Here is a 220,794-nt window from a genome sequence, read left to right as displayed (position 1 = left end):
CCACCTGCCTAATATTGTGTAGGTCCCCCTTTTTCCGCCAAAACAGCCCTGACCCGTCGTGGCATGGACTCCACTAGACCTCTGAAGGTGTGCTGTGGTATCTGACACCAAGACGTTAGCAGCAGATCCTTTAAGTCCTGAAAGTTGCGAGGTGGGGCCTCCATGGATCGGACTTGTTTGTCCAGCACATCCCACAGATGCTCGATTGGATTGAGATCTGGGGAATTTGGAGGCCAAGTCAACACCTTGATCTTGTGATTCATCAGACCAGGCCAACTTCTTCCATTGCTCCGTGGTCCAGTTCTGATGCTCATGTGCCCATTGTAGGTTCTTTCGGCAGTGGACAGGGGTCAGCATGGGCACCCTGACTGGTCTGCGGCTACGCAGCCCCATACACAACAAACTGTGATGCACTGTGTGTTCTGACACCTTTCTATCAGAACCAGCATGAACTTTTTCAGCAATTTGAGCTACAGTAGCTCGTCTGTTGAATCGGATCACACGGGCCAGCCTTCGCTCCCCACGTGCATCAATGAGCCTTGGCCGCCCATGACCCTGTCGCCGGACCACTTTTGATAGGTACTAACCACTGCAGACCAGGAACACCCCACAAGAGCTGCAGTTTTGGAGATGCTCTGACCCAGTCATCTAACCATCACAATTTGGCCCTTGTCAAAGTCGCTCACTTCTAACACATCAACTTTGAGGACAAAATGTTCCCTTGCTGCCTAATATATCCCACCCACTGACAAGTGCCATGCTAACAAGATTATCAGTGTTAGTCACTTCACCTGTCAGTGGAAATAATGTTATGGCTGATCGGTGTATATATATATAACAAACACATGCATAACCTAAATGATCAGCATATTGTTGATCTCTATTATTATTATTATTATTATTATTATTATTATTATTATTATTATTATTATTATTATTATTATTATTATGCAGAACATTATGCAACATTAAATAAAATAAGATTTAGCAAGTTTATTCTGAAAATGCAATGACCAAATATCAAGAACTACATTTTTAAAATACCTTCTTAAAATATTCTTCACTGAAACAAACAACAAAAATGTAATTGACCATTAAAGATGTCTAATCCTCAATATAGTTGTGAACAGATAGGAATCAAAAATGTCATCATTGGTACAAATTATTTAAATAAATAACATACCTTTACAAGATGTAAAAGTAGAAAAGGGGTTACATCAAGAGCAGCCAATTCATTAATCAATAGCTAATAGGAAATTAAACCCAGAAGCATCTTTGTGCTCCTGCACTATATGCACTGCTATGAAGAGTGAAAGGATCATTTCAAATTGAAAATGGTCTTGAACCTATAAAAATCTGTGATCACAAATTACCATCTTAATAGCAGATTTCCAACTTGTAGAAGCAAAATTATAACAAAACTGGAAATGTTATTTAGCCTAGATATCTAACTATAGTTGAAAGTATTTCAGAAATTCAATAGTAAATACTACAGTATAATTAAACTAACACTTATTAATCAATTACGTCTTTTCAGAGTTTTTATTGTGATTCGCCAGAGAAAAAACTATTATCACAGGAGGTGTGTAAAATAGTAATCAGCTCTGATTCTATGACTAATCCTGGCAGCGTTCTACATAAGGATGTGATTCTTCAGGGTCTACAGTATAGGCCTCACCAAGAAGTAGAAAAACCTTCTAAAGTAATTTAAAGGTACTTTTCATGCTTTTTTGGTTAATCTAGATGTAATAATAAATGAGGCCAAATAAAATGGCAGATGCTTTCAGCAAGCTCTCCGCATCCTAAAAAATTATGACTGCAGGTTAAGAAAAACTTTATAAAAGAAGAAGACGAAAAAGAAGAAAAATGTATGTGGTAAAAAGGATCTGCGAAAAGTCCAAAGGATAACAAGATGTTGAGTGTTTCGATATATAGAAAGCCTTATAGTAACTTTATGCACATTAGGTATGCCCTAGACCTGTACATTTATATAAAAATATGCTATATTTTCTGAAGGATTTAATGTTTGTGCCATTGTGAACTAATTTTATATCATATCATATATATCATAGGAATGCTAACGTAGGAAATTAAATAATTCAGTATTCGAAAACAGACATTTTGATAACGTAACCTTAGGTATGGAAACAATTGAAATTAAAATCACCATTACTTTGAAGTTGTTGGTGAGAAGATTAATTTGATGAATAGGTAAGGCTAATCCACAGCTTTGCATAGAGTAAAATAAGTATTTTCTAATCACTGTCACTCTCTTCTGAGAAATGGCGGCGTGCAAAAAATTGAGATTTTCACAGCGCCACTAATGATGCTCTGTTTAAACAAGACTGTCAACTCCTGCTTTTCTTCCATCTTTGAGAAGGCGTGCTCTAATACAATCCAGATGCATCGTGTTAAAAAATGCAATTGTTTTTAAAAGAGAAGACCTGGAATATAAAATATTATATAGAGGGAGAAAAGCACCACCAAAACTCCATGTAACTCCCATAATGTACCGTTTCAGGGTTACACGAATGTTGCCTATCTTATTTATATAGAGGATCTTGAGCGCCCCCTGCTGAAAAGGTCACAGTGACTGGGTCACAGTGAACTCACACAGTGTGATGTCTGCTCTGGTGAGTTCACAGCATGACCTACATGTGAGCTCACTGTGACCTTGTCGTTAGCTCACGTCCACACTGGGATGAGACTGTCATAGCGTGCCTAGATGAACAATACTTAGATAGATGCCGACACTGGCCCGGCCCCTCGCAACTCCCCATACACACCTTTCCCCATTAACCTCGTGGGCCGAAATGCAACAGGCAATTTCTGTCACGTTGCCATCCAAATCCAAGGAGTCCAAAATGAAGTGCATCTGGCAATGTACAAGAGATGTACAAAGTAGTTTATAAAAACTGATTCTGCTGTTTTGTATCCAATGTCAGTAAAAGATCTTCTATAGCAGTGGTTCTCAACCCCCCCCAGGGGTATGCCAGACATCTCTGGGGGGGTACTTTGAAGAAGTTGTGTAATGGTGGATTATGTATTTTTTAAGTAGTATTGCATTTTCTTGATAGGCTTCTGAACTCTGTCGGGATTTGCTCAACAAGGTAGTTAATTTAACCCTCCGAGCACTAAGCTCACTGATACCACTCTACACGTCAGGACTACAGCCATCTAACACAAAACACAGCGTTTGGTATAGCGCAGCAAATTACTTAATTTTAAATAAATAAATATACTGATCATATGAAACCTTCTTCTCCATGCTGCAGTGGAATTTCTTTTGACCGAGGATGAGGGAAGAGGCCCAGGTTTGGTTCGCTGAGTGCCCCCGCTGCAAACTGAACAAATCCGGTGCGGAGGTGAGAGTTCCCTTAGTCCTATTGTTTGATCAGCACCCATGGAGGTCGTGGCCATTGATTATTTATCATTAGGGCGGCCTGCGGTTACTCATCAGCAATGCAGATTTATTTTCTAAATTTGCATGGGCTGTACCAACTCGGGATCAGACTGCATGTACAACTGTCCGGGCTTTGTGTCGGCCACAATCGGCAGCTTTGTGATATGTATTGGTTGTAAGAAAAGTAGGACCTCATTACCATCTGCAGGGTAATGTTGCAAACGTTGAACAAGACTCTGCTTTCTTTGTTAGGTACCTTAGAGGAGGAACTGCAGCCTAGATGTGGTAGTCCTGAGGTAGTCCATTAAAATAATAACACAGTCCATAGTTTGGCCACCATGTTAGGCTAGGTTAGGATCTAGTGATGGGGACGCTTCCAGGAAGACCCCGGGGGGATTCGGGTCCTGGTCCACAGGTTCCACCGTCGAGCAAAGGGGGAACTGGTAGCTTGGTGGGACCCAACCCAAGCCCCTATATTGTTAATGGTCCCCTTCAGGAGGGTGGCCCATCCTATAGGGAATTTAGGTAGGTGCCCGGTAAGGTGTTGTTGGGACGACAACTGGTAATCAGGCAGGAATGTCACCGGGTGACAGAGGGAGGGGTGATTGGAGTAATGAGGGAATGGGGCAGGTGCGCTGGGTTAAGCAAGTAGGGTGTACTGCGTGAGAATGTGGATAAGAACTTACTTGTGATTCGGGGAGGCGAGGGATAAAAGAAGAGTAGAGGGAGTGCTGGTGTGAGAGATGAGTAGCGTGATCTAATGGAAAGAACAGGTTATTGTGCAGTACAGGGATTGTGATGATAAATGTAAATATCAGGGATGCGTTTGAGCAATTATCAGTAGGATTTTCTTTTTATTTTGTTTATTTTCCTGCTTTACACCTGGAGGGGAACAAGTCCAGGAGGAGTTTTGTTGTTTTCCCTTCCTGTAGAACAGGCGGTTTTTCCCATTTGGAAAATCCCTAGGCAATTACCCCCTTGCAACGCCCGTGGCAGTAGGACTGCATTAGCGAGAAGAGTGCGCCATTACAGTTTGGCAAGCTGGTTCATGAGGGAATTGCACCAGAGGCACCGCAGACTGTGACACTATCCCTATTTGGAGTATTTTTGTTTCTTGTGGGTTTTTTGACACTGTGGACTTTCTGGACAGTGATTTTCATGAATTACAATTTAGCTAATAAAATCTGGGGATGTTGTGGAGTCCGCTGAAATACGGAACCTGTAAGAGGGGCTTGTGGAAACTGGGAAGTTATTTACCTTTATGTGGCAAACAGGACTTGGTGCCGGTAATCTTTGAGGGGTGCTGGTTGGTAGGGGGAGTAGGAGTCGCTACTGCAAGGGTGGCTGCTGGTGACAGTGCTTTGGGTCACATGAACATCAGGTTGTAGAACTGGCAGTAATTACCAGTTTGCAGCAGGTTTTTGTTTTTCATTGTAAAAGCTTTTCCTTCATTAATGGGTTAAAGTGCCAGTCATTCTGAGAGTTCCCTCTTGTGGTCACATGACTCACTGCACTGAAGTAGGTTTAGAGGAGCAAGCTCCTAGGGAGGGTGTGGGGTGGAGGCGTGCTGGATTGATGTCTCGCATAAGGAATCTCTGAATTATTTTTCGACATCTTGCATATCAGATTTTATGATGTTACTGTTCCAAGGAGCAGAAGTATTATTGGACAACATCTTACCCCTGCCAGGTACACAGTCAATGATGAAAGCTGGCATCTGCATTTTTTTGTTTTGTTAATCAGGTGTTTGCTTAGGATAGCAGTGTAGCAACCACTTCTTATCTGTACACTCCCTCAATATCTGGATTTAAATTAGGCTTAAGTTGGCTTTTTATTTGCCCAGATTCTTGTGAAACAACAGTGAAACATGCCACATATGCCTATTTATCAAAGTAATTAGTAATGAAAGTAATGGGTTAATTCAACTCAGGCTACTTATTTCTCTGCATTTTCCTGACAAGGTAAGATCTCTAGCAGGTATTTAGTGTATTTAGCCTGGACCAATGTTGTTTTCAGTTATATATCTGTACAACATGGTCTTCTTATTTTCTTTGGCCACATGTTCTACTCACAGAAAATCTATATTGGTTGGTTTTGTAATTAGAAATATTTAAAAGTTTCAAATAATGTAACAGAAACAATTAAACCGTAATAAGTTACCTGAGCTCACCAGTAGATGAAATCAATTAGTATGATTAAGTGGGACACTCTGTGAAACAAATACGGTATAATAAAAACTTAATGGATGAGTAGACAAAAACAAGAGCTTTGTTAATTTAACAAATAATACGATTAAACAATATATATGTATATAGTGACCAAATGTTTTATTGAGGAAAATCAGCACAACTAACTGTATAAAAAGCAACAATTTAAGTGTTTCACACCCTCCCCCAGAGAAAAATGAAACCCCCCTCCCCTAGAAGGCCCACAAGGAAGTAGAAAGTATAAACAGCAGTACAAACAGCCATTGTCATTACTGACAAGCCTCCATGACAGCATAACTACTAAAGAGGCATCAGGCTTGCTTGATCGCAGGGCTTTGTTTATGGAAACCCTCTGGAGATGATGTGCCTTAGCTTTGAACACCTGACACCGGACGCAACTTGTATGCATTGTGTGCATAAAGGAGCCTTCACACTGATTCTGGCATCAGTGGATTCCTATGTGTTTTCTTCCAGCTTTTTGTAAGAGATCCAAGTTAGCCTCTTCTACAATTCTTTGTTCATTTCCCATTTCAGAGTCCAGGCAGCCGTTTCTGTCAGGCGTTGAATTCCATGTTCCCCCCAAAAACAATACAAAACCCACAATCTAGAATACTACAGATATTCTATATCAAATGCCACTGGATATTTACAATTGATACTGTACAACAGGGAGAATATATTTTCAGTTACAGATACAGACATTTGGTCACAAAATAGTTTCAGTTTTGTTTTCTTTATTTTATAAATATGTTCACCAAAGTCAACAATTTGTGAATTTTCTAAAGAGAAGATAACCTCATCAGAAGTATTATTTCCTGTAACAGGAATATTGTGTATATAGCTGATTCCCTGTACCTATTGATTCCAAAGGCTATCAGAATACATGATCTTGATAAACTTGATTGAATGTTTAAAAACTTCCAAGAACCATCTGATTGTAAAACAACAACATTGTTTCACCAGCATTTAATCTTTCTAGTTAGCCTCCAGGTGGTATAATACAGAAAAACAGGAAAGAAATGTGAACGTTTTTGGAGTTTTTTATAATGTGGGATATCAGAGTTTTAAAGGACCCCATTTAATTTAAACAAACACCCTAGGATGACCACATACATTTACACCAGTAATATTTCAGAAGGAATATGACCAGTATTGGTCATTTACATGTGACTCACATAATACATATTTGTGCTGTCCTATCCAGCAATGTCCTATTATAGGTCAGCTGGCATGCCCTACATGATCTCTAAATCAGGACAAAACCTAAACTATCCTTGTGACTTTTGCACAAAATTCACATCACACAGTAATAAACATATGTCTAAAGCAAATATCTTTAGATATATCTAATATTTTTTGGGCCACATATTTTTAGAAAACTATAAAACAAAGGCATCTGGAAGGCTTTTTGATACAACCCTATGTCCCTGTCCCTCCCCCATCATAAATATACAGTTTAGTTTTTTTTGTTCTTCTTAGGTAAATGGCAAACTGTCTTACATAGTGGTCTAATTTGCTTTAAACAGAAAGCAAGGTTTTCTAAACAAAAGGTTGTAAGAGGAAATCTGCTGTTAAATGGACCTTTTCCAGTTTCCTGCTCTGCTTCCTTGTTTTCCAAACCATCTGCAAGATGCAACAGGAGTCTCTGGTCTACTCAGGGCCCATTTTGAGGTTAGGAGTTAGTGTTTATCTGAACGTAAGGATAATAATATAATAAAGCTCTTGCAAGAAAACATGATTATGCATGTTCTTGAAACAGAAATGGTGAAACCATTTTTATTTGTTTTATAAAAAAGTAAGCTATTGTTTTATGTGTAGTTTTTATTTTATGGGGAGGATTTAAGTTAGATTTACATGTGAGCCTTACATTTTTACAACCTATTGCTGCCTGATCCATTGCATTTATGTACTTTCATGACTTGCATCTCTCCTTATGATTGCCCCAGAACTCACACTGCTTTCACAAACATCTAAACTATAGCGTCAGTGTGTGGTGAACACTTCACATTTAGAAACATAGTTCTTCATGAACTAATGATGTTCATTTGATCAACGTTGGTTGTAGAAAACAGACGCCTGGTGAGTGAGGAGCTTCTGCAGTAGTGGTCTGGAAAGGATTTCTATCACTTTCCCTCCTGTGGACTGCTTTGATCAGTACTGGTCCATTAGTTACAGAGACTGAGAAGAGCTCTGACATTAACACGCATGCAGAACTCCACTGCTGGTGGTAGAGGGAAGAAGGTGCTATAACCCCATGCCAACTCACAATGTGTGACTTGACATGAGCTCTGACTTCATAAATAAGGAACACTGTATACTGTCAGCCATCTCTTGACACCACCCTGGCTCTGTGCCAAGACTCTGTAACTTGCATCTCCTCCTCCTCCTCTCCTCCTTCTGGGACAGAATGTCCCTTCGCAACTACTGGTATTTCAGTTTCATCTCTGGATCAATGCCTCTCCAGAATTCCTTCAGAATACACTGTGGGTTGGCAAATCCAGGCAATAAATACATTGTGAACAATCCTGATTGTTGCCAACACAAGATGCAAAGCACTTGTACATCAACGAGGGGGGAAAACTAATACTTGGGAAGCCCCAATAATAATACAAATAATAGTGCCAGGCTCACTGGGGGCATGTATACAGTTAGGTCCATAAATATTTGGACAGTGACAAAATTGTCATCATTTTGTCTCTGTACGCCAACATTTGAAAGGTGTGTTTTAAGTGTAGACTTTCTATAATTTGAGGGTAGTGACATCCAAATTGGGTGAACAGTGTAGAAATTACACCCATTATTATATGTGGTCCCCCCATTTTAGGGGCTCAAAAGTATTTGGACAAGCTAACATAATCATGAATTAAATTGTATGTTTCAATACTTGGTTGCAAATCCTTTGCAGTCAATGACTGCCATAAGTCTGGAACCCATAGACATCACCAGATACTGGGTTTCTTCCCTGGTGATGCTCTGCCAGGCCTGTAATGCAGCTGTCTTTAATTCCTGCTTGTTCTTGGGGCGTTTTGCCTGCAGATTTCCCTACCAATCAACCAATCAGAGAGATGGCAAAAACATTAGGTGTGGCCAAATCAACTATTTGGTACATTCTTAAAAAGAAAAAACGGACTGCTGAGCTCAGGAACACCAAAAGGCCCGGAAGACCACGGACAACAACTGTGGTGGATGACAGAAGAATTCTTTCCCTGGTGAAGAAAAACCCCTTCACAACAGTTGGCCAGATCAAGAACACCCTCCAGGAGGTAGGCGTATCTGTATCAAACTCAACAATCAAGAGAAGACTTCACCAGAGTAAATACAGAGGGTTTACCACAAGATGTAAACAGGAAACAGGAAGACCAGTTTAGAGTTCGCCAAAAAAACATCTAAAGACCCCTGTACAGTTCTGGAACAACATCCTATGGACAGATGAGACAAAGATCAACTTGTACCAGAATGATGGTAAGAGTTTTTTGGCAAACTCTAATCTGGTCTTGTATGCTTTGTATTCTATATTAACTGTATGTCTGTAATTTGTAGTATACCATTTTTGTTTTGTTGTCCCGGATAAAGGTGCCAAGAAATCAATCAAATCAATCAATCAATCAATCAATCAATCAATCAATCAATCAATCAATAAATAAAGTATTTATTGGCCATTGGCAGTCAATGTTTCCTGCTTTATTACTTTTGTTCAGGAATGAAGCTGTTATGCTAGTAACAATTTTTCACTCAAGCACTATCGAGTGACAAGAAAACAAATCAAAAGTTTATTCTGCCCTATTTTGTTATCTGTATGTATTCTCTATTCCCTGTATAATGCTGTCCTGGTATTAATTTTCCCAGCCTGTGCATCCCATAATATATTTATTTTCTGTTACGATTCAATTGTCTTTAACAAATGAATGATGCATGTTTTCTAACTGTACTGAAGCAGAATGCTTATGAAAAACAATTAATAATTTCCTGTCCAAGTTATCATAGATTAAAAGTTATTGAAAGATGAGTCTTTAATACATAAATACATACATACATAAATACATACATACATGCATGCATGCAATTGCTGTTAATAATCATGTTTGATAAATTAGAAAAATACATTTAAGGGAATTTAAAACCAAACCGATAAATATCTATTTACTGTGGAAATACAACTTCAAATTACAGATTAAATATGTATATGACTTTAAGAAACATTTCGCATGTGCTCCTTCGGGAATGCGAAGAATGCTCAGTGCCGGACGTGATCTGAATAAGAGCTCCCACCAGTTTCCTAGAAGAAGGAAAAAGACTTCAGAAAATAGGTACAGTATCTGTCGGGCATTTATTCGCCCAGTTCTGAACAGAAGCGTTCACTACAACTCCCAGAATTCCCCTCTTCTTTTTCACCCAAAGCGACCTGGGATTTGAAGTCCAACTATACCTGCCCGCTCACTGCTTTCTCGGTCCATTGCTTTGTAAAGAACAACACTTCCCGAAACACCAAACGTTGTGTGCTGTCTGTGGGCCCGCCCCCTTTAATGGGAGAGTATGAGCAGCAAAAGGGGAACGCTTAGGCATACGTTTTGTTTTAAAAACAAAAATATTCAGTTATGCATGGTTAATTTTATTATGACTATACTTCCATAAGTATAGTTTACTGAAAATATCGGCCCCACGAAGTGTGTTACATGTATTTTATGCGTGCTTTGGGATTATACCAACCCCCTCCCCTGAACTGGGCACAGAGGGGAGCGGGCAGGCCTGGGCTGATCCCCGGACTGTAGTATGCTATAGTGGCGGGCCAAAGCCGCTCCTGCACGGCAACGGTGCCAGGATTTAGCTGGCAGCAAAAACTACGAAGCTGAAGGTGGCAGAAATAAGCAGATCATAATGTGCAAATAGCCATTAAGAAGCGAGAGTTCATGCTTATGTGGGTAAGGTATTCATATCAAAATAGACTGCTTCCACCAGACACTGCACTGGCTTGACTGGTTTCCACCGACTGATAAGGTAAGGCTGAAACTTAAGGAATTTTATTGCCCATCCCAAGATTGGATCTGGAGTGATACAGTCCACGTAGCGATACAAGGGACCAGTGGAAATTAAAGTGCAATCGTACTGGGGGACAGACCTCTGGTTACATTTTGTTACAATACAGTGCAACAATATCATATCATGCATCCCAAAATATGGGCGATTCGAGATCATTCGGTTAACATGTCAGCTGAATGCAATAAGCCAAAAAGACATGCCTGTTACATGAGAACATACATCAGATATAACTGAGTACCATCCCAAACAGCCTGGGTCTGTGCCCAGCACCCACAGTACTACTCTCTGTGCTAGACTACTGTTGTTTTGCGTTTGTGTGCTGGTTTACGACTCTGTGTGAAAAGAAGGCTTTAACAAGGATATTAAGCAGTTTTGCTGTTCAAATATGTCATTTTTACTTTATTCACTGGTTCTGCTTTAACACCACCGTGAAAAACTTTAAAGGGGTGTTCTGTATGAAAAGGCCTTCTACATATTTTCTTTTTGGAAATTGATTTGATGCAGGCAAAACAGACAAGACAAAATAAAACAAAGCAACAACTAAATACACATGAGCTTGCCTTGTGCTTTGAGTTCTGCGTAATACATATGCACATTGTTGTGTTGGAAGAGTAGGGTAACCTATGCATTGTCCATGAAACACCTTGCTAACTGTTTTCTACCAGTTAACCTGCAAGCGGTGTGTCTGACAAGATAGCAGAACCGAAGTAGTGGAAACCAAGTGATGTGTCTGTTCTGTGTAGAAAGTACGGTGCCCAAAAGAAGATATTCTTCACGGTATTTATTTCTAAAGAATATAGTTTAGCCTACATTTACAAGAGGTTTTGATTACTGCTTTATAATGCATAATAACTATGACATTAAAGAGCCTTCCCTTAATAAATACAATATATACTTGATTTTTACCTATTTAAACAGCTGGGTTTTACTGGAGCAGTCCAGGTAAGGCTTGAACCCATGACCCTGCACTCCAGAGTCCAGAGCCTTTACCATTACTCCACATTGCTGCTATCTATATATACTTAATATATAGTTTGTTATTCACTTTTATATATGAGTCACTCTACTCCAAGGTTGTTAAATCAGTATTTCCTAAACATTCAAATAAACAAGGTATATATGGTATTCAATTGTGTTTCTCTTAGGTCAGATGAGCTGTACTGCTCAGTTATAAAATGTTGATATTTGTAATATCAAAGAAACTTATAAAGTGTTTTAATTGACCACATTTAATATTATTATTATTTGAATTTGGGACACTATTGTGACCTATAACTCTAGCACCAATCATATTGTGTTTGCAGATTAATTTACGTTTATTTGTAACATGGTTTAATTTGGGCATAACAAAAAAAACTAAAAACAATCCGGCACTTTTGTACATCTAGTACCAGAGTATGAGAACCTGGTTTGGATTAATAGTGTGCAGTGGGAGACTATTTCAATCTCATTGGACTGTTTCCATCTTGTCTTCAAGGTTTGGTGGTACTGTTCCTTCATTTTCTTTATACTATGTGGAGATTTATCCAAAAAAGGAAAAAAGGAACATTTGCCATTATTAAAATGTAAGACGATGGGGATATCCTTAAGCACACCAGGAGGTTTTCCATAACAACCACCCCCACCTACACTGTTGATGGCACAAAGACTTACAAAGAGGCCTGAACTGGACTTGTTTCTGTCGCAGGCAGCAAGTATGGAGCGAGCGGGCAGCATCCAGCTGGAGATCCCTGACTTCAGCAACTCTGTGCTGTCTCACCTGAACCAGCTGCGCATGCAGGGCCGGCTGTGCGACATCGTTGTCAACGTGCAGGGCCAGAGCTTCAGAGCCCACAAGGTGGTGCTGGCTGCCAGCTCGCCCTACTTCCGTGACCACATGTCCCTGAGTGAGATGAGCACCGTGTCACTGTCAGTCATCCGCAACCCCACTGTCTTCGAGCAGCTGCTCTCCTTCTGCTACACTGGTCGCCTCTGCCTGCAGCTGGCTGACATCATCAGCTACCTGACAGCCGCCAGCTTCCTGCAGATGCAGCACATCATTGACAAGTGCACCCAGATCCTAGAGAGCATCCATTTCAAAATCAGCGTGGCCGATGTGGAGGCCGAGCTGAGCCAGGGTCCCAGGGGGAAGCACCAGGAGCGCTCTCTGGAGTCGGGGAGGGGGGGAGGAGCACCGCGGTCCCTCAGCCCCCGCCACGGGAGCCCCCGGGCCAGCCGGCGGGGAGGCGGGGGGGTGCTGGACGTGCGGGGGGTCAGCCCACCGGGGGAGTCCATGAGCCCACAGATCATCGAGCACGGGGGTTCAGAGGGGCTGGGAAAGGAGCCCATCCTGCGTATCAACCGGGCAGGCCAGTGGTATGTGGAGACGGGGCTGGAGGCGGGGCGGGGGCGGGGGCTGGACGAAGACGTGCGGGTGGTGGATGGCCTGCGGATCAAGACAGAGCGGCTGGAGGAGTGGATGGGTGCAGAGACACAGGCGTCCGGGGAGGAAGGCAGCAGTGCAGAGGAGGTGACCGCTATGATGATCGACACCACCGGCCACAGCTCGCTGGCTCAAGAGGGCTTCAGCATCGGGGCCTCGGGGGCCAAGGGCTCCCAGCCCTCCAGCAGCTTCAGTGAGACAGACAGGTACACACACAACAGGACTGATGCTCCTTATAGTGTCACTTTAAGGAAATGTACAGTGATCACTTATGTTGTGTTTGTGGTGTGGGTGCTCTCCCCAGGATTTTGATTTACTTTCCCAATTTAAAGTCATTAAAGGAATTGATTTTCATCAGTTAGTGGTTTAATGTTAAATTACTGTTGGATATACTTACCTGTTCATTTGGATGCATCTTTCAGACCACTTAATGGGCAAAATTAACCATTAAACCGTTTTTGAATTTGAAGATATCAAATTGTGTTAAGAAATACGGAAGAAAGTCCCTTACTTTTTACATCCAAAACGTATATACAAACTTTAATATAAAGATGGATAATAATAGTACACTTCATTTTTCATGTTAAGCTGAAGCTCTGAAGTCCGTCTCTCTGCCTGGCAGGTTCAGCCCCACAGGCAGTGTGGTAGTGATGGCAGAGCGCCAGAGGGCCAAAAGCGAGTCTCCAGGGCGGGTGGATGACCAGAGGCAGCCCACCTCACAGGTACGCCCTTCACAGCCACGGGTCCAGACGTCCCACTGACATCTTCTGAGGTGGGAGGGGGTTGGCTGGGGGGCTTCATTCAAGGAGACATCTGCACATCAATAAAAGGAATTTCCTCTGATGAATCCTAAATATATATTTTTTCGTAGATTGACTGGAATTGCTGTATTGATAGATGGTATATCAGATGATCAGACTAAAATTGTTAATCCGAATCCCCTAATTTACGCTTCAGGCGAACGGAAACAGCACCATTCTAATCACAGGGCACGTACGGTTAAACGGGACTCTGATTTGCACAAATTACTAGCATTAGTCACAGTGAAGGAAATCCCTGTTGTACGAGCACAGCTTTCACTTCCATTCAACAAAGGCCCACTTCATTTAAAATCTTGCTGTGCTGTGTGTGTTCTCTATGCCCTGGAAGAAGAGAGACCAGAAACCCCACTGAAACATAAGAATTGTGGCTGCCCCTTGCTGTTGAAGTTTCAGGAGGCAAAGATAATATGGTAGGTTGGCCAAAGAATTTCATCAAGTCCCAGCTGGAGTATCTCCTAGGTACTGTTTTTGCTTCAAATCTCCTGAAAACAAATTGGTCTCTCTGAGCCCTTCATTTTGTCTCTCAATCGCTCTCTCATAGCACAATCACAGACCAGTGAAAAAGCTATTTGTTAATGGCAGAGCACTGAAATTGCCACATCACAGTAATAAGTAACAAATTAAACAGTCCACGGACACTGCAGACATGAGCCACTCACTCAGATACTTAGATTACAGTGAAAGCAGCAGGACTGGGCAATTCCAGTCCTCAGGGGCTGGGTCCCTGCAGGATTTCTAGGAACCTGTCAATCAGCATTGAATTAAGACCTTGAATAAACACATACTTTTACTTCTTATGCTAATAATGACTCCAATTAAGTAATAGTCCTAATTTCAGTTTCAACATCCCCTGTAGCCCTGGAGGACTGGAGTTGCCGTCCCCTACATTAGTATCCCTAAACTCTTGTTAAACTGATCCCCCATTCAGTTAATTTCATAGGTCACCCTAAATCAGCCATTTCTAAACAATGGGAACACATTAGTTATTAACAGGGCAAGTCAGTTAGTCGGTTATGCACTTAATTTAATCGGACTGGAGGCAGTGGCGTATCCAGAACATTTTGAATTGGCCGAGGGGGGCACAGACTCAATTTAGGTGGGCCATCCTTAATCGATGCAAGGTAGATTTTTTTTCAAAACAATTTTGATGGTTCAACACATTAAATAATTCAGTGTAGGTCTGGTACATTTGTCTTCAAATAAAATAATAATTCAATTCCAAGTCTTAATACAGTATTTGCATTTAAGGTTAATATTTAATATAAGGGTATTAGCATACATTAGTAAATTTGTGCCATCGTTGATTTGTACCCTACCAACTCAGTCAGTGAAGATGAATCAGCTGTCATTCTACTCTCCACCCACCCATTATAGTTCTATGGAAGGAATAATGGATTAAGTTATTCAAACAGGTCTATTCCCAATTTGTAATAATGTCAAGATGTTTTAATAACCATTTTCTTATTGATCAGTATATCTCTTTGCAAGTCAGGTTAGGGCAGCTAGCTTTAGTGTCACCCTTAGAAATAAGAATATTGGCACTGTCAAATGATTAATTTAACTTTGTTAATTTACAAACGGTAAATAATGGAGAAACTGTCAAATAATTATAAATAACAAGTCAAATAAAAAAAATTAAATGCAGTAACCCAAACCCCAGCAGCACTGTACAAAAAGGTGTGACATTGTTGCGGTGTCTGGCCACAGGGAAAATGCAACAATGTAGCAGTGATGATTTGGGACCATCACAGCCTTCAATAAGCAAAATTTTCCATCAAACCAAAATGGAATTAACAGAACACGAGATCGTTTGACAGTTTATTGATTTCCCCACTACTGCGCCACAGATATCACCAAAACCAGACACATCCATCAATAGGGTAGCCTCATCAAGGGTTTTAAGTTACACCACTTCTATACCTGACTATTTTCCTAAAATGAAAAAAGTTAAAATAATGAATGAAAAATGATCCACTCAAACAAAGCATATTCATAATAAACTATGTGTGGTGACAAATGCATGTTAATTTGTATTTTATATTCAATATAAAAAAAGTGTCTGAAATAGTGAATCGGTGTAGAAAAAACCTTAATGAATACATGTACCCCAGAGTTTGAATCTGTGGACAATATCCTATGTACAATGGAATGATATATAGTGTTCAAATTTAAGATGTTTTATGTATATTTTTTGACTGTGATTATGAATGAGAAATTAAATCTAGCATTTTAATTCTATGTAGCACCTTAATTAACATCCTGAAGGAATAAGTGGGAAACGCTGATCATTTTGTGTCAAATTATAAACAAATAAAAGGCTGAGTTAGCTTAGCATATTCGTATAGATATATTTTCACTTTAGCTTCTGTATATGTGATCTCGCGTTTGTTTTTGTTTGTTTTGTTGTTTTCTCACCTAAACTGTCATGAAAAGTTTTTCCTACGATTGGATCCTACTCCCAGCTAAATGTAGGTGTAAAAGGGTTTATAACTAAATCCTCCTACCTCCTACGCTAAGGAGGAGTAATTTTTCTCCCAAGCTAACTTTTAGCGTGATTCCTAGGAGTAATTCTGAGATGTTTTATAAATACAGGCACAGATCAGCTCTTCCACAAGTGTCACATCCCACCTTTTTGGTTTGATCAACTTGTTTAATGACCAATCAGACCTCCACATTTCTGGGGGTGGGGGGGGGGGTGCTGGGGTGGCCAACCCCTAGACACGCCCCTGGCTGGAGGGGGTATTGAAGCATTTGATCCTGACTGAATTTCCCCCAAAACCCCTGCTTGATCAGTTAGAATGAAAAGTTTCCTGTTTTTTTACAAACATATTTAAAGGGTGACCACTAAAACCCTGCTGGATTGAGGCTCTCCAGCACCAGGGCTTGGACAACCCTCCTTAGGCACAGGCCAAACCACTTCCGTTTAATCAAAACCAAGCATCCACACCGCAGACGTTGAAAGGGATGTTTTGTTTTCTGTAATGATTTAGGGGGAAAGAAAAGCAGCAGAGCTGACTTGTGTTGCATGTGCAGCTGAGCTCCCCTCTCCTGTGTCCCTGTGCAGGGCGAGGAGCAGAAAGTGTTCGACATGGGCGGCTACGAGGAGTACCTCCGTGAGCAGGTGGGCGACCGCTGGTTCCGCTACAACCCACGCCTGACCTGCATCTACTGCTGCAAGTCCTTCAACCAGAAGGGCAGCCTGGACCGCCACATGCGGCTGCACATGGGCATCACACCCTTCGTGTGCCGCATCTGTGGCAAGAAGTACACGCGCAAGGACCAGCTGGAGTACCACATCCGCAAGCACACCGGCAACAAGCCCTTCCACTGCCATGTGTGCGGCAAGAGCTTCCCCTTCCAAGCCATCCTCAACCAGCACTTCCGCAAGAACCACCCTGGCTGCGCCCCCCAGGAGGTCTCTCACAGCGCCTCCCCAGAGACCACCGTCACCTCGCGGGGCCAGAACGAGGATGAGTCCCCCTCACAGGAGGAGGCGGGGGGCGGCGGCAGCACTTTCAGCAACGAAGCTGTGCAGCCCTCCGTCTCAACCACTGGTCCTGACTGACCCCCCTACTCTCCTAAAGCATGTATTTGGGGTTGGGGAGGGCTGGGTGGGAAAATCAAGGAGAAATGGCGGCGGAGGCTTTTTGGGGAGGGGGGGGTTCTTAGTGGTTCTTTAAAAGGTGTCGGTCTCCACGGTGTAGGCCTAAACTTTGGGCTCCATTGACAGAAAAACTAACGTAATAGAAAAGAGGCGGATGTTTCAGGCCTGCTTGGTGGTGCATCAAACAAGCACTCATCTTTATTGGGTGGGTCGGGGGGAAGAGCCGGACTGTGGGGTTCGGCTGGACGTTCGGTGCAAGTTTTTTCATTATTATACATTCTCATGTTACAATAGGGAGCGATTCTCCCACCTCATCCTGGTTACATCAGATAAGTGGTGGAGTGATTTTTTTATTTTTATTTTTTAAATATAGTTTTTACCTCGGGATAATAAATTAGCTTGTGAACAGAGACATACGTTTATAAGGTCATCCCTATATCACAGCCACTGTATGCATCAGTATAGCAGTCTGAGATACTGAACCCCAGATTAGACAGCTCGATCAGGAAGACTTCAGGTGCATTTCCAGGCCTTTAAGAGGGCTGATTAGCACTAAATTAAAAATCAGACAGAATGGAAGCACCTGCTGTCTCTCTTCTATGACCGTGTTGAAAGCTCAGCTTCATTTTTTATTTTTAGTGATAGATAATATAAACATATTTATTAATTTAATTTAGACCTCACCTTTTGCCTTGAGACAATCTTTCTGACAGAAACAGGTTCAGTCAAAAAACAAAATAGAAAAAAAACAGGCATGCTGCTTGAATACTTTGATAAATTGATCTTGTCGTTCTTTCGTTTTGTTTTTCTTAGGATAGATTTGAAAAAACAAATGCAGGGTTACTGTGCTGTGGGGTTATAAGGAACTTTGTCCTTTGTATGTTTTTGTTTATTTGTACGCTGACAGAAAACCATGAAAAATATGTGAAATGTAGGGAAATGTACCTTCAAATGCAGGCTGCAATGACATCGCTCATTCCTGTTACCAGGTTATTTAACATAGTGAATATAACAATATGTATGGAGAAAGGAAGTAGTAGATATTGCACACCTGCCTAGCTTTTGGCATGCTTGACCAGTAAAGTCAGACTACTTTTGCTTCAAATAAATCATTACTTATTAGTTATTACTACCACATCCCACAACCCGAGCCTTAAATGAGCAAAGAAGTACATCTGCTCAACTCACCAAAGGGAAATTCCAGTAATTTGCAAACTGCAGTTCATTGCATTGTGGGAGATTTCCCTAGCCAAATACCCCTTCAACCACAGTCTCCCGAAGAGCTGTTGTAAGAGGCTCCTAATATTGTTGTCCACCCCTTCATCTGAAAAAGCTGCAGAGTGAGACATGAGTGCAACCCACATTGGACCTTCAGCCCCCCCTTTTGAGATAGTGATTTGACCTAAAAGTCAAGATACTTTCTGAGGCTTTTGACTAGAAACCGTAACTCTTTATTGCTGCCTTTGTGCCATTTGGCGCTGAGTTTGTCTTCGCCCCTTTCCTGCTACTATGCTTATTACTGAGGACCTGGAGGGGATGCCCTATGTTTCAACATTAATGTTTTTTTCCCCATTGAGAAAGGTCAGCTTGGATTTAATGGGAGTTTACAATGACTCACTTGAGGGGTTTGAAAGGCAAGGAAAGGACAAACTTGGTCCCAAAGAAAATGAAGGATGTGAAAGACAACACAATTCAGGATTGGATACCCTTCAGATCTTAACAGCTTTCACCCTGTGGCTTTACAATGCTAGAGATTTGGCTGAGAAATGAGAGGTGTTCAAAAGTGATAGCCACTTCTACCCCATGGCTTGTTTTTTTTAACCTTTTTTCTTTTCCAGAAAAACAGTTAATGGTGCATCATTCCCAAATTCGTAGTTTTTCTTGAAATCAGCTGCTCACTTGCTTTAGAGGTTGTCTTTTCTCTACAGGAATCGTGCCACCCCATACCCTTTTGCATTTCACTGAAGTACACAGCCACACCAGGACCAGCTACTGGATCGCACACTCGTCTCCTTGAAAAGAAAAGGTCTTGCTTTGTGACAGCTTGGGGAAGGCAACATGTCATTGCTCTTTGAAACAGAACTATCTCTGGAATGGGCTCGATTGTTAGTGCCAAGAAGAGAAGCTTTAAAGGTGTTCTTTGGTGTTGGATATGTTGGGGACAGAGTTGAAAGATGAAGAAGAAAAAAAAAAAAAAAAAAAGCTGACGTGAACCAAAAAAAACACTCCATGTCTCAAAGCAATGAATTACTGTCACAGACAGACAAGCTGCAAGCTCTTCCTGCCCACTCAGACCTCTGCAGACATTCGATTCTGGTTTTACAAATGTGAGTTTGTAATGAGTGTGGACGTGGTGCAAGTTGGAAGTTTTGCACAACACAAGAATATGTCTGCTGCCTCAGACTTCCTCTGTACTAGACTCACTTGACTGAAGGACACTGGGAAACAGTAGAGTTTACTGTACTGTTCACTTGACTAACACCTGTACACGCTACACATAGTGCAGCTTTCAGCTCTGAGCGGTCACCCCCTGACAAAGAAAAAATATATAAAAGTGAAGGGTCTTCTCTTTTTCCTCTATGGAAGCCAAATTATAACAAGCACTTAAAGAAACGGGAGGTGATATTTAAACACTAGCTCCCTTTAAGTTTTTTTTTCTTTCTATAAATGTATAAGAATATATTTAAGCAAATGTTTTATTTATACAGCAATTAAGCCTATATTATATAAAAAAAATTAAAACAAAGCTAAATTATCAAAATTAGCTTACCTGGACTGTTACAAATATTTCACTTACATTTTACATCTGGCTGTGAATTATACAAAGTTTTGACAGGTTTTACACGTGTGCCTGCGTGCGTGTGTGTGTGTGAGTGTGTGTGTGTGTGTGTGTTTTGAGCTACTGATTTTTATTAGATTCGTTTTTAATTATTGTGATTTTTTTTTTTCTGTGTTTTTTTTTCTTTTTTCTCTTCTCTGGCCATATCTTACCCTGATTACAGCTGTACTAGGAGATCCAGTTTATATAGGTCTTGTTTGAAAAACAGTTCTTGTAACTGTACATGTAACAGTCTTCAACATTTGCCAAGGAAGACAATTAGGCTGCTAGATTGAACATCAGGTCCTGTTGAGAATTAAGCTTTTATATGCAGTGTTGCTGCATCAGAATTAATATCTCTGTACTTGCATTTCTTTATATATATATATATTAGACTAGCCTGAAAACACATTAAGGTTAGCTTTCTTAGCAAGGACAGCAAACATGTCACACAGTACATGCTCAAATAAGAAAAAGACAAACTTTCTAATGCATAACGCACATTCTTGCACTGTATGAACCCAAATAACAAGAATACTGGCTTTTAAATATTTTCGCTAGCTTTATTGGGAGGTTACCTGTTGTTACTTTAGATTAAAATGAAAAGCAAAAGTGTCTTGGATGTTTAAAACCGTAATGACATCATTGTGGCACCCAGTGCAGTGCTTTGTGGACAGGACTGTAGGTTTACATGCATACCACACTGTTAAGTCTTGTCAAAAGCCTCCTTAACGCTCCATTCACTGTATCTGTGAAACATTCTTCTGCAGTATTATAATGAACAATGAACATTCTGACTTGAAAAACTTGAATAATCAATATATAAACCTTCATATCATTATTATAAATCAACAGGCACCATCTTGCTTGGCAAAGTCAATAATTGAATGGGGAAGCTACTTTTTTTTTTTTTTTTTAAAGCTTTAATAGCAAAACATAAGAACCACATATATATTTACTGTGTAAATAATGGAAGATAGTTTTAATGTTCAATTAGTTCCCACAGAATACAGTTTGTAAGAATTGCATGCGCACCTTTTGCTAAGAATAGCACGAGCAATGTTTCACACTTCTCAGAGGAAAAAATGAATTATGTAAGCAGGTAAATGCGCTTCGTTTTTTTTGCTCTAGATGTCCACTGTATTCCATACCTCTTCAATGAGATTGTGTCTGAATGATGACATTTGCCACTATTGTGAAAGTGTTTTAATATCAAGCTTGTGAATTGTTTTGACTGCCTGTACCTTGGCCCCATCTATTGTACTCAACTGCTTATTTGTTTGTTTTCCTGGTATGCATTTCTAGGACATAGGGAACCAGGGAGGATTAAGGCAACTATTCTACAAAAATCTGTGAACGTACTTAGAGTGCATTATAGCACAAGAGAAATAGGTCAGGGATTCCCAAACCAGTCTTGGAGTACCCCTTGCCCTGCTGTTTTTTTTCCAGCCAAGTTCTTAATTACTTAGTTGAACCATACATTGCATTGTTAGTTCAGTTAAGGATTCAATAATTGGAATACCAACTACCTTGGTGGTTTTTTGTTCCAACCAAGCTAACAATTACTTAATTGACCCCTTAAGTGAACTAATAATTTCCTAAATCAGAGCCTTTTAATTATTTTAACAGTAGGGGTTCTAAGTTAAATATAAAATTGTAAAAGGAAATTATTAAGGAACCTAATTTTTATCAGTTACACAATTTAAAGAGTCAAATGTAATCAAATTACTTCAATTAAGGGTTCAATTAAGTAATTGAGAGCTTGGTTGGAACAAACACCAGCAGGGTAGGTGGTACTCCAGGACAGGATTGAGAACCACTGCTCTAGGTGATACAACACACTAGGACAGTCTAGGACAGTCCAGGACAGGGGGGTGCAGGGGGAGATGACAGTTATGAGACAGCCTTCTCAAAAGCTTGAGCTTCCCTTTTATATCAAGACAATATCAAGCATAATCACACTAAATGACAAAGAATGTAGAATGCCTTGGTTCCAGCAATAATCTCCTTTTTGTTCATTCTGTAAATTGAAGAGAGACATGTGGTCTGATCAGATTTGTAATTTATCAGTATATTACCTGTTTGATCAGCTGCATGTCTAGTCAGATGTGCTTCTTAGGGTACAGAAAGACTCCAGTAAGGTTTTATTGATTAGCTAATCTGACATCCCCAGATCTCTTAACAGAGTCAGAGTATATTATTAAAGACTCAAGCTTTGCACACATCTCCAGTTACCTGAACCACAAAATAAAAATAGTTGCAATTCCCTACCTCTGCTTTCTAGGGTGAAAAAAAGTTTATTTTATGGAACTTCTATCCTTTTACCTGTTTAAGTCTGTGGATCCAGCGGGGGGTGGGGGGGGGGGGAAATTATATGGATGACAGCAAATGTCATATGCTAGGATGCACCAGCTGGGTTTCTAAAACAATAATCCCATTATAGAAAAGACATGTTGGGGCCAGCATGCATGACTGTTTGTGATTCAGACACGTGGTTCTATAGTGTGTGTATATATATATATATACACACAAACCACAGTTCAGTGTCCAGCTAATCAGTTTACAATAGCCTACCTTCCTGTGTGTAGCTGGCCAATGACATTGTACCACCAGGCAATAAGTAGGAAGACTGGTGATAGTGAAGACAATACATGGAAAACCTTTTGTTTGGATTTTTTTCTCAGTCTTTTCTATTTTCTCTCCAAGATAATAAAGAAAACGAATTGGTAGGGATTATGTATGAACTAAGATTAGTACTCTTGCGGAGAGCCTTGGAGTCGAGTCCACGCCAGACCCAGGCCACTCTCGGAGGGATTATATATATATATATATATATCTCGGTGACCCTAAACACTTTCGCACACTTCATTGTACTTCCTTTATCTGGTGAAGCAGGTGAAACCTCGACCTGGGGCAGGGTTGGGACGCAATTCCCTTTTTCAGAGCCATTTTTCCAAGTGTTAGATTAATCAGTAACCCCTCACAGTTGGGAAAACCAAGCCATTCCACACGCATGGCACAGACTTTACTTAATTTGTTCCTTGGCTCTCGGTGTCCGTCGGTTGTGTGGACGCTGTATTCGTCTGTCCTTGGATTGCATGGGGCTTGGGAGGAAAACCACAAAGGTTTGATTTCTTGGAAGCTTTTGTAAATATATAATTGAGAACAGTATTACTTTTGCCCGTTTCTTCTTTCAAACTCCAATGCCTCATTCTGTTTCTCTTCAAAATGAAGCACTTTACGTGTTACTGTGAAGGAACGTTTTTATATTATATATATATATTTTTTTTTTTCCCCCCATCACGAAAGTTTGTAAGCTTTCGTAATTATAATGATTATAATAATGCTAAACCCAGGCGCTCCATGTGTAAAACCTCTCACTCTGATTTTGACTGGTGAAATTCACAAATGTTACCATTGCACACAAACCACTCCAGTTTTTATATGAATGACTGTGGAATTTGTTTATTTTTTAAATGCATGGGTTATTAAGCTTTAATTCTACTAAAAGCATCATAATATTAAAGGGGGGAAGGGGGTTGTGTCCGGTGCAATCAGACTATTATTAACCTCAGTAGAGGTGCAGAATACAAGTCAAGCATGTGTTTCTAGTAGTTTCATTTGATCTGACGTGCAGTGGGTCCAGAAAAGGAGCCCACTGCAGGTCACATTGAAGTTGAACCCTGTCACTATGTACTTTGTGTTCAGAGTGAATACATATTTACCTTTCTAATGCATTTAACAAGCCTTCCCCCCCTCCAGATATATTTTTTATCAGTGTAGCCTGAAAGCTGTGTATTTAACTCAGTGGTGCTGAGAAAAATGTAAGAATACTGTATGGTGTTCATGTTCTTTTTTTTGTTTTGTTTGTTTTTTCCTTTGTTACTAAAGATGTGCGTTTTATTATTATTTAAACACTGAATATAAAATAAAATGAAAAGGAAACCCTCACTTTATCCTGGCTAAGCTGGTCCTTTTTTGTTTTTATTTCTTAAGCATGAAACCACCCTTAAACTGCCTTTGAGTTACTCTGCACAGCTTATATATCTGCTTGTGAATGCTAGCTACTCTACATTACTCTGTCCACTGAAAGTACTGCCGAGATCTTTTACACCACTTTAAATCACTCTGGGTCTACTCTATGTCTATGCAGTTATTCAACCGAGCTAACAGAAGTACGCAGTGATAGACAGTGATTCTCTTGTCAGTCAGAAAAATAAACAGAACCCAAACTGAAGCACTGATTTCTGATGCGTCTCATTCTCACAGACTCATGAATACTGTGGCACTCCAGCCTCCTTTGGTTATTTTGTGGTCATTTCATTTACTTTTGTCAAGCGATTTGGCTTTATCTGTTTCAAGTGTATTTGCACAACTATGTGAGGTTCCCCCCACCCCACCCCCGACTTTGAAAATCCCAGCAGACATTAATCTTGGAAGCATTTTTATATTATAACTATTTTAAGAAAACCTCCCGAGGTTTTCTAAATCAGCCGGCTCAGCAGATATACTAAAATAGGTGGCTCAGCAGATACAATCTCGGCAGCACAGGCTATTCAGAGGGACTTGGATAATATTCAGTTGTGGGCCGACACCTGGCAGATGAAATTCAATGTGGACAAGTGCAAGGTAATACATGCGGGTAACAAAAATGTCCACTATAATTACACTATGGGAAGAATAGAACTAGATTAAGTATCGCATGAGAAAGACCTAGGTAGGAGTCTATGTGGACTCCTCACTTTCTTCATCCAAACAATGTGGGGAAGCAATAAAAAAGGCAAACAGGATGCTAGGGTATATTGTCAAAAGTGTAGAATTGAGAACAAGGGCAGTAATGTTCAGACTGTACAATGCACTAGTTAGAGCTCATCTGGATACTGTGTACAGTTCTGGGCTCCACACTTCAAGAAGGATATCGCTGCTCTAGAGGCAGTTCAGAGGAGAGCAACCAGACTTATTCCAGGTCTGAAGGGAATGTCCTACTGAGAGACTGAGGGACCTGAACCTTTTCACCCTGGAACAGAGGAGACTACGTGGGGATTTGATTCAAGTCTTCAAAATCATGAAAGGCATCGACCACATCAAACCAGAGGAGCTTTTCCAGATCAGCAGGGACACACGCACCCAGGGACACAAATGGAAATTGGGCTTCAAGGCATTCAAGACAGAAAACAGGAGACACTTCTTCACACAGAGAGTCGTCACAATCTGAACAAACTCCCCAGCGATGTTCTTGAAGTGACAATTTGGGAACATTTAAAAATAGACTGGATAGGATCCTTGAATCACCAAATGAGTACGATGGGGCGAATGGCCTCCTCTCGTCTGTAAACTTTCTTATGTTCTTATGCTTTTATGAGAGAGGAAACGCACAAAAACAAAGACAAAAAACAAAGACAAAAAATCCTCTATACAAAGGGATACAAGAGAATACCACAGCTGGGAAAGAAACCTTTAAACGCTCCTTTTATTGAAAGAAGATCATAAAATATGGGCTGTCTCAGGTAATATTCCCCCCCTCCACTCCTTGGCAGAAGTGGCTACCTGGGCAGAGATGGGGAAGGTGACGCTGTCTGGGGTTCTCATCATGGGTGTGGGGGGTGGGGGGGTTAGCGTGAGGGTCACTGTTGGTCATCACAGGGATTGGCCACTCGGCCCATGAAGATGATGGTGTTGATGGAGGCCTCCCTGATCATCAGCAGGAAGGGTTTGTTGGCGTTGAACACCTCACGGAAGAGGTTGATGGAGCGCCCCATGGCAATGACGGCAGTGGCAGCAGCTGCCTCACTGCCCTCCTCATTCACCTGGAGGGAAGGAGGGAGAGAGAAAGATTATTATATATATATTTTTAAATGTACACACCTTTATTACAAATAACACAAAAAGAACTATGTAGATGTGCACACAATAAATAAAAATCTAAAATGTCACCATTATCCATCATCCACCCCCTCCTCGCCCTCAACCATTAACCCCCCGGCTCAAAAAAAGCAAACCAACCCCCCCACCCCCCCGAAACCATTCAGACCCACTAAAACCCTACTACAATCAACAAAAACATAAATACAAAAGTGCAATAAACACATTTAAAAAGTAATACTATCATTAAAACCCAATAAAAGGGAACAATACAATAAAAAACAATACTTGTGCTAACAAAGATATTCAAATGAATAAAAGCAGTTGGTTGGTGTTATCAGGGGCACAGAGGGCCTCACTGACTCGCCACATCCACAGGAACGAGTCCAGGTTGCCCATCAGGCTGTAGTAATTATACTCCGGTCGCACCCAGGAGCGCAAGAGAGACCTGAACAGGGAGCGCACACTGCTGTTGCACGTGCTCAGTCTGGCGTCTCCTACTGCTCAAGATGTCTGTGGTGCTGCCTATACTGCACTCCTAATATAAACATGGTACTAGAGAAGTGGCGTCCCAGCTGTGTGAACAGCCTCACATAATGTCCGAACAGGAGAGGACGGGTTTACCATCATACAGAATGTGCAATATCCTTTCACTTTTCACTGCCAACAATCACACTGGTTCCATTTATTTTCCACCCCCCCCGATGATATAAGAGAGAAAACCAAAGGTATGGACAACTTTGTGTGGTGTGCAATTAAGGGGTGTTGAATACACAACCAAAAAATAAAGATTACCTCCAAGAAGGCTTTGTGGAAGGCATCCGAGATGTACACGTTGTTGCCTCCATCTGCAAGAATGCCTGAAAAACGATACAATACAAGAATAAGGAAATGCCAAGTTCATTCTGATTGGCTCCACCAGATGTGGATCTCCCACCAAGTATTTTATTCAGAATATTCTGGAGGTGCTCAAGATATTTTCTCAAACTCTAAGACGACCCTTTTTTAGACACCTTCCTCAAACATCACTAAGTTGAATTGGTGAGATGTTTCTTTGAATCAAACGTAACACTTTTCCCCCTGTAGTTTTTGTTTATGTAATCTTGGTTATAGGCATTTAAATTTGCTTCGCCAATAGTCCCTATCATGCCTGTAGAGCACCCACCACTGCATGCATTAAACTGAATCACATCACATTACAGCACACTGAACCCTATATTCATCAACCCTACCCGACTTGAAGCACACCCAAACCCAATGGCACTTGACCACCCTTGTGAAGTCTCAGTTTGAACCGGTGCAGAACACCCAGACTCAAATGGGCAATCTGCACTTATTGAACCACTTGGGAGTGCTATTTGTGTGTGTGTCTGAAGCTGGCATAGGACCCAGTACCTGGCAGATTGGCCCTTGAGGGGCTGAAGAGGTCGTGAATGCCCATGTCTTCCAGCTTTTCCTTCAGGCTGAAGTTGTCCTCGATACGGAAGCGGGGGACTTGCACGGCCACTGTGGTCTCCGTCAAGGTGTCCAGCCACCCCAGCAGCTTCTTGAGGTCCAGGGTCGCCTCCACCTCTGCCAGGGGAGTGTCCTTCATGGGCAGGATCAGCACCATGGTGATGTCATTGCCTTTGTAGGGCAGCTCCAGCACTTTGACCTTGTCCTCTGGGAACTTTGCATAGCGAAACTTCTTCTCCTGGTACATCATGGACACCTGACAGATCTCTGTACTGGTCAGATGGAAGTCTGCTTTATAAACACTCTCCTTGTCAAACTTCTCCTTCCATTGTCCCTGTAAGGGGAAAAAAAAAAAAAAGAATAAAACAGCTAGATATAAAACACTTGGAGCAAACCAATAGACAAGGAACAGCATCCACCTGACCTAGAGGAGGATCATAAAAGCAACTGATATTATATAGAAATCTGGTGTTGTAGTGACCAGCATACTGTGTTTGTTTAATAAGAATTGATATTCTCCCTCTCCAGATCTCTGACCCTTCAGAGTATGGTCAGTTCTAGTCCACAATTTAGGGGGGGAAATAGACATCTTGATGGGATATCTTACTCAGGAGATGGCCAGCACCTCCACTAGCTTGGCTCCAGCTTGACATTTTCTTACACAATCAAAATCTACAATTCTGTTCTGGAAGGTGCCCCCAACCATATCTCACGATCAAAGAAGAGGTTGTAAATCTCCTGACAGCTACCTTATAAGCAGACAATCAACAGGCAATGTATTCACTGCTCTGCATTCTCCAAAAAAGGCACCCCAAACACACAGAAACCAGGGACATAGTCAAGTACTTTTCACTTCAAGACCACACAAGTGCCAGACTACTCTACTTAAAATAACATTGGGTAGTCTAAGACTAGTGCAAATCTGGGTCTGTGAAACCAGCTCATAATGTACATGAAACTTTTTTGGCCCTGGGCCGCCTGAAATTTAGGCCGGCTTTTTTCAGACACCCTGTTCACACTTGCGGTTTTAGGAGGCCTAAGTGCATTCACATATGCGGGCGAAAAGCCGGCCTAAACTAAATGCATGCCAGGAATAAACAAATCTGCTCAAACAAACCAGTGACGCAGGACATTACGTCTGCTTACAGGTGTATGCGCTTATTACAACTTATTAATATCGATTGGCTATTGTTCGTTTCTATATTTTATTTGAAAGTAATCAACCCTTTGCAGCCGAAGCTTTCTAAAATAATTAAAAATGTGCTGGTTCAATGGGGAATCTAATTCATATCATATTCATATCTTTGGTTCTGCAAGTCTAAAAGTGCTGTTATACAATCCACCCGAAAGCGAAGCACCTTTATTAGGACATCCACATTAAATCACAAAAAATCTTGTGCATTAGTATGCAATCGTCTGCATCGAAAGCAGCCTCTGTGACGCGTCTATAGTGATATCAGACAGCAGTGCTGTGCACTTCTGCGGTTTCTGTTTTAACTTTATCTTCATCCACATTGTAAACAGCGCTTTCATTTCTGCATCGTCCCAGTTTTTAACTCTAACGCTGGCCTTTGAGATTGTACTGCTCTGCTCAATATAACTGCATTTTGGATTGCATAGTAAATAACCAGTCTCGTATTAAAATGCACTGATTTGAATGGAAACCTGCTTCGGTTAAATTTATATCGTTTTAATGCAAAATTCGGATAATTAATAAAGTTATGGTCCCGTTCACAATTTCACAATGCAATTTCCACGTGTAAAATGCATGCTGTTAAATTCCAGACTTCAATCATACTTAGTACAAGAACAAACAATAGCAAGTTTACCAGCTACACACTTATTTCAATCGACCGAGTAGTTTGAACTGTTTACATTATAACTCATTACTTAGCCTAGAGTTTTATAATATATATAAAGATGTGAGCTAGCGAAATGTATCAGTACATTTAAGGCTATAGATCGATATGACATTCAAACAATACAGAGACAATACTGTGTCCTGCTGCGGTGCAGCAGTTTCGTTGCCCGTGTTTACTCTGTGTTTACTCTGTGTTTATTCCGCGTCTCTCAGACACGCAGTCTCTGGGGGCGGGGCTTCAGTTGCGTCACACGCTGACGCTTTTCACCCGGCCCAGGGCCCGGCGCGTTCACAGTTACATTTAGGCCGGGTCGAAAAGCGGGACTAGTTTTGACCCGGCACAGGGCTGGCCTAAATCTATGACCCCGTTCACATACGAGTTAGATCAAGTGTGAACGGGGTCAAAGTCTGGCTGCTCTTTATTTATGAAGGACAGAACTGCTTGTTCTTGTGATCAGTGATCTCTACACCCTTTCTTGCAAAAAGTGCCATTTATCACATGGTGCCCTCCAGACCAATCTCACCTTGAAGTAGATGGTGTTTACAAGGACTAGAACTGTATCTACACCAATAACTCCCTCGGGGAGGACATCTTTAATCCTTTGCTCGGTTTTGTTGGCTACCCAGTCATTGATGACAACCCGGGACAATTCTGGCTTTTCCTAGAAGGCAACAGGAAGAACAAATATTTCACTCTGTTATAGTGTTTCATCAAGACATTGCTAACTAGTATAACACTTTAAAGGGATGAGGTAAACATGGTTACATTGATAAACTTTCCTGTTTCTGAGAGTTACCAAAGGGTATGATATATTTACTCATTCACTATTTGTTGATTATTCAGAAACCAATACAATCTGTTAGAATTGCATATTCATTTATTCTTCCACTTATTCCTAAATATGGACTTTTCTTTGTTCTGATTGGAAGTCTAACCTATAAATGGAAGCACCTATTTTTGCAGGACTCAGAACCTTTGTGGAGTCTGGGGATTCTCAGGATTTATGTAACCTGTTTCTATATTATTTTAATTCCATTTTCTAACAAATATCTTTTTGATTCACTGTGGTCCTGTGGATTTCTTACAAATTGGATTTTACACTGCCGCGTCAGCACTTGCAGTAATTCGATTATTTTCATGGCAGTACATGGCCATATATTATTTGTTGGCATTAGTAAATTTAACAAAGTATTCTCCAAGCCACTGGTACCCTTTAAACAGGTCTAAAGCTGGTCAGCATTCACTGGGATCTCTAAAACAGAGGTTCTCAAATCTGGTTCTGGAGGACTGCTGTCTGCCCTTCATGGAACCCTTAACTCAAACTAATGATCATTAGTTGATGAGTTGATGATCAACATTATCAGTTGATTTCAGGTTTTAAAGTGATCGTTCATGGAAGTAACTTGACACCTGGACTGGAATGAGAGGTGTTCTCCCGGCCTCGGGTTGGAAACCATTGTTTCTAAAATCGAAATAATCATGGCCCTCAAACGACCCCCATGCAACTTCAAGGAATTAAATGAAACTGTGTAAAAGCTAAATCCTCAACTGTGAAGGGAGGGTGCAGTCTGACTGAGAAACAAATTACCTTAAAGTTGAGAGGCAAGAGCTTGGCCCCATAGACCATTTCACTGATGTTCTGGAAGGTCTCACTGTAGGTCAGGGACTTCTCCCCAAAGAGCCGGTTGGCAGAACTGAGCACGGAGGACTTGTCTGCCTTTCGGTACAGCCTGCAATTGAGCTTGGCAAAGAAGAAGTGCACCTGGTCGGACGTCTTCTCCTTGATCGTGTTAAACTGGAACACCTGCAGGGGATGCGAGCTGCATGAGTTTCAGCAAGGGCTGTGAGGAAGGGCTAGCAGGGTCTACACTGGAGGTATCTGATATCTGAAGTAACTTTTCAGTCTGTTCTGAAAAAATCCATCCGGCACCTCGAGGGGAGGTGAAGGCCCCAAGTAACAGAAAAACATGAAATGACCCTGAAGGGGTGTTTGTGTGTATATATATGTGTATATACACTCACCTAAAGGATTATTAGGAACACCATACTAATACTGTGTTTGACCCCCTTTCGCATTCAGAACTGCCTTAATTCTACGTGGCATTGATTCAACAAGGTGCTGAAAGCATTCTTTAGAAATGTTGGCCCATATTGATAGGATAGCATCTTGCAGTTGATGGAGATTTGTGGGATGCACATCCAGGGCACGAAGCTCCCGTTCCACCACATCCCAAAGATGCTCTATTGGGTTCAGATCTGGTGACTGTGGGGGCCAGTTTAGTACAGTGAACTCATTGTCATGTTCAAGAAACCAATTTGAAATGATTCGACCTTTGTGACATGGTGCATTATCCTGCTGGAAGTAGCCATCAGAGGATGGGTACATGGTGGTCATAAAGGGATGGACATGGTCAGAAACAATGCTCAGGTAGGCCGTGGCATTTAAACGATGCCCAATTGGCACTAAGGGGCCTAAAGTGTGCCAAGAAAACATCCCCCACACCATTACACCACCACCAGCAGCCTGCACAGTGGTAACAAGGCATGATGGATCCATGTTCTCATTCTGTTTACGCCAAATTCTGACTCTACCATCTGAATGTCTCAACAGAAATCGAGACTCATCAGACCAGGCAACATTTTTCCAGTCTTCAACTGTCCAATTTTGGTGAGCTTGTGCAAATTGTAGCCTCTTTTTCCTATTTGTAGTGGAGATGAGTGGTACCTGGTGGGGTCTTCTGCTGTTGTAGCCCATCCGCCTCAAGGTTGTACATGTTGTGGCTTCACAAATGCTTTGCTGCATACCTCGGTTGTAACGAGTGGTTATTTCAGTCAAAGATGCTCTTCTATCAGCTTGAATCAGTCGGCACATTCTCCTCTGACCTCTAGCATCAACAAGGCATTTTCGCCCACAGGACTGCCGCATACTGGATGTTTTTCCCTTTTCACACCATTCTTTTTAAACCCTAGAAATGGTTGTGCGTGAAAATCCCAGTAACTGAGCAGATTGTGAAATACTCAGACCGGCCCCGTCTGGCACCAACAACCATGCCACGCTCAAAATTGCTTAAATCACCTTTCTTTCCCATTCAGACATTCAGTTTGGAGTTCAGGAGATTGTCTTGACCAGGACCACACCCCTAAATGCATTGAAGCAACTGCCATGTGATGGGTTGGTTAGATAATTGCATTAATGAGAAATTGAACAGGTGTTCCTAATAATCCTTTAGGTGAGTGTATATATATATGTGTGTGTATATATACATATACATATACATATATATATGTATACGTATATATATACATATATATATGTATACGTATATATATATATATATATATATATATATATATATATATATATATATGTATACGTATACATATATATATGTATATATATACGTATACATATATATATGTATATATATACGTATACATATATATATGTATATGTATATGTATATATATATATATATATATATATATATATATATATATATATATATATATATATATATATATGTATATACACACACACTTTTTTTTTTAAATTATATATATAAAAATGGAAAAGGAAATTGAAATGGCAAAGAAATAAAATAATGGGAAATGTTCTGTGGATGGTTAAAGTAACCGAAGAGAAAATAAATAGTTAATCTGAAAGCATGAAAGATGAATGTAGTGGCAGTACATCTTTAAACATCCAAAAAAACGGGGGCAATGATTAAAAAAATTCGCATTGGTATCCAGTACAGAAATTTAATTTCCAACTTATAAAAGTTAACGATGGGCATATTGTGGTAAAAGAACAGCAAAGTGTATCTAGAAGTCTTGGAGTCATGGTAACAATGACATGCATCAAGACCAATGAGGACATCTGCTGCAAAATGACTGTATGGATTTACTTAAACCATTCCAACACAATACGACAAAACACAATGCGATCTCTGTGACATTCACATTTCAGACCCCTCTCTTAAATCGGGCTCAGTATAGATAGAACAATAGAACTGAATACATGTGTGTTGTATACTGATCATCAGTCTCCTCCCCACAGTCTCTCTGCAACCCTACTCAACTCAGCGCTGCACACTTACCTGCATGATCTCCTGTAGAGTATGGTTGCAGGCGCCCAGTTTGGTCATGGCGAAGGCGGTGGAGATGCTGATGGGTGACATGAAGATGTTGTCCGCTGCGGTCTTGGAACCAGCTAAATGCTTGAACAGCTTCAGGGCGAAGCGACTATTGGCCTTGGACAGCTCCCACACGCGGGGGTTGGTGGACTCGGGGATCTTTTCCGGCTTGGCGTCCACCTCCTCCGCCTCCTCCGTCTCCGTTGTGGTGTTGGGGTTGCGGTAGATACACATGGGCTCCAGCGGCAAGTCTTTGGGCTTTGCCGTGCAGATGTCACTCACTGCAAGAGCGCCACCAAGGCACAGTGCCAAGAAAGCTAAGACCCTCATTCTACAAATGAAACGTGATAGGTGAAATACTCGGATCGTCAAAACAATCAATATATATATATTTTTTTTTACCTGTGAATCGGGATATCTTGGGTCAAAAACCTGCAGGACACAACTTAGGGAAATGGTACTTGACAGGAATTTTCCTTCTTTTTTTATGTCAATGTCTTGTACAAACAGGAGCTCAGAGCCACAATAAAGTTTGCTCTACCGATATGCAACAGTTACCATTTCCGCAACCTCCATTGTTACCAAGGTTGTGAGATGAAAATTGTTTTTTTGCTGGTCAGATTTATTCAGCTCCTGGACCCTGCTGGTGTTTAATGTAAGAATTATGCTTGATCCAATCAACCTCTACCTAACTCAAGAAAGACTGCATATCTAGAAGTTTGCCCGGTTGGGAAACAGTTTATTGTCAAAGTTGAAGTGGGATGCAACCAACACTAGAGGGAGCTATGACGCACAAACCTCTGTAACCCGAGGAAGTATTGCACTAAGACATCAGGACTTTATTTAAAATGTCCCAACATTCCAGAACAAATAGAAAATTTTCAAAAACGTTTAGAAATTCTAATGAAAATTTAGAATATCTTGGAAACAAGTGACAAAACGTATATTTGCAGAATTTACAGAATACACTGCCAAACTCAAATTACAGATAACTACAGAAAAGCTACATTACACTGGTTAAATACCAATATATAGATCATTACTCTTCTAATGCTTTATATTTAAACTGGACATCAATTCAGAGGGCCACTTTAAATCCTACCCCGTATCCGATTACGTGGTTAGTCTATATTCTGTGGAGTTGGTCTGTATTGCTGCCTCCAGTATTGGAATGCGTTTTTGCACAGGAGTAAAACAGTCAGATTGCAAGGTAAATGGAAAAGCTTTCCGATCAGACCAATTGCTTTTTAAAAATTAAAGAGTGATCAATGAACACTTATCATTTACCTAACATCTATAACATGGTAGGAAGATGTTGGAGAAATCCTCTTTCGAGTGACATATGACTTTAAAGCAACAGCTGCCCATGGATATATTTCTCTCAAATACCAATACAAATACATTTAAAAGACATTTAAAAGACATGAATCAAACCCTTTTTGACACAAGAAATGCAGACTGTCTTCTAACTCCTGATCAAAGCTGTGAAGGTTGCTTGGTGAAAAACAAAGGGTTAAATTGCATCTAGTGAATCAAATGTGTAATTTAAAAATGAAAACGAGAGTGCTTTTCCCATCTTGGAAAAGAATGGCTGTAAAGGAACACAGGTGATGTGAATTTCCTTGCACACTTGGTAGATTCCACTCTGAAAACTATTAATTGGTGTGGCATATGCCAATTAAGATCAACATTTCTTAGCAAAGTGCACGGTGCTGAAATATTCACCACACATTTAAAACCAACTAACTTTTTAAAGAGAGGCGTCTCGGACTGGAAGTGAGAAATGACCCTTACCTGCGTTTTCTGTCTTCTCCCCGTAGTGAGGAGTGCGAGTGGGGTAGCAGCAAGACCCCTGGAGGAACAGGGGGCAACAAAACAAATCAGTCCCCCCACTTGACAAACAAGGAGAGGGAGTTCAGTGGCCGCTGGGGCAGGGCAGAGGGTTGTGATGAGGATCGTTTACACAGGATAATAGTTTCATTTAACCTTTGAGCTGCTGATACATTTGTTCGCATTACATCACATTATTGGCAATGGGAATGCTTCAGTTTCCCTGAAAATCCCACTAAGAGAATGATTTAGCTGCTTTCAAGTCTGCACACACACTCCAAAAACTTGGGGGGGGGGGGGGTTTAATCTTCTGGGAATAATCACTTGGTGCAGGTTTGTTTCATCCTGTTGAATCTGCTTACTTTCAAGACAATGTATGTTCTCTCAAAGTAAATATTGACTGTGGTCACAAAGTTACCAGTTGCTGCCGCAGCCCTCGTCCCTTAAAGGGAGTAATTGTCATTACCAATGAGTAGCTCCCTGCTGGGCAGACTCATTGTGCTCACCAAATCAACACAAAGCTCGTTCCATATTCCAGTGACGCATCTTGGAGCCATTTGCGTCCAGCTGAAAGCAGCATCAAAGCCAACTGCTTTCATCCTTAAGGGAAAGAGGGTGGCATGGCCCCAAACCTACGTACGTAAGCCCTTACTGGGGATAATAGCTATTACAACAGGGAACAAAGTAGCCTATCTGGGAGGAAGGCAAGCTATAGGCCTAGCAGCCTCAGGAGATACCAAATCAGACACATTTAGCCTGCACAGCTGAGTGATGTGTGGGTGGACAACCACACAGAAGCTCTGCACAGGTCTTCAATGGTTGGTCTATGAGACAGCATCCAGGGCCCTTGTTGAACCCATCATAACTGCCTGGAACATTCTCCCTTGGTAGGACCATCTCTTTGGCCTTGGAACCATCAACTAAAGCTTGAGCAGTTTGCTTTTACACCAGTCATTCCTTCAATGGCTCCATGTGTAGCTCCGCACAAATAGAAAGTTGTCTTTCCCTGAAAGCCAGGCACATTGGTAACATGACCCACCTCCTTCCCTGATGGAAAACACAAAAGGGGTTTAGTGCTTACCACATGCATAGAACAGCCCACTAGTGAGAGATGAGCAGGATACTCAATGAATGACTTGAAGATGGGCTTCTACAGAATATGTAGGACATGCTACAGCAGTGTGAAGTAATGGTCAGGGCTCTGGACTCTGGTGTGGAGGGTCATGGGTTCAATCCCAGGTGGGGGCACTGCTGTTGTACCCTTGAGCAAGGTACCTTACCTAGACTGCTCCAGTAAAAACCCAGCTGTATAAATGGGTAAAATGTAAAAAAATAATGTGATCTACTGTAGCGATTGTAAGTTACCCTGGATAAGGGTGTCTGGCATCTGACATACAAGCATCTTCACAATGAAATCAGATGGTAAGCTTTAATTATAGCTCAGGGATGGAGAGATCAATTCTAAAGCCTCACTCTCTCGACCTAGGAAAAAAAATGACAAAGCAATCTGATGTCTTGTACTGCTCAGACTAGGATGATTGTATTTTGGAGACTTTGGTGCTAATGCGGGACAATTGTACACTGTGCTCAGAAGTTGGTCCTGATGGTTTGTGCCTTTCAATGCGTTGTAAATGGAAACTTCTGACCTTTTCTGTTCTGAAAATATTACATCTACACAGGTTTTTCTTGTGAGTAACATGGCACAGCTGCTTATATGAAGAAGCAATGAACCCAAAACACAACCGATCAGATTTACAATTTTTAATCACAGTCCCTGCCAGTAAAGAATCACTGTTGCACATAAGTTACATTGTCTTTAAAATTTCACAGGTTATTTTTTTCTTTTTTTTGTCTTCAAACTTCCAGTTTGTTAACCCCTCCCAACTCAAAGGAAAAAAAAAGCAGATTGTATTATACAAAAATGCAAACCAATTTTCACACAGTGAATTCTTTTACAAAAAAAAAAAAAAAAAAAGTATAACAGCTACATCCATATTGGAGAAAGATAATTCTAAACATTCCTTAATGGAGTATAATATAAAAACAAACATTTTTTTTTTATTTTTTATTTTTTTGAGTTAAACTTGTACCTTAATTTAAGCAAATCTATTACAAGACAATTTGGGAGTAATCATCAAAAGCAATTACATTCCCAATGTTAGGAATAAAATTAATATAATGCAGCAAGAACAGCCCAATCTTGTTACAATGAATGCAGTTTGTGTGGAGGCAAAAAAAAAACGTTCCTAAAGGAGCATACAGAGAGGGCTAAGGTGAACACTCCCCCGAGAGCCATGAGTGCTCAAAGGAAAATCGACTCAATAGGAACCGGTTTCTGTGTCAAACTACAAGCAATTAACCAGTGCGCGTCACTGAAGCCTGTCATATGGAATTTTGCCCAATGCGATCCACTTCCCCATGCATGTAACTGGACAAAGAGCACTGTACAACTGATACAGTGACCAACACAGATCTTACAAAGATCAAAACAAAAACCAAACTAATCCACCAAAATTCAAGGAGTGAGAGAGAGGCACACTGACGGCCAACTGGTCAGTGAAAATACTGCCTTAAACTGTAGCTTGCTATCATTACTTCCCCCACCCACCCCCCTACATACACAATTAAAAATCTACCAATCAAGTGAATCTGCTTCCATAATTCTTGGTACACAGGAGAACTGCAGTGTGGCATGTGCTAGTCTTTAGATCATATTTATCAAGGCAGGGGTTTGGGGAATACATTTGGAAATTGGTTGTTTTGTATTCAAATTAGATTTTTTTTTTAATTTATTAACAAAGTGATCAGTTTCTCCCAATGTGAGTAAAAACAGCCACTCTGTATGAAGTTTTCTCAGTCAGGGACGTAAGGTAAAGACAAATGCTTTATATAAATAAACAAAAAACAAAAAATATATATGACAATCCAATTACAAACATTTCCAGACTGCAGAAGGTAAACAGTAGGTATGTTGTTCCACTATATGTATCAGAAGATCTGTATTGTGATCAATGGAAGACCGTAAGCAAAAAATGTTGACGTGGCAGAAGAAACTTTCTTTATATGGTAATGTGGGGGTGTATCATGTGGTGGATTTGAGTATTTAAATGCAAGGATTTTCAGATTGCCCAGGTGCATCCCCCAATTCAAACAGCTGCTTAAAACGGAAAGACTAAAACAAAGAAAATTTTACCACACTCAAAATAGCCCCTTGTTTTTATTAACTAGTTAACTTGTTCTTGTTAACATTAATTGTTCAAATCTTTTTAGAAAATTAAGTTTTATTTTATATTTTAGTTATGTGTTCACACATTTTCAGTAGGGCAGTAATTATGACAACTGATATTAATGGCAAGTTTATAAAAAAACATTTTCCAGTTGGGGGATACAGACCTGTAATTTTGCAGTTTGCGGAGTTCCACCAAACTACCTTTTGCTGCCAAAAAATATTAAAATACAAATGAACTAGCAAGACCACGTGGACTTTGACCGATGTCTCAACGACTAGACAAATGTGCTGTACTGAAATTTTGTTTCAGCATTGTCAAAGAATGACAGTAGAAATTACATGTGCTCCATCTCCAGCAAAATGAATGGGCGCTGAACATGGAAAGTGTGAATGTCAGAAGAAAATGCTACATGTTTGGCGTCTGTTTGGGCAAATCGGTCCATCTTGGCTGCAATTGGCCTGCTTGAATTTCCACAGGGATTTGTAGTTTATTGACCTGAATTATTTGTCTGATGTACTATTCTATTCTATTTTTAATACCATTTACCCAGTGCAGGAGATTGTTGTTGTTGTTTTAAAGTTAAAGGCCAAATTAGAATAAAACAAAGGATAAAGAGTGGGTCTTGCATGTTTTTACCCACAATCCCCTCCACTGACTGAACTACAAGCATGTTGGAAAAAAAAAAAAAAAAAAAAAAAAAAAAAAAAAAAAAAACATGACTTCCTCAACCGTGGCATGGTTTATCAGCTATAAATAAGCCAAGGCGAGGGCCTGTCAATACCTGAATACACAAAACATTCAATACAGTACAACCTTACATTAAGCTAGAGATTTCTTCTTATTTTTTGGAAATTGTTTGTTTTTCTTTGTACAGACACAAAATGGCTAAGTAAACAAATGTTACAAGTCTGGCACTGAACTCCTTTGACTAAGAAAGGATAAGAGTTGTTCAGTTCTGCATTGGCAACCAGTTACAGATCATTGCATTACTGATTTGTAGAGATCATTTAATATAAATGCTGACTCCAAGCGAGTATATTAACAGTTGCACATTATATATATTTTATTTACAGATGTTATGTACCCAAACCTTAAATATATTCAAAAACCTGCCAAAAGGCACATTAATTGGGGGGTGACCATCTAGTACTTGAAGCCTACTGGACAGGGTGGTATTTTGGCTAACAGGTGCCATTAACCCTGTTTGGTCAAGCAGTTCTGATTACTTTAACCACCTCAATTGACATGCACTCCTGAAATTATGAAACGCCTTCAATAAAGCACTGCCAAAGCTCCTTGAGGCTTTGCTGAGCTGACACTTACAAATCTAAGCCAAAATCTACAGGATTCCTTATTACGGTGCAGAAAGACATTTCCCACACAATCCGAAGGATATAGCATAAGATTGATAATTTAAGTTAGTTTCTAAACTTGGTGGTTCTAAGCCCAGAATTAGAATCAGGGGGAAAGGAGCGATTTGTTTTTTTTTAAATTGATGGTAAATGCTGCTTAAAATGTGTTGGTTGGATTTGGGAGCTTGGAGATGAAGAATCCAGAGCTTGCACACGATCACCCCTTAGAATGTGGTGTAACAAGAAGAGCTAGGCCCAAAAAAGCCCCTTCACATGTCAAAAATATAAATACAAATGTGGCTATTATTTTTGTTTTTTTTGTTTGTTTTTGTGTGTCTCTCAGCCAGGCTCTTTCATAACCAATCTTTACGATTGCTTAAGTGTCAATAGCTCTGTCCCAAGCAATAATAATAATCAGAACAAGAATAGTAATAATAATCATAATATTACACAGATTATACGTAAAAGAAGTTCCACCAAAAAATGGTGCTTAAGATCGCACACTGTCTCGAGAGACCAGTATATATCGGTCTACAAAAAAGTACAAACACATCAGAAAGAAGCAGAACTGGAAAATGTACCAATAACGTACATCATCATCATCATCGTCGTCGTCGTGTACAATTTATAGTCAATAGAGCAAAGCTCTGAAAGCCACAAGTCCAGAGAAGAGTGATGTAGGGAGAGTGCCCTAAGGCTAGGCTGTCTTGAACCAAGGGGGGGGGCCTGTGTGTTCATGCTACATCGACTGGAATGAACCATCTCTTCAAAAGCTTTGGTTTCTCTTTGCCTACTAAGAGCGTTGTGGTGTGTTATAGCCAATCAGATGTGTAATGAGACCATGTCTCCCACTGGCAAGACAACCATAAAGGGAAGAAACTTTTTTTTTTTTTTTTGGTCTGGTTGATGTTGACTGGAATCCTTCAGAAAGGCTAAGTTCTATATTGTTTAAATGGATCTCCATGTCAGGCATCCAGTCCTGAGTTTAGGAAATGTACTCCCCTGAATGAATCAGGGTCATTATCCAATATACCCGTTCACCTGGTAAGCTGGTATAACCCTGCTGCTAACTTGGAAGTGACTTCATAGAGATAGAGTTAAGGTTTCATTGCTAGCTTATGAGCAGATGCTGGGAAGTAGGGAAGGGCAGAGCAGAATTTAAGGGTAGGTATTAAATCCTGGACTGGGTATCAAAAACAGATGCCGTGCCTTAAATGTCAGCGGCCTGCAGAAACCCAAGTTCATAGAGGGGTATAACTAAGCTTCTCTCTGGAGCACTTCCCAACATGGCGTAGACTGATCAAGGCTTTCAGATGTCAGGTAGTACAGTCTTACAGTTCTGCAACAGATCTGAAGGGCACTTCCTAAAGGCACACCAGAGTGGAGTTTGTGTCTTCCTTCCTGACAACATCACTTCTATTTCCAGAAAGAAAGATTGGGGTGTGGGTTAGCGGGCTATCTTTTACAGGTGATTTTATTTAATTTATTTTTGTTCCTGAACTGATATGCTGTTAAAGCTGCTTTAGAAAAACAGATTGAAATCTTCAAATCGGCATCTTCCTAGCCCTTGACTTCAATAGAAATTGTTGCTGAGTATAACATGTAGAAAAGCACTTAAGGCTATTGAGCAATTAGCTTCACAGTATATCTGAAACATGACTTATAATGTGCTTCAATGTGGCAGAAAAAGAAAACATCTAAAGCTCCACGGGGACCTACAAACACACTGAGGTCAGTATGAATACAAATAATAGTTATAATAGGCATGACAGATACAAGTGCTTGAATGATAGAATCTGTGGGTAACAGCAATGCAATAAGCACTGGTAAGAGGGACTTTTAAACTGACATGTAGTCTGATTAAAAAGTCATTTAAATCTTGAAATTAAAAAGACAACAGCAATGAAAGAGTTGTATACCACTGAGAAACTTCACTGCCTCTAGTACACAAACCAACATGTTGGAATGCCCACAAACAAATGCAGTTGGCCTCTAGTGAAGTTCACCTCATTCCAAGGGTCTAACTTTGAGACTTTCACTCCGGAGAAAGCAAAGGATGGAATGGATGTCGGCAGTTTATACACCCCCTGTCCTGATCAGCTGGAATCTGATCAGGGGGGCTAACCCAATCCATTTAATCACCAAACTTTGACATATATCTATCAATAACTAACTGTGAAAAACAATATGAACCTAACGCAATTGTTCAATATAATAGTTTCAAATGAAGGCTGTGAATACTTTTGACTACAATTACAGATGGTTAATACTGGGTTTGAATATAGTACTGCATATCAATCCATACAGTCCTGCAGGACAGAGAAACAGCCAATCTAATACATAAATATATTAATTTCTCATTCCCCCAAATTAAATTATCCAATATAAAAACAAAACAAAAACGGCATCTTAAAATTGAAGCATAAGAACCAAAAGGATATATGATACAACTAATTAAAAGTGTATATATAAAAGAAAAGCTTAAATTCATGTTTAGCTCTATGGAGGGACTAAGCATAATTTATGTTGATTTCATGTCACAGGGCTTCATATACAGTAGAAGTGATGTTATTCTCTTTTTTTGTTGTTTATGAAGACACAAAGTCCACACCTTTCAGTGACCTTTAGAAAACCGTAGAGCTACTCAGTATAAAACCATAGTTGTTTTTTTAAATATATAGATATAAATATATTACTGTCCACCCTTATGTTCTTGAATGCCAGCTGGTATTTTGTCCACCTCCCAAGTAACCCCTAGAACAAACTATAACCTAGACTGTAAAAAAATAAAATAATACAACTTCACAGAAGTTATTAAAAAAATAAAAATCCAATTAAGAGCTCAGTGCAAAGGACAACTGTTAGTAGTCTGTAATCAGAAAGTTCAAAATACATTGAGGAATAAAGCCTTTGAAATTATAGAAGTCTGAACACTTCTAGAAGCACGTTCCATTAAATCTCACCTGTTCTCTATGTGCTTCCCATAAACCCAGTGTTGATTACTTGTTTAAAGGACAATAGGAAATTACCATCTACACAGCTACAGCATAGAGCACAAACCACATGGCGCAACTGCTTTAATTAAATTAGCCATTCTTTTGTTGCATATTAAACAGTGCACATTGAACACAAAGTACTGCTTGTTAGTCTACTGAATTTAGAGTTCATGTTTATCTTGTAGCATTTCAAAAGTGCGTATGCATAAATAGGTCTGGATTGGAAACCTTGCTAAATGAGACTCGACGGAATCCATAGCCGTTGGTTCTGGCACTAACAATGTAGAAGTAATGGACTACATTTCCACATCTAATGTTTTGGTAATGCCTGCCAGCGAGTATCTTGTAGGGGCCCTATTTAAGATACCTTGGAAAATGGAAAATGATCCTGGTCTTACTATTATTTATGGTCACTCAAGGGCCAATAAAAGTGACTGGAACAGAGAGCAGCCAAACTCGAACCCACACTGTACTAAGGAGCTAGCCTGTGTGGAATCTGAGTTGGGTGAAGGGGTTTTGCAATATCTGTTCATTGGGATTTTGACCGCTCTTCTGCAGATCTCAGTTAGTTAACAGGATGTGCTTCATCTCTCGGGAGGGAACAGTTGGTGTATTTGTAAGTGTGTTGAAACCTGTGTAAATCTGGAAACAGTAGCAAAGGTTGCTCGGAGGGTTGTAGGTCAATGCGTGGGAGCATCCATCATATTAATAAACTGAAGACAATTGTATTGGCTGCTTAAGCAGAACTTAAACATTACATTAGTTTTTCACACTGGAGATATAACAATCCCGTTTCGGCCATTACATATGTAGATTACTCATCTGTTAAAAAATAATAAGGATAAAAAGTAAAAATCAAGGATTTGCCTTCAAATTTAATTAATCCTTACTGTATCAAAATGTCATTACCTGCATTTAATTTAATGTTTCTTGAGTTAGCAAGCAGGCTGAGATGCAACATGACTCCCAAATACCTACTAGTAATGATTTTGAGGTGTTCATTTCCCTGGGGTGAAAACAAATCAAGTTGTATAGGGACTTTGCATCTTCCGATCCTCTACAACTGGAATGCAGTCCTCATTTAAAAAACAAAAAAACAAATCAGAAATCTGACCCACATGCAAATCAGTTTTACCCACTTTTATCGCAGTTTGATGTATAAATAGTAGAAAGTGGCTTCTGACAAAAAAAAAAAAGCCCAATAAGGTACAGGTCTGTAATTTAAGATTTATGGGTGGGTCAAAGTTTTGATTTGGTCTATCCCTAAGTGGTAATGATTCAAAAGTGATTATTCTGGTTAAGAATCAGGATTTCAATTCATCATTAAGCTAGGCCATGGTTTGTGCCACAGGGAGAGCAACTATCAAATACTTGCAGGGGGGAATCATACATTTGGTCTTTTCCTGTTGTAGATTTTCGAATATGGTGGAAAGAGCTCCCGTTTCCCCAGGAGGCTTTTTGAGTTGTAAATTAAACATCTGATCAGTAAACCACTAACAGTTGCACATTTTTTTCTTTAAAGCATCAACAGCTTTTTTTCCTCTTTTAGATGCTACATGTTTTTAAGAATAAAAAAAAAGAAAGAAAAAGCTCGAATTCCAAGCCAATAGGTATTGCAAATGTGCGTACCAGCCACGCCTGTCCGATCTAATTCAATGTGAAACAGTATTTTGCCGTGGCTACTCGATACGTGTCTTACAAAGGGAGGGTTGTCCATCCAGGGAGGGGGCTGTACCAGCTGGGACACTGCTGACGCACTGAAGGATATCTGCACCGCACACAAATCACAAAGCAGAGGCTTGAGGATCAGCTCTCTCCTGTATGGGAGACATCTCTATGAAGAAAGTAGGCTAGGTTATCATTACAATGTTGAGGGCACATTTTGTGCCTGAGGTTGCTCGTGGACAAGATCAATTCTTTTTTTTCTTTCTTCTTCTTTCTTGTTTACTCTTCCAGAAGATTGATCTCCACTCTCACTACTGAGAGAGAGAGAGAGACAGAGCTTAGCATGTTTCACTCATAGTACAGGAAGTGATCCAGATACCTTCGACGCTGGTTTAACTACTGCTGCAAAAAAGCAGCACGCACATGAGATATAAGATCTGACCAGGCTCAGGCTACCTGTCTGTTCTGTGCTTTGTGTACCATGCAGGAAAACAACTTGGCCAGACTGTATTAAACAAAAAGCCAGGTGTAAGTGGTTACTTATTATATTATATGCCCTCTTACTCTACGGTGGAAGTTTTCCCTTCAGTGTTGAGTTCTACGCAGTAACAGGCCTGGTTGTAACTCACTAGCTGTAAGTCCCTTTTCTTTGTAGATTTGGCTGCTCATCATCTAACTATGTGCTTTAACTGAATGGGATGCATCACACTTGGTTTGATTGAATGTGGTATTTAGTTACATTTATTTTGGAAGTCTGATATCAGAAGCATATCCTGAATCACAAAATGAATCTGATGCAATTGATTAGTCAAACTGACAGTAGATAATCATCATAATGATAATAATAATACTTCAATGTCTTAATTTGATTACATAAAGATCTGTTAAATATTATTGTTCCGACTCAGCTCCCAAGCTTTGCTTTTTAATTTAAATATTAGGAAGTGGAAAATTAACTTTAAGGGAAGTGTAATTTGGTGCAGTTCTGAGGCAAATTCAAGATCACAAACCTTTTATTAACATCTGTGTTTAAAAGCTTAGTAATCCAAATTGTTTTCAGGCAGATGCTGTACATGTTGACTGCCACTAAGAAGCTAATCTGCTGTGAAACTGCTTGTAAATTAGCAGCTTTTTGGAAGCCCCGCAGTGGCACAAGGTACAGCAATCAGCTGTTTAAATCTCCTGTTACTCCCTTAAAAGTGTAGGCATATAATATAGTAAGAATTGCTTATAATATAGCAAGAATTGCTTCTTAATTATATATATATATATATATATATATATATATATATATATATATATATATATATATATATATATAATGTTGTTGCCTAGTTTCAAATCAACAAAAACAGTGTAATATCAACCACCCTGGCACCCAAGGCGTTCAAAGTAATTAAAAAAAAAAAAAAAAAAAAAAAAAAAAAAAAAAAAGTTCATTCACAGAACAAAAAAAGGAGGAAACAAAAATATTAAATTCTCTGCAGATACTGCTTATCTCTAAATAAAAAGAGGATCATGTATGTATGTGTGTGTGCATGTATGCGGGTTCTTATCTTGTACTGTATCGTCAGTACACTCCACCTGATTTAAGAGACTGGTATCCTTTACATCAGAGCTTGAAAACAGCTTGGACCTGGAGCCCAAATACCTTAGCAATTGGAGATAGGAGAAGGAGGAAAAGGATGAGGGGCTTCTTATATTGTGGCAGGAGAGTTTTTATAAAAAGACTTCCAGTTTGCTTATATCAAGGTGGAGTGTACTGGGCTTTGATGCTTCTTTAGAAGCATGGAGGCTGTCTGCGCCACCTGCCCTCTGCTTCCATAGAGGTTGGTGTTGGTGTTCCCGCCTGCAGGAGGTGCAAGGGTTACCCGAGATTGCCAGTGTGTGAGTGGGGGGGGATCTAGGAACAGGAGTGGACCACGCCGTTCTTCTGTAGATCGCTGTTGCTCCCCGAATCGGCTGACAAGTTGAGAGAGGAGGTCTTGCTGGACAGTGTGGACATGCTGTTCTCCTGCCCCAGGCTGGAACCATTTGGCCCTTCACTGCAGAGACAGGGCACACACAGAACACATTAAAATAAGGCTTACAGGGTTTTTCTTCTTACAGGCGCACATCAAACAAATTATGTAAACACACAGGCGCACACACACAAAAAGGAGATCAAAATTAAGGAAGATATGCAGACAATTTTGAGAATAAACTAGAGATGTTTCAAGTCTTCTCACTCTTTTGCAGCTCAGGTCATACAATTTCAGTGGTTGATTTGAAAACCTGTCCCTCTTCTCTCTGACTGTGACCCTTAAGGATTAGTTCTGGCTGTGGGCAGCAGATGTTGAAAAACAAAACCCTACTTTCTCTCCAAGGTCTGCTTCATTCAGGGTATCACTTGATACTGCAGAATGGAATGAGATCATGCTTGCCTTTACTAATCTTTTGATGCCCCAGAAAAACTCCACACAGGCACTACATGACATACTGTCAGTGTGTCACCCATTTGTCTTAAATGGTGTTCCCTTCTGGAGCTGACAAGGTCACCTTTACAAATGTATCTCTTCATATGCATAAACAAAATATTGTGGCTGTAAACCATAAAACTGAAAAATGTATCTTCTTGCTGCAAAAGGCCCAATATTGTGCACCTGTATGGCTTACAAATGACAAACAGAAATCAGAGGTCACATAATAGGTCTGGTTTTTGCTTGCACACACCTGAGGGTAACAGAGAGGTCCTCTAAAGGTACCTTGTGATCTGGCTGTCCGTTTTCTGCCGTTTTCATTTTGTACTGAACGTCGTGTGGAGCTTGACTCTCCTGCAAGGAAATGGGGAGCAGTTCATTCATTGTAACATGAAAAGAAACCTGATTGTAGTCACGGCAAACACTCAAAACCTGACCACAATTTGTACTTAACTATTTTTGCACTTATGTTGTAAGTTGCCCTGGATAAGGGCGTCTGCCAAGAAATAATAATAATAATAATAATAATAATAATAATAAGGGACAACAGGGACTGTAGCTTTACTGCTGTAGCCTGTAAAAGACTACACATTTAAACTAAATACTGTGTGGCTTGGTTGACCAACATGGAAGATTTGAACTGAAGGAGCAAGAGAACTGTAACAAGTGGCCCTAAGAAATTGAAGTAAGACTTTAAAGGGTTTGGATGCCAGTACAGACATAAGCGATGTGAATCAATTGGGGATGATAGGGTGTGAGGTGAAATATGTCAGAGACTAGGATATACAGGATATATAGGATATAGCCAAATACAGCTGCTTGTTGAAAGTCCAGGGAGATGAACGTGTTTTTGATGCCATTTCCCCAACTTGGAATATCTATGTCAAAAAACAATCTACTGTTTGTTCCTTTGCTGTAGTGGCCAGGGGGTTCCTCTTTTATTTTTTATTTTTTTATTTTTTTTAGAGAGAGATTACACAACAGGATGAGTGGGCAAGCAACTGAGTACTAGTAGGCCAAAGATGGTCTCTACAGATTAATCAAACCTAGTCGATCCCCTTCACCTTTCCACATTATGGAGTCAATGTTTTTTTTTATTTAAAAAAAACAAAAATTGAATACAGAAGAAAAACTGGGAAAAGGTGTAGTCCATAACCGACAGCACACCTGACATCAGTTTGGTTTAGTACATGTGGATCAGTATTTACTGTCAGTGGATCCACACCCCAGATTGTCTATAGGCCAATTTCAGTCAGCCATGGAAATTCTGGAGTGTTGCATATCTATTCATTGAGAAAATAAATCCACTGTAATGTCATTTGTAACTACACATGTTTAGATGTGATTTGCTTGGTTGTTCCAAGTGTAATTCCCTATTGAAGGGACTGGTTTTGCTATACAAGGAGAGAAAGGAGCCATCTATGTTGCTGGAATGAGTTCGAATTGGTCTTTCGCTAAAATACAAGTGCCAAGCGACAGAAAATAAGTGAAACTGAGAAACCTGTATGTAGTGGGGAGGGGGGGAAGCTGGAGTTTAGCCAATGATGAGTAATGCAATGAACGACACCCAGCTCTAAGAGGTCGTTGCTAGCAGAAGGGACATTGTTGTTTCAACTCCTAAATACTTGTCACATTAAAGAGGATCAATCAAACAAAGTGTTGTCCACATGGAGAGAAAAAAAAAAACAAAAACAAAAAAAAAACGGGAGTATCCATGGTGACTGTTAAATGACAGCTTGTAAGCATGTCAAAAGGATTGACACACCGACAAAATGTTCTTCCATCTACCAAACTGATGTCAAAACAACCAAGACTGCTGGTTGCTAGGAGCTGGGGAGAACAAATCCCAAACAGCACTTCAAGCTCTGACTGTTCCGACGACTTTTCTAATCTTATTTGCATCTCTCCACTTAATTGAACATGCTGCTTTCTGGGAATGCTGTTAAGGCACACATTTAATAAGCAAGAACATTGTCATTACGATTTCTTAGCACATAATACAACACAGCCTTGGCTGATCCCCAATTTATTATGACTATACGGCGGTACAGTATTCTGGGGTAGAATGGATTGAGGGAAATACATTCTAGCAGCAGTCTCATTTGAATTTGTACCACACCTTCTCGCAAAGCAGAGATGACCAAACATACAGTATATATCTTCAATGCTTGTTTTGGCTTTGATCTGTGAGACACTGGCCGAGTCCCAATCTCATGGTAACTGCAGCTGGACCATCCTCCCCTAACCTGCTCTGCCCACTCACCATGGCTATCTCCCGCGTTCTCTTGCCAATCTCCCGCTCCACCTGGTGCAGCTCCAGGCTCAGCTGCTCGCTGGACAAGGGCCCGGCCGCCCACTTCGTAGAAACGGACTGTGTGGCCAGGGCGCTGGCCTCCCTTTGCAGCAGCAGCGTGTTACTAGCAGCCTAAAGCCAAGCACAACAGACAACTCAGCGCATCTAACTCAGAACAGAGCGCTGGATCAGATGGGATGCCCTGTTGCACAGCAGGCACAAGATGCTCTTAGACACCATGGCAGGAATCAAAACACCAGGCTAGGCAGGAATGGGGCAACATGGCTAACCAGGTTCACAATGTGGCAATTGATAGCAATACTTTGACAGCAAGGTAACATACACCCTTTACTGTGGGACATGCAGGAAAGTTGACTGAGAAAATCACTATGACAGATAGTTCAGTGTTGCCGCACTGTAGTCCTGGGGGGAAACCGAAAGCTCTGGGTTGTCATCCAATCACCAGCAAATCTTTTCCTACTGCTGTAGACTATGCTGATACAAAGACTAACCTACACAGGCCATGGGAACTATATACAGTGAGGGAAAAAATTATTTGATCCCCTGTTGATTTTGTACGTTTGCCCACTGACAAATAAATTATCAGTCTATAATTTTAATGGTAGGTGTATTTTAACAGTGAGAGACAGAATAACAAAAAAATCCAGAAAAATGCATTTCAAAAAAGTTATAAATTGATTTGCATGTTAATGAGGGAAATAAATATTTGACCCCTTCGACTTAGTACTTGGTGGCAAAACCCTTGTTGGCAATCACAGAGGTCAGACGTTTCTTGTAGTTGGCCACCAGGTTTGCACACATCTCAGGAGGGATTTTGTCCCACTCCTCTTTGCAGATCCTCTCCAAGTCATTGAGGTTTCGAGGCTGATGTTTGGCAACTCGAACCTTCAGCTCCCTCCACAGATTTTCTATGGGATTAAGGTGTGGAGACTGGCTAGGCCACTCCAGGACCTTAATGTGCTTCTTCTTGAGCCACTCCTTTGTTGCCTTGGCTGTGTGTTTTGGGTCATTGTCATGCTGGAATACCCATCCACGACCCATTTTCAATGCCCTGGCTGAGGGAAGGAGGTTCTCACCCAAGATTTGATGGTACATGGCCCCGTCCATCGTCCCTTTGATGCGGTGCAGTTGTCCTGTCCCCTTAGCAGAAAAACACCCCCAAAGCATAATGTTTCCACCTCCATGTTTGACGGTGGGGATGGTGTTCTTGGGGTCATTCCTCCTCCTCCTCCAAACACGGCGAGTTGAGTTGATGCCAAAGAGCTTGATTTTGGTCTCATCTGACCACAAAACTTTCACCCAGTTCTCTTCTGAATCATTCAGATGTTCATTGGCAAACTTCAGACGGGCCTGTACATGTGCTTTCTTGAGCAGGGGGACCTTGCGGGCGCTGCAGGATTTCAGTCCTTCACGGCGTAGTGCATTACCAATTGTTTTCTTGGTGACTATGGTCCCAGCTGCCTTGAGATCATTAACAAGATCCTCCCGTGTAGTTCTGGGCTGATTCCTCACCGTTCTCATGATCATTGAAACTCCACGAGGTGAGATCTTGCATGGAGCCCCAGACCGAGGGAGACTGACAGTTATTTTGTGTTTCTTCCATTTGCGAATAATCGCACCAACTGTTGTCACCTTCTCACCAAGCTGCTTGGCGATGGTCTTGTAGCCCATTCCAGCCTTGTGTAGGTCTACAATCTTGTTCCTGACATCCTTGGACAGCTCTTTGGTCTTGGCCATGGTGGAGAGTTTGGAATCTGATTGATTGATTCCTTCTGTGGACAGGTGTCTTTTATACAGGTAACGAGCTGAGATTAGGAGCACTCCCTTTAAGAGAGTGCTCCTAATCTCAGCTCGTTACCTGTATAAAAGACATCTGAGAGCCAGAAATCTTGCTGATTGATAGGGGATCAAATGCTTATTTCCCTCATTAACATGTAAATCAATTTATAACTTTTTTGAAATGCGTTTTTTTTGCTGTTATTCTGTCTCTCACTGTTAAAATACACCTACCATTAAAATGATAGACTGATCATTTCATTGTCAGTGGGCAAACATACAAAATCAGCAGGGGATCAAATACTATTCTCCCTCACTGTATGATACACAATACCAGTGTGACAAAGTAACAGAGGCATTGTGCAAATACATTTTGGGAAGTTAATAAGAAAAGGTGTGTCTGGGGTCCCCAGGATTAGGATTGGAATCAATGCTTAGAACGTAAAGGTGCCAGTGCTGGTCCTCAAGTGACAATGAATCCAGTGGTTAAATCATACACTCCTTCACCCTTGTATTCACCACTCTTTGGACAATGAGGATTGTGAGGCACTCTAGGATCAGGCTGGGTCTTCACTGTTGTATAATCCACATGCTTATTAGCAATTGCACTTATGGTTTATGAATTCCAAAGAGGGTGCTGGTATTGGCCTTGACATACGCAACTCAGTTTGCAGTAGGATTGTTAAGTTAATTATTTGCAGTCCGGCAGGTCTGAAATACCTCCAGTCCACGGATCTGTGTCTGCTGGTTGATCTGCTGGTTGACCTGCTGGAGCTCCATCTTCAGCTGTTCTCGGTCGGAGTGCAGAGGCATCGGAAGCCTACTTAACAGACGGGAAAACCATCTCAAAAACAAGATTCCTATATGATGGGGCAGGACTCTTTGCACAGAATTGGGTACTTTTCTTTAGTTCACATTAACTAGAACTTGCACTACACATTGTTATACAGGCACACTTCTAAGCAATCTTGTTAGCCATTCTGTTTACAACATACTGAAAAAACATGTCCAAACTAAATAACATGGGTTTTAACAGGGGAATTATGCAGGTTACGACTAATTTATAAAGTATTCCTTTTAAAACATTTAATATTCCACTTCTATTTTTTCCTGCATAAAACGTACACGGTTTTATTATAAGATCTTGTGCACCTGCATAATGTATTTTACACTTATTGTGTTTCTGCCTTTTGTAGAACATTCAAGAACCATAATGCTTTGAGAAGCTTTCGAGAATTACAAGTGGTTGTGGGTAAGGGAGTTTGCCAAGAAATTAATAAGAAGGAGAAAGAAAATCTGCCACTACATTTTTAACCGAACAACCACAAAAAGCTAAAGATCGAAGTTGAAAAACACCCATTGCCCTGCCGAACATGCTTAATTTAACAAATATCCTGAGAAAATCCAAAATCCAAAATCCCAAAAAGATTGAAGACTACAAAAAGGTCAGTTACATAAAAGGAAAAAATTGCAGTCATATCAAGTAGTATTTATGACTACTTCTTATGAGGGAATTCTGGATACCCAAAAGGCATTCACTTCCCTACCTTTCGCTGAAGTGTCCCTGAGACGTCATATTTTGGTGCTGTGGGTAAGAGGTGCCTCCCCATCCTCCGTGATTCCCATAGGTGTACTCAGCTGGGGGTGAGGGAAGCAGTAAAATATGAGTGCCCACAATGCACAGTGTTTGCTTGTACATGGAGAGGATTAAAAGCATCTTCCACGATCGGTCTTCTGAAATTCGTCAGCATCATATAGAACATGTCTATGATTACATTCACTTTTTCAGACCCTTTTGTATTGATGAGTCACTGTAAATAACTCCAATTTCCATCATAGATTGAAAGTAGGATGTTCTCTTGCAACCGGTCAAGAAATAATGGATTTTACAATATAAGGAGGTGCTTAGATAAATTCAGATTCCCCACATTGTGATCTGTGTAAAGGAAATGCAAACTGTCTGTTTATGCGAGAGCCAACAGTATAATGCAAAATCCAACTGCGGAACCTGTGTGTGTGTTAGTATTAAATTAATATAAATCCACACCCATTTCTTGTTAAAATGTTCATTAGATATTTGTAAAATACAGCAGCCTAATCTCTTGCAAATATGTACTGTTTTATTAAACTAGGCCTCTACCTACTTATGTATTGTTAGCACCTTTTTAGTTTTACTATGACTTCTCCTGTGCCTACCATTCCCCTTAGCACATACCTAGGACTTCACTGTATTATGTCCACACTTGTTAGCTCATTATACTAGGATGTCTTCGGATTGTATTTTTGTACCGATTGTAACACCGCACTAAAGGTTTCTTGTGTAAACTAAAGTCGCTCCGGATAAGGGTGTTAGATAATAAATAAATAAAATGTGCACCACATAAGTAGACTGATATTTAAGTGAGATTTCCTAGCTACTAGCTTCATTACGATAAACCTGTGTATTTATATAGGCCAATTCACAGGGAATAACAGAGTTCTGGGTGGCAGTGGGGCATTTAAAACTTGCTTTAGCTTGGAACGTGACCAATTAAAGAACTGACGCAATGATGAAAGAATTAAAGTGGAGATGGGCCAATTAAAGATATGGTTTGAACTCCTTGGAGTCTGACACTGTTTCTGGGAATACCTGCGACAGTCATGTGCTTGGTGGCTGATCCCTGGGAGGACGCCATGGCTTGCACTGGGCCCGTGGTCTGGTATCCTGTTTTCGATGTGCGGGAGATGGCCCCGAAGCGAGAGACAGTGGGCAGGGGGCCGAAGGGGATAATGGGGTCATCATCTTTGGCCTCGGTGGATCTCCTCTGCATGTCGATTGGCTGCTCCCTCAAACCCTTGCTGTCGACATTCTGGGGGTGGGGGGGTGGGAGGTGGGAGAAGGCAGACAGGGAGAGGGGGGACACACACTGTGAGACCAGTAAGACAGAGATGTCAAGGAAATTCAACTCATGACCCGGGGGGGTGTCATTCCAGCAGCTTCGTTTTTAATTGGAAATATGAAGAGACAATCGGCATTTTTGTGCAGACCACAAGTCAGAGTGAGTGTAATGGTATGCAATTAGAGTGCTTGCTGCAAATGAGGAACTGCTGTGCAGGTCTGTCTACTGAGACAGAAAATGCATGAGTATACTACATAAAAAACAAAATTGCTCCACAATATATCTTCCCAAAGTGGCTTAAGGTATACAAGAACACTACCCACCACTTACCCCCATCCCCACAGCCCTATTTTCCTTCCACTGAAGATCCCCCTAGTTAGGAATTCATACGTTACCATAGCAAATAAAGCTAAGATGAACAACATCACTTTAAACAGACAAGAGTTTCAAATTATTCACATACAATAGAGGAAGTGAAAGAAAATTCGTGAGAACAGGATTTGCAAACATGTAAAAAAATTAAAAGTTGTACATGTTAATAAAAAGGAACATATGTTGGGGCTATTAGAGTTGAAACTGTATATAACTGAAAGCATTTGCTTTATCAAAATGTATACATTTAAATGCACTTACCATTGAAACATGATCCATTCATATTTTTTTCTGCATATATTGTCCCCTTAGATATACGATGCCCTGCCTTATATTTAAACCCCTCCTGCAGTCTATCAGAGGGTCAGTGATCACTCTCAACCAGTCAAGTAAAATGTGTATGCATTTATAATGCAAACATTAAACTATCAGCCTTCAGTTAATGTAGTTGTATTATCAGTGAAAAGGGGAAATATTTTTAAAAACTTTTACAGATCTATACCATTAGGGGAAAAAAGTGCCTTTCCTTCAGGTTCCTGCTGGTAACGTAGCATGGGCTTCATAGCTTGCTCCAAACCATAAACAGTGATTTTATGATTGTTACATGTAGTGACAGTTGCAATAAAAACAATACAAAACAGTATTTTGTAATGTCATATCAGTTCAGTTCACATGCCTTAAAACCCAGGGTGTCTAAAAGTGTTTGGATAAGTTAAAACCATTTTCCGCCACATGATTTTATAGAAATGTAATTTGGACATCTTAAAATTTGTCATTATAATTATATTAGTGTAACATTCCATTTGAAGATAGAGATGGTGAAGTTTCCTTTTTGGAAATTTTCCTTTGATAAAACTTGTCCTCTTTTGTTAAGTCTTATTCCTTTATTTTGTACCTGTAACACTTTCAATATATACATTTATCAATAATTGAATCTGACTGTTGTGGTGCTGCTGTATTTTAAATGATTACCAATCCTAGTCATTTCAAAACCAAATCAGCATCAGTCTTACAAATAAAAATTAAGTTATCTGAAAGGAGTTTATATTCCCCATGAATGTGCATTATTCTACATGGTGGATGTCAAGTTGAATCTGACATGTATTTATTACCTTGCTACTTTCTAATTAAAACAAACCTAATAAGGAAATTGGGCGCTTCAATAGTTATGCACTAATTTTAGTGGATAGATCAAGATATAATACAGCTAGGAAAAAAATGCTAACCCTGAACACAGTTTGAAAATGTTGGTTCCTTTATTGGAAGAGAACATATTGAGTGTAACAATATATCAGCACACTAGTTAAGTTTCAAGATTTTTCCTGATTGGTGAACATTAGCTTTGAGTCACGTTTGCTGGGAATTTGACAAAACCTTAGCATATTTCCCCATTAAAATGCATCAGTAAAGACCATTACATTATTTTCTACTTCAAAAATGTTAACTAGGGACCATAGGTATGTTAATGAATGCATGGCAAACAAAAAATACAATAAAATCCATCAAATAAAAATCAATAAAACCCAGTGCAACCCCCCCCCCCCCCGACCCCACCCCCCCCGACCCACCCAAGATGGAATGATGAGCTTTAATTTTTTGTGAAACAAATAGAACCACTCAATCAAGGGTCATTCACATCCACTTCAAAGTCAAACTTGCACCCAAATCCTCTGTAAACACAGCGTCAGACAAAATTCATGGAAATTGTGGTTTTCCTTTCTCAGCTTTATGTAACATTTCTGTGTGTAGTTTTGAATGTTTCTGATAACTTTAACATTTACTGTGTCAGTAATAACCCTGCAGCAACAACCCCTATTGCTTGAGATTTAGTCAGAAATCTCAGGATGGTGTACTAAAAACTCCACCTTCAGGGGTGGAAGCAAAAAGACATACAAAAAGCAAACAATACAGAACTGAGTCAATACAAAATGGAATATTTCTGCAAAGATGGGAAAATGGATTGTCTACAGACAGTGAGAGAAAATGAAATACTATACCCAAATAAGCTTTTGAACAGTAATTTCGATTTGCCTTGTAATTTTGAAGAATCTGCAATGCAATGCAATGTCCTGGAGTGAATACTCCAATGGAGAAAAGTGGGAAGTATGACAATTTCAATGCTATGAAATTCAGTTTGGATTTAAGAAAGCCTGGTTTGTGTATAATGGTCAAAAGCAGAGTGGTATTTGAGAATAATTAACCTTGGCCGATCAATAGTGCAAAAGGGACAAACATAGATAACCTTTTGTGGTTTATCAGGGATCTGGTGTTCTGAGAGGGGCCAGAGTTTGCGTAACACTTGCAGAAAAGACAAAGAGCTCTGCCATTTGATCAAATTATTCTCTTCCCCTTTCAACGGTTATACATTTTGCCACCGCCTTAAAATATTAAATATTTTTTTTCCATTATGTTTATTGTTGTTTAGGCATTTTACACATACAGGGAGAAAACTCGCAAACAAAAATTACAATCTTTGGCGTATTTTTTTAAGTTTTTGTTTTACACATTGTACAAAATATTTACAGTCCAACACTCCATGTAAAACACCAGCCAAGAAGCAGAAGGTGATAGGATCTCCACATTCTTTGGTAACGTATTTGCTACAGTATTTACAACACTCTCCCTCTCTCTCTGTATAACACTCTCAGGGGTCGTCACAGTTCTGTTGTTCCTCCAGTCAAAGTGCATTCGTGCTAAATTGCTTGCCCCAGAATGAGTTTTGTTCATTTAGTTTTTAAATATTTTGTCACAAATCCCCGAAGTGCTTTGCGAGGACTTCACTCACCATCATCTCCATGGCGCCCGTTGCCATGCCATCTTTGGGCTTGACATCCTTGCTGCCGATGTAGGAACCAATAGTCTCACATGACCAGGGTGAGTACTGGGTGGTGTAATCGGGTTCCCTGCGTTTCCCAAAGCCGCTGGGGCTCTCGTCCATGTACTGTCAGGGGAGCACAAAGACACATGGGATGTGAGTATTAAGTTGAAGAGTTGGTTCCAAATTTCAATTCAGTTACAATTAATCTCCCAGTTTCTTGGACAAATGCTAGTCATAATATCAGTTGAGCCAGTTTGTGTCATGGGTTACTCTACATCACTGATTTTTAAAGACTAGGAAAACACTTTAATTATACATCAATTAAGCAAGTTACTTTTTCAGTTAAGGGATCTCCGATCCTTGTGAGGATAAAGGATATTCAGAGGGGTTTGTTTCTAATTGCTCAATTACCAAATTAAAAAAAAAAGTCTTTACTGATCAGAAATCTCTCTCTCAACTGACAATTAAATTGTGAGTTTTTTAAACTGCTGTCCAGGGCAAGAGTTGGGAAACTTGAATTTAGAGATTGACAAGACAGTGAGATAGTGGGGGTAATGAGTTACCAGGTGACTACCAGTAGAAAGTCCTCGAGTTTTTTCAGTCCGTTTAAAAAATGTGCCTGGTTTCCATTAAATACAGAACACAAATGAGCACCTGATTAAATGAAATGCATTATAGTGGAAATACTTATGCTATGTTCTACAGCATTATACACAGCAGCAGCGGCAATTTTCATTGTGTTACTTTCCCCAGCAGGATCTTTGAAAAAGTTATTTACCCAAAAATCCCACAACACTAAACAGAGTTTACAGCCTGTAATGCACTGTGGTTATAATCCACACCCAGACTATTCAGAGTTCTACTCAATTCAACAGCTTTTAAGACTGCTTTCCAAACAGGAGTTTCCAAAAAAAACAACTTGATTCTGAAGCTAATTGAAGCTAAGTGTTTACCACCCTTTAAAAGATGAGACTAGCAATTCGTATTAACCCAAATGCTATGTATCTGGAGTCCCTACATATAAGTGACAAATACCAGATTGGAATAGTTAGATCCAGGCAAACCCAATCACTTATTATAGCAGTGTTAGAATTTCCATCTGAATCTAAACATCATTAAGTGGTATTGTCTTAAAAGAGCCATTGTACCAAATCAAGGAAAACAAGAGGATAGACTACAGAGATTAGTGTTCAGTAAGCCAAAGTCAGTGAAGTTTGAGCAAAAACCAGAAGACAGTTGTCCTTTGGGAACCCCTTAGTTGTGAAATGTGTTTCTTTAAATGTGGCAACAGGTGGAGTAGTGGGGTGCGGCATCGTACCTCTTGTGGGAAGTCTGGTGGGAAAGGGTGGGGCAATGTTGGGGAAGGGGCGAAGGGCGGTGGTGAAATCACCTTCCTCTCCTCCAACTGAGCCATTATCTCTTTGCGCCGGCGATGTAGGTAATCTAGGCTGGGCTGGGACACCCTGCTATATGACTCCTAAAGAGGGAGGGGGAGAGAGAGAGAGACAGAAATATGTTAATGAAAACAATACCATTAACCTATTAGTACCTAGTACTTCAGCTATTGTGATTACTCATTCACAGACCTTCCATATCAGTGAAGAGTTCTAGACTGAACTGAAGAACTATGTTTATTATGACTTTACCCAGACTTTCAAGGTTGCACCCAGCCTCAGTCATCAGAGAGCTTCCTGTCACACCTGTACCAATTACCATCAAGTCACCTTCAATCAGGCTAACCTGTTTGTGGGTGGTCTTAGTTTCAGAACAGGAACAGTTTTAAATTGGTTGAAGCAGGCGAGCTTCACTGGGGTTGACTGGGTGCTATCTGCAAGAGCTGTGAATACGTCTCGCCTTCTTAGTGATTAAGGGTGAATAGAATTTAAAAATTGTCCGAGGAGCCTCCGTCAATTGCACTTATATTTGAGACAGGGCATGTGCCACTTTAATTTCACAGGAGATTTGAGATGCACACACCCCTTTCCCTGAGGTGTACTCACCCTGGAATAAGTTCTCATCTGGGTGGGGTGGGGGCCAACGGGACAGTAGGCTTCGGGAGGGTAGCGCTCCCGGGAGTCTGGAAGGTAGGGGGTGCCGCTGGCGGTGGGGGGGACGTCAACTGGAACGGGGCTCATCCTCACCATGTCTTCACGTGTGAAGGACTGCTGAGGGGCATAGGGGCGGCGCCCGTCGTAGTGCGGGGGGTACACATGTTGGGTCATGGCTGGGTACTGTGCAGGGGGGCTGGGATACTGGCGGTCTTGCACATAGGGGCCAGGGTAGGTGTCTGGATAGGGCATCCCTGGCTCATTCTGGCTACTCTGTACATAGCGGGGTTGCACATACTGTTGTGGTTGGTATGGGTAAGGGTTACCTGGAGAAAGGAGGAAGAACTGAAGAATAAGAATATGGACAAATACTTACAGAATTTAAAAGCTTAAAAAAATATATATATATAAACATGACCATTTAGTGCTCATTGTTATTGGGAATTAGCCACTGACCATATGCATGCATGTTTGAATGGATGAAGTTCTGTCAGGCAGGCTTCTTTGCTAGATTACATGGCCAAATGTCATTGCGGTCAATTTGTTTACATCAGAAATGGACAATGCGACCCACAAAGTATTCATTTCTGATGACCATATTAGGCACTGAGCAGTCCGTGGCAAGCTTCAGTCAGACCCCCCCCCCCCGGTCGACGATTCGGATTGGGACTGCTGTGGTACGTTTATTTTTACCAGTACATCACCACTGCTGCTCATAATTCTTTACAGAGAGTAGGGCAGGTGTATTTTTTGAAGGAGGAAAAATGTAAATGCACATTCCCTGCTTGGCAACCAGATTAAAACAATTATGTGAGACCCTTGGGAGTTGTTTTGGTTGCCTTTCTACCTTGCACAAAATGCATAAAGATACCCAAAAGTCAAGAAATTCATTAGCCACAAAAAACCTAAAACAAAGGTCAATCTAAAGGCGATAACTGCATTTTGTAGTTTTGTCCCAGCTTCTACATCACAGCAGCTAATTTTAGCATGGCTGTGTTATTAAACAGGGTCCAAATGAGTTAGGAACTGTGGGAGGATAAATGTCATCGTTTCCTCACCTTGGCGGTACGGAGAGTGTTCATACTGGGATGCTGAATTGGGAGCCCGGGGCTCAGAGTAGAAGATTTCTGGCTGTGGCTGGGGGTATATCGGAGGGGCCCTGGGGACGACCGGCACCTGCTTGTGCATGGAGGGATCAGTGGGCATTCGAGGGTGGGGTATGGGGTGGGAGTTCATGGGCATTGCACCCTTGGGAAGCGAGTCGAGGCTGCAAAGAATAAGAGGAAAGCACGTTCACAGTCAATTTAAAACCTTGCACAGTTTATTTAATCTACGACACCACTGACCAATAATGGTCAGCAGCAAAACAACTGTAGTGATTCACCTGCAGCCACCTTGCCAGCGCTTTTTACCATTAATTCCATATCAAATAGAAGTTTCTCTAAAACGTATGATGCTGTAAAAGTCTCTAACATAGGCCATGGTAGATCCTGAGTCAAGTCTTGCAATATACAGACTCCAAATTAGTGTCACCAAAATGACTACTAATGCCTTAGGAATCCTCTGTACTGTCATAAACAGAGGCCTGGTAAACTGGGATAATATTGATTTGTCAAGCCTGTTCAATATTTGTGACATGCGTATCACTGGGTTATTGGAGTTGCCAAAAGCATTATTACATGTAATACAGCAGGTGTAAGATGACATGTGGCTACTGCAAGTGAAGGAAACTGGAGGTGCCTTACGAGTCGGGAGGGGACCCAGGAGCGCTGATGCTGTCCATTTTGCCTGGCTTGCGGCCGGGGTCATAGGTGGAATCCGTTCCGCGGGCGATGAGCTGGTTGAGGGTGCCACCAGGGCCGGTTTGCACAATACCATTGGTCAGGGAGGAGGGTTTCCGCACTGTGGCCTCCAGGCTTCCGTCCTCTGACAACAAGGTCGAGGGGCAGGGCAGCCCAACCTCATTGAGCCCTGTCAGGGACTGGCTCAGGGGCCGTCTTGGCGCTTGACGCTTGTTCATCTTGCGGTACCTGCAAGGGCCAGGACTCCGGAACATTATTCAAACTGCCCTCGTCACATAAGTGCATTTACATTAATGGTGGAACAGTGGTCAATTGGAAATGCTACAATGATCTCATTCTCTGTACTTGGTCTTACACAAGATGCTTGTAGGGCCCCCCTTCAGACTACCACCAAAGGGAAGATGTGTAGCCAATTTAATTGTACTAGCAGCTGAAGTTTAGTGCCCAATACCCAGTGCAGGCCTCTGAGTTGGAATGCTCTTATGGCTCAGTTCTTAACATGCCATCTTGAGAACATGTTCATCCTGAGCAATAATTAATACACTTTTGTTCGATTAGTACAGCTCTGCTGAGCCAGGACTCACTTTTCCAGCTCCTCCTGAGAATGTGCAAAGGTACAGCTGGCTCCACGAGGGCACCCGCCCTTCTGCTTCATATCCCGGCACATGTAGGTTTTATACTTGCTGTGCTGAGGCGGCTGGACCAAACACAAAACGCACAAAAGAATAATTATATATATATATATTTAATACAGTAGCAGATCAGGTGTGTCAATGAACCAGGCTTACCTGCTGCTGGTCTGTGCCTTTCTTGCTGTGGTTTTGGATGAAGTCCACCAGCCCATGGACCACCGTCTTTACAGCCACTAAGCCCTTCTCCAACTGCTCCCACGTTGGAGGAGGTGCATCTGTGAATGGGGAGAGGAAAATCCTTAATAATAATTTAAAAAAGAAAACCTCCCTCCCTCTACAAACAAAAACAAACGAACAAAAAACTCAGGTTGGGTGCTATAGTCTGACCATCATCAGCACCAGTCATAACCTCAAGTGTGAATGGGATTCCTGCGTCACTGTTGGTGTTGGGTTGGACTTGAGTGGCTGAAAGTCTTTAAAATCCAGAAGAACTCAATCTTTTAAGTGTGGACCATCCCGCTATCCAAAATCGAAACTCCACTCTTTTCAAACTAACTAAAATAAGGAAATCCAGAAGTTGGGAGACATTAAATCAATTTCTTAATCCCCTTTCTCACTTGCATCCTCTACCTGAGTGTTACCCTACTTGGGTTACACCACGGTGCCAGGTTTGTCGGGCATGCACATCACCATTTCAGTCAGGTCAGATCTACAGCCACTGCAGGAAGTACATGCTTGCGCAGTGCACTTCGTCTCGCTCTACCTAGGTCAGTGCTGGCAGGTTGACCCATGTCACCCCACTTTCTACCCACGTATGTGCCTTTACACTAATAACAATCAGAAGGCAATGGGAATCCCATCCTTGCAGCCCCTGCTGCTTCACTTGACTAATCCACAAGGTCTTGTAATACTAGGGGATTCCGGCTGCTAGGGTAAAACTGCCTTAGAGGTCTGTATATGCAAACCCTTCAATGTGGTGGCAGAACACAAGCAGTGCTGGTGTGTGGGGCTGCCCAGTGCCTTACCGGGACTGGGGTCGATGTTGGCCAGCAGCTCCAGGTGAGGTCGGAGGCGATTGAGGTTGGCTGGGTCTCCGGTCCTCTGCAGGGCGATGGTGAGCTCCTGCACACTCTGAGCAAATGAAGCCGGCGTCTGCAACTTAACCACAAGCATTTCTGGTAAAATACAGAGAAAAAGCCACCCCTCCTACTCCTTCACAGAACTAATGCAAACAAGGCTGAGGCTTCAGAAAACACAACCGTCAAACACACACATTTATTAGATAAATAGCTAATCTGAAACTACTACGTTCTTAGTGATGCACATGGGACTTTCACATCTCCAGGCAATGTATAAGCAAAGCATTATTGCACCACCTAGTGAGCAAGGAAACCAAAGACAGCTCTCTGTTGTGAGCCACTGCAACCTAAAACAACCATGAATTACATAACAAAATAACTTGTATACATACATCACCCTTGCTAGTGAGTGACATTGTTTGCAGGACACACTAATTGTGAAATCAGCCATTAACTTCAGCTGACAATCTTCCCAGTGGGGGGAAAAAAAAAAAGTTCAGTCTGAATTGCCAGGCTTCTGTACCCAGCTAGGTGCCCTCTTACCTTGTCTATGATTGATTGCATGTGGGATTTGTGGGACTGATCCCCATACAGCAGTGAAGACCACTGGTCAGGGGCGATGCGCAGCCCTCCCTCCATGGCAATCTGGACAATCTGGGAATCGTGCTCCCGGCGCAGGGCTTCGTAAGTCCTGAACTCTTCCTTCAGCTGCATCAGCGAGGAGTCCTCGTCTCGCTTTGTCACCTGCAGGGCAAACCAGCCAAGTCAGACACAGGCTCCTCAAACCCGGCAGGGTCAGCGGGGTTTCCTTGGCATCTTGACCACATATACGCATTTCATTGTTTTACTAAAACTCGGCAAAACATGTGGTTTGCAAAATGGTATACCATTTATGCCTTAATTCAGATTTTGAAGGGGGGTTGTTTTTGTTTATAATCTTTATGAACTCACCTCTGTGCTTCATGATAATTCACACAGCGACAATGAAATGCTATAATGAGGGCCTAACCAATGCAGCACAATATTAGCTACCCGCATACCTAATACCACATTTCATTTTAAAAGGGTACTCTAAAACGTTTGGAAATCAAAGCATTTCTTTTAGTTCATTTTTCAATTTGCAAGAAATCAAAATTAGACACTTGTTCTAAATAACAGTATGCTACACCTGAGCCCATCTGTGAAGCAGCCAGACCTTAAATCAGAGACCAGATGGCAGCAGCGCTGTTACCTTGAAACAGGAAGCCCGGTAGAGGAGTTGTACAACATGGCCGATGCTGGTTTTGGACGCCTGAGGGAAGCGGGGTTCCAGCCTCTGGACCACAAACAGAACCAGTACCTTCCGGGACAGGGCCGAGCCATCCTCCAGGGCTAACAGAACCAGCTTCAGTGCCTCCTCCTGCATCGCTGGACAGACACAAGCCACGGGCACTATGTTATAACACTGAACTGAAAAATGCCCTCTCCTTAGGTTCTAGTCATAAGAGGCAGTGTAATCACAGAGGGAGTCAGAGGCATGGGAGAAGACCTCACAGGGAACACAGATTTCACCAGGCACTCCATGAGTTTTCAGTTGGGCACGTATGGCTGGGTTTAAAACTAGTACAAAAACGTAGTCCAACTCTGATTAGTTTTGTTTTAATGCACAATGAAGGGGAGCGACTACTCTACAGCAGTGACTGAAGCAGAAGGTGGCCAGGTCTGTCAGCCCTGGGAATGTGCTCAGAACGACCCGTCCGACGTCTGCTAGCATCAGTTAATGTTTGGGAGTTCACAGCAGCAGCAGAAGGAAATAAATGACATCATAAACAACCTGTTGGTCATAAGGCAAAAACTGACATGCTTCGAAATGGAGGCCAGCTGATTTTACAACGTGGGTCCCCCTCATGTGGTCAGGGTTGTATCGATGTTGAGAATTATCTGATTTATGTATTGGATGGCTTTATCAATCTGTGACGTACACGGGGTGCCAAACTCTGTTCCTAGGTGTGGAGTGTCTTCTGGTTTCACTGAATCAATGTGAAAATGTGGCTTTGTAAGATTTTCACACATGTGGTTGTTGCGAGATATACATGCTGCTGTTCTCCAGATACAGCGCACTCACATTTTGGAGTCGTGGTGGGGGGGATTAATAACAGAATTCTGTAATTGGAATCACAAAGTCCTGGTAACTGTTCTGATACAATGCATCTAAGTGTCTCCTGTGCGTTACCTGGCCCCAAGAACTGGCAACCTCTAGCCCGGACAGCAGCCCAGAGGTTGGAGGAGAGTTGCTGTGGGTTCTGGTGTTGCAGGATGAGCTCGGTGACTGTCCTCTCGCCCAGGGAACGGGCAGCTCGCATGGCTCGGATCCGGCCCTCTTCCTCCACCAGCTGGCAGTGCACCAGTGTCACCAGTTTCCTCTGCATGGGCCGGCTCAGCATGCTCTGAGTGGTGCTGTTCAGTCCAACACCTGAGAGAGACAGTTTTCAGTATCCTTTCCCTCACGCTGGGCTGAAGCCAACAACCAAAGCATTTGCAAGTGAATCATAGCTCAAAGGCAATGTTTCCCAACCTTTTCACAGCCTATGACATGCTTGATTGACTTAACACTGTGTATACCACACATACCCAACCTCACCCTCCTGCCCCAAGTTAAAAATAGTAAACCAAACCTTAATGTTCAATTAAAAAACAAACCTGGATTTCTCTTAATGGACTGAATTCCTTAATTCTGCCAGGAACTAATTTACTTTTAATAACAGAAGTATCTTCTAAATAGTGATTTGTGTTTCATATTTCTCACAAACTAATGGTTGGCATACTCCACTATAAGACACTTTTCAGTGTTTTTTTTTTTTTTTTTTTTTTTTTTATTAACAATCATATACTAATGCACTTTCCCTGGTCAAAACACATGATGCATTTCCTGAGGCTTGGTCAGCCCACTTTGCAAAGCATTAGAAGGGACATATATAGAATGTATTCCTGTCCATGTTTGTAGCGATCAGTTTTTGTTTGTCAAAGAGCAGTGCAGATTTGTTATTACTTGATGGAATGGTATTTTTGAAGCATTTAATCTACTCTGCTGTAGTTGAGAAGTCTTAAGCTTTTAAGCTTTCCTTTAAGTCTTTGACATTCAAATTGCACACTGTGTGGATATACTGCTTTCAAAGATAATGTATTGAAATAATGTAAGAAAAGAGTTAACAGGTTTTTTTTGGAATGTGGCAGGCTTTATGGAAACTGCCATGCAAATGCCATAACAGAACATGACATGCACACACACACTCATTCTCATTTTATTGATTACTCTCAAACAGCACTCATGCAATTTCACATTTTGAATTTGTAACACAAAAAGATCATCATCATGTTGGGCATCTTTCCAGCAGAGAGAAGATCAAGGAGAATCCCAAGTCTGACACTGTGTTCTACTTGTGCCAAATGTGGCACAAGTATATAAAACTCCCTTATAGTGCTGATTAATGTCCTCTGACTGAATACAATCTCTGTGGTGTCTTCTAATGCAGGCTTCTAGAATGGAAAGAAACTGATTCAGGCCTGCCTATGACCCCTTTCTCATTTTAATACACTTTTACCTCTGGTGCTGCTGAGAGGTTTGAGGTAGAGCGCAAGCTCCTCCACACATTTCCTGGCTTCGTCATAGTGCTTGGCATCTTCTGGGCCTGTCAACAGGGTGATGGGCTGCTGTTTGGGCACCTGTGGGGAAAGAGGACATGGGGTAGAAGGTAGCTGTTACAATGGACAGGAATTACTGGGATCTCTATGTCAAGAATAATGATGAGCGCCCACACCCCAATACAACGCACTCCAGATTGACTTCTAAAAAAACCAACAGTTCCCATAGTATGGATGAAACCAAGTCAATGACTTTTTGACTCTGCATAGTATTTCGGCAGAACTGGAAAATAAATGCAGTGTGTATCACATCTCCAGTGACAGCATGGTTGCTCACAGGAAACATTTCTGTTTTTGAAACATCTAAAGCAATAGAGGTAAAAAGAGGGTGGTTCGGGTGTGTAGTCATCTCCAATAGATAAACAGCCCACCCACCATTTCCCAAAGGCGACCTGCTTCAAGAATTCTTCTCTTAACACTGCATACAAGCTTGAAATGGAAGTACAAAATTGCTTTGCAAATGGGAGTTAATTTGATACATGCAAACAAACCTACCCAACGATCCTCATCAACATAATAATGATACACAAAAATCTCTATTTTAATTAAAAACACAGTCTCCTTTGCCCTTTAAATGCAGCAAAGTACCACGCCTAGAAAAGGGAAAGCAATTTGAAACCAGGGGCAGGGAGGGGGACAAGCAGACGTATAGCAGCACATGGAAAGAAAGGGAGCAGATTCTCTGCATTACAATATTTTTTTCCTTCAATTTATCTTAAGTGTATTGATGAATTTTTAATTTTGTTGAACACATTTCAAATGACATCTCAAATCATAGAAGGGTTTTATTTTATCTTTCTCTGTCAAGCAGGCGAGAGAGAAAAAAAGCCATGAAACATTAGGACAATGGGAGTATTAAACTGGAGTATGTCCTGAGAGTGGCAATCTGTCTGACATCACTCTCAGATGCTGGATGAATGCCAGCTGCAGGAGTTTCCATTGCATACAGAGCTGGAGAGAGGAGTTTCTCAAGCATCTGCAAGTGACGTCAAAGACAGCAGCAATGAGGAAACGCTCGGATGCAAAAACAGTGACATATTGAACACGAGTGTTACCTATACAGTTAACAAAGCTAATAAAAACAAGATGGAAATATGGTTTTGTAAGTGGACCTGGATAAGGGCGTCTGCCAAGAATTAAAGAACATTAAGAATAATTAAGCAATGCTAAAGGCAAATGCTATCTTTGATTCATGCTATTAAGAGGAGCTGGTATTATTTTTAGCTACAGACTCTGCAGACCCAAGTCTTAGGCGGTGTCGAAGACATCAGTGCAGACAAGGAAAGTCCCTTATGTTCAAACACTAAAAGCTCATTCAATTGTGTCAGTACAGGCAAAGACTGCCTGCCCAAGGTGATAATACACATTTCTAAAGAAGGCATTTGCCTTGCCGACCACAGAGAAAAACCACATCCTACTAAAGAGTGAAAACTCAATTTAAAAAGCCTATCTAAATAATACAAAAATATAAACATTCAGGCTTTTGATATCAGCAGATTAAACAAAACTGACGTTTCCCAGTCCAATGAGAGATTATAAATAAGATGCAATGGAAAAACAAGTAACATGCCGAGAAACTGCAGAACAGTCTAAGCGGTGTAGATTGCATGTGTTTTTATACAACACCTCTTTCCCAGTTGGTCCAAAACCTACAGAGCAGTAGTTCCCAACCCTGAGCTCGTCTTGGCTGCCATTTGTTTTTTTGGTAAAGCCGAGCTCTGTTACTTGCTTGAAAACTTAAGTGATAATTTGCTTAATTGGACTTGTTTAGCTAACAAAACTTTTGAGAAAATCAATTGCCTTATACCAAGTTATACTTCCCCAACTGTTAAAAGCAATTAAGGTTGATTAGCCACATTATTACATCAGTTAAATGTTGAATTAAGTAACTGAGAGCTGAGCTGGAACACAAACCAGCAGGACAGTTGGGCCTCGGGACCAGGGGCAAGAACCTCTGCTTTAAAGCAGACTGTCACAAACAACCCCATACTGATCCTATAGTCTAACTTTTACAGGACCACCCTTAATGTTAAAGGCTTGGAAAAGTAACATAACCTTGTCATCTGTGCTTGCCCCCACCCCCTCCCCCTCCCCCTCGTTAGGAATCAAGGGTAAAAACCAGGAAGATGTTAGATGTAATACATAAGTCCCCACAGAGACACAGAACTTCATGACTCAGCATATCCTCAATGTAAATCATAGCAGAGGGGGCAGGATGCACGGAATGAAGGAAGAAGTTTCTAGTTCCAGTCTTGTGTGTCAGCCTGCAAGGAATGCAACCTAACCAAACCGATCACTTGAGACTGGAAACTGCTTGCTCCCAATTTAGTTCCATCTAAACATTTGTTCCTTAGTATGAATTTGTCTGCTGTGTACCTAAATCATTCTCAGGCCTGAGCACTTAAATGTTAGCTTATACTAAGAATGTGGTCAAGTGTTTAGTTTGATTTGTTGTGGGTTTATTTTTATTTTTTTTATTCAGAGCTAGCCTTTGTTCTAATGGCGGCTGTAGACTTAAATTGAAATTTAAATAGCTACAAAAAATGAACATATTTCAACTGTTTTGCACAACAAAAATGCACCATACATATATACACACACTATATACAGTGAGGGAAAAAAGTATTTGATCCCCTGCTGATTTTGTACGTTTGCCCACTGACAAAGAAATGATCAGTCTATAATTTTAATGGTAGGTGTATTTTAACAGTGAGACAGAATAACAACAAAATCCAGAAAAACCCATTTCAAAAAAGTTATAAATTGATTTGCATGTTATGTGTATGTATGTGTGTACATTATATATATATATATATATATATATACACACATACATATACACACACACACACTCACCTAAAGGATTATTAGGAACACCATACTAATACTGTGTTTGACCCCCTTTCGCCTTCAGAACTGCCTTAATTCTACGTGGCATTGATTCAACAAGGTGCTGAAAGCATTCTTTAGAAATGTTGGCCCATATCGATAGGATAGCATCTTGCAGTTGATGGAGATTTGTGGGATGCACATCCAGGGCACGAAGCTACCGTTCCACCACATCCCAAAGATGCTCTATTGGGTTGAGATCTGGTGACTGTGGGGTCCAGTTTAGTACAGTGAACTCATTGTCATGTTCAAGAAACCAATTTGAAATGATTCGACCTTTGTGACATGGTGCATTATCCTGCTGGAAGTAGCCATCAGAGGATGGGTACATGGTGGTCATAAAGGGATGGACATGGTCAGAAACAATGCTCAGGTAGGCCGTGGCATTTAAACGATGCCCAATTGGCACTAAGGGGCCTAAAGTGTGCCAAGAAAACATCCCCCACACCATTACACCACCACCAGCAGCCTGCACAGTGGTAACAAGGCATGATGGATCCATGTTCTCATTCTGTTGACTCTACCATCTGAATGTCTCAACAGAAATCGAGACTCATCAGACCAGTCAACATTTTTCCAGTCTTCAACTGTCCAATTTTGGTGAGCTTGTGCAAATTGTAACCTCTTTTTCCTATTTGTAGTGGAGATGAGTGGTACCCGGTGGGGTCTTCTGCTGTTGTAGCCCATCCGCCTCAAGGTTGAACGTGTTGTGGCTTCACAAATGCTTTGCTGCATACCTCAGTTGTAACGAGTGGTTATTTCAGTCAAAGTTGCTCTTCTATCAGCTTGAATCAGTCGGCCCATTCTCCTCTGACCTCTAGCATCAACAAGGCATTTTCGCCCACAGGACTGCCGCATACTGGATGTTTTTCCCTTTTCACACCATTCTTTGTAAACCCTAGAAATGGTTGTGCGTGAAAATCCCAGTAACTGAGCAGATTGTGAAATACTCAGACCGGCCCGTCTGGCACCAACAACCATGCCACGCTCAAAATTGCTTAAATCACCTTTCTTTCCCATTCAGACATTCAGTTTGGAGTTCAGGAGATTGTCTTGACCAGGACCACACCCCTAAATGCATTGAAGCAACTGGTTGGTTGATTAGATAATTGCATTAATGAGAAATTGAACAGGTGTTCCTAATAATCCTTTAGGTGAGTGTATATATAGATGCGCACACACACATACATACACACACACCCCTCTGGAAAAAATTGAGACCACTGCAAAATGATTAGTTTCTCTGGTTTAACTATTTATAGGTATGCGTTTGGGGAAAAAAATCCATTTTGTTTTATTCTGACTACTGACAACATTTCTCCCAAATTCCAAATAAAAATATTGTCATTTAGAGCATTTATTTGCAGAAAGTGACAACTGGTCAAAATAACAAAAAAGATGCAGTGTTGTCAGACCTCAAGTAATGCAAAGAAAATAAGCTCATATTCATTTTTAAACACAATACTAATGCTTAACTCAATATTTGGTGGAATAACCCTGATTTTCAATCACAGCTTTCATGCGTCTTGGCATGCTCTCCACCAGTCTTTTACATTGATGTAGGGTGATTTTATGCCACTTCTGGTGCAAAAATTCAAGCAGCTCGGATTTGTTTGATGGCTTGTGACCATCCATGTTCCAGAGGTTTTCAATGGGGTTCAGGTCTGGAGATTGCGCTGGCCATGACAGGGTCTTGATCTGGTGGTCCTCCATCCACACCTTGATTGACCTGGCTGTGTGGCATGGAGTATTGTCCTGCTGGAAAAACGATCCTCAGAGTTGGGGAACATTGTCAGAGCAGAAGGAAGCAAGTTTTCTTCCAGGACAAGCTTGTACGTGGCTTGATTCATGTGTCCTTCACAAAGACAAATCTGCCCGATTCCAGCCTTGCTGAATCACCCCCAGATCATGACCGATCCTCCAACAAATTTCACAGTGGGTGCGAGACACTGTGGCTTGTAGGCCTCTCTAGGTCTCGGTCTAACCATTAGACGAACAGGTGTTGGGCAAAGCTTTAAATTGGACTCAGAGAAGATGACTTACTCCAGTCCTCTATGGTCCAATCCTTATGGTCTTTTGCAAACCTCAGCCTGGCTCGTCTTTGCTTCTCATTGATGAAGGGCTTTTTTCTAGCTTTGCACGACTTCAGCCCTGCCCCTAGAAGCTTGTTTTGAACTGGCCTCGCCGTGTACTTCATCCCAGCTGCCGTTTGCCATTCTTTTTGTAGGTCACCTGATGTCATCCTAACGGTTGTTGAGTGACATTTGAATGAGTTGGCGGTCATCCTGGTCAGTGGAGAGTCGTTTTTGCCCTCTGCTGGTCTGTAGCTTTGTTGTCCCCAATGTCTGCTGCTGGACTTTGTTCTTATGCAGCGCCGTCTTTGAAATTTTAAGGATGGAAGCAACCTGACGCTCACTGTATCCCTCTGCCAGTAAAGCCAAAATTGAACCACTTTTCCTCACTCAAAACTTTCCTTTTCAACTCTTTTGGCATGATCAGTAGATATTTTTTTATTTCAATTACTTTTGAGGTACTACTAGCACTGTTTTTGCCATCCAGCTGGTCCTATTGCAAGAGGATAGTGATGACCACAGCAGTGGTTTTCCTTGTTAAATAAGATTTGGTACACGTGATCACCTATCCAGTACCTCATTCAGTAGAATGTGTTGGAATTCAACAGACACTGGAATGGAATGGCTGCTATACATGCTGATTTAAGAACAATTTGCAGTGGTCTCTTAATTGTTTCCAGAGCTGTAAATATTATATACATACACACACATTATATCTATCTAGATATACATACACACAAACATCTATATACACACACAAACATCTATCTATCTATCTATCTATATATATATATATTATACACACACACACACACACATGCATACAAGTACATATGTATTCATATATTTATTTATGGCAAAAATAAGCCATTGGGCAGTGTTCAATGTAAGCATGTGAATTTTCTGGTTTTCTAGAAATAAGATGTGTGTTGGGGTGATTTGATATGATTTTTTGGAAAAGCAAGTGGAATATTCCCAAACACTACCTAGAATATTCCCATAGTGATGCCATGCATGTGTTATGTCATTCAAGTACAGAAACCATTATTGCTGCAGAGCACTGCAAACTTTGACCTTAATTCCTACTTAACCTACTAATGCATTTTCACCCAGCACCCTGGTACTTTCCAAAGGACTTGCACCTACACGTGCAAGGGGAATCTTACAACTTTAAAATGAATCATCATGTAGAAATAACAATTCTGATTATCTTCTTTAGATACCACAATCTATTCAGTCAGTAGCATTTGCACATATAACCATGCCTTGTACAGCACATATGATTCTACCTTAAACCTTTTTTTACAAGTATTGTAGTATATATTATATATTTATATAGACAACATTGATCAGAAAAAAAAAAACTTTTCAATATCTCGACACCCAGTTTTCTTTATGGTTCTGATCTCAGGGTTGAGAACCAATCCCTTAAACCTTAAGAGCCCAAGTTGATGTATACGTCACAAGCACTTTACAAGAGCATAATTTACCCTCATTTATCAGGCTTTGGTATGAGACACTGTGTTCCTATTGGTTAAGGGTGTCACACACCGTTTGAACAAGGAACAACTCAACTCCAAGAACAGGACAATAAGAATAAGCATGATGGTTTCTTACCTGGCCACCAACTAGCTGCAGCAGAGCAGAGTTGACAGGCAGCTGCTCGATGTCGGTGTTGATAGTGGTCTGGTCGAAGGGGCAGGCCTTCCGGTGCAGTTTGTTCAGGCACATCTTGCAGACAGTGTGCCCACAGCCCAGGCTTATGGGTTTGCGGATAGTTTCCTCGAAGGTTTGCGTGCAGATGGGACACAAAAGAAATTCCGTCCATTGTGGAGCTTGTACGGGCATTGTAACGGAGTACAATTTATGGGTAGTTTTTTTAAAAACAAAGAAAGAAAAAATCCTACAGATTCCACTGGAATCAAAACAACTCTTCCAAACATCAATATTCTTAAATATTTTCAGACATCGTGGACATTCAGCACACAGTGTGAAATATATAACCTGCAAGACAAAAGAAGAGGGGGAGAGTGTTATGGTGATTGTAAGACTGAAGAATCAAACGCATGACAAGTATGAATTGGATATCAAAGGTGTGTCATCAAAACTGCTCTAGTACTTATGCATTTCCAGTCCTGTCAGCTGACATACTCTAGTTCCACCCAGTAATTTTCTCCAATAAGAAGCGGCTGAGAAAGAACATGAATCGAAAGTCAGCATGGATTTGTATTCAACTCACTGACACTGAGACATGGACATTTCATGTAAGAGGCTGAAGCATTTTACCATCAATTAAAACATCTTACTGTAGTAGATGAATTAAGAGGAAGTTCACCCAAAAAAGACTGTCCCACAAAAAAAGAGGAAAGTAGGCATTCTTTTCAAAAGGAAATACAAAGCACACCAAGGTTCTCCCAAACGAGGCTGTTTGTCTCATTTCTTAAGACTTTTCTTAACAGCTGAGCTAACATGCCTCACCTGGTATTGAACCTTGTATTCACTATGTGCACTGACATTAGCAGAGATTGTGCTTGTAGGGGTGTCAGAAGTACTTCACATGTACATGGCTGTGAGGCAAGGACAGGCAAAACCACTTACTAGAACGCAGTGATTCACATGTTTCAAGCCTGTGATTTTCCATCTACTTCAACAATTTTACTAAAGGCCACTCAGGTGCCAGGGTGGTTTCAAAACTATTCTGAATTCCAAATCAAAGGAAAAAACTAGGAAACATCTTCTCAAAGCAATTAATAAATAGGCTCAAAGATGAGGCGATACAGAAAAATGATGTGTGCTTTTGCCATCGCTTTAATCCAGGCTAGAATGCAGCACGGTACAGAACAGTTAAAAATGGCACCCTGTTGCAGAAGACAGTGCTAAAATGAAAAATGTTACAAAATCAAATCAAAGCATAAAAGCAGGAAGACTGATAAAAGATCATGAACAGGGAGCGGGAAACTTTCAGATTCAAAATTTCACATTTTCCAAGGGCATAGGTAATTGCCTCACCAGTCCATGGTAAGGTAAAATGACAGTTAATGCCTCTAATGAGAGGAGTCCACAAACTAGTTTCACCCACCCCCCAACTAATTGGCTACTTCTAATAAAGACCCTGTCTGCTGTACTTTTATCCTTTTCAGGACTTTGATAAATCACCCACTGCCAGAATCCACATGTAGCAAAGAAATTAGGGTTGTACATCAATATTCACAGCCTGGTGTGGGTAGAGTGACTTTTCAATTACTAAAACAATAAGACAGTTTCTAAGATCATAAGCATCTACCTACAGTTGAATGCTGCACAAAACATTTTTTTAAAGTTCTATTTTCTTGGAAGAAATTGTAACCAGGTAGTACTCGCCATCCCTGGGACCGGAGGTTAACCACTACTATAAATGAACAGAATCCAACTCAGAAATCAGTAATTACTGCTGCCTGGCCCCACATCAATACCGGTTCTCAGGTCTGTTCACTCACAAACCTAGCTGAACCACACAGAATGAGAACTTTACTGTATTGCAGACTGCCGAGGAAGCCTATTGCCCTATAACGAAGCCCAGAGTATGGTTAAATCCACCGTTCTACATCAAGCCCGGGAGCACAGCAGCTAAATATGCAATATTCAAAGCAGGGTCTCCTCTGACCAGTGCACTACAACTCCACTTGTCTGTGTTCCTTTTTTCTTAATTGTTTCTGAATGTAAGCAAACCACAATAAACTGCAGCAGTTGGAGAGGCATGACCCTGTGCTGTAATTGATGTCAAAGGAGAGTACCTTTTCTTCTACCTAAATATAGCATGTGGAACACGCAAAAGCAAAGTCCCTTCCCACTGTCTAAATCCACCTGCTGTCTATGAACTCCCATGCCCCTAGCACCTTGAAGTTGGCATAGTAAGTAAATATATACACAAACAACAACAAAAACATGTATTGAAGGGGCCTTGTCCAAAGTGCTCTGGTCAGTGGTATACCATCCAGCTATGGGCTACTGCAAAGGCACTTGATAGGCCTTTGTGTTACCATGTGGAGTGTGCTTTATTTCGGGGAAGACATGCAGATTTCCCAAATGATTACACCTTTTTAGTCAAGGTTTTAAACCTTTAACTTGTGATGGAGTTAGGTCTCCTTTTGTTATCTTAATCATTTATCAATTTGATCTTCAGTTAGCTTACTTTCACCCGTTATTTAAATTTGCAATTAAGCATGCGCAGATACCACTTTTTAATTGCCCATACTGATTCTAAGTATTGAATATTAAATATCTGTAGATATCGAGTTCAGATCCGATACTGGCATTTAAATTTTGTTGACATTGTACAGCTGTATACATGACCTGTGTGTGGATGTGCTATGCTTGGCATCATTCTTGTACATCTAAAAACAGTAAATCAGCAATTTAACAGTAACATTAACATTAACTACCAGTAAAAACATGACTGAACTGTATGCCACACAACTTATTAACAACTGTATCAATCTTAACCCTAAATTTAAAAGTAATTAATAACTTTAAGCATGTATGATAAAAAAAAGTGCAATTTTGTCATAAACTGACCTTTCAAATGGGAATAAATAATTCTAGTATAGAAATCAAATTGAAGCAATTACATAAAAGAAAAACAAATAAGATAGAATAGGAATACAAATGCTAGTACAAACAAAATTTAATGTTTATACTATTTTGAATACTACAATTATTCAAGTACAAATCAAGTACTAAGTGCAGCTGCAACTGTAAATTGTGCCTAAGAGTCTGAAAAGCAGCGTACTAATGGGAACATCAGTTACTGCAGTCACGCCAACCATTAAGAGTTAGGTGCAATGATTATGTTTTTATAATGATGATTACGCCATTATGCTTAAAACAGCAATTATTACTTTTTGTGTGTGTTTTTCATTGGTTTTTCATATTTTTAATGCAGGAATTACTGCAAGCTGACGGATACGTCGGTCTAAAAAACGGAGCAAAAGGAGCAGGAACACAAAAACTGTAGACCAGAAATATTAGGACTACCATACGCAATTTCTCGTAATTTATAAAACATGAATAACCACTTAGCAGTGCATGAAACTAAAACATAATACGCAACGTGAAAGCGCATTGAAATGGCGCCGTCTGTCTACAGCTCTGTACATCAATGAAGAAAATATGCTTTTCAACACTACAGTGGCTACGCAACATGGCTGTTTGTGTTGCATTTAGCAGTGGTAGTGTCTTTATTGCATGTGCCAGTGGGCAGCGCTGACTGAACACTGAGGGGCATTTTCTCAATCCTGTATAGATACTGAATTGTAGTGCCAACAGCAGATTAATAAATGCTAAAATAAACCTATCGCCCCCTCACACCTAGTGAATGAATAACAATTAAAACATAAAAGAATTGGCATAGGCCAACAATCAAACTAGTGACAAATCAGTATTAGGAAAGTTCTAGATATACAATACTTCTCTAGTAGTCAGAGTGTTTGACACAGCAGATTTAAAAAGTGAGAATCTTATGTATTCAAAGTATGTCAGACAGATCAAATTATCTTTTCTTAGTTTGTTTTAAGATTCAAGATAAATATGTAAGTTTTTCAGTACAAATCAAGTTCTTTGTTTTTATATTATATATTTTGGTTAAAATTATAAGATGAAAACAAAATTACATGCTGAGATTGCAGGATGCACTATATTTGAGGGTCTTTTCAGGGGAAGCATGCCCCCTGGGGGGGGGGAGAATTCGTTATTCTTTCCCTTCAGTCAACCTTATTCCAGATTTGCATTGCATGTTCTTTGTTTTCATGAAGTAGTTTTTGTTAGGAATTGTACTAAATCAAACATGCGACCTCCCAGAGACAGGTGTATTTAACCTGAAATTATGGTGGACATTCAACTAATTACGTGACTTCTAAAGACTGGCTTAAGTGTCCGTGCTGTGCCATGCAATGCTGCACAGCTTTAAAAAAAACAAAAACAAAAAAAAACAGGTCATTGTGAAGTCCACCCCTCTTATGGGAGGAGCAGAGCGATTGTGGGTTTGGTTTAGTGTTTTGATTTAAAAACAAAGACAGAAAACAACACTATAAGCGATAGAGCCTGACATGGAAAACACTTTTGTGTCTATTTTATTATTTCTGCTTTACATGATTGTGAACAGTGTAATAAATACACGTTTCTGTTAAGAGATATTTGGAATAGCTAAATGCGTATAGACATTATATTCAGACAAGGACATTCCCTTAAGAATACCTTTCCATGTGCAACAATAACTACATATTTGCTATTTAGTATTAGTATCATCATTCATGCTAGTATATATGCATTTCAAACGTGACTTAACTTATTACTCTTTCTGCAGATTTGCAACTGCAAACAATACTTTTTGCCATATTATTTATAATTTACTTTGCAGACTTCCTTAACCAGGGCAAGTTACAGTTACACTCGTTTCATGATTAATCATCCAGCTACAATATAGCAGGTTATAATTTAACTAAAGTGTGCAAGTTTCAGTCATGGCGTTTATGGACTTATGGAGGCATTTATTAAACCAGTCCTTAATGTTTTAGAGGGAAACCCAGATCCGCTGTATTTATTTATTAATTAATTTAACTTTTACATTTTAAATGGGCACACATCATCTAAATTCGTGTTCGCCTTCATACCGACTGTCTCTGCGGATTTTCCTGCACACCATTCATAAAACACAGCCTGATACACCGTCCAGCTGTTCATAAAATATTAATAAAATCGGCTGCTACCGATCCAATTATTATCCTTCAGTTTATTTTTAACTAGTCACGTCACTGCACCGGTCCTGTGAAATCCACGCTTTTAATACAGTTGGATATTAACTGTAAGCAGTCATTGTTTCTGTACGTGGATTTCACTCCATGCTGCTAATAAAACTAATTTCTTTGTGATCCCACACGGCACTTGAGAAATCTTCCAACACCATGTAACTGATCTCTTCCCTGTCTGTCTACAAGTCAAGTACAAATCTTCGCTTCTGAAAGCAAAGTATTTCCTTAGTGGGCGTGACGGACGCTTACAGCCACGTCTGGCAGCAGATGGTTAACCATCCACAAAAAACGGTTTTAAGTTTGTGCATTCCCTAATCTCCTACCAGAAAGCTACCAAGCATGAGAAAGCCTCTATCTCCACTTCCTGATTCCCTTTTTTCATAAACGTAGATGGCACAGTCCCAATGAGCATCGTGCATGGTTTAACCATTTCACCCCAGGTCTGCGCTGAAGCAGCACATCCTAAAATCAGCCATCTGAATCTGCTCATCTTAAAAGGGTTTCTAGAAAATATATGAGCACTGGATCTGTCTTTTCATTCCCTTGTGAGTCCAACACCTGACGCATAGTGTTTAAACCTCATTCCACATGCTACAAAAAGTAGAACTTCTGAAAAGCACTGGCCCCTTCAGATTATTTTTAATTTATCCCTTTTACTATGTGAACTGCTCTCATCTGCAGGTCTGAAGTACATAATCAAAGATCTGGTGGCCTCAAATTATTTAAAAACTAAAATGATTTTAGTAAATAGGAACATGAAATGAGATACTAAATGAGCTGAAGTAAGCATGTACATTCAGTGTTGCATCAAATGCAAATGGATTTAACCAAACATTCAAGGAAGTTGCGGTCGCCAACACTATAATGCGTTTCATAAGACACCAAAGGTGAGACTGAATTTCCCTTACTACATGTAAAACACCTGATGCCAGCTTCTTAACATGTAAGCCAAGAATCTTTGAAAACCCTACAATCCATTCTTGACAATTCACATCCCCCAGACAGACAGCCTTTTCAAAAGGACTTATTCAGGGGGAAGTTTAACTCCCCCGCAGGGCAGGGAGCTTCCTACGAAAAGTCTCGCCGATTCAGAGGGCAATGACGCTCACCGGATGACAAAGAGAGACATGCCAAAGGCAGCAGTGGGGAAGTGGTGGCAAAATCCAAGCCACTGAAACAGAAACCCATATAAAGTAATGATGGAAAACCCACCAGTGCAGATATAACACAGACTGAGAGATTAGAAAACAGGATAGGTTGGGACTTGTAAAAGATAGGACAATCAGTTTAAAGTCTGTGCTGTGCAGGGTTTTTATTTATAGGAGTGCACATGAGGTTACTGTTGTGGCCATCTTAATCACTATAAACCCCAGTGCTGAAACTTTTCAATTGCAATTCTCTTGGTAAAGATACAGCAAGTTGAAGTGTACTCTTTGATAAAAGGTGAAGCACAGTTAAATATCTTCAAAATGCCAAGTCCTGGAATTGTCCGATTTAAAACTGCACATTTTACTCTGCCCACTTTACTGTGGATAAACATGTGAAACCTGAGCAAAGTCCATAACTGAATTAATACCAACAGACATCAGTGGTAGGCTGCATTGCACATCAGGCAACCAACAGTAAAGATTTATGGTCAACTTCAATGCCAAACAAACTGACTGGCAGCACACTATGATACAAAGAAACAACTTGAACTAATGCCCTTTATGAGTCCCAACATAGGCTTCCAAAAGGCTGAGTATTTCAGAAATGTTTCCAGATTACCAAAGAAGAATTAAGAGTGAGCTTGGTACATTCCTATTCAATTCCCAGCTGTACACAGGTCTTCAGGACGCAAGCTAACACTGGCAAATGAGGATATAAACATTATGCCTGGAACGTACTTTGAAACCAGGAAATCCTTCAACGGAAATTCAGTAGGTAATTAAAATAGGTATGAGGCACAGAATAGAAGTGCTGTTGGGCTTTTCCCAGAGGAGAAAAAATAAACACTCAAGAAGTCAAGAATAACTTCAGTAATTGACCAGAAATGTCACAGTGCAGGTGTGTACAGAGGCTTTTGTCCTGCTCACCTACCTGGGGTTAGACCCATTGTACATCTTCCGAGTAAACGTCTGTAAATACCTGCTCTTTCTGCTCCCATTGTTACTGCCACTGCTGACTAACCTTTACAGGAACGGGGGTGGGGGGAGGGGTTGAAATGGAGATACAAGTGTAATCTTCTATATTACTTAAAATAGAGAAATAAGCCTATCCCTGCATATATGGATCATACAGTTGCTGGAACGCTGTCATTAGCAATATTAGAAGTCGGTGTAATTTAACAAGAAATCAACAGACAATATCTGGAGTTGTACTGACAAAGAATGTAGCAGTCCACCTTACTAAACTTTTGAGGACATTTGTATTTGCAAAACAGTCGCTGTCAAGTGTGTGAAGAAACAAACCAAAAAGAATCTAACATCACAGAATATATGCAACAGAAAACAAGTACAAAATCACATACCCTACCCTTTACTCAAATAAAACTAAAGCAAAGCCTACTTACGTTACCTGGGCCTATTAATTTACTAAAACTAACTTTCTCTGTTCGTCAGCATGCAATTATGGTTCTTGGTTTGCATAAGACACTTCCAGCTTTTCTGGTTACCTTTATAAAAGGTATTACCGACTGATAAACAGTGTGGTATAATTTTAAATGGTTTAAATGTTGCTCCTTACTTTTGTACTATTTTAACAAAACTTTATAAGGTGCCTTAAAACCATTGACCTAAAGACTGACTGACAACTGGGAAACACTTTTAACAGCATTTCTGACACTTTTAACATTTGGGACTTTGGGGCTCTTGGCAACACAGGCTCATTTAGCAGGAATTTGGGGGGTTAGGGGTGGAGTTTACAAATACAGAGCATAGGAAAGAGGCCTAGTTTCTCTACAGACTGAATTGTGACTATTTAAGTGATACTTATACCCCATTCACACCGATACAGTTGCTGGCTTTTTGGTGGCATTTTTTTGCTGGCAAGGTCTGTGTGAATGGATTATTGCTGGCATTTCAATACCTGCAATTTTCCGGCAAGGGTCCAATTCTAATTGCCAACAAGTTTCTGGCAATGGGGATGTGTGAATGGAGCAGGAAAACGAATGCTGGCAAATGACGAGTCACGTCCTTGCGTAGTTAATGCAGTACTTCAGCTAACTGACATAACCAATCAGAATATAGGCACATTTGTGCAACCACAACACAACCATGTTAAGCCACCTTTGAACAAGAACTTGTTACCGTAACAAAAAACGGACAGGGTCATTCAAAATGGTGGAAGTTGAAAATAATATAGTTACAGCAATTCTGAACCAATAGGGTGGTAACATATGTAATGCTTGGACAGTAGGGATCAACCGATTATCAGCCTGGCCGAATACTGGATCCGATATTAATAATTTTTCCAATAATCTGAATCGTTAATTTGTCCGATATTACTGAGGCCTACTTTTTTTAAATGCGCTGCACTGGCTCAGATGCAGCCGCATTCCTCAGAAAGGTTGCTGCATCTAGTCTGGCTCAATGTCCTGTCCGCAGTGTTATCGGATTGGTTATAGCTCACAGTAAATAGCCAATCAACACTGTACGCCATATTTGTGAGAGAGGAAAAAGGAATGCAGAGATGTGCATGGCCGAGACGAGAGACTGTTTTCGCAAAGGTAAGAATGCTGAAGTTGCAATGAACATCACAATAATCCATGCTGAAGTTGCAACAAACATTACAATCATTGTTATCTATTGCTATGAAGACAAAACCCTGTAAATGTTTTTTGTGGACTAATGTTACTCCACTGAAACTAATGTTTTGGTGTAGACTACTAGCAAAAAAAAAAAGATAAGGGATTTCATTCAACGGAGGCAAAAGCAATGGCTTTTAAACCAGTCGCACCTTTTCCATCAGAGTCCCTGCATATAACACGCTTTGTTGCAGTAAAAATGAGCTAATGTTTGAGTTTATGCAGTGATATTTGTGTGTAACAAGTCAACGATGTCAGTGCTAATGCAACTAGACAGCTAACGTTCGTAGTATGGTATCAAATACTATATACTATATTACTCGCCCATATGAGTTTTTTTTTTTTTTTTTACACGATGGTAGCTAGGAGCTAGCTAAGGTTAGGAGGTTTAGCAATGGTAACGCAGCAAACATTTTGTCAGGGTGGGCATCGCAAAAAGCGAGTCAATTCACCTCCGTTTGTGATATATTTTCTTGAGATTCGCAGATTGCGCGAGACATTAAAATAAGCATTTCCGACCCAAAACAAGCATCTAAAATACGGAGATATTGAGTAAATTATTTTTATCTATGTCAAATTTAAGTTCAGTTATGAAGCTCCATGCACTTTATTTTTCAAAATAGAATGTTTAAATGTTCTGTTTTCTAGTATTTAAAAAAATTAAATGCATTTAAAGGAAGTTTTGTGTTGGTGTTTGTGCGGTTACATTTTGACAGTAACTTTTTTTTTTTATAAAATACACACACTCACCTAAAGGATTATTAGGAACACCATACGAATACTGTGTTTGACCCCCTTTCGCCTTCAGAACTGCCTTAATTCTACGTGGCATTGATTCAACAAGGTGCTGAAAGCATTCTTTAGAAATGTTGGCCCATATTGATAGGATAGCATCTTGCAGTTGATGGAGATTTGTGGGATGCACATCCAGGGCACGAAGCTCCCGTTCCACCACATCCCAAAGATGCTCTATTGGGTTGAGATCTGGTGACTGTGGGGGCCAGTTTAGTACAGTGAACTCATTGTCATGTTCAAGAAACCAATTTGAAATGATTCCACCTTTGTGACATGGTGCATTATCCTGCTGGAAGTAGCCATCAGAGGATGGGTACATGGTGGTCATAAAGGGATGGACATGGTCAGAAACAATGCTCAGGTAGGCCGTGGCATTTAAACGATGCCCAATTGGCACTAATGGGCCTAAAGTGTGCCAAGAAAACATCCCCCACACCATTACACCACCACCACCAGCCTGCACAGTGGTAACAAGGCATGATGGATCCATGTTCTCATTCTGTTTACGCCAAATTCTGACTCTACCATCTGAATGTCTCAATAGAAATCGAGACTCATCAGACCAGGCAACATTTTTCCAGTCTTCAACTGTCCAATTTTGGTGAGCTTGTGCAAATTGTAGCCTCTTTTTCCTATTTGTAGTGGAGATGAGTGGTACCCGGTGGGGTCTTCTGCTGTTGTAGCCCATCCGCCTCAAGGTTGAACGTGTTGTGGCTTCACAAATGCTTTGCTGCATACCTCGGTTGTAACGAGTGGTTATTTCAGTCAAAGTTGCTCTTCTATCAGCTTGAATCAGTCGGCCCATTCTCCTCTGACCTCTAGCATCAACAAGGCATTTTCGCCCACAGGACTGCCGCATACTGGATGTTTTTCCCTTTTCACACCATTCTTTGTAAACCCTAGAAATGGTTGTGCGTGAAAATCCCAGTAACTGAGCAGATTGTGAAATACTCAGACCGGCCCGTCTGGCACCAACAACCATGCCACGCTCAAAATTGCTTAAATCACCTTTCTTTCCCATTCAGACATTCAGTTTGGAGTTCAGGAGATTGTCTTGACCAGGACCACACCCCTAAATGCATTGAAGCAACTGGTTGGTTGATTAGATAATTGCATTAATGAGAAATTGAACAGGTGTTCCTAATAATCCTTTAGGTGAGTGTATATATCAGACCCAATTATCGGTCTCCTTGATCACTAATAATCGGTATCGGCCCTGAAAAAAAACATATCGGTCGATCCCTATTGGACAGTTTCCATTGCTCCTCCAAACGCTGTACTAGAAAAACTTTTGCAAAGTGTTAAGGTAAACATGCTAGGAGTCAAAACGCTCAGTTTAGCAAAACACTACTCAAGCCTCAACATCTTTGGCACTGTCAATCTGTGACTGGCCTGTTCACTTAAATTAGGAAGACTGCAAAAATGGGGATGTGGAGCTGCCATCAGGAGTCAGGAATTCAGCAGCATCCCAACCCTGCCAGCGACCTTATTTCTTTTTGACAGAGCATGCACTTCCCCGCTTTTAAATATGATGATGACACAACCCTGCTTCAGACAACAAGCCATCTGACAGCTGAAGAAATGTGCTGCGTTTCAGGGCCTGGGCTGCCAGGGGAGTTAAGATTACGCACTATTTATACACCATTCCATACCAGGTTCATTTTGCAGGCTTGGTAACATTTCCAATTTCTACTGTTCAGGTTCAATCTGATTCTTATTCTGTTTTTAAAATGTTGCTATGTATTTAACTTGGTTTACTGCTGTTGTCTGATTGAGCAATATGAATATATATAATATATATATTTCTAGGGCTATATGAAAACCGCATTGCGGAGAACACAGACGAAATCGCGGAATTCACGGTAAAAAATGGAAATCGGGAACTCAAACACATTAGAACAGTCAGTTTAAAGAAACTATATATATATTAAAACAATTTTTAAAACAAAGCTTCAAGAAACTTGGAAGACATGAAAAAACTATTTTTAGCACCTTTCAGCCACCTTAAACGACCTGTACAAAAATATGTAAACTATGGGTTCAGAACTAGTTTTAAATCTGCGTTTCTTGGTAAAGCACATTGCGACTTCCACGCCATGGGAAAAGCTGTCGGGGTGAAGTGAGCCCCAATCACAGAATTATCTGATGATTGGAGAAAATCTTTTACTTTTTGAAAAATGAAACTAATAAATCGCCTTATGGCGTCTATTGTGTTCCACTTGTGATGTCAATGCTGAACTCTCGCTGATTGTGGTTTCTTTGCAGTGCAGCAAAAAAAAAAAAAAAAAAAAATGGTTTCAAATGCCGTTGTCTTATATTTAGAGACAAACAATGCATTAGCCTATATATTAGAAAGGTATTATAACAGTTTATGGATAGTTACAGTGTTTTAAAAAATACAAAGGTTTTGGTCCTTTAATGGACATTTAAAATCCTGTTCTGTCGGGAAATTAGGTCCATCTGCTCCTATCTTAATGTTTCTATGTTTCCCACAGCTATGATTAAAAATGGGGGCTTGAACGTGGAAAACGTAGTACAAACTTATCATACACGTTAATAACCTCCCGCGAACCCCCCGCCGCCAGAATGTTTTTTTATTATTATTTTTTTACCGAAAAAAGCCAAAATCAGGAATAATTAAATGCAAAATTTCAAAATAATAAAACTGATTTCATCTACCCCTATATATCTGATTGAGTTTGTTTACACCAACCTTACAGAAAACGGCTAAAAACTGAATCACACTTTGCGGTACGATTGTAACTGGGGTGCCGTAAGGAGTTATGAAATGAGCCAGAGGAGAGAAGAATTGACTGAATTACACTGAAACCTATACTTTTCTTAACAGATCCATGTGTGGGAGAAGGAAAGGCCCTGCTTTTGTATTAAAGTTCCCTTTTCCCATTCGCTGAGACATGCAGTGAGCTTGGGATTATTAATTTGCTAGGACGACCTCTTTCACTTTCATTCCCGGTAGGGCAAATCCCACCCCGAGTCACATTGAAAATTAACATCTTTGCTAGTAACATTTAGCAAGCCATTTGGGTGTTTTCATAATTTAACGTCATTTCAGACACTCCACCCCAAATGTAAGAAATACACAAGGCATAATCATAAACTGTAGATAGAAAGTCTAAAATTGTGTCCCTAGTGATTATTTTCAGGAACTTCAAGCTGCTGTTAGCCAATATTTACTTGCCCTTGGTTCCTCTGCTGTTTCAAGCTCAATGAGCACGAGAGTGTTTGAGCTTGCGAGTGGGGTGACAGCAGAGTGACTCATTAAGACACAAATATAAATGTAGACAATGACGCCCCCCCACCCTGCCACAGCAATAGATTTTTGATAACTCATTCTGGGATCAGGACCGGTGGGTAATAAAACAAATTCAAGACAGTGAGAGGGAACTGTTTATTGCACTTGTTTCTTCTCAGTAATGCAAATGTAATGATCTGACTAGTTAAATTATTTTTTAATGAAAACCCAAAACCAAAAGGGACTCAAAAGTAGCTCTCCAATCAGGACCCAGAGAATACTTGAATCTGTGTCCAGGATTACTGAAGCAGCCTGTGAAACTTGACAACTACAGTTAGGGTGGATCTGAAGTCAGCCAGGGTTTAATACGGTAGCTCCAGGTAAAAGGTGACGCCCTTTTTGTGCTATCTGCACTGTGATCTTGAGGTGTGAAAAGAGGCAGAAGTTTCAGAGGACATCCCCCACCCCACACACATATTTCTCTGACATCTGCACAGGATAAATGGGTTATGGTGAGCTGAGCTGAACTGATTGACAAATGAAAACTGCCACATAGGGGTGAAACAATTTGTTGCTAAATAAGAAACCACACTACTAGGAATCAAATCAAACAAACATCTGTACACAAAAGATGTCAAGGTCAGAAAAGGAACAAAAAGCCAACACGGGAAGCTGGAAGCACACAAACCTAAACAAAAGAAAACCGCTTTTGCTATTCTTGCATGACTACACGTTTCAGATTTTGAGCCTCTGTTACTGTATAGCCCTGCAATGTTGAACGGAGATACTGTTTGTGTCTGCTCCTTCTTGTGCTTGGTGCTGTGCTGAACACATATTGCCTCTATGCTCATTTTAACAAACAGTGCTCTGTACATTCAGTTAGGAGCTTGATAATACAAAGATCTTAAAGACAGTGGCAGAAAGAATTAGGCACCTGCATATAAAATAAAATAAGTTACTATTAAGAAAAGCCTAACTTCTATGTAGATCAGTTTTGAAAGTAATTCAGAATTAAATTAGACTTTGAATGTGATCAAATTAGGTATTTAAATCGGCAGCAAAATAATCAGAGGTCTGTAGTATTCATATTAGGCTTTGACAGCTGCTTTTCAGCTTCACTTGCAAGTAAATCTTAAAGAGCTGGAACTGGATCCACAACAATCAACTTAAAATCTATTCCTTGTTCATATAAGCCTGCTTTTTAGAGACTGCTTTAGCATATCTTTGAGAAAAAGTGAGCTTTGTAAACTTCATTGTGAGGAGTTCAGCTGATGTCAGATGCAGCCTTTCCACACAGGGCGAGCGGCTGGGGTGATGTCATCACTGTAAACACGAAAGACTGTGACCCAAGACACTGTGCTTCCTCAGGAAGTCCAGCTTCTGCTAAAACACCATGAGAATGAGTGTAACATGAGCTAGCCTTCCCCTCCCCATCTGAAAGCAATCAATTAAACAAAAAATAATTACATAAAAACTATAACCATAGGCATGCATTATTCCACACAAAGTTCAGCTTCAGCAATAACTCTTGTTAGCTAAAAGTCAACAATAAGAGCATGTGAACAGCCCAATGGGTGCTATAATGGCAATGGGTGACTGCTTGTTAACACCAAACAGCAACAGAAGGTGTCTTGTGCTAAGAAAGGTTTATTCACTTGAGAAAAAGGTGAATGAGAACCTTTATGTGACCTACACTTTGAAAACATATAGTGCAGCAAAGATTTTAGCCCAGATATGAACCTCAGCTGCAAATACATCACAAGATAGTGTTTTGAGTCATCAAATATAAATTTGCTGAAGTCCATCCACAGATTTGAACGCTGCAATGGGACAAACATGCAAGGCTGGGTGTACAAAGTCCACGTGGAAAAACTTTACTCGCTACCAGAATGCATTTGGCTAAAGGCCACAATGGATGGCAGAACAGCGAAAGTCTGACATTTTCTGGGACGAGTCAAAATTTAACCTCCAAGGCTCTGATGGTCCTCAGTATGTTCAAAGGAAAAGCAAACTATTTCACATTCCCCCAGAAATTAGCATAGGCTAGGTGGCCCGTTACAAAATGTGCCAGGGAATAGTTTTCTTTTTTTTTTGTTCATGATATTGTTTGGCTTCAAGTCAGATTGTTGACTGAATAGCAACGTGGGGAAACCCTAGATTTTACTGGGGTCTCCCTAGTGGCCACTGTGAGGTTTCCTGATAGTCAAATGATCTGGGATGTATTTTTTTTTTTTTAAATGTGCGTTTACTATGCACTTACCACTGCTACATGATTGCTGTTGTGCTTTTGCTTTAAATGGCCTCAATCACCCAGGCACTAAGGCAACCCAGAGTGATGATACATCTAACTTACATCCAAGTATACTAATTCTGCAGTTGAACAGGAAGTACATTTAATAATACCCTGATATGGTATCATGGATGCAATCTCCAAACAGACCAACAGAGTTTTTCTGGTGACAGGAAGAGAAACACTACAGTGACTCAGCTATTTTCATAGGAGAGAAGGCCTTGCGCAAGCAGCTCCAGCTGTTGTCATCAGTTGACATGCATGGTTTCAGATAACCAAACTAATTATTTTATTTTATGCTGTGGTATTCTTGAAATCTAATGGGCATTAAGCTCATTAAATCTGTACCAAACATTGAAACTGCACTAGCAAGAGTTGGCAGGGCAGAAATTACTGACATGCAAAACACCCTCCTACTTTATCAACATCATGAAGACTGAATCACAGCCCCTTTTAAGTAGTATAGAACAACTAGGGCAGAATGTGGAGCTGGAGAGACTGTTGCTACATAATACACTATTCCATTTTCAAGTAATTTGATGATATGCCACACAATTGGTTACTCCTAAAAGACACATTTAGTGTAAATGGTTTAAGTGGGACATGCCTTAGCAAACATAACATTTTGACCAGAGCATTTTCTTCAGTTGTGACAGATGTTAAGCCACAGTGCCTTTTGCACATCATCATCACACAGAGGAAGTGTGGGGGAGATTGTCAAGCTTTGTTCAACTTCACTGAACTCACTTCATTTAAGAGAGCTCTGCTGTATCAGGTACTTATCCACACTGGACCAAAAACCAAACAAAAATAAAGATATCAAGCAATTGGCTACAGTTTCCCTTCCATTTCCATTACTTGCCACAAAAAATAAGTTTAGATCTGTAAGAAACCAGTTACAATCTAGTACTACTGAGAAAAATAAAAAATAAAACTAGAAACGCTCATCCTGAGAGTACTTGATACAGAAAGCAATTCACCCCTCGGTATATTGTTAATTAATAACCTATGAAGAGCTGTTCACACGGTTCTGAGCAAGAAACCATTTATTTAACAAGTTGAGAGCAGAATAAATAAGTTCCGTTTGCCAAATCAGTCTGGCAGCTTCGAACTTCAACACAGGGGATTTCCGCAAAACAAGGTCTGAGGAGAGCAGACCACTCAAAATTAAGACTGAAAGCAATTCAATTAAGGGTAAAATGAGCCACGATTCCTAACCACAGTTGGGAATGGATAGGAAAAAGAGAGAGGGGAGGGGAGTCCTGAGAAACCCTAGAAAAAATAAAAAAACATCCAAAAAAACAAACACTGAAATGAAGGAGAACTAGAAATATGTTTAATTTAGTTATTCCTCTCAAACCAGTGTTTATTTCACACACGTCCGATGGAATCCTACACACAATGAATCTACGCTCAACAGCTGGACTCGGTCCCCTGGGAGTTCTGGGTGGAAGAACGAGGTACTGGCCGAAAAGAATGCCTCTCTTCAAGAAAGCTCAGAATCCTGAAAAGCTTAGGAGATGCCAAACAGGGGACATTGTTTTGACTGGACTGATCTTGCCCCCTCCTGGATAAGTTCCAGTTCCAAATTCGGTGTTGAAAGCCACTGAGGTTGCAAAAAGCTTCCCTTCAAAAAGATATTTCAGGTTTGAAATTTGCAATATAATGAGGAGGGGGATGGTGACTGAACCTATATCCCATTAAAAGGCAGGAAAGGGTGTTGCGTTGTAATCTGATATTCCACATCTATGCAAATCTGCAGCTTGGGATTTTTTGTGTTATTTTATTGTGCGATTTGTAAATAAATTGTCATTCACTGAACTTCTGCCATCTGCTTCGGTTACATGGCTTGGTAGTGTGTCCCACACCCCACCACCATGTTACAAGAAGTGCTTCCTATTTTCAGTAATGAAAGTACCTCTTCTTTATTTCCACTTGTAACCTTGGTGGCAATTTACATAATTTTTTCTTAAGTGAAGGGTTTTGAACAAAGTATCCTGAGCTAGTTAGGGGAAAAGCTGTGATGTTTAACAATGATGTTATGCTAGGGTGAGTAATACAACTAACTACTGGTCCTTCATGCATTGTTGAGATAGAATTAGTCCTCTGGGTTTACTTTCAGGATTTTGACTTCTTGTGTCACATCCCCTCATAACCTTGTGTTCAAGGCTAGAGGGAAGCCATTTCTCTATTCCTTTGAAACAGGGAATCACTGTAGTAATTGATTTCTGTAACACAGTGAATATGATGTAAATTTGGTACTGTAGAGAATTGTATGACTTCAGTATGAATTACACTTCACTGCACAGCCTGGTTTCTTAGCCTTTTCTGATCTTATCACTTTGCCACCTCATGGAAATGAGGACTGATGGATAAACAGCGATTCTAATTGTTTTTGCAGTGCATGTTCAGTACCACCCACTTTTCTCATGTAAATTCCTGCAACCTGCATGTAGTTTGAATGCACTGATTGATTTAAAACTTATTTTCCATTCATGTTTTAGATTACTTACATTTTTTTTATATAATATATATATATATACACATATATATATATATATATATATATATATATGTATATGTATACACACATATACATACATATATATATATATATATATATATATATATATATATATATATATATATATATATATACACACACGACCTAAAATTTGATTACCATAAAACCAAATAAACACCTCCATACTGATGAGATCCTATAGTTCTCCACTAGGCATGTGTACGACTGACTATGTGGGTACAAAATCAGGCTCACCATCCAAAGACTGAGCTTGCTCAAAATCTACATGGCAAGGTAATTATGGGTGCTGTGGAAATAATGTGCTATGACAGGACAGACTTTTTTTTTTTTTTTTTTTTTCCCCAAATCAGCCCACCTCAGAGAAGCGAATCGTTATGATTTCTTAACAATACAAATAACTTTGTATGACTTATTTTACTCTCACTGGTGACTCGGTCTGTCAGATTAACCCAAGTGATTCACTGGGGGGTTTTCATTTCCATTGTCTGCCTGGTTGACTACTGTAGCTCATGACGACTCAATTGCTGTGACAGTCACAGAGGAACCAGGAACCAGCAGTGCAGCATGCTTTTACAGTCCACCCTGTAAATCTATTAACCCTAAAGCTAGATTAAACACTGATGCATTTCCCCACGTCTCTCCATCTTCCTGAAGAGTAGTCCTTTACCATTCTGAGCACACGTTAGATCCTAAACCATCCCAATGCCATATCAGAGGACTGAAGGAAAAGTAAGCTGGAGCACATTTCCAAACCGACTTGCTAACTACAAAGAGAAAAGTTCAAGTTGAGTCTTAAGTGGAAAATTAAATGACTTCTGCTGGCTCCCCACCACCCACACCTAAACACCCACACATCTTTAGAATCGAGTCAACCTTCAAAACAAAAGACTGACAAACCTGTCCTCAAATGGCACACCACCCATCTTTTTGCTAGACACACAAGCTGAGATAGAGAAGCAGTGACTGTGCAGAGTGCGCATGTCCAATTTCCAGAGAACAGCACTGAGCTCAGATAAGTTCATTAAACCGCTCCATCCTGTTTTGATTCTTTTAAGCAGCTATTCTGAGATTCACGTGTTGCTTTTTTACATTTGCGGTTTCATTTGGGTTCCAGCTACCCTCATGTCAGAATTGTTTTTGTCTTTATTCAGTGAACAGATCAATAAAGAAAAAATAAAAAATAAAATAAAAGGCCTACATACATGGGGAGTTTCCAGTATTTCAGCACTGAGGTCTTACTGCTCTTTCCATTGAAAACTTTTTGAGTTCGAAGCAAGAGGTTCCAGGAGTTCGAGTCAATGCGTGAGTCACTTTTTCTACAACATGGATAGACTGATATACCAGAATTAATCAAAAACAACATTGGGATCTTTTTTATTTTTGTTTCACAAGCGGTGTGCATGCGATACTGCCGGCATATTCCAAAAGCTCTTGCCTGAAACCAAAATAATGTAACCTCGAAAGTCTGAACTATAGAAGTTTGTTATTTATAGTATTAATGCATGCCAGCTTTGGAAATGTTAAAAGAGGCCACCGATTTAGGCTAACCGACTATTGATTTAGTTGAATTCCTTTCGTGGTGTATTTTACATATTATACAAAAGTTGTTTTTTAAAGGCTAGTACACTTCAGTGTTTGATCGACTGGTCACTGTCAGTGTTAATGAAATTCTATGGTGATGACCTGTAAGCCAATTCACATGCCACAAAATGCTGCTTTCACACTAGATAGTTGAACCTGCGGCAACGCCAGGTCGAAAATCAAGCACTTTCACATTGTAATTTTCAACCTGAGACGAAACTCTGATGCTGGAGGGGAACTCACCCCTGCTAGAGAACAAGAATGAGATTTCCAACCCCAGAGGAAGTGTTCACCTTGAAAAACTTTCATATGAATCATAACCGGTGGATTGAAGTACAAGGCCAATGTGAACACAAGCAGGGCTGAAATCAGGGGAGAGTCACCCCAGGGCCACTCCAGGTGTACACAGGATTAGATGGTGTAGAGTTAAAACAGCTAAAGCCAAGTGTGCAATACCCTGGTTCAAAACAGCAGGCCAAGAAAGCATCATGGTAACAGCAACCTGACCACTGCCTGAGAAAAAAACTGTGCAGAAAAGAAACCAGTAAACTTTCAGAAAGTTTGCAGCTGTCATTAACCCCATTAAATACATTGTACAGAGCTCTTCTGCCATGTATGCACTGTCCCTGTATTGGCGATAAGAATGCATGCTTTGAAAAGCAGTTTCATAGGTTAAGCTTCAGCTCAAGGGCACTGCACAATGTTATGATAAGACTGCTCTCTCTTCACCACATTCAAAGGCAATGCAAGGTACTACTAGGAACAAGCAGCTTGTGTAAGCATAACGTCCAACTCTCCTATGGGACAGATTAAATTTGTAAGGCCTTTGTTAAATTAAATCAAACTGGTGAGGGTTTTTTCCACTCATAAAAATGTTAATTCTAAACACACAAACAACAACAACAACAAAAAAGTATTTGCCTTGCATGTGTAGACTTATCTTCATTCCACAGATCTTCTATTTTAAAATAAGAGAAACAAATATAGGCTATATTGGATATCATCATAGTTCATTTCTCTTGATGTAACAAGCCCCAAACTATTTACTTTCTTGTTTTTGGTTTTCGTTTTGTAATCAGAGTTTCACAGTGAGTAATGTCTGCAAATGGTGTCTCCCAGTCAACACCCATGCTAATCTGTTTGTTTTAATTCCTGGTGCCTGGTTCCTTATGAGATCAGGCAAACAATCAGGTTTCCAAAGACAAAAAAGATGAGGGTGGGAGGGACTTGATTGGGATGAAAGCACTTTTGCACTTGCGATCTTCTGACCTCTTAACCAAAGGCTTTTATTATGCCCTGGGTGCACAATTGAGTGTCTGGGGTGGGGTGGGGGGGTTACCCTCAAAGCAGCCATTTAAAATGGCATGGCCAAGACACAGACTTTGGTTCTCAAAATCACAAAAACAGACCTTTCATGGAACTGAGCAACTTCACAGGGAGGAGAAATTACAGTAAAACCTTACAGCTCAAAGTTGCCATTATCTTCCTCTCGCTTTTTCTTTGTATCGAGTCACAGCGGTGAGGTCTGTACGAGATGAGAGGGAATTGATGACGTCTCTGCCAGTAGTGTGGAATTCACATTAAATGCTTTCAAAATAGCTTCAACTAACAAGCTATCAGAAGGTAAATTCTGGTCTGGTAGACATGCAGTTTTCATTACAGGATTATGGTTATTATGGTTAAAGATGCACAAGACTTCAAAAGTTACAGCAAAAATGATTTAAAACTTTACAGGTCTCACATTTAGAAAGACGACTGAGGAAGCTAGGACTGCTTATTCTTCTTTATTCTGACCTAACTGGCTTAATGATATTAGTGCATCCCTGCTGACTCACAGACTGCAAACCTGTCAGATCATGACGGAGCTTCTGGGATGGCTACTGTGGAAGGTAAGAAAATCCCCACAGAATGCTGAAAAGCTACAACAGAAAGGGTGGAAGAAGAATGCACAGAGCAATCATTGCTCCAGCAAATGCCAAGCTGTATAAATGGGTAAAATGTAAAAATGTGACACATGGTAACTATAAGTCACCTTGGATAAGGGTGTCTAAGAAAGCGGGTAATAATAATAAAAATAATAATAATAATAATAATAATAATATAGCCCCATGTTATGTAATAGTATCTGTATAACTAGGGGTGGCTAGTGAATCAACTTAGTTCATTTGCAAATATTGAAGTTCCACAGAAATGTTAACATAAATGCAATATTTGCTATTATGACCGTTTTAAAGGGATACTTCCTGATAAAACAATGCAATACTGACTGAATTCTTGTCCATAACAGTATTTCACATTCACTTTCATACTATAATACATACTATATAATATAGTATAAAACAAAAAGCACATTTTAACATATCAATGGAAAACGTTGGATTCTGAAATTGTATGTAATAAACATAATAGTTGTGATCATATTAATAATACAATACTCAAAGCATGCAGGCACTATGCAATGAAAGAGATAGGGAAATACAATAAAGTACGACAAATTAAATAGTTTAATAGTTAGCTACTCTAAAGATGCTGAGTGGGTATAGAAAAACATTACCAACCAGTCAAGTGGGTGATGACGACTGGATTAAAATATGGAGCAATATTATGTGATCAATAATTCATGTATAAGTTTTCCCCACACCCGACCCACCTCTCCTGTTATGCAGTATCTCACATGGCTTTGCCAAACAGGCTTTTCCAACCGCCGCTATGCTTCCATTAGTGACACTAAGTCAGCAACAACCATAACAGGGAGTGGAACCAACCACAAAAACCCCACTTCAAAGCCTGATGGCCATATTAAAACAAGTGCGGCCACAACAAAACAAAACCAAAACCTCATTGCAGCAGGACAGGAAACCCAGTCTTGTCCAACTGTGACTGAGATAATAGTATTTTCACTGAGAGTAACTGCAGAGTTTAAAAAAAAAATATATATATATATAAATATATATAAAATCGTGCTTTTCTCACTCGGCACAGTCATTACAGGCGGAATGTCAGTTCATTTAGTTTTTAATTACGTCTTACTTTAGCTGTGACTAGAAAGAGTACGAAAGAGAAAGAGAAAGAGAAAGTGTGTTAGACATTAAGTGTGCCTTCTCGGTGGATAGTTAAAAATGTTACTTAAGAACAGTTACAAAGAATACAACATGAAAAATGACCTGATTCAGAAGCGATCAACCAGTCTCTTGTGCTCAGCCTGCCCATCAATCTCAACTGTGGTACTTTCAGGGATCGTCATAGTGTCAAAGTGATTGCTTTGCAAAAACTGGGCTTTACGTCTTCATTCACACAATCTCATAGTTCAAACCCTTGTGATAACCATGGAAGCTTTCTACAGTAATTAAGATGAAGTACAATGGTATAGGCAGGGGAGTCAACTTGCAGATCACAAATTGCATGAAAAGGTAATGCATTTGAATGCTTACACAGGTGCAGGCCTAATTAAATTAATGTATGAACAAACTGTTGCTACATAGGAGAATAAAAATGCTTTTAAATGTGGGAACACAAATGACAAGCTTACAGTTACTGGAATAAACAATATGTGGGATATGGTGTGCCTTGTGTTTTTAATGGAAACAGGGTGTATTAATAGCCTAGTTTTCTTGGGGGGAAATTCCTGTTGTATGTGCAAAATATTGGTTTTGGTATTTTACCAATAGGCATAGAAACTGAATTTACATAAAAAACAAGCTTCCCACCATCCTCAATTAATGTGTATATATATATTTAATATATATGGAATTTATACACAGTTTTTCAATGTAGGCCTACACGTTACACATCAGATCTGTACAACTCTATATAGAACAGTCTAATTTAATACATTATTATATCAGGATAATCAGCTCAATCAGGATATATCAGTTTAATTATATGTAGCAAGATTCATCGATGACTAACTGTATTTTAGAACATTTTCTTGTTGAAATAGTTAGTTAATTGTTGGACAATATTATTGATTACATATTAATAACCGATTGCACGCATTGTTTTATGATGAAACCGCTGAGCAGTTATTCCCGAACATGTGGGAATTTAAACTTTTTTTGATATAAAAAGGGCAATTAAACTGTGACCATTAAGTTCATGTCAAAAAATGATGCATTCTCAAGGAGATTACAGCTGAAAGGTATAAAATGAAGACCCTCTATGCCCCTACTTATTAACACCTCCTTTATAATGAGGAAATGGAGAAAGGGGAAACACATTAATATCTATTCTTAGTGCATGCTCCCACTTCTTTCAATGCCATTTTATCGGGATATGAGGCTTTTGGAGATAAGGCTTAGATTCCTCTCCGAGACATTTAACTCCAAGATCAAAACACTGACGGGTAATTGACAACATCTTCAAAGTGTCCAAACGTTGAGCAATGATGTTGATTTTCCACTCCATGACAAACATAATAGTGTGAAATTACACAGCACGATCAAAAGTTAAAACAATGCACCTTAAAGAGGGAAAATTTCTTGAAGTATTTGCATATAGCCATGACGACATCCAGTTAGTATCGAAAATAATTCAGTATACACTGATAGAGCTCATCAATGTATAGACGCAGAGGGACAGCGAAAGTGCGGGCACTAAACCCGAGTTAGAAATGGAGAAAAAGAACTGAGGGATTCCTTTATACATCTCAACCACTTTACTTTTATTCAAAATACTGATCTGTCTTTTCCTCTAAATAAAGCTTGCCAAACACCGCTGAGTTACCAATCCCTCTGGGCTGTCCTTTATCTTGATGATTTCAGGCTTTCAGCACTGATTCGCTCTTAAATAACCCAACACGACATCCGAGTCACAGTTTTGGACCGAAAGCACACATGCTACATTGTAAATTCCCATCCAGTGTGTTAATACGGGGATGATCGTGTGGCCATAGGATACATTTAGGAGTTATTAAACTTTTGCCTGATTGGAGACTACAAACACCATGCCATCACTTAAATACTAGTCAATGACCATTATCCACAAAGCCAAACACAGCAACTTCACACAGAAAATGAGGCCTGATAGTTGCACGGCACTAATCATACATGCAGAAACTATGTTAAGTTATGTGGTAATAACCTACTATGGTACCCCACCCAGTTGTTTTCTTAATCTGTAAAGATATGCGTTTACGACCTATGAAAACCAACATAACTCCAGAAATAACTTATTTCAGAGTATGCAAATCAGCCTCTCTCTCTCCTCTTCTCTTGCCACCAACCCAAACCAGCGACGACGCGGAATCATTTACCCAACGCGAGAAGCGTTCCTTCACGTACAGCACTCAAATTGAACCCGCTAGAAGCCCGAGGCCTACAACGTAAATGCAGCGAAAGCAAAACATTTTTGTTCCTTTCACACGAAGGACGTACAAAATACACATTGAAACAAGCCTGCTAAGCAAAAAAAACGAAAGAGAAATATATCTGGCATTGGGGTATTTGAATTGGTAAAACAACTAGCTAAAATCGTTACCTAACTAGGCCAAACCCAGCCGGCGGGGTAAACTTTAGTAATAAAGGCTGCTGTGAAATTGCATCTCAGCTGGTACAACAGAAACAAATACACAGATCTGCTGCACAATCACGATGATTTTGGAGAATCCATAGCAATTTGAATCGAAAATATGGACACATTATACATACAAGTTGAGGTACGACGAAATATATATTGTTTGGTATGTGGCGGTGTGGGGGGGGGTTGTATTATTGCTACTGGCACTCGATTACGATCCTTCAAATAAATTGATTCGCGGAGATAAAATGGGGGGGGGGATACAAATACAAATGGATCCCAGTTTCACCAGCTCAAACCATGACGATGGAAACAAATGTTGCCGATTTAAAAATATGTCTGGTATTTAAGTGGTCCCCTTCCATTGTCTGAGGGCAAGCGAGGCTTGGACCATCGCTGGACGCCGAAATACACGGGTCTGCAACACAGATCGCATCGCCATCCTCCACAATACACAACTAAGACCAGATCAAGTCAAACGCAACGTGCAGTAAGGGATTTCAAATAACCGAGATCTGCATCTCGCTGCGCTGCATCTGCCCGGATCGCATCCCTATTGTTCCGCTGGCTCAAAACGAAAGAAACGCCGGACGACGCCGCGCAGCACCAAACCCCAAACACGGCCTGTCCGCGGCTCATTCCGCCAACCCCGCGTCGAGGATAAATAGGGGCGATGTACTTACATGACCATTCAGATTGAGCCGGGTCAATCTTCAGCTGGCTTTAGGAAAATAATGGTGTATTCCCTCGGTCGCCATGTCTTTCCTGCGCTGGCTGCCGAAGTTGTGAAGGAGAGCACAATTGACACACACACACGCACTCAAACCAGGAAGCGCTGCGCCGGCCTGAGGGGGGACGCGCCCCCTGCCGGCGGGATGTCGCCACTGCACCCGTCTGAGAGCCGGGCTCACGTCCGTGTAAGCGCAGGTCTGCGTGGATCTGCGCGGATCCACCAATGCGACGGGCGGGATTCTGCAGATCTGCGCTACAAGACAGCGACCTAGAATCGCCCGTACAACGTTGTGCACTGTCCAATATTGCGCAGGGTAGCAGATACACGGAGATGCGTTTAAACAATCACAGCGTTATCTGTTCATTATATATCCATTGCTGCCGAGGCGATCTTTGTCTATAACGGCATACAAAGTTAAAAATAAATACAAAAAATACAGCTGGCCTAAAGTTATGTCCAGGAAGACCTAATGATGCATGAAACAGCCTGGGAATGAGATGCCATTCTACAGAAGGGTCGTGTATGGTATGATTGGTGTATTTATAAGACGTTAAGTTTATAACAATATTGCTAAATTATAGCCTATAAGTGGATATACAGTACTGTTCATTTTAAAGCGCTTTATTGCAGTCTATTAACCAAACACTGACATTTCTTCTGTTCTAGTTACATTCATAGCGCTGCTTAATCTGTAATCTGTTAAAAGTTTGCCTCTACTTCTGAATTAATATGGTTAGCTTTTCAAAAGACTCATTTATATATTTAATTACGACACTGGAGACTCTACAACTTTGTTTCTAAATTGAGTGGCACTTGTAGGCCCATGTGCATTGTAAAGAAGGTCCAGTCACATTGGTGCAAAGTAATGATGACCAACTCTCTGTTATTAATGGACTTAATTAGCAGGTCAGCGTGGACATTTCCTTCAGATAGTCTCAGGTGTGTGTTGATGATCCAAGCTATAGCGATCAGGAATATATTCAGTGACTTAGCCACCCTCCCCAAACTATTTTCCCCTGGAGTACAATTGTGGAGTCTTTCATGTCCGCAATGTGTACTGAAGACAAGTCCAAGAGTAGCTTTTACTGACATCTAGCGGCACAGTCAGGTACTACATGTAAATAAACATCTCCAGACGGTCAACTTCTCAACTTCCACGTATTAGACCTATTCGCAATGGAAAGTTGCATGTGGAGATATATTTCCACGTCCTTTGCCACTGTTTTGACATGTATTTGGATAAACATGACGCAGACATGTAGTGACATATATAAACATATAGTGACGCAGACTAAGCCACTGTTACTTCATTACCGTTATACCAGGTCCCATAGCACAGCATGAGCATCATTGGAAAAACTGCATTGAAGAAACAAACAAAGAATGGGCACCATCACAGTGTTAACAGTGTAATTCTGCTTTTTTCCCATTAGGTGGCAGTGGTATACTATATATGGTCTCCAGTTGGGTCATGCAGCACCCCAGTCCTGGAGGTGTTCCGTGTCTTTTTAAACCCCCAGTTCGATTAAGTAATTAACAGGTGGACTTCAAACTGGTGGAATAAAACTGGAAGACCCACATGCCTTTTAAAACCAGGATCAGTCAGTGGTTTGCACCTTCGTTTCTAATTGTTTGCCCAATTGAGTCAGTACAGTTGGGATGAAACGCAGAACAACCTACGGCTCTCCAGGATCAGGGATGGAGACCCTTCAGGCAACCTAAAAGCTTCTGCCCCCTTGAGAAAGTCTAGATTACTTTTATAAATGTTTCAAAACGTGTCATAATGCAGGCAAATAAGACTTTTAAAAGGGGGATCACCTGTTTGACAAAGCAGACTGTTTTGCTCCAGTCAGGCAGAGTTCCTGAGTACCTGGAGTACCAGAAAGCACAACTACTGTCTGTGGGTGTCCGATTGTTGTGAAAGGCATTGTGTAACTGATAAATGAAAAATAAGAATAATATTGTGAATATATTTAAAATGAATATATTTGGCCATCTATGGTACACACCAGAATTTCTTTAAAAAAAAATAAAATATATATATATATATATATATATATATATATATATATATATATATTGGTATTTATTTATTTGGGTTCTTTGATCATAAATTTGAACTCATTTTTTATTTACATATTTTCATTTTTTCCACAGATGTACCAATACAATAGTACCATATATATATTTTTTTAACAAAACAGAATGGTTGTAAACAGGTACATTGTTGTAAACAGGTATTAAAATGTAAACATGTTTGTTGATCTTTATGATACCATTAGATCAAAAAAGCAGTTTTGCTCTGCTACCAGGCACAAAAATGCACTGTATTTTTTACAATGCACTCTTTTGGCCAGCTCCATATTTGCATCTTACTCTTTTCTCAGAAACGATTGACTAGTGATCGAGTTTGTCTTTCCTGCAACAAGCGTCTCTTGTGGCCAATGCTCAGTGAAAGAGTACTAACACTGCTTTCGATTGATGTTCAAGTCTTTGATATACATAGGCTATATAATTCCAGTGTATACAATAGAAGACCAATAGTATATTGTTTTTGAGTAATGTGATGGTTCTAGGACAATTCCAGTCAAAATCAATTACATTATTCGAAGATTTGTTGAATATCCAAAGATGATTCAAAAACAATCCTGCTGGCCTGCCCATGATTATGAGAAATCCAACGCGATTTAAAACAAAGCTTGTGAATGACGTGATAAGCATAATTGTCAGACAGATACATTGATATATTTAAGAAACAGGCACTCACGAGGAGCTGCAGTGGAAGTGATATAACTGAGGTCAGAGAAAGTGGACAAGGTCAGCAGAAAGCTTTAACATGCTTTGCAAAAGGTGGAATTCAGTGACATAACCGTTTTGGAGAGATCAAGTGACTGAAACTTGTACATTTTTAGAAGACTCAACCAGATGCCTCCCACATTTAATAAACTGAAAATGTGAAAAGTGAAGCTTTGTATTGATATTAATAGCACGTTATGCAGGCCTCTGTTTCTTGTGTCGCAGCTGTCAATATGAGTGAGGGTTCAAACTAACAAAACCCAACCTTTTGCTTCTATCATCCAGGGGGACTCGCAGGAATAAGAATAAGACACGAACAGCTTGTTTTGTTGTTTAATTTTTTTTTTTTATTAACACCTAAAGAAAAACAAACAACCAATATTGTGTGCAAATAAGATGACAGACATAAAACAACAGAACTACCTGTTTTGGCAAGTTAAACGGCAATGAATTGGCACTTCTGAGTCTGAGTGGATATGTTACATGTAGGAAGGTAAAACAGTGGGGGTTTAAGAAAAATAACGTAACCCAAACACATGACTCTTGAGTCTCCAAATCTTGCATTTGCAATCGTTATTTTAAAATTCTCTGACAGTAAAATCCTTTCAGTTGTGACCAAAATAAATTACCAATTTCTACAGCAACACACACCTGTGCAAATGGAAGAAGACGTAAAAATGGGTTTCAGTACAAAATACATTCTCAATCTTAAGGATACTTGCTTGCTGTACACAGTACTAGAATTATAAGAAAGTTATAAAGAAATACAAGCCCTTGACATTTCATATTTCTTAAATGCATTTATTAATATTACAGTAATAATAATAATAATAATAATAATAATAATAATAATAATAATAATAATAACCAGAATTCAAACTGTGCACAAAAATACATAGGGAATGTTGATAATGCTTACTGTTGCCCACCTTATTAACACTTGTACAACAAGTGCGGTTCTCTATTAAACCTGCTTGGGTTTCAACTGCTTTTAACTTAACTTATAAGATAATACTGATTAATCCAATATATAAATCAGATAAGTGCGTCCCTGTTGCATCATCTTTTTTCTTTATTTGGGGGTGGGGGGAGGTTCAGTCCAGGCAGTCCTTGGCAAAGCAAATCCAGTTCATAGTTCAAGTATGATGCGACAGATACATTCACTAGTTAGCGGAACATAAGGGAGGCCGACCAAATGCCGCCTAAGATGAGGAGGTAATATTCCCAGAGGAAACGACAGTCTCTGGGGAGTACTCGGCCTCCTCCTTGTTGGGGTGGGATGAGTTGTCTGACTTGCTGCGGCTGAACTCGATCCCGCCGATGATGGGCCGCTTGAACTTGCCACTGGGCTGGCCACTGCACACGCTGCACAGGAGCATCTTGAGAAAGGCCCGGCGCATCTCGTTGCTGGTGAGGGTGTAGATGAGTGGGTTCATGGCCGAATTGAGCACGGCCAGCGCCAGAAACCACTCGGCCTTGTAGAGGATCGCGCACTCCCCGGTCTTGCAGGCCACGTCCAGCAGCAGGAGGATGAAGAGCGGTGCCCAGCATGCGATGAAGCAGCTGAGGACGATGATGACGGTCTTCAGCAGCGCCAGGGACTTCTCCGAGCTCTTGCTGCTCCGGCTGTTTGAGTACTTCCTGAACACCAGTTTGCGGCTCCTTGTCCTCACCAGCGAGTAGATGCGGGCGTAGAGGATGACGATGGCCATGAGGATGACGCTGAAGACCGTGGTGCAGAACAAGATGTAGGTCTTGTGGTACAGCGGCAATACAGTGGAGCAGCTGCTCATGCTGCCGATGCAATTCCAGCCCATGATCGGCAGCCCCCCTAAAATGGCCGAGATAAACCAACAAGTGCTGATGAGCAGGAACACACGGCAGGTGTTGCTGCCATTGTGCAGTTTCATCTTAAGCATGGTCAGGTGCCTCTCGATGGCGATGGCCAGCAGGCTGAAGACCGAGGCGGCTAGGGCCACGAACATACTCCCCTCCCTGAAGAACCACTGAATGGGCGTCAGTTTGTAAGTGTTAGCTCCAGACAGCAGAATGTTGCAGGTGTAAACCACTCCCGCCAGCAAGTCTGACAACGCCAAATTCCCAATAAAGTAATACATCGGCTTGTGGAACTTTTTCGTCCTCCATATCGTGAGTAGAACCATTATATTTTCCAGGATGATGAAGCAGCACACGATGATGAAAACCACAGAGTCGGCTTTGAGGCCAGAGTCCTGCTCGACTTTGCGAAATTTGCCAGTGAAATTGTAATGTCTCGCTATTAGGTCTGAGTGCATGGAATCGTACATGGTTTTGATGGGGCCCGCTGTGGTCCGCTCCATGGCTGCTGAGTGGAGATCCTTCAAAGGTGCAGTCCCCAACTCAGTCCATAGGAGGAGCCAGAGGACAACCACAGCCAAGCCTTGGATTTATTTCTCACTGATGCCACAGAGGCAGCCGCGCTCAACTCAGCAGAAACTCCTTTTCGTAAAAGAATGAGCTCCAAATAGCCAGAAACCGCATTATGCAGACCCTGTGAAGTAGAGAAGATAAAATAGTTACAATACATAGCATGTACCATTATCAGGGGGGTATGTGATTTACAGTTGAAGTACTATTCAAGTTCATTTTCAATAGCCATTTCTTTTTTTATTTTTTATAATAAAATCAATTATGTAATTATGATAATTGATTAATGTAGGAAAATACAGACTGCAGGTAGGGACAGTTATTCCCCATTATAACTGTGCATAGTTTCAATGGTGGGAAACGGTACTCTACACAAAGTAACACATTGTCAGGATTAATAACACTTCAGTCTCCAGTCCCATGTCCAATGTGCGCATCAGTCTCCCTGTCTCTTTAGAAATACACACACCGAAACACGTATGGATAATAATATAATTCCAGCATTTGGGATTAAGTCAGTTTAGTCATCAATCATGTTTTGCTGGTAACCCTTTTGTAAAGTCCATTAGGCTTCCTTTGTAAGATGTATACCAGAACAGATGGATGCGTTCATTAGCTTGCCCGAAGAAATTAAAAAGAAAAGTATGTCATGAACATCACCAGACCAAAAAAAAAAAGTATAAAGATTGTCAACGTTTTAAGATATACAGCTTCCCTTGCTATGCACCTTTCCATTTGATCAATAAACCACCAGTTATGTTTTTTGTTTAGTTCTTAGTTACTTAAGGCAGTTTAATATTAGGCGTATTTTAGTCTGTTTTTAATACATGAACCAAAAAGTGAATTCAAAATAGTTTATTTAAGATACGGAAAAGATTTCTCAGGTAAAAACAGAATAATTTCAAGTAGAAAATTAATGAATTTAGCTTTAAATCCATTTTAAAGTTTGTTTTTACTAACCTATGACTTGATATATATATATATATATATATATATATATATAGATAGATAGATAGATAGATAGATAGATAGATAGATACAAATACAGATACATAACGTTGTCAGTTGTGTGACAGGAAAACATGCGGAAACAAATAAAGTAAGTCTAATAAAACCTTTTAGAAAAGCCTTTCCACAACACCATGGCACAACGTTATACAACTACACATATTTCCCTGTGAGGTATGAGGGAGAGGCTGCAGGCGCACTGGGCTCCTACCTCTCCGCCGGCGCTCAGCTCCCGCGATCTGCGCACTCTCCGCTCCGCGCGCCGTCAGTCTGAGCTCTGCGCGGACCGTTCGAGGACTGAGCTCGAGCCGTGGACCCGCCCCCCCCTGCGCGCGCCCCAGAGCCGACCTATGTTCTCCACGCATGTCAGCCTCAGTGTCTTCTACATGCGTGCACATCGGCTGTATGCTCATTTGTTTTCTTACCACACGCCCCCGCCACTGACAAAATATACACATCTTAACAAGACACAACAATGAACTACCTGCTCTCTCTCTCTCTCTACACACACACACAGGTATATGATTAATTACTATAAAAATAAGTATGATCGAAGCAAGTGCTAACTTAAGTTTCCCACTGTTTTTCTGAAGGGGATGGTGAGTCAGGAATGTATTGATAGTAATTTTCACGTCAGATGTAGGCTATTCCCTACAAAAAACAAAACAAAACATCCACTATTTCCGTTCATAAATGTACACCATCCGATCGGTGGTCCTACATTGCCGTGCTAACGGTCACGTCTGCCCAACATTGTCACTAACGAAACAACACACACAACACACACACACACACACACACACACACACACACAGGAAACACAACCAATTAAAAAAAAATGTTCTCAATATTGGATGTCAACTTTATTTTCTGTAATAATGAAGGATGTACAGCGATCAAATAGTTTGGAATGCAAACAAAGAACTAAAACAATGCAGAAAACAATACAACATGAGTAGAACGTTGATAATAATAGACATGTTTAGATCATTGTAACAATTGTGATTCCTTTAACTTATAGCTTTCAATATCTAACACTTACATCATGCCACTGACTTGGTCACTTTATACCACATTACATAATTCACATAATTCAGAACAGATTAACAAAATGTAGAGCATGCTGATAGGACGCGGTAGTCCAATAAAGTGCAGTGAATTATGTGAATGATTACAACACAACACGGTTTGAATATCCGCTACGTACAGTAAGAAGAAGCCAGAAAGAAACAGTGACTGATCTGATCTTCCTAGTGGGCAGAGTCAAGGGAAACGGTGCACGCGTCAATAGGAATAGATTGCAAAGCAGATATATCTATCCCGCAGGTGCAGAACGGCAATAAAGTATAGAAATGAGCGATCATTCAGTACGATGTGCATCACTTTACTATTCCTGATACAGTTGTTGGTTCACTCTTTTGTTTTCAGGATTTCCCCTGCTTATAATGTCATATTAATATGTTCTGATATACATACATACAATGTTGGGTAAAATACTATAATGTGATTAAACATTGACAGTCATTACACCTTAATTTGCATGGTAACCCAGTCACGTAGGATAAGTAGGTCACCCTTTACAATCATGGACATCAGTTCTTATGAAACAGTTGTATGAATACCACAGGAATAACACATGAATACCTTATTCATATCATCTGAGTTCTGCTGTTCATCACATGTATCACAAGGATAGAGATAGGGTCACAGGCTAGGTTTGAGGTGAGGGTTTATACATGTGATCAACATCAGTGGACACGCATGAGGCTTTCATGTCTTTTTCCTGCAAGAGTCACATATTAATTAATTAAGAATTGATGTCTGTTATTGTAAAATAATACAAAGAAGACATGTTAATATTGATTTAAGCAGGAATCAGCATTAATAACCTGCCATCTGTCTTGGCATTCTAGAGAAAATGAATTTGCCATGCCGAAAAAAATGACCAGGTAGCTGCATATTTAAGCTGTACAAAATCCAGTGTGGTGGTGCAGCAGTGTTTCATCCAAATATATATGGTCAAGTTGTAGCATATTACACAATGATATTTAGCGTGTTTCAGAAAACAAAAAGTGGTATTAAGTTATACCATGCAATTAAAACCTTCAGGAGAAGAATACAAAACAAAACAAAAAAGCTTATTTTCTTTGCAACTGTAGTGTTCCTGCCTATATTTTAGGGATGTCTAAAATAAACCAAAAATAAATAAAAAAGTGCATTACCCATAGAAGCAATAAAAATGAAAATTACAGTTCCAGAATGTTGTCTTTCCATGATAGTGATATCATCAGTCATGTTGATCTAATTAAAAATGATGCACAAAGTATAGCAATGACAACCACAAGCTTTCCATGCCATCACCGAGGCATGAGACCAAAGTCCAGCATTCATTCGCTTTTCATTCGAGGTAGCGTGAATGCATTAACATAATTCCGCTCCAGCTGCAGACTGAAGACACCCCGGGGAATGACATACATAGATTTTTTGCTCTTTAATCTTACTGCACAGCTTGGCATTTGTGGATATGGCAATGGCAATGCATTGACAGCGATAATTAGTCTTTTTTTTGTAGTATAGGGGTGCTCTAATCAGGGTACACACGGGGGATAAAGGAGAGGGTCAGTGGATAACAATATGGACAGCCATCCAAGTCAAGCCCCCTGTACACTGGTCAGGAGACAGACCGCCCAAAACATCACTGGACTCATTTTGGGTTAACAGTCATGCACAGTGAAAGATTCAGACAGAGAGATTGGCGAGTTGTATGAGAACGCTTTTAGTGAACCAACACTTTTTCCTTAGGCGGCCAGTCAGTTTAAGAGTGGCGCACAAAGTACCTTGACATATAACAGTCCAAATTGGATAATTTAGATGCTTAAGTTGTTCAATTCATAAGGATCCAAACCCAGCTGGTCCCTTGCAATCTTTGCTTTCCAGTCTGAATAACAATTGATTATTTATGTATGTATGTATGCATGTTTGTATGTATGTATGTGTTTATTTATTTATTTATTGTTTTAATTATGACCATTTTTGCATTTGTATGCATATGCAAAGTTTTCCTATGAGGCATGAAATCAGCCACAGAAGCCTACATAAAAGGCACAAATCATCAGCTGAGCCCTCCTCCACAACCAAATCAAGCCCCCCCCCCCCACATGTGCATTAATCAACAGCCTCTCAAGGTCTACCGCGCACATTCACCGTGCCGACGCCTGGGGGGCAGAAAGAGTTAAAATATGCCACATCTTCCCGAGCGAGGGAAAATGGGGACTGCCATTATTCTAGTTCCTTGGGCAGCTCATCTGTCAGCAGGCGAAATGTGTCACACAAAACCATAAAAAAAAGACATGAATGTGCAAATACAGGGTATGGGAGTTCACCATCAAAATCAAACAGACATCTAAGCCCAATACAGGCGTTATTTATTATGATTTTGGCAGGGATAAAATTAACTTCTCAATTTGCGGTTGTGGTTTCGTCTTCGCACTCTTATTGTCCCCTCTGCTGCAAACCAGTGGGTATCAGAAACGAAGAGATCTGTGAGTTTCAGTTTCCATTGTGCTAGCCTCTCCATAATGGGTAACTGAGAGAAATGAGTTGTGTGTTAGCAATGAACATCTTGATAAAATCCATATCTTCCTGCAGGAGTGAGAACCCAAAGACCTGGAGAGAGGAAAAAGAGAGATTTTGAAAAACCCTGAAGTTACAGGACAGTATACAGTTCCATTTTAATAGAAGCAAGGACATGTATATTTCTATGTTTTTAAGTGAACATGAAAAAGAAATAAATAAATGCATGTCACAAAGTCTATATCAAGTCTGTCTCAAGGTTCTACACTAGATTAAGGCTTTGTATCCATTTCATATGACACAATTTAGCATTGCAACGTCACCTTAAACTACAGCAAAATATCTAAGCCAGGGATTCTCAGACTTTAATTACAGACCCATTGACCCCTAGGGATGCACAAAAAACAGTTTCTGATTCACTAACCCAAGGGGCATGGTGTGAAGTGATAGGCAGTAAGTCAAATTATTGCAGTTGTAAGACACCAATACCAATTTGTGTGACAGTTTGGGGTAGTCAACATCAGTGCTACATACTATACTACTGCACAATACTACTTAAACCTGGATTTTCCAGTCCGTGTTCTGTGAGACCAGGACAATCAGAACACGACAATCGGTCTTGTTCAATAAACTCTCTTTAATACGTCTAAATAATCCCAAACTAAAAGGCTACCATTTAATGATGCATCAATCAACACCATAATAAGCATTGTTGGTTTGTTATTGGGCTCAAGCACATCAATACCAGACCTCTGGTCATTGAAACAGCTCGCCCATATGAGGGTTGTTCTGAAACCTACTTCTTGAAACAGGGTTAATGCGATTAGTGGCAAATTATCTTATTTTGAGCTGATATCAGTTTTGATAAATGTTTACCAGCAAATAGTAAAACAAAAGGGTCTGTGAAATGCAATGAAAACCAGAAGACACAGAGGACCTTAAGGATCAGCACTGGGGAAACTGACTTCAGCTATTAAGAGTTCACAGCAACAATATGGTGGAATGCAAAACAATAAAACCAAATGGATGAGCACAGACTGCCTAGCTCTGATCCAGCCTGCAAGGGATGCCATCAGGCCAAAAGCATGTGAATACATTGTGCCTTTTGTGGTGCCCTGAAAAAGAAAATAAACCAAAGTGAATCACTCACCAGCGTATTATGTGGCATTAATTGAAATAAGTTGGTGGAAAATGTGTTTTTGTTTTTATGAAAACAGGGCCTTCGAGTGGTTACATATCTAAGAAAGGGGATACAGTGTATAAATCAGTGGAAGTCATCTTGGTTCAAGCAGCTGAGGATCTGGCCGCAAGGATGAAGCATTGTTTGGAGTGCAATCAGAGTACAGTCAGAGGGCTGTTATTTACAGCGAAGCTTATGCAAGTAAGCGTGTTTCTTGGATGCTGAGGTCTCTGTGCTGCCTTGCCATGAATGTGGTCAACTCTGCCTATAAGGACAAACTAACCACAGCCATTAAAACATATGAAAGAGCTGGTGTTTCGTTTCAAAAGCCTTCTGCAGTGGAGTACTTCTCGGCCTTAAGATGCAGTTTGAAGTCTTACAGATCGTTGTGAAAAGGTCCCTCCTAAATTAATCCACTTCTGCCACTGTATTAATGTGGTATATCCTGCTTCATATGAGGATTCCTTCCCCATATGTCACTTGGCAGAAGAACAAATCTGAACCAAATGTTTCAGTGCAGGCCTCAAGAAACAATAAACAAAGCTGGAAATTACTGTCCTGTAATATTGTACATGCCAAGCCCACAAACTGGGTAAGATGTGTAAGATTTATATTGTAGCCACTTGCAGAAGTCTATCTGGTATGCAGCTCCATTATAATGTGAATGTAGCATTTTCTATCTTAAAACGGAAAGCTCCAGATAATATTGACCTAGTTAACTGTATTCATTCACATACATTTGCACAGACACCCTCATCTGAAATGTACTTGGCAAAATAGAAATATTAAACAGAATTGCCACAGAGGTGTTTTTATTTTTTATTTTTAAGATTTTGATTTGTCACTAAAAAACACATGTAGGCCTATCACTTTTTGCATGTACCTTCATATTAACTATTTAAGAGAACTAAACAAATTAATGAATTCATGATAAGAAGAAGAAATGTAACAACGTGCTTTTCACCTGACTTACAATATCTTTAATTCATTATTTGTAATACTATGAATAAAAACAAAATAATATAATGATTGAAAGTCAAATTAGACTGATTTTTTTCTGTCCTATAAATACTGTAATTACCGGGGTTGCAATTTCAAGTTCAGAAGAGCACACGCAAGCAGCATTTGAAATACACATGTAATACAGCCACTCTCGAGTAATTACGGAGTCTGACAGCTTTGCAATCAAGGGTTCAAAGTCAGAGTCAAGCTGATGCGATCGTGCAACAACAGACAACTGTGATTTATAGAAGGAGGAAGCCGTTGGTTGGGCGGGTTACAATGAGAGAAACAGTTGAGTAAGAAAGCAAATAGTAAAAGGAAATAAAGACCAAACACACAGGCTAGAATTTACAATTTATTTCCGATCTCATACTTTCTGCTTTGTTACATCCTGGTCGTATCTCATACAGTTTATGACTCAGACAACAGAGGCAGGGACTGCATTAAAAAGCACCTGGATGCAGTAAGCTATAACGGTTTTGTGGTAATGAATTAAAATATACTGATTTTACTCACATTGGTATTGGAAGAGGAAAAAAATGTGTGGATGACAATTGGTTTTGCATAACAATCCAACAGCCCAAATACTCTACGGTTTTATATATATATATATTGCAGTCATGTATGTAGTATCCACACCCTTCATTTGAAATGTCATGTGGTGTTTAATTTTGTTTAGCATATATCATTCAATGAAATGTACGTGCTTATCAATGATATCTTTTCATAGTTTGCTGAACATAGAAATCAAGGGAGTGGTAGTCAAAAGGATACAGACCCGTCTTAATATAGTTCAGTCAGCTGCAATCTTTACAGTTTTCTCTTGCCTTAATCCATGTTCAAGAAATTATAATATATTAACCAGTAGCTAGTGTAACAAACAATATTAAACTAAAGCAATCAAAACTAATATTATTCCAAATTGTGAAGTGTGGTTTGGAGGAGGGGGGTGCTGGCGTCCAAGTTCCCGGTTGTGATTCACGGAATGGATCAGGGGAGGGGTGATCGGGACAAATAGGGCACTTCTGCATGTCCCTGTTCTCTTGCAATGATCGTTATTGCATTGTTCTATAATTTACTCTCAGTTGTGGACACATTTGAGGGTAGCTAAAATATCCAGGATCTGCTCAGGATACGTTAATGATTTTATAGAGAAGGTACAAAAATGGACTGCACCTTTATTGTGTTCCTCCAACAGTGATACAGAACTTGTGTACAGATCCTTGTAAAAGCAATATACAGAAGATGGTTGATTTCTCAGACTAAAATGCAAAGTTCAAATGTTCCACATGGCCCGATGAAAGTCAGAAAATGTCTTAATGTATGTCTGTATGTCTTAATTTTGCTCTTTACACTTCAGTCAGTCATGTCTGTTTATGTTTTTTACTATTATTTTATTTTTATTTATACGGGCACGGGGAGCAAGTTAACCTTCTTGTGTGTAACTATTTCACAGAAATGAACTATCTACCATATATTATGATTTTTTTTACATTACATTTGTGGTTGGGATACCAAGTGAGGGAAGTCCTCAAAGCCAAGAATGGGCTTATTACATTAATTTCGAAAAGCAGTCGTTTGTTCTTTGCCGGTTGTTCTTACTTTTTAAAATGCACACTAACTCCTCACAGATTTCAGCTATGTGATTATTTTTTAATGAACACAGCCCTGGGACCAATAGCATTGAACTACATACCAGTGTGCATCCACTTCTATTTGATATTGGAAAGCCTTTTTTCCCCCTCCTTGAAAATCCAAACAAAATTCAAACAACAGTTTCATGATAGAGAGAGGGACTGTACCTGCTGTGTGGCTCACAGGAGGACAGAGGATGTCTGTTTGACATCAAAACCAAATGAAGCAGAAAATAATTCTGACCATATAGAAGGCTCTTCCAGGTAGAGACAACAAAGACTTAACATGAGGCAATGCAATTAAAGAGAATTAAGTCATATTTGAGAGTTAACACAGGATTACGTGAGGTGTCACAACACTTTGAGAACACAACATTCAGATATTCAGTGTTCACTTTTTTTTCACTTTTCGAAGAGTGGAGATGGGGCCCAGGGAAGCTAATGAGGACACAATCAGCATGGCTTCCCAAAGGGGCAAGATAAGATGTTTGGCCCCTAAATAATTTTTACAGCCTGATTTACATAACCAAATCAGTTTATTTACATATTTAAAGGTGTGGAATATGTAGCACATTTTATATAAACCTTTCGAAAGGAGTTAATTCAGCGACCCAACTGAGGGTGTACAAATTATGCAATTACCCAGGATGCAACTCCACTTTTACTTTTTTGTGGGCTAGTGTCATAAACCCACTATTCTTCCTTTCAAGTCTCATTCACGGCTTTCTCTTGCCCTCTCATGTGGTTTCATCACTGAACCACATGAGAGGGCAAGAGAAAGCCGTGAATGAGACTTGAAAGGAAGAATGTGGTAAGGATCCCCATCAACCTGTGCGTGATGCATTCATTAAAAAACAGAGAAGAGAGAGAGAAAAAGACCTGTATGTATGTATACCTTTATCATTCGTTGTCTCAGATTAGTGAGATTATTATTCAATCTTGAGGTGAGAAGGATAAACCTGGAATTTGCAGGCCTTGACAGTCACAAGTGCTTCCTACTTTCATTTCCCCCTGATATTGTCACTGCATTTACCGGACATTTAATGTAGGTTGTCTTTCCATCACCAACAGCTGACTTGGTGATTTTTTTACACGTTTAATATTCAGGTTATAATGACAAGTGGACAAACATATCAAAATAATCAAAAAGCCATAAGAAACCACAATGAGAACAACGGTCAATAAACTGAATTGAAATTTCCCTGACGCAAAAACAGATCTCATTGAAACATGGACACCAAAGACACAAAGCATGTAAAACAAGGCCCTCTACCACCGACTATAGGAATGAAGGTAGTGGTGAATATCTGGAATTTCAGCCCAAGTTCAAAAGCCAGTCCCCTGGATGGCTGACAACACGGCTCTATTAGAAACAGATGCCAGCAACAGCCTAAGGAAACCTTATCCCCAGTTTAAACACACAAGGTGTTAGAGTGTTTCCTGAGAGACATGGTTTATGTGACTGAAACAGTGTGAAAGAGATTAACGAGAAGGGAGGAGGAATTTGAAAGCAGAATGTTAAAAGTGGAGCAATAAAAGAGGAATTTCCTACCAAAAAATGGACTGGAAATGTATTTATCAAAGCCAAGGATTTCCCATTTTTATTAGGTTGTGTTTTGCTTGGGTAAGGAAGGATTGCAATTTTTTTAAATTAAATTCAAAAACATTTTGCATTACAAAAAAATGACAGAAATGGCCTAAAGTTTGTGTCTGTACTGAAACACTGTAGACACAGGAATTCCTTAAAAGATAGTAAAGAATGAAGGAGTCCCTTTATATCTTATCAGTTTTGTGGATTTTTGTATAATGCTGATGTGCTTTATTAATATATTTAATAAACTCACATTACATTTAAAACATTTTTACATTTACATTTTACAGAGGCAGGTGTTTAGCACAATGTACCAGTCCATGCTGCAGTTACCTCACCAACTACAATGAGTCCCAGAATTATGGTACTGAAAATAGTTCAAAAGTCTGTCAAGCTAATACCTAGGAATAACTAAGAAATCAACAATAGGGACATTTAATATCTATTTATATTATAATAATATAATATTTAAATCAGGTTGCTCCTAAGAATGAATGCAGTGGCAGCCCATTGGAAAAATAAAGGACATATGAAAATTTGGACAATAGCATGCTACCAGACTACTTAAATTAACTGCACATCCACATTTATATAAAAATTGCTGATTCCAAAGAAAGGATATTAAAGCAACTTACATTCAATCTGAAATGGATTAATCTGCTAGGCAATAGGAGTTTTATGTAAACCGCAGGGCTGCTTGTTAATTATTAATTACACACAAATGCGAGCAATCCATTGTCATTAAACTCAGCAATCACAGCGCAGCACTGCTTGTGAGTGAGTATGCAATGATCGCTGTAAAACTTGGTGAGAGTAGTGCTGCTCACACGTTATTATCTCCGCAGTATAACATGCACTTGGCAAAATGTGTTATGCGGTGCAAGAATTACATGGGGATATCCGGCTGTCAGATCCACAGATGTTTCGAATGAAATGTGCCGTGTGTTCCTTAGTCTACAAAGCAAAACCTACAATAGCATGCTCCTAATAATGATTATACAAAATAGAATCATAAATTTGAACGATGCAAGAGGTCAAGGAAAGTGTAAGTTATGTTTGATAAAATGTGCATGGCATGACCAGTGAACAGAGAGACACTGCATAGTCTCTGAGTTCTGGTACAGAATAAAGGTCTAATAAAGAAAAAAAGTTCACTGAAGGGCACAAAAATTCAAAGTAGTTAAGGATTTGGATGGAATGAAACCTAGAAAACACAGGCAACCCAGATTTAGATCATGGGTTTGATTTCACCTTAGTCTATGATCCAGAGTGAATTCTTTCAGAACTGACAGGAATACTGCACTCTGAAAACAGCTGATTCATTATCAAACCTGTAGCTGCTATTTATTTGGTTATTAAAAATGCACCCTTTTGGGGGTTGTAGTGTTCACAGTGTTAGCCTCCAGCACACTGTTGCTTTGATAGCAGTGGCAGATGAGTCAAGAAGAGGGGAAATGTGGGGAAGTAGGGAAGAGGAGAGTAGGGGACATGAAGTAGAAAAAGAGTAAACCTACATTACACGACATCAGTTGGATCCCAGCTTACGTGTCTCCCATCATGCAGTGCATTTAGGATTGCCATGTCTGTGTCCTCTAGGTTGAAATGAAGTGCCTGTGAGGTGATGTTAGACATATTTAGACTTTCAAACCAAAAAAACGACAACAGCTGGAACCAACTGGCAATGACAACCATACACAGTACATTAAAGAAAGGGCCAGTGAACAGTGTTTTAGACTAGTCACAGAAATCATAAGTGAACATGATTGAACTGTCCAGGTTTTCTCTGCCTATAGAGGTGTAAAGAGTTTGCTTGCCCAAATGAAAATATACAAAAAAATATGTAGTCCATGCTAAACAATCTGACTTTTATAATTAAAAATTGAGGACTGATTCCAATATAAATAAAAGCATACAGAAAAAAAAACTAATCAAGGGAAATGCTGTGCTTATTAAGTGTTTGATGAGGAAAAAATATTTGGAGTGCACAGTCTTTGTTCCCTGTGATTGCACATCTGAGGCATTCACAATAAAACATTCCTGGTTTTGATTCGATCAGAGAACCAAAGCTGGGCACGACTTGAATTCAAAAGGTTTGATGCTGTCAGTCAATGGTGGTTTTGAAAACCAACTGCCTTCTCCATTAGCTTTCAATGGCTTTCGCAGAGCCAGAGAAACCATTTTCCCTTTGTTGGAGCCTTGAATCAATGAACCATAACGAACAAACCAACTGCACTGGTGGCTTTGTGAAAATAACTGTCAGCTTTTAATTAGCAAGAAAGAAAAAAAACAACAACCAATGAAGTAGAGAATTGTGCCTGAGTGATAAATATATATTTCCCGGGCAGGCAGAAGGGAATGAAAAATAAAAAGTTTAAAAAGTTTTATACACTTTTGTGGAAAAAAAACATGACCAGAATGCACAGTTGCAAAATGCGAGGTTTTATTGTTGCCTTAAAAATCTTAATATAACTAAAACAGGCCACGGTCTCAGATAGCACCTGCTTTAGCTGTAAGGAATGTGTGCCAGTCAGCCAGTGTGTACTGGCTTTTATTTGGCTTATTTATTGTCTGTTGCACAGGCTTATTAATTGTAACAACAGACATACTGCATGTCTGTAGATCTACCAATTAGCACTTATTTAGAAAATCATCATTAAGACCAACTTATTATTAAGACTACGCGCTGTTTGATTGCTGTATCTCAAGCCAATTAAAAATGATTGAAGTGTACAAAAACTGTAGTGGTCTTCAGTTTTGAGCCTGTATTACATCACTCTCACATCCATTTTAATGCTGACTCCACAGTACAGTTAAGGGAGTCATTTCAGGAGGAGTGGTGTCTGACAAGAGTGATGTTATATGGATTCTTTACGCAGTCCAGGCTACTAGAAGCAACTGAATGAGATGCTCTCTAATCTTTAACCATTAGAAGCTGACCTCCAGAAAGCCAACAACACATAATGCTAATATTAATTATTTAAATACAGGGGTGTTCATATAAAAAAAAATACTGCTCAGTAGACTATAATTAAACATAGAAGTCATTGTGTGAAGCAGTAAAGGCCTGTCAATCAGTAGTTTTAATAAGCTTTAAAATGTAATTTCATAATTGAACTAGGTGTTAAAAAAGGACAAATACATAACAGAAATCAGTGAATGCTTCTGAAGAGCTAAAGCAGACACTGGACACCAATGACAACATGCATCGAATCCACTGCCAGAGAAAGCATCCTATGTGTTTGTTGTGTTATAATAACATGTATGAATCTATTGATTGCTATGATTTCTCATATTTCACTTGAATGCCACACAAGTAGCTGCTTATTCCCAGAGCTTTCCATTCATAAGCATGTGGCCCCAGTTTTGAATCTATGTATAGACATTTACAAATAAGTACATTAACTTACTTGACAGTTTTCCAAGATCCTGTCCTCTTTGGTTGACTTGGGAATAGTGACAACTCCATTCTGAAAATAGCAAAATAAAGACATTAAACACAAGGCTGCAAGACTATGGGGTGAAAGAAATCATTACTTTTTACTTAAAACTAAAATCAGGAGTCTGCATTTCCAATGGAAAGAGTGTGATATATATATTTTTTTATTACAGTCCTCCAGTCCTCTTTTACAGGTTTGCTGAAGAAGTGATTGAAAGACTGAGGAATATTTTCAGTTGTTTTATAATTTCAGGTCAGTTCGTCTTTGGTGTGGAACCTTATCAAAAGCTTTTTGAAAATCTAAGTATGTCATATCATATGCTTTCACGTGATCTACAGCTGCAGATGCATGTTCAAAAAATTTAATAAATTAGTAAGACATGATCTGCCTCGTCTAAACCCATGTTGACTCTATTTGCTGTCTAATAGTTTCTTCAAAAAATGGTACAAGTGGTCTGTAATTTCCTGGCTCAGTTCTGTCCCCTTTCTTGTGGATAGGTATGACATTTAGCAGTTTTCCAATCAGTTGTTCTAACTGTTATTTGGAATATTTGAGTTAGCAGTCTGTAAATCATTTCCCTCATTTCTTTAAGTTCTGTTGGAAAGATCCCATCTGGCCAAGGTGATTTGTTTATTTTTAATTCTGCTAGTCCCTTTGGTACCTCCTTCTCATTTATCCTGATCTTAGAAATGAATGTATTTATGAAATATTTATTAAACTAGTACATCTCTTAAAATTATGGTATTTGTTAAAAAGTGTTAATTTCCAGATATCTGCTGCCATTACATCTAGTTATCTTTTTTGAATAACTTGTTTACAAAAATGACAAATGTGTATGACTTCTTCCTCAATGTTCAATGTTGGCTTCTTCATGTGATCGACCATAAATCATGCCTTGTCTATTTTAAAGGTTTTAAGTGGGTCTGAACAAGGGAGAACCAAAAACCGGGACATGTAAATGATTTTGAGAGAATTGTCGGGACACCGGGATGATAAATGAAAATTCTGGACTGTCACCCTACCATTGAGGAAGTCAAATGAGCTATTAACTTGTCATAAGACATGGCAAAATGTTTGGTTTGGGAGCCCTGCACATGCATAATTTTTAAAATAAGCATAAAGCATTAGTATTTTGACAAGATTGACATTGACTTATTAAGCATTAGCATCGGCATTTCGCATGAGCATTCACATGTCACAATACTGGGGTTCCGTAGCTGAAGGCATGCGCTGTTAAATCCTCATCGAGTTTTAACTAACAAATCTGCGATTTGTACTTGTATTTGTGATTTGTACCTGCATTTACAAGTACAAATTATTTTTACATATATTAATGTTTTTAACAGTGATCTCCCTCCATAGTTGTAGGCTACTTACAACAGGTTTCACACTCTCTGTTGTCACAGTGGTCAAGGAACAGCGCTGCAAACCTGGTGTTGTGGGTTCAATTACAGAAGTGGGGGTGTAATTTTTTTTCTTCCCTTTTTTAAATAATAAAGCCTATATATATTGTATAGAGTAGAAGGAACAATTATAAGTTGATTAATAAGGCTTTTACACAGCTTCTATTAATTAGAATTGTGTTTCAATAACATGGTTCAGGGAATGTGAACTTGCAGCAAATGTAAGGCAAAGCAAAGAAAATGAACTCATTGGTTTCCCTTAAAGTGGATCATTAACAGAATTCAGCCAAACTCAATGTAAGACATCAATAACAATACATTAATATAATAATAATAATAATAATAATAATAATAATAATAATAATAATAATAATAATAATAATCCAAATATGCACTGAATTTAATCACAATGCTTAAGTAACATAAATAAATAAATAAATAAATAATCCTTTAGCTTTGTCAGAAGCACACTGTAAGCACTGTATTTTCAAAATATAAAAAATAAACTTTCTGAATAAGTAAGCTTAATTACCTACAGTGGGGGAAAAAAGTATTTGATCCCCTGCTGATTTTGTATGTTTGCCCACTGACAAAGAAATTATCAGTCTATAATTTTAATGGTAGGTGTATTTTAACAGTGAGAGACAGAATAACAACAAAACAATCCAGAAAAACGCATTTCAAAAAAGTTATAAATTGATTTGCATGTTAATGAGGGAAATAAGTATTTGACCCTTTCGACTTAGTACTTGGTGGCAAAACCCTTGTTGGCAATCACAGAGGTCAGACGTTTCTTGTAGTTGGCCACCAGGTTTGCACACATCTCAGGAGGGATTTTGTCCCACTCCTCTTTGCAGATCCTCTCCAAGTCATTAAGGGTTTGAGGCTGACGTTTGGCAACTTGAACCTTCAGCTCCCTCCACAGATTTTCTATGGGATTAAGGTCTGGAGGCTGGCTAGGCCACTCCAGGACCTTAATGTGCTTCTTCTTGAGCCACTCCTTTGTTGCCTTGGCTGTGTGTTTTGGGTTATTGTCATGCTGGAATACCATCCACGACCCATTTTCATCCCTTTGATGCGGTGCCGTTGTCCTGTCCCCTTAGCAGAAAAACACCCCCAAAGCATAATGTTTCCACCTCCATGTTTGACGGTTGGGATGGTGTTCTTGGGGTCATTCCTCCTCCTCCAAACACGGCGAGTTGAGTTGATGCCAAAGAGCTCGATTTTGGTCTCATCTGACCACAACACTTTCACCTAGTTCTCCTCTGAATCATTCAGACGTTGGCAAACTTCAGACGGGCCTGTACATGTGCTTTCTTGAACAGGGGGGCCTTGCGGGCGCTGTAGGATTTCAGTGCTTCACGGCATAGTGTGTAACCAATTGTTTTCTTGGTGACTATGGTCCCAGCTGCCTTGAGATCATTAACAAGATCCTCCCGTGTAGTTCTGGGCTGATTCCTCACCGTTCTCATGATCAATGAAACTCCACGAGGTGAGATCTTGCATGGAAACCCAGACCGAGGGAGACTGACAGTTATTTTGTGTGTCTTCCATTTGCGAATAATCGCACCAACTGTTGTCACCTTCTCACCAAGCTGCTTGGCGATGGTCTTGTAGCCCATTCCAGACTTGTGTAGGTCTACAATCTTGTCCCTGACATCCTTGGACAGCTCTTTGGTCTTGGCCATGGTGGAGAGTTTGGAATCTGATTGTTTGATTCCTTCTGTGGACAGGTGTCTTTTATACAGGTAACGAGCTGAGATTAGGAGCACTCCCTTTAAGACACCTTGGAGCCAGAAATGTTGCTGATTGATAGGGGATCAAATACTTATTTCCCTCATTAACATGCAAATCAATGTATAACTTTTTTGAAATGCGTTTTTGTGGATTTTTTTGTTGTTATTCTGTCTCTCACTGTTAAAATACACCTACCATTAAAATTATAGACTGATCATTTCTTTGTCAGTGGGCAAACGTACAAAATCAGCAGGGGATCAAATACTTTTTTCCATCACTGTAAATCACCAAGGATATTGCAGCTACACAGCACTGCAGCAGGTGCTAGACACATTAATGTTGGACACACAGCAGTAATAATGTACATAATAGCATTATGTTTGATTCTGTGATGACCTACATACATACAGACAATGATGGGTATTGGGTAATATATAATGTGTATGTGTGTGTGGTGTCTGTGTCTGTGTGATGGGAAGAACAAATGTAATTGATAAAGCCGAGTCCTGTTCCTCTACGGCTCTATTAACATATGGTAATGACTCTGTAATTGCAAACATGAGATGCAGATGTATTCCGGGCTGACATTAAACATACACATAGTGCAATCACATTTTAATTGTTTGAAATCCCAAATTTGACTGAATATACACATTTTTGTGCAATATTTGCAGGGCGCATTCATCCAATAGCTTAGCAAAGTTGGCTCAAACAGTGGGAATAACAGCACACTGTGGAGTGCGCAGGTAGGTTTGCGAGGCACAAACACATTTATGCAAAACAGAAAAAAAATTATATATTCCAATTTTTGTTTGGGGGGGTACACATTTTGCATGGAAATTGTGGGAAGTTTTAATATCAGGCCCCCAGTGCAGTAAGTACAGAAGGCATGGTGAACCTATATGAAACCACTGTAAAACTATGGTAAAATCACAGTAAACCCATTCTAAAGTGCTAATAAAATCCTAGGGTAAATTGAGTCTACATCTACCATCCGAGTTCTGTTTCAGCTTGTATCCCAATACTGTAATAAGGCATTTACCCAACAGCAGACCTGACCTAACAGAAGGAAAAGCACCAAACCCTTAAAACCAATGCCTACATTATTGCACACAATTAAAGCAAAAAAAAAAAAAGGTCAGAAAATAGCAAGTAGAGAGACAAGGGAACAGAAGGAGAAGGAGAAGGAGAAGAAGGCTATGCTTCCACATTGTCCTTCCAGCCAAGGCTGTTCTCTACCAGATATGCCTCACCTGAATGCTCCAGCAGATGCAGATCTGTGAGGGCGTCTGACCATACTTGTTTGCCAGTTGGACGATGGTAGGGTGGGTGAGCGCCTGCCCTTTAGCAAGGGGGCAGAATCCCTCGAACACGATTCCCTCCTGTCTGCAGTACTCCAGCAGCTCCTGAGGCCTCTGAAAAGGGTGATATTCCACCTGGGCAAGGGTTAAAAAATCTTGTTATTCACTGATATGCCTCTGTGTGGTGTCTGGCTGCCTTATTGGCTCTTGATCTGGTATTAGCACCTGTCTTACATAGACTTGTGTAGTGCTTACAATTTTGCTTTGCTCAGTTTTCTTATGTAGATTGATTGAGGGAAAAAACAAACAGTCAAGGTTCATCTAGAATATCCTCATTAATATTTGTTGCCCTGCAATGCTTGGTATAAAGCCCTTCTTTATATTTGACATCAATGTAACTGAAAGTCCTAGAAAACAAAGGTCAAGTTTTAATAATCAAATTCAATTACTAAAGCAATATTCAGACAACATTATTAGCACAAACAACTGGCAAACTATCTCCTGAGAACTTTGTTAAGATGAGCGGGAATTACTACTTTTAGCAAAAAAACGAATCTTTCACCCTTCTAACCCAGCCAGGCCAATTGTTCGGTCTTGTTAATTTGCTGCAGAAAAGCCGGTCTGAAAGTGTTAAAGACTAGCTTAGCTCACACTCCCCTAAACTGCCCAGTCAATTGAAATTGTGCCAGTCAAGCCATGAAAACCAAGTGCACACAGTCCTGCTGTCCTGAACTAGCTTGATTCCTGCTCCTCATGGAAGCAACATTGGCCATGCAGCCCTATGACTGCCAAATGTTTGTCAAAAGCCTTTTCTCCTAGCTGGTCACCTAGGGACAGATATAAGTATGTTAAGCCCTGAAAAGGTTGTTCCATAATGGGGGAAAGTCCTTTGTTATAACCCCCGCCCCCTTCCTCCTCCACCATACCCGCTCCCCCTTCCTCCCTTTTCCTGCTCTTTCTTTCTTTCTTTCTGGGTCTCAGATCTTTTTAGCTCTACAGGAAAATGGGATATAAAATGTTACCCACTAGAACTTTTCTCTCCAACTTTCTGTCCGCATCTTGTGAGGAGGGCAAACACGGGACTGGATGATTCAGCTACAGTTTGAGATAACTGACTGAGAAGTGTGCTTTGGATTGCACTATCCTGCCAAAAATAAAATAAAAAACAAGTCACACCTTTACTTGCATTCCAACAGACAGGAAACCCAGACATCAATCATCATCACAGCACCTGGGGTGATGGGCCTGGGACTCAAAATACCCTGACTTGGTAAAATATAATTTTTAGCAAATGCACATTTGAAAGAAATCCCCCCCACCTCCGCCTCTTGGTGGTAAAACATTGGGAAAGACTTGTTGGTATTACTGGACAGGTTGCAAGCAAGTCGCCCCAAGAACTGACCCCAGATGGTGTCTCCCAGAGCTACACTCAATCAGGAGAGGTTGGTGGTCAAAGAGAACATCCACACATTGATTCTCTTAGGCATCTGCTAATTCTAATGGGTATATAGATTTGAATAATTTGATGACTAGGGATCACGAAGCGAAGACAGGTAGTGCAATAAAGGCTGTTTTTCATGAGTGCATGAGAGGCAGGCTGAACGCCCCCCAAAATCTCAAATGCAGCCAATAAGATTAATCAAATAATCGGGAGGTTGAGGCTCAATCAAGATGTTGCTGTCCGCAGGGACTGGGGACTGCAACCCTGCCAACTGGAAGGCACTAGAAGCAAGAAAGGATAAAAAAAAAGAAAAGAAAAAAGCAATCAAAACAAAAATACGAGAACATCTGCAGCTTTAATAATGCACCCTGCCAATGCTCCCAAGCTGGAAAATGAGTGTCTATTTTCCACTAGGTCAGAAGCAGCCCGAGATATCCTGTTTCAGGGATTTTTGGTACACAATGTCTGCCATGGCCAACAATGGGGCTGTAACAATGGTCTGGCGGGGGCCTCGGGAGTGACAGAGAAGAAGAGCAGCCTTCAGAAGCTTGGGTCTGGGTGACCTCAAGGCAGCGTGATCAAAAGAGCCCGCGTAACAGGAAGCGGGGATCATGGAGCAGACGCGTCCACCGCTCTAACCTCGGGATGTTTGAAATTCCTAAAGGGGTGGCTGAAGTGGCCTGGGCCGAGTCTCGAGCCAACACCCACTCGCGTTTCGAAACGTGCCCTTTGCCCTTCCGGTATTAAGCTATGATTACTGGAACTCCAATGAGCCAATTTGAACTTGGCTGGAATTCGTAGATGTCCATTCCAAAGTGGTCCCCTTCCCCCCACCCGCTCATGAAACACAATTGGTGCCTCACTTGTCATTCCTTTTGGCACTCCAATGCCACTTTTTCTGTTTTTGCACTGATGCCACTTCAGTAATGAATCATAGTGTCATTCTAAAAAAAAAAAAAAAAAGCCTAGCAAACTGAAAAAAGCCTTTGTTTTTCCTGCAAAAAATTGTGGGGGCTTTGAAATGTGCAGTAGGAATACAAAAAAAAAAAAAAAAAACTTGTTTCCCTTTATTTGATCAACTGTTCCTTTTTCAAACATTTTGTATCGTTTCGACGAACACTGTTCTGGCGCAGAAATGTGTGTGTTCCTTTTCTTAGGCTGGGGGAAGATGCTCTGAAGCCCAAAACGCTAGGTGACACCTGTTGTATCTAAATGTAATCATAAACTGTGCCAGATATATCTATATAAACCAAGACATGCCTGTCCAGCGGTTTGCCAGAGAACATCTGTGCTAATGGACTTGATTGTTTTTTTAAGGAAGAAGATAACTCCGTTCAGACCATTTGCATAAAAGCAGAGAGCCAGAGTGTCCTAAACCAACACAATGTGAATAACCTATACAGAAGACCCAGCATAGACATAGAGATAATTAATAAAAGGAAAGAAAAGCATTGAATCTTAAACCTTAAACCCATACTACCCTACAACTCTTTGTTTAAGGCTCTAATCCGGGAGTGTCCTACACTGAGTCAAGCTAGTTATTTAGGTCGCCAGTTTCTAGAGACTTGGAAAACAAGTTTAGGATTTACTAAGCAAGTCGCCTGTTCAGATTAAGGAAATTATCCAAATGCTCAAAATTATCTATGTACCTAAATGATCAGATCGAAATGTTCCCTAATCTTTCTTAATTGATTGATATTAAGGCTGGACTGGGGCTCTTCAGGCCCAGGGCTGGACACCACTGCTCCCATATGGAATATTGTTTCAATTTTACCCTGTAATTCATTGAGAGAGTGTAAAAGTAAGTGGTAAGCAGAAGCACCACAACAATCCCTGGACTACATGGTACATCCAACACAAACAGAATTGCCTAGAAATAAAATGTATCTGTCTGTGGCTACCAACAGATGATTTGGGAGAGATGTGACTGGATTATTCTTAGTCCTGAAAGAGAGTGACAAAGAAAGTGAGCCGTAACCCTATAACCAAGCTGAGCATAGGGACTAGAACAAGGGTCGACAGGTGCAAATGAAATACACATTCTGCATAAATCTCTTTGCACACACTTAAAAAAGCTCTCACCAATCTCCATTTGTTTCAAACGAGTGGGAGTCAAACGTGTACACAACATAAACTTGGTTCAATCAACTGGACTTTTGACAATTTTCTCGATGGCGAATGAGTGCTCAACAAAGACATAACCAAAAAGAAGTATAGGATAAGTTAATTAATAATATTTATTTAAATCAATGAGTCACTGAATAACATTGTTTCAAATGAATGGTGCATATACTGCTGACTACAACTTTGTATTGAAAGTGCTTCTTCAGGTTGCTGTGGTAATGATTAGCACACTTTCAGGCAATGTAAGAAGTTTGCAATTTGTATCATATAATAAATTTATTAAAGATTCTATAGCTCAAACAATTATACTACCGTGCTTTTTGTTCCGTGCTTTGTTTTTTCAATATAAAGTTGTAAAATTAAGAGTAATCTGAGTTCAAACATTAAAATGCATTGACAGTTAGCCCAAGACAAAAATCTAGTACAAAAAATTACAAATAAACCAAAAAAGAACCATTAAGTTACCTAATACAAATCTGGGACCATTGCTCAATGTCAAATTAACTGTTAAGGAAGAAATAGATATATTCCTTGTTTAGTGTAAAATGTAGATTGGGCTCTCTGAAGTCAAGTAAAACACACACTAACCCTTAGGAAAGTAGACGTTACAAGATCATTGCAGAAACCTTGACATTCCAAATGTGATTTAAGAGCTAACGTCCACAGCTTTCTTGTAAAGTAAGCAGTATCTATGGGATAAATGAGGACCATAAAAAAAACTTACTGAAAAGGAATTCACTTTGACACTCTTGTGCTGCAATTGTTTCTGTATTTTGATATTTGATTTCAAGCTGTTGTCGATTGCTTGTACATCCTCGACTTACATGTGTTAAGGATAATTCTTCAGAATAAATGGAAATGTCTTGTTTATACTTTGCAGTATCAAGAATCTGCATCAAACTACATGCTTTTGTTGTGAAGATTATAGGTTACTGTAGACAGAAGTCTAAACACAGATGTGACCCAGTATTGTCAACATGGATATGTATATATGCAAGCACATGTCTCATTACAACAATAACAATTTATGGATAACCTATATCAACATTAAACATTACCCATTAATACAAAAGATAATTAATTGCCAATTAAGATTTGGAAATGTGTGACAGAAAATGAAGAACAGGGGCTACTGTTTCAAATGATATACAGACAAATACATTAGTTTATTAAAGATACATACATTAATTAAATAAAAGGGTCATAGTCCAGCACTGTTTTTACAAACTTAGACAGGTAGACAAGTGGGCAGTGAAAAGGCAAGTATTGACTGTATGCTGTTCACACTCAGTTACATGTATTAAACTACTGGTAGATTATTAACTAAAAATACATAATGTAGCTCAAAAAAGTAGACACTGAAGAGCTGAAGGGATCTTGGACTGCAGAACTCAAATTCGGACTTCCATACAGACATCCAATACTGAAGCTTCCCAATTCGATTAGCGTTTTATCTGAGAAATGCAGCTTTTGCTTGTCAGCTTCATCCGTTGTTTATTTAAATTAAATCAGCCAAATTATCAACAATGTGCAAATTGAATCAACTGCTCCTCATTCAAAGTAGAACCCCCTGGCCAAAACATCAGATTAACTCTTGATCTCACCAGCGTAGCAGTTTTACATTCTTTTGTCCAGACCATGAAGAAAATAATAAAATAAAAGGAAAAGCTGCCCTTTATCTCACCAGTTTTTATGATGACTCTAGGCAAAACAATGGCTAATGATCTATTGTTATAGGTATACAAAACCTTGGAAGTCAAGTCCGGGCAAATAAATATCTTGGTATCATAGAACAGCAAGCCTAGCAAAATAAAAAAATAAAAACATATCCAATATAAATCAAATATTTCCTGAAATCGTGAAATCGAAGTGACACATTGGACATTTACTGAGCACAACCTGTCCTTGTTATTCTTTAAAAAACTAATCTTCCCTCACTTTTATGGAAAACTGTCAAATTGTTTACATTACCTTTTTATTTTGTAGTAGAAAATGGCATCTGACAATAAAAATGATTCATGGTAAGGTATGGGTTGGTCAAAGTTTTGATTTGATCTAGGGCAAAATGTGTAAATATTTGCATCAGCATAATATCCTTCTGAATATAATCCCATGAAGTCTGGCAGTACGTGCTGTTCAAAATAGCCAACAATACTTACAGGCAGTCATGGAGCAATACACATAAAAACTACCTACACATAGCATATAGAAAATGACTTCTGGTACATTTTATTTTCTGGTAGACGTAATGCTTATCTTTTTGAACTGGTAATATACCATAAGTGAAGCAACAGTGCAAATCAAAAGAGTACACAAAGGGCTGTTTCTTAAAACCTTTAGGAAAAAACGGTACATTCACACCTATTTCTCACTAACATGAATAAAATAAAATAACAACGCAGCTGTTAAGGGGGACTAACTGCTCAATACATAATAATAATAATAATAATAATAATTATAATAATAATAATAATAATAATAATAATAATAATAATAATAATAATGGCACAGGAGTAGCTTTATATATATAATACATACATACATACATACATATATATATATATATATATATATATATATATATATATATATATATATATATATATATATATATATATATACACATACATACATACACATTCCGATTATTTCAAAAAGAAAGAAAGATGGCCCAGGACAAGAAGGATTTTGGCTGCATATGCTTCTTACGTTCACATTTTCTCAAAATTTAGCTGCTGAAGCTCTTACCCCATGCTCCCATGATCCATAAATCTTTATTAAGTTGTTTATTTATAGTCAGTGGATAATCTTTTATTTTCAATTAGAACAAAATTCCACTGAAGTACTTGACCCCTGGGTTGCCTTATTAAAATAACAGTGAGGTAACTGTAACATTATCTTTAACAAATTACAGATATCATTTAAACCTATTAGAATTTAAAACAAATCCAGACTCTTGCAATGCCAGGATTTCCACTTATCAGAACTGCACTTAGAACTTTTTCATTTTTTTCACATAAGCTTTTGTACTATAACTGCTTCAATTCAGGGATAACCCTCCCCCTTTTCTTTGTTATAACAATATAAAAAGACCCATGGAATTTCATTCACACACAAATATATGGGAATTGGAGGTTGCCATAATTTAATGTACTTACTGTCCTGAGAGTTTGGCTTTTTTCTCTTTACAAGAGATTTGAACTAGCCTCAGTGAAGAGTTTATTTATTTTGTTGTAAACATATTAAAATTAACTGTTTTACTGGTGAGTTAAATGTATTTTACCTGAGGTAATACTGAATGAAGTGTAGTAAGACTGGAGTAACAGAAACCAACTGCATATAAAGACTGATAATTACTGACAGTAAAGCTACTGATCTTACAGCATCAAAGAAAATAAATGCACTTTGAGATAATTATCTGATTAACAAGCAAAATATATATATATATCAGATTTGGGGGTTAAAATTGACAAATTCCTTTTTAAATAAAGAAAAAACAACATGTAAAAATGAACAGAATCAAATAAATAAATAAATAAATACAAATCACTTCAATAATCATGTCCAAATCAATCAGAATAGAAAAATCCTTCTGGAAAAACACTGGAGCATTTTAGTCCCCATAGTCTCTCTGCCTCCTGTCAGACAGCAGACAGCCCTGGTGCTTTTCTCAAACAAGTCTGAAAATATCTGAGCATATTGCTATTATTTCGAGCACAAGCCTTAAGGGATTCTGAGGTGGGGGGGGCTGCTGGCAGAAGCCTGAGTGAGACTAGAGTTCATGACTTGTGAACCTGTGTGAAGATGGGTTTCGTGTTGGGAAAGGCTCTGGGGACGCAGCAAGCATATAGAAGCTGCAGGACTCGGAGGCGCGGAAAGGGGTCGGTCTGCTGCCGGGGATGCTGAGAGTGTGCAGGGACCCAGCGAAGCGTGCTGAAGGTAAACGGGCAACACCAAAGCGCTGGAAGAGTCGACAGTGGACTCTGTAAAACGTGAATGATTTCCAATGGGATGCCGACCAGGAGGTCTTTGTGGTCAGATGCTGTTTAAACGCTCCGTCTGCAACACCACAATACTTGATGTCCAAACACAACATTACTTTGTTTATTTTTTTTAATGTTGTCAGCGATGTAGTTGTTTATACTAAAACTACTACTACTATTATTTCTATATGTTTCCCTAGCTATATGAACATAAGAAAGGTTACAATCAATAGAAGACTATTTGAACCACAAATAATCCAGTTTTAACTACAGTTTGTTCCACAACCCCCGACATCCAAAAACATGCACTTGTTCAGATCTTTAATCACCAGGTCAAACCTCTTTATTAATGTAAATTTACTTTAAACTGCAGTTTAAACAGTGGAAAAAAATACCACACTCAATTTGGCCACAGTACATAAGAGTTTACAAACGAGGAAATTATAATATATACAAAAATAATGTACTTCAATATAGTACAATAGGTATTAAAACATTTAATTTACAGTAATTTACAGCATTTTGTTGTTTCAGAAGCCCTTTTCCATGCAATGCAACTAAACACTTCATTTTCCAGAACTGAGAGGGAAACCTGATAGGTTGCATTAACTAAAAAACTAAAAATATACATTGGTTGTTTTAAGTAAGATTTCTGATCTTCATTACATAAAATACATAAATCCAGACAACAGCAGTTAAAAGCTGCAGCTACAGGAGACAGCCATAAAACAATAATTGAAATATACACACCAACTAACGAATCAATAAATAACACCACTTATAAAATTAAAAACTGACAGATGACAGATGTGTCTGCTGTGTGTAATCACTCTAGAAAAGCCTGAACTCTTCTGGAGAGGGTTTTTAAAATTGCACCGATAAGAATAACCCCCCTTTTTGTATTGTATGGCTTTTTACTTTGTAACAGACCCTTGTGACAAAGCACATCCTCTCCTATTCCTGGGAAACGGAGAGAGCCCGAGGTTTGTTGGATAAGAGAGATAAAGGGTTGCATGTAGCCTGTGAGTCAGCCGGACACAGTACACGCACAGTTTTTCGGGCCTGGTATGCTAAACAGGAAAGCATTAGGGTTCCGTGCATTAGTCTGGAATGCCGCTCTCCTCTTCCTTTTCACTCACTCTGCATTTCACAGGGCTCGCAAGACTTGGGAATCTAGTCACTGACAAGTCCCATCCATCCATTACCTCACTGTCTATTCTGAGGCTATGAGGTCTTTGGCCCAAGCCCTCTGTGATTGGGAAGCTGCAACAAGGCTTTCTCTCCAAAAGTGTCCAGGGTCTAATCGGGCCTCTGATACCTGAAGGCTGATTGCAGCAATGGCAGAGATAAGAGGCACATTTTTGTGCTTGGGAGAGGAAAGCACCTACTGACAAGTGATAGCACACCGTGCAAGGAAGAAAAAAACAAAAACAAAGAAACTTAACTGCAATTATAGAAATAAAGTCCCATTCCACAGCATCATAGACCTTCTCAGATGCAGTTAATGAGTTATAATCAAAGGCCTTTATTCAATAAACTTTAAAAATGTTAAATTTCATGGGGAATAAAAAACAAAAAAAAAAAAAACAGCACTTAATGGTACACAATAATAACAACAAAACTTTGGGTTAAACAGTAGGAAATTTAGCATGACAGTGACAGTTTTATGATTAGTCCAAACTCAGCCTGCTACAAAAAGGGATGTATAAAGCACCCAATTCATTTAGAAGCCACTCTTTACAGTGGCTTTAATTAGCACTCAATGTGAAAGCTACAACATATTGATTATTATTTATTTATTTCTTAGCAGATGCTCTTGTCCAGGGCGACTTATAAAATATAAGCGCAATACAAAGTGCAATAATACAGTGTGTTATTAAATAATAAATAAATAATAATAAATAATACATTATTTGTCTTTGTTACTGTATATAACTATTGTGTGTCCAGCTTTGTTACATCAAAGGAGGGGGGCGGGCGGGCAGTGTATTATTAGGAACTGGGACCGGGACCTCATGTATAGAAAATTTTCCGCACAAGAGACAGTGCTTTCCAAAATGGAGGGGGAGTGTGCCAGGTTTGTACGTTTCTTCTGCTTCACCTCCTGCAAGATTGCAAAGGCTGGCTCTATCTTCGGTGCCGTAATGCAGGGCAGGAGTCTACCTCCAGTGTGTGTTACAAGTCGAGTTTAAACTGCTCTCGCCCATAGAGTCTTATCTTGATTCCACTGAGGAAGTTAATGAAGAGGCTGCCAGGAAAGCTCTAACCACCCTAGTTGGCAATTCCCAGTGCTTTGAGTACTTACCCCACCCAGCAAATGGATGGAAATGGCTTCATGGATAATGTGTGTGCCCTCAGGCCATCAGGTCCCTTAAGTGTACCCTCTACCCTTTGAATCATCAATTTTACCACAGGAGTGTACACCAGGGCTGAGGTGAATAATCTTCTAAATAATCTATTGTGGAACTTAGAAAAAGTTTGCGTCAACCGTTACCCTAATGAACGCTCTTACCCTTATCTTACCTAATCCCTCTGTGCCACAGTAGTGTTAACTCTCAAGGCACAGGTCATTTGGAACTATATATAACTATGTGTATGGCATGCATGCATGCAGAGTGCTTTACAACTATTTGTATTATGATCAGCCATACCGACGCTTTACCGGTTCACCACGGTATACTACAGTAAATATTTATATGGGTAGTGAGGGATTATTTGTAAAATAATGTGAAAATATATGTTATAACTTTTTTTCCTGAGTTGGAGAGCAATGCAAACGCAAAAGGAGAGATTAGCCAGCATAGAAATCATATTTTTAGCATATTACATTACAATGATGTCTGACAATGGCACAGCTAACAATGGCACCAAAAAAAAAAGACAATTCTGTCTCAATGCAGGCATTTTATGGGTAGGACTGACAGCAGGAAGTGCTGAGCAGAGTCTAAATTTACTATGGTCTGTGTCTGATATAGAAAGTCTACTTTCTATAGCTACTGTGGCAAAGTAATGGAAAGTATACTCCCAGGATATGTGAAAAAGCATATAGGTGGTCCGTAGTGACTGCACAATGCTTTTGTGGTTCAACTATAAAATCCTTGAAGCTGCAAGATAATATTCATCCACTTTATAGAAATGTGTTGAAGAAATGTTGCAATTGCTGCTAGGATTTACTTCAAAACACAAAGCAACATAATGTTCTCTGCTTAATACCATTATTATTATTATTATTATTATTATTATTATTATTATTATTATTATTATTATTATTATCATCTGTCTGGTTCCCTACCCAGTGCTGAGGTTAAATTATATTAAACTTTGTATAACACAAAATATAGAATACAGCAGAAAACCCAAAGAGTTATATAGAGAAATAAAAAATCCAGTAGCAGATACAGCAATGCAACAAAGGAGGGTCAGGACTATATACAATAGGAAATTCCTGATTAGTATTTGAATCCCCTAGGTACTGCATTCCCTAACCGACCTTGGGGGTCATATTTATTTATTCAGCCAAGAAAGAGCCTTTCACATATGCCTTATTCTCTCAGACTGGCAACTCTCCTTGGAAATAGGATACAGGCATTAGAAGGACAGCTCTTAATGTCCTACGGTAGGACAGACACTGAGACAAAGAGACACAGTTCCCATCACTGTCCAGGGCTAGAGGGCACCGGATCACAGACAGAGACTGCTGTTTCAAGTCAAGCTACTGAACAAACTCTCACATCTCCAAGAATACCTCTCTTTTGTTCAGGCCCTGGTACTGGTTACCTGTGAGCTTTTGAATTGATTTAAAAGGAAGAAGGTATCAACTTTAGTAACTGTCCTCCCCCCCAATCCATGTCCCCCCATTCCAGTTAAATTCAGGAAGACCAAAACTCAACATTCCAGTAAGCTGTAATTCTATAAAGCACTCTTGGATACTCTGGGGGAAAGGCCGATATATATAAAATTAAGTCTGAATTGCAATGCTACCGTAGAGTAAGCTAACTAGTGGGCTGTTGCCTTATCTGATGCTGGGGGAGTCTAACTTCGGCCATTGGTGGGAGAGATATAGATGGGTTCACATATTTATAAACCACTGAACATTGCACTGGAGAACTTCATAATTTCCAAAAGCAGCCTAGGATACGGAAACAAACAAAGGAAACCCAGATACAAATAGTGATTACATTTGTTAAGGAGGGGGGGTAACTATTCAGTCCTGTGGAAAAGGATTCTGCTTAGCAGGCTCCGAAAAGTGTTCAAGCAAACAGAGCACCGAGCTCACAAAGCCAAAATCCAGAGAACACATAAGACCTATTTTAGCCTACCCATAGTGGGACAGCAAAACTCAGGACTGATTGAAAAATCTAACACTGACTTAGAAGATCTGGTATAATCATTGATCCAAGGCACGGCTTCACTCATTTCTTGCATAAATTACAAATCAAAAGTCTCTGGATTCACTGTTCCCTACATATTCCCTGAAATAAGAGTGAGGGTAAAGTAACTGAAATGCACTAAAACTAGACTGTAGACAAGTGGTTCCCAGCCCTGGCCCTGGAGGAACCCTGTGTCAGATGGCTTTCATCCCTGCTCTGTTGTCAACTTACCTGAATGATCTCCTGACATGGCTTAATTCAGACGATTATGAGTTCAATTACGGGTTCAATTAAGAGCTCGGTAGGAACAAAAAACAGCAGACACAGAAGTCCTCCAGCAGACACAGGGTGGTACAGGGCCAAGGTTGGAACCACTGTTATAGACCTCCAGTAGCCATCAGAGACTCAGGAGTCTGGGTGAGAATTTAAATTGCATCTTCCCGTACCACTTCTCTTTCACTGTTGCTTTAAATACAATGTGCTTTAAAGTGGTTTAGTCTTTAATGTAATGGCAAGGCCTATTGGTTAATTGTCCAGAAAAAATTATAGAAGGCAGCATACCACATGAGTATCACATGGTGGTTTGAGTGAATGGTTTTGCAGAGCCATTGGTTTGGAAGCCCGGGGGGGGGGTTGGTTTGAGCACACGCAGACCCCCACGCTCACCTGATTGACATGAGGGACAACCCCACAGTCCTCCTTCAGCTCCTCCAGGTGACGGATGAGGAAATTGCTGACGCCGATGGCCCGGCACACTCCTGCGTAAGGTGAAGGAGAGAGACAGGGCAAGCGTTTTGTGAGCAGGAGAGGCAGACAGACAGGCAGGCCGCAGTCCAGGACAAGATAAAACGGGTGAGACACTGAATCTAGGCGCGCTGAGACCTACACAAAGGAGGAAGAGGGACCAGGTTGGGGGAGCGGGGATGGAGGTTCTGGAGGAAGCAGCTGTGGAATGCAGCATCCAACTCTGGGCATCCCCTGTTGGTTTCACAAGTTTAGCGGAATTTCTTGGAACAGCATCTTGTGGCAATAGGCAAACAATAACATAGAGTGCGTCACTGAGGAATAGGGTAATGACCTGTATTATCTGTGACTCCTTAACGAGAATGGGAGAGTGAGTGTGTGTGTGTGTGTGTGTGTGTGTGTGTGTGTGTGTGTGTGTGAATGTGTGAGTATGAATGCGTGAGTGCGTGAGTGCGTGAATGAGTGAGTATGTGTGAGTATGTTTGTGCAAGTTTTAGCAACAAGCTACTAGGACACTTTGTTCCCAGTCCAGCAGTGACAGCCCAGAATGTGTAGAGGCTATCAGCGTAGGAAATCTGTGGGACAATTGAATACAGCAGGGGCGTTGCAGCCAGCACTATTTTAAGAAGTGGCTCTAATTCACCAAGTACAGTGTAGCAGGAGGCTACACATGTCATACATGAAAAGACATAATGACATTAAAAATATATAAGCAAGCTAAGGGTTTCTGAAAGGGCAAGCACACTGAGAAAGCATTTAATTGGTTAGGTCGTGGGTGTTAACTTTCTGAGAGGAAGAGGGAGTGGTAGGGTAGGTGAGGCAGGAAACAAGTGTGCCTGGGCAAGGGGGTCTGTCTGGAGTCCTGAGGTTATTACAGTGGAAAGGTACAGTAGTACTTCATGTTGTACAAAGTTTCCTGTTATTTTCGCGACTAATTCCTTACATAACCTATTCAGTTTGTTTCTCCCTAGATCTTGAGGACTGGTCCTTTTAAATGTGATAAAACATTCCAAAACAATGCTTCAAATGTAAAAAAACAAAACTCTTCAGGGATAGCGATTACACATGCACTATTCATTCTAGGCTAGTTCTTTATGTATATGGCACATTAGGTCCAGAAGGTCAACATTAGCAGGAATAATGTACAAGAACAAATGTACAGAACAAATTGTAATAAAATATATTAATCTGATACATTTTCTCTTCTTGCTTAGCAGAGGAAACAAATGATAAATAAGAGCAATAGCAAAGAACAACAAAAATGTTGTGTTTGAGTATAACGGCCATTACGATTCAGTCAAACATCCAGGATCAGTCATTCCCAAACCTGAACCATGCCGAACATGACAGACCCCATTAGCTGGGAATTGCAAAACAAACAATCCAAACATCAAAATAAATATCTGATCTTCACTTTACAGCAGTTGGAAATCTTCACCCCTTTCTCTCCTATGTGGAGAGAAAATCAACAGCAAAGTTACCTTGAACTGCGTAAAATGCTTACATATTAAATCACTAATTCATTAATATTTTATTTTACCAGCACATTGTGAAATACAAGGTTACTGATGGGATATAACCCTAGTAATGAGGCAACCCAGGAAATTGCTAATATTTTTTCAAGTCCTCCTAGTTACTGATAATAGTAAGGTGCATTATCGGACGCTACCGTTAACGTTCACTGGACATACTACTGCAAACAAGGCTCTTCTCATGTTAATTGTATTTGCTTTTCATGAATAAATTGAGTTTATAGCTGCTGCTTTCCATGGATTTATATGTATTGTGTGCGATTGAATTTTTTTAACATCTACCAAATATAGGTTCACAAACCCTTATCCAAAGCCCTTGGGGCCGGATACGTTTCGGAATTAGATTTTTTTACGAATTTCAGAAAGGTAGTACAGTATATGCACTGTATATTAAGGTAACACCCCAGCACGGTCTGTGGCAAGACCCTGTATACAAACACATTAATATTTTTTGCAGTGAATGTTCAATAAAAGCAAACAATATCGGAGAGCACCTGACGCACGTGTGACTGCTAGGAGTGCTGATAGGTTTTCAGAGCTTTTCGAATTTCAGAATTGCGGAAAAGGGATTGTGGACCTGTACACAAATAAAACTGTACAGATGACTTCCCAATCCCCCTGTAACCTAAAAGACTAAGAGCCCCAAAAAGTATAACGTACACCAGCTATAAACACTTTCTGATTTTCCACATCCTAGTCCCTAGGTTGCCAATTCACAGCAACTTTAATAAGTATCGAGACACCTGGTCTATGGCTACATGTTAATGAGAATCTGAGTAGGCTTAATTAGGATAGTATCAACCAAAGAGAGAACATGATAAGAAAAAAAAAAAAACATCATCATTAAACTAATACTGCAACAGACTACAGGGCTTCAGTGGAACTGGCTGGGTAGAGCCTGAAAAACAAAGCTGCAGTAAGAGGGAGCCCTCCTGGCATTTTTTGTGTGGCACAAATATTCAAATGGCCTGAAGGAATCACCAATGGAAAATGTAGCTCACCAACTTGAAACAGATGGTGAGCTCCTTCCATACAGCCCTGTAGATACCTCCAGTGTATCTGTCTGTTACAAATCATGTCTTTAAACCCCATTAGTCAGACAACATATCATTGAGATATAGTCTACAGGGGCCATATGCCATTTGTTTAATTCACAGTATCTAGACAGATAACTTATCTGTTGTCTGTGATGGCCTAAACTGAACAATTTGTCAGGAGGTGTGTGACGTTTTCCGGCAAGGTTCAAACCCACAAGGAAGATTTAATTTATCAGAATTGTCAAGCCTAAATATCTTAAGTTCCACTTATCTACAAACCATGCTCAACACTGTTATAGGGAAAAAGTTTTTATTTTATTGTATTTTATTGTGTATAAATCTTCACCCCTCCCCGAGTGAATACATGGTGAAAGCACCATTGGCAGCTTTGTGAGTCTGTTGAGAGAAGTCTCTACCAAATGTGCACACCAATATTTGACCATTCGTCTATACAAAACTGTTCAAGCTATGTCAAGTTCCTTGCAGAGCACTGATGGATGTCAATCTTCAATGCATGCTATACATTTTCGATTGGATTTATGTCAGGGCTCTGACTGAGCTACTGAAGGACATCTACCTTTCTGTTCCTTAGCCACTCCACTGTAGCTTTGGCTGTGTGCTTCCGTCCCAGTTTGAGCTTTCTTGCAGAGGGCAGCAGGTTTTCCTCAAAGACTTTCCTGTACTTTGCTCCATTCATTTCCCTTCTATCCTGACAAATGCCCCAGTTCCTGCTGATGAGAAACACCCCATAACATGATGCTGTCATAACCATGCCTCATGGTAGGGATGTTGTTCATTGGGTGATGTGTTGTGTTGGGATTGCACCAAACGTAACGCTTTGTATTTAACCCTTTACACTCCACTCTATTTTTCCTGTTATTTTCCTTATTATTTTTGTGTGTAGCACTTGATGGTATGTGCCATATGCATTTATCTTATATCAAATTAAAGAAAAATTTCTGGCCTTTCGTATTATGAAGAGTTAATCGGCTGACCAAGTAAAAATATAAAAACGCGCGCATATGCAAATTAGTACCTTAAACTTTCAGAAATGGCAGATTTCGCAAACACTGTAGCTCAGGCGAGAGAGACCCTATAGATTTCTACAGTAAGGGATTCCTTCTTGCCACTCTACCATACAGTCCAGATTTGCTTGGGATATTGTTTCTCAAATGCACACATGCAGTCTTGGCCATAAAAGACTGTAGCTCTTGCAAAGTTGCCATTGGCTTTGTGGTAGCTTTCCTGATCAATCTCCTTTTTGTTCGGTCACCCAGTTTGGAAGGACAGTCTGATCTAGGCAGGATTTTGGTGGTGCCACACACCTTCCACTTCTTAATTATCATCTTGACAGTGCTCCAAGGGGTATTCAAGGCCATTCATATATTTTTTATATCCATCTGCTGATCTGTGCCTTTCAACAACTTTGTCCTGGAGTTCTTTTGAGAGCTCCTTGGTGCTCATGATTGAGTCTTTGCTTTAAAATACACTAACCAGCTCAGGGAAACTACAGGAATTGCAGAATCATGTGAGTCATTACAATTGAACACAAGTGGTGTGATTTTGTGATTGAGTGTGATTTTGAAAGTGATTGCTTACACCTTACACCTAAAGTGGGGTGGACACTTATCACTTGGAAGTTGTGGGGCAGGATGTGTAGGTAAATTAAAAACAAATGCAGGAAAGAAGGGGGTGTAGACTTTGTATAGGCCCTATATACAGTTGATACAGAAAGAGAGAGAGGCTTAGCCTATATTTTAGTTGAGCATATTTCAAAGTATTATGTATTGAGATCTCAAAGCAATGACGAAGGACTAGAATATCTTCCTAGAACTGTAACAAAGTGTACTTAAAATGACACATATCGCAAAAGAAAGGCTTGTTCTAGCAAGAGACATCTTAGATATCTAGCAAGAGACAGCATAATTGTAAACAATAATGACACAGATTTGTTTGCTCATTTAAACAGACTGAGGAAACTAACTAATCAGAGTTAAATGCCATCCGCAGTATTGCCGCAGAAAGACATCTGAAAATCTTGAAACATTTCAAAATGTTTACATTCGGAGTCATGGGATGTGAAAAAATATAAATGCTTGTGCCCAGTAGTAATGAAACAAACTTTTTGAAGGTCAGTAGCCATAATGTGCTAAGAAAAAAATAACTTGCAGTATTCTAAAGTGACATTGCAGGGAACACAAGAGTGGGAAATAGAATTATAATCAGCTGATTTTCTGTTTGAGTATAAAACTGCAACTGATACATTTCATAGGACATGGTGGAAACAAACAAGGCCAGGTTTCAACTCCTCAGAGACACTGGGAAAATACACACAGTGTCAGTGGGCCATTATCATAAACAGATGGCAGTAACCAGAACTGAAAACATAAGTTCAGGTCAGGAAATGAAACACAACCAAATATGCCCACTCTCGGCATCCTACAAATGAGTGAAAAAATGAATACACGATTGAATAATTGAATATATATATTATAAATTGACTTTAGGAGCTGTATCCATTAATATCATTCCAAGCACAACTGGGGAGTAAGCCATATTTTTACACTTTCTTGTAAACCAACTGGAAAAGTGTGAATTTAGCCCTTTATGATGCACTGTATCCAGGTGCTTCACACACTTGCTCCGCACTGCCCTGTATCTTCCAACTGTCTCCTGATAAGCTGTTGTATTCAAAAAATAGCCAGTCAAGTCACTTCACGTCCTGTGGCCCACTGATTCAAGGGAAATTCCTCATGTGTGTCCAAGGTACTGAACAGATCACCTGTAACCCCTCTTGTCCAGTTGCTGCTGATTTGATCCCCCTCTCCCTCTAGAAACACTGTGATGGCTAAATCTGAAATGACAGAGAAACTATACTGGCACAGTACAAATTCAGTCACCAATTAAGCTTTTTTTATTTGTTTATAGAAGAGATTCCCTATTAATTTTTGCCTTACCCACCATATACAAGACTAATTAAAAAACAACAATATACAAACATATATCCGGGAAGTGTATTAAATGCCTTCCTCCTCAAGCTTCATAGACACAGAATATGGACATACAGTACATACATGCTTACTCATGCTGGTATGTAATTCCTTTGATTTGGCAAAGATGAACATCACTGAACATCTAAAATTTCCCAAGCATATTGATCATTTGTGGCTACTAAGAACTACGTGTGTGTTCTGTCAAAGCTAGCATATCAGATAGTCATTAATATGCCTATATTGGGGCTTGTTACGGTGGTTTGATTTTGAATATACACAATGATTCAGAACCACCGAAGCAAGGGCGTGTTGCTAGACATCTGCTTACTTCTGCACGTCAGAAGGGGTTTCAATCCCTGGCATTCCTCAGGTCACAGGGTATCCCAGTCCTCACACTGCAGCCTTCCACGATCACAGAGTTGTTTCTCCTCTAAGAAGGCAAAACATCTGACAGACAGCTTGCCCCGAAACAGTCTGAGCCTCCCCGGAGTGCTTTCAAAGCCAGGTCGCTAATTATGTTTACAAAGGGGCACATACATACACTGCTTTCTCCTCATTTTTCTTCATTATGTGTAATTAGAGGCTTCCCTTCTCTCTCCAGATATCATCTCTCCATTTCACTTTTAACATTGCCTGGGTAAGGTTTGTTTTTTTGTGATTTCTCTGTAATTTTGTCAAATAATAAAATAAAAATGTAATAATCACACTCACAAATACAACTTTACATGCCTCTATATAACTGTTCTCTCTTGCTTTACCTTCATGTCTCCTGAACAGTATTTCATTACACAATATATAACATAATATATTATTATGAATGATAAAGTGTCACAAGTCTATAGTGGTCTCATTAATTTGTTTCTCGTGATCTGTGTGAGGAGTTGGTGTGATGTCACTTTCAGTGTGAGATGTTAGACACTTTATCATTAAAAAGTGGAGCTCCTGAATGTGATAGAGACCATTCACTTAATACTAATAAGGAAATACGTTAGAATTAGTTAGTGTTTTGGTTTTGCATTGTAACGCTACCAAGACAGTATAAATATTTATAGTTGTACCTGAATGTATTCACATCCCGAAAAATGGTGAGGAATTTCATGTCATGTTAATTAAAATATCCTTTTTTACTTTTTGGAGTTTTTTTGAGCTCTCATTCAGCCTAGAAAAACCTAAAGATGCTAGTCAGTTAGGACTGAATTGAACAATATGTGGTGTTTACACTTTTTACGGTGGACTTTAATGCCTAGATGTGATAGGTCCAGTGTGCAAGGACTTAAAAATGCTAATTTTTGCTGCCATAACCTTTTGGTTGCAGCTTTTGATATATGCTTTAGACTGCTATCTGGAGCTAATATTTTATGTACAGTATAAAGGTATATGTGCACAAAACCATTGAAATTATTCAACTTTTTTTCTCCAAATCAGTTTAAACTATGCTATTGTTGTTGGTAAAATTCTGCTAAAACCTATACAGTTGATTTTTGTACATTTTAAAATAAAATTTTAAGTCACTTGCAAATGGTCCATGCAACAGATATATCTAATTGAAAAGGAATTGAAACTAAGAGATTATGTAGAAGAACAATAGTACATCTGCCTTTTACATTGTTAATAGCAGCTTCATTCACGAGAAAGCTATAATCCAGGCAATTGTGGTTATAAACATCACTCCACCCATTTCTTTGGTGCTGATACTGTCTTACCACAGATTTTGCTGATAACAGCTACTAGCGATCAGATGCCATGCAAAGTTAAAAGGAAAGTGTTGCAATTTTCAACTCCTTCAGGCCTTCCTTTCATTTTACAAAGTGCACAGTCAGGCTTTTACTTTTCTTCTTAAATATTAAACCATTGTGTAGTGTCTGACACTTTTGGGGTTGACTGGAACTGTAGTAATGAAAAAATGTTGTTGTTGTTAGTGTGCTTTTAATGCATTACTAATATACATATACAAAACCAAACAGCTTTTCTAAAGATTTAAAACAATCAATGCATGTTCGATGGCCCCATCACCCTATTATTGTATTTATTGTAGGCTCTGCTGTAGCCTACATGGCAGTCCCTGGAATAAAATAATCATGTAAAATAATAGCAACAATAAGAACATAAGAACATAAGAAAGTTTACAAACGAGAGGGGGCCATTCGACCCATCGTGCTCGTTTGGTGTTCATTAATATCTAAGTGATCCAAGGATCCTATACAGACTATTTTTAAATGTTCCCAAACTTTCAGCTTCAACCACATCGCTGGGGAGTTTATTCCAGATTGTGACTACTCTCTGTGTAAAGAAGTGTCTCCTGTTTTCCGTTTTGAATGCCTTGAAGCCCAATTTCCATTTGTGTCCCCGGGTGCGTGTGTCCCTGCTGATCTGGAAAAGCTCCTCTGGTTTGATGTGGTCGATGCCTTTCATGATTTTGAAGACTTGGATCAAGTCCCCACGTAGTCTCCTCTGTTCCAGGGTGAAAAGGTTCAGTTCCCTCAGTCTCTCCGAGTAGGACTTTCCCTTCAGACCTGGAATAAGTCTGGTTGCTCTCCTCTGAACTGCCTCTAAAGCAGCAATATCCTTCTTGAAGTGTGGTGCCCAGAACTGTACACAGTATTCCAGATGAGGTCTAACTAGCGCATTGTCTTAACATTACTTCCCTTGTTTTAAATTCTACACTTTTAACAATATACCCTAGCATTCTGTTTGCCTTTTTTTATTGCTTCCCCACATTGCTTGGATGGAGAAAGTGAGGAGTCCACATAGACTCCTATGTCTTTCTCATGCGTTACTTCATCTAGATCTGTACCTCCCATAGTGTAATTATAGTGGACATTTTTGTTACCTGCATGTATTACCTTGCACTTGTCCACATTGAATTTCATTTGCCAGGTGTCAGCCCACAACTGAATATTATCTAAGTCCCTCTGAATAGCCTGTGCTGCCAAGATTGTATCTGCTGAGCCACCTATTTTAGTATCATCTGCAAATTTGACAAGTTTGCTAACTATCCCAGAGTCCAGATCATTAATATAGATTAGAAAAAGAAAAGGCCCTAGTACTGATCCCTGTGGAACTCCACTAACAACCTCACTCCAGTTAGAAGTGACTCCTCAGTCTTTGGTGTGGAACCTTATCAAAAGCTTTTTGGAAATCTAAGTATATCATATCATATGCTTTCACGTGATCTACAGCTGCAGTTGCATGTGCAAAAAAATTTAGTAAGTTAGTAAGACATGATCTGCCTCGTCTAAACCCATGTTGACTATCTCCAAGAATATGGTTTTCATTGAGATGCTCCTCTATTTTCTGTCTAATCATTTTTTCCAACATTTTACAGGTGATGCAGGCGAGACTGATTGGTCTGTAATTTCCTGGCTCAGTTTTGTCCCCTTTCTTGTGGATTGGTATGACATTTGCTGTCTTCCTGTCAGTGGGCACATCCCCTGTTCTAAGTGTCATTTAGAATAATCGAGTTAGCGGCCTATAAATAATTTCCCTCATTTCTTTAAGTACTGTTGGAAATATCTCATCTGGCCCAGGTGATTTGTTTGTTTTTAATTCTGTCCCTTTAATACCTCCTACTCATTTATCCTGATCTCTCTTAGGGTTTGACTGGACTGATTGTCAACCTGTGGCATGTCATCTGTTTTTTCTTTTAAAAAACCTCTGTGAAATACTCATTTAGAATATTTGCCACATCTTGTTCGTTTTCCAAGATACCTCCATTTTTGCCCTTTATCTGTTTCACCTCTGCCTTTATTGACCGCTTGCTGTTGTAATATTGAAAAAAGCTCTTTGCATTGGTTTTAGCTCCAAGAGCTATGTTTCTTTCTATTTCCCTCTTTGCTTTCCTGATCCCTTTCTTAAGATCTCTTTGTAGCTCAACATATTCTATGTATTTTGTTTCGTCACCTTCCCTTTTGTATGCGCTATACAACATTTTCTTCCTCTTTATATTTTTTTGCATACCTCTATTAAACCATTTTGGCCAGTGTTTTTTGTTCCTCAATTTGCTAAGTTTTGGTACAAATTGCTCCTGAGCCTCAAGTAGTATATTTTTAAAATATACCCATTCATTTTCAACTGACTCTGTATCCAGTGTGCTCCAGTCTACCTCTTCTAAGTGCCGTCTCATACCTTCAAGGTTTGCTTTTCTAAAATTGTAGACCATTGTTTTAGACTTGGACCTTGTTTTTTGAAAGAATGCCTCAAAGCTAACCATATTGTGATCACAATTTGCCATTGGTTCTCTAACTACTGTCCCCCTGACTCTATCTTGGTCATTTGAAAAGATCAAGTCAATACATGCGTTCTCTCTGGTTGGTTCCCTGACAAATTGAGTTAGAAAGCAGTCATTTACCATCTCAACCATTTCTATTTCTGCTTCTGTAGTCCCCACTGGGCTTTCCCAGTCTAAGTTTGGGAAATTGAAATCTCCCATTATAACAGCCACATCCTTGCTACATGCAGTCCTGATTACACTGTACAATGCAGCATCTTTCTGAATATCTGAGTTTGGTGACCTGTAACACACTCCTACCGCTAATCCTCCAGATCTCTTGTACAAAAGTTTCACCCACAAAGATTCTGTTCTGTTATTGGGATCTAATACAAGTTCTACTGCCTCAATGTCATTTTTCACATATAATGCTACCCCATCCCCTCTTCGATTTTGCCTGTCTCTCCAAAACTGTGTGTATCCTTCCAACTTGTATTCATCCCCATCATTTTCATAAACTTTTTATGACTACAAACTGATGGTTCTTCCTGAAAAATAGGGTGATGGGGCCATCGAACGTGCATAAAATGTTGTTTTTAATTATTTCTGTGACTATTCAGAATTTCCCCATTGACCTCCACCAAAGCAGCTCCAGAGTTAGCACCCACGTGATGTCTCAGCATATTTCTTGATTTTTGAATTCTAGTATAGACTGAGCTGGACATGAAAAACTCACTCCACAGAATATGTTTCTACTCATAGAATAAACTGAGAAATTATGTTTTTTCTGTGGAGATCACGTGTATTTTCAGTTTTAAGGAAAGCGTTTGGGTGATCTTAAAACAAATATTTGACAACATTTCAAATTATGACTTGGTTAAGATGACTGGCAGGATTTTCTGGTGTGATTTAATATATCAAGTATTGCATGAAAATGTGCTACTGTTAGTGATTTAAATATATACACTATATTTTGCTTTTACTCAGACATTATTTGCAATCACATCTCATCAAGCTTAGTATAATTTTAGGACATTATTGTCACATCCATAATGCCAGTCACATTCATAACGCTACTTTGGGCAACTATTATTATAAACAGTAAACTTTTTTATCTCATAAGTTTAACAAAGTTAGCTTTGCAGAGACAGTTTGAAAAAAAAATATTGTAATATACAACTTTTAGAAAAACTTTTCCAAGAAAATGTTATGGATGTGACATCCAATTTGCATTATTTATAAACACCATTATTTTAAACTGCTATAACATTCTCCTTTTATCAGAAAGATGTAGTATAATTATCTTTCTATTACATACCCATTGAGTTCAAACTGGGCATATTTTATTCACTTCCTTTTCTCGAACATCTTCAGTCTGACAAATGGTTATTAATAGAGACGGCAGTGTTCCAAACAACAAAGGAAATAAAAAAAAACACACCTTATATATGATTCATGTGGTAAATAGTTGGTGAAGAAATCATCTCCACCTTGTTCCTAAGCCTCACCAGAATAACAATTGCACAACAAACAGTCTTGCCATGCACAGATCTCCACATCTTACTGTACTGTTCTATGAAGGCTTTGCAAATCTCCTGTAGTGCTACATGTTGGTCACATGAGGATTATGATGGTGAGGAGAAGATAAGCTAAAGAGCCCAACTAGCCCAAATGTCCTTTATCTGAGAGGGGATTTTTTTGTTCATCCTCTGCTGCTTAAAAGAAAGCGACCTTTGTACAGCTCCTGGCTAATAAGGGTCTCCCCTAATGAGACAACGTGACCAAAATACGAGATGGACCTAGAGCTTTTGAGCCTCAGAGCCTGATATTCACTGTGTAAGACTGATTGTGAACACTGCAAGCCTCAGTGGTCATCTGACCAAACATTAATAACAACAAGAACCCTGGGAAGATCCCACCAATCCGTGGTCTGCAGTACCTGTGACCCATGACACAATCATGACAAATGCTGTCAGTGTTCCTGAAAGCAGAGGGTGAGGAAACTGGACGAGACACAGCTGATTTCACTCCTATCCTTTCCCCAGTGACACAAAACTGAGCACCGCCCCTTGGGAGCTCCCACCAGTGTGTCTTAGTGGCACAGGCTGAATTTGGCTGCATGTCCAATGCTGCGTGTCCAATGCTGTGAAATCAGTTGCATTACTTTCCTGCCCAGATTCAGACTAACTTATTTGTAATGCAGGATTTGTTTGTTTATTTTGTGAAAGTTTTAACCCAGAGTAAGCAAAGGTGATATACAGTATATGTCTCATATAAGTTGAAATACTATATTTTTTTGTTAAGGCTATTCAAAGTTTGTGACATTTAGCTCATGCTGGGTCCTTAAGGGTTCAGAACTGCTGCAAAAAACAAAACGCCCACACAAAAATGAATAAAGTGATCAAAACAAAATATATTTATCCAAAAATAAAACAAAATAAAACAAAAAGGAAACACAAATTTCACAGGGCTCTCAAATGGGCCTATACTGTACTTGGAACAGCATTTATTGTACTGAAGGAGCCACTCAGTAGACCAGGTTATCTTGCCATTGGAGGCTGATGGTGTTAGAAAAATGTACCTTCATCGTTCAACTCCTCCAGTGCCCGCCAGGTTTCTGCCCGTACATGTCTATTACACTTCCCAGGAGACATGCAGTCCGGCCAGTGTATCAGGTAAAGATCTGAAACACAGAAACGAGTTCACTCCATTTAATTCACAGGAGAAGAGAGTGTATAAGCACATTACAAACATATGTAATTGCAGATAATATATATTTAGGGCATTCACTCAAACAAAATAACTGATCTCCATGCAGAAGATCTAAAGCGAAACATATTTGCATACAGGCATTATTTCTTGATCGGTGCTGTCCATCCCAGGTACTGTATAGCCCTGATCTAACAGGTTTCTACAGTAGGTGTCTGTTAAATCATACGTTTATAAAGACTTATGGAAGCATTTCATTCTGATCAATGAAGCTGCTGTTTGGGTTAACTTAGAAGCTCAGCTCAGTAGGTTAATTGTGATGAGATTTAGCTTTACTTGCTTGACTGAGGTCTGGCAGATCATCAAACCCCCCCTTTCAGGTAATGAGACAAAGGGCTGCTGCAGGGGCAGTAACAGGGGAGGAAGTGGGATGACAAGCATGTAATAATGTTATTATAAACGTCAAAGATCATCTGGAACACCTAAATACTTTTCCAGACCCTCAAACAGTCAAGCTTTCCCTTAATTGAACATGTGACTTCCTTGATCAGTGAATAACTTGTTCCATCTTTGGGCAATCTGCAATTTAAGGAACTGGATTGTGGCTCTTGAGGATGAGGGCTGGGCACCAATTTTCTGCCTTCTTTCAATTATTTCTATTTCCTCAGTTGTGATGCATGTACAACTGTCCTGCTCTTTATTCTAGTTATAATAAACGATAAGCAGAGTTTATCTATGGGATGAGCAGTGAAGATGTTATTCTGTCTTTAGCTCTGAAATACAAATCGCCAAAAGGGAAGGGGGGAAATTAAGCACATATTGATGAATTACAAGCCCAAATCACCCATTTCCAAATTCAGGGCTCTGTACTGCTGTGTGGAGATCTCAATGCCAGGACTGGCAGAGAGATTCACTACATCACAGCACAGAGGGAGACACCCACATAGCAGGGAGCCCCTTTCTGTACTGCACACCAGTGACCTCCCAAACACACAGCCACAACAGTGTGGTCAACAAGAGCGGGAAGCAGGTACTGCATCACTGTAAAAGCCTAGGTATGACATTTTGCAGTTTTCCAATCAGTTGGCACATCCCCTGTGTCATGAGGAATATTTTTGTTAGTGGCCTAAAAATAATTTCTGTCATGTCTTTAAGTACAAGTAAAGTGGGGTAGCATTATATGTCAGAAATGACATTGAGGCAGAATAACTCATATTAGATCCTAGTTAGGAAACAGAATCTTTGTGGGTTAAACCCTTGAAGATCCAGAAGATAAAAGATCTGGAGGATTAGTTGTAGGAGTGTGTTACAGACCACCCAATTCAGATATTCAGAAAGATGTTGGATTATACAATGTAATCAGGACTGCATGTAGCAAGGATGTGGCTGTTACAATGGGGGATTTCAATTTCCCAAACATAGACTGGGAAAGCCCAGTTGGGTCTTCAGAAGCAGAAATAGAAATGGTTGAGATTGTAAATGACTACTTTTTACCTAAATTTGTCAGGGAACCAACCAGGGAGAGTGCATGCATGGATTTGATATTTTCAAATGACCAAGATAGAGTCAGAGGGACACTAGTTAGAGAACCAATGGCAAACTTGCGATCACAATATGGTTAGCTTTGAGACATACTTTCACAAAACAAGGACCAAGTCTAAAAACCTTGAAGGTATGAAGCGGCACTTAGAAGAGTTAGACTAGCTGGGGCACACAGGATACAGATTCAGTCTAATATGGATGGTTATATTTTAAGAATATACTACTTGAGTCTCAGGAGAAATCTGTACCAAAACTTTGCAAGTTGAGGACCAAAAAACATTGCCCAAAATGATTAAATAGAAGTATGCAAAAAATATAAAGAGAAACAAATTGTTGTATACAAAAGGGATGGAGATGAAACAAAATACAAAGAATGCTGGACTGCAAAGAGATCTTAAGAAAAGGATCAGGAAAGCAAAGAGGGAAATAGCTCTTGGAGCTAAAACGAATGCAAAGAACTATTTTCAATACTACAACAGCAAGAGGTCAATAAAGGAGGAAGTGAAACAGATAAAGGGCAAAAATTACTCTAAAGTGCAAAACATGCAAATAAAAAGATTACTAATTAAAACAAAACACCAGCAAACATAAAAAAAGTGTCTGCAGACTTGAAGTGTGTGCAATCTAACATATATGTCTGTAAACTTAAAAAAGTGTCTGCAACATTAAACAAGTGTTTGCAAACTAACAACAATATGTGTCTGCAACATAAAAAAGTGTCTACAAACTTAAGAAAGTTGCTGCAAACAACATTAACTTTTTCAGCAATTTGAGCTACAGTAGCTCATCTGTTGAATCGGACCACACGGGCCAGCCTTTGCTCCCCACGTGCATCAATGAGCCTTGGTCACCCATGACCCTGTCGCCGGTTCTGCACTTTTCCTTCCTTGGACCACTTTTGATAGGTACTGACCACTGCAGACCCAGTTGTCTAAGCTATCACAATTTGGCCCTTGTCAAAGTCGCTCAGATCCTTACGCTTGCCCATTTTTCCTGCTTCTAACACATCAACTTTGAGGACAAAATGTTCACTTGCTGCCTAATATATCCCACCCACTGACAGGTGCCATGATAACGAGAATATCAGTGTTATTCACTTCACCTGTCAGTGGTCATAATGTTATGGCTGATCAGTGTATAATAATAATAATAATTATTTTTATTTTCTGTATTATTATTTTTCCTTAAAGCTTTTGGCTCATCCCTGTTTGTTATATGAAAGACACATCTGTTTCAGCTTTTTTGTAGTGACACTATCCATTTGTGATACAGGGCCTCTGGAAAGAAGGATACTACCTGGGACTCATTAAAGGTTAATTTGCTTTCACAACTAGTTATTTGAAAGAGGCTTTTTGTAATTCCCATTATTATTCAACAAAATACTTCGTTTCAGGGTAAAAGTGCTACACAGTTTAATATATTGAGCCAGTATGGAGCCAAACACAACAGTTGTCAGACTGCAAGAACACAGTGATTTCCTCTCCTCATGCTGAATGTCCAATAAAGCACAAGGCCACAGGACACACCGTACTATAATAAGCACTGGGGCAGTTTAAAAATAAAAAGGTGCCAATGTTTTGTGAATCCATGATAGTTAAGAGTGCAAGACAAACATATCACATAGCAAAATCAAAGATATGCTGAGCAGTACAGATAAAAATTACACTCATATATTCACACCTATCAATGCAGCATCACCACAGTACATTATAGTGCCTTGCAAAAGTATTCACCCCCCTTGGCATTTTTCCTATTTTGTTGCCTTACAACCTGGAATTAAAATTGATTTTATGGGGGTTTGTATAATTTGATTTACACAACATGCCTACCAATTTGAAGATGCAAAATATTTTTTATAGTGAAACAAACAAAGACAAAAAGAAAACTTGAGCATGCATAACTATTCACCCCCCCAAAGTCAATACTTTGTAGAGCCACCTTTTGCAGCAATTACAGCTGCACGTCTTTTGGGGTACGTCTCTATAAGCTTGGCACATCTAGCCACTAGGATTTTTGCCCATTCTTCAAGGCAGAACTGCTCCAGCTCCTTCAAGTTGGATGGGTTCCGCTGGTGTACAGCAATCTTTAAGTCACACCACAGATTTGCAATTGGATTGAGGTCTGGGCTTTGACTAGGCCATTCCAAGACATTTAAATGTTTCCCCTTATACAACTTGAGTGTTGCTTTAGCAGTATGCTTAGGGTCATTGTCCTGCTGGAAGGTGAACCTCCGTCCCAGTCTCAAATCTCTGGAAGACTGAAACAGGTTTCCCTCAAGAATTTCCCTGTATTTAGTGCCATCCATCATTCATTCAATTCTGACCAGTTTCCTAGTCCCTGCCGACGAAAAACATCCCCACAGCATGATGTCTGTTCTTGGGGTGATGAGAGGTGTTGGGTTTGCGCTAGACAAACAACAGGGGCGTCGCAAGGGGGTAGGCATCCTAGGCATCCCCGCCGCACCCTCCCACCCCGCTCTCACAGGAGAAAACTCTGCGACACAACCCCCCCGCCACGAGAAAACTACGCTGCACCCCACCCCCGTGCATCACCATCAGGAATTATTTTGCTTGGGGCCCCCACATACCCTACAATCGCCTCTGCAGACAAAGATCAATTTTAGTTTAATCTGACCAGAGTACCTTCTTCCATATCTTTGTGGACTCTCCCACATGCCCTTTGGTGAACAGCAAACATTTTTTTCTTATTTTTCTTTAAGCAATGGCTTTTTTCTGGCCACTATTCCATAAAGCCCAGCTCTGTGGAGTGTATGGCTTAAAGTGGTCCTGTGGACAGATACTCCAATCTCCGCTGTGGAGCTTTGCAGTTCCTTCAGGGTTATCTTTGGTCTCTTTGTTGCCTCTCTGATTAATGCCTTCCTTGCCTGGTTCGTGAGTTTTGGTGGGCGGCCCTCTCTTGGCAGGTTTGTTGAGGTGCCATATTTCAATTTTTTAATAATGGATTTAATGGTGCTCCGTGTGATGTTCAAAATTTTGGATATTTTTTTATAACCCAACCCTGATCTGTACTTCTCCACAACTTTGTCCCTGACCTGTTTGGAGTGCTCCTTGGTCTTCGTGGTGCCGCTTGCTTGCTTGGTGGCGCCGCTTGCTTGCTTGCTTGGTGGTGCCACTTGCTTGGTGGTGGTGCCGCTTGCTTGCTTGCTTGCTTGCTTGCTTGCTTGCTTGCTTGCTTGGTGGTGGTGGTGGTGGTGGTGCCGCTCGCTTGCTTGCTTGCTTGGTGGTGTTGCAGACTCTGGGGCATTTCAGAACAGGTGTGTATATATACGGAGATCATGTGACAGATCATGTGACACTTAGATTGCACACAGGTGGACTTTAACTAATTATGTGACTTCTGAAGGTAATTGGTTGCACCAGATCTTACTTAAAGGCTTCATAGCAAAGAGGGTGAATACATATGCACGCACCACTTTTCCATTTTTTTTTTTCGAATTTTTTAAAACAAGTTATTTTTTTCATTTCACTTCACCAATTTGGACTATTTTGTGTATGTCCATTACATGAAATCCAAATAAAAATCCAATTAATTTACAGGTTGTAATGCAACAAAATAGGAAAAATGCCAAGGGGGGTGAATACTTTCGCAAAGCACTATATATTGTATATCATATATTGTGAAACACCTGTCTTCACTTTTATCGAGGAGGTTTGCATTCGGGATGTGTCCAGACTCGATAGCACTGTACAGTCTAGACTGATACCAGATGTACACATCCTGATTTGGGCTTCAAAGGTTTTGTTGTAGCTTTTTCCAAGTGTTATCACTCTATGTAGAAAACAGATTGGAATATATGTAACCTTATTAGCACCACTGCTGAACTCACAGATGAAAGACTGGCTTTTCCTTGCAGGTTCAGTTATGACACATTTTAATGAATTACATCAGCAGTGTTACATAGACACTTAGCCTTTTTGTCCTGGTGGGCTTTCCATAAATAAAAACAAAATTATACTAATATAAGATGCACATTTTAAGAGATGTGAATTCCAAACTATACACCTCATGGTGAAAAAATCTAGCTTTACAGTATACCCCAGCAATCCCAAGCTGCGAGGCAGAAAAAGAACAGCACTGCCAGTTTATCTGTACCCAACAGCTGGCCTCCTGCTTTCCTGTGAAGTCTAGCCCAACTCAGGGGTGACCTTTAACTCTCTGATTTATGCCTTCGGAAAAGAAGACATTGTTTACGCAGCACAGGGAATGATCGACACAACAGCAATAGCTGGGAGATGTTTTTATTTTTTTAACCTTCTTGTTTTGTTTTGTTTCTCAGCTCCATTGTGAGCCATCAGGTTTTTCTATTTTATTATTTCAACATGTTCCCTTATCGCACAACTATATCACATCCCAGACAAAATAGGCTCAGCCTCCTTGTCCCAGTCTGGTTGCAAGCCTGACCAGGACAATGCCATGGACTTTGCAGCTGAAAGTGCATAAGAGATGGAAACTTTGTAAATAGTGCCATTTGTTGTGCCATTTAGTAATCAGTTTGGGATTACTAAAAAATAAAAAATATCAATAATAAAAGGGCTGTACTTATTCACCAGTGTAACAGACAGACTCTTAAAAAGGGTGTTTTTACAGCTGCAGAGGCCTTTTGTGGAAAAATCTGCTTCCTAATTTTTCCTCTTTGCTCACATCACTTCCTGACCTCTGACATGCAGTCATACCTATACTTGGCTACAAAGACGTCTTGCTTGTTTTATTGGGGCGTTTTTCTTTTTTAAGTGTTTGTTTGGCTAATGCTAAGTAATGTTTTTCTTTTGTTTGTTTTTTTAATACACTGCATCTTTTTTGTTTTGCTTACAAATACCTTTCCTGATTAAATAAAATAATACATGACATGACATGACATTTCAGAGCTGATCACAAGACAGTGTGCAGGGAAAGTAATTTAGAGTCACACCAAGCACAAATGGCAATTAAAGAAGGCAGTGTGTAACAGGGAAATACTTCCTCACCACTATCCCTAAGCTGACAGGAGCCTTTTCAATATGTTTTGCTTTAAGAGTTTCTTAAGAGAATCATGCCGAGGACATGTAATGTTTGAGCAACAAATTACATAATAGTAGATACGTCCTTTAATATGTCCTTTAACATAACAGTTGCAGTGCATGGACCGAACGGTCTTTGTATCACTAATAAGATTAAAAGATTTTTACATTTCATATCAGTTCTAATTATTTCACTGATGCTCATATCTGACAGAAGGTACTTTTTTCCCTTTCCTTCAAGAATCACAAAGGGAAATTACTGAGCAATGAGGTTTCGTTTAATTTCCTCCCAAAGAAATGTGTTCAGGATGCAAGATATTCACTGGGAAAAGCAAAACAACGAAACCCAATGGCAGGAGGAACACTTGTCCCTCCTCACGTGGACACCCATGTTTTCCTGTTCCTCACACTGTTTTCTCTTGCAGGGAGGGGTTGAAATGCTGACTAAACTCAGATGGCAGATCTCTTTGTGTTTTAACGCTGAACTGACTCAACTTTTCAGCCTCCATTTATAGTCTATATCCCTCAAATCAGCTACATCATTCTGAAGCTTGATGTATTTAGAAAGCTGACAGCTGGAGATAGTGAGAGATAATCCAGTTGGCTGCTGCATTGGTGAACCACTATCTTGACCAGAAATCATGATGCTGTTGGACTGGAAATTAAGAGGGGGCAACGTTACATAGGAGGTGCTGCCTTTCAGATAAGACCCTCAACCACAGCCCACCACACACTAATCTATGTCTTCAACACTACACAATGAGTTGCAGGGGTCTGGTCCATGCAGTTGAGGTGGACTCTCTGGGCTTCCACAAAAAAAAAAAAAGTAAAAGTAAAGGAAACTCTAGGATCAATTAGCGACTGAAATTAAAATGGCCTGCTCTGATGGGAAACTTTTCTTATGGTCTTGTATTCAGATTCCATGGCACTTTCTTGTAAATGGAGGATTTGTAAGGCAGATTTCATGGCCAGACCATAAAAGTAAAAAATTCGGCCTGCCTAAGATCCCCCAACCTAACTGAGAAGTCCTTTAATGACTCTGGGTACTGATTCTTGTTTATGATCGTTTGACCAGCTTGGGAATTGTTAGGAAGAAATTTGGGACATTTAAATCAACTTTAAATGTAATGCATTACCTCGCTTCAACATTGAGCATTGCTACTTAATTACAACACAGTTAACCAATAGCTTATAACATATTGGTACAGACAAGTCTTCATTTGTATTACTTCGTTGATGTGTTCAGTGATCATTAGCTTTGCATTCATTGCTTCTCTTCTGTTAAGTAATAGTAAATCAAATATAAAACCTAGAGTGCACATTCTGTCCCGATTGCTTCAGTAAGGCTGATCAGCTGTTCATTCTGTATGATTGGCAGCAGGAATAGTGAGTGGTAAGTCACTATTACCAGTTTGCTCCTCACACACATTTTCACCTCAGCAATGTTTAATTTACTGTAATTTGTTTGTATATGAGGACAACTTTAAAATCTTGTCCTGTCTCTAAGTGTCGACAGGGACGATGGTGTTGAGAGGGCAACAATGGGGGGCTGCTGTGCACCCAGTCGGGCTTGAAAGGTGGGCAGACAAAGCATGTTCTGTGTCTTACCCAGGTACTCGACCCCCAGTCTCCGGCAGGAGTCCAGGCATGCCTGTTTGGTCATCTCGTGGCCATAATCTGCTGGCCATAGCTTGCTGGTGATCCAGAGTTCCTCTCTCGGCACCCCGCTCTCCTTGATGGCCTGCGCCAGTTGGGATTCACAGCCATATCTCTTGGCCGTGTCGATGTGACGGATGCCACACTCCCGGAGAGCGTACGTCACTGCACAGTGGGAGTAGCCTCCGCGATGAGATGTACCTGAAACACACACCGAGAGTCAGATTTTCAAAAGCTGGTGAATTATTTGGAACAAGTAAGACCAGTTGTTTGAATTCAGTTGATTATATTTTCCCATTTTTCAAATTAAGATTATTTATCATAAACTAAGCTGTATGTTCCAGCAGCTATAGGAAACCTATGTTCTGCCCCCAATCATTTGTATTGTAGAAAATCAAGCCCACAGACTCTTACAGCAAAAGGTTAACCAGATGTGACGAAGTGGTAAAAACATGCTAGTGCTCATGACAATTATTTGTCATGTAAATGATTATTGGTCCTTCAAAGTAAGGCAACGACATATTTCTTGCACTGTAAACCAACAAACCACTGTAAACTTTTCTAAACAGTGTTAATTTGGTCAGAAAGGAAACTGTATTTAACACTGCATTTAATTTTTTTTTTTCAATGATAATTAGTGTGAAACAGTGGCAGCCGTGGTCAGTAGCTTCTCTGCACATCCTCAGTGCTTTCTGTGCAGGTTTTTGCTGAAACTGCATCAGGTTCATTAAGGATACTGCCAACTATGGTCTACAGCCAGACAATTGAGCAATTAGCACAGAAAGAGAAGTGGCCCCCGAAGACTGTGCTGTGCCTCCAAGGCCCTGCCCAGCACAGAAAGAGTGCGAGGCAGAGAGAGAGAGGGGTTTTTAGGGTATGAGCTGATTGTGAGCCCTCACACAGTGACCGTTGGTTTTGAATTACCAAGCATCCCTCAGTCCCCAGACATACTTCAGAATAGACAATATTGCATGCATTGATGCTAATCTGTTGTAAGAACTGCCAATTTTGCATAAAAATTTTAGTATCGTAGTGTGTAAGGGGGGCATCCCCCTTGTCAAGTACTACTTACAGTGTTATAATGCAAATCGTACATGACTGGTCCTGTTGGGGACCAGTTCCTCTTGCATATCAGCATAGGAATACACTGTATGCAACAGGAGTACTAGGGCACTGTACATTAAGTCCCTACCATGTGTTTATGTAGTTGTATGATTGGTTAATGGGGATTAATCATGTAGGGTGAACATGTGGGGAAAGTTAGGCGCTATACCCCAGTGCTGTTCATGATAATAATACCACAAGACACGTTCATAAACCTTTGTTGAAGGTGGAACCGTGATGGAGACAAGTTATCAGGGAGCTTCCAATGAAGGAAAGTGTAAATGTCACTTATATTACAGCATTCTATTGTGTGTCCCCTCCGTGGAAGGGCTCCAATATGCAGAGTTGGGGCTGATTCCTTTTGTTCGATTTCCGTTCCACCTCAATTCCTTCCAGGCAGCTACTATTCCAATTCTCTAACCCTGATATTTTTTTTTAATTTCAATGACAATTTCAATTCTTAACACTGCAGGGACTCACAATCTATGTGCCTGGTTTTCCTTATTCATTTCTTTAGTGTCATTTACTTTATGAGCAATTTCACAAAGTATTATTTCAGACCAACATGTTTTCATTTTTATGTTTGATGTTTTGAAATGCTTAGGCTTGCTTTGTTACCAAATTGTCTACTCTTTTATTAGGACTTGCTGACATGTGGACAATGTCAGTCTTCTGCCCTCTGAGCCAATGCGACAAGTAACGGCATACTAGGCATTCCAGCATGGGCATACCAACTGAACAAAAAAGATCACACCTGCACAAATAAAACCTGGAACTTCACTTTCCAATGCACACACCTGTGGAAATCCTGAAGTACTGAAATAGAATATGTCCATGGATTATACAGGTCCTTGCTCTGTATTTGTTCAGCTATATTAATTTTGTTTTCTGGAACAGGTCCACCTTTAGATATTCAACCATGATTATGTTTTTTTTATTTTTTATATATATAACACAAACAACCTCCCAAAAATATGAAACAAACAAAATATTACCATTGAATATACTACCGAAAGATTCAGCCAAAGCCTATCTTGTTTACACAACAAGTTATATAACAGCCAATTGATTCTCAGAGCCTAAAAACTTCTAATGAGCCCTCGGAGGCACCAAAGAAAGGGAAGCCCTCAACTATTCTTTTCCTCCTGTGGCCACAAAGACATCTCCAATTACAGCATAAAAGCAATTCATTCAGCGCTCATGGACTTGAACACAGAGGCTTTGCATGTCTAATGACTGTTACCGTGAATACTAAGACAAAAAACTGCTCCCACTGCTATGCATGCTCATTTAGAAATGGTGAATTGGGGGTTTGACAAATATGGTAAATCGTTTGCATCTTATAAATCAAGTGACTTACTTTAAAATATGTAAGTATGCAATCAGGTTAATACATGAGGGGAGGCAATTTTGCCTTTTGTATGCTTATGGGGAACTTAATAATGCAGGAAGTCCATCAAGGATGCTCTTTGTTGCCACCAGTGACTCAGCATCTACAATGTTACTTGTCAGGTTATTCTAAATACCCACACAAATTTGTATAAAGGCAACTTGTAGTGTATAAAAGGTTAAACTAAAATATTTATTTTTAAAAGATGCATTAGTAAGTATGCAGTCTGCTATTGGGCAATCATTCTAACAGGGGTGACACTTTATTTCCTACCTATTTGTTATTCATGTGATCAGATGGTGACAACTGGTATGTTGTATGTATATACACATATATGTATAAAGCTGTAGACCTCATAAAAATGGAAGCTGTGAATCCTATACACTACGCCCTGCTTAGGTCCATTTGTAGTTGTTCTCTCTTTTCCTCTGTTCAATACACAACACACAATTGTTCTTAGTAGTGTAATTAATTCACTCTCATTGATGCCCCCTTTTCTAGGTCGTGTGCGTGCTCTTTATGAAAAGCTCTGGATCTTTCTCTGGATTAATACTTATCTGGAATTTGGAAAAGCCTTTGTGGAATTGTTTTCTCGGGCTAAACAGCTGGAGATATGCATCTGTATTAATGTATTTGCTTGTGACGTACCTGTAACACCTGGTTTCGCTGCTCTGGTCATTTTGCATTACCTTTTTGTCATCTGGTGACCAGCATTGAAAAGAATATTCAGGGTGAGGTCACTATAGGATTATATAGTTTTACTCTGACTTTAGAGTGACTTCCCCTGATTTCAAATCAGGAGTTTTTCTTGTGAATCCCAGCATTCCATGATCCTTTTTTGTTTCCCTCTTCACTCAGTGTCAATAGCAACACCTAGACTGTCTTTTTGGCCAGGGTGATGCAGCCAGTTTTTGACTTTTATATTGCTTTCAATCCTACATACTTTGTATTTGCTGGTAAGCATGCAACATCTCAGCCCAGTCCTACTTCCTTTCCAAGACCCTTTTGGATTTTATCTTGCAGCTGACAGGGAGTGAGCAACCCCTCCTGTGTCATCTACACTTGGGAAACAATGTACCATTAAACCTGGGAAAGCTGGGAAAGACAGATGCTTGAGGAGAAGAGAGCACATTACTGGAGAGAGAGTTTAATGACAAAAGGAAATGAGCAATGAGATTGCCTTGACTTCTTACTACTGGAAAAAAAAGCATTTAATTTGGCTTCTGACAGTCTAGGGACCTGGGGCATTTTTTTCCACTTAATCACAGAAAGATATTCTGAGTGAAACCATTTTTCTGTTGACCTTTTACTGTTTATATTGTATTGAGATCCTTACAGGAATAGGTTGTTGCATCAATGTTTTCCTGTTATGCCATTTGTTACGTGCTGCACTCAATGTAACACTACAAGTGGTCCACAGGTTTTTGCTGACTTTCCCACTCACCAATCTACCTCATTATTCTGCCAATGATTAAAAGACTGCAATCAGACCAAGAAACAGAAATATACACTCCCTAGTAAGCCTCCAGCTAACCTAACTTGAATTTACGTGTGTATCTGTGAAACAATGTGTAAACTATAGAACTCCCTTTTTTTCCCCAACTGCTTATTTTGAGTCTGAGAAATAAACATCTGATAAAAAATGTAAAAATATGGAAACAGGAAAACAAAATAAGTAAGCAAAGAAAAAAAATATATACAGGCCACATTTTATAATATACATACATACAGATGGGCGAGTGCATGTGTGGCGACACCAAGAGAACGGTATAGGCCTGACTGCTTGACCCCTACAGTGAGGGGGTCCGGAGGCTGCTGTGGGGGGCATTTTCCTGGCATGGTTTGAATCACAGCAAATCATGGCAAAGTTATTCTGAGTGATCACCTTTATCCTATGGTGACACATTTCTATCCTGATGGGAGTGGTCTCTTCCAGGATGACAATGCCCCATCCAAAGGGCACAAGGGGTCACTGCATGGTTTGATGAGTATGAAAATGATGTGAATCATATTCTATGGCCTTCACAGTCACCGGATCTCTACCCAATTTAACACCTATGGGAGATTTTGGTCCGACGTGTTAGACAGCGTTCTCCACCACCATCATCAAAACAGCAAATGAGGGAAAATCTTTTGGAAGAATGGTGTTCATCCCTCCAGTAGAGTCCAGAGACTCGTAGAATCTGTGCCAAGAGCATTGAAGCTGTTCTGGCGGCTCATGGTGCCCAACACCTTACTGAGACACTGCATGTTGGTTTTTCCTTTAATTTGTCACCTGTCTGTCTGCTCTGCCGACCCGGGCATTTACTGTTATTATTGTTAGTGTTTGTTTTGTAGTTAGGAATAGTTTGTTTAGTTAGTGCTCAGACAGAGCTAGGTTTTGTTTTGCCTTTTTGACACTGTGCCTTCCATTTAAGGGAAGCAATAAAACATCAGCAAGCCTGTTTTGTACCCTCTGCCTGCCTCCCTACTGTGTGTTTCAAGACCAGACCCCGCCTACATACAGCACTTTCTTGCAACGGGCCCCCCAACCCTTTACACGTGTTACTTTATTTTTAATGGAGAGAAATATTTTTCTCAAGTATTGAAGGTATATTAGATATGGGTCTGTCATATTAGACATGTTTAAGCATATGCCCACTTCAAAACTATGGAATTGTGGGCTTGGTTGTTTTGGCTTCTGATTCTGACCTTAACCAAGCCTGGGGAGTCTCCCAGTGGACCTCATACACAGACAGCCAACACTGGGGTACTGGTGATCTCTCCATGCCATATGCAGTAGTTGTTACTCCCAGAATAATTGATCTATGTGTTTGGCTGATGCTTCATCCAAGATGACTTGCATTATAATGGATTGGCCAACCTTCTCTGTCTGTGCTTTATGTAATGAGTGAGGCTCAGTCACCAGGAACATCTTGTAGTAGTTCTTCTCAGACTACAAGCATTCAGGAAGTTTTATGTGTAGTTGATAGTTGACATAGTACTCCCCCTGTACCGTACTCATACTAACAACCCCCACCCCCAATTCACTCCATAAAGAGGGTCAAGGGTAATAACCTACACAAAGCCTATGAATAGGCCTATAACCTAATATCCATGAAATCAGTAATTTAACAATACAGTGGCTTACACGCAGCCCCAAAGACCCACTGACCTAGGGAGGAACCTTCTACAGATCCAATAATTTACTGCTGATCAAATTAAGAATTGATTTACAGGCCTGGCTGTACAAGATTTTGAATGTGACTTCAACGTGACATCCCCTCGTACTACTTATGGCCCACACCCTCTGGTGTGTTATCTGCTCCCGAAACAAGGCTGTCTTTGATTGGTCATAAAGCATTTTACTGGAATACCCTCTCACTAGTCATCACTAGTCATCTTCTGAATTTGTTCTTAAAACACAACAGTCCACAATCGTATGTTAATCAATGGGCCTTCTTTCAATGCTACAACCTACATTTCACTATGGGAAATCGTTTTGATCCCCCTTATAAATGTTTGGTGTAGTAGACCTTGGGAAAACCACAGTGACGTGTAGGGAAGTAAAGTGAAAATCCAGTAAACCACAGAAAGTGGATAGTGCACTATGATACAGATACAAATAATTGTGCCATTGAGCCAAAAAAGTATGCCTTTTCATTGTTTGGGTGATTTTATTACCATTGAGCTATTTGTGTATTTTTTTTTTACTATTACTATTTACAATATTTGTATGCAAGGGGCTTTATGAAATTAAATGCAAGGGTAGTAGTAGTACTGGCTGTAGCATTATCGTTATGTATTGCTAGTATATTATACACTCACCTAAAGGATTATTAGGAACACCTGTTCAATTTCTCATTAATGCAATTATCTAATCATCCAATCACATGGCAGTTGCTTCAATGCATTTAGGGTCAAGCCAATCTCCTGAACTCCAAACTGAATGTCTGAATGAGAAAGAAAGGTGATTTAAGCAATTTTGAGCGTGGCATGGTTGTTGGTGCCAGACGGGCCGGTCTGAGTATTTCACAATCTGCTCAGTTACTGGGATTTTCACGCACAACCATTTCTAGGGTTTACAAAGAATGGTGTGAAAAGGGAAAAACATCCAGTATGCGGCAGTCCTGTTGGCGAAAATGCCTTGTTGATGCTAGAGGTCAGAGAAGAATGGGATGACTGATTCACTGATAGAAGAGCAACTTTGACTGAAATAACCACTCGTTACAACCGAGGTATGCAGCAAAGCATTTGTGAAGCCACAACACGTACAACCTTGAGGCGGATGGGCTACAACAGCAGAAGACCCCACCGGGTACCACTCATCTCCACTACAAATAGGAAAAAGAGGCTACAATTTGCACAAGCTCACCAAAATTGGACAGTTGAAGACTGGAAAAAAGTTGCCTGGTCTGATGAGTCTCGATTTCTGTTGAGACATTCAGATGGTAGAGTCAGAATTTGGCGTAAACAGAATGAGAACATGGATCCATCATGCCTTGTTACCACTGTGCAGGCTGGTGGTGGTGGTGTAATGGTGTGGGGGATGTTTTCTTGGCACACTTTAGGCCCCTTAGTGCCAATTGGGCATCGTTTAAATGCCACGGCCTACCTGAGCATTGTTTCTGACCATGTCCATCCCTTTATGACCACCATGTACCCATCCTCTGATGGCTACTTCCAGCAGGATAATGCACCATGTCACAAAGGTCGAATCATTTCAAATTGGTTTCTTGAACATGACAATGAGTTCACTGTACTAAACTGGCCCCCACAGTCACCAGATCTCAACCCAATAGAGCATCTTTGGGATGTGGTGGAACGGGAGCTTCGTGCCCTGGATGTGCATCCCACGAATCTCCATCAACTGCAAGATGCTATCCAATCAATATGGGCCAACATTTCTAAAGAATGCTTTCAGCACCTTGTTGAATCAATGCCACGTAGAATTAAGGCAGTTCTGAAGGCGAAAGGGGGTCAAACACAGTATTAGTATGGTGTTCCTAATAATCCTTTAGGTGAGTGTATATAAAGAGCTTACCTCAGTTTCCAGTCTACTTTCAAAAACTTAGTTCTAAAACTACAATAAGTCACAATGAATATAAGGCTACTTTTCAGCTGTAAACAACTACATAAAAGGGAACAAAACAGAGGGCTCAGTGTGCTGAACAGATAAAACAGTCAATTTGGCCCTCAATATTTTCTACTACAGTGGTCTTCAGCCCTGGCCTGGAAGAGTCCTAGTCCCTGAGGAAGACTTAACTCCGTGGCCAAAGACCCTCTTGATCTTGATCTTGACTAAATAACCTCATAATGGGTTTGATATAATTAGTGGAGAGCTTAGTTTTATTGAACACCAAAAGACCCTGAAGGACTCCATGGCTGAGGCTGGGAACGTTCCTATGCCACAGTCTTTGTATTAGGCATATTAGTCATTGTTTGTGTCCTGAAGCAATCCTACAAAGGGGGTATGGTAAGCAGTTTCAAGTGGAAGATGCTGTAGGATCTTTCAATAGATCTTTCACAGCTACTGCATAAGTTGAACACCTCTACTACAGTCTCCAGACTACTGACTCTAGACCCTGCCTATCCTTCTCCACTTCCCCCTTGTTGGTCACCATGTCCTGCCCTCTCCTTGCCCTCCATGCTCCTGTGTCCCCCAAACTTTAAAACTCTTTAAATTCCTGGGACTGGGGAAAATATTTTCCTGGGGAAAATAAATTCTTGCCTATTCCCAAAGCAGTCTGTTTCACAGCTGGACCTCAACCAGGGAAAGCTAAGAGAATGCATTTAGCCATGGGAGAAAACTACAGCTACTGGAGGAAAACATTAATTACATGACCCAGTAGACAGATAGATAGATAAGAAAGTCTTTCCTGATTGTAGGCATTTTTTGTATTATTAAGTGAGCCATTTGGCATCATAAAACTAATTCACCTACTCTCCACTATGACATGTAAGGTTCTCCCAGCTATGGCCTGGTGCCAAACAGGAAAGCAAGGAAATGGATAAATACATTATTACTAGAGTAGTCACCTTATCAAAAATGTTATAATTTGTAGACCTCCCTAGTGAGTACTTCAATCAACGCCTCCACTCAATGTAGTTCTCACTGCTGGTCCCCAGGCTACACCTACTGCTTGACTGTAGTTAAGGGCTCCCACTGAATAGTGCATAAAGTGAATAAGAAATTTAGCTTCTAACAGGAAGTGGATTTAAAGAAGCCTCAAATACCTCCTTGAGATACACACCTCATTCCACATGGTGGGTGAAGCAAGGAGCAAGAATTTGAAGTCCGCTGAAGATACCAATCTAATTGTGCATTAGACGTATAGATAGTAAAATGCTAGGAAACATCCAGAACATTTCAACATCAAAGCCGCTCTCTCAATCAGTCCCAGACTGACTTAAATTTTTTCACACGGATGCAGTGTTCAATTATTGGACACAGCTGCTTAAGATTTCTGCTTCTCTCATATTATACCCAAGTTGATCCCTAGTTGATCTGGATACAAGGGTCTACTAAATTACAAAGTCCTATTATGATCAGTGAAGGGGAACCAAGCACAGTGTCACTATAAGGGGGCACACAGCATACAGAAGCACAGAACGTACTGAAAACACTTCACATTAACATGAATTAAAGAGTTGTGGTGGGGGAATGGGGCATGAGAAATACCAATCACCCTGGGAGTCAGAACGCTGGAGTTCAGTTTCAATGATCTCATCCATCTTAGAATCCAGAAAAGGGGGAGCATTTTGTTTCAGACACGTACTTGCATTTTCAAATCACACAAAACTGATCTGAAAACTTCCACAAGAACTTGAGGGATCTCCTAAGTGCATGCTAGTGACCAACAAAGCATCTTCTCTGAACTTCTCCACTCCCCCAAAATAAATATTTGATACCAGAATCAAGTTCCATGGTTCCTGAAATATAACTGAAGTCTATTTGTACTTCACGAACTTGATAAGCCTACTATTCAGTATGAAAACGGTCATATGCTCAGATCTTGGTTGTCACCCTATGAAGAACTGATTAATCATGGGGGTCTACTGACAACATACAAAACATGTAAAAGTCACTTTTGGCCAGCCCAATATAAAGATTTGCTTGCGTAACTAATGATTTCCACGACAACTCCCCAATCTGGGGCAAGTGTGCAGGGGTAGGCAAACTTGCCTAACATAAATACCCAAAAACACACCAGGGAAGATATGAACAACACCAAAATGCTTCCCCCATGTCTCAGTATCCTGCTGGAACAGAGGAGGAGAAAATTGCAGCAGACAGCAGACCATTAAATAACATAACAAGATAAGCAGAAATTAGGAAGATAAATAACAGGAAAATCCAGATTAAATGACCTGCTACTTTAACGGACATTGGCAAGGATGTGCCACATCTCTAGCTCCTGGTCTAGCTGTAATAATTGATGAGATTAAGGTAAAACCAAAGTTTAATCCCAGGTCAAACTCCTTCACCAGAACTGCTTACTTGGCTGGGAGAAAAGAAATCTTATGACAACAGGTTTTGCTGCAAACTTGCAAAGTACTGTGCTTGCCATTTTACCTTTTTTGTTACTCAGGTGCTGACAAGTTTGTAAATTTAGGAATCCACTGTAATAACTTTCAAGATCAACGCGAGGAGGAAAGGTGCACAGAAAGCAAATCAAAAGTGTGAGCTCTCAAGATTGAGAACTGCCTGATGTCACTGGCTGCAAACTATGGCAGAGGTGTGAGTGACATCACAGACCCCTAGCCTAAGAACCGCCCCCTGTACCAAACACAAGATCTTGATAGTGCCAGGATGTAAAATATTTAAGAAAAACAAAATAGGGATTTTTTATTTAAGTGTTTTTCCCCTAAGATGCATGTCAAATGTTCAATAAAGAGCTGTAGAAATATGTGGTGATGGATATATATATTTTAAACCTCATTTGTTGCCCCTTTAAACAATGTCCACGATGTAAGCTTTACTAACTCCATATACAAGAACATATCTAAACATATCTTAAAAATCTATATAAAATCAACCTAAATTGAATACTTTGTTTTGCTAAGGTAAGACTGTATTGTTCTGAAAAGCATCCAAGCATGACTAAGAGTGGGATTTATTGTTAATTATAGCTTTAGAAAAACTTTGCTAATGGAGTAATTCAAAAGATTACATGAAACACACAGGGCACTACAAAAACTTATATGCCATTTAGGGGGGATGCATCCCTGAAAATGATTTCTAGCAAAAGCTTTCACCAATAATTGCTAATAATGAACCACCAGACATTTTTCTAGTCTACACTTGTCAATATGTTACTGGAAAAACTGCAAGCAATTTGATTGCAATTTAAGATTTCCACAAGACAGATATTTAATCTTGGAACTTTAAATAATGGCCAGTCTGCACAGAACACATATGAATAGCTTTTCTGACTGTCTCAGCAGTTACCCAAAGCAATCCTGTGCAATTTAGCACACTAGGCCATATGCCTGCTAGTAATTACTGCTAGCAATGACTGTTCAGTGCAAACCTACACTTTGTAGGTAAACATGATGCTCTCATTGAACATTGAAAAAAGCAGAATAAAAACACAGGCACACTTATTTAACTGCTTTGTTGACATGACTGGATTAAAGCTGCACCAGTGCATGTTTCACTACTTATTTAGTAAATAGGAATCCAATAAACCAATATTGCAGAATTAAACTGTCTGTATTTGTTCTGGCCTCCAGAGTGCATTCTCCACATTGTGGGTAACATTGGGAAGTCCATTTCATTCTGTCGTATGACTCTGATCCAAGGACTGCCGCGTGAGGCACTGGCACTCCCAAGACCCAGGTGAAAGAGATTTACCAGAGCAGCAACTGACGTGCTGCTGCTCAATTACTGGAATTACCAGCCCTGAACAGAAGAGAAACAACAGTTCATCCAGCACAAGAGGGTAATGCCGCTACTGACCCCTGAACTGGAGAGGGGAGAGCCGCAAGAAATCCCTGGGTTGGAGAGAAGGGAGCTGTTATTCGTCCACCTAACTGAAGGAGCTGCGTCACAGCCGTGACATGTAGGTCTACCAGAGCTGGAATGGGAGGAAGAAAGTGAGCAAAGAGGAGAAATACTGGCCAGCAGCTCCAGAGCCAAGGCATCCTGGTTGCAGCTCCAGGGGCTGTGGCTGCAGTGCATCCCTCCTCTGCCACCCGCTGCTGCCCTCTGACATCATGTTGTCACCGCGGGACACCTCCTTTTCTCCCCTGCCGTGCCCGGATGTCGCGTCGTCTGTCCACCGTCTTCCCCACCGCCTGCCGAGGTGCCCTGTCCGAATGCCTGTAGTCCCTGGGCTCCTGCTGCCCCCTGTCGCTGACCCTCAGTCACCCTGCTCGCTCCCGGGGGTGGGGGTGACCGTGGTATGGCAGTCCTTCACTGCCCCTGGCTTCCGTTGTAAGGGAGGGATGTGTGATGCAGTGATGGGCGACACAGTAAAGGACTGCCCCATGAGGCACTGGCACTCCCCAGACTCAGGTGGAGGTGATTTTCCAGCTGATGCGCTGCTGCCCGATTACTGGCCTCCCTCCTCAATAAAACAGGGACAATATCCACTTCTTCTTGTGTAGAGGCAGGAGGAGAGCCAGAGAGTAGGAGTAAACTGTTGAGTATTGAATGAAGGATTGATTACTGAATCAATGACCATGACTTTGGATCACAATATCCAATTATGTTTAAATTTGTCTTTGTGATTTTCAATTTTTTGGGTGCATGACCCAAGGTTATTTTTGCTCATGTAATGTGAACAGATTCAAGTAATGAATAAACACAATGTATTTAAAAAGTAAAAACATGAAATAAACAGGAATACTTAAATCACTGACTGTCAACCACTGCATCAGGACTATCCATTCATGAACTACATACATGTGCACATTAAATGAACTAGAAAAAGAGGCACTCTGACTAAAACATAAAATACATAAAATAGCACTGTTCGCTGATTTCTGGTTCCCAGGCTGTGTGCTATCCCTGTACGCAATAAATACATTCAAATGTGGATGCCATTGATAGATTTTCCAGTATAACAAGGTCAAGGATGAATGCACATGTGCATGTGCCATCTTTTCGCGATTGGTAAAACTCGGAAGGTTTCCAAGAACTACTGAATATTGTAAACATGTTAAAAATGACAAAATATACATACATGTGCCAAAATGTATGAAATGCAAGAAAGTTTTGTTTAAATCTAAAACAGTTTCCTTTTAGTGACAAAATGTGTTCATATAAACATATGTACTGTATATTATTTTTAAAATCAGAGTATTCTTTGTTTTTTATCATTAACACTAGAACTACCGGAATTCTGTATCTACTAGAATGGCCATAGCAGTCATTCTGACCGCTAGATTCCAAACTCTATAATCTCAGTCTCAATTGAAAAAATACCCAATTGAGAGATTTCATTCAGTTCAGACACTTCTGTTCCATTCAACCATTGTACTGATCAGCCAATTTAATCTAGCAATTTGTATTTGTGAGCAAATTAGCTATAGCACTCAAGACCCCTAGCAACGTTTCTTTGACAGAGACAATGACAATTGCTAAGTTGAAGATGGAAACGCAAGGAAAGAGAGACACAGACAACAAATAGATGGAGACACCAGGAAAGACACAGAGACAGACAACAATAAGTAAAATATGATGTAGACACCGTGAAAGACAAAGAGTATGGTATGCATTAACAGAAAAGGGTAGATACAGGAGTTGTTACTGAAACAGAATAATGTGTTCTTCCAAAACATGCAATTTGTCAGTAATGCATTTAGCTGTATTTTGTGCTTGGGGTGTGGTGGGTCTGTGTCTGGGCTAAGCCCCTAGTCTCTTCAAACTCTAAAAACACCCCTGCTTGCCCCCCTGGTCACCATGACCAACGGTATGAATTGTAATGTTCTGCATGACAGAACAATCCACTTTTGAGTTTGAGCTCACCACAACCATCCAACATTATTTTAAGAAGGGAAGAGAAATGCATCACATTGTTTAACTTTTCTGGATGACAGATGACGGTGATGTGGCCAAAGAGGGGGAAGGGGTGGTAGAAGGAAATAGAAACAGAGGAATAAACAAGAACAGAATTGTATCTCCCATGCCATTTTTCCATCATTAATATTGTTCATTAAATAGAACTCAAGCTGGGGCCCATAATGAGTTCTAAACTTCCTCTTCAGGTTTGAAATCAACTTTATAAATTACCCCTGCCCCTGGTCCTTATAATCCCATCCTGATTAACTGTTTTGTCAAATTTGAAAATACTGTACAATTTAGATTACAGAAGGCTGGAAGAACCTGTAGCCCACCATTACATTTGTTTACATTACTTCAGGTTAGTGTATATCTTTAACAGTCCTTGTATTTGTTGTGAATTTTGTCCTATAAACAAGCTCTTGCTAATGCTTAGGAATGTCAAGTGCTTGACTACTTTCACAGTCATGCTCTGGCATATTAAAAAGGTAGCCAAACTATTTCAGAATAATAATCTGGTGCACATATAACTCATTTTGCAATACTTAAAAACGGATTATTTTCCTGTTATTGACAGCTCACTTGGTATACACAGTGGCTCTCAAAAGTATTCAACCCCCTTGGACTTTTACACATTTCATTGAGTTACAAACATGAAATCAGATTGGATTGAATCAGGAGTTTTTGTCACTGGTCAACACAGAAAATTGTTCTAAATTAATTACAAATACAAAACAGAAAATAATTGAATGCATAAGTAATCACACAGAAATACGGCCAACCTTAACCTCTCCTTAGATTATACACATATGTTGAGGGGTTGTTATCTTCAGGGTTTAGGCCTACACCAACAATTCACACAGTCCCTGTAAGAAATGTGAAACCATGCCAAGTGTTCATATTGAACCTGGTTAAATTGACATTCCCCACCTCTGCAGATAAACAGTGCAGGATTTTCAGTCATTATAATAATTCAAGTGAACAGTCATGCATATACATACACTGAAATACCCATATATGAACTGCTTATTTATTGTACTCTCCGTTATTTACAGTAATAAGATCTACTTGTAAGTGAAACATAATTCTGGGCCAATTATGAAAGTGGTGTATTTAACTCATTTCACCATTAACAATTTTCTCAGGTGTAAAAAACATGTCTTAAAAAGATATCACAAGGGGAAATCAGCTAGTATTACAAACCTGCACCACATTTTGCTATATTGCCGTTTCCTGTACTTCATATTTTCCCCATTATAATTCCTCAAATGTTATACTGTATTCTACAGCGATCATCCATAACATCATGACTGAATAACACTGATAATCTCGTTATCATGGCACCTGTCAGTGGGTGGAATATACTAGGCAGCAAGTGAACATTTTGTCCTCAAAGTTGATGTGGTAGAATCAGGACAAATGGGCAAGTGTAAGGAACTGAGTGACTTTGACAAGGGCCAAATTGTGATGGCTAGACAACTGGGTCAGAGCATCTCCAAAACTGCAGCTCTTGTGGGGTGTTCCCGGTCTGCAGTGGTCAGTACCTATCAAAAGTGGTCCAAGGAAGGAAAAGCGGTGAACCGGCGACAGGGTCATGGGTGGCCAAGGCTCATTGATGCACGTGGGGAGCAAAGGCTGGCCCATGTGGTCCGATTCAACAGACGAGCTACTGTAGCTCAAATTGCTGAAAAAGTTCATGCTGGTTCTGATAGAGAGGTGTCAGAACACACAGTGCATCGCAGTTTGTTGCGTATGGGGCTGCGTAGCCACAGACCAATCAGGCATGCTGACCCCTGTCCACTGCCGAAAACGCCTGCAATGGGCACGTGAGCATCATAACTGGACCACGGAGCAATGGAATAAGGTGGCCTGGTCTGATGAATCACGATCGAGCATCTGTGGGATGTGCTGGACAAACAAATCTGATCCATGGAGGGCCCACCTCGCAACTTACAGGACTTAAAGGATCTGCTGCTAAACAGGACAGTCTGCATGGACCTCCATTATATAAACACACACATGTGAACTGTAATCATATGTACACATCTACACAACTTATTGATTCTCTCAAATTCTGAAAACCCAGGAGATTAATTTTCTTTAATAAGCAATGAGATAAGACAATCACACATAAATATACAAAAAAATAAAAACAAACAACAACTGTATATTCCAGCCCCAAAAAATAATGGGTATAATTAATCTGGGACTGCTCCCGATACAAACACTTTGTTTACAAATCAAATGCTATGTCAATAATATGTTCTACTGCTCCCAAATCACGGGCCATAGAATTGTAAAATTCAAAACACAACTGATCACAGATATTTGTAGTTCTATTTGTTCCCCCCTGAAACATTAAATACATTATTTTACTGTTTTACTGCAGTTTAGCAAGTGAGCTCCCTCTCTTTCCATTTCTCTCCCTCTAGCCCAATACACCACAGAGGGGAGCGATAAACAGTTAATGTCATGATGTTCATTGGACAGCCAAACTGGATGTCCACACATTCATGTGAATTTGTAATGGCTGACTGGACTCAAACAAAAACACTGACAAAAGAGACTGAACTGTAACTACTGGGCATCTCAGTGTGCAGTGAATAGTAAACAGATGACTAAAGACCGCAGTTACATAATAGTCAAAGAAAGAAACAAACATCTTGTTGAATAATGGTTTAATTAAAACCGAATTAATCTTCATGTAGAAATTAAGTTTCCAGTACCATATCAACTGTGTGGCTAAGGTTTTCAGCTAAAGGACACAGCTCTAATTTGCTGTAGCTGTTTTCATGCTTTCCAAATCCTATAATCTGATTTCTATAACTGGGTGTAGGTGAAGGTAGGAAAGATTGGAATTGCTGAAAAGGAGCTTGGAACGCAAAAGAAGGTAACACAGTTTAATGCATACATGAAACTGGTCCAACTCAGTCCGTTCACAAGCTGAATTGAAGTCTGGCACCGTTTTGCTGAAGGTGGACTACACCACTCTTCTGTCAGAATTTGTGCTCTCTCTCCAGTGTGCTATGCAAAAGTAAACTTATGACATTATGGACATAGGACAATTTTTAAATACCTCTGTGTAAATGGTTCCATGCTTAAACTGCCTGCTTCAAAATTATTGTGATTGTTTGTGGTGTGGATGACTGTGCTTGAGCTGACTCAGACAAAGGAAATGAAAGCAGTTTGGTGAATATGACACTTACATTCAACGTGTATTTTCAAAGGATACCTTTACAAGCTTCAGTCCTGGGCATTTCACAATTAAATAATTACACCACTTTCCTAACTGAGTGATCGGTCAAGTGTCATCAATAGCATCTCAACTGAAGTCTTCCCCATTTGATGATTAATGTTATGTTGAGCTCCATAGAGTAACCATACACTGCTTGTTCCTCATGCAAAGGATTAACCAGGTGTGCTTTCCAAGTATCTAATGAAATGCATACATGCAAGACTGATAATAATAAAAGATAAAATAATTACCTTATTATTTATTTCTTAGCAGACGCCCTTGTCCAGGGCCACTTAGAAAATATAAGAGCAATACAAAGTGCAATAATACTGACTGAAATGACTTTGATAGTGTAATATGCATTGTGTAGTCTACATTGCTTTACATTAAATGTGTCAAAAAATTAAGAATTAAGGGAAATCATAAGTTTTTTTAATAGTTTTGTCTTGCCAAGTTATGCCTACAGTTATCATCAACAAGCATGTCAAGAGCAACACATAAACAAAAATGACTTTGTCCAAACCTATAGCATCTAAAATGACAGTATTTTTCTTAACACATTATACCCTTCTACTTGTCCCATGCATTTGAATGCCTAAGAAATTCCTGATGCTGCCACTTGCAAAGTATCACAGAAGAACAAGATTAATGCATTTCATATCTTACAGGGGATAACAGTTGCACTCCTTTGTTGAAATATTTCTGTCCAAGATTAATTGCCCATATCAACATAATCCCTTTATATCTCTTTTGCTGCATCAATAGGGAGATGTTACTTTTTAGTATTTCTATTACTTTGGAACAGACAAAGTTATTGTTACATGCACCTTGTGAATGTGCATGGGCTGGTTATGAAACGTAAGACTGGAAAAATTGAGTAACTGAGATCTGGCCAAAAGCTTGGTCCAGCAGTCTTCAAAGTTATTATTTTTTATTTTCTAACTTGGCTGAAATCACTTCCAGGACTACAAATATCAAGACTGAGATTAATTATCCTAAAAGCATTTCTCATATTTACGTCATCATATACTTTCGTCATATACTAGTACTAGTAATATTGGTTTACACATTCATGTGCAGTGAATCAACAGGGAAAAAAGAGATTAGGAAAGCTTGTATTGTGTAAAATGAATACAAATAAAGAAAGTCTGTAATTTGGTTACTGATGCCAAAAAATGTTTGTTATATTTCAAACAGGGAATGTGGGTAGACTACAGGGCAAGAGCTGGCACCCTGAGCAAAATTATTAAAATAAATAGCTCTTCAAAATCCAAAAGGTTCCATGCAGAGATTGTATTGGGCACACACACATACTCTCTCTCTCACACACACACACACACTGAAATTTGCCTTGGTGGACAAGTAGCCAATATCACAGAGACTTCCTTTCTCACTCGCATTTTCCCACCATTGCGCGAAACTCCCTCATTAACAACCAAATTGTTTTCAGATGCTATGCTGCATGGAGTTTCCCTAGAAACCGCTTGGTAAAAGACTGCGGTTTTTCCTTTATTGAAACTTCCAGCAGTGAAAAGGCAGATATCCTGGCGTATATCAAATCCAATTTCCAGGGTTCAGTGCGCCCATTCTCCTCTGAATAATGTCTTGTGACTGGATCTTTACTCTTTATGGAATGCAAAGAAGCACCAGTGGAAAGCAGCTATGCGTGTTGTATTATTATTATTATTATTATTATTATTATTATTATTATTATTATTATTAATAGGAATCTTCCCCCATTGCTTCCAAATTCTGCTCAGAAAAACAAACTAAAACTAAATCCATGAGTGTTAACCACCAGATCTGATTAAAAAAAAAAAAATTATATATGTTAAATGCACAATTCCCATTGTTTCATAGCGTTCAACATTTGCTTTTTGCATTCTATGGAGACAACAAGCTAAGACGGCGAGATGAATTCCAACGAACTCACCTGGCCCTATAAAAATCACTCTCCCCCTTCCCTCCCCCATCTCTGCCATTCCTGTCAGTGAATAATACTTCTCATTATCATCAGTGTTGTACAATCTTTCAAAGTCACTGCCTTTCCCTGTGTTTCCCATCACTCCTGGCACTGCAGGTTAATCTTATGGGGATCGGGAGACCAGCCACGATAGTCTAGGCCTCATTCTTCAGACTTCTACTGATGAGGGTGAACGGAAAAAACGAATCTGCTATAGAAGAAAACATCACGATTGCTGTGCATCCAAACCACACAGACTGCAGGAAGATTAAATGATCTCACAAATGGCAGCGACACATTTTTCAGTGACATCTACGAAACACAGAAAATGGTGTAGTGTAAGAGACAGCTCTTAAAAGTAAAATCCTGTTTTGCCAAATCTCAAGCTCCATCATTAACAGCATACAAAACAAGAGAAAATATGATATTCAATTCAAACTATGTTCCACAGAAGAATAACTGGTTTGAATTGGTCTTTCACATGCAAAACAAAGTTATTTTCAAACCGCTAGTTATTTTAAATGGCAGGCCTTCCCCCAATATGTTTATGAGTTTATTATTGCATCTAGAAACATTTGGTTTAATGAACCACACAAATAAACTGAAATGAAAAAGTGCCTTCAGTCCAAGGAGCCAGACTTTTGCAAGACTGACATGGCTGAAGAGGAAAAAAACAGCAGACAATTAAATAATTTGGATTAAAAAATAAAGTTTAAAAATGTAAAGGCCTGTATAGCCAGTCCAAATACTAGCTTAAACCCTACATCTCCAAATAGTGTATTATATATATAATTTTTTTTTTTTACAATTTTCAGGTGAAATACAATTATAAAAAAAACATATGAACCACTTGTTTATTTTTTTTTCTTTAATGTTTTTACATTTGGACACGGACATGGAAGAAAAAGGATATTTCACTGCCGGTCATGTTCTCTCTACTGTACTTGTTAAACTCCCAGGGGAAGACAACAATAATAAATAATAGAAATTATAATAATATGAAAACCTCATTCTGGGGGACCTAAATGCTAGAAAGGAGGTGGGCTGAGGTGTTAGGGGAGAGCAATGATTTATTATCTTTCTGAAGAGGTACATTCCTGTGACCGCACTACCCCCCACAAAGCTGCAGCGCAATTCTTTGTGTCGGCTTTGCTCGGCCTATTTAGCGTGCTTCTTTGAAAAAGCCCGTGAGGAGTTGCAGGCACCACAAAAGGCTTTCGCCACTGGCCTCACTGCCAAGATCTTTTGCGGTTTTTGTCCCCCTACTAAAAAGAAAAAGGGGGAGGGGGGGAATCCTTTTGCAGCAGCTAAATGTGACTAGTGGTACAAAGCGCAGGAAGCCACGGATCCATGCGAGGCTTAGAGAAAACTGCTCTCCAGTGGTGCACTCAAATCTTTTCTTTCTGACCGCCATTCTTCTTTTCTTTTCATTTGTTTCTTTTTCTTTCTCTCCAGGAGGAACAAAGGGTCTGAAAAGGTGGAAAGACTTGATACACCAGCTTTAAAAATCTCTCTCCGAGACCCCAACTCAAAAAGGAGGGCCTCATGACTCACACTGTACTAATATAGCAACCAGTCTAATCTTGAAGCAGAGGCCGTGGTGTATTCCTGTCGCCCGGTTTGAGGTCATTTTCCTGCTTAGTAAAAGCTGATAAAATAATATAACTCATTAAGCCTCAGTGTTCAGTGTTCAGCTCAGGAGATGGGAAATGCCACACACTTTTGCATAAACTACATTTAACCTTCAGTCCTAATGGAGGCCATATGGCTGGAGTGTATAGAAAATTCTCTAGTTGATTGTACTAAATTCAGATTGACTCAACTCAGTCTTCACTCAGTTTAAACAACAAAAATATTGACAGCTTACTCTGAACATACAGAATGGATAAATAACTTTTGTTTAATGACCAATATATATTAAAGTAAATGGATCACCAAGTGACAGTTTGAAATGAATATTTTACACCATATAAGAGGTTTACAACAGATAATAAAACCCTGAGCAGGCTATGTGTGTTAAGCTCTTTATCAGCAGCAAACAACCATTTAGTGGTAAAATTATCCAAAAGTACAGATACTGTGCCATTGCTCACCTAAGAAGTCTGAAATTAAAACATAAAAGAGTAACGCTGACAAAACCCATCAGAATAAATGAATGTTGCATGGTGCAATAAAACTGGGCAAACCCAATATTTTCTGTTCCATTTATCCAAACATGAATGTACTTTTCCTGCAAAGAAAATACAATAAAGTACTACACTACTTGAAAAGAACAAATGTGGAAAAGAAGGGATGTGCAGCCCTGGTCTAACTGGATGGGAGGCTGGGGTTGATTTGACACCGAAAAAATTAGCCACTGCCCACAAAACAGAGTGACACAGTGCGTCTCCAGCAGCTGACCTAGAGGAAGATTGTGGTAACTTTCCCACACTGCCTGTACAATGAGCCTCAGCTCCAACTGGTCTGGACCTTACTGAACTGGGGTTAGAGGTCAGAGGTCTCTACATACAGCCTTGTTTCAGATCCTCTCAGAGTACACGGCAGAACACTGAGAGGCATTCTTAGGGATGAAAAGCTGTATCCCAGAGCACAGGACAGCACAACACACATGGACCACAGAGCTGTGCAATACACTCACCTAAAGGATTATTAGGAACACCATACTAATACTGTGTTTGACCCCCTTTCGCATTCAGAACTGCCTTAATTCTACGTGGCATTGATTCAACAAGGTGCTGAAAGCATTCTTTAGAAATGTTGGCCCAAATTGATAGGATAGCATCTTGCAGTTGATGGAGATTTGTGGGATGCACATCCAGGGCACGAAGCTCCCGTTCTACCACATCCCAAAGATGCTCTATTGGGTTGAGATCTGGTGACTGTGGGGGCCAGTTTAGTACAGTGAACTCATTGTCATGTTCAAGAAACCAATTTGAAATGATTTGACCTTTGTGACATGGTGCATTATCCTGCTGGAAGTAGCCATCCGAGGATGGGTACATGGTGGTCATAAAGGGATGGACATGGTCAGAAACAATGCTCAGGTAGGCCGTGGCATTTAAACGATGCCCAATTGGCACTAAGGGGCCTAAAGTGTGCCAAGAAAACATCCCCCACACCATTACACCACCACCACCAGCCTGCACAGTGGTAACAAGGCATGATGGATCCATGTTCTCATTCTGTTTACGCCAAATTCTGACTCTACCATCTGAATGTCTCAACAGAAATCGAGACTCATCAGACAAGGCAACATTTTTCCAGTCTTCAACTGTCCAATTTTGGTGAGCTTGTGCAAATTGTAGCCTCTTTTTCCTATTTGTAGTGGAGATGAGTGGTACCCGGTGGGGTCTTCTGCTGTTGTAGCCCATCCGCCTCAAGGTTGTACGTGTTGTGGCTTCACAAATGCTTTGCTGCATACCTCGGTTTTAACGAGTGGTTATTTCAGTCAAAGTTGCTCTTCTATCAGTGAATCAGTCAGCCCATTCTCCTCTGACCTCTAGCATCAACAAGGCATTTTCGCCCACAGGACTGCCGCATACTGGATGTTTTTCCCTTTTCACACCATTCTTTGTAAACCCTAGAAATGGTTGTGCGTGAAAATCCCAGTAACTGACCAGATTGTGAAATACTCAGACCGGTCCGTCTGGCACCAACAACCATGCCACGCTCAAAATTGCTTAAATCACCTTTCTTTCCCATTCAGACATTCAGTTTGGAGTTCAGGAGATTGTCTTGACCAGGACCACACCCCTAAATGCATTGAAGCAACTGCCATGTGATTGGTTGATTAGATAATTGCATTAATGAGAAATTGAACAGGTGTTCCTAATAATCCTTTAGGTGAGTGTATAATATACTAGCAATACATAACGATAATGCTACAGCCAGTACTACTACTACCCTTGCATTTAATTTCATAAAGCCCCTTGCATACAAATATTGTAAATAGTAATAGTAAAAAAAAAAATACACAAATAGCTCAATGGTAATAAAATCACCCAAACAATGAAAAGGCATACTTTTTTGGCTCAATGGCACAATTATTTGTATCTGTATCATAGTGCACTATCCACTCTCTGTGGTTTACTGGATTTTCACTTTACTTCCCTACACGTCACTGTGATTTTCCCAAGGTCTACTACACCAAACATTTATAAGGGGGATTAAAACGATTTCCCATAGTGAAATGTAGGCTGTAGCATTGAAAGAAGGCCCATTGATTAACATACAATTGTGGACTGTTGTGTTTTAAGAACAAATTCAGAAGATGACTAGTGATGACTAGTGAGAGGGTATTCCAGTAAAATGCTTTATGACCAATCAAATCAGATCAAATCAATCAGCCTTGTTTCGGGAGCAGATAACACACCAGAGGGTGTGGGCCATAAGTAGTATGAGGGGATGTCACGTTGAAGTCTTGTTAAATTACTGATTTCATGGATATTAGGTTATAGGCCTATTCATAGGCTTTGTGTAGGTTATTACCCTTGACCCTCTGGAGTGAATTGGGGGTGGGGGTTGTTAGTATGAGTACGGTACAGGGGGAGTACTATGTCAACTATCAACTACACATAAAACTTCCTGAATGCTTGTAGTCTGAGAAGAACTACTACAAGATGTTCCTGGTGACTGAGCCTCACTCATTACATAAAGCACAAACAGAGAAGGTTGGCCAATCCATTATAATGCAAGTCATCTTGGATGAAGCAACAGCCAAACACATAGATCAATTATACTGGGAGTGACAACTACTGCAGATTGCATGGAGAGATCACCAGTACCCCAGTGCTGGCTGTCTGGGTATGAGGTCCACTGGGAGACTCCCCAGGCTTGGTTAAGGTCAGAATCAGAAGCCAAAACAACCAAGCCCACAATTCCATAGTTTTGAAGTGGACATATGCTTAAACATGTCTAATATGACAGACCCATATCTAATATACCTTCAATACTTGAGAAAAATATTTCTCTCCATTAAAAATAAAGTAACACGTGTAAAGGGTTGGGGGGCCCGTTGCAAGAAAGGGCTGTATGTAGGCGGGGTCTGGTCTTGAAACACACAGTAGGGAGGCAGGCAGAGGGTACAAAACAGGCTTGCTGATGTTTTATTGCTTCCCTTAAATGGAAGGCACAGTGTCAAAAAGGCAAAACAAAACCTAGCTCTGTCCGAGCACTAACTAAACATAAACAATTCCTCACTACAAAACAAACACTAACAATAATAACAGTAAATGCCCGGGTCGGCAGAGCCGAACACCGGGCAGACAGAAGTACGACAGGGGCAAGGCAGGTTCGTAGTCACAGTCCGTTACCGGTGGGGGGTTGTCAGACAGTCCGGGGTTCAAGAGGGAGAATGGTCCAGGTCCAGAAAAAGGGTCATAAGCCAGTGAATCCATCAACTGTGAGCTTTACCCTTCTTACTCACCCTCACCCTCACCCTCACCCTCACCCTCACCCTCACCCTCACCCTCACCCTCACCCCGTTGTCTTCTCGCCCTCCTGTGCACCTTGCTACCCCAGCCAAGCATGCACACACTGGTTCGCTTCCCGCTTCCTTTTATAGGGGAAGTGGTGGGTGGGGCTATGACCATCAGGAGCCCTGCTGGCTTCTGGGGTTTGGAGTCCTGGAGGAGATGTTTTGTAGTCTCCTCCACTGAAAGACCAGCTTTGACCCCAGCCTGGCCTCTCACACTGTTACATACCCTCCCCCTCAAGAGTGAAGCCAGGGGCGCACACGATGAAGACCATACCATGGCCATCCCCCCTCCAAAAGACACAAGGGGCGGGTGGGTGTGCCAAAGAGCCAGATGGGGTCTCCATCTGCTGGGTCATCCTCGCGGTGGATGTGCCAGTCCCCCATGTCCTGTCCTTCTCCGTAACTCTGGAAGGACACCGGGTCCCGATGGGATTCCTGCTGAGTTCTATAAGATCTTTTGGGAGGTGCTTAAAGAAGATCTGGCCCAGGACTTGGGGTCGATGTACAGAGAGGGTAGATTGGCCCCTTCTATGAAGAAGAGTATCCTCTCCCTTCTTCACAAGAAGGGAGACCAAAAAGATCTGAGGAACTGGTGGCCGGTCAGCCTCCTGTGCACCGACTACAAGATACTGGCCAAAGCACTGACGCTCCGGCTGCAGCGGCCACTCCCTCAAGTCGTGGGTCCCGACCAGGTCTGTGGTGGAGAGGGCTTCCCCTGGTCCTAATCAGCTTGGACCAGGAGAAAGCCTTCGACAGAGTGGGCCACGAATACCTGCAGCTCGTCATGGAGAGGATGGGTCTCGCTCTTGGCCTGAGGAAATCATTTACAGCGGTCTAAGCAGCAGAGTCCTTGTGAACCGCCACCTGACCGAACCATTTCCGGTCAGGTCGGGGGTCCGGCAGGGTTGTCCCCTGTCGGCCCTGCTGTACGTCCTCTGTCTGGAGCCGGGTGACAGGTTTCCCTCTCCCGGGTTCCGGCGGAGAGCAACTGAAGGCCCTGGCCTACATGGACGACGTGGCCGTGGTTTGCACAGACGCTCCGTCCGTGGCCAGGGTCGAGGAACTGCTGGACGGCTTCTGCAGGGCGACGGGGGCCGCTGTCAACAAGGCCAAGAGCGAGGTCTACCTCTCCAGGGCATGGCCTGTCGGCCGGGGCCCGCCGACCGTGTTCCCTGTGAAGCCGTTTATCAAGGTTCTGGGGATCACGATCGACGGGACCAACACGGGCACCCGGAGCTGGGAGGAGGCCATATCTAAGGTCCAAAAGAAGATCCACGGCTGGAGCACAAGGACCTTGACGATGGCTGGTAAGGTGCTGGTCGTAAAGGCCATCCTCTTCCCGATACTCCTCTACGTAGGAATGATCTTCCCCCCAGACAAGGTCATCGCAAAACTAGTGACCCGAATTATATTTCGGTTTGTCTGGGGGAGCAAAATGGAGAGGCTGAAAAGAGTGCAGATGGTGAAGGGTACCCTGGATGGAGGCAGGGGGGTCCCGGACGGAGAGGCTGGCCTATGTGGTCAAGAACATCCAGGCTGCTGGCAAGAAAGTGAGTTTCATGAACCGCTTTTATTTTGCCAGCAGCCTGAGACCATTCGGCCTCTGCGCCATGGATAACACCAGGCCGCACTCTTGGGATCCCCCGCCGTTCTACAGGGCGCTCCGAGCCTTTGCGCTCGAAGTAGGCCTCCATAAAGTCGTGCTGGCCTCCTGGGATTATAAGACCATCTGTAGCCAGATGAGATCTACCCAGGAGATCAGCCGGATAGAAGATTTCCCTCCCGAAACCCGCCGGTTTATCTGGGCTAACGCTACGCACGTTTGCCTCACGAATACGCAGAAAGATGTCTCCTGGATGGCTGTTTGTCGGTGTCTCCCCACCCGAGTGTTCATGCACAGAAGGGGCATAGCTCCTTATGACACCTGCCCCTATAAGGGTTGCCTGGGGAAGGAGACGGAGGCTCACATATTTAGAGATTGCCCCTCCGCCTACAGGGTCTGGCTCCTGTTTTCTCCGTTCCTCCACAGGTTTGCCGTTCCTGCGCGGGCGACCGCCCAGCAGATCTTATACGGTCCTGCCAGGGGATTAACATCTTCCACCCTGAGGTGCTGTTGGCGTGTCGTCTGCGCAGTGAAGCAGGCCCTGTGGGAGGGACGGAATATCTGTCTATTCAATAAGCAGGAGCTGGACCCGATTGTCATCGCACGGAGGGGCATGGTGCTTGTGAAGGACTACGTCAATCTGGAGGTTTATCAGAGGGGCAAGGAGGAAGCCTATAAGAACTGGCATATACAAGATCTGGGGGAGCTCAGGATCCCATGATGGGACCCACCTCCAGGGACGGTCAGTTCCCCCTGCTGGAGCCCGAGTCCAAGATCTTTTATCTATTTTATGAATGATTGATTTTAAAATTACTTTTAAAAATGAATTTGAACTGTTTTTAAAGATTTAGTTGTTTTTAAAACACTAATTGTTTAGGGTTTTTTTGGTTTAGTTTTGTTCTTATTTTTGGTCAAATGCATTGTCCGTTTTGGATTTAATTTTAAATGCATTGGACCTTTTTTGTTTGTTTTTTATTTTTACCTTTTTAATTGTTTCTTTATTTTGTCCAATGCATTTTCAGTTATTTTCAATGTATTTGACCTTTTGTTGGTAGCAGTTTTGCTTTAATCACGTTTGTTTTGTTGTTTTGTGCACTAGTTTATTTGAAATTAAGTATTTTATTTTCGTTAAATCACAAAGATTTTAAAAATTTTAATTGATCTTAAGAATTGTATTTTAAAAGAGTTTTTAATCATAAGTATTAAAAATTGTAATTGTTTTTATTTGTTAAATGTAAAATACTCTAAACAATAAAACAGTACTTCTCCGTATCTCGCCCATCTGGTTCTCGGGGTGGACTGGCATGTCCCCAGTTTCACTGAAGGTGGCTCCCCCCCAGCGTCAAGTCCAGGGTAAGGACCTGTTGCTCCCTGGTCCCTCCAGGAACCAGGATTGAGACCTCTCCGCTGCCACAGCATCACTTGGCTCCCCTCCAGTCTCTGCTCCATCCTGGAGACACAGCGGGTCCTGGGCACTCTGAGGTGTCTCCATCTCCTTTGCTGCAGCCAGGAACTTGGGTTGAGGACAGGAACTCTGGTTGTCCAGGAGACCTGATGGAGGAAGCACAAGAGTCTCACCCTCTGGTTGCTGCGACTCCTCGGTCTTCCGGGATCCCGACTGAGTTAACTGCAGCTGCTCCGGCTGCTCTCCAGATTCAGGGCCTGGTATAATCTTCCCCTCTGACTCAGTGGAGGGGAAAACAGATGATGCCTTCTCCTGGGTTATAGGCACCTCCTGTTCTGTTGTGGCTTCCTTGTAGTGGGACGAGAAAGGCAGCACCTCTTCCTCATCTTCAGGACACTTGGGTTTCTCCCTCCAGTGCTCTGGACACTCGGGCTCCTCCCTCTCAGACATGGGAGACTCCGGCTCCGCCCTCCGGGGCTCGGTACACTCGGGCTCCTCCCTCTTGAACATGGGACACTCAGGTCTCTCCCTCCAGGGTTCTGAACACTCAGGTTTCTCACTCCGGGGTTCCAGCGGCAGGAACACCTCGGCCCTCTGTGGCTGCGGTGGCAGGAACGGCCAGAGGCTCTCTTGCTCTAGCCACAACAGGTCCTCTTCTTCCCCTCTCCCTGGCAGGTCTTCCTCTTGTCCCGGCCATGGTGGAAGAAGCAGTTCCTCATCGTCTCCCGCTGTCATTTGCCAAGGCAGCAGTTCCTCCCATTGCAGGTCCTCTTCTTCCATGCAGGACATCAGCAACGTCTCCTGCTCTGTCTCCAGCTTAGGGACAGACAGAGGCTTCTCCTCTTCCTCCTCGGGCTCCAGACAGTACTCTTCCTCCCATTGCAGCTCTGTGAGGGAGGGAAACTCCACCTCATCCTCAGGCTCAGGGAGGGCATTTAACTCCTCTCCCTCTCCACCCCAGAGAGAGGGGTGAAGCTCGACCTCCTCCTCCATGCAGGACGTCAGCGACCTCTCCTGCTCTGTCTCCAGCTCGGGGACAGACAGAGGCTTCTCCTCTTCCTCCTCAGGCTCCAGGCAGTGTTCTACTGGTAAGGCTCTTCCCCCTTCCCAGTATTCCTCTCCGTCAGGCGAAACATGCCCAGGTTGTCCAACCTGGAAACACCACTCTTCCCCTGCAAGGCACACCGGACAGACCTTGCAATCAGTGGTTGGGGAAGACTGCAGTTGAAGAGGCACTTCCTCTTCTCCTTCAGACTGGAAGCAGGGCACCGGCGAGAGCTTTGCCTCATGGCCTCAAGGCTTCATGGCCTTGTCCTCCTGCACAGCTGTCTTCATGTCAGAATGACCTCCTTGGATAACTTCCATTTTGTCAGGAACAGACAGGTACAGAAACTCCAACAGTAAGGAGCAAGTGGTTCAGTGCAGGTGTTTGAGGCCTTCTGTCTGCAGCCACAGTGGTGAGCTGGGATTAAACAACCAGTCAGCACTGATCTCCACTGTGTTTTCCACCGCCGCCATTTTGTGTGCCTACCTTTGTTGTTTGGCTTTGGATTTTTGGATTTTTTTTTCCCAAAACAACCTTGCGTGTGTGTCTCTTTTCTTGATCCAGACCACACAGCCTATGCCCGCATTCTCCACCAATTGTAACAGGTTGGGGGGCCCGTCACAAAGAAGGGCTTTATGTAGGCGGGGTCTGGTCTTGAAACACACAGTAGAGAGGCAGGCAGAGGGTACAAAACAGGCTTGCTGTTGTTTTATTGCTTCCCTTAATGGAAGGCACAGTGTCAAAAAGGCAAAACAAAACCTAGCTCTGTCCGAGCACTAACTAAACATAAACAATTCCTAACTACAAAACAAACACTAACAATAATAACAGTAAATGCCCGGGTCGGCAGAGCCAAACACCGGGCAGACAGAAGTACGACAGGGGCAAGGCAGGTTCGTAGTCACAGTCTGTAATCAAAGTTCGTTACCGGTGGGGGGTTGTCAGACAGTCCGGGGTTCAAGAGGGAGAATGGTCCAGGTCCAGAAAAAGGGTCATAAGCCAGTGAATCCGTCAACTGTGAGCTTTACCCTTCTTTCTCCTGCTCTTCCACTCTCTCACCCTCACCCTCACCCTCACCCTCACCCTCCTGTGCACCTTGCTACCCTCACCCTCCTGTGCACCTTGCTACACCCCCCCCATGCACACACTGGTTCGCTTCCCGCGGGGCTATGGCCATCATGAGCCCTGCTGGCGTCTGGGGTTTGGAGTCCTGCAGGAGATGTTTTGTAGTCTCCTCCACTGAAAGACCCGCCCTGACCCCAGCATTGCCTCTCACACTGTTACACACGTTACAATATGACAATTATTCTTAATTTATCCCAAGCACTCTCATCCATGACATATCCCAGATTTATAACAACAATATATGCACCACAAGGGGCCCACTGACTCTTTTTAAAGCGGGCTTTACCTGTTGTGATTACTTGGTAGCCGACAATTAATTTCTGACCAGGAGATTCCCAATTCACACCCTGGCTCTCCTACTGACTCCTCTCTGTATGTTGCTTTAGATATAAAAGTCTCCACAAAACGTTACCAGAACTGCGATTCCTTCAACATAAGGGCTCATACTTAAGTTTGCCCACCACTAATCAATTTTGTGCATCATCTAAATTAAGTAGTAATTCAACTGAACATAGGTCTTTCTATGAAAAGCGATGATAAGCACACTTGAGACTCCCATCCATACAATTGACCCCTATTCCCCTCACAGTTACGGCCAGATCAAAAGAGGAGGATGTCAATAGTAAATGACTGTGGCTATTTACCAACACTCAAGAGCTGCATGGTGATCAGTCTGTAGGCTGTTTTGGAGAATTGTCTCCTTGACTGCGGAAAGATGTGTAGCCCATCAAAACCAGATAACCAGCTTCGCAGCCAGACAAGCTCCAGAACTGCTGCAGAACTGCCTGATAGCAACTCTGCACCTCCTTCCAGGAACCAATCACTGCTGTATTGTTTTTCTCTTTTTCTCATAAAGATTTGAAAGAACTGTACTCAAGTTCTTTAAAGCATTGTGTATTATTACAGACAGGCTATTACTGAAGACTGAATGTATGTATGTATTTTTCTTGTTGCTGTAGAGAATCTAAAGCTGCTTTCACACTAGACAGGTGAACTTGGGGCGACTTCGGGTGGAAAATTCACATTGTCCTTTTCACCCCAAGACCAAATTCTGAAGCCAGGCTGAACTCACCCCTGCTAAAGACTAGGGTTGATATTTCTAACTCGGGATGCATCGCTCACATTACTGAATTCCAAGGAGGGAAATAGTTTAAATCGGACTTCCAATATGGGATGTTACCAGAGACTAGGGTGTTATTAGAGCCAGAACAATATTTTTCACCTCATAAACAAAAACCTTATTTAAGTAACCAAGAGCTCAAATGCAATGACATCACCAAGAACATCGAGGAGTAGGCCCCCACTACAGGAAATTAACTGCATCTTTAAATGGATACTATTTAAATCAGTCCATTCCCATTGATGCCTCAGGTTTTACTGACCTGTGTTTCTTTAATTCTGAACAGCTCAGTGATTCGCACTCCCCTGGCCCAAATTGGTATTGGCGGGAGTAAGTTTTCTTTGATTTTATACAGGTATTTTCCCATATATGTGATGAATCAGCTGTAACTACCTCCAACAGATTCCTGCTAGATTAAAAGTGTGTTTGCTGCAGGCAAATGTTGTACAATGTAGCTGCAGTGGGGGAGAGGAATAAGCAAACAACAACACCATGATGCTGCTGCTCTTTGTTTATTTTTTGGCCAGAAACAACCGGAAAACACCAGAATTCTTTGCCACTTTAAACTATGAAGCTGCTGAAGCATTAAAAAAAGGCTCAAAGGCAGTTGGTTAGTAGATTGTCTGTGCCTGTTTAAGTGATCAAGTTTACAGCCTGTGAAAGGGGATCAACTTCTCCTATTAAACAACTGATTATGTCAATTAGGCAACTTAGATAATTTTATTCTGCTCTTTGGTTATGTTTTCATTGCATTGGATTAATTGTTTTTCCCTCCTTCTTGCCCCCCCCCCCCCCCCCCTTATATGCAAAAGGACCTGTGCTGTTTGTCCCAGACCTCCTTCAGGTCAACGTATGCACTAAAACTAATCATTATATATTGTAGTGGCTTATCTTAACTTTCATTCCAGCAGACACAGCGGTCCTCCAGATCTAGGACGAGGAATCACTGACCTCGTCTTAATTCTTCCTGAGCTCTCCATGACTTTGTTGTATCGGTTATTGAAAACTGGCTATACGGCCACTGTAGAAGTTACCTTTAAACATGCAGGGTCCTCCAGAATTGGGCATAACACATGTCAGGGTAGCCAAGGTGAACGAGAGCAGGGGCATGTGTACTTTTTAGATGGGCCGCCTGGCCGGAATAGTGCTGCTGGAAACCCTGCATTTATATATAGTCACTAATACTTCTAGCAAGATGCTTTGAAAAAAAAAGAAAAAAAAAACACATTGCTCTGACAGAGACTGTGAAGTGCTATGCTGAGGAAGTAGAAAAGCAGAGATGTGAGAGCCACAGGGGTAAGCTACTATTCATGTGTTTCACACCTGCCACACTTCCATGTGTCATTTCTGCCATGACCCTGTAGTACGTTAGCTGGGTACATGACGCCACTGTGAGCAAAAAGAAAAAACAACACAAAGGCCTGCAGTACAGGGCTCCACACAGCGTAAGAAGAAGGCAACAGCAGGCAAAGAAGAGGAAAGTGCTGAAATCCTCTTCAACTGTATTGAAGAGGCCAACAATAACAGACCGCAAGTAGCAGGAAAAGATTTCCTTATTTATGGCCAACGCATTATGCCAATGAGTAGGTCAAAAGGCAATGTGTGTGTGGGGGGGGGGTCTTGGGGGAGTGGGGGATGTTGCCTTATAGCAACACATGCAGAAAACAAGGCAAGCTGCAAACATTTTACAACCTTCGTGCCAGAAAGGGTATTAAAACAGTATCCTTTTAACTGGACAGTGTTCAAACACAGGCTCACATCAGCTTGTTTTACAATGGTTCTTCAGTGAAGGGCACCTTACTTGAACAGTACTGTCATCACTCTTTTTTTTCATCATGTCTTTTTCCTCTATCGTAACACAACGAAAGACAGTGAAGGAAAAAAAGAAGTGTGCTCCTATTAACTCACCCCTCTCCCTTGCCCACAAAAGCCAAGTCACTTCTCAGCTAACCATGCTTTTTTGGGATTCAATCCTTACACTGAGAGGCACTGTGGACAGAAACAACCTTCAAAATTACACTGCACTCTGAGGTGAAGTTGAAGCATAATGGTCATTGCTCTTCTATGTCAAGGAAAAGCAGTGTGACGTATGGATCTGTTCGACAGTAGTCATTTACAGTATGTCATCTGTCAGGGTTGTGCAAACCTCTTCCAGGAGTCGCTAGTCTTTTTTATATGTTTCATAGTAGGGGTCTGTAACTATTGTTGTGGAGAGTTGCACACAGTATAAACCTGTAAAACATGTCACCTTGTATTAATTATGCCAATAATTACTCCAATTAACTCATTCAGATCTCAGTTAGATGGTCTAACAGAAGACTTTAGTTCTCCGGGTTCAAAGCTCTATTACAATTTGGTAAAATAATGGAACTAATTTACAATACAAAGGCTAGGCCAGGATAAAAATAAATAAATTAAAAAAAATAGACGACTCCTCAGCTCTCCCACACCAGGGGTCCATTCTTCGTACATGGATAAGTAAGTTAGGCTGCTAAGTTTCAGGATAACTTGGTATAAACTCAGGATTTTCCATTCTCCCAAGCGAGCTTAAAGTTCAGCCAGCTATGTTACCAAGGCAACATGTCCAGCATCTTAAACCTGCTCCCTGGCTGGTTAACATGATGTTAGCCGGCTAAGAGTCTGAATATATTTAATCCTGCCCAACGATGACCCCCAATGACGACGGCACCGTTCCTAGCAGATCCAGTAGGGGTGGGAGTGATCTTAATAAGGCAAGCTTTTTGGCAAGAAATAATTCACAGAAATTACAGATTTTAATCAAACAGATGATTATTTAATTTGAGCGTTACAGGATCAGGGATGAGTTATCTAGTTAATAAATTAGGACCGCACATCAGTATTGCCACCCACCGCAGTCATGCATTGACACAGAGCCTACTGAGCCAGTATTGCACTCCTCTACACTGTAGACAACACGGAACATTTTAGCAAATCTGCAGTGTGCAACGCTGTTTGTAAATTTGTATGTATTATTCTTTGTAAGTACTGTATTGTAAGTATAGTTTTAGGGTCATTAACATCGATGCAATTGAAAAACAGTAAACTAAAGCATTTAACTTTGCAATTGACAGGCTTTCCCCGGCTATTGCAGATGCAGCACTGTTGGCTTTATTCAATATAATGTTCTTTGCCTCCTCAAACCCTTCCATAATAAGCGCAGAAATAGGCAGCATGCTTTTTAGCCTTCACCAAATCCTAGTTTTAACGCACCGAGTGTCCTTTCATATCCAAATGGGATCGCGCACTTATCATCTGGTGTTAAGTCTGGTTTAAGCTAACGACCGAATTAAATCTGAGAACTGAAAATCCTGGATATCTGTTAGCATGTTAACTTAAACTGGGATAAGTCAATTTAGCCTGGATTTGTTAAACCACGTACAAAGAACGGACCCCAGTTCTCTTAAGCCCTGTCATAAATCTCAACTCAAAGTATACAAGCAGCCTGGTTTTAATGTCACAGTTTCCTCATTATTCTCCCACACTGTATTTAATGATTTTATCATCAATCAATCAGCAAGACATTTGCTAAATCACAGGCATTTGCTAAAACACACAGCTATTTCACTGGCAGTAAGGGCTGAAAAGCAAAGGCCTGTAACTCAAAATAACTTTATCCATTAAAAAAACAAAAACAAACAAAAAAAAAAAACGTTATTTATACAGTACTCAAACTATGTAAACTATGGTGCGAGGGCTGTATTCACGGTGCGGCCTTGCATTAAGGTAAGCATTCAGATCCTTTTTTGAAGGGGGGAAAAACAATCACTGGAGGGCCACAGTGTCTCCTGGACAAACTCACCCCCTTGGACTTTTCCACATTTCAGTGTTACAACATGAAATCAGAATGGATTTAATCAGGAGCTGAGATTTGATTTGAGTTTTTTCTCTCCCATAATGGCCACTTTTGTGAAGCACCCGAGCTATTGCTGCAGTATGCACAGTGTCTCCCAGCTCAGCCATAGAAGACTAACTCATTTAGAGTTGCCATAGACCTCTTGGTGGCCTCCCTGACTAGTGCCTCTCACCAGCATACTCCATTTTTGAGGACGGCCGGATCTAGGCAGATTCACAGTTCCATCATATTCTCTCCATTTCTTAATAATGGACTTTACTGTGCTCCGGGGGATATTCAGTGCGTTGGAAATGTTCTTATATCCTACCCGATTGGTGCTTTTGAAGAACCTTATTCTGGATTTGATTTGAATGTTCCTTCGTCTCCATGCATTCAATTATTTTCTGTTTTGTATTTGTAATAAATTTTGAACAATTGGCAGATTATATTTTTCACTTTGACATTATGGACATTTTCCATGTTGATCAGTGGCAAAAACTCCTGATTAAATGCAATCTGATTTCAAAGTCCAAGGGTGGTAAATACTTTTGAGAGCAACTGTACATAATTCCATACAAATTGTATTAGTCAGTCTGAATTATTTTTAAAATGGGCTAAATGTTGGTAGCAAAGTGATTTGTAAAGCCTGATTTAAGTCACACGATTAAGTTAATTTACATTTATTTTTTAAAAGGTGGAGAAAGTGGATATGTTTTAAATAACCCCTATAAATGGATCTGTGAATGGTGTAAAAATTACTTTGCAACTAGTTTCCTAAAACCTGGAAAAATATAGAAGCTGTTATGGAATTCTGCAAATTGAATGCAAAGTAAGATGGGTTTCTTTTTACACAGAAAAGGAATTACAAAAATGTAATGATTTTTTATAATTTGCATTAGGTGGTTGAACTGTTTATTGTTTTATTAATGGTGATCAATCAAAATGACATTCAGAAGTTCATCTGAGGAAACAGAAATATTTACAAGAACAGGAGCTTTTGCAGGGGAGAAATAAACATAAATAGAAACTTGATTCATATTAGTACTCAATAGACTATTTGGCAATAGGAACTACTTAACTGACCATTGCCACCATAACATTTGAATGCTCAATATATGAGAAGTGCAAGGGTGGAAGTAAAAATGATGATCTACATCTACAGTTCAGATATACATTTCTGTATACTACAAATATTAGCATACTAAACAGTGAAAAGTAAATGCTACTATATTTAACAACAGGGCAAAAACATATTGGTAATACTGATGATGCTGCCGAAATAAGCGTCAAGAATTCCACAGAATAATGTGGTGCTTCCAAATGTTTCACTTTTACAAGGAAAACTATGGTGAAAACAGAAGGATAGCAGGGCTTCGATATGCTTCCAAAGCTTCACAAATGTGGCAAGAGTGATAGGAAAGGTTTGATTCTATACCTTTTGTATACCTCTGGACTGTAAAGCCTTGGGAGTAAGAGAAAGACCCCCCCGCTGGCGACTTCTAATAACTCACTTCACTGCCCATGGAGTTTGGGAACCAAAACACTGGGCCAGTGTTTGAGAATATGCCAAGTCGAGTTTTGTAAACAAGGGATATTTCCATTAGTGCGTTATTGGTTTTAGATTAAACAAATATTAACGTGAAGGTCATGTTGCATCACAAAACAATCCCCTGACGCGTACCAACCAGGCAGAAAGGATCAGTTTAATGGCTTTTTAATGCATTTGAAAGCCTGTTAAATACGTCTTCCACGGGACGGGGGAAGACAGGGCGAATTCTGTTCACGCCGACAGAGCGGTGGATTTCGACAGACCATGTCAAGTCTCTGAATTCCAAGGCTGCCAGGAGATTACAAAGCAACACCATTGTTTTCAGAAGCAACAGAACAATTTCTCTTTCAAGTAGCTATCCATCTGTGTAGCAGAAATGGCTCGGCAAGCAGCAGGTCAGTAGCTAAGGACAAGTAATAACACCTCCAGAGTGGGAAACTATTCAGTGTCCCACTATGAGCCGTTGTCTTCAGCAGCAAAAACATCACACAGCGCCTTCGCCGGAGACTAGCGACAAACAGCCGCTGCTTCTCATGTTTAAGAAACAGCCGCGGTGCTTTGAAGTGTTCTAGTCTTTCACAGTTTGTTCAATTCTAGTCAGGTATTAATGCCACAAACTAATTTTTGGTAAAGCATTATGTGTTTTGGATCTGTCTAATAAAGAAAAATTAAACTTGATTTCACTGTATTATGCTTGGCATGGCCACTCCTATGTTATTCAGTTTTGGAATGCACTGTATATTTCCAGTCTTGATTTATGTATTTGATATTGGTAGAGGGTGGGGTGGGTCAGGAGGAAAGTGATTGTTTTTCTTGCTGGTCTCATGGTTCTATGTTTTTAAATGATCAAGAAAAACCTATAAAATAACAGTACATATTTTATAATTATTCTTCAAATGTTTCCATAAAACTCATACCAAACCTGCAAACTTAAAGTTCATGGTTTCCCCAAACAATTTTGAGCTAGTCCCAAATATGACATTCCTTCCACAATTACTTTAGCCAATGAAAAAAGAACAAAAACCAGGCTGCATTGTTCTTTTGGAAGGTTTTTACTGGCTTGAAGCACTAAGCTTCTGTCGGTGGTGTATCAGAATACAATCAACAATCAGACAATCAACTCAGTGTCACAGACTGACTGCAAAACAAATCCTACCTTACAGCTGAAAAAGCACTGGTTGTCTGGTGGACAGGCTCTCATGTGTTCTCTTGGGCTTAATTTCCCTGAGCCTGTTGCTACTATGAAAACCAACACTGTATTTTTAATCAGCATATTCCTCCTATATATATATATATATATATACCATCCTCACCTTTACTTTTACAAACAGTACCCTGCCTGAGAAATGTTCAATTTCTTCTAACATTGAATAATATTTTCTGCATCAACAAGTAAAATAAATCACAATAGCTTGATTCTTACTTGTGCTCTTCAGAAGACACTAGAGACTATCAGTGGTCATGCCCCCAGTCATTACTCTGGTTCTTCCTAAAGGTATTCTTATGGAATGGGGTCACTCTGAGCAATGAAATGTTGTTTAGCCCTGTTCTTTTGGTGGTATTGTGCGGCACTCCCAGCTCCTTGACTGTGCTTCTATTCCTTGGGGGGGGGGGTTGATGCTTCTCATTTTAGTAAGATAGTTTGTGTTAACACAGCCTTATTGAATAATATAGATAATTTACTAAGTTTTACTTGTATAATCTGAGTAACAAAGACACAATGGATGTATTAAAGTGTCCCACCACCCTCTCAGGTTACTAGTTTACTGTTAAAATGTTGGTTCATGTGTTCTTGTATCCAGAGACTCAATGTAAGTTCCCGAAGGCCCACACTGTCTTCTGGTGTCTGTGCTAATTGAAGTTCTAAATTACTTAATTAACCCAAATATTTGATTAAATAGATAAGATTGAACACTGTTTAAAGCTCTTTGACAATTTCAGTCTTAAATATTGTAATGATTCAATTGGTACTGTCTATAACTGTATCAGCAGCCCAGAGGGTAGTGTTAAATTCACCCGACTGAGCAGAGCAAATAAGTAACTGAGAGCAGGATGGGAACAAAGTCCAGGAGACACTGTGGCCCTCCAGTGATTGTTTTCCCCCCCTTCAAAAAAGGATCTGAATGCTTACCTTAATGCAAGGCCGCACCGTGAATACTGCCCTCGCACCATAGTTTACATAGTTTGAGTACTGTATAAATAACGGTTTGTTGATAATGCTGATGTCAACATTTGTGCATGCTTTCAATCACAAATTGCTGTGGTTTCAAAATTTAAATCGAACACTTAAAAAAAAAGTGTATTGTATTTAAATTGGTTGCTTTTTAAAATTGGCATTGTAAATAAATGCTTATATAAAAACAGGACATCAATGTTTAGAAATGTGATTTTCATATGCAATAATTCCTAATATGAGAAAATAAATGTGTGCAATAATAAAAGGTCGCCACTATACTTTACTATGACAGCAGGGTGACTGACTTACATCTCTTGAGTTTTTGACAATGCTGTACAATGTTAAATAAATCATAATGACTCACTCTTTGCATATATTAGAGATTGTACCCAGTGCACCAAATTATGCCAATCTGACAACATGATCTTGTGTTGATTTCAAATGTAGTACATACGTGTCGATGCACATCTAAAGTTACAAATGTACACTACACATCACTTACTGTACTCCACTTACCTAACCCCAAGATGGGAATCTGAAGACCATTAGAAAGAGGGACTGTGGGACACATAAGCTTCAGGGGAACTGTGGCTGCCATGTTTGTGGTATTACAGCAAAAAATAAATAAAAAAATGCAGTGCTTTATGTAATAAGTCACTTTATCAAGGCTGGTAGGAATGCGATTCTGTCGTAAACTACCGTAAAATAAATCAGTTTCCGGCAGCCGTATAGCAGTGTGAGAAAAGTACTTGGTTAGCACGCTGCATTCCACTCCAACACACATATCATTAAGAAGATGTGTCTGACATCCTAGTAGATTATATCGATTATCTTTTTTTTTTTTTTTAATCTTTGGTATGTGTACGTTTAAGTGAAATCAGTGCAGTGCTTTCCTTAACTAAAAATCAGACTCGTTCATGTATCAGTGGTACGACGCTGGTTTAAAAAAAAAAACTCGTCTTAAATGTATTTTATGACAGCTCTTTACAGGTCGCGTCAGCTACACGAATAACTTCCCGTTCACGATGTTTTACTTCATCGGTTTGGGTTTAGGAGATGCTAAAGACATAACGGTTAAGGGTTTGGAGGTGATTCAGAAGTGCAGCAGGGTGTATTTGGAAGCGTACACGTCCATTCTGACTGTGGGGAAAGACGCGTTGGTATGTGTACATTTAATTTGAACAGTTTTACTGTATGAAACGCCATTCTGTAAAAAGCATCTGAAAATGACATTTATTTCTCATATGTACATATAGTTTGAAGAAAATGTCATCTGACGAGAATCTAACTATTTCCCTCCTCTGTCACCAAGGGAATCTTTCTCAAAGGGCTGATCATCAATACACATCTCTGTAGCTGGTTTAAAATGAATGTACTGTCAATGTGGCGTTCGTCTACCTGTGTCTTAAAACTGCATGGAAGAAGTATAATAAAAGTTGTTTATACTACTGCTTCAGTGGCAGTACCTAGGATTATTGTAGTGCATTGAAGGTTATGTAAAGCTACAAAACGTCATTCCCGTATTCCCAGTCCTTTTCAGGCCCACATGCATTGATATCACTGACGCCCATTCAACTTTAATTGAACGATTGCATTGCATTAATATTATAGATGCAACAAGATTTCTGAATGCCAGTTTAAAAATATGGAGGTGCATATAATAAGTGAGCAGGAGATAATACAGATTCAGTTTTCCTGGAAGCTCACTAGAAATAAGATTGTTAATTAAGATTACTTTACTCAATCCTTTCACCCATGACCATTCCCCCTATTCATTGCTGCTTGGCACTTTCAACATTGTGGGCAGTGTGAAGGGGAAAAAAAAAACAGATCTGGGAGAATTATCTAGAAAACAACTTCAGTTCTGATGGTGTTACATATAATAGTACAGCAGAAAAAAGTCCAATTGTCCCAATATCAATCAATCAATCAGTTTTTATTTAAAATAGTGCCCTTCTTAGCGTAGCCACAGAGCTCTTTACAGGTTTGAAAAGAGACCAAAGAAATGAATAATCCATACACAATACATTGAACTAAACTATTAGACATGGAGGAGAGAACAATAAAACTGGCTGGATGGCTAAAATGGCAAATATACAGTCTCTTCTTAACACCATACTTATACTCAGTTACATATGATTCCCCCCAGAAAACCAAGAATTTTAGTAAAGAAACCCATTGATCTCTTTATCTTTTCAACCCAGGAGGAGTACTATGGCAGAGAGCTAATACTGGCTGACAGGGACATGGTAGAACAAGAAGCCAGTGATATTCTGAAGGGGGCGGATTGCAGTGATGTTGCTTTTCTGGTGGTTGGTGATCCCTTCGGGTAAGAGTGGCAAACTATTATTATTATTATTATTATTATTATTATTATTAACATATTTGCCTTTAGTGGCTTTAGTTTTGCATCATGGTTCCATACTTTTCCCATATGTTCCTGCTTGGCATTGAACAAACTGCAAAACAAGCACCACTTTTACACAATGGCAGTCTGAATAAGACGAGAGCAATCATTTACAGTATTGCTTTCATTAGAACAAATCGTATGTTAAAGGCGCCAGTGTGCTTTATGGGCTGGCTTTACAAAACAAAGCCGAAAGTTATGACTGATACCATAATATTCTAGGTCAGTGATCCTGACTCCTGATTTTGGAGAGCCACAGGACCATACAGGATCTTCTGGTTTTCAGTCCATCCAAGCTCCTTGTGACTTAATTCAACAAATTATTGAAATATCTGGTTATTTCCAGCTTTAGAGCCCTTGGCCTTCAAATGCTAGGGCTCCAATGTTCTTCAATGAGAATTATGTTCCTAATTAGAGAAACCATTACAAAATGTTTCCATGTTTTTATCGACATTATGGATCTGAGTATTGCGTAATTTTGTAACATGTCACAGCACTAGTTTTCAGGCTTGCAGTCCATTCAGTTGTGTTCATAAAGTCCAGACAGACCTGGAAATCAACCCCCTTTTGTACTTTGGAAGCATGTGCTTAAATGCTTGGTTTCAACACTGTTATTTCAATTGGGGTTTGCAAAAAGAGTTAACCTTGTTGACATTATTATGACCATATTTTATTTATGCATGTTATTATAAAGAAATTTCAACAACATCTTGCATCTGAGGCTGAAACTTTAAGTGCATCGTAGGTGAGGAATAGAGCACTTGACTTCTCTTGTGGTTTTATAATTATATCCTACTTTCCATTCTGATCCACCTGAGGAGAGCTGTACTGTATTATCCTCACTGGGAAAGTAAGAAATAGGGGTTTTGGTCTCAGTTGTCAATATGATTTTTGTGTCTAGTTTGAATTAACACATGGAAGAAAAAGGAACTACTGCCAAACAAAAAATAAAATTATATCATTCCACAGTAATCATTCCTTCACTGCCACAAAGCTTGCACTCTTTTGATCGCTCTACCGGATTGTATTATTTATTGTGCCATATTGCATAAGCCTACTTGTAGAATTTTCCATAATTATTCTACCCTCCCCTCGGTTTTCATATAATCCCGGAGAGCTTGGAGGGCTTCATTTGGACTTCATAGAGATAAGGACTTGTGTATGTAACCTTGCAGGTGTATACATGTATATGTAACCTAAAAGGCCTATCTTTTTAAATTGGTCTCGTAAAGCATGACATTCGACACAACTGAAACGCGCATGTAAAGAGAAACTTGCCTGTAAACAGAAAGCTACCTTTGCAGCTGAAACAACTCCTTAATCCCGTGGTGAGTGTGTGTCCCCTTCATCTCAGTGGGCTGCAAAATTGAAATTGGATATTTGCACTAACCATTATCCCACAGATAAGCTTAAATACTCTGAATACAGGCCGAATATTCCATAACGAGTTGTACAAAATGGTTAATCTTCATTGTTTTTCACAAGCAGGGACAACTGTTAACAAAATGCTTGGCGGGCTGCAATCAGAACCCCAGATGGGTCGCAGGTTGCCCACCACTGCCTTAGTAATATACTGCCAAAGGTCCTTGCCATTTGCTTTTTAAGCGGATATAACATAAAAATCCAACACAAGCGTAGATCCGGACACGTACACTAGAACATTGGTTGCTTTTCCTTAAGCCTACACCCAGCAAAACTCAACTTTTGGATTTGCAAGCCCAATAGCAGTTGGTTACAGACCCCCATAAAAGCACAAAAAAAATAGTTGCGATTACGACCTAATACCATATACACGTTCAGAAGCCTTCTGGTAAAGATGTTGATTAGGTAGCCCCTATTTGCGAGAGCCCTCATAATGACATGGTGCAGAACTCACAAAGAATTATGTCAAAATGCAAGATGTTTGGGTCAGCTCTTTTCGATCCAAACCACCTACCCCAGATAAACGGCTGGCCTGTTCCATGTTGTCAGTCACGGGTTGTGGCGAGCTCATTTTTAATAAAGTTAATAACATGCTGGCAGATGGAAGAAACACAGAGCTTTTTTTTTTTTTAAATGTAACAGTAAAGAGGCAGATACGACACAAACAAGGAGTGTCTTGGCATATTTGTGGAAATGTACCATTATCAGAAATCAGATGATTAGAAAGATTTGAAGGAAGTCCAATCATTCTAGTCTCCTCTGTGTCTGTATATAACCTGTATTAATACGGTCATACATATCCGTATTGCAGTATAATTTTCTATTGAGATCCCATTTCAAGAAAATGTGTATTATTGAGATATTTCACTTTTACTTTCATATTCCTCTTATTCAACATTAACCAATCGTGGATCTAAGTTGTAGTTTACTATGCATCAGACTCCACAGTACTCTCATGGCAAAGCAGTTCAGTGTTTAGCAGTTCTACAGAAGTGTATTGAAGTAGTGTTTATGGCTTGTTTATTTGAATGCCTTTGTTTGTGTAGAACAATTGCAGCACCTTTCCAAAGACTGTCCTCACTCACACATTATTATTATGATTATTATTTATTTTGTATTATTTATAAGACCCAGATATATCAAAGGTGTTTATTTAGTGTGCATCAGATCAAGACACACAGACATTTTTTAAGTCAACTAAACCCTATTTTAACGGTGGCTGATGGTATTTGTTTGTAGTGATCATGGTTGTGTAGCAGTTATTATAACCCATTGTATGTTGTACAAATGTATCACATTGTGTAAGTGTTTGACAAAAGGCGTTGCCCAAGTGACTTAGGCCTAAACCAAATTAAACCTTTGCACTACCGTAAAATGCAAACTTCAACCTAATTGTGGTTTAATTGAGCGTAAGGATCCATTTTGCACTAAAGCTGAGGTTACACCAGAGTTCATGCCATTAGAAAAATGTAGAAAGGGCTTTTTATATAAATTATGTGCATTCTACATTTGAGTAACTTTGTTTGCTTGCAACATTATCAAATTAGTTTTGATTTTGTAGAACCAAAAAGTCACTGCTTCGCTGAAAGAAAATATGAATACAAATGGCAAGAACAAATAAGCCAAAACTAATGTGGGAGACTGTCAGGGAAACTCACCTTGGACGACCTGACTCAAATAATGTATTTTGGGATTTTTTAATTGTGTTGAACTGACACCGATTGGGCAAATTGTATTAATTAATGTTTTAATTAATTAACTGTGCCGTTTTACCACTGATCGTAAAGCTGGGATTTGTATTTGCACATTCATTTGTAAACCTCAATGACACTTCTATGGAAAGTAAACTATAGTTGTATATCCTAGGAGAACACATGTTGCACATGCATAGTTTATTCTATGCCTTGATGATGGTACTGTAGAAATATGAGGTAAACATTTAAACTTCTCCCTATTTATAGTTAGGTTCATTAACATTTGCACAATGATTAGCTGATAACTCAGTTACTAGCAGCAATATAATTGGCTAGTGATAAACATTGTCTACATTCTCTACAAAATGTAGAATTTTGTCCCCTGAAAGTAGAAGCAACATATTTAATTCTACATTTTCTAGCTATATGTAGACTGGTGTCCCCCTCAGCTTAAGTAACAATCAAGCAGGGCTAATAAAGTGTTAAATATGAAGTAATGTGATAGGGTGCAAGATCGTAATTTGCAATTCACATTATGGGCAAAATTCTGATTCGGGTCTGGATTAAATCACCAGCTAATGGCAAACAACAAACCCGTACATCATAGTGTTTCCATTTATGAGTGGAAGAATGTAGCATCTTACAAGAGATGAAGCCACCACTGAGTACAGTTTCGTAGTTTTCTATTAGTGGAAGGGTCAAAGTTTTGACTTAATTCCAGCCTTTATCTGGGCCTAAGTAATAATATTTTGTGGTTTTGTTGTTGTCATTTTACAGGGCAACTACCCACAGTGATTTAGTTCTGCGAGCGGTGAAATCTGGCATACAGTACAGAGTGATCCATAACGCATCCATCATGAACGCTGTGGGGTGCTGCGGACTTCAGGTAAGAGGTTTCCAAACTTCTGGGCAAGTCTTTTCCTACTGCCCTCCCATTTCAGGTGCTAGGTGTCTGGAGTTTCTGTCAGATTCAGTATTAGAGACCTGTATCTGACCTGACCTGACCTGACCTGACCTGACCTGACCTTAGAGGTTTTTGTGCTTACAGTGATCTCCACTTTCTACATGAAACAGGCAAAGCAGGGCAAAGTAAGTACACACTAGACCAGGAAGGACCCACTCACTGCATAAAAGACGGCAGCAAAAAAAATATAATCATAAATAAGAAACCAAAACCAAATTCACTCAATATACACAATTTCCAATGTTACGTATTGTATGGGCAGCACTGGTTTGAACATTGTCATATAGTGTGTACCATACAGTACAGCATCCTATTATTTATGGGTTTATTTTTTTGTCCTGCCCATTTTCTTGGTTTAATGTGGTGTGCTAATGATTTATGAATATTAGGGATGAACATACCTGTCATTTTCATCTATTTTTACAGAAACTCTTCAGGCAGGACTTTTCACTAGAGCTCTTCCAGCACTTACAATCCACCATTTTCGCTTACATGTATTCTGTTGTTTGTTAAAAGTAACATCTTCAGGTTAATTAAAAACCCTGTTGTCTTAACTTCCTTTCATCTGTATCGTTATATATACCATCAGCTCCCTTCAAAGTTACATTCAATTTGATCCTTCCTTTAATTGGCTCGGTGTAACCAAGAAGGCAAGCCACCCTTGTGTTGTTTTGGGACAATACATAATTACCACATTGTAGAAACTTTATTCCCATACTTCATCTTCAAGTTTAGTTGTATGGACAAATCACAGTGAGTGCTCTAGTGAGGTTTTAGTTTCTATTTATAAAATTGCATGTATGTATACATATCACTAAAAGAGGCTTCTGGAAATGTTTAGCAATAGAAAGTTTACATTGTGTTTTGGGGGGAGCAGACTTTGGTGTATTAAGATCTGCAGGACTTGTGTCTTTCAACGGCAGTCAACCATGAAGGTAGAGCTGTGTAATGAGAGACAAATACAATACAAACTAAGCCTTGTTTACCAGGATAATGAGAAATCTTAAGAAAAGCCAAAAGCATTGCTAGTCGGCACACTACCTAACAATTTTGTGGATCTCTAAATTCTCTGTGGCTAATTTAGACAACAGACCCCCACCCCCAGTATTTCCCACAGAAAATGTATAGGTAATAGGGTTGTCTATAATGCAATTATTATTTTTTATTAACTCTGTTCTGGGGGCTATAGTTCTTAATGCATTTCTGTCGGAGAGAGGTTACTTCAATCAAGCATTGTATTTTCATGTGTTCAATCAACTATTGTCTTTAGAATTATTAAATCGGTAAAATAGTTAAACAGTATGAAGGTTGTGTGTTTTGGATGGTATCAATTCTGATAGATTATAACGCTGCAAAAAGGCTTCTATAATCTCACATACTTAGTTATTTTCCTAACTTCATGTGAGAGGAGAGCTCGGTGTTAACCTGTATTTATGTTTTGTATAATGAACTTATTACTTCTTCATCAGTGTATCCTGGGATTTACTAAAACCACTATAGTTTCTACTTTGAAAGATGTTTATACTGATATTCTTGTAATACAGTGCTGGAAAGCAAACCGTAAAAGGTGACAACAGCTTATACTATAGAATGCCTGCTCTCAATAAATGCCTCTGAATTGACCCGTCTACAGGCATTTTTGTTACTGTAGTGCCGGCCCATCTGTCACTGCCCTCTCTTGTCAAAGACCTATCCATCTCCTGTCAGCATCCCAGCCGAGGAAATCTGAGCTAGCATGACAAGCAAGTTAATTCAGCACTTCCAATGGCTTCAAACTTTGCTTACACACACAGTCCTTGATCGTAAACCCCAGCCTGAAAAACAGTGTTTCTGACAGAGCTGGGCTAGGTGCTCGGGGAGGTCGGACAGATCAGTTTATGTGCTTGAACGAGGTGACAATGGTCACGGTGTGTGCTAATCGAAAGTATATGCAGACCATTTTCAGATTTTAATAACCCGGATCTGTCTGTCTGTGATTGTAACTACATTATCCTTTCGAGTAACTGAACCATTAACAACCTCCTTTATAACTATTGTGTTACACAGCAGAAAAAACCTTTGTGGAATAATGCGCAAGATGGGTTACCTCGTACCTGCACATTGACATTTGAAACAATTGCATTTGTTTTGGGGACACAGCAAGGGCTGTTGTATGACATAGTCTGTACATTTGTTTTATGCTTTTCCATTGGTATTAACCAGCTTAATTGATTTAACTTCTTTGACCCTAATATATAATTATATACTATTATGTTACACTCAAAGGCCCTCTACGATCTGTAACCCGATGTAAAATAAACGTTTAATATGGTAGTGTGCCGCTCTGAAAATGACACACTTTTAAAGTAAAATAGTCTGTAACTAGACACATTTCTATGAATGCTAGCAATCTACAATTTATATCTGTGGCAAATCTAAGTAAGATTCCTGTCACAAGTTTTAAATGCCTTGGCCAGTAGGCTAACTGAGTCCAAAATTCCACAAACATTTATTTATTTATTTTTAAATCAGATAGATTAGCAAGCATGTATTTCAAGAGCTTGCTCCAGGAAAGGAAAAAACAAATAGTTTTGCCTTTCCTGTTGTGGGTCTTTAGTCATTTCAGTGTAGCTGTTGCATCATAGTTATTATTAGTCCAGCAAAAAAATACAAAATAAAAAAGCATTTGCAGCTGAAAGGGATTTACAATACTGAGGTGAAGATCCTTGCCTTGTTTATATGGGCACACTGGACACAGAGGTGTAATACAGCAACAAAACAAGTAGGCAGACAGACACAAACATCCTTAACCACAGCTTTTCTCTGTGTATTGTGCAGGAGAAGATACCTATTTATATCCAGTGACAGACATGTTACTGAACAAAGTAGCTCTGTGGTCATTCCTTGTTTAATAATAATATGAATATTGTGACAAACCGCCTTGGCTGTACACGTGTGCGGGTCTTCTCTGTGATCTTCTTAGGAGTAAAAACAAGTCATGACCCAGGGAGGAGGTTGCAAAAACAGGGCTGTGCCTGTATGTTTACTTCACACAAAACAAATCAGAAAACAGAACCTAACTCCCACTAATCTTACATAATCGTTCTATTTTAAACAAAGTCTGGAATAAATATGTCTTGGCTTTGTCCTTATGAGCTACCTCTGTTTTCCAGATCACTCACCCTTTTGTCTCTCTCTTCTCTCTCTCTCAGGCACGCCTTACATACCTGGTGAATAATTGAGGAAGTAGCACCAGGTGACCACATTAGGTGGTAGAATGGCTACCTGAGGGTTTCTGGGAAATGTAGTTGTCTAGGGTCGGTATTCTACCCTAGAGTACAGACCTTGCAGCAGACCTGGCCTGACATATCTGCCATGTATGACCCTGCCCCTTGGCTTGTCACACATCCTCCCCCCCAGCTGCGACCCCATAGGTCGAGCGACAGCCGCAAAGAAAGCATGCACCCGGGACAGCCCATCAACATTCCCAATGGCCTTCCCTGGCCTGTGCTGCAGGGTGAAATGAAAAGGTTGGAGACTCAAAAACCACCTCATCACACGGGTATTCCTGTCTTTCGAACGATGCATCCAAGTGAGGGGGGCATGGTCAGTGATCAGGGTGAAGTGCCTGCCCAACAAATAGTATCGAAGACTGTCCAAAGCCCACTTCACTGCCAAACATTCTTTTTCAACTACCGAATAATTTATTTCATTGGATTCCAACTTTCTGCTAAGGAACAACACCGGGTGTTTGTGATCACCCATCCTTTGGGACAAAACCGCTCCTATCCCCACCTCAGAGGCGTCCGTCTGGACTATAAATTCATTCTGAAAGTCAGGTACCATTAAAATGGGGTTGCTGCAGAGCGCCTCCTGTAGGCTCCGGAAAGCCCGGTCTGCTGTATCACCCCACCTAACCATATTGGGTTCTCTAGCCATAGTCATATCAGTCAGAGGGGCCGCTAAGGTAGCATAGTCAGGAATAAACCTCCGGTAGTACCCAGTTAACCCCAAAAATGCCCTAACCTGCTTTTTATTGACAGGCCTAGGCCAAGAGTTTATGGCTTCAACCTTGGATATTTGGGGTTTCACCATACCCCTCCCTATTGTATAGCCCAAGTATTTGGCCTCTTCCAACCCCAAATTGCATTTGGTTGGATTAGCCGTCAGGCCTGCTGCATGTATTGAATCCAATACCGCTTGGAGCTGAGACAAATGTGATTCCCAATCTGGACTGTGAATGACCACATCATCTAAATATGCTGCCGCATACGTCCTGTGTGGTCTAAGTACGTGGTCCATCAACCTTTGAAAGGTGGCAGGAGCACCATTATTATTAATAATAATAATAATAATAATATTTTTTTTTTATTTCTTGGCAGACGCCCTTATCCAAGGCGACTTACAACATAAGTGCAAAAATACAGAGAAGTACAAGGCTGTAATCATCATTACAAGTTCAACTTAGCTAAAACATAACAATTCAAAATACATTTTACAGATTACAATTTACAATTTACACAAGTACAGTAAGAGACTTCCTACATCCTGGACGGTGCTGTCAAGATGTAGGGTTACAGGCTAGGGCTACGGGAAAGGGAGCAAGGAGGAAAACAATCAAGAACGCGAGGAGCATAATAAGCTGAAGTGCTATCTAGCAGGGATAGAGGACTAATATCATAAGTGCTGTCAGAAGAGATGTGTCTTGAGTAAGCGCCGGAATGAGGTCAAGGACTCTGCTGTTTTGACTTCGGTGGGCAGGTTGTTCCACCACTTAGGGGCCAGGGATGAGAAGGAGCAGCTCTGGAGGAAGGAGAGTGTAGAGGAGGCAGAGTTAGCCTTCTGGCACTGGAGGAGCGCAGTGGTCTGGAGGGGATGTATGGAGAGACGAGTGACTGAAGGTAGCTTGGTGCAGTGTGGTCAAGACAGCGGTAGGTGAGGGTCAAAGTCTTGAACTGAATGCATGCCGCTATCAGGAGCCAGTGGAGAGAGCGGAGTAGTGGAGTAGCGTGTGCGAATCGTGGCAGAGAGAATACCAGACAAGCTGCAGAGTTCTGGATGAGCTGGAGTGGGCGGGTAGTGGATGCAAGCAGGCCGGCCAGGAGGGAGTTGCAGTAGTCCAGGCGGGAGAGGACCAGCGACTGGACGAGTAGCTGAGTTGAGTAGTCGGTGAGGAAGGGACGGATCCGGCGTATGTTGCTCAGGAAGAATCTGCAGGTACGCGTCAGCATGGTGATGTGCTGGGAGAAGGAGAGTACAGGATCGAGGGTGACTCCTAGATTTTTAGCAGAAGAAGGAGAGAGTGTGGTGGATTCCAAGGGGATCGAGATGGGGAGGTCAGCAGAAGGTGAGGAAGAGTGGGGGAAAAAGAGGAGATCTGATTTGGAGAGGTTGAGCTTGAGGTGGTGCGATTGCATCCAGGCGGAAATGGCAGAAATGGCAAGACACATGCAGTTACACTGAACAATAGCTTGTAGTAATGTTAAATAAATGCTAAATAATCACAGCCTACAACGCTTCTGATTGCAGACAGGGCGTGTCGAGTGTGCTGGGTTACTGGCTAAATTCACTAACAAACTAACAAACAGTCGCTGCTTTTCCGACAATACAGGTGCAAGATATACAATTTGTAGCTAAACAACAAACCACGTAAACAGTCTATGTAACCTAACTAAATGAGGAAAAGCGAGAGAAAGTGATACTTAGCTGCGGCGACTTGAGCGACTTCTCAGCTGGCTTGTCCGAGAGTCCAGAGTCCATGCAGGCCAAAGGGCATCACTGTGTAGTGAAACAGACCATCTGGGGTTGCAAAGGCTGTTTTTTCTTTGGCAAGTCAAGAGTTGAAATATAGCGAGCATTCCCAATATTCTGTAACAATTAATCTACTCGGGGCATTGGGTATGCATCAAACTTTGAAATTTCATTAACCTTTCTGAAATCATTACAGAATCTCTAGGAGCCATCAGGCTTGGAAACCATGACTATAGGGCTGGACCACTCACTGTGGGATTCTTCAATAACCCCTGCCTCCAGCATTTCCTTAACCTCATTTCTAATAGCATTCCTGTGAGCTTCTGGTACCCTGTAAGGCCTCATATTTACCTTCTTTCCTGGGAGCAACACAATGTTGTGAGAGACTAAATGGGTACACCCCGGTATGCCTGAGAAAACCTCCCTATTACGTATTATCAAGTCCTTCAACTGGTCAGGTGACAGGGCAGCTGCAATATTCACCTTCGGTGCCCCTAGTGGCTGAGGGGGGTAAGTCAACATCAACACTTCCCTGTCCTTCCAGGCTTTTATTAAGTTGACATGATATATTTGTTCTGGGGGTCGACGGCTGGGCTGCCGAACCTTATAGTTCACTTCCCCTATTCGATCTATTATCTCAGAAGGTCCCTTCCACGTAGCCAGAAATTTACATTCTACAGTGGGAACCAACACCAACACCCTGTCACCAGGCTGGTACACCCTCAGTGTAGCCTGACGATTATAGGCGAATTGTTGGTGTTCCTGTGCCTGCCTTAGGTGCTCTCTCACAATGGGAGTGACTGTGGTTATTTTCTCTTACATAGCATTGATGTGCTCGATTACACTCCGGAAATGAGTGGACTCGTGTTCCCACGTTTCACGGGCTATGTCTAATATCCCCCTGGGGTGCCTTCCATATAACAGTTCAAAAGGCGAAAAGCCCAGGGAAGCCTGTGGGACTTCCCTAATGGCAAACATCAAGTAGGGCAGCATGAAGTCCCAATTTTTCCCATCCTTATCGATTACCTTTCTTAGCATGGACATCAGGGTCCTATTAAATCTGTCAACCAACCCATCTGTTTGTGGGTGGTAGACTGATGTTCTCAACTGCTGAACCTATAACAATTTACACAGATCGGTCATAACCTTAGACATAAAGGGTGCGCCCTGGTCTGTTAATATCTCCCTCGGTATCCCCACCCTACTACACATCAACATTAGCTCTTTTGCAATACCTTTTGAAGCCATGGTCCGCAGTGGAATGGCTTCTGGGTACCTGGTGGAATAATCCAAAATAACCAGTATATACTGATGCCCTCTGGCTGATTTCGGGAGAGGTCCCACCAGATCCATAGCTATCCTAGCAAAGGGGGTCTCTATGATGTGCAAAGAGACCAGTGGGCTTCTGAATGCTGGTTTAGGAGCATGTAGTTGACATTCAGGACATGAACTACAATGTTCTGTCACGTCTGCATGTACGCCTGGCCAGTAAAACCTCCTCAGGAGTCTATCCTTGGTTTTGTCCATCCCCAGATGTCCCCCCAGGATATGCCCATGAGCCAGATTGAGAACTGTTAGTCTGAACGGGGTGGGAACTAGCAATTGCTCCACAATGTCCACCCCTATCTTATTTACACGGTACAATAGGTCATTTTTTACCATAAAATAAGGATAAGGTAACTTCCTGCTTACAGTTTTCAGTGTGCATTTCCAATTTACTGTTTTCTACCTAGTTTTCCAAAATTAGGAAAATATCATCCCAGTATCACATCATATGGCATGTTGGGTACCACACCGACTTCGTACTCTAGTATCCTGGCCTCTATCTGTATGTTTACAAGGGCTGTGGGATAGGGGCATGTGTCGCCATGCATGCATGTGATACTGAGCTCCTGATGTCTATCCAGCTTATTGGTCACTACCAATTTTTCTGTGACCAGTGTAACCATACTGCCAGAGTCGAGTAGCGCAGCCACTTCTTTCACATTGACTATCACTGTACACATGTGTTTTGGATTAGGTACTCCGCCTATGGAAACATCCGTACCAACAGGGCAGGCATAAAATACCGGTTTCTCTTTCCCCTTATCACACACATTACATTGCATTGGTTCCTCTCTACCTGGGCAGTTGGCCGCAATATGTCCTACTTTGTCACAATTGTAGCAGACAATTGGTTGTGATTGTGACCCCCTATAACCCTTAGTCTCGGCTTTAGGCCCCACCTTTGCCCCCCAGTCTTGCTCTTTTCTTCCATCTCCCAGCATGTCATGTTTCCCAGAGTACTTTGGAACCATCTTACCCGGTCCGCTGGTTCACCATGGCCTGGGGAAGAAGTTTTTAACCTCCGGTACATGCTCTGCTGCTCCGGCTGTATAGAACCGCTCTACAATGGCCACCAAGGTGTCAGCGGACAGCACCTCATTCTGGCCAACCCAGCGTCGAACCTCCTTGGGCAAACAGTGTTGGTAGTGGTCAAGGACTATGGCCTCCACCACCTCGGCTGATGAATGGACCTCTGGCTGTATCCATTTCCTGGCTAGATGGATCAGATCAAACATCTGCCTTCGGGGTGGTTGTCCTAGTTGGTAGGCCCACTGCTGTGGTCATGCCCAATCGGGTCATTATCTCCCCTTTCAATTTATCATAGTCCTGGGCGTCCTTCAGCTCCAGATCAAAGTACGCTTTCTGTGCATCCCCTGCCAGATAAGGTGCCACGAGCCCTGCACAGGATTCTTTTGGCCATCCCTCTCTCTCTGCTGTCCTCTCAAAGGTCATAAGGAAGGCCTCAACGTCGTCCTGTTTTGTCATTTTCTGCAGAAAGTGATTGGTGCGGGGAGTGGAATGGGTTGCAGCCCCCTGTGGCCCAATCCTAGTTGCAAGTGCTTCAACACTCTCTTTCAGTTCTTTAGTCACCTTTTCCTGCTCTTCTCTAAACATTTTATTTGTATCATACTGGACCTGCAGTGCTTCCTGATGCATCCGCATAGCATCCTGGTGAGCCACCTGCTGCACCCTGGTCGCTTCCTGTTGGGCTGTTACAGCCTGTAGCAAAGCTTTAACAACCTTTTTTTTTTTTTTTTTTTTTTAAGAAAAAAAATTCACTCGGCAAGTCTGGGTTTCATGGGATCAGTGCCCGCATTCTCCACCAAATGTGACAAACCGCCTTGGCTGTACACATGTGCGGGTCTTCTCTGTGATCTTCTTAGGAGTAAAAACAAGTCATGACCCAGGGAGGAGGTTGCAAAAACAGGGCTGTGCCTGTATTCAAACAAAACAAATCAGAAAACAACCCACTAATCTTACATAATCGTTCTATTTTAAACAAAGTCTGGAATAAATATGTCTGCCTGAGGGTTTCTGGGAAATGTAGTTGTCTAGGGTCGGTATTCTACCCTAGAGTACAGACCTTGCAGCAGACCTGGCCTGACATATCTGCCATGTATGACCCTGCCCCTTGGTTTGTCACAATATGTATTTATGAGGTAGGCCATTTATATGTGACAGAAGATCTGTTAAAGTGTGCCTCAATTTTCTGTGCTTATTACTTTCACATTAATATAATGGAAACATGCTTTTCTTTTTCAGTTTAGATTTATTACAACAATACATGTCATATTTAAGTGGCCCACATTGTACTTACAGATTAGTTAATAACAATAGGACCACATTCTGGAAACTGAAGACAAAGCATCTATCTGTTATGCCTCAGTGACAAACTGTGCATGCAAGACAGTTACTGCAGTTTTACAGTGTGCACACATTCAGTTACTGTATATTCACTAGCTGGCTCATGAACTGAGATTCTGTCTACTCTCTTTGCCTACCTAAAGGCAGACATTAGATACTGAATGCTATAGTGAATATATACAGTGTAGCCAGATAAAACCAAAACCCTAGGCCTCATACTAAAGGCATTTTCTTTTAATGTGTTAGATCACAAAAAAGAAATTGTGACACATCCTTTAGATCTGTTATTTACTTGTATTTTAGAAATGGATATACGGGTTCTGTAGGTTTTTCTGCAGCTGACTGAAATGACTATTCAATCATTCACATTGTGTTTTGCGAGGGGACTGAGGAGATTAACTCTTGAAATTGAGGAACAGCTGTGAAAGCACACCCTGCTCAATCAGCACTTTGTAGGGAGAACAAAAGAAAAGGAAGGATGTCTTCGCACACTCTCATGCGCTCAGGTTTTGTCCCTTGGACCCTAAGCAACTGCAAAACTGTTTTTAATTCAAATAGTCATTTCCCACTTCATTGCATAATAAATAAAATCAGTGCACATATATTCTCCCTATTCAGTCCTTTCCAACTCGTCTGGATTGACAGATGTTTGTTTGGTCTACTTCCATGTACATCCTCAACCGAAATGTGATTTGTAATCTCTATATCAACGCAGTACCGAGATGCCAGATTTGTAGAAGCTGCTGAAACGATGCCTGTTTGGGTGGCACGGTTTCAAACGTAGACAATAACAGAGAATACAAAATTAAATGAGATCTTCCCCATTCCCCACAGGAGCAGGGCCCATAGTATCCGTATCAAATGCTGTGTTTGATTCTGCCCTGTTCTAAACTGGGCTGCAGTATTCGGTATGACAGGGTGCTGTACTGGTACTGCTGCAGCTGACCTTCATTAGATGAATCTATAGATGGAATATTACAAGTTACGTTGTAGGTGTGCAGTAGAAGGATGCTCCCAAATAAAGCTCGGACATGAATACAGTGTGGGTATGAGAATCATGTTATTGTGGCTTTATCCCAGTAGTGGTCCCTGGTACAAGGACGCCCCAGAGCAGTGCCAGTGGAGGACTGATTTGTTTTTTTCTTGGGGGGGAATATGCGCTGACATTTTTCTCTGAGCTCATGAAAAACAGGAAGCACCTTGGCGGGGTCTTATTGTGCCTCTCTGTTGTAATCTGGGTGATCTATCAGAGTGCAATGTATACACACTCTCTGGCAGTGTGCATTAGCTGCTTAGTTTTCTTTCACTTTAAAGGTAAACAAGGCGCTCTTGTATGTGGTAACAATTGTTTTTGTGTCTTAAATACGTAAGAAATTTCCTCTGGATGTCTGCAACTGGCTGCCCCACACTCCTGTACTCCAAGATTTGCCATCTGTATCATTTTGAAAGCCTACCACAGCTTCAGAACTACATTTTACATTACACCTAGCCCAAACCTTCATTTTTGGTTTCGGGGGGGGGGGGGGGGGGGGGCTGGATTTTGTGCCACTGGGCTACCATTGCTGGTGGTCTGGTGATGAGTTTGTCCTTCTGCAAAGACATGGATAAGGATGCAATTTAGCCAAAAGCAACACCACAAATATTATCCTCACTACATTTGGCTCCCGAATGACTGGGTGCTTGAGTTTGAGTCGCTTTTTAAACTTCAGAAAACAGTTGTCCCTGACCTTAAAATCATGCCACCTGTATCAGGCTTTTACTGCATAGTGTGCAAGGTTCCTAGTAATCTGTTTGCCATGAAAAAACATCAATTTTTGGTTTAGCAGAAAATTTATGATAATTTCATTTTTATTTTGTTGATTTTTGTTAGAAGTCTACGAACTATGCTGATACATGTATTCTGAATGGTTATTTTTGTGTAATTTTTGCATTATATGCAACATCATGCTCTTGTGATCAGTGCCTAAATATACTTTAATAAACTAATAACTTGGGGAACGAAAATGTGTCTGGAATGCTGCAGCTCTACTTCAGTAACAAGCAAAATGTTGATGATGATGATGATGATGATGATGATTAAAGTATGGATAAACTATAAATGCAATTTCCACTTCCATTTCTGTTTGTACATAAAACATGGTGCTCCCCCCGTAGGAAACTAGTGAATACTTTTTATTTTTAATTAGGCTGATGGTTTTCTATGAATACAGTGGTTATAGTTAAATAATACAAAAAATGTTTAACTTATTTGTGTTAGTGTAGATTCAGGTTAGGAATACTTAATTGTAATGTTAAATCATGTTATATCACAGAAAAAATATTTAATTTTCAAATGGTTTTTTTTCTTTTTATCAGATAATTTAATTTAATTTAATAAACATGTAAAACTAGGAACCTTGATGCTATGACACAGCGATTTCCAAGTGCATGTAACACAACCCCCGAGGAAGGTTTCAGTCAGAAGATGTTGTGTTTTCTGCCCTAGCTTCAGCTTGATATAAAAATTAGAAAATGAGTGTGAACTATTTATCCAACACACATTACAGGCTTGGAAGGTGAGGGGCTGGGAGTTCGGTACATTGTTCCAGCTATTTCACCATCAGAGTGTCGAGTAATACAACATTTAAAGCATGGTTTGAGCTGGAACAAAGACCATACTCCTGGTGCTCGTCTTGACAGAGAAGATGACTAACGCCTTTCACTTTGTTTTCAAAGAGCAGGCAGCTTTTGGGACAGTCAAAGCACACTTGGCTTTTGAGCTGAATGTTGTGAAAACTAATAAGATCGCATCATCAGCACCCTTGGGGTCTGTTATATTGTGAGACTTGAAAAAGGAAGCCTGTGAAGGAAGCAGGTATATTGAGGAAGATGGTCTCAGAGCCATATAGCCAATTGATGTGCTCGCTGTAATAATAATAATTGTTGAGACTGCGAAAATATTGTTTGGTGCCTATAGGAAAAAACATTGGAGTAGGAAGGTGAAGATTTTGAAATATTTTGCTGGTATAAAAATGTAGTAATATAAAAATTACCCTGAATACTAAACTAAATCTTAATAAGGAGAAAAAAATAAAAAGGAAATAAACAGCAGCTGTCAAGGTGAATGCACCGTTCTCCCCAGCTGCCTGACCTGAACCCCATTCAAATGTTACAGTATAATATTTTGAGAATAGAAAAATTCTATTTCCATTTGCACTATTATTTATGACTTTTGACTGAGAAAATGAGAAAACAACACCACCCTATTGGACACCCTGCGCTGTCAGTATTCCCACTCTTTAAACTCTGTGGCTGTGGTCATTAAACAACTAGTAGATCTGGGAAATACTTCCCAGTCACACTGGTTCCACTGCCTTAAACTAAAGAAATGTCAATCTTAGTTCTTTATATAAATAAAAGTGTGAGACATTACATTGCATAGAAGTATTGTAATATATATATATATATATATATATATATATATATATATATATATATATATAATTACATTTTTATAGGATCAATTATTTTTCTTTGTATTAAACGACTTAATTGTTTTAAATCAATCTGCAATCTTATAACACTGCAGCCCATTTTCTAAAATACAGTGAACAACCTGTAATCTAGCAGTCCAAATTCTTGAGTTCAAGGTGTTTATATTAAGCATTCTTCCCCTTTGCTTCTGTCTTTTTGCAGCTGTACAATTTCGGGGAGACTGTGTCTGTAGTGTTCTGGACAGACACTTGGAAACCAGAGAGCTTCTATGACAAAATTCAGAAGAACCGAGCCAATGGAATGCACACATTGTGCTTACTTGGTGAGTCACGTAAACCTCTTTAGTTTTGCCCTGCTTTGGTCATCATTACGAGCAGAACGCCCTGACCAAATAAATTACCATTGGATTTTCTGACCAGAACTTCTTGACCCAGTTTTGAACTTTGGCTGCATACATTCCACTCCCATGGCCCTCCAAACCAGCATCCAAAAAAGTATGGAAACGCTGAGGGGTTTTATGTCAATTTTTCTAAGGCTTACCTAGATTGAAACAATTTTAACAGTTTGTTTTTCTGATTTATCTACATACCAGACTATACCCATCACATTGACAACATTTTTTTTTTCATATTTTTTAAAAGCGCAACATCTATAAATGAAAAAAACATAAAATCCCTTTGTGACACTACTGCGCACTGTAGCCCTGACGGGAACAAGGGGAGAATTCCAGGAGCACTGCCAGGAATTCCCAGCATTACCCGGTTTCATCGTGGAGATGTTTTGCAGTTAGTGCTGAATGAATCTTTACTGAGTACCAAGTGTGAGCTGTTGAAAAAGTAGGTGAAATTCACAATTAGCAGTCTTTATACAGAAGAGAGCTTTTGGATTCTGTTTACTTCAGAATTTAGCTTGCAAAAATAATGCCGCTGCTTCCATGAAAAGTTGCCAGTTACAACCCATATATGATTACGTGATTGATGAATGGCCTTCTGGGAAAGATTTGTGGGAACGGAAATGTGGCCCTGACCCCCGGTCTTGCTAATGGATGGCTTAAAATATGACTGAAGACAGTAATCCTAAACATTTCCCACTCATAATCAATACATGCTTTACTCTGGGGTGCAAATTTTGCACCTTCTTTTCAAGACATTAAATACAAGAATTAGTCCTCTGGGCTTCCTTGTCCAATTGGTCTTCCAGTAAGTTAAAAAGCTAATTAATAAATGCATTATGTTGTCTTATTGAAATAGCTGTTAAGGGTGATCAGCTAACCCGAACAGAGGGAAGTCAACGCAGAACAAAGAGTGCTACACACACTTGTTTGCACCCAAGGAATAAACACACAAAGTTAAATGAACAGAAGTTTCTGAATACAACTCATTGGAGAGCATGTAAGCATCTCTCTCTATCTGATAGATACACCTCTATGGTCTTCTCACAATCACTGGTGCATGATAGAGTGCTACAGTGTATAACAATCATTTTGGAAAGTATTTTCACTCTTATCGTTTAAAGATCATGGTGATTTAAAGCATTTTTGTATCTGCTATTTTTCTAGTGTCCTTCAGGGGAAGATGCACAGGAAGACAGAAGTTAATTTCAAATTCAGTGTATGGCTTTTTGGCTTCATCCTGGAAACTAATCAAAGCAACTGCATTGTGTGTGCATTTTGTGACCACTGTGAGGTGCCCTGGCTGAGGGGATCATCTAAGAAATAATTACGAATAATTTGCACCAGACTCTGAAGCTTACATAGCCTGAAAATGGATCAGACCTGCAATAGCAGTCTTATTTCTACCACTGGCCCAACACTTTGGAATAGCAATCATAATCGTTTTAGCCCAGAAAGAAAACAACAAAGTAAGACAAAGAGAGAATAAACAGGAAATTGTAGGGTGTAATAGTAAGGCAATATAGCACTTCACAGCTCTTGAATATGTTTGAGAGCAATAATGGGATCAAATTATTACGCATTCCCAGAAAGAAAACAGTTATTCTGTTAATCTGTTTTGAGACATTCTGATCAAGATTGATATCAGAAGACATAACAATGCAGTAATCGAGCTATAGTAGTCAGGACCAGTAAAAGAGTTTGCAGATATAAGTAAGTGAAATGATCCTCATGAAAGGGCTTGGGTTTGCAGAATACAGAGTACTGTACTCATTTACTTCGGTAGAAATGTCTTGCCTTATTAAGTTCAAACAAGGTTGCTTTTTTTCATGTATTGTGATAGTAAAGAGGCCATTTGGTTTCTAATCAAGAACCCTAGTCTTACAAAGTCAAGTTGCTCTTTTTGTAATATCATAGTAAAGTGGAAAGTGCTATGAGCAACAAACTGCTCATTCACAAAGTAATTCCGGGTGGGAGTCCAGCAGATACACATTGTAAGCTCTTTGAGTAATCTAACTGCAAAAATAGCAAAAGCTGTCCTTTCCTGTAGCAATTCAACCTTTCTAACTATTAACTGTAAAAGTAGGAAATAAATGTAAACTGTTTGACAATTAGTGCCCGAATAAAGACAGACATCAACCTGTCATATCTTAGTACAGCCAATTACTGTTACATTTAAAATGTAGTATTACTCGTTCTATGTAATTCCAAGTGTAATATTTAGTAAAATGACTGTATTTTGAGTATCAGATTAGCTGTTAGTTCTTATTGCGGCTATCATTGATGGTCAGACTTCACAGCTTCATTGTGCCTTATATGTGGGCATGCCTTATATGCACACTGGGCAAAATGGTGATCATCACAGTTAGCAAACATTGCAGTCCACAGACTCTGAAACCATTGTGTACTATAGCCAACATAATGTTTTTTGTTTTTAATTAACAGTTAAAGTGATTTATTCCACAAATAAAATCACTTAATCTATTAATCTCACAGCCTGGTGTGACAAATCTTTTATTTATGTGTGACTGTGTATATTTGGGAGACAGATGGTCGAAATATTTGTAACCAGACTGTCCTTTTTTTTCCCCTTTTGGTTTAATTTCGTTTTTTTTTTTTCTTGTATGGCGGCAGCTTCATGGCTGAATATATAAGGACAGTATTTCCTCTCTGAAGTATTCCATTAAAAAGGGTCCCCAGTGACAACAGCAGTTAATTCGAGGTAATTAATTCATACTGAAGTGTGAGGCTGTGTGGACGTGGAGGCCTGGTCTCATTCATAATGCGTCTGGGGGGGGAAATAAAGACCGCTATTTGCTTTATTTATTTTTTGTAATGGCTCTCACCAGGTGCTGCCACAGCTGGGGCGGCCGATGTAATTGCGACCAGACTCCATGGGTGTACATTATTAACATTATTCAATGGCATTAAAACCCACAGAAAGGGATTTGCGTTGTCCCTTTTAAGATGCATGAAAGGCGAGAGCTAATGGAGATACAAAGTGCCTCTTTCAACAGCAGCCGCCAAATTATCATCATTACTTCAGCGTGCGTCTGCCCTGCTTTTACTCCAAATGCAGAGGAAAAATAATAATCATCATATCGACACAGAGCTTTGAAGTGGTGTTTTGGTGGTGTTCCAATTTATTATCTATTTCCATTGTCAGTTTCAGTTCAATAGGTATTTAAGATTTACTGTAATTCTACTGATTTCCATTCACAAACCGATGGACATTGGTCGCTTTCAGTGTGTTTTTCTGGTGAGCAAATGCATTTGTTTTGCATAGTTTAGTATGTGCACCTACCTCTCCCTCACTCTTTTTCCACCGAAATAAAGTACATCCCCCTGCATTTATTTGGGTTAATGGCTGTTCAGTGTTTTGAGGAGGCTATGCTTTGTTCATCAATTTAACATCCTCTTAACCTTATCCTCCTTAACCTTAATATTGTGCCTACTAAGCTACATTTAATCTGTAAAAAAAAAAAAATACATGAACTAATAAGTCTTTCTCAGCCCAATTATTTTGGCAAACAAAATGCAGTTTCTGAGAATGCAATTTGCAAAAGGGGAAGAGGTTAGTGGTAAAACTGTTACACACAGAATCACCTCAACAATTTTATGATCTCCTAGACTCATTAAACTCAGTTGCTCTAGTGTCGTAAAACCAAATACCTGCCATCCAAACACCCCTAATTGCCTTTCAGGTCTGCAGTGGCTTGTGAAAGAGGAGACCAGGGGGACCAAGTGTTTTTTGTTTTGTTTTTGAACTGATTTCTTTCTTTCAGATATTAAAGTCAAGGAGCAGTCACTTGAGAATTTGATGAAGTAAGTGCTCTCTATTCTTTTACACACAATTCAGCTTCTTATTTCTGTTCAGTGACTTTGTGCAAAGTGGGCCTTTATGCAAAGCCATGGCGATGCAGTGATTTCACAGACATTTCACATAAACAGATATGTACAGATGCGTGCAGTGCTTGCATTTAATGCGTAGCTTGGGTGACAGAACTGTTATCATTGCTGGTTTTGTCTTACCTCCAAGGCTACTATGTCATACTCTCGGAAGAGATGCCCAATTACATGAAATCACAAATATACTCATTCATTTTTTTCTTCCTAATCTGTCTCCTTGAAGAAATACATTTTTTGGACTATGCAAAATATACACATTATAACTGATTGCTCAATACATTGGGCATCTTATCATGTGATTATTTCTTAATTCATTTCCCCCTAGGAGGGTCCTATTATGTCATTGAGTAATATCAGCCATGCCATGTGTAGCATGTATTCCCAGATTTATTTGTGTTATATTATTATGAGGAAATGGAATGAAATAGCCTGGTTAAAACGCGTGTTTGTACAATGATCTTGCCATATGAAAAAAATACATGCAATCCCAGTCTATAATTATTCTCTCAATAATTTGCCCTGGTTTACAGCTATTCAATAATAATAATAATCATGTAAAATTAACCTGTTTTAATGCAATTAACAAGACATGTGCTTCTTTCACTAGCATAAGAAATAGTTTAAATCTTTTAGTTATTGTCTTCTTTTAAAACCTTATGCTAATACACAAATATATGTGGGCATGCTTAAGATAATGTGAACTCCACATATGCATTCACACACACTCCAAATCAAGTAATAAGCCTGTAACATGCAGCACCTGGTGTCGGCTTATGCAGCTGTAAATCCTGAAATGGCTCTGACTGCTGTGCCACTGAAGTCTAATTTCCATTTCTGTACGGACCAGGCTCTCTCAGGTATGATAACCACACTACACATGGCAGCTTGGTATTGTCTGTGATTTGGACTGTGACTGCTGTTAGCTGTAGACCCACAGAAGAGCCCCCCCTTGCTTACAGTGCTCGGTTGCAATTCCTCCCCAGGGGCCGCAAGATTTACGAGCCCCCCAGGTACATGAGCGTGAAGCAGGCCGCACAGCAGCTCCTGGAAATCGTCCTGAACCGGCGGGAGCAGAGCAAGGAGCTGGGTGAGTGACACTGGGCATTGGCATTGAATCAGCATTTGGAATATTTTTTTTTTTTTTTTTTTTTTTGGTTTGTTCGTTTGATCCGTTGTATTGAAGTCTAGGATTAGATGGTTTGCAAACCCGAAGGTACATTCAGCCTTGTGAATTAAATTACATTACAAATTGTAAGAATGCACATGAAAGCCACACACGCACTCCTAGACTGTAAATGTGGTTTTATAAATACCCATGAACCTACATTGTCTGTGAATATAGTATCTGGACACAATATTTTATATTCAGACAAAGGTGATGCCATACAATGACTATATTAGTGTTCTGATGTGTTTACAATTGATAGTTTATTTCTGTGGGTTGCACTGTTCTCTATTAATGTAATCAGGCTTATCGGGTATATAAGCCATTTAGGGGAATGTCACTTCCCTTAGCAGACAGTGGGCATTTGGTGCAATTTAACATTCGCAAAGGCTTCATCATAGAAGTTGTTTGTGTCTCGGTCACAGAATCTCCTATGGAGTTATGGAAGACTCTCACTGTCTGTCTGCTCCAGTATAGGACTGGTACAGAGATCCTGGTCTATGGAAATGTGGCGTTGTTTAGAAGCTCCCAGTACATAGGCAAATGTTCAAGTGCATGTTAAGCAGTATGTGTGTGTAATTTAAAAACCCTCTGCAATACATTGCGTAGCCCTTGAAGAACTGCATTTGTTTCCCTGTGTGTCTGTGTAAACAAGGTCACTGTCTCAGCCTTAGTCTCACGGTACTGCACTATGGATAGATAGATGGCCAGAGTCTTATAAGAAACAGTTTTCACCAGGGATTTGGGTTTGATACAGTGTACAAGTCCCTTATATTAAACATTACATATGCCTTAATTTGTCCCTGATTTAGCCTTATGTGGGGGCAGTTGTCAGTCAGAAACCAAGCTTCCAGTGATCACAGGACAGACATGTGGGCCTGTTATCTTTCTCTCCTGTCTGGTCTATATAAACATCCCTGTAGTGTGTAACTTCTCTACAACTGTTCTTGAGATTGCCTCTCGGACACCTCTTCCTTGCAGCTGCCTGTATTAAATTCCTTTTGATTGACCATGCATCTCTCTGAATTAAATTGGACTCTTCAGCCCTACAGTAATACAGTAAACAGTAATAAAGTAAACTAAGACCAAGAACAACATATTTAAGTCTAATTACCAATAGGACAGAAGCAGTGACAGTGAGGGGACTTGAAAGTGCCAGAATAAGAAATACATAAGTAGCAAAGTGGGGCACCTCGTGGTGGGCAGTAAATAAGCGCTGGTGTGAAAAAGCCCTATGCTCAGTCATTTTCATTTCTCTTGTTTGGAATGTAAAAGCCCTGTGTAATACACACTGTGCTGTGTTTTTGCTTGGCAGCGATCTCTGAAGACACCATCTGTGTGGGCTTGTCCAGGGTCGGGGCGGAGGATCAGTCGATCCGCGCTGGCACCCTGCAGCAGATGGCTTCGGCAGAGCTGGGGGCCCCCCTGCACTCGCTCATCATCACCGGGCACATGCACCCCCTAGAGATCGACATGCTCCGACTGTTCGCCATTGAACCGGAAACGTTCGACAACCTGAAAATGACGGACAGCTCCACTTACACATCTTAGGCGTGCTGTCAGCAATATAAGTGGCAGGAGTACAGTCAGTCACAGCCTGGCCTAGCACTGTCCGTCTGCCAAAACCATCATCCCTTTTGTCTTGTCAGGATACCTTTTGAACTGAACTTGGTTGTTTGGGTGTCATAATTCGGAGCAAAGCAAATTCATATCGCGCTCTCCGTGTCAATACCCAAGCCATTGGCTGCCTTGGTGACCAATTTCAGGAGGTGGGAATTGTGTCACAGTGGACCCAGGAGATGTACAGACAATAATAGCCTATCAGGGTGAAGGAAAGGCAAGGCACGGCCATCACTCTACACGACCTCAGTTGACCCTGGCCCCCTGTCAAGCAAGGTCAGTTCAAAGTGACTCGCCAGTGAAAATACAAAATGCTTTGCTGTGCGGCATCAAAAGAGGGCTGCAGGCGGGGGGTTGAGAAACGGTCAACTAGAATCCCTATGTAAACATGCAACCTGGCAAAGACATGTCTGACACTAGGCGATGTGGCAGACAGTACAGTACTGTGCTGTCAGCAGCGTTATTGTGGGGGGACAGCAATGCAAATCTGTAATTATACCTTTTTCAATAAAGACTCAAAACCCCTTGTTTCTTCCCTGTCATCTTGAAATGAACTTTCAGTGCTTGGTAAGACTTTGTTGTGAGGGAATCAAGGCCTGCTTTTGAAGAAGTGGCACACAAGTTTACAATAATGCCTTTTTTAATTCTATTTCAGAAGCAAAATGCATAGGAGGAGTCTTCATGTCTCTCAGTTGTAATGAGAGAGAGCAGGGCTAGTTCCCTACATCCCAGTCCCTGTAGACAGAACTGGTCATTTGAACCATTCCAGATTTCTACTAGCTATGGGCTGTTGACTGTAAAAGTACAAAGCGCTGGATATTTCCTGCTTATTTGGGAAAATGTATATAGAAGGACAGGGGACGTTATTTATTTCTTAACCAACACTAGAGATTACGTGGACACTGCAGGGTTGATATGGAATAGAGGGAGGCAGAAAAATTAAATAGGCAGTGGCTCTGCTTGCACTGTACTTCCTTACCTGTTGTGGATAAGAAGATGGACATCTGGGGCTCGAGCATAGCAGACACCCTCCCACCCAATGAAAAGGCCTGAAATCTTTTGCATTTTACAATTT

General features: G+C 40.3%; 6 protein-coding genes across 7 annotated transcripts; 2 read left to right on the top strand and 4 right to left on the bottom strand.

Moving 5' to 3' along the window:
- The first annotated feature begins 10,126 nt into the window (after nt 1–10,126).
- Nucleotides 10,127–17,487, top strand: zbtb37 (zinc finger and BTB domain containing 37). The gene is made up of 4 exons (XM_066692347.1): nt 10,127–10,605; nt 12,335–13,275; nt 13,692–13,791; nt 16,955–17,487. The coding sequence occupies exons 2-4, from the start codon at nt 12,344–12,346 to the stop codon at nt 17,453–17,455; spliced, it is 1,533 nt and encodes a 510-aa protein (XP_066548444.1). The 5' UTR covers nt 10,127–10,605; nt 12,335–12,343; the 3' UTR covers nt 17,456–17,487.
- Nucleotides 17,488–25,764: 8,277 nt separating this feature from the next.
- serpinc1 (serpin peptidase inhibitor, clade C (antithrombin), member 1) lies at nt 25,765–35,569 on the bottom strand. The gene is made up of 7 exons (XM_066691659.1): nt 35,419–35,569; nt 33,589–33,955; nt 31,080–31,295; nt 30,015–30,152; nt 27,570–27,963; nt 26,970–27,034; nt 25,765–26,119 (listed from the first exon to the last, which is right to left on the bottom strand). Exons 2-7 carry the CDS (start codon nt 33,952–33,954, stop codon nt 25,937–25,939), a joined length of 1,362 nt encoding a protein of 453 aa, XP_066547756.1. The 5' UTR covers nt 33,955; nt 35,419–35,569; the 3' UTR covers nt 25,765–25,936.
- A 1,631-nt stretch (nt 35,570–37,200) lies between these two features.
- Nucleotides 37,201–98,898, bottom strand: LOC136714848 (roquin-1). Of its 2 annotated transcripts, XM_066692472.1 has the most exons (21): nt 98,749–98,898; nt 73,136–73,522; nt 66,458–66,578; nt 65,089–65,328; nt 64,108–64,283; nt 63,420–63,620; nt 62,823–62,955; nt 61,954–62,072; nt 61,750–61,862; nt 61,109–61,393; nt 60,422–60,630; nt 59,316–59,689; nt 58,634–58,792; nt 57,283–57,438; nt 53,876–54,095; nt 52,794–52,884; nt 51,967–52,069; nt 49,420–49,581; nt 47,410–47,510; nt 46,569–46,742; nt 37,201–45,011 (listed from the first exon to the last, which is right to left on the bottom strand). In XM_066692472.1, exons 2-20 carry the CDS (start codon nt 73,364–73,366, stop codon nt 46,601–46,603), a joined length of 3,336 nt encoding a protein of 1,111 aa, XP_066548569.1. In that variant the 5' UTR covers nt 73,367–73,522; nt 98,749–98,898; the 3' UTR covers nt 37,201–45,011; nt 46,569–46,600. The 2 variants fall into 2 exon arrangements, with proteins under 2 accessions (XP_066548569.1, XP_066548570.1); XM_066692473.1 differs by lacking the exon at nt 37,201–45,011 and having other exon boundaries at nt 46,581–46,742; nt 51,967–52,066.
- Nucleotides 98,899–102,381: 3,483 nt separating this feature from the next.
- Nucleotides 102,382–105,302, bottom strand: s1pr1 (sphingosine-1-phosphate receptor 1). Its single transcript, XM_066692230.1, has 2 exons — nt 105,220–105,302; nt 102,382–104,124 (listed from the first exon to the last, which is right to left on the bottom strand). The coding sequence occupies exon 2, from the start codon at nt 103,931–103,933 to the stop codon at nt 102,797–102,799; it is 1,137 nt and encodes a 378-aa protein (XP_066548327.1). The 5' UTR covers nt 103,934–104,124; nt 105,220–105,302; the 3' UTR covers nt 102,382–102,796.
- A 3,282-nt stretch (nt 105,303–108,584) lies between these two features.
- On the bottom strand, nt 108,585–193,930 carry LOC136714401 (uncharacterized oxidoreductase ZK1290.5). Its single transcript, XM_066691895.1, has 8 exons — nt 193,770–193,930; nt 155,175–155,423; nt 146,879–146,980; nt 134,451–134,542; nt 121,819–122,001; nt 117,396–117,455; nt 115,503–115,599; nt 108,585–108,674 (listed from the first exon to the last, which is right to left on the bottom strand). The coding sequence occupies exons 1-7, from the start codon at nt 193,849–193,851 to the stop codon at nt 115,504–115,506; spliced, it is 864 nt and encodes a 287-aa protein (XP_066547992.1). The 5' UTR covers nt 193,852–193,930; the 3' UTR covers nt 108,585–108,674; nt 115,503.
- A 56-nt stretch (nt 193,931–193,986) lies between these two features.
- dph5 (diphthamide biosynthesis 5) lies at nt 193,987–220,243 on the top strand. Its single transcript, XM_066691894.1, has 7 exons — nt 193,987–194,413; nt 195,458–195,582; nt 199,554–199,662; nt 212,836–212,956; nt 216,811–216,850; nt 217,918–218,021; nt 219,415–220,243. The coding sequence occupies exons 1-7, from the start codon at nt 194,279–194,281 to the stop codon at nt 219,648–219,650; spliced, it is 870 nt and encodes a 289-aa protein (XP_066547991.1). The 5' UTR covers nt 193,987–194,278; the 3' UTR covers nt 219,651–220,243.
- Nucleotides 220,244–220,794: the final 551 nt, after the last annotated feature.

This window comes from Amia ocellicauda, chromosome 19 (genome assembly GCF_036373705.1).
Source record: "Amia ocellicauda isolate fAmiCal2 chromosome 19, fAmiCal2.hap1, whole genome shotgun sequence".
NCBI classification, from domain to species: Eukaryota; Metazoa; Chordata; class Actinopteri; order Amiiformes; family Amiidae; genus Amia; species Amia ocellicauda.
This window is presented reverse-complemented; position numbering and strand designations above follow the sequence as displayed.

Bases quoted from the DNA above. Each gene is read 5' to 3' on its own strand.
- serpinc1 (XM_066691659.1), bottom strand. From the start codon at position 33,954: ATGAGGGTCTTAGCTTTCTTGGCACTGTGCCTTGGTGGCGCTCTTGCA. The intron at 31,296-33,588 runs GTAAGTGTGCAG...CATCCCCTGCAG, and splicing joins CTCTACAGGAGATCATGCAG to GTGTTCCAGTTTAACACGAT. The intron at 26,120-26,969 runs GTAATCTTTATT...CCTTCCCTCCAG, and splicing joins TCCACAAAGCCTTCTTGGAG to GTGAATGAGGAGGGCAGTGA.
- dph5 (XM_066691894.1), top strand. From the start codon at position 194,279: ATGTTTTACTTCATCGGTTTGGGTTTAGGAGATGCTAAAGACATAACG. The intron at 212,957-216,810 runs GTGAGTCACGTA...TCTTTCTTTCAG, and splicing joins GCACACATTGTGCTTACTTG to ATATTAAAGTCAAGGAGCAG. The intron at 218,022-219,414 runs GTGAGTGACACT...TTTGCTTGGCAG, and splicing joins GGAGCAGAGCAAGGAGCTGG to CGATCTCTGAAGACACCATC.
- zbtb37 (XM_066692347.1), top strand. From the start codon at position 12,344: ATGGAGCGAGCGGGCAGCATCCAGCTGGAGATCCCTGACTTCAGCAAC. The intron at 13,276-13,691 runs GTACACACACAA...TCTGCCTGGCAG, and splicing joins AGCTTCAGTGAGACAGACAG to GTTCAGCCCCACAGGCAGTG. The intron at 13,792-16,954 runs GTACGCCCTTCA...GTCCCTGTGCAG, and splicing joins AGAGGCAGCCCACCTCACAG to GGCGAGGAGCAGAAAGTGTT.
- LOC136714848 (XM_066692472.1), bottom strand. From the start codon at position 73,366: ATGCCCGTACAAGCTCCACAATGGACGGAATTTCTTTTGTGTCCCATC. The intron at 66,579-73,135 runs GTAAGAAACCAT...CTTTCCCCACAG, and splicing joins TGCAGCTAGTTGGTGGCCAG to GTGCCCAAACAGCAGCCCAT. The intron at 64,284-65,088 runs GTAACGCACAGG...GTGTCTGTCCAG, and splicing joins TTGCCAGTTCTTGGGGCCAG to CGATGCAGGAGGAGGCACTG.
- s1pr1 (XM_066692230.1), bottom strand. From the start codon at position 103,933: ATGGAGCGGACCACAGCGGGCCCCATCAAAACCATGTACGATTCCATG.
- LOC136714401 (XM_066691895.1), bottom strand. From the start codon at position 193,851: ATGGCAGCCACAGTTCCCCTGAAGCTTATGTGTCCCACAGTCCCTCTT. The intron at 122,002-134,450 runs GTGAGCGTGGGG...ACCCTTGCCCAG, and splicing joins TTGTCCCTCATGTCAATCAG to GTGGAATATCACCCTTTTCA. The intron at 117,456-121,818 runs GTGAGGCATATC...TGCTATTTTCAG, and splicing joins GCATCTGCTGGAGCATTCAG to AATGGAGTTGTCACTATTCC.